This window comes from Lygodium microphyllum, chromosome 10 (assembly GCF_053477565.2).
Source record: "Lygodium microphyllum isolate KBCC chromosome 10, Lygodium_microphyllum_v1.1.10, whole genome shotgun sequence".
NCBI lineage: Eukaryota > Viridiplantae > Streptophyta > Polypodiopsida > Schizaeales > Lygodiaceae > Lygodium > Lygodium microphyllum.
This window is the reverse complement of record NC_141144.1, coordinates 161,089,852-161,378,209: the sequence shown is the minus strand read 5'-3', so window position 1 is coordinate 161,378,209 and position 288,358 is coordinate 161,089,852. Positions and strand designations below refer to the sequence as shown.

Below are 288,358 nucleotides of genomic sequence, written 5' to 3'. Positions count from 1 at the left end.
AATATATCTAAAATATAATAGTTTTTTTTGCCCAAAAATCTAATATTTTCGGACCATCCTAACTATACACATTAATACTAGTGATTAATATGGCTCATAAGTCCCGTTCACATTGTACTTTTTGTGAAGGGTGGCTACGGTCCTTATGAATCCAAGAAAAATGTCTGATTTATTACTCTCGATTTTTTAAATATATTTTTAATTGAATAAAAATTATTAGCTATTAATGCTAGTTAGTTTTTACCTTACTTAGTCTTTAGTTAGTAATCTTACTAACTCATTAATTGACTAACTAACTTTCAAACTAACCAACTAACTTTTGTTCCGTGGAAATATTACAGCGTCTCTACAGTCAAAGAACACACCCTCTGGGCCTTATGGCTAGGAGCGTCTAAGGGACACACTGCCCTAACTTCTATCGTAAATTTCACATTTGTTTTGGATTGTTATACAACGGTTAAGCCTTCCCCACACTCCTCAGAGGGAGTCCTTACACATATCGGTGTAAAACACGACATAAGCACAAACAAAGGAGACACCCCTCGGCTAAATGCCACGGTCGCATTGTGACTTTCCTACAGCTTGGGGATTGGCCCTTTGATACACCGCTAACACAAATAGCATGTACGTCACAAACTACACTCTTGTTTTCAAACATTCCAAAAGATATAGATATTTTTCTCACTAAATAGTCCCCAAGGAAACTAATCGTCTAAACCTATAGCCTAGGATATCTCACATACTCAACGTAGGTCATATGCATGAATACAATTGCAAGGCATCCAATATTGATACCATGAGGTGCGTACAATGCAATTGTGTATGAACCATTGTGCTCAGTCATTTTATTATTTAGAAAACAACATTGTGAGGTGCTAAGACATTTCTTTCAATGATTTTAATCTACACATAATGCTGTGTTGCTGAGGGTCAGCAACACTGAGCATTCTTGTGTTGCTAGACCCTCTTAAACTTGTCCTATATGCCATGCATAAGCAAAATATCAGAATTTAGAATCTTATAAGCAATTAGTCACCCTCAAAACCCCTCCTCCCTACCGCTTAGGGTTACACAGACATTGATAAGTGTAGAAAGTATTTTTTATGTGTTTTTCTTTCTAAAAGTGATAAAGACTCCACTTTAACACAAAGATAAGGCTGAATTGAAGCTCCTCCCTCATGCTCTAGCCATATCACATATCCACACACATAAATCTTATTTTTTCTTATTTTTTGAATGTTAAAAACTTATTTTTTCTCTATTTTTCCTATTTTTTCTTATTTATTTAAACATAAAATATGATATCTTTTTAGTTTTTTGCTTTGGACTGATCATGTGTACTGAGAATTGATTTTATATCATTTTTAATTTCACAGAACCCCATAAATACCACAAAATTTTCAAAATTAACAATTTTTCTTAAACTCGCATAGTTGCGGGTTTTGTGGATTTATGTATAAATTATTATGTGATTGAATTTTCTTATCTTCTTCAGCATCTTTGATAGATTGCAGCATTAACAACGAAAGACAACCATTTCCAAGCAATTTCAACCAAAATCTATCATAAAACAAGTAAAACGATTGCTTACGCATAAAAACATGCCTTTTGAGACTCATATTTCAAGGTTGGGAGGCCATTGATGCTCTTTCTTGGCCGTTGACACTCTTCCATAGCCAATCTATGATACTTTGTGCTTCAGCACCATCACTCCATCAACATCTTTCATCAAAACCCACCCCCTTCTCTCATAGAATCAAGCATATGAATGGGCAGTAAGAGGAGAGAGGAGAGAGGAGAGAGAAAGACCAAGAAATTAGAATTTCATTTCCTTGATCATATTTCACATGCTTACAGTTAAAATCTTGCTCTTGGCATGTAGATCAGGCTTCCATATCTCTCTCTCTTGATCGAGCTGTATTGAAGAGGTACAAATCCATCCAAAAATGGGGTGCAAAACAAAAAACCCCCCCCTCCTATCGAGCAAGAATTCACATGTTTTTTCATTTGCGTTTCATTTCATGTCATTTCTTAAATGTCCACTTCAAAAAAACCACTTTCACAATGCTCCGCGAGGGTTTTTAGCATGTTTGGAGGGGCAAACGGACTCGAAATTGCGATCGAATCGAACAACTGGCTCTATGCCATTGAAATCTATAGACCTTGACCATTTTCCACACTTTTCGGCTCATGAATCACATATTTGCTTTAGAGTGCTAAACATTGTAAGGATTAAATGGGGGTTCAAATGACCTCTAATCGATGAATGGAGACTTGCGTTGGATTCGTGGCGTTGAAACCACTTAGGAGAACTCTAGCTCGACCATCCACCACCATTCAATTTTGCATGAAAATTTGGTCCTTGATGCCTTCAAGAATGGGCTCAAACGCTTCAAAAATCGGTCCCAAAATTCAGACCTCCAATCGACGAATGGAGACTTGCATTGGATTCATGGCGTTGAAACCACTTAGGAGAACTCTAGCTCGACCATCCACCACCATTCAATTTTGCATGAAAATTTGGTCCTTGATGCCTCCAGACCGCTTTTTCGCTTCAAGAGTGGCTCAAACGCTTCAAAAATGGGTCCCGAAATTCAGACCTCCGATCGACGAATGGAGACTTGCGTTGGATTCATGGCGTTGAAACCACTTAGGAGAACTCTAGCTCTCCATCCACCACCATTAAATTTTGCATGAAAATTTGGTCCTTGATGCCTCTAGACCACTTTTTCGCTTCAAGAATGGGCTCAAACACTTCAAAAATGGGTCCCAAAATTCAGCTCTCATTGTGACCACGAGACAGGGTAACTCAATCTGTTAAATTTGATGAACTGATTTGCATAGACAGAACCACAAAAAACATCAAGATGTGACAAGAAAGAAACAACACATATCACAATTCTCGCCCTTTCCCCTGACAAAAATCACGACATGAAATCCATGAGGGAGAAGCTAAGCAGTATCTGATCAAGAGGTCAAGAGTAAGGTGTCAACCAATTGCTCCAACATAGCCTAACTGAAAAGAACTATCAAAGAGATCGTCCTAAGTGGTTGTCTGACCTAGCTACCTAATCGAGGACACTAGAACCATGAGCTCCCACTAGGCGAGGACTCCTATAGCATGATCTCATTTATTTGCTATTACTTTCTTTCTATTTAGCTTTCTTTTCCTTCAGAACCTAATACTCGGGGATGTAAAAGGAGAAAGCTGAGCACAGTGACCCAAGGAGAATGTGTGAGTAGGAATTTATTTTCATTTTTATTTCAGCTTTTATATGCTAGGGGTTAGAACCCCTTTTTACATAATTCTATATACAGGTTTTTCTCTTGATCATATAGTTTTGGGTAGGCTTCCCTAGCTGCCTCACCACTAATAGAACCTCCCCCCCAGACATACTTAACTAAACCCTAGGACTTCATGCCACGACTTGCCAGTCCCCAATAAAATAAAATAAAATTCCCATAAATACATATATATAAGTAGCTTAAAGGGAAAAGCTCAGAAAGGAAACGACGCCACTCGGATTAGCCACCAGAAGCTCCCACGCAATAAAGGCTCTCTCCAAGCACTTCGTTGGACCTGTTTGGTACAACACTAAAATAGAAATTGATTAAAAGCACATGCACCTAACAATCACAGGGCCCTCTTGGCCTAACAAGATATAACATTTCACAACAAACAAATTGGCCCTCTTAGCCTAAAGAGATATAACATTCCGCATCTAAAACTCTGCCCTCTTGGCCTAAAGAAATATAGGAATGTAACTCATAGAAAACCCTCCTTGGTCTAACACTAATAGACAATGAGATGCTCCATTCCAAGGAGAAATTTGGGCTCCAAGCCCTAAACTAAATGCATTAAATTGGGACCCATACCTCTTGCATAGATAGCAAGAGGTGTACGCATAAAGTGTCGTCTGACTAACCTATGTGTCCAAGATAATAACGACAAATGGATCTTAGCTACCCTGCATTACCCATACTAACCATTGCTTGCCATATATAGCAGGTTCTAATAAAAGTCCCCATAATCAAATGGGTCATATCTCGTCATCAATAAATATATCCAAACTAGAACCACAATTGAAAAAGAGGTCTTTTTCATATGTATAGTTGGCTAATGATTCAACAAATTGATTCCAATGTCGTGGAATCAACTAAAGAGACTCTCTCTCAAAGTCGTCAATCAAGTTTATCATAGCACGATAATACATACGAAGAATAGGGTTTCGTACTGTATACATCCCATTCAATTGATCCAAAACTAGCTAGGAATCCCCTTTTACTAACAATTGGCTAATACCGCTCTTCTTCACAATGTTCAATCCCATAGTCAAAGCTTTGTACTCCGCCATATTATTAGTAAAGCCTACCCCAAGGTAGAAAGCTAATTTCATTATGATTCTATATCGGTGACTCCTAATAACCATGCCTATACTCCCTTTCTTGTTGGGACCCTTGGACGCTCCATCAAAGTATAATGTATATGTCCATGATGGGTTCACAGAGTCAGCCATCGTCATCTCTACTCATAATTATGATAATCAAAATTTAGCATGTTCAGAGGATGTACTGAAGGCTCCATCCTACCTTCTTCATTGAATATAACATGGATACTCATCAAAATTTGTAAGTAGTGATTTCCCAAACAAATGATTCGTCCTCTTGGTCAATGATTTTATATCCCTTACTCCACCAAATAAGCTTTCCATGATGATATCTCTGCTCCAAGTATGGGTGTTCCAAGTAAGAAATTAGCTGCCCCATCAACCAGTGTCTTATCTTGTAAGTTTGAAATCAGCCAAGCATGGACCTGCAAGGCATAATTGTCATTGATGCATTTAGAGATAATAATGTTTAATCTTATTGAGATTACCCTTCTTTTTAAACTCCACTCCATGTAGATTGGCTAGTAATGCTGTGGACTTATTTTTTCCTATTCTGACTAGTTTGTAGGGACCATCCCACTTAGGCTTTAGTTTCCCTAAAAATACCTCCCTACATGCATCATATTATAAAACTAATTGCCCTTTCTTAAAGGTATATTTCTTCACTTTTAAATCGTGCAACTGCTTCATTCGATGCTCAGCCACTTCTTGGTGTAATAGGCTCTACAATTTGAGCACATCTAGGTGTGCTAAAGTCGTAAAGTGCTCGAAGAGTGCATCTTCATCCCCCAAAGAATGGAATCTTATGTCAGTAACTCAATCTCTAGGGCTAATATGCACTCCTCCCCATAAACTAACTTGAATGGGGTGTGGCATATGGCTTGTTTAAACATTGTGTTATACGCCCACATTGCCACATATAACTTCTTATCCTTGTCTCATTTCTTCTCTGATACTATCTTTGATAGAATAGCCACAAGCTGTTTATTGGTACTTTCAACCTGCCCATTCACCTGCTGACCGCGGCTCTCACCCAACATACCAAGAAGCACAAAACCAGAGTACCAAGCAACAAAGTATATGCTTGGAGCTTTGCTCCTCACCATGAAACCTACAAATACACCTCTCTTGCCATGAATACACACACACACAAAATACCCAAGACACACCCTCACTGATCAAGAAACAAGATCAGGAGGCTCCTCTTTCCAACTCACACACTAAGGATCCATAGTTTCAGCACAAAGGAAGAGCAAGAAGAAGGATGGACAAATATATTTTTGAAAAGAGGGAAGTTGTAGAGACACCACAATCTACCGTGCTCCAACCTCCTCAACCACTTTTTTCCCAAGAACCCCAATTGCACCCTTTTGAACCTTTATTAAATAAAATATTTTTGACCATACAAAAGCAAAGGTTGAAGCCTTATGTGTTGCATGCATTCTAGGCAAGATTTCTAAGGTTGTAAAATAAAAGAACATATGCAATGGCTTTTACAGCTCCAAGCCAAGCATTTACAATGGTAAAAATATATATCAATGAAATACAACTTAGATGCAATAGCACAAACATATTTGATAAAGTGAATAATTTGTCAATGTAGAGCCACATGCTTTTAGCCTTTTTGATGTAGAAATTGGAGGCTATCACCTACAGGTTATAAGGAGTCATCTTATTGTGCTTAATCTGCCATGCTTTAGTCAGGCTCTTAATCACCTTATTTAGAAAATGGGTTCCACGGTCCGACACTAATTCCTTTGATGGACCAAATCGATAGATAATCTACTCAAGCAGGAAGCTAGCAGTCTCCTTTGTATCGTCCTTCTTTGTCGCTCGTACTTCTGACCACTTCATAAAATAGTCAGTTTCCACTATGATATATCTCTTCTATGTACAAGATCGTCGGGGTAATAAGACCCACAAAATCGATGCCCCACTTCTCGAATGGTAGTATAGCCATAATAGGAGTTAGTGGGTGCTTTCTATTCTCCCTATTGTCATGCCTTTGACATATATCACATCTCTTGACATACTCAAATGAATCTTGGAAAATGGACGGCCACCAATATCCAACTCTTAAAGCTTTTTGTATTGTCAAGCACCCAACAAAGTGCCCTCCACAAGCAGAGTCATGGCACTCTTCCAAGATAAACGGAACCTTGTTAGCCATAACACATCGGCAATAAACATCATCAACCCCTTGTCGATATAGTGTTCCTACAATCAAGGCAAATTTCAAAGCTTACTGTCTAATTTTTCTCTTCTCTGGTTTTGATCAAGCGGCTCCAGTCTCTCCTGCAGATAAATAATGCATTATAGCAGCATACCAGGATGGAATGGAGGCCATATCAATTTTAAGCAGTCCCTTAATATCACTAACTTCAGCCAAGATTTCCTTTGGTTCCCCAAAATCCACAAGACATTAAAGGATGCCTTGCAACTTCGATGGCTTACTCCTAATTTTATAATCAAACTCTTGTAAAGTAATCAGCCATTTTGCTAGGCAATTAGGTGGCTGTAACTTATTTAGCAACAATCTAAGTCCTTCTGCCTTCGTATAAAATACTACCTTTTCATAGAGAATATAGTGCCTGAACTTTTTGGTTGCATACACCATCCCAATGCACAATTTCTCCATGTAGATGTAATTAAGTTCATATATCCCCAATTTACAACTAGCAAATGCTATTGGATGATACCATTTATCCTCCCAGATTTGGGCTAAACAATAGCTAATGCTATGCATTGTGGCTACTAAAAATATTAAATCCTCCTTCACATCCTCGAAGGATACTTGACAAGGATCACTCCAAACAAATAGAGTTAAAAAATAATAGATTCGTCAATAGCAACGCTCTTTTTGCCAGTGCATTATCGATAATATCCCACTAACGACAGAAAGCTATGCACTTCTTTAGGAGTACGTGGTGGACTCATAGTGACAATAGCCTTTATCTTTTCAGGATCATTCGCAATACGAGTTGAACTAACCAATGACCCAATAGCACTCCATAGGGCACTTCACAGGGCACTCCAAAGACACACTTCTTGGGTTAAGAGTAATGCAAAACTGCCTGCAATGCTCAAAACACTTTCTTAAAATAATAAGTATTCTTTCCCTTATGGTGGCTGCCCCCCAGATTGTCGATAAATATTTTCAGCTTCTCGGGGAAAATATAACCAAAAGTCTTATCACTTTTACGTTGCCAAGAACCCAGCGCATTGCATAATCCAAATGCCATTACATGATATGCAAAGGTACCAATTACAGTAATAAATGCCATTTTTAGCTTATGTTCCTCTGCAGTAGCCATTTGGTTATATCTAGCAAAGTAGTCCATAAATAAATAGACATCCCTACTCACTAAAATTGATCTAGAATTTGATGAATGAATGGTAGCGAATAGTAATCCTTAATTGTTTGTTTATTGAGCTCCCTAAAATCTATGCAAAGTCGGATTTGATAATTCTTCTTTTTCTTGATAACCATTGGCGAACACCACTCCGTGTGTTGTACATGAAATATCAGGCCAATCTTATGCAATTTTTATAACTCCTCAAATAGTTCGTCCCTTAGCTCAAAAGGCATACACCTCACTTTTTGTCACACAGGATGGTATCTTCCTTCAAAGGAATAGCACGCACAACCAAACTAGGAGGAATATCCCCCTCAGCTCATCAGAACTCCGAGTAAAGATGCCACGGAATTCTTGGATTAGAGACACATAGTCCCTCCTCTCTTCTAGATAGAATAGTCCTAGATAAAATGGGTCCAACACTAACTCTCTAGGTACTAGCCAGGCCTCTCTACACTCAAAGAACGCACTCTCTCAGCCTCACGGCCCTGGAACGTCTAAGGGACACATTGCCCTAACTTCTATCGTAAATTTTGTGGATTGTAATCCAATGGTTAAGCCTTCCCCACACTCCTCAGAGGGAGTCCCTACACATATCATTGTAAAACACCACGTAAGCAGAGACAAAGGAGGCACCCCTCGGTTAAATGCCGCGGCCCCATTGCGGCTCTCCTACACCTTGGGGATTGGCCCCTTGATATGTTGCTAACACAAATAGCATGTACGTCACAAACTCCACTCTTTGTTTCAAACATTCCAGGAGATATAGATATTTTCCTCACTAAATAGTCCCTAAGGAAACCGATCATCTAAACCTACACTTGGGATATCTCACGTACTTAACGTAGATCATATGCATGAATACAATTGCAATGCATCTAGTAATAATACCATGAGTTGCGTGCAATACAATTGTGTATGAACCATAGTGCTCAATTATTTTATCATTTAGAAATCAACATTGTGAGGTGCAAATACATTTATTTCAATGATTTTAATCTACATGTAATGCTGCGTTGCTGAGGGTCAGCACTGACCATTCTCTTGATGCTAAATCCTCTCTAGCTTAAACCATAAATACCCTATATGCCATGCATTAGAAAAGATCAAAATTTAGAATCTTATCAGTAATTAGTCACCCTCAAAACCCCTCCTTATCCCTACCGCTTAGGTTTTACATGCGTTTGATAGGTGTAGGAAGCATTTTTAATGTGTTTTCTTTATAAAAGCAATAAAGACTCCACTTTAACACAAAGACAAGGCGAATTGAGGCTCCTCCCAAGAAACCAACATGATAAATTGAAAGAGAAGAAACTAATCTGCATTAATCATGGTTGGCAGCCATAGCTAAACTAGGAAAGAAGTACAAGAAAGTTACCAAAACATGAATTCTCCAAATGATCCAAAAATGATGCTACATTTTGCTAGTCTCACCTTTTATAGCTAACCCTAGCCAAACCTATTTAACCCTAATCCTCTAATTATAGGGTATATTTACATATGTCAGCCCTTTTTATGGCTATAATGGTATCCTAAATACATGGAAAATTTTCTACATTACAAAGCATTCCCTCTTGGAAAGCTTTGTCCTCAATGCTGAAATTACAATGAATACAAGGATGGAAACATGTAAGAAGGTAGAGTAGAGACTGCATAATCCATGATAAACTCCAAAAGAGGATCTCCAATAAATGGTCTTCATAGGATAGGAGTAACTGTCATGAAACATAGAGTAGGGCTGAATAGGGTAGCTGAAGTAAAATGCCTATAACTTCAGGTTGAAGTGTCCAAATTTAGTGTTTGAGGTGTAGATATGAAATACGTAACCCAAGGCATCAAGCTATACCCTCAGACTCATATTTTTAATTGCATCAGGGCAATTTAATTCATCATAGAATTTCTATATAGCAAGATGTCTCTTGTTCCAAGACACATGAAATCATCCCAAAATCAACCCGGATCATAAGGAATCCCCCAAAAGTGGTTGTCATCCATCAAAGCACTGCTAACCTCACACGAATAAAATGAAAAACCATAATCAAAGCTATCATAAGTGAGGTATTCTGCATAAAAGTCATTATTACCTCCAGGATCAAAAGGACGTGATAAATCCCGTCAATAATCCATAGATGCATTCATGTAAATCCCTAGATCATATGGGAATGAAAGATGGTCCATCATTATCATCAACACCTCCATAATGCAAGGTATCATCTCCATAATCATGAAGAAAGCCTGCTGAATCATTATCATAATCAATAGGATGCTGAAAGTTATCATCTACATGAGCTATGAGCTGTCGAAAATCATCATGTAATGATTCCATATCCTCAATGCTTGTTTGGTCAATTGAATCTTCTTCAACCCTTTCATCTTCAGCATTAGATTCATTGTCATATGCTTCATCTTGGTTGACTACATAGTCCTCTTGATCCTCACTGACATATACATGCTCTTGTTCTTCATTTACAACTGCATCTCCTAGTTCTTCATCTTGGTCACTAAAAACATTTTCTCCTTCTTGTTCTTCTATACATGATTGCTCATCAACTACATGTGTTACATGTATGGAATTTAGAACAATTTGCCCTTGCTCCCAGTCACATCTTCAGCGTGATTTTCAGCATAGGCATCATCTTCTTGTTGCCCATGACTATCATGTCCTTGCCCCATATATACAACTTCCATTGGGTCTTCCAAGACAAGGGTTGTAGCAAAATGTTTATTCCTGCAATAACCCTCATGATGAGGTGACCACTACTCATTACACTTGTAGCATATCAGCTACCTTTGCATTTCCATCAATTGTTGATGAGGAATAATCTTTCTTCCAATGCCATGAGGAGTATGGAACTCAAGAACAATTGATACATTAATATGCTTTGCCTTGCATAGATTGTCATGCCCAAGAGTGTTCTTCTCATTGCATTTATAACATAGGCCCTTGGAAGTTATGCTATCCAAGTTACGACTTGACAAGTAGATGCCATGTACACCACTGAAAGAAAATTGATGGATATTTTCCCCTTCTATCAAATGATAACCATAACCATGAGCTTGTTGTCCATGGTTTATTGCATATAAGGCTGCACATAAGCATTTCCAATCCTTTGTGGTTGATGATAAAACACTTGTGGCTGAAAAGAAGAAGTATCCATAACATAGGGATGCTCATATACTTCTTGTCTATGTATAGGGACTTGAAATTCTGTAGGAGCATTTGATTGCAGCTGTTGCCCACTCATTGGATGAAGGCAAGATTGATTTGAATGGAGGCTTTCCCCAAATGGTTGATCATAAACATGACTATGATTAACATGCTGTTGCTACCCAAAAGAATCAGGGTCTGAATTGGAATAATCATCATGATCATAACTATAAAAAGAATGCTGCTTATAAGAACTATGTCCATACATTCCATCTTGTGCTGCATATTCATGTCTAATCATGCCAACATAATCGAATCCATAACCATTCATTGGAGTAGCAAGTGATCCCAACATATGTTGTCCATAGACATTACTTCTACTTGCATTTAAGTCTCCACATGCATGATTTTGAATGTGCCCAACATTGCTACATAAGGTACAAGCACCATGTTGTCCATAAGACCCAAGACATGCATGATTTTCCATGCAACCATCAAAATTTTCATGTCTGTCACCCCTGTGGTATATGCTATCCATAGTAACCTGCTGGTACAAAATCAACTCTATCTTGAAAAATATGAGTTCAAATAAGGTGTATGATAGCTTCGACCTAGAGCTTAGGATATCTAACATCAAGTAGAAATCTTGGTTTGAATTTAGGAGTAGCAATACCTCTCTCTACTTAAGAATTTCTAGAACTGTCCACAGTAAACTGCTAGTGAATTGTTGGAACAAAATAGGTTCTAACTTGAGAAATATGTATCCAAATGAAGCATTTGTTAGTTCCAATCCAAGCTTGTGATGTCTAGTATCAAGCCCAGTTATCCGTTTGACATTAAAATGATGCTACTAATTTTTGTAGTAATTTTTCCAAATCTGTCCCTATTTGGACTACACCCTGTTTATGCCTTCTTGCAAATGTTTTTGGTACTTCTTATCCAATTTGAGCTAATACCTAATACCAAGTCACTTCAAAGAGTAGGAGGGAGCTGTAGAATGTTGAAGTAGGTGGAAACATCCCCCATTGTCCATAATAATGCCAATGAACATTTATACCCTGTCAACCCCATTGCATAACACCTTTTCCCATTCATTCATGTGCCAAGATGCATACATTTGCACTAGTATCCAAAATCATATACATGGCTCAACATTCCATAAGCATACATGTGACCAATATGCTCTAGCCAAGATGATACATTGCCTTCCAATTGCATTGTCAAGTACCCATGTAACATTTGCTTCAAGAAACATGTGCATTATTGATCCAAGACATTCGAGTCATAAAACAAGTCAATAGATCATATTTTCGTGATCCCTAGTCATATTCCAAGTCATATATGATTCCCATAACTTGCACCTTGAATGGTTGATGAAGAGGATAAGAGCATTGGTGGATGCTTCAAACCCTTCACATAGACTTGTGGAATGTGTCTTTAGCTTGCAAAGGTCCAGGAATCTTCAAATTTAGCTCTCCAATGATAATGACTAGCTTCTTGATCAAGATTCTTCATGAAGAGTGCTCCCATGAACCATTGGATTCAAGAATTGATGAAGAAGGCTTCAATAGGGATGCCACTTGAGTTGAGGATGTTGATTAGTCTTAAAAGTGTGAAATAGTCTCCAAGAAGTGTTCACAATTTGTAAAAGATTCCAATAATTGCTCTTTTATAAATGGCAATGGCTGCCCCTTCCATAATGCCTTCAAGAATCCACTCTAAAAATGCAAATAGGAGGACGTCATTGATTTCGTCTAAGGAGGAGCACCATCCGTTCAAACAAAGTGTTGGCAAGAACCAATAAAAATGCCAAAGTATTTTCAGAGATTATTCGTCTCCAGGAAGAAGGCGATTGGGCATTAATACATGCAATTTAAGGCATGACTGTATACTTTCTCACCACAAATCAGTCTTGCAGCTAGCGATCGGAACTGCCTCCTGACTTCGATGGCAAGGGCTTCGCTTCTGAAACTGCCTAATCTAGCTTGAAACTAGCAAGTAACATCCATAGAAGCTACATTGTAGAATCTATTCCTTCAATAGCAAGCGTAAGCTAAGCATGAGGGAGCACGTGCCAGTGGTCATGGCTATTTAGCGTATTGTGTATGCAGCTGATGGTAGTCTAGCTATCATGGATGAAGCTCAGGCCCTCATGTCTCAGGCCGTTGCTACTGCTCCTTCAATGTTGACTGAGATGAGATCCATTCAGCATTCTAGATTTCCTCTCCTTCCTTTCAGAAGAAACTCCAAAAGATATTGAGCATCTAATCGCCAAAGTCCAAGGACACCAGCGCGGCCACAACAAGCAGGGATCTAGAAGCTTCTGATCGAGAATCAAAAGTTGGCTATGCAAAGATGGAAGCTAAACTTCGTGCTCTTTGCCCAGCTAGAATCACTTTTCGAGACAATTGGTCGGTGTGTAAGAACTGGGGCTATTGCTGTGTTAACTACACTCTACTACTGACTGTCGTGGTTGCATTCAACCTCGTATCGAATCCTGTATTGCTTTTCTACTCTGTGGTCTCCTTGGAGCCTAGATCTATATGTACCTCATCCGAACAGGACCATTGGTCTTATTCAATAGAATCTTGAATGAGAGAAAGATTGTTGCTCTAATGAAAATACTAACTGTTGTGATAGTATTCTTGACAAATGTTGAATATGTGCTCATATCTGTGCTCATTTCATGCCTAGCCAAAGCTTATATTGACTGCAGATTTTTGTGGAGGAGGAGAAGATCAAATCAATGTAAACAACACAAGCTCAGCCTCATGTACCTCAAAACGAAAGTTGCCTTAATCAAGGCATATGTCTACTCTTTAGGAAGCTTAATACATGAAGAATCAAGATTTGGTGTCTCATTAGGGAGTAGAAATCATTGAAAGAAGATAGAATCAGTTAAGCCATGGATTCTTGGAGAAAAGCTTGAGAAGAGGAGAGAGAAAGATTGAGTCTAGAAGTAAACCCTTCCCTCTCAAAAGTAACCATGGTTTAAGTGTCCTCCAACCATGTGCTTATGCTTTCAAAATGGAGTAAAATTTGATGACGACTTGTCAAAGTAGTTATGAACCTCCATCTTGCCCCCATATCTTTGTCAAGAAGCACTAACATAACCATAGTTTGAAGTAGTACAACCTGTCTAGTCAGTGTCAAGAAGAAGCCAAACCATGTAACAGTGTCTTCAACTCCAGTTATACAGAAATGATGCATGTAACAAAATCTTCCATGAAAATGACCTCCCTAGCTAGATCATAATCATGAAAATGATGGAATTAAAGCCTGCCTTGGAACAAAGCAAGGCTCTGATACCAATGTAGTGAAGCTAACCTAGCTTAGCCTAAATTGGCCTAAATCCATGACAAACCATGGATGATCAATAAGAAACCAACAAGATAAATTGAAAGAGAAGAAACTAATATGCATTAATCATGGTTGGCAACCATAGATAAACTAGGAAAGAAGTACAAGAAAGTTACCAAAACATGAATTCTCCAAATGATCCAAAGATGATGCTACGTTTGGCTGGCCTCACCTTTTATAGCTAACCTTAACCAAACCTAGCTAACCCTAATCCTCTAATTATAGGATATATTTACATATGTCATCCCATTTTATGGCTGTAATGGTATCCTAAATACATTGAAAATTTTCCTACATTACAATTCCTAGGATGGAGATAAACCCTATGGGCATACCTAGGCCACCTGGACCCTACGTGACCCATCCACCAAGTGACACTCCAATCCACTATGTGGAAGAGCTGAACGACGAAGAGCCTTATGTACACCCTTACATCTCATATGACAAAGAGGGCAATGCAGTCTTTATGGACTACCGATCAGTACCAGTGATGGCATTAAGCAGAGGGAGAGATAGAGGCTTAGGAGGGCAAACCCAAGAACCAATCACATGTTGGATTTGTAGTCATCCATGACATATCTCTTCACGTTGCACTGAATGAGAGCAAGAAAATCGAGAAAGTCCAATCAGAGATGCGTTGAATGCAGAATCATGCACCTCTTTGTTGATTGCCCCAGATGAAATCCCTCCTCTAACTCAACAAACGAGCCCTCAGCCCCATTAGGGTTGTTTGGTATCGAGAGACTCGATGGGGAGGCCATGCCTATCCCGTTGCATGTCATGACCCATGCATAGACAAAGGATTTTGGCATATCATTGCCAGGGCCTAGCAACTTAGATGCAGCCTCAATCAAAAAGAGGAGCCGTAGTAGGAGGAGGAAAAAATTGGACGCAAAGGTCATGCTGAAAATAGAGAGTGCCACAATGCTGCCTGCGGGAAAGAAAGTGATGGAAGTAGAAGTAGAAACGTCAGCTCCAAGGATGGCTAAGAAAGGAAGTGCGAGGGTCGGCGGGGAATACCCCAACCCAAAGTGCCAACTTGAAGCCATCGAAAAGGTGGAGTGGGTGAAAGAAGCCTGGGAACACCTAAAAGACGCCGAGCACTATTGGAGGACAAGATCGATGATCTTTCAAGCATAAGCATGTCGGTGTCACCTCCACGACCAAACTTAGAGATGCGGCAGCACCACAAATAGTGCTGCCTAAAAAAAGCCTAAAAGCTATGGGGGCTAGCAAATTTGCCAAGGCCATTGGCTAGAAAGTGTAGAGACAAAGCAGCTAGCAATCTCCTCACCTCACTAGTAGCCACCCATGTGACGCTAACCCTAGGAGATCTACTTAGGCAACATTAATCGCTGTGGTAGGAACTGAAACAATGGGTTGAAGGACCAATAGGGCAAGGTGCCATTGACTTGAACAAACATGACGTAGGAACACAGATACCGAGTATGACATTGTACTCAATGCCAAAGTCCTTACATGTCAACACTTTCTAGGAGGGCACTCAAACACATGTTGTCTTACAGATCTTAGCTCTAAGCAACACAACAAGGAAAGGAATTGTAGACATGGGAGCGGGAGTCAATGTGCTGAGCCATGCAATGCTCTAGACCTGGGGTAACCCACCAGTTGAGACGCTAGGTTTAACATCACTTTGTTGGCTAATGGAACGAAAGTGAAACCATTTGGTGTGTTAAAGAATTGGCTAGTAAAAATTGCAAGAGTCCAATTCTCGGTTGATTTTATAGTCACATGAAGGGAGTGGACTATGATATCCTACTAGGCTGACCTTGGATGCACAATGCAAGAGTCATAGAAGACTGAGGCAACAGTTTGATCTTCCTAGGAAATGGAACGGAAGCCGTAAGAGTAGAGATGGACACTTGGAAGATTGCGACGGTCAACCTAGAAGCCATCTCCTCTATGCTGAAGGGTGACAACCAGAATAGGAAATTTTACGGGCCACTAACTAAGTATATCCCTTGTCTTGAGGATGAGTGAGATTGGATGCATGTCCTTGCTATAATCAACCTGCCATTCTCGGACAATGAGGAATATGAGCAAGCTGTTAAAGTAGTTGGCAAGACCCGAGAAGAGCCTTCAGTAATCTACATCATGGCCAGGAGCGCACAGAGAGGCACCAATCTGATCTCATTCCAAGTACTGAACAACCGACGAGAGCTCCATGAGATCCTGGAACACCTGACCAACAAGTTGATTGGCAACCTGTCAGCATACCTTAAATCACTCGAAGATCTCTTAAACGGACGTAAGTGGTGATGGACCAAAGTACACAACTTAAACTTGATGTATAATTGGGCCTTAGTCACTGACAAGAAGGATGAAACATATCAGGACTTGGGAAATGATGAGAAATCAGATGAAGTTAGCTCTAACGATGAATATGAGGATTGTCGTTCCTTCAGTGATGAGAGTGAATGAGAGATTTACATGATAGAGTATGACACTGAGGGACGGGTGATAGAGCAAATACGAGTAGACTCCAAATCACACAAGGGAAATGCCTTTAGAATCAAAAGAGGAGTCATGCGCATGGGTTGCGATCGCACCTGGTTGGCACATATAGGTACAATAGACTTTGAGCAAGTAGGCCTAGCCCCCAACCAAGTTCCATGCCATTGCTTAAGACAAATTCACCATTAGAGCTATGACCACTAGGAGAGAATCCCTCTTCTAGCAAAGACGGGGAGTTCGATTCTAAGTCAGAGAAGTAAGCTCAGATAGTGATCCTGAGATATGACCACCGGGAGAGACTCCCTCTTCTAGTGAAGACAGAGAGTTTGATTCTGAGTCGGAAGTAAGCTCAAATAGTGATTATGAGATACCTCAACCTTCCAAGACTAGACGCACCAAGGGGGACTTGCGACTAGATGCACCAAGGGGGACTTGCCCGTCCACCCCAAGCACTGTAGATTAAAGGAGGAAAGAAGGAAGCAGCCTAAGGATATACAGGTAGAGGAGCAAAGAACACCGCAAGACCTTCTATAAGGAGATTCACCACGTTCAAGAAAGGTGATAGGGTAGTGATCTTGCTAGGGGCCAAATGCCAGGGGCAAGCAAGTGAACCCATAGAAGGACTCGCCAAGGTCAAGGAGGTCAATTTAGCTAGGGGGGGGGGGGGACACCTTGACCTGTCTTTATAGCCGATGACTTGACCAAGGAAGAGGAAGCAAGTCTCATTGCTCTTTTGCAAGAGTATATAGATGTCTTTGCTTGGTCCCTGGAGGAACTCAAAGGGGTATATCTGAGTGTAGTGACTCACAATATACCCATGAAATTTGATGCAATGCCAGTCAAGCAGTGACTGTATCCCATGAATCCAAAACACGCTTATGCTGTCAAGGAAGAAATTGATAAGCTAATGAGAGCAAGATTCATCTACGAGATTGTGCACACAGATTGGGTCTCACCCATAATCATCGTACTAAAGAAGAACATGAAGATTAGAGTGTGCATCAACTACAAGAAGCTAAATGCTGCTATGAAGAGAGATAACTATCCATTGCCATATATTGAGCACATGCTTGAAAGAGTAGTTGAGAGGCCTACATCTTCGTGGATGGATTTTCAGGGTACAACCAGGTGCAGGTGCACCCTGACAATAGGCACAAGACCACCTTTGCCATTAAGTGGGGAGTCTTTGCCTACGTAGTCATGCCCTTTGGGTTGACTAACACACCGGTTACCTTCTAGTGGCTCATGTGTGCTATATTCAAGGACATGCTAAGGAAGGAGTTAGAGGTTTTCATCAACGATCTGTGTGTTCACTCCACTTGGAAGGAGCACGTAGACAAACTTTGAACTGTCTTTGAACGGTGTCGATTATATCATCTCTCGTTGAACCTCGTGAAGTGCCAGTTCTGGGTGAAGCATGGATCCATCCTAGGGCATGTGGTGTCAAAGAACAACATTGCCACTGACTTTTTGAAAGTCAGGATCATCATTGATCTCCCACCACCAACTAATTACAGGGGAGTTCAATACTTCCTAGGCCATAAAGGATATTATCGACGATTATGCCAACGCACATATGAGTAACTGAAAAAGGCTCTAACCACTACACCAATTCTACGAGCCCCAGATTGGACAATCACCTTTTATGTTCACATTCACACTTCTAAATTCATTGTAGGAGCAGTGTTGTGCCAGCCTAGTAAACACAACTTAAACTATCATGTGAGCTTTGCTAGCAGAAAACTCACGAATACAGAAATGAATTATTTGACAATGGAGAGAGAGGGGTTAGCCATGGTATTTGCTGTAAAGAATTTTTGGCACTATCTTTTGGCTACACCCTTTACCTTCTTTGTTGACCATCAAGCCTTGCTCTACCTTGTTAACAACCGTGCACCACAGGGCGCATAGCTCGATGGTTACTTCTACTTTTAGAATTTGACTTCTTTGTGGTCATGCGTAAAGGAAAGCAACATTATATGCCTGACCACATGTCTCGCATCCCCACTAGAGAAGCCGCTGGGAAAGGCATTGCAGACAAACCACCTGATGTACATCTATTTAGTCTAACTAGTGAAAGATATTTATTTAGAGCTGATTTGACACCTTACTGGGCAGATGACATAGTCCAAGTACTTGAGTACAGGCTCCTTGAACGACCAATAGAGAAAGCCCATAACTTAGGTGACTCATTCTCAAAGTCCAACCTTATCAATTGATAGCAGGCCAACTCTATCAGCTAGGTCAAGATAGATTGCTGCACAGATGTGTGTGTGAGCATGAAATGCACGACACACTTGCAGAAGCACACAATGGAATAGTAGGAGGGAATTTTAGCGGAGACACAAAAACCCGCAAGGTGCTATAGTCTTAGCTATGGTGTCCTACTCTTTTCCGAGATGCAGTATGATTTGTAAAGCACTGTGATGAGTGCCAAAGGACCAAGGTACAAGTTTGCAAGGAAAAAATGGAGTTAAGTTCGATCATTGCAAGGCAACCATTCGAGAAATGGGGAATCAAATTCATTGGGCCAATCAGTCCCACAACACAATACTCACAAGCGAAATACATCATTGTTGCCAGAGACTATCTCACAAAGAGGGTGGAAGCACGAGCTACAAGAAGGAATGACGCTAGGACCACTACCAAGTTTCTTTGGGAGTAGGTGATCTCACGATTCGGCTATCCCATCGAACTTGTTAGTGACCAAGGCACACACTTCATCAATGAAGTGATTGCTCATCTCCTATCCACCTTTCTAATCATCCATCACAAATCCTCACCGTACTATCCTCATGCTAATGGCCAGACTGAGTCTAATAAACGTCCTGAACAAGGTAGTCTCTGCTTTGTGCAATGACTGGGATAACAAGCTCATGGCAGCTTTATTGGCTTACCGCACAGCTTATAAAATGACTGTGGGACATACTCCCTTTAGGTTGACCTACGGAACTAAAGCAATTCTACTTGCAAAGTTCTATGTTCCTAGGCTGAAAATTGCTTATCAAGAGAGATGGGATAGAAAGGAGACATGGACAGAGCACCTAGTTGAGCTAGAATGCCTATCAGAAACTTGACTTCTAGCCACCCACACGCTAATATGGGAGAAGGCAAGGCGCAAAAGCTGGTTTGACAAGCATGTCAAACAATGAGATTTCGAACAAGGAGACTTAGTACTCTTGTATTCTGTCAAGGGTCATAAACAGAAGATGAAGTTTAGAGGGCTAGGGCCTTTCACGATCCGTGCCATCAGTAGAACCGGTAATGTGAAACTCAAAACCCTAGAAGGAGAGGGCATGGGCTTCTTCAATGGCAGTCACATCAAGAAGTACTACCCTCCCACGCACCCATTACATGAGCCTCCAATGCTGGAGGCCCTTGTCAATGTACGAGTGGCCACAATTATGGAGATTGACGATGAGGATGAGGAAATGGTAGAACCAGCTTAACTAAGCATGGCGATCACTGCCAAGCACACGACCACCCTCAATGCACTGATCAATGAGGGAGCTGACTTCAATGTCCTATCTCACACGCATTGGATGCAAATTGGCGAACTGCAATTATAGCCCACTAATGCCAAACTCACCCCATTTGGGGGATGATCATATGACCTCTTGGGAAAGTGAAAATTTGCAACCTCTATAGAGTCTGAGAGCATACCAATGATCTTTTATGTATTGTCAAACACTAAAGATGCAGGTATGGACTCGTTGTTAGGATGCCCATTTAAAAAGTAAGCTCATTGCAATGTTGACTATGAGTCCCAGTGCATTCACCTCACCATAGGCAATGTGCATATAGGCAATGCTTTCAGCAAGGGCTACGCGACTCCTTCAAATTCTACAAAGCCACTGGTAGAGAACCCCACCATCAAGTCTAGGGAGGGGGGGTGACTTGTCACCGCCTGCCAAACCGCAAGACGAGCGAACCACTAGAGCCAAAGCTAAGGCCCACAAACAAAGGAAATGGATACCTAAACATATTACCAGCCACCTAGGAGCAGACATCCACTACCTCACAAGGCTAAGGACCCACACTCAAAACCTAGGAAGCCAATATGAGACCATAAACATCGACATGCGGTCAAGTTGTGATGGGTCCCCAAGACCTTATTGCAAGCGCAAGGCTACTATGAGGGCAATACCTAGATCTGGGTACCTATGGCCAACGTTCCTACTGAAACACTACCCTCAAGCTTGACCACACAAAACATCAAGACAGATCAAGCACTCAGACCACAAGAGACTCACATTGCTAAATCCCTAGAACCTCCAAAGGATAGGCCCGCAGAAGCTAAACCAATCTCCAGGCCAAAACCATAACCCACTACTAACAAACTCTCTCAACCAAATCCTACTAGTGCCCCTCAAGCCTCATAAGCACCATTAGCAATTGTAGACTAGCCTATTGAATAAGAGACCAAGCCACAATCTCAGCAGCAACTCAAGCTACAACAATTAGTGGTTGAACTCTCTAGTTCTTAGTCAAACCCCAACCATCTGCATGCATTACACCCTTTTATGAGCGGAGATCAATTCTAATCTTGGTCGAGAGAACATGGGGGATGACTTGGTTGCTTGCCTTAGATGCTTGGATGCTACCTTTATGACACTTGCTAAAAGTTAGGATAGACTAGATTTAGATCTTTTGGATGAGCCTCTAGCAACAGAAGTGCGTACACTCCCCTGTTCTTGGGAAGAATCAAAATTTGTATTCATTAAGGCTTCTGAAGCAGCTAAGGAGCTAGTAGCCACTAAAATCTCCAAAGAACATGCACGAGACCAATGCCTCACTACGTCCTATCACAAGAGCACTGTCCTTGCCCCCATAGATAGAGACGTTGAGGAGTTAAAACAGCTTGCTTGCACCGACTCTTCTTTCTTGAGAAAATGGTATGCTCTCAGACTTCAATGGGAGCTAGAGGGATACTAGATCATGACTATGTGTGGACTTCTTGAGGACACTGGTGGCAGGCTTGACTGAAACCACACTAGAGGAGGAAGTCTGCAAGGGGTAGCAAGAGTAGGTTCCATGACGATCATTGTCCAAACCCACTATTTTAGTAATTTCTCTTCAATTCAAAGGCGGAGTAATTGATAATGTTTGTCTCGACGATGGCTTAGAATTCAACATCATCAAAGTGGCCACTTACTAGCATTTTGGGCTGATGAATTGGAAACTAATCCCCTTTCTAGTCCACATAGAAAATCAACAAAAAGTATGCCCTCTTGGGATTATCCATTCAATCTTCATGGAAGTAACAAGTATTTTGTTCCTAATTTCTTTAGCAGTGCTAAATATAGAGCATGTAGTTGAGGATTACCAGAGCCTTATCATCATTTTTATCCCATATGATTGAAAGTGCAGCTTCCCTTGGTGTCTTCTCTTGACCACTTGTGATTGACCACAAGCCTTTCTTCATCATGATTAGTTCGATTCTAGTTTGCCATATATGGAATCCCGACACCATTGAATTGAGCTGTCGCTGAGTCCTTGCCCATGTTGAGGTTGTAAGATCAGCAGCAAATCAACAAATTTCAATTGAGCACAAGTGCCAAGAAGCACTAGGTGATTATTATCAAGAGATACTAGGTGATTAGGTGACTAGTATGCCCTTTGAACTTGGGATCTTCAAGGACTTCCAAGTCCGAGTCTTCCCCTCCTTGATTTGATGTTGGAGTAGCACAAAAAAACTCAGATTTGATCAGAGGCAAAACTAATTGTGTTAGATAACATAAGTACTAAAAGCACTAGACAAGTTTCAATGGACACTGTGCTTGTATATTCTTGAAATGCTTGCAAATCTGTCAAGATCTCCCCTCCTTGTTGGTAAATCACTTGAATGCTTGCTAAAATGAGGTTGTGTTTGCTAAAGACTAAGTAATTCTCAGTAGCAAAGACTTGAGTTTACCAAGATTGAGCCACAGGAAATGAAGCTTGAATGTTAATGGCTATGGTGTTGATGCTTGAGATCCTCAAGACTTCAAAAAAAAAAACTTCAAGAACTTCCTCTCTTTGCTGGAGAATAAGTAGACCAGCGAATCAGAGTGACAAGAACTCCAGTGAGTGAGAGAACAAAGTGAAAGATGAAGCTTTAGGAAGTTAGCTATGGTTTCCTGTGATTAGGGTTAACAAGCCAGACTAGTTTTTTAGCTATTACAACATGTATAAGTGATTGTATGATCAAAGATTTGATGGGGAGATAGCTTACATAGTAAGCTTCTAAAGCCCTATGATTAAATCCAACATTGTAGAGTGCATGGGCTGTGTGTAACGTACGATTAAGACACATGTGCAACAGCAATGGGCTGAAGAAAGCACAATGTTGGAGTGACGAGAGGTTAATGTCATCATGTGACGTGATAGGTAGCTGCGCCTAGAGTTGAGGAAGATAATCCTAGAAGAAATCACGAGCTGAAATGGCTTGATTTGAGAGATTCAAGTCCTCCACTAAAGGTGGGTAGCTATGGAGGTAGGTGAGAGATTCATGGAAAAGTGGAGGGAGCCAAAATTTCAAACTGAAGTGACCCAATTAGTGGCCTTATGACTCATTATCTTGAAACCCGCTCTGATACCATGTTAAAATATTGAGGATGCATGCTAAGGAGGATCATTGATGAGCAAATAGACAATCATAATGAGAAATAAGCATTGACAAAGAAGAACAACTAATATTATCCAAGGGCATAAATGCAAGTATAATTGACGAGAATGATTGATAGAATGATTGTGAGGATGAGTGCCTTTTATAGGCTTACAATAGGTGGTATTGGTAGGTGAGGAAAGGTGGAAAGTGACTGTGGTATTCACCAACTATGGTTTTAACAAATGATGCATACATGACCTAGTCTAAGGCTTTATTTTGAAATGTGTTTCTTTGCCTTATTTGTTCCTTACAAAGAGGCTATGGTGGATGTGATTGCACATTTCTCAACAGGAATCAATTTTTCTCTAAATAAATCCTTTTCACTAGACACATTAAAAATATGCACATCTAGTAAGTCGTCTATGATACCCTATCTAGTGGCTTCTCCCATATCAGCCATGTAGTGCTGCTTCCCCTTGTGTACAACCACAGAGAAGTCAAATTCTAGTAGAAGTAGTAACCACCTGGCTATGCATCCACCAATAGCGCAAGGTTTGTTTATGAGATACAACAGAGTAGCCTGATGATCTACAAAGAAAATGAAAGACATAGCTAAAAGATAATGCTAGAATTTCTTCACAACAAACACCATGACCAAACCTTCTCTCTCAGTTGTGAAATAGTTCATCTTGGTATCCATGAGCTGTCATACTAGCAAAGCTCACTAGATAGTCTAGGTTGTGTTCACCAGGTTGGCACAAGACAACTCCCATGGCAAACTAGCTTTTACGCCGTGCCTTTTCACAAATTAGTGCATTGTAGCTGTAATATTTCCGCGTAATGCCTATTGTAAATATTAACTTCCCGCTCTCATCGTAAACTCGTGCAAAGATTATCACCAGTGCCAGCAGCCATACGCGGGAAATGGAGACACTCCACCTTACGAAAATAGGGTCGGGGATTGAAAACCGGCATAGCCGCGGGAAAACTCCCTCTTGGGAGGAGGATAAGGGGATAAAGGTGGAATTAGTGCAAATTTTTTTTATTATTTTCCCCAGCCGATGTGTGGCTTGGGGAAAGGGGATGGGCTAGCATGCAAAGGGAGAGGGAAAGAGACATGCAATTGACCACGTGGGTAGTCCCCTCTCCCCTCCTTGGGCTATAAGAACCCCCTCTTGGGGGGAAGAGGGGGGACATGGCGGCAGAAGGCTGTGAGAGGGAGAGGCCGGACGTAAAGGCTGCCGTGAGGGGAGCTAGAGGAGGAGGGGACAGGAGGGACTGTGGGAAGGCTGTGTATGGACGGGCCTTGAGAAGGGGGACAGACGGCCGTGGGCGGACCGTGTGTTGCAGGAGGCCGCCGTGTGAAGGGGCCGGCCGTGGATGGAGGTTGCTGCTGCCGACGGGAAGGGAGGAAGGCCGCCATCGTCAGGAGCGCCGCGCTGCGCCAGCTCCCACAGCCGCCGCCAGTCCAGTCCGCCGTGAAGCCGCCCGGCTGCCTCAGTCCACTGTTGGATTCATGCCCCCAGCTCCGACGTGCCCACGTGCTGAGAGAAGCTTCTTAGAAGCTTCTCTAAAGAAGCTTCTAAGGGGGCTTCTTAAGCCCCCCTTCCCACTACCTTTTCCCCCATGAGTCTATCCACACCCCCTCGGAGGCTTTGAAGAGAAGGAGGCGACACGGGAAGCCCTTCATAAGCCCATTTTATCCCGGGATTCAATTTCCCCTTTCCTTTTTGATCTCACACAAGCCATGCTCTAGGCGGGTTTTAAAGGCCCTCCCACTACATTGCCCATCGGCCTATCCACACACACCCCCGGAACTTGAAGAAAAAAGAAAGAGGCGTCGAACCTTCTTCACGATTTTCCATAAGCCTCTAGGCTCAGATCTTGTAGAGAAGAAGAGGGGTCCTCAACACCTTTCCACAATATCATTAACCCTCGGGATTTTGGAAGAGTAAAAGAGGAAGACTATAAAGGTCCTTCCCCACCAATCCCCCCAAGGCCGGTCCTTGGATTTTTGGAAGAAGAAGAAGAACTCTAAAGGCCCATTCGCAAGAGCCCTTTTTTCCGCGGACATCATCGTAAGGCCCACACAATCCTTCCTAAAACCAGAATTTCAAGGTGGATTAAAGCTCTCAAATATCCATTGTCAAGGGGATCTCATAAGAACCCTAAGGCCTTCCCAAGGCAAATTCCGCAAGTCGGAACTTCGGACAAGGAAGCCATATATCAAAGAGAGTTGCGCATACAAGGGAGGCGGGCCAAGGTCATAAGATTGCAAGCCAAGGCCAAAAGTTGAAATCCACAAAGGCTAACTGGAGATCGAATTCGCGATGGTCTCTAAAAAGATCACAAGGTGCGATGCGGGAGGTTCACCCCGAGCATACGTGGATATTTCCCGGAGTCTGCAAGTCCAGGTTTTATCTATTTGGATTCCACACAAAAGTATTGAATTATTCACGATAACTTCACGGATTAGAGGCACTCATGCATGTCAAATGCAACTAGTCAAGTTAAATGCAATTAGGACATGAATTGGCTATTTGAACATAGCTTAAGATATGGAAATTGATCATTGGTACGTTCAATAGAGTTAATGAAAGGAGCACAAGGTGTCTATGCATTTGCAGGACCTTATTAGTAAGTTTCCTTTTGTGCATTCTAAAGTGACGAGCCGAGGACAACTGTTGCCTCATTACAAGGTTGAACTTATTAAGGTACACCTTTTTACTAGGTATGGAAAGATTAATGGCATGTTCCATTTTTAGATAGATCTTCCTTGTAATAAGTTAACACCCATAAGATGTTATTTGAAAAGGGATAGAAGGGCACAAACATGAACTATGGACTTGCAAGTGGCATGTTTATTTGATGTAAATCCTAGTAGGACCTAGGAAAGTTAGTGTCCAGATTATCAGGCATTTTTACGTTGCCAAGAAAGGATGGGGTTATTGTGAACCATGTGATGCGTTGAAACAGTGAATCACATGTTTACATGTATTTGTGTAGTTGTAACTATTGCTCTCCGTTAGATTTAGTTTATTACCTTTGGAAAAGGTTCATCCTCGTCGCAAGATAGGTATAATTGAAGTGACTAAGTAATCTAAACCACAAGGATTCGTATGGACATGATTGAGTCAATATGATAGGAATCCTAAGTGTTAACTAGGGTTTAGTACAATAATAATTCGACCTAGCTTTAGACAAGAACCGTGAATCTAAAGATCTTACACACATTCACAAATGTCGAAGCAATTGGATGTACATGTATGAAATGATCTAAGGTTTTATCCTAAGGATCATGATGAAACTCCGACGGAGTTGCATATTCTAGAACCAGGGCCAACCTAATTAGGGATGAATTGGAGAATACCCAATAAAACCCTGTTACTCGATGGAGGTAAACTCCGTGATCGGGAAATGCTAAGTAATGGATAGAAGGATTCCGTGGAATAGATGCAATACTTGTGCACAAAGCCGCAACATTGTATAGTCTTGAGAATTGTCCACAAGAGAGTTTTTTGTCATCTCTCGAAAATGAGGTTGGCAAGTGATTGGAAGAATTTAACTTACAAGAGGATGACTAATCATCCTGTTACTCACTTTTCTTGGGGATAATTTGCCAAGGAAAAGGAAAGTTAGGTATTTGAAAATGACCAGACAATAAACTGAAGCGACATGGTCGCTGGAACCTACCACAACAAAACCTAAAGTATTGGTAGGGTATGACCCTAACCCAAGAATGATAGGAATCTTGCCAAGTTGCAATTGATTCCGGATCGAATGCGGGTTGCATTCGGAGAAAAGAAGTCACTCCTTAACAGTTGCCAGCTAAACGACCATTGAAATTGATTGTGCTTGTAACAGTTTAGAAAGGACTGTTTGCATTGTTTGCTCAATGAACTAAAGGATGAAAATATATCTAAAGCTTCAGGTTGGTGCCTGAGAGGCAGCTTCAGTTACCCCCGACTGCCTGCCTGACCCTAACCAAGGGGGTTGTGAACCGCGCCGGGAACGTGGACCGAACCCGCCGTGAGAGGTCTCTCCGTTGAGTTCTACTTGGAGCAGGAGGACGCTTGGGTGCCAGAGGGGGCTCTGGCTGTAAATCCCTCGCCTTCCGGGCCCTGCACAAGAGACTAACGTGACTCGGGATTGGATCTCGAGGCCCGCATACTAGTCTACGGGCGGAAACTTGGGATAGTAATCACTGAAGGATTACTGGATAGCCTTCGGGCGGATTATGAATACGCCTACGGGCGGGAACTCCTTGTATTCCAAAGATAAAAGGATAAAATGATAATAAAGGAGTTGTTTGACATTGTCTTCTTTATGTCCTGTGATAAGATTACGTGAAGGAACCAGTGCTTAACAGGGCTAATCAAGGAAGCTGTTTGTATATGTCAAACTAATGTGGTAGGTAATTACATAACTAAAACAAACCGAGGAAAGTGTGGAGGATGGACCATGGGTCTGTCCTATGGAAGGGTGGTCCCGGTTAGCCGGGAACTTTTCTCAAAGTCTTCGACGAGCAGCAGGTTAATCTTCAGCATCAAAGCGAATAACGAGGATGATGACCTAGGCTTACATCCTACCCGATTTACGCTGTTTTAGGGGAACGGAATGGGACCATGCCTTATGGCAGAGAGGTCGAGCCTTGCGTCCCTCTCGTTTCCCATTCTCCTTGAACCAAGTGCAGCATGAATCCGCTTCGGACCTGGCGTTTCTGCGTAAAGTAGTTCGCTCGGGTCTGACGCTAGTTGTTGCTAGCTAATGACCAAACAGGAAAAACCAAACTCAGGTCGATCCTAAGTGGGAACGGCCAGGATACTTCCGCTACGTGGCAGACTCGGGAAGACCTAGATTGCAAAACCCGTAACATTCCATGGGAGTGCCGGGCGGAGCTTTCTAGACATCCTTCCCGATGGACTGCTAAGACGTGTCCGGAATGATTCTAGCGGACACATTACAGTAGCTAGAAGTCGAGCCTCTAATAGGCGTTGTAGCTCAATTAGGTGTTTCGTCCATGCTTCCTTTCCATCCCATCTCTCTTGGATGGCAACTCTCAAGCTAGAGGGACAAAGAATTCCACTGGAACAATGGTTTCAGTGCCATAGGTCAACTTAAAGGGAGTCTTATCCATAGTCATTTTATAGGCTGTTTGATAGGTCCATAAGGCTACCATCAGCTTGTTGTCCCAAGTCACTGCACAAAGTAGAGACTACCTCGGTCAGGACGTTCACCGAGATCTTATTTTTGGATTCAGCTTGGTCGTTTGCTTGAGAATAGTAGGATGAAGATTTCCTATGGATGATTAGGAAGGTAGACAAGAGGTGGGCAATCACTGCATTGATGAAGTGTGTGCCTTGGTGTTGAATGCTGAAATGACTAGGCTTTTTGGTTGATTTTTGTTATTTTTGAGGCCTGAATGGTTGATTTTTGATGGATTTTGAGTGATAATTGGTTGTTTTGGAAGTGTTTAAAAGTGTTTTGGATGATATTGATTATGTTTTGGAAGCTCATGATGATTCTTAGTAGAAATATGAGGCTCTGTGATATTCTGATAGGTTCTGTTGAGGTTCTGATTGGTTATGATACCTTCTGTTTAGCTTCTGTTTTGTTTTGATTTTCTTTTGTATGAAGCATGGATTGATGATTGATGAAGGTTGAAATCTTTTGAAAGCTTATTGAATAGTTTTTGATAGTTTGGAATGGTTTTAGTATGAGTTATGAGGATCTGATGACCTTCTGTAACCCTTTGTTGATCTTTTGTAGACCTTCTGTAGAGCCTCTGTCTCTGCTTTGTTCCTGTTCTGTTTTGTTCTATAGATCTTCTGTAAGTGTTCTGTGAAATGTATATGTGACTTTGGAAAAGTTTTCTAACTTTTGGAAATGATGAATCTAAGTTCAAAAGAGCTAAAACAAATGGAAGAAGTAGCTACTGAAGACTAAAGAGAAGATTGAAGTGAAGTGATAGTAGTGAGCTATGAAGAGACACTGTAGTGGCTTTGGTGCCCTTTCATACCTCCCATACCTCTTGGGAGGTGCATCCACAACCTAAGAAGGATTATTGAGAGTGATTATTGAGTATTGTAGTGAGGAGATGATGTACTATTGATTGAGAGAGAAAGAGAGAGTCAAAGATAGTCAGGGGTAGGAGTGCTCATACTGAGCTAGATGCTTTGAAGACTCAGCTCAAGGAGAGCTTTCAAATGAAGGACATGGGGCATACCTCTCATATACTTGGCATGCGCATTATGCATAATTCCTCTAAGGGAGTTCTCTACCCGTTTCAAAAGGAGTACATCCATAGAGTACTTGAGCGATTCCATATGCAGGGTGGTAAGTCTATTGGCTTTTTGTTACCTTCTCATATGATGGCCAAGCAGATACATTGTTCCCAACCAGATGATGAGAAGACTGAGATGACCAAGTTTCCTTATACATCTACGATGGGAAGCTCACCATATGCCCCCTATATGCCATGATAGTCACTAGACTTGACATGTAGTTATAAGGGAAGTTGTGGCTCCTTATATGGCAACACCTAAATGGCAATATTGGGATGCCATGAAGGATATCATGAGATACCTTATAGATATAAATAGTTTTTATGGTTTCCATGAAATTGGAGTCATGGGCTATACAAACTCTAATTATGCAACATATGTAGACAATAGGAAGTCTATCTCTAGCTATATCTTCACCTTTATTGGAGATGATGTTTCTTAGATATCTAGGGTGCAAAAATACACCGCCTTGTCTATTAGCAAAGTTGAGCATATGCAAGGAGGCCCTATGGTTAGGACTTCTAGTTATAGAACTTGGTATGATTGACTCCTACATTGTATTACATTTTAACTCTACACATGCTATCTAGTTGGTACATAATCTAGTCTTTCATGCAAAGACAATGTATATTAAGATCCTTTACAACCTTATCAAAGAGGTGGTTGAGCACAAGAAAATAGATCTTATCAAGATCCCTATAGATAAGAATCATATAGATCTACTCACTAAAAGTTTCCCTATGAAACATTATGACTTTGGAAGATGATGATTGTAGGATGGGGTGATGTCTATTCCTCATCATATTGTATACATATTGTACTTTATCAACTTATTCTCCTCACTCAAGTACATTCACCTTTAAGAGGGAGGTTATTGGGGGTTAGAGGTCGCATGTGTCTAGTCACCTACATTTACTTTGTACATAATGCATGCACACTTATATACTATAGGTGGCCACCTATCATTCTCACTTTATTATTTATTCTTTCTATGACAATAGAATAAGGGAAGGAAAGCCACACATTGTGATTGTTGGAGTTTCTCATATTGTGAGCACCTTGAGGTAACATCCTCCATAGCTAGGATTTGATCTCATGAGTAGTGGACACTCTGTTTTCTAATATGGTATCGGAGTGAGAAGTATCCTTAATTTAAGTTCACGTGTAGCTTGGCAATTTGTATATCATCTTCATCTCATTTATTTTTCCTTGAAATCAACCCACTAAGATAGAATTCATGCATCTAGAAATGGTTACTTGCACACCCCCACTAAGTCCACTTGCTTTCTAAATCAAGTCAAAATTAAGTGGTGAGATAACAGTTAGCACACTATCCTCCTTTATAGTCTCTTCATTTATAGATCTTAGAAGGCCCATATCTTGAGATACAAATCAAATTAGTTGGAGATCTAAACTCAAAAAGTGTTGAATAGCTTTAGGCATAACTTGTTGGCACCTCAATTGACCACATCACACATTCTATGACCTGGCATTATAGGATTTCCCTAATCAAGTGTAAATTTTGCTACTACACAAGTGGCCCATTAATATTCCCTATAGTGAGCTTTATTGAATGAGCTTTCATAGGGCTTTCAAAGATCTCATTGTAGGCTAGCTCCATCTAGGAGGGCTCTACAAAATTCTATCTACAACTCACAATGAGTAAAATACACAGAGAAGGTGATATGGAAGCCATAGCGAAAACTCTTCAAAGCTCACTATTGTTCTTATTTCTCAACCTCTTTAGACTATGGTCAAATTCTACTTCTCAGCTATTCAGAATGCTAAGCTATGTGGAATCTACCAACATGGAATACGTGCAAAACAAGATGATAAGAAGTATAATCAAAAGATGGATAAGGAAGCTCACAAAAAATGGAGAAGACAAAAAGAAATAGAAGCTCGAAGAAAGTGGAGAAGTGAAAACTCAAACAAAGAGTATTACTTTGACTTTTTTCTCAATAATTGGAACCTGTATGGTACACGAGTTTTTGAGGACTTTTCATGTAGATCCTACTCAAATCTAGGTATTATTGATTGATCAATATTTACATCAGTGGCGAGGTTTCATTTATTTAGTATTTTCTCCATATTTTGTATCCTTGGACTTTGTAAGTCCTAGAAGTAATTTATTTTCTTGATAATCCTAGGTTTCAAGTATTAGAAGTTTCCATTTGTGTAATCCTAGTAGCACTACCATATGTCTCTATGATGTAACCTTGGACTTTATTGATCAAAAGTAAGTTCTAGAGGTCTCTCTTATAGTAATCCTAGTTGAGATATTTTATCATATTTTGTGATCGTGGTCATTGTTCTAGATGTTTTATCCTATTTTCTAATATTGATCATTGTTCTAGATGTTTTCCTATTTTGTAATCCAAGACATTGTTCTAGATATTTTTTAATCTTTATCTACGAAGTGAGTACCACCTAGCCCATCTTTTGTATATTTTCTATCCATTATGCGAACCTAGATTCGAGCCAGGGAGGGCATTAGAAATAGGCTCCTCAACTAGGCTCATAGGAATGCTTCCTTGTTTGTTGGAAAATGGAGATGTATTGGACTCAATTTACATGTATGAGAGAATTTTAGGTCAACCCACTTTGAGATCATTAATGATGTCAGAACATCAACTTGTATTAGCCTATATAAGAGGCTTCTTCTCTTTGTATCTTGAGACACTCTATTTATCTAATGAAGCTTATTGTATGTTTTATTTAGCTTATGTCCAGCTATCTCTCTCTTTTCTCTCTACACACTTCCACACATTATGAGCATCTTGAGATATCATCCTCTATAGTTAGGCTTTGAGCTCACGAGTAGTGGAGACTGTGTTTTCTAACACTTTTAACATGCAAGAAGATTGCCTCACAACCACTCTTCAACTCTTCAATGTTTTAGATGTAAATTTATGGCATATACCCTTTGGATTCTACAAGTTTGGCTACATTGACACTTCCTCATACAACCCATCACTATTAGGTGGCAATGGCATAGCAACTGTCTTTCTCGTCAACTGTCTTACTATTTCAACAACTGCATCAACTCATTCTTTCAACATGAACCCTTCTTGTTGAGAAAACTTTGCTATGACTCCAAGCATCTCTAAGGAGCATACTTGAAGCACCTTGTTTTTAGCCTTATTTTTTGCATTTATTATTGTTGAAATTACAATCATGATATCAACAAAACTAAGCCCATCATAGATCCGTAAAATGCCCTCATTTACAACTGGCAACCCATATTTTCTTAGCTCTTTTCCAACTTTTCCTATGTACAACCAACCCGAATTGCTTGCTATAACCAAGTAAAGCCAACAAAAAATACATTCTTTTTCTACTTTAGGTGGTGAGAGCATCCTCTAGGTGCAACACTATTGTAGCCCCATATTACAGCAATGTTTATTGAAAAATTGGTTCTTTAAATATCTTTGCATTTGGAGGCAAAGCATAATCTCTTAAAGTGTCTCGATTCCTTAGATGATCCACACACAGTGAGAAATTGGATAGCCTTTTACCATCTTTGCTCCTGACTCTAGCATAAGCTAAGCCATCATCCAATACTTTTGTCTCCACATGAATATATGTAATATATGGTTGTCCCAAAATCACTAGATATGAAGAACTATCTTCCACAAAGAAATGTTGCTCTTCTTGTATATCCCTAGCTTTTTTAACATTTGAACATGTAGCATAGAGATTGCCTAAAGAGTTATTTGCATGCCCCATTCTCCAACCATGATATATGTCAACTAGCCATCCAAGATTTTCAAATTAACTGCAAACCATCACATTGAATTTTTACCATGGTCAAGTAAAGCAACGCATGGAGTCTCACCCTCCCCAACCTTAACCATAATTTCTATTGTAGCTCATGCCCAATGATTCTATGTATAATGACTTTTAGGGATAAATCTTGAAGCCTCATCGTTAGTATGATGCATTTGCCTAACTCTAATATGAGTGTTGCTACAAAATAATTGAATTTTCACTACATCATTATTTTTACTCTCAATCTACTAATTTACAACATCAACCCTCTCCAAAACAACATATTTATTTTTCTAATAAGCAACCCATATGCCTTACAAATTAGTCTTCTCTTCTACATACATCAAAGCAATAACTAGATCACCAAGAAATTGTCTCTTTCTCTTTATTATGTCAATGATTTCATCATGAAATTTGCACTTAGCAATACCAAGAATCTCCCCAAGTGTGAATTCTACCTCGTTGTTAAGAATATACTCTTTAAGTACTTTCTTGAGATATGTTGTAGCCTCTATATCAAATTGCAGCTTGTAGCCTGGCTATTTACCCTTTTGCTTCCTAGTATGTTTCCCATCCTACTTTCTTTCTTGTGCTACATTGTCCATTACATGCTCCAAAGTATACTGAAGCCTTTAGTTGCCCAAGACTTTTTCATGTCACACTCTTTGATGTCCTTGTAGTGTCATCATCTCTCTTCCTCTTATCTTCCAGAATCACATCTGTATTATGCACCTTAGCCAAGTATGCACACATTGAGTAAGAGTCAACTAGCGAGTTCAACCAATCATGCCACGGGTTCTTCTCCTTGCATGAGTCAATTCATTCTTTGAAACTTTGCTCTTCTTAACTATATGCATTGCATGGGACCATATTTCACTATTCAAGACATCATAACCCTTTTTGGTATTTTATCTATTTGCAAACTAGAGGTAGCATCATGCACTATTGCATATGCATTCTAGGCAGCTAGTTTTTCCAACAATTTTCAAATGCCTCCCTTCCCAAAGTTCAAAGAAAGAGGTAAGCATGTCTTGTATGCATGGATTTTACCATCCTTCCCAAAGATAATATGCCTTTATAATGCATCACAGTATGAAGCACAGTCACATCTCCCATGTTGAGGGCTAACACACCACATACATCTATGTACAAAGCTCTCACACAGAGGCCTAAGTGCTGTTGCTCACTGTTTCTCATCCAACTATGCAGCCTCTGAGTTAATCGATCAGAAGATAAGATCAGCAAAAGCTATAGATCACACATTTCCTTCACCAACTCATCCATAACATCCTCTTTTAATATTAGAATAGCAGGTCCAACCTTCAGAATAGCTATAGATACAAGTGGCTTAATTACAATTTCAATAATCTTGCCAAAAGTAGTAGTTAAGTCCCTAACAATCTTTTCCTTCTTCTATGCTTCTTGACGAGAGTATTTAGAACATCACTAACATTCCATCATTCTATTTTAAGCTCCATTTTAATAGATTGATATTCCAACAGATCATCTAGCTTCTCTTGTAAAGGAAGATCTACAACCTATAAAAAGATCTCAATTTTTTGGGACTCAAGAGAGTGTTGCTCTACAATATCCAACTACTTATATCTACTTTCAAACTCTCATAGTAGTTTAGTAGCTACAAGTCTTTTATTCTGTTTCATGACCCACCCTTTAAATGTTCCAGATTGGTATTTTCTATGCAAAAATTATCTCTTAATGCCTTCTTAAGAACATGCTAATAATCATCTTGAGGCATGAAGGAAGAGAACTAAAACTTCTCTAAGATGTAAGGGTGACTCTTGGCCATCAAAGGAGGTTTTTGAATCTTTTGGGGGGTTTTTCTATGGCCATCAAATGAGGGTTTTTGAATATTTTTGGGGGCATCCTAAATAGGGTAAACAAGGTACACAACAAGACAGCTTGTTGTCCATAAGGATTTTGTCTTCTTGTATTGGCTTCAAGAGCATCTATTCAAGGCATCTCACTCTCTACCACAGGGGTTGCTTTGTACTTATCAAAGACTTAACCTTGAGAGGTTTGGGAACAATTTAAGATATTTTAATATAGTTGTAATACATAGTAAAAAAGAGGGTCATATGCCAGGGTTTTCTTCATCATCAACCAATTCTACCAATTGGAATTGCTTTTGGATGGTTAGAGGAATGCTTAGTATTTGTCAAAGACATAGTTTTGGGAGACTTTGGAGCAACTTAAGTGAAATTTAGTGCTATTGTAATACATAGTGAAAAAAGGGTTAAAATACAAAAATAAGACCCATATAGGGTTTTCTTCATCTTTATCCATCTCTAACAATTGATATTGGTCTCGGGTGCTGGGATTGGTCTTCCCTCATCAAAATTAATATACTTTTATAGATTTTTTATGCTTTTCCTATTGCAAACCTATGAACAATAGGCCTTTAATTTTTCTTATTCAAGGTCAGGGTTTTTGTTGGGCTATTGATTTTGAGTTGATATATTTTCTCAACAAAGATTGAATTGATCTTGTAGTGTTGTACATGGTAGCAATACAAAGGCTTGTTGCAAATTCCTTTGGTGCATAAATTGTATCTTCCTTCTCTCTTCTTCTTCACTTTAACCTCTATTCTCCATGCCCTTACTTCTAAAACCTCCATGGTTCTAGCTTTCAACCTTTGATTGCCGTCAACAAGGTGCAAGATGGGAGATACATCAAGATTGGGTTCAAGTGATATGATTCACCAATTGATGCAGAAATGAATATGGTTTTGTAGGCACAATAGCAACAACAACAATAACAACAAAGAATGCATGCTTCTACAAAATTAGAGTCAAATGTGGTAAAGACTTTATAGACTATAGAGTAGGAGATAAAATTGTTTAATGGATGGAATGTATAAACATATTTGCCTTTGTATGCAATGAATATGCAATTCTATGGGGTGGCTCAAATTGCATGGAGCCAATATTTTGTATGAATCACTATGCAAAAATTAAAGGCAATGATCACAGAATTTTATTGCTTTAGTATTGCATGAGCTTTTGCCTCATTTCCCTTCCCAACTGAGAGCAGCCCTCCAAGACAAGTTGTGCCTATTTTTCCACGTTGTTTGGTACTCCAATCTCCCCTATTTCTCCTGTTTCAAAGTTTAATAAGTTTCCCCTCTTATCTCCTACACAAGGTCACATGCCATTAAGCTCCTAGTTAGTGATTTATATGATTTCCCTCCTAGTCATTTTTTTTTTCAAAGATTCCCATTTGTCAATAGACATGCAAACAATTCATTGCGATAGCTCCATCTCGTAACACCTATCTTTGACATGCATACTACTGAAAGCATAAGGGCATGACTTCCCTTGTAGTTTCATAACATAGGTATACAATCATTTAACAACAGATTTGTCTCATCAATGAAGCGTTTATCTTTCATCATTATCGATAACTTGGAACCAAAAGGCAACTAAGCCAATGATAAGTAAATGAATGGAAATATATCTCATAATATTCCAATAATCATGAATGAAGAGAGTATCCATAACATCCTCAAACATAGTACATAGATTTGATATTACATGACTATCTTCTCTCTCACACATACTCTCATTCTCTCTCAAAGATAAAATCTAAGAATTGACTAAAAATCTCAACTTGGTCATCGAGACACCCCCAAGAGATATGCTTGATATAAAAGGGCATTAGAGTTATTAGAGTGTCTCTTCATAGTCCTCGATCACTTGAGTCTAGTCTATAGGTGTAGGGATTTCATTGCATTAATGAACTAGAGGAGGATAGGGCTTGGAATGCCAACATGAGCGTTGTAAGGGATGTTATGCCACCTTAATTTTGAACAAGCTTACATGGACTCACTTTGGCCACATAAGGCAGGTTGAACTACAAATACGGTGAACTATGCTTGGTGGGATTTCAAGGATGGATCACCTAAACTAATTGCAAGGGGTACTATAGATATTGACAATCCGAAGGACATTATTTTCCAATTAGAAAGGCCCTATGGTCAAAGAGGAGTATTGAAGTCTACACAGTATAAAAAAGAGGAAAACCTAGCTTGACAAGGTGGGAAAACCTAATGTGTATTCATTGTCGATGATCTCATAGAGGAAGTGAAAACTAAACTATTAAATCTTGCAAGGGGATAATTAGATATGTTTGCTTGATTATATGAGAATTTGAAAAGGTTAATCTTTAAAATTCTTAAATGCACTATTTCAATGGTAGAGCAGACATTGGAATTGCAAATGAAAATGCCGTATAATGAATCCAAGGTATATGCATATAGTTATAGAGGATCTGAACAAGCTTCTCAAAGTTGGATCCACATATAAAATTGAACACGTAGACTAGGTGTCATCAATGCTAAACAAGAATGGTAAAACCTAAGTGTGTGATATTCTAAAGGGAAAAACTCTTACTTGGAGATTTGGACTAGGTAGTTATTAGTGATCGGAATATCATGTAGTGCTTTAGATTAATGAGAGGCTATTCTAGCCATTGTCCAAGTCAGTCATAGCCACAGGGTTGTGGGGGTTAGCATGTGAGGTACGATAGTGTGCTAAATATGAGAGAGTTGTTGAGTCCACTTTAGGTCCTAACAAGTGGTGCATTTTCTGCAAGTCCTTTAGGATTTCCAACACGGCCTAAAGCTCAATTCTAGAGTGTAGCCCCTCCATTTAAAAGTAGAGAGAGAGTTTCTTGATAAGAATGAGAGTAAAGGCTAGAGATCTTTTGCAAGTACTCCCTTGATTGTAATAGTCCCCTATAACTTAGAGTTAGCAGCCTACATCTCCTTGTTGTAAGAATAATCCAAATACATGTAAGACTGGTAGTCTACCCCCTAACACAAGCAGTTAGCTGGCAATTCATTCCTCCTAGGAGTAGTTATAGTGGTGGATCAACTCCACCTAGTGGTGCCACAAGTACTGCTAGAATCACTTTAAAGTCTATTTTTACATCTACAATGATGGCATAGTAGCCACCTTTGATATCAGCTCCTTAGGTGGTTCAAATTCCAATAGGCACAATGGCCCTATCTACTCTAGGATATCTATTGCCTATATTGAATGGAGATCCAAATGAGGATGTAAAATTGCATATTTAGGACTTCCAAAAGTTGATATTTAATTGCTATGAAAGGTTCTACATCATTTTTCATAGAGAGTTCTTCCCCAAAAAGGGTGGGAAATATTGGTTGCATATCCTTAATGAGACTCACTAGGATTTTAATGAGCATAAAAGCATATGCTCAAAAGCTATGGAGGTGTCTTTGTGCCTGGATGCAATGATTCCACAACCTCTTGCTACCAAATTATAGTTTTTCTTGAGAAGATTAGCCTTTACAATCCAACTTTACTTTACTAATATTGCACCCAATGATATTGATGGAGCTATAACTATAGTAGGGGGGTAAAGTCTAGAATTTAGCGGCTTATGCATCAAGAGAGTAAGCCCTCTCGATTCTTGGAGTGGTGGCAAATGAAATGCTAACTAGGTATAATTAATTACATGCATTACCTTAGTAGCTCTATCAATTAGAGTTAGGGACCCTTAAATCAAGGGTTTCTGTAATTACCTACCCCTAGTATGCCAAATGTTGTCCAATTGTGATGCCTATGATGTCTATAAGTAGTGGACAAGTTCATGTGGTAAACCAAGGGGCCATACAATTAGCAAGCCCCCTATAAATAACAAAACCTTATATGGGGGTAGCAAAAACTAAGGTTGCTATTTATGAATCTTCTGCATTTAATATCATAGGACATGATGATATGATCATGGAGCAATATCGCCAAATCATAATATACATTAATTTTCCAAAATGTCAAAATAGAATTTGATGGGTATTAGGAGGCCTAATGATGCAGGTCCATCAAGATTCAACCACAAGTAGTGTGGCAATCAACACCTTTTGTGCAATTGTCCACATGTAAAGTGTGATACATGCGAAAAGTCAAGGGATATGGCAAATACAAGCTAAAGTAGTTATTAGTGGTGTGCATTTTGACTTGCCCTTGAGAATGACCATATGGGAATGGGTTACTAGAGTGCTTTTGCTAAGCCCTCAATAGAAGTTTCGTGAAACTCGAGACACTGTTGCTAGCTTAGAATCATTTGAGTAGTTGGCAATAAAGTTCAAGAATGTACATAAGTTCTCCTTACATTCCTTGGTGTCCCCATTGTTAATAACAAGGGTATGTTCCAATGAGTGCCATTGGCATAAAGTTTGTAGCTTTTACTACAAGATAGACCATGAAGCTTACAAATGTTACCACCTTAAAGGATGAAGCTTTTACTACAAGATAGACCATGAAGCTTACAAATGTTACCACCTTAAAAGATAGACCATGGCACTACAGGAGAAGAGGAAGATGCGGGAGAGGAGAGCACACAATGTAGGTGTTGTCCAGCTGAACTGACAGCCTTATTGCACTATCATTTTATATATGAATAAAGAATGGGCGGTCATAGTATACACGGGTAGGCCCAGAGGCCTTTTACCCCAACAACCTCCCATTAAAAGGCCGATGTGGCTAGGGAGTGAAAACAAAGAAAAGAAAAAAAAGACAAGGTGAGGAATCATAACATCTCACCCAACACCCAATCGGAAAGCGAGCTGTGCAAGAAGTGTCGGGAACCTCTGTAGAAGAAGAGTCAAGCATCCCCGAGTCCATGACATCCAGGAGATAAGCGATCCCACAACTCCATACAACGGAGCAATCCAAGAATGCTTCTCATGAAGCAAGCACAACTCATCAGTGCACGGCTGTAAAGCATCAGAGTCGTGCATAGCATCAGGGTGGCGCATATAAGACAACGGAGAGCAGTCAAACTCTCCGCAGTCAATCACTGAAAGAGGGCCAACATCCCAGACACTCGTCCAATGGGGTCTCAAGACTACATGTGGCCTCAGCGAAGTGAAAGACTGACATATGGCTGGTTGTCTACCCTGCAAAACGACAAGAAAACTGCTCTCATGAGCTTGCAAGGGGTCTAGCAACTAACCACCAACATCCTAACCCTGACTGCTATGCATAGCTACGTCATCTAGGCAATAAGTGCCTCATTTTCAGCATAAACAGCTTGCTGTAATGGCACTGCATCTGTTGTAAAATCAGCCATAAAGCGTACTAAAGACTCATCAAGAGGGCTAAGAGGTGTCTGCGTCTCATAGAAGACAGCATGAGGCTGCGTATGACCTGCTGGGCATCCAAATCCCATAATCTGTAGGCCTTAAAGTCACTCACCATCTCCATAACCAAGGAGGATACATCTACGTGACATAGGCTCATGTGGCATATGTACAAATGCTTGGCAGCAAAACATCCTCAAATAGGAGGGTTGCATGCCGCTCCATGCCTCATGGGGTGTAATACCATCCAAGGTCAAGCACGGCGTCCTATTAACCAAATAGACAGCTGTCATAAGGGCCTCAACCCAAAAGCCATAAGACAACCCAGCTGTGGTAAGCATAGAAGCAACCTTTGCCTGTAAGGTCAGACACATACCATGAGAAATCCCATAATACAGTGGGCACAAGAAATCAATGCCATATTGCTCATAAGAGGTCCAAAAGCTGGGAGAGAGAGCATGACTCTCATAATCCATCTGCAAGCACCTAGGCCTGCTATCAGCAGAATCCATAAACTTGTCAAGCATAATTGCAACGTCCTCAATCTGCACCAAGGGAAAAGCCCAAATATGATGGGTAGCATGATGAACAAAGGTCACAAAGTACGACGCTCCACCAAGTGACTGGGAAGGCATAGGTCCATATACTGCACAATCGACAAGATCTAGAGGAGCATGCCTCATACGATCGCCATAAGCCAAGGGGGCTCTGCAAGGACCAAGAGTACAATCAGGGCAAGCATCAAGATTTGAAAGTGACATAGGAGGCAGCAATGAGTCTGAACGAGACAAGATCTCCATCTCTCTGTGGTGCATATGGCCTAGGCGATAATGCCATAACAATGCATGTGGTATCCAGATAACTGCAACCATAGAATCTTCCACATGAGAGATATGCACTAGGTAATGAGAACCAACTCGAGAACCTCTAGCCAGAACCAAGCAACTATGATAGATTTTCCATGACCTATCCTGAAGAGAAACAGAGTAACCTGCATCATGCAACTGACTGACAAAAATCATGCTCTTACTGAGCATGGAAACATGTAGAACATCCCTGAGCATAAGAGAAGTCCCATTAGGCAAAGCTAGGTGTATGTTCCCTATACCAACAATAGCATAAGTCTGCTCAAGGCCCAGATCAATACATCCATCAACCTCCCTATAAGAAGAGAACCATGCTCTATGAGGGGTTGCATGACAAGATGCCATAGAGTTGAAAAGCCAATCAAAGGCATGGGCCTGATCATTGAGCAAGTAAGCTGTAGGGAAACTAGATGACAGGAGGACATGCTCAACTGCATCATCATGGGTAACTGCATGTACCTCACCACTAGAAAGAGTGGTAATACCTGCTGCATCGCTGACTCTCTGCTCATGTCGAGTCCCGTCTCTGTCTCTGTTGCTCTCTAATCCGTCTAAAGCATTTTCTTTGAACATGCCCAAGCTTCCCACAATGGAAGCAAACAACATCTGAAGTAGAAGAATCTGTAGAAGATGACAAGGAATCCAAGTCATCATGAATAGGGCTATCCATAGCATCCACGGAGCTCAAGCAGTCAAGGGCTGTCCCAACATAGGGAAACCTGCTCATAAAGACAATCATCTGGTAGTACATCAATGGTAGAAGCATGCTGCAAATGCTCATGAAACCTCAATGGATGGGATGACATAAAGGCATCAATCAAAGATGCAAAAGCTCCCACATGAAGAAGAGTCATAGCCAATTGCATGACATAACCAACCACAGTACAATAAAGCATAAGACATCTGTCATAAGAGCATATGATATTCAGCCATGAAATCAGCCCATAACCATATGCATATGCATAGCTCTGCAGTACATCATGCCACCAAGGAACATCCAAGTTAAGTAAAGACCCGACAAGTGGCAAAGCATCCTGCAAGAGTCAAGCTCCAAGTGAAGCCCAAATATCTATACAAAAACATCCAAATAAGTGGCTCTGTAAGGTATACAACAGTAGACCATGTGCATAGACGGGTAAGCATACATAGCATCTGCTCTCTAACATGGACGGGCAATAGGAGCCCAACTAGCATAGAAGCTAGACAACAGAGGAGCAAGAAAGCCATAACTGTAAATCCCAAGCACTATCCAAGTCCACTGATCAATAAGTATCCCGCATATCAAATGCAAACGAGCAATCACAGCTCAATAGGCAACTGCCAAAACAAGGGAGCAGCTCACTGCTCAATACCTATAAGTGCATCTAAGTAATAGCCAAGATCCATAATCGGAGCATCAAATCCCATATAGCATCCAAGGTCGCAACAGAAAAAGCCAAGTCAATGTCCAACTGCTCAAGGGAATACTCAAATGAATGTCGAGACGAGCTCAAACAACTGCCATCCACAGCCAAAGCATAAAGCATTCACCAAGACGTCATAACCCGTACTGGGTAGCCTAGGCATAAACCATGTCATAGATGAAATGCCAGCTGCAAAGAAGTGATAGTCAAACCCAAATCGAGCTCTAATCTCAGCTCAAAAGCATTCGGAAGCATAAACAAGACATGTGACATAGTCCAAATACATCATGACATCATACCGAGTAGCCGGGATAGGCATAACCCAACTGTAGCATAAATAGCTTCAGCCCTGAAGTTTCCAGCAGCATATAACCTCTGTAAACTGAGCAAATCAGTGCTCAGTCCAAGCTCAAATCCATAGGCAAACCATAGGCATACATTCCCGTATGTATAGGCACCAACCGGGCATAATCGGGCATCAAATGCCAAGACCTGTAAGCATAAAATTGAAGTAACAGGTGGCTGCCCTGTTTTGGACAGATCTAGGATTGTTCCAAACAATCAATGGCTGAGCTAAATCAGCTCCAAATGCGTCTCACATAAGAGGCATAATATCCACAAGTGATCCGGTATCAATAGACATCAGTAGAAGCATCACATAAGCCATAGGCATACAAATATATGCTGTCTCAGACCTGAAATCTGTTGCAAAATATTCTGTCATCAGAATTTGGCAAATTTGACATCACAATCGCATCCGGAGCGTGCCAAAACCCCAACTTAGACTCTTACCTTGCCCGAATCGGGTCCCGAATGCCCGAGATATGACAAAAAGAGTGATTTTTTGGGCCAGATTTTGAAACAGGCGCAAAAACAAACGTGAGCTAGCTGAGGGAGTCTGCTGTCCCACGTGTCAACAATGGGGCCCAAAGGGGGCACAAATGGGGACCAAAGAAGGCCTACACCAAGCCTCAGCAAGCCTTGATAGGCTGGAAGCAAGATCTAGGTGAAGGAAGCTCCAAGAGGTGTGAGCTATGGTTAACCGCCCACAACCTGTGAAAACCCTGTTGAGCTGAAAACTGAGTGAGAATGAAGATCTCATACCTCGTGTGGAAGGCTCGGATGAGCTCTTGAAGACCCGCTCTGATACTAGTTGAAGGGGATGCAATGGCAGTGGAGAAGGAAAAGAGGAAGATGCGGGAGAGAAGAGCACACATAATGTAGGTACTGTCCAACTGAACTGACAGCCTTATTGCACTATCATATTATATATGAATAAAGAATGGGCGGTCACAGTATACACGGGTAGGCCCAGAGGCCTTTTACCCCAACACTAAGCCCTCAATAGAAGTTTCATGAAACTTGAGACACTGTTGCTAGCTTAGATTCATTTGAGTAGTTGGCAATAAAGTTCAAGAATGTACATAAGTTCTCCTTACATTCCTTGGTGTACCCATTGTCAATAACAAGGGTATGTTTCAATGAGTGCCATTGGTATAAAGTTTGTAGCTTTTACTACAAGATAGACCATGAAGCTTACAAATGTTACCATCTTAAAGGATTCAAACCACTCCCCCAAGTAAGTCCACTTGCACGCCCCTATATTTCTCATCAAGCTACCCCTCAAATTTCTCATTTACCAAAAGAAAACTATTCTTATTACTTAGAATCCCACCCCATCTTGTCATCCTCTACAAATACTCTATTGTTAACTACTCCTCTTCAACCCTACATATGCCACCTCTTCTATACCACCCTCCACAAGATTGAGGGTCCCTCGTAGTCCCCCTCACTGACCCATATTGTACTATAGGAATATAGAACACATATATTATCAAAGTAGATGCATCTTCCTTGAAGGAAGCCCCCCATGCTAGTTTTTCCCAAGTTTTCATTGCCATCATACTTGAGAGTGCCCCAAAACCAAATATGCACAAGCACCTAAACCACGAACTTGATCGATATCCCTTCCCTTACTATTAGTGCACTCACCCCCTTGGTGGCTATTCTCTTACAAGCACAAGCACAAGTAGAGCCCCTAAAAACTCCTTCCTATCTTATAGAAAGATTTCTAGGTAATAGGTAAATGAATTCACAAGAGAAAAATGCTCTATCTTTTAGAGGGAAGGCTATTGATAAAATTACTAAGGCCTCAAGATAGCAAGAAGGCTTGAATGTTATAGAATAGTCTTTTCGGCAAACTTAGAAGTAGTTATGCCATCTATTCCTGATAGCAAGGATGGCCAAGACCGTCAGTGATCCATGTCTAGGTGAAGCTTTGCTTCATGACATTGGCAATGGTAAGTGGCTTCATCTCTCTCTTCCCCAAGCTTGCATTCTAAGTCCTCTAGTTTCAAAAACATGCGTAGAATATACTTGATCAAGTCAAGGGTTTGCAATCTAATATAATTAGAACCACAATACCTACTAGTGTCAATTGTCACATAGTGTTGGATATTCCTATCATTGCTAACTCTGGTAGCCCATGACCCTCGGTTGAGATTAAAGGGCATACTACTGAAGGGGCCATAGTGGTAAGCTTAGGAATTAACATAATGCCTAAGACCACACTTTTAACATGAGGGATTACAATTACTCAACCCACTCCTTTTGCCATCTATCTGTATAGAAAATATTTAGGAAGAGCAACCAATGGGATTGGTTGAAGGGATCCTAGTACACATACAAGATCTCCAATTCCATATGTCCTTCCTCATAGTAGACATCCCAGCCATGGATGTACCCATTGCTTATTGGCTATCCATGGTTGCACTTTGCTAGGGTATACCAAGATTGGGACATGGATGAGTTATGGATTAAGCATGCCAATGGGCTAGCACTATTGCAATTAGAGAAGGGGCATGATGACTCCTGTATCATGATACCTTTCATGGAAGTTACCACACCCACTTGACCAACTAGCCCCCAATCCCTAGATTACTCCATCGTCTTAAACTAGCTAGGGACATTCTCATGCAATATGGTGCCAATAAGTGAGCTTCCCCTTGCCACTCCACCAAATGAGAAAAAGCAATCATTACAAAATTTTGACAAAGTCTTAGGTGTAAAACCCCAAAAGTCCTCAAATTCGACTTCTAAAGAGGTCTTTAGAAAACTAGAGCTTGATACCACAAATGTAGAAAACTCATCTAATAAGGTAAAAAATCACTAGAATGATATAAATATAGAAAATATACTTTGCTTTGATGATTTCGAAAACTTTTACCTCAGGAAAAATGTAGGACCCCAACTCAAAAATTCCATGGATATCAGACAAATTGATTCGTGGGAGTTAGATGCTCTTCATTTTGATTGCCATCAAGGTAAAGGATCTTGTCCCTTGCCCAAATCACATCAAGGGTTACAAAGATCACCTTCTCAAAATCACATCACTAGAATCATGACTAAAGTGGCCATGCCTTCTTCCCAGGAACCTAGAACAACAAACATGCATTGTGAATATAGTAAGTTATCGACGTCTTGGCCTAGTGACACCATTGCAACACAAAAGATTGATGGTACCTTTGTCCATGATCCCTTAGTTGTTATGTAGGTGACAGAAGAGGTCAATTATTGGAGTTGCAATGTTTCCAAGACAAGTTATTGGAATACAACATTGGTAGCCTAGAAGTCCTAAAACCCATCTTACTAGCAACATAGTTATAGGAATTTCCTTCTCATCTTGACAAGGTAACCTCCTTCCACTCAAGATTTTTTTAATGGAGCTATAAGGATCTTCTAGGCATTCACCCTCAATTCAACTAGCACTGTATCCACTCCACATATAAGGTTAATCCTACGTATGCATTAGAAGTCAATTGGATAAAATGCTTGATGCAAAGATTATCATATCAACAGAAAACTCAAAATAGCTTGTACCTATTGTAATTGTTCTTGAAAAGAATGAAAAAATATGAATTTGTGTTGATTTTTGAGAATAAAACAGGAAGGAAGCACAAAAAAAGATGGAGTCACCTCCATGTTGCCATGTCATCCACAAAACACACCACACTATCTGTGGAGCCCTCTAAGGCACTCAACCTCAATGATGTACCCATGTCATGTATGACACGCCTAGTAGTGTCTTCATGCCAGCAATAATCTCCATGTGGTCTTCCTCGCTTCTCTACACATTTGTGCCGCCACGAAGCATGTTCTTTTTGTGAGAATACTTAGTATCAACCCTTCTCTACTTGACACTTACCCTACTCACACTTCTACGTCATTCCTCCTACCCCATCTAGTTGGCCCAACACAAAATCTATTGGGTACCCTCTCACAACTCACAAAACCCTCCTCGCACTTTGGCTTCCTTTGCCTCTTCATCTCATCAAGATGACGATGAGATTAGCTTCTCCATGAACACTTCTACAATCACATGCAATGATATTGATGATGAGATATATCGACCATCTTGCCAATCAGCTTTGATAGACTCTCAAGAAAATCCCATCCACAAGAGGTATGTTAAACATCCTCTTCTTAGCCAAGTTCCACCTACACATTCGTAGATCACCCTCATCCTCTTTCCTCCTCCATCCATCCCCACTATGCTTCCCCTTTTCCACCTACACATCTCAATATGAAATATAAAATTTATTGTATGTTTGTAATACAACTACATACAGACCTTTGATCTCTTCCCATGAGGGATATATTGGATCATGACAAGATCTCCAATGGCGGATGTATCTTCTATACATGTGATGAGGCTCTCAATTCTTGTTTTATTTTTGCCAAGTTGCTACCCAAGTTCGATGTTTCATTTCCAAAGTATGGAATTCAGTTACTCATCATCATAGATTTAATCATCCTTGAGTTCTGGGAAAGATGGTCTACAAGGCCACTTTATAGCTAGAATATACTTTCTTTTATTTTTTGCATTAGATTGGTCTTTGGCACATCTAATGGACATGCAATGCATTTACTTTTATTCAGCCTCAAATATCTATGGTCATGTAGGCAATGCTCAACGATTGTTGCCGTGACAAGTGGGTTCCATAGTCTGTGTTGGTATTATCCTTGGGGAGGCGACTACTCCAAGGGCATAACATTAGTACGTACACATATGTATTAGTATAAAATCACATATATTGATTGGTACATACACGCATGTGTGCACATGCACGCATACATATATATGAATAGAGAGAGCTACAAAGCACATATCTACAAGGAAGCAAACGCACATACAAGTAATGAAAATGAAAATTAAAATGGATAAGCACAAGGATCTCAAACAAAAGCGAAGGCATCGTGACACTGCCAGACAAAACAGGTCTCCCCAACTACATGCCAGAGATGATGATACTGGCATTCTCCACATGATGATGGGGTTATTTCAGACCACATGCAAACTTGTGGAACTAGAATAAGAATGCATGTTGGGAAGTTCTCCAATTATTCCAAACACCCATGGATCAATACACAATGGACCACTATTTGTTGAGCTCTGATAAACATGAAAAGACAAGGCTGAAATCAAACGGGTTCATCATGCAAAACCCCCCAAGAACAGAGAATTCCACTGATCCAACAAACCTCACTCCAACTAGACCAAGGTACACTATGATACAAGTCCTATAGAGATATTTAATGATACAACATAATAATCAGATAACCTCCTAGGTAACTGGCAAGGAGGAAGTCTAATACAGGGGCTATGTGAATAATCTATTTGGTGGACTGTAATGCCGAACCCAACAACTGTATACTCCCTTGTCAACAGATACATAAGAATCAATGCATGCTACCCATTGTCTTACTTGAAGCTTGCGAATCATATTTTAATGCAGTTATTCTCTTTGGCCATAGCAGTAATTTGGTCCATGACATCAAATGATGGATATATGTCCACTGGCACCTGCATCGACAAGCATTAAACACCAAGAACTAATGTCAAAATACAAAACCAAATGGACGAAATATAAAAAGCCATAGACAACAGCAGGGCAAGCCACAGACAATTTCATCTTGAGAGTGAAAGATTAAATACAATGGCGAGCCCTTTTCAAGGCAATAGACAGCAATTTTCAAGGGGGTACCATGTTTTGTAACAACATTGTGTGGAAGATCTATAATATTAACCATGCCGCTAGATTAGATTACCAAGCCATCATTACAAACAAGCACACTGTAATTCCCTTCTAGTGTAGGAATGATTGAACATAACTCCATTCCTTACCAACCAAGGCTAATGTACACGCTGCTCTGCAACTATTTCCATTGAGACACTCTTGTTTTAAGATTGTATGATATGCATGTATGTTGTTTCCTCTCATGCTGCTGTGTAATCATTTCCATTGAGACACCCTTCTTTACATGCTTTCTTGCTATGTTTATTTTTCCTGGTCCTCACAGGCCAACGGGCCAACTTCATAATGACTGGTCTCTATCCTCAACCGATGTGAAGATGTACACATATGGCCTATTGCACATCTAACTCTACAGGAGAGATAGGAGTCCATGTATCTCCAGGAACAACAAAACCATCCGAAGATGATTGGAGAATATGCTCTTGATAGAAAGCCGTCTTCATTTATAGTGATGCAATTGGTACAACCCATGTGTGAGCCATGTGCAGCTCGATGACATCTATCCTGATTATCTCACAGAGCTCTCTCCAGCTCAACTCCAGGAAAGGGGAGTCCAGGCTGTACTGTAAAAGTGGGAGATGGTCCATATGCATGCCACCTAGCTATAGCCATGTGCTAGTCTGGGCATAGAGAGCATAGGGTAGGGAGTGGAACTCTGAAGTTGGGACTGCTATGAGGGGCAGTAGGGCACAGAGAGCACTCAAAGCCCTTGAACGAATAAGGGTGCTCACAGTTCAGAATGTGGTGGTTCAAAATCTTATGGCAAAGTGATAGAAGGCGCTGAATCCCAAAGTATGAATGAATGCATCTCTCCTCCTCATATGGTTAGCATAACCCTGCAGTCTATCCATCTCCCATAGAGCATATCGATCATTCATATCCAGTCTCCTAGGTCCCACTATCATCAATGTAGTAAGCCCAATTTCTCCATCCCTCCAATGTGCAGGTAGCTGGATCCAGATCAACGTACCATCTCCTGTCATTGTGAGCTGTCATTCTTATTCCTGCTAGGATCAATGAACTCTTCTTGGTCAGGGTCAATGCTTTGTCTAGTACAAAAGATCCTGCACCTGTGGATCCAACTGTTTGATGTGACTAATCGCTCCAAGAGATTGACTATGAGTTTTACTCCCCACGTCATTTTCTCCTCCTCTCATATAACATTTCCCAAAATAAGCCAGAGTCTCCATGTAGCAGATAAAACTATGCCATGCATACTCCAAATCCTCTTGAGCATGCAATATGATTGCACAAATGGCCATGTACATCATATGGTGAAAAAAAAAGAAAAGTTCATTATCTCATAAATACTGGGAAAAAGAAAACAAAACACACACGCGTGTGCATATATTGGCAATACTTTATATTATTCTATGAAGACCCAAAGGGGTGAAAGTCCACAACAAAGTACAAAAGCTTAATACGTTTTGGAAATATACAACACTAAAACCTGATTAAGCTGTACTAATAGCTGATTCAAGTTATTGTACCATGATGGAGCCACTAATTACCAGTATCAGTTACTAGTTACTAGTGCTGCTAGATGGTAGATCCTTTTGACCATCCATCACATATATACTTAAACATCTATGGTTATAGGGCCCCAAGAAATTTCTTGAATGCCAATAAGATAGAAAAGGCACTTTATAGATATCAGTTTCGAGTTCTAACCGCAATGCTTTGTAGAGCATCCAATCCTTGTTGCAATGCTGGAGTGATCTTGGCATATGCATCCAACATGTTTTTTGCTGCAGCCTTATCACCCTGAGCTTGGGTTGTGAGAATCTCTCTACTAAGGCTTTCAACTGCCTCCCTAACCTGTAACAGTTGAGTAAAAAGAAGATCAGCTCATCCATGAGACTCCCCATGATACATATATACATTATCTTTAGCATGATGCAGAGTCTCTTTGCTGAATCCTCCAGTACCTTAAGAAAGTTAACTCCAACTTTACCATCTGGTTCAACAAAAAATCCTCCTTTCTCTAATATCCAGTTGAACTGCAATGCTTGTCCTTTCCTACAGTTGGCATAATTCAAGGAAAAATAATCATATAGAACCATACCATTTTGAGAATGATCAAGATCTAGCTGTAACTTACATACCCATGTGCTTCATGCAGCCCAAATCGAATAGAGCGGAAGCACCCTGCAAGGAATGAAACATACATTGTCTTCTCCAGCCTCTTGGATAGTAGATTCTTCAAGCAGACACAAGAACACAAGTAAACACATACATGTTAGTGCACTGTGATGCATGCTTTCTAGTAACTATTATAAAGAGCATGAAATTAACTACATGACAAGGTCAGAATAGTGCCCAAATAAACAAACTTTTATGCATGTTTCTATCTATCAACAATAGCAGCTCACATTCCATCCACCTGATCAAGCAAGTAGTGAAGAGCCCAAAGGCCCACAATATCAGCTTTGGCTTCTTCTAAAGCTGAGTGAAGTTCTTGAAGCTCCTGCAGTTGAAAGGAGAGAATTGGTATGATGTTGACATCATGCACTTTGAGAAATAACTGCTACCACATTGTTTAATAATTTTCACTTAGTGACTTAAATCCAAAGCACAATACCAAAAATCCTCCAATCCTCAAGCCAGAACAAGTAGAGAATATATTATCTAGATCGAGATAAGTTTACAGAGCATGGTTCCCAAGATTATACCAGACGGACTGTAGTCTCTTTGCCACTTGGCAGAACAATTGAGTGTGGCCCAATCCCGTGACAGCATTCATGACACATAATATGGATAAAGTAAGACTCAAAGTCCAAGTCTTTCTGTTGCAACTTGGAAAGACAGATTTCTGCAATGGGCTGCAAGATGCAGTGAAATCTGGAATAGAGAGTCAAGAAGAAAGTTATTGGATGCATTGTAATTATTCATCATACAAACAAAAGCATAAGAGATTACTTTGCTTCAGATACATTCTTCATCATGACCATTGCACTTCCATGTTCCTTCACAATCCTTTCATCATTGGGAAGATTGAATGCCACTGTTTGGGGCCCCTTCACATCCTGCCAGCAGCCAAACTCAGATCAAACAGAAGCATACTCTTTTGAAAATATTGTTATGATCTGTTGTTGTCTGGGTTATCAATACAAACGTGTCCATAGTGGTTTCCTTACTCCAGAATTGTAAATCAGCTGCATGACACGAATGGGAGATGCCTTGACACACTTTGACTTATATTTATCATCAAGGGGAAGATTATCTTCAAGTTCCTGGTGCCCATGCTCATTTGTGAGTGGAAAAATCCTCAAACAAGGGTACAGCAAGAAAAGAAAATCTCAACAGTTTACCGAAGTGTAAAACCTGTAAGTGATGACTGAAGAGCTCCATTTGTCTAGTGGCCTGCTCATCACGGATTCCAATAAATGCCTCATATGTGGCCTGACATTAAGACATTAAACATTCCCTTGTGAATGTTTCCATGCAAGAGATACAAAACACAGTGTCCCATATTGAAGCATTGTTCACAGACTATTTTTATCATTAAAAAAAAAAGGCAACCACACATTGAAAATATATTATGCACACATTTTACTTCATTTAATGCATTTGTAAATCTGTAGCAAATAACTTCACAGCATGCACACTTGAAACATCAGTTGGAGGTAGCTTACATATTCCCCCTGCCTGCCCAAAAAAAAAAAACGAAAGAAAGAAAAGAAGAGAAAGAACACGCACGCACACACAAAGAAAAAAAGTTCAAGAGATTGGAGGTCACTTGCAGCTCTTCCTCCCAGACACAGGAGTTAGAGCAGGCATGATAACAGCAGATATTGAGCAGGCTACCCCCCTTGAATGACGTCTGCCAGCAAGAACCCTCCAGTATTGTCTTCAGTTGGAGACTTGAGTAGGCATTAGATGCTGCTTACACCATTCCTGCAGAGACATTTGCAGCAGGTCACCTTCTCAGTCAGATACAGCTGGTACCTTCCAACAGTGTTAGATTTTGGAGGAGTTTAAAGGATGTCTGATGAGACATAGGGTACCAAGGTAGAAAATGATACACTGAACCAAAATTGGTGCCTCACTCTTTGCATATTCAAGCAGGATCCAATACACTAGTTTTAGAGAGATCCATTTTTAAAACTAAATTCTCAAGGAATGTTGTTGTTCAAATACTTGGCCCATCTTACCAGAATGATTCAGATAGCCATGATTTGTTATACAGTAGATTCTCATGCATTGGAAAATGATATTGTTATGGCCAACTGTATGTACAGGAGTGACAGCATGCACTTGGCCATCTTCCACTTGATTGTCCCAGACAGTGGTACCGCTAAAAGAACTCAGAGATACAATGTTTGGGACTGTCCCTTAGCTTAAGAGATTTCACAAAAAGTGCTGAGATGCTTTTTCAAAATCCCAGGAAGAGATAATGATGTCTTCAGCATACCACCATAGCAGCATGGCCATTTCTTCTTACCCAGAGTGGACTGCTAGACACTGACATAGAATGCAGCAGGAAAAAGAAAGTTTATCAACATCTGCTCTTTTCACATAACAAGCAAAATAAAGAACTGAATGGAGCCATTACGATGGATTACACAATCCTAACAGTTACCTGTAGAGGGCAAGCAGATAATCTTGAATAATCCAAGTTTTGATGGAGTGTAAGGTAATAGATTCCTACCCAATGTATAGCCTAGATGCCTAATGATCCAAGTAATAGAAAAAGGGTGTGTGGCCAAAGCATAAGGAAGGCACTCAATGGACAAACTCACTCACTTACATTCTTACTCCTGTCAATGCACAATGATAGAAGCAACAAGCTAACAACTTGCTAAAGGAGGCAATGCCACTCTTCTATGCTCAGGGAAGAAGTAGACTAGAGTACAACAATAAGATAGATGAAGGATTGAACAGCACTCTAGGTGGGTCTCTGTCCCAAAAAGTGAGGTTCCCAGGATATGAAGGCAGTGTGACCAAATGGGAAGTGGACACTTTCTCCACAACACTCTGTCAATGAGATTTTGTGAAAAATGTGAAGGTAAAGTCCAATCTTTGTTGAGACATAGGTGAAAGCCCTTGAAGTAGAGATGTGCTGCTGATTCATAGAATATTGCTCAGATATACCATGCAAGTACGCTACCAAAAAGAAAAGGAGAAGATCCCCACAATACAGCATATAAAGTACAAGGAACTATGTAAAGAGTATCTAAGTACATCACAAATACAATGGGTGTGTGACAACCAATCTGGTGGGCTATAATACTAGACCATCTGAGGGGCGAGTACAGAAAAAGGTGCCTAATGCACAGGTCTGCAGAAGTCCTCTCTCCTCCTCAACCTCAAAGAGACACCTTGCATTCTCACTGAAAGCCAAGATGAACAAGAAGGGAATCACATAATATATTGGTGGCTGTTGTGAAAGTGTATCCCCCAAAGATGCATGATGGTTTGAATATTCATATTCATAATACACATTGTCTTATATTAACTAGAAAAGCTACATTGTTGAGAGAATCTGTGCAACAAAAGCAAACATAGTCTATTACTCTTGCATCACTATGTGTGTCAATGCCAGCCTTCAGCAATTGAACTGTCTCACACTATTTGGCCATTTTGTGGAACTGACATCGGGTGGTTGGTTCTCCCCTAACTTCATTATGAGTTTGAGAAAGATTATTGTGCATCTCCAAGCTGAGTCCTCTCCTAACTTAGAGTAAATTCAGCAAGAAAAATTCCACACACAATTGGAGTTAGAGTGCTCCTACACCACACATGACACCTGTTGGCTCCAAAGCTTAGCGCCCCTTTCAGTGTTTCTTTAGATATATAATAATTGCTTGAAATTGGTTACAAATGGCTGTATTTCAGTGATTTCTTGTGACACAATTGATCCATGGGTGTACAATGACCTTGTCACCTTCAATGTTGACCTCCAACCAACTATAGAGTGTCCAAAAATGCAAATGAACACTTCAGTTAGCCAAACCCTAAATTATAACTAGCATTTGAGCCCAATTTTGGGGAGCATTCACCTAAACAATCATCCTGCATAGTTCCCATGCAATGTCATGCTATTCCTCTCACAAACAGAGGGATTTCTTACAATGCAATTGTGAAAGCGTCACTTCATGATGAAGTTGCTCAAAAAGTGCATTAGGCTTGAGATCTCAAAGCAAAGGAAAGGATCTCAACTTGTAGTGCTGTAATAACATGTTTTTATGATATTTAGTTTAAAAACAAAATCACAGATTATTATAAATAGGGCTGCAAATCTGCCTAATCAGTTCCCTATGCCAAGAGAAGAAGATTGACTCCTGTTTACACTCAATCAATGCTGTCAACTCATATTCCATAGTTGAAATCTGCAATTTCTGCAGCAAAGAAGAGAAGAATGACTATCTCTAAACTTGGGCCACTCCAAAAATTAGAGAGAAGCTAAGATAAGCTTTCCAAATGAGTAACCAACTGCTCCTTAATCAGATCTTATTTTTTATTAAGGGCTAATTAATGACTTAGTCATTAATCATAAGTGAGCTCTTGATTGGACCAAACTTAAGCTCAAGGCATGCTTTATAACTCAAGTGTCCTAAATGAGCTGCTTACTAGGAGAAACTTTCAATATCACTTAATTCTGAGATGCAAACTTTAAATTTAATGAAAGTTTTACATTGCACCTAGTTAGTTTTGCCTTGCTCTGTACCACGTAGCTTGTACACTTGTCCATTGTATGCCCAATATCAAATCCTTCACTGCCTGTGTAATGGTCACCATGCTAAGAGCTAGGGGGTGGCACTCCGCCTTTTTGAAAAACTGACTTAAAATAGATTTTTAGCTTGTTCACTCTTTTTTGAGAATTTAAACTTGCTACCAAAAAATTCCGTCTTGCTGCCTTTATTTTTAGCATTGTTCTTTGAAGCATCATTGCTGTCCCTAAATCCTTTGATATGGCCTTTCATCAATATTTGCATTTTCAGTATATTATGCCATGTTGTTCACTCTTCTCTTAGTGCAATAGCCATATATTTCTTTGGGTAGACCACAACAATAGGTCTCTATTTTCTCAGTCATTGTGACCTCACAAAAAGGGCTAACTAAGAGCAAGGTTGCCCAAAATTTATTTGTATACTCTTCCAAATCAACACAATGAATTGCATCCAATTTGTGCCAAATTGTTGTCACATCCACTTCAAACATGTTTGTGAGCCATTGGGAAGAGAAAACCTGCTTAAACTGCACCTAAGTTGTTGGTGCCTTGTCTTATATCAAAAGGGTTGTCCACCATTGAAGTGCATTTCCTTTGAGAAGTGGCTGCCTTGTGCACTTTTGAATGCTTAGAAAAAATGCCGCTAGAGTAGGCTGCACCAAATTGTTGAATGAGGTCAAAGCCTTCAATCTATCCTGCATACCATTAAAGGTTTCAAATTTGAATGCTGCTCCACCTCCTTTGCAGTCTTTAACTTTACCCATAGGTGTCAAGTTATCATACACTAGTGGTTGCAAGAATGGTGGCCCCAGTGATGCCATTGCTGCATTTGCATTTAACATATGCCTAGGAAAGTCCTCCCAATTGACCAAACATTCTAGTTTGCATTTGGGGTTGCATACGAATGTTACCATAAATGCACCAATATTGACGAGTAGAGTGGCATTCACAGCCTAAAACACTGATGCACCTTCAAAATAACCTGAATGTGTGGCTGGTCGAGGAATTGTTTGCTATCCATGAGGAACATGCTGCACATTATTCCCTAATAGACGATCATGCTGCTAAAATGGAGTTCTTGCAGATTTGGCATTACAGATGCTAGTGTATGCAATACTTTTGGCTGAAAAGACTGCCCATGTGCTTCATTTGGCTGTTAGAATGCAAAGAAACCTTTTTCCCCTTAAGATCATGAGCTGATTGCATAAATTCAGCAAATTGAGGTTGCTGAATAAATTGCTGCAAGTTCATAATAGAACTTGCCAACTATGCCTCAAACACTGCTTTTGATTCTTGAGCACCTTGGACTAGTGGGGTTGCATGTGATTGAGTTGCACGTTCACCAACCACATTTGTTGCCCACTAGGGGTGCTTCAGGGTCAGCTTACACACTCCAAAGCAATCTACAATGGCACTTTCCGCTAGCCCATTAACCTATTAGGTGTTCAGACTACACTTGCCTTCTGATAGATGGATTGTTTAGAGATGGCACTTCTATCACATTTCATTTTCCTAACCTCAAATGAAGACTTCTTATCTCATATAGCAAAGATTGGTAGAGCTTCGAGCGTGTGATTCCCTGGGATAACATATTTCCAAATGCCATGCTAGAGGGTCAAGGTCATGGTCCCTCCTTGGATATTGGGTTCCCCTCCTTTGGCCATCATGATCTCATTAGTTCATAGGTTCACGCTCCATATGGTATACCACACTAGCCTCCCAATCCCACAACAATGCTTTGCCTACATGATGGTGGCCAAGCTTGTAGCAAACTGCCCCAAGATGTAGTAGAGAAGATGCACTACTAGGCCTTGTTGAGAAATCCTCCACCTGCACTTTGCGTTTACGATTTCATAGTGGACAACCCCAAAAAGGGGCTAGGTGCCCACAGTGGGGTACCACCCTAGACAGTCAGTGCCCCCCTTATGGACGCCACCCTAGACAGTCTCTTGCCTATTTATAGGCTGCCTCTGTTACTCATTTTTCACGGCTGATTCATTCAGTCCATCACCTCTTCTCTCCAACCTCTCCACTGCCCTCACACCCCTTCAGGAGGACATTGCGGTTCGTGGCTATCTTCATCATCTTCCTTGTGCTATGGCACCCTTGTTCCCTTGAATCACATTCACTCCATGATTCAGATATTTATCATTCCATTCATTAGAGTTTCTTCTCTCTTCTCTTCTCATCTCAATGTTTGCCGATGTCGCACGGAATTTGCACGGGGTTCGTGAAAGTCGCTCGTTGCACAGATGCTTTGAGATGGGAGAATGCAACGAAATAAACTTATTCAGAAGAATTTTGGATGGGAAAAACAAATTCTTGATTAAAAAAAATAGACAAGTTATAGGTTCATAAGACTTTCGGATTTGAACAAAAGATTTTTGTCGGATTTGATCAAAAGATTTTTGGGAAAGACAAGGATAAATTCTCAATCTAAGAGAGAAGAGAAGATGGTGGGATATTAGATTTTATGGGAAGAATTACAAGGAAGGCGAGGAGCGTCATGCTCGAACTCAAGCCACTCTTGTAGAATTGATGATGAGAATTTCAAAGAGGGCAAGGAGCTCATAGCTCGACTTGAAAGCCACTCCATGGAACTTGATGACGATCTTCAAAGTAGGCGAGAAGCTTTAAGCTCAACTCAAGCCAATCATCGTAGCGACTCGTGATGACGAAACTTCGATGTAGGCGAGGGGCTTTAAGCATGTCCTCAAACCTTCTCTCCAAAATTCGATGATGGTCTTCGAAGAAGGCGAGGGATTCAAGCTCAACCTCTAGCCTTACATACTTGATTTGATGGCAAGATCGAAGAGGACGAGGGATACAATCTCAACCTCAAGCCACTCCCATATAAGGTCTTCTTGGAGAGTTCAAGGAGTATATCCAAAACCCCTCATACTCCTCTTATATAGATTTTTCTACCTCACGTTGAGAGGCTTTTTCTTACTTTAGCTTGTTTTAAAGCAAGTGTATTAACAAAAATGATGGGCTTAAAGCTTTTAAGCTTTTAATATCTAGATTGCTTTTTGCCACCTTCAACGGTCGCCGTCAAACAACAAACCTTCATCAGAAATCTCTGCTTCTAATTCATCCACAGTACGCTCCTTCGACATATTTTCCTCATGAGTCTACAGCTTTGCTGCATCTGAGGGAGCTTCGACCAAAGGAGATTTATCATCTGCATCCAGAGGACGCCTAATATCCATGTTAATCTTTGGAGTAGAAGCACCATAGCCTTCTTCCTGAATCTCCTCAGAGTTGACGTTCTCCACAACGATAGTATTTATTCTTCTCCAGCTTTACAATCTCGTGCCCAGTGTCCATCATTCCCACAGTCGTAACAAGCCTTGAATCCTTCCAGCTTCAGCAAAGCTTGATTTAAAGTTCGATGTGCTGCCAAGACGGCAAAAAGTTTAAGCATGGGTTCACCCATGCCCATGAAAACAACATTGGACGCTCCACTTGCGGGGGGGAAGGACAAATCTGTTGGTCGAAACTGTTGGGGGCGGGGCCGAAAGCGGGATAGGGCGAGTTGTCGGGGCGGGGAGGAAGACGGCCGATAGGACACAATTGCGATCTGTCGGGGGGGGGGGCAACTTGCGGCGTGACGGGTTGAGCTCCATTGCATATCTATCTATTCCTACATTTATGTCAAAGAAGAGAGCATGCATGCCCTCTACTTTTGCTGCTCTTCTCTGGTTCAATAATCTGAGGAGTAGCCTCAAATAGTTGTATGTTGGAACAAAAGCTAGGTCAAGGCAATTTGTGAAGTCCAACACGAACCGTTTGAAGGAGGGCACCGTGTCTCTTTCTTGGAACTTAAGGCTCTTTTCTTCCCTCTAGGTATTGACGTTGAAGATAAGGGAAAAGTTGTACGGCCCATATTTTTCAGGATCATGATCAACCCTGTGCCTATATGGGTATTCCTGTGTGGGTAGGGCGTGTAGGTGGGACCTTCTCTCACAAGGGGTAATGCACGACGAATAGTGACCCAAGCCTCCATGCGAATATCCACAAGGTTTCTTTTCCACTTTGGTTGAGATTTATAGCCTCGTACCATTTTGCGCTCTTGGTGCTATAATTTGGGTCTTGGGCCTTATGTTCTGGCCAACTTTTCTCTATCCGTATCCCTATTTTAATGATTTCTTACACAATCCCAATAGGAAATACTTGATTTCCTTTGGAAAAAAGAAAATAATCCACATAGAAGAATCTCAAGACTGCCATTATTCGAACAGAGAGATTTCACTATCTCAATTGATAGGGTGGGTTTCCCGCCTATGCGGAAAAGGTATGTCTATTGGGTGATGCAGTGAACTTTCTACTCATTCTTATCCACTCTTTCCTTTCCTCTCTCCTTGGTTTTTTTCATTACTTCCAAGGTGGTGGGTTCTTCCATGCACTTAGGCCATTGTGGAGTTGACTCCATAGCATCGATTGGGTCCCATTCTTTTACCTCAAGTAGTGGAGGGGAGGGCCATTGTTCTTTTGTGGTTGGAAGCAGTTTATCAATTGCTAGGATGCTGATCATTCTTAGGTGTTCTGTGGAGAGATCTGCTTCTCTCAACTGTAGCACACAATTCTTCTTTGTCATCTTGTACCATGGTTGTTGCCATACTTTGCTTGAGTGCTCTTCTAGTGATGTGCAACTTCCTTCTAAGATTCTCAATTGTGTCCCCTTCACTTTTTTCTAGCATTTTGAGCAAGGTATCAACAAAGCTTTGCTACTAAACTTGCATCATTTTTTTTTGTTACTCCCACCCTTTCTTTTGCCTAGTTTTGCTCACACTCTAATTGTACTAACTTCATGGCTAGATCAAGTATGGGGGTTGCATTCTTCTCTTCCCATTGGTTCATTTTTTCATTAACTTGTTATAGTCCTCTATTCTGCTATATTGTTAGGATTTCCAATGTGGAACATTGCTCCTGCGAAGCGTGATTCAGCTCTATCCTTCATTACTTTTCATAAGACAACTAGTCTTGGAGTTGCTCATGATTGTGTGATATCCTTGTCTTTCCCAAAAATCTTTTGATCGAATCCAACAAAAATCATCCTTGTCTTTCCCAAAAATCTTTTGATCAAATCCGACAAAAATCTTTTATTCAAATCCGAAAGTCTTATGAATCTGTAACTTGCCTATTTTTTTAAATCAAGAATTTGTTTTTCTCATTCAAAATTCTTCTGAATAAGTTTATTTCGTTGCATTCTCCCATCTCAAAGCGTCCGTGCGACGAGCGACTTTCACGAACCCCATGCAAATTCCATTTGACATCTGGTGAACTTGACGTGAAAGCATCATTTCTGATCATCGAGATGGAAGACTCTTTGAATAATCCACCTTCATCATTGACTACTTCTTCCTTTTCGATTAATGAGATGAAGACTTTATTGCAAACTCTTTCTTCAGCCATTATGATGCAGAATCAGCAGATGCAGTTATCTATGCAGCAACAACAGCAGTTACATCAGCAACAGTTGGATGAACAACAAATGTTGCATCAAGAACAAGAGCATACGCATGGTGCGACCAAGGCGATTGAGGCTGTGATTAGTGAGCGCAAATTATTTTATGGCCAGAATGTTTTAACCTACATTAAAGCCTTTGAAAGCCAGATACGCTTCTTCGGAGTTCCGACCAACTGGAGCAACTATTTCTTACGGCTTGTCACGCCTGCTTTGCGGGTTGGAGTGACAGATTTGTTTGTGCAAGACTCTAACTGGAATGTTTACAAGAAAGCGCTCAAAGATGAATATTTTCTAGAGAATTATGGTATTGCTATGCGAAAAATATTCAGAGAGTGAGTCTATTAGCCCAACAAAGGACTTGTTTCTTCTGAGTTGTTACGGGAGTTTAAAGAGCAATATAAAACCAGTTGGATGCACTAGAGCAAAGAGCTCTAAACTCAGAGAAAGTGGAGTTATTATTGCAAGCGGCTGATTCTGCACGTCAAGATTAGGTGGGAGAGCTTCTTGAAGACCATACACAACCTATGGGATTGAAGACGGATTGGCAAGATGCTATCAATGCGGTTTTTACTCTAACAAAGAGACAGAGATGGAAGGCTCGCTTGTAGAACGGAATGCATCAAGAAAGCTTATGATAGGGTGGACTGGGATTTCCTAGAGGGCACCATGATGAGGTTGGGATTCCCCCACGTTTGGATTTGCGAGGTCTCTGCCCTTTACAGATCGTGTGAGGGGGTGAGAGGATCGAGGTACAGCTCAGAGTGCAGTAGACAGTGTGAGAGTGAGAGAGACAGAGTGAAGCACAACACCCAATCCAATAGACTGAAAGAGTGTAGAATGAAAGTACAAAGTACAACCTTAAACCTTAGGGTTGTAGGGGGTGTTCACACCCGACACACGGTAAGTACCCATAAGTGTATAACATAAGCACATAAGCAAATACGAAAATAAGACTATAAGTCTGGGGAAAAAAACCTCTCCTATCGAGAGTAAAAAGTGCCCCAGTGTCCTACTGATCATCGACACTCCCATATGAGCGTAGGCGTAAGTGAGGCGTGTGTCAAATATCCAACAAACCCCCCTGGAGTGAAGAGTGATCAAGAGTACAAGGATCATCTGCCACCAAAGGATATCAAATTTAAAGCATCGCGAAATGCTTCAAATTTGTCACGAGGAAGAGCTTTGGTGAAGATGTTTGCCACATTACTGGTGGTAGGACAATAGACAAGGCTGATATCACCTGCATGTAGCCTCTCTCTGACAAAGTGATAATGGATCTCAATGTGTTTCGTGCGGGCATGAAACACTAGATTCCGTGCCACTGCAATGGCACTCTGACTGTCAGTGAACAAAGGAGTAGGCTTCGTAACAGATACATCCAGATCAGCTAGCAAGTGTCTAAGCCATACGCATTCAACTGTGGTAGTGAAAGATTCCTTGTATTCAGCTTCACATGACGATGTGGCAACAGTGGATTGTTTCTTGCTAAGCCAAGAAATGCAAGAAGAGCCAAGAAAGAAACAATTGCCACTAGTGGAGTAACGTGTATCATAATCACCAGCCCAATCAGAATCACTGTAAGCATGTAACTGCAGTGGTCCCCCCTTGGCATAAAGCAACCCAAGAGATCGAGTACCCTGCAAGTAACGAAAAACACGCTTGATAACTTGCCAATGTGACATACGTGGCTGATGCATATACCTGCTCAAAGCTGAAACTGCAAACTATATGTCCGGCCTAGTGTTGCATAGGTAGATAAGACATCCAACTGCAGGAGCATATGTATGTATATCAAACAAATCACTGTCATCATGTAATGACAGTTTCAATCCAGGTTCCATGGGGGTACAAACTGGCTTGCAATCCTGTAAGCCAAACTTCTCAAGAAGCTCCCCAATATACCTTGACTGTGATAGCCCAATACCTCGAGCATCATGTATGAACTGGATGCCCAAGTAGTAATGCAAAACTCCCAAGTCAGACATGTCAAAAGTTTGTTGCAAATTTTGTTTGAATGCTGAAATCTGATCAGCATGTGTTCCAGTGAGCAAAAGGTCATCAACATAAAGACATATAATCAACATAGATCCCCCTTCTTTACATACGTAAAGGGTAGACTCAGATGAGCTGTTTAGAGACCCCTGACCAAGCAAGAAAGCATCTATTTTTGCATACCAAGCTCTAGGAGCTTGTTTCAAACCATATAGTGCCTTTTTGAGCTTGCATACCAAATGTTCTGAGCCTTCAACTGCAAAACCAATGGGCTGCTGTACATAAACTTCCTCCTGAAGTTCCCCATGTAAAAATGCAGTCTTGATATCCAACTGATACATTGTCCATCCATAATGTGCAGCCAAAGCAATCATAGACCTGATGGTCGTCATACGGGAAGTAGGAGCAAATGTCTCCTCATAGTCAATGCCCTTTTTTTGTGCGTAGCCTTTAGCTACAAGCTGTGCCTTGTATTTATCAATGGATCCATCTGCTTTCCTTTTCAGTTTGTAGACCCATTTCATTTCAATGGCTTTCTTCCCAAATGGCAAAGACACCAAATCCCAAGTTTGATTCTTAGTGATAGAATCCAATTCATCTTGCATTGCTGCCATCCAATGCACACTGTGTTGTGCATCCTCAAAACATTCAGGCTCTTCATTATCAAAAGTACTTGCTGCCATAACAAACTCCATGGTATGTGCTGAATCATGAAAATGAGTTTGCCTTCTAGTACGACCAGCCATGGGTGCATCCAAAGGACTATCTTGCATAGCCTGCAAATACCATCTAGGTAACTGTCTAGCTTCCTGACTGTGTGCAAGCTCTTGCTGAATTTCAGTTTCAGCATTATGCTGAATATTCCGATCAGCCAATGGCTGAATTTCCGTACTTTCCATAGGAGAAGCTGGCTGAACATTAGGTTCATTTTCTGAAGCTCCAGCTGAATCACCAAAAGTAATGGGCAGCAGCCCTTCAAAAACATCACGGGCAGCCTGATATGTGTCCAAACCAGCCAAGGATAATTCTAATTTTTCATAAAAAACAACATCCTTGCTGACAAAAACCTTCTTTGTAACGGGATCATAGAGTCTGTAGCCTTTGCTCTCACTGCTATATCCCATAAAAATGCACTTAACAGCCTTGTTGTCCAACTTTTTTCTAAGTACCTGTGGAATATGGGCATAGGCAAGACACCCAAAGGTACGGAAGTGGCCAACAGAAGGTTTACGGCTGTTCCAAGCCTCAAAAGGTGTGACGGTCTTCAAGGCTTTGGTAGGGCATCTGTTCAAAATATGGCAAGCACACATGACTGCTTCCATCCAAAAACTATGAGGCAAGCTCTTTGCCTTCAGCATACATCTGGCCATCTCCATGAGTGACCGATTCTTCCTCTCTGCTATCCCATTCTGCTGTGGAGTATAGGTAGTAGTGTACTGATGGACTATGCCTTTCTGCTTCAAAAAGGAATTCAGCATAGAGGACATGTATTCCCCCCCTTGGTCCGAACGCAGAGTCTTAATTTTGCATCCAGATTGATTTTCAACAAGTGCATTGAAAGCCAAAAATGCATCATACACTTCTGACTTCTTTTTCAAACAGTAGACCCAGCAAAAACGTGTAAAGTCATCAATGAATGTCACAAAATAGTAACAACCGCCCAATGACATTGTTTGCATAGGCCCACAAACATCTGAATGCACCAACTGCAATCTGGTTGTTGCTCTGAAAGCAACATCACGGGGAAATGAGAAACGATGCATTTTCCCCAAAATGGATCCCTCGCATAAGTGCTCAGGAGGTCTCTCCAAGAGAGGTAAGCCATCCAGCATCTGAGTACACTGCAAAAGCATCAAGCTGCCAAAGTTTACATGCCCCAAACGAGCATGCCATAACTCTGCCTGTATCATAGCAGGAGTAAGAGTGGATGTCAAGTATGCCGACTGATCTACTGAAAGAGTATCCAACTCATATAAACCATGACACAAAGATCCTGTCACGACCAAACTCATGCGTTCTTTATCTCTAACCATGCAACGGTCATCATCAAATGTGACCTGCAAACCACAACGTGCCAAAGAAGAAATAGAAAGCAAATTCTTCTTGATCCCAGGCACAAACAAAGCATCCTGCAGGCGGAGAATAGAGCCATCAATGGCTGTGAGCTGAATCTCCCCAATACCACGAACAGGGTATGATGCATTATTGGCACACTGTACAGATTTCCCAACGGGAGGTGCACTAATTGAAGCAAATAAATCTCTGCCGGATGTAATATGTCTAGAAGCACCACTGTCAAAGAACCAAGTGTCAACATCCTTTGTAGAGCTAAGTGCTCTATCAGCCCAAGAGATGTCATAACTGCAAGTGTAAAAACAATAGTCCCTGTCTATAACAAAGGACGCGGACTCACTAGCAGTGGAAGGAGTAGTAGAAACGGACATTCTTGACTCCTTTTTCTCTTTGGCAATGCGCTTCCTGCACTCAGTGATATAGTGGCCTGGCTTCTTACAATAATGACATTTTTCCTTTTTAGCTTGCGGCCCCCCTTGTGTCTGATTCTGTGATGTGCCAGAAGTACCAGAACTTTGTGGAGCATTTTTCACCTTGCTGTTTTTGCCTTTCTATCTTGCCACAAAAGCCTGCTCAGAGACTATAGCATCCACACCACTATTTTTCCTTGTTTGCTCCTCCTCTAGAAGCAAACTAACCAGCTGAATAAAAGTGAGTGGGTGCTCGGCAATCCTCATGGTGAGGTTCAATGCAGTATGAAAAGACAAGTACGAAGGAGGTAAGGAATTCAAGGTGGTGGATATCAACTGTGCATCCGAAAAGTACTCATCTACATTCATGAGCTGCTCCCGCAAGTCTTGAATTTTATTCAAGTGATCCTGCATAGAATCACCCTCATTCATCTTCAAAGTCTCTGACTCTTTCTTCAAGAAAGAGATTCGAGTCTCATTCTTTCCTGCAAACATATGCTCCAAAGTCAGCCATGCATCTCGTGAAGAAGATGCTGAACGAATGTGAGGGATGATGGACCGCTGAACTGCCAAAGCAATCAGCGACAAGGCCTGTGCATCACGTGTATCCCAAGCTTTTTGAGCTGCAGTTCTTGGAGGAAGTGGCTGAGGTGGAGCGGGCTGAGGTCCCCGTTGTCCACGTGCCCCTTGAGGAGGAGGAGGAACGGGAGCTACAACTCCTGGTCGAGTTTCCTCTCCACTGACATAATCCCATAAATTCTTAGCCACTAATACATTCTTCATCATGAATGACCATAGCGAATAATTGTTTCCGTCCAATCTGTCTTCCTTGGATACATATGTAAATACATCACCTCCCTGATTTGCCATGATGACAAATTTCCAAAGACAAATGAGCAATGTCAAAGCAGTAAGGATTGGAAATCTGCAAATTTCCAGAAATTGCAGCAAGCACACTTCTGCAATTAATGTGCAAGGGTGTACTCTGTCAAAAAACTGTCTCTAATGCTCGCTTCCCAAGGTGCAAACAGTGCTCAGCAACACTGTAATATCAAAATCCCCAAAATTTCTGCCAAAAATGTGTTCAAAACAGTCTTTCTGTGACTATAGCTGCAGTTCATATGCAAATGTCCTCAAAATACATAAAATCCCCAAAATTTCTGATGAATGTGCCCAGAAATTTGCATCAGCCATGTCCCAGACACGTATCCTGAATTCTATGCCTGCTTGCGTAGGAACCCCCTCTTCCAGAAATTTATTCTGGAATAAAAGGATAATTTTTTTTAAAAAAATACCTGACGTGGAGAGGGCAGACGCTGGTCAGGTTGAAGGCAGGCAGGGCAGTCGGCCTGTACTTTGTAGGCCACAGGCGGATGGTGTCAGGTCAGAGGGGTGGTCAGTGTGGTGCTGACAGGCGGCGCAAACTGACAGTTGGGTGGGCACTGACGAGCAGTTCTCAGGCGTGGAGCTGCAAAGTCAACGCTGCACACAGACGGGTGGCGTTGCCCACAGGCAAGCGGGTGGAGCTATGCAGGCGGCTGGGGCTGACGACGTGGAGCTGCGCGCTGGCTACTCAGTGCAGGGAGGCTGCGCAGGTACAGGTGGCGCCTCCAGCTGACAGTCGACTGCAGACTGGTGACTCTGGGGCAGAACTAGCGGGGGCTGCAGAACTGACGGGGGCTGCAGACTGCAGACTGCTCTGATACCAAATGTGAGGGGGTGAGAGGATCGAGGTACAGCTGAGAGTGCAGTAGACAGTGCGAGAGTGAGAGAGACAGAGTGAAGCACGGCACCCAATCCAATAGACTGAAAGAGTGTAGAATGAAAGTACAAAGTACAACCCTTAAACCTTAGGGTTGTAGCGGGTGTTCACACCCGACACATGGTAAGTGCCCATAAGTGTGTAACATAAGCACATAAGCACATACGAAAATAAGACTATAAGTCTGGGGGAAAAAACCTCTCCTATCGAGAGTAAAAAGCGCCCCAGTGTCCTACTGATCACCGACACTCCCATATGAGCCTAGGCGTAAGTGAGGCGTGAGTCAAATACCCAACAGATCGGCCACCAACAAGGTTCTCATAGGCGAAAGGCGAGGGGAGGAGTTTTGGTTGGAGAGATTGGTTCGACAAGGCTGCCCCCTGGACCCTTACGTGTTTCTACTCTTTGCAAAGGCGATATCTCACTTCCTCAGGTCACGCGTGAGTGGATTACGCGGCCTTTGACTTCTAGTGAGAGAGAAGATTGAGTTGTTAGACTCAAAGTATGCAGATGACACAACACTCTACATAGAGGACGATGAGTTGATACTGGAGAGAGTGAGGCTGGCCCTTGACGTGTTCTGTTCTGCAGCGGGAGCGAAAATCAACTGACGAAAGTCGGTTGGTTTTCTCACAGACCTAGACTCTAGCACGGAGTGGGGAGTCCACCTGGGATTTAGATGGCTGAGTAGAGGGCAGACCGTCCCATATGTAGGGTTCCAAGTGGGACTCGATATCACTCCTGCCCAGCAATTTCCTCCTGTCCTTGATTCTATTTGGAGGGAACTGACCTACTAGAGCACGGCTCGACTCTCAATAGCCAGCCAAGTCTTGGTGGTTAACCAAGTCCTCCTAGCGACGGCCTGGTACATCGCCTCGTGTTGGGGCTTCTCCTCTTCATGCGTAGTGCAACTTCGCCGCCTAGTTTGGAATTCCCTTTGGTCGGGGTTAGATGGTTCCAAGGATTCCAAGGCCAAGGTGGTATGGGTGACCATCATACGACATCGGTCGAGGGAGGGCTTGGGATCATAGACCCAGAGTATCAGAGTATGGCCCTCTTGGGCAAGCTAGTTGTCCACAACCTCACAACAGGCGGGCAGACCTGGAAGGTCTTATTGTAAGAGGGCCTTAAGCATTGTAGACCGAGGCTAGGCGGTGAGTGGAGGCCGTCCCTGAGATGGATCTTTACATCCGCCCAGATCACCCCCCCAGATCGCCTTTTCTATGCAGCTTACTTCGCATGTGGCAGGGCCTCCGTAAGGCCCTAATCCAGAGCCCCCAAGGCTACCAGGAGGAGATAGAACGTTAGCCGGTGATCTGGAATCCCCAGGTCCAAGATCGGAAAGGGGCACAAATCGGCGAGTGCTCCCACATCCAATGGGGTAGTTGGGAGGTTGGCCCGGCTCGTACCATCAGGGCATGGTGGAAGGTGTACAGGATGGTAGATGAGGAGGTGCTGCAGCGAGTATCAGGTTGCCAGAGAGAAGTGGCGTTGAGGAGAAGGGAGATAGATGCAGCAATACCTCACGAGTGGCTTGCTCCCCTGATACGAGAGCCGATAGAGCCCGGGGAGGTATGGGCAGCTAGGTTTTCACAAGCGCGCATCCCCCTACAGGTGGCAAGTAGAGTGGGCGGCGTCCCACATGGGACTTTCTTCGCCGTTCAGGAGGAGGGGTATCTGGCCCTTGACAAAGGGCAGCAAGACGAGGGGACAGTTGCCCTTTCATGGAGGAGGATTTGGGTGGTGGGCCTTTAGGGGAAGACATGGCGACTGGACCCCTATGTTTTTTGGAAGGAGCTCAAGGAGTGCCGCCTTTGGATCTGGGAGGAAAAACCACTTAATGAGCAGGAATGGGATCCAGGAGAGTGGATATGGCCGGCCGCTGCGATCGCCAAGAAACCACCGAGGTTCCTAGAGTACATTGCCAGGATTGGCAGACACGTACTGATGTAGGAGGATATGGATTGGGCACCGTCAGGTAGCAGGCACTGGGCGGAGCACAGCATGACGGAGCCTTTCCGATGGAATTTCTGGCGCTACCTTTGGGATAGCTAGAGGCCGAGGAGGGTGTCGTATTTCCTATGGCTGGTGGCAAATGGAGGCTCGGAAGAGTGGGAAGTTGGCTTGCCCTGATGCAGAAGGGAGGTTGTAAGCGTTGCACACAGCAACCTCTAGAAACCCCAAAGCATTGCCTTTGGTCATGTGAGGAGACATAGCTCGTGTGGAGAGGAGTGCCGCATCCTTCGCCATATAGCACCCAGCCTTGGATGTATCTCATGGGGAGCTTTCTGTTGGCAGGCAGTTAGCTAGGGCTGTCACCTTCTGTGTGAGGCCGGGATGCAGGACACGATATTCATTATTGAGGCAGGGTCGTGTGCAGTGGTTGGTTTCGAGGCTCTACCCATCCGCCAGGTAATGGAGCCCACAGCAGACCGCTCGAAGGTATGGGAGTTCATAGGGAGTCTTGTTGGATGGCATATCTGGAAGGCACAGTGTCAGGAGGCTTTTGGCAGAGAGAATTTCAATACAGGCAACCTTGGCAGCTCTGGACCTCCATCATCCACTCCCTCCGTAGCCGATCGGATTAGGTGTAGGGCGATTCCAGGGCTCGTCAGGAGCTCTGTTGTCATTTCATGCGCACTTGGGGCGGCCAGGACATGTTTTTTGTGATGCAAGCAAGCAGCCCCATTTGGCGATACACCCCCCCCCCCCCCCCCCCCCCCCCCCCCCCCCCCCGCTAAAAAGCTTCTTGTCCCCCATCCCCCCCAGGCCGCCTTGAGAGGCTTGTATACATGATGCATTTGTGACTTTGCATCAGCTCCAGCTAGTCTGTTGAGCATGAGCACTCCGTTGTAATAAGTTTTTTGAGTAATATAATCAGCCACATTTTACTTGCAAAAAAAGAAAGATAGATATGCAATGGCAAGATTACTCCTTTAAGCAACAATGCTGCCAGCTTACTGTCTGAAGCTGTTGGACGACACGAATGTAAGCAGATCCACGAGTTATAGTCATTCCTTCCTGCTAACAACACCAGTGGTGGCAAGGCAGGCCTTGAAAAGTTAGATGATGAGTAGGGCCTACATGGAAGAGTCTTTGAAGCCGCTCCTCTAACAAGAGAACAAAATCGCAACCACCTAAAATAGGGACATGCTAAATGTTGAGCCGCCCAAAAAAAAAAAAGGATCAAGAATTGTAGGATGTTTATTTTTAGGTATTCATAAATTTCCAAAGGACACTATGTTGTTAAAAAGAGCCGGGCTTGCTCCCATGTAAATTGTAAAATATGCTTTAATTAGGAAAACCGTCCGTGACATGCATGAGGTGTTGTGGGCATGGAGCTTTTTTTTTTTGCAAGTAAAATGTGGCTGATTATAGTACTAAAAAAAAAACTGATTACAACGGAGTACTCATGCTCAACAGACAAGATGGGGCTGATGAAAGTCACAAATACATCATATATACAAGCCTCTCAAGGCGGTTTGGGGGGGTGGGGGCAAGAAGCCATGGAGGGGGGGTGTATCACCATTTGGGGCTGCCTGCCTGCATCGCGAAGAACAGGTCCTGGCTGCCCCAAGTGCGCATGAAATGGCATTGGAGCTCCTGACGAGCCATGGACTTGCCTTGCACCTGATCCCATCGGCCTCGAAGGGAGTGGATGATGGAGGTCCAGAGCTCTGCTAAGGTCGCCTGTACTGAAAGTCTCTCTCCGCTGAAAGCCACCTGACACCGCGCCTTCCACATATGCCAACCAGTAAGACTCCCTATGGGCCATGGAGCTTTGGTGTATGCAAATCAGAAAAGTCAAGAATGAATGCATAACTCAAAGGAGGTCCTGTTTTGGGCCACAAAGAAGGGTATGGTGCCCAACTCAAGCCCATGTATAATCAGACTAAAAGGTCTTAGCTATTCCTAACTTATGAATGTTACATCTACTCAAGTGTAGAGAACTGGCAGAGGATTTACAGAACTTTGTTCATTACTGTGGTCCAATCATACAGACTAAGAATTGAATCTGCTTATGAACATGAGAGCTATTCAAGTGTAGAGGACTGGATGAGGATTTAAAGAAGTCTCTTCAATATTGTGGTCCAATCATAATATTCATGAGAATTGATAAGTTTCTCTCAGATTATACTACAACAACCAATTCTTTCATTTGCCCATAAAATAGACCTATCAGTGTTTCATGTGAGAGAGTTAATGATCTTAGTGTCAGTTACAATGACTTATGAATTTCCCCTTGGCATCTATGCAAAGGAACAACGTGTCTCTTCAGGGATACGTTTCCTACGACTGTTGGTATATCCACTTTTTGGTTGGTTGGCACATGATGATTAGGTGTGGATGATTTTGTTGGCAAAAGATCTTGGTGATAGTGCTGTGGCACGTGACTTTGCTTGATCGTCAGTTTGTCGGCTGTCGGTGCAGAGTATTGGTTTGTCCCCTTGAGTTACCATTAGCCTCCTGCTAGTTTTTGTGTTGGAAAGGCGTCTTCATTGTGGGGTTTGTCTAGGTATGAAAGACTTGTGTGGCAAAGATTCTGGCCTCTGCTTTTGGGTAAATCGTCAAATAAACATTCTTAAGCATCTATTCTGAAGCTTTTGTTCTTTGGATTTTGCTTGTGTTTGAGTTTTGTACATGCAGTTTATGGCTTATTGGTTACATGACCTAAGGTCCCAAGACAAAAAGAGACAATCAGAGTGTTTTGTTTTCAAAGAAAATATATCTATATTATAACACCTCAGGAGAAACCTTCCCTGAGGTGAAAATAGGAAGTGCAAAATAAGCCTTGCATAAGACTACATATATCTATATTGTAACACCTCAGGAAATACCTTCCTTGAGGTGAAAAATATGCCTTGCATAGGACTACAAGGTACACCAGAAATAAAGTCCAATAAAAGGGCCGAGTAAAACAGCCAGTCCAACAGGCTATAATGCCCAACCACATGTGACTTAGAATGGAAAAAGGTGCCAAAGTCCCAAGTTACAAAATAAGAGCATCTCTTTTCCTCATGCTCAAAGTCACCCTGCAATCTCTCATCTTCTATCAAGTGTGTTCATAATGTTTGTTCAAATCATAGAGAGAATCTCTGCCATAAAATGCCCTGTAGATCAATGTGATGACTGTAGTGTGTGGTCCGAATAAACCAATCAATAGTACTTCCCAATAATAATAATTGTCACAAGGTTACATTTGTATAACATCTATACAATCTGTCAAGATAAGTGAACCAAAATACAGACAAAAGGGCCTACAATCCTATTCTTGGGAAGAGAAAAAGGAGAAAAAAGGCCTAGATAGCCTACAACAAAAACAGACGAGTCCTAACTGACCATCATAGCATTGCCATACTAGCAAGAGATTATGGGAAAGGTATCGCCTTGGTGCATGGTATTGTTTTCTAAAGCACATATGATTTACACAACTTTGTTCATTTGTTGGGTATGTGCTGCATGGAACTAGGGGAGCGTCTTCTCCACAAACAAGAACTCCTATGGATCACACTATTCCAAATTGGTTGCAATGGTTTCTCTGATGAGCTTCAGTAGCTTATAAATGTTTATGAAAGAGGAAACTTGTTACCTTTCTGGTTCAATCTCTAACTTGCCCTAAGTAGGATATTTATACCATTGGAACTATGTATCTTCTCAATGTTTGCAACTTAAACGAGGGTGCCTACTTATCGTAGCTCTATGAACATGCTCTATACCTTTAGGTTGGAGATATTATGCTGAATCTCCTTGACAGATTTTCTTTTATGATTGCAGGAAAAGTAAATCTGTTAAAACACCTCTGGCAGAACTAAAGTAAAAAATACATAAGCCCCTTGAAGAACATAGCCCAAGAAAAAAACTAATCGAAAAAGCAAAGAAAGTAGACCTCCTTATACCATTGGAACTATGTATCTTCTAAATGTTTGCAACTAAATGTTTGTGACTAAAAAGAAGATGCCTACTTATCGTAGCTCTACTCTAACATGCTCTATACCTTTAGCTTGAAGATTATGCAGAATCTCCTTGACAGAGTTCATTTTATAATTACAGGAAAACTAAATCTGTTAAAACACTTCTGGCAGAACTAAAGTAAAACATACATAAGCCCCTTAAAGAACATACCCCAATAAAAAAGCTAATCAAAAAAGCAATGAAAGTAGACCTCCCAGGCTGATCCTTGGACTGGGAAACTTTCTTCAGTTCCTTTTCAATTCTAAATCCTTCCTCTTTATGATGAGCAGTACCTGTCAGTTTAACATGTTTGTGTAGAATGCTAATACTGGGTCATAGCAATCTCTGTAGCTGAAAAGGATCAATATCTAACTGGAATACCCAACTGGGTATGGGTCCTATCTATGTATGTGGAAAATTCAATGCACTTTTTGTAGTTACAAAGGAGTTTGCTGCTCTTTAGAAATTTTCTACTGGTGGATAAAAAGCTGAGTGTCCACTTGTTGAACACAGCACACACTCAGCATGACAGTGTTAAATGGAGTGTTATACTCCTGACACATAATTTAAGATGCTTTTTCGTGGTTATGATTTTCAGATTGTGACTTACACTGCTACATGAACGTGATTTGGAAGCAACCATTACAAAATATTTTTGGTTTTAGAAATTTGAATGAATGCATGTCATGTTCTTTCCAATAGTACAATATGGAAAACTAAATGAAGTCTATGCACCAAGCACATTGTTTGAATCAACGATGCTCCCTATATATGATTCAAGTTCTCCATCTATAAACTACATAGGACAACATTTTAATAAATGACAGAACACCACTTAGATGTTATGAAGATTAACAAGATTTCTAGTATATACATGAAATAAAGAAGTACATCAAACAAAAATGATACCATACTTTGTAACCAAATAAGCAATCTTCATAGGTCTCATATGGTCCGATGGTAATATCTAACGGAGAATCCTGCAGTGAAACATGAATGTTGGTTGATAATCTAGATGACAGAAATAGTAAAAAGAAAACATAGAGGTGTAAGGGTGGTCCATTAACAAATAATCTGTTTACACTTTTCCAATGGAATGTCAGGCCTCTTCAGGTTAAAAGGCAAAGAAAACCTCAAAACAGGACAGTTATGAGGTATCTTTTGTAGAATCTTTCATCTCGGATCAGAAATGTGGTTTGTCAAGCTTGAGTTGACAAGAAGCAAGCTATGTATCTAGATCAGTAAGGCAATGTAAGAGTTTAACTTGTAATTAATGTAATATGATGCTTAAAGGTTACAAATTACTGTACAACCCCATTGAATAAATACATTTCACATACCAATCCACCTTGATTGCTTAGTTATGTCTGCTCTCAAGAAACTGCAAAAGCACAGACACAGCATACCTCTGCAAAGTACTTGAACTAGAAAATTTTCAGCAATGAGAATCTTTTTTTTTTCTGGCAAATAAAATGTGGCTAATTATATTACTTCAGAAAAAATCTGAATACAAGGAAGTGCTCATGCTCAACAGACTAGCTGGAGTTGATGCAAAGTCACAGATATATCAGATGTACAAGCCTTTCAGGGAGGTCTAGGGGGGATGGGGACAAGAAGCCATGGAGGGGGGGTGTATCGCCATTTGGGGCTGCTTGCTTGCATCACGAAAAACAAGTCCTGGCCGCCCCAAGTGCGCATGAAATGACAACGGAGCTCTTAAGGAGCCCTAGACTCGCCCTGCACCTGATCCCATCAGTCGCGAAGGGAGCGGACGATGGAGGTCCAAAGCTCTGCTAAGGTCGCCTGTACTGAAAGTCTCTCTCCACCAAAAGCCTCCTGACACTGTGCCTTCCAGATATGCCATCTACTAAGACTCCCTATGATCTCCCATACCTCAGAGCGGTCTGCTGTGGGTTCCAGTACTTGGCGGATAGGCAGAGCCTCCAAACTAACCACTTGCACGACCCTGCCTCGATAATGAATATCTTGTCCTATGTCCCACCTCCTGCCATGTCCTAATGATACGAGCTGGGGGGCCGGCCTCCCAACCAGCCCATTGGATGTGGGGGTGCTCGCCAATTTGTGCCCCTTCCCGATCTCTGACCTGGGGGTTCCAGATCATCGACTGACGGTCTATCTCCTCCTGGTAGCTTGCAGAACTCTAGATTAGGGCCTTACGGAGGCCCTGCCACACGCAGAGCAAGTTGCATAGGAAAGGTGATCTAGGAGGGGTGATTTGGGCTGTCGTAAAGATCCATCTTAGGGACGGCCTCCACTCACTGCCAAGCCTTGGTCTACAATCCTGAAGACCCTCCTGCAATAGGGCCTTCCAGGTCTGCCCTCTCGGTGTGAGGCTTTCTGGGGGAAGTGGCAAAGCAATTGGTTTCACCTTTTTGTCAACTATCTTATACTTTGTCTCCACATGTGCTTCAGCCCATTGTAATCATTCCTGCTAAGCAAACAATGCTATAACATCATACATATCCAAAGAACATACTGACAACACTTTGTTTTTAGCCTCATTTTCTGCATGTATAGTTGCTGAAATTTCAGCCATAGTGTCATTAATATTCAACCCATAAAAGATGCCTGAAATGCCTTCATTTTCAGCTAACAACCTCAATGCTTTCAGTTCCTTAGTAGCTTGTTTCATAGATATGCGTTCAGCCTTGCACATAGCTTCCATAGGCTTAAACCGACATGAACTGTTTGCTGTAAATTGAGAATAGCCACTAGTAAATACATGCTTCACTCCATCAAGAGGCGAGTACATCCTCTGAACAGTACTATTGTAGCCTTGCATTACAACAGTGCTTAATGAAAATCCAGGTCTTTGAATTCCCTTGCATTTGGAGCCAAAGGAGACTCTCAAAGCGTATCACGATTTCTCGAATGATTAACACAAACAATAAGAAATTGGATTGTTTTTCTCCCATCCTTGCTTTTGACTCTTACATAAGCAGAACCATCATCAAACACCTTTGTTTCCATATGCACTCCTGTAATATAGGGCTGTCCCAAAATCATTGCATATGAGGAATTATCTTACACAAAGAAGTGTTGCTCTTCTTGTATATCACCAATCATCACTTTTACATTAGGACATGCAGCATAAAGCTCTCCTGAAGAGTTATTGGCAGCCCTCATACGCCAACCATGATCAATGTCTACAGGGCATGCACCATTTTCATACAATCCACGCTCAATGACATTTATCTCAGACCCATGGTCAAGTAAAGCAACATAAGGAGTGTCTCGTTCCACTATTTTCACTACCGTTTCAGTGGTAGCCCTAGCCCAATGATTTCTTGTGTAGTGACTTCGAGGAATAAATCCTAGAGTCTCTTCCCCATATTGTTGCATTTGTCTTACTCCACCATGCATATTGCTACAAGACAATGCAATTTCAGCTACTTTCTGTTGGGTATCTCACACGCCTTACTTACGCCTACGCTCATATGGGAGTGTGCGGGTGATCACTAGGACACTGGGGCACTTTTTACTCTCGGTAGGAGAGGTTTTTTCCCCCAGATTATGTGTACTATTTTGTATGTGCTTGTGGTGCACACTTACGGGCACTTACTGTGTTCGGGTGTGAACAGCCCCTTATAACCCTAAGGTATAAGGGTTATCATTTGTACTTTCAGCTTACACTCTATTCAGTACTATTGCATTGGGAGTCGTGCTCAACTCTGTCTCTCACTCTCACACTGTCTACTGCACTTCAGCTGCACCTCGATCCTCTCCCATCTGACATTTGGTATCAGAGCTCAGCTCAGAGCAGTCTTCAGTCTGCAGTCTGCAGCCCACTCCAGTTCAGCCAGCCCCCGCCAGTTCTGCCCCAGCCGCCTGTACCTGTGCGTGTCCTGCACAGCGTGCTATCTGTCCTGCACAGCGCGCCCTGCCCAGCGCGCCACCTGTACCTGCGTGCTGCCACCTCTGCCCAGCGTGTCCTCTGCCCTGTGTCTGCCCAGCGTGCCCCTTCGCCTGTCAGTCTGCCTGCGCAGCCTCCCTGCGCTGAGCTAGACTGTGCCGTCAGCTCCAGCTGCCAGCGCGTCACCTGTTTCCACCACCCAGTCCTGGGTACCGCCTCCTCTGCCCAGCGCGCGCCCAGTCCTGCCTGCGCGTGTCACTGGACCTGCACGCCTGTACCTGTGCGTCAGTCCGACTGTACCCAGCAGTCATTATCTCGGGAATCGTGCCCGTCGTCAACACGCAGAGGTAACATTCTGCACTTTTCTTTTACACAAGAGTTCGTGCAACAGGTTCAGGTTCAGCATTGGGAAACGTGCTGAACAGCAGGTTCAGTTTTCAGCATTGGGAAACGTGCTGTGTCTGTCTGTGACACATTGAATGCACATTTTGGGGCTTTTGTAACAGACATTTGTGACAGAAATTTTGGGCAGAAAATTTTGGGGCTTTTGATGTTTTAGTGCTGCTGAGCACTAATTGCACCTTGGAAAGCGTGCATCAGTGACAGTTTTTGTGACAGAGTACCCTTTGCACATTAATTGCAGACTTGTGTTTGCTGCAATTTCTGGAAATTTGCAGATTTCCAGCCCGTACTGCATTGACATTGCTCAATTGCCTTTTGGGAAATAATGGCAAATCAGGGAGGAGATGTATTCACCTATGTGTCCAAGGAAGACCGATTGGATGGGAACAATTATTCCCTTTGGTCTTTCATGATGAAGAATGTATTAGTGGCAAAAAATTTGTGGGATTATGTCAGTGGAGAGGAAGCACGACCGGGAGTTGTGGCTCCCGCTACTCCTCCTCCAGGAGGACGTGCAAGAGGGCAACCTCAGCCCCCTCCACCTCAGCCCGCTCAGCCACTTCCCCCAAGAACTGCAGCTCAGAAAACTTGGGATACACGGGATGCACAGGCTATGTCGCTGATTGCATTGGCAGTTCAGCGTTCTATCATTCCTCATATTCGTTCAGCAGCTTCTTCACAAGAAGCTTGGTTGATATTGGAGCAGATGTTTGCAGGAAAGAATGAGACTCGCATCTCTTTCTTGAAGAAAGAGCTAGAGACTCTAAAGATGAATGAGGGTGATTCTATGCAGGATCATCTCAACAAAATTCAGGACTTGCGGGAGCAACTCATGAATGTGGATGAATACTACTCAGATGCGCAGCTGATTTCTACGACATTGAATTCACTGCCTCCCTCTTACTTGGCTTTTCATACTGCCTTGAACCTCACTATGAGGATTTCGAAAGAGCCCATCACTTTCATTCAGCTTGTCAGTTTGCTTCTAGAGGAGGAACAAACTAGACGGAACAGTGGTGTGGATGGTATAGCCTCTGAGCAGGCTTTTATGTCAAGGCAGAAGGGTAAAAACAGCCAAGGGAAAAATGCTTCGCAGAGTTCTGGTAGTAGTAACACTTCACAGACAAGTCAGAAACAGGGGGGCACGCAAGCCAAGAAAGGAAAATGCCATTACTGCAAGAAGCCTGGCCACTACATCACTGAGTGCAGGAAGCGCATCGCCAAAGAGAAGAAGAAGGAGTCAGGGATGTCTGTTTCTGCAGCTCCTTCCACTGCTAGTGAGTCCGCGTCCTTTGTTGCAGACAGGGACTATTGTTTTTACACTTGCAGTTATGATGTCTCTTGGGCTGATAGAGCATTTAGCTCTACAGAAGATGCTGACACTTGGTTCTTTGACAGTGGTGCTTCACGGCATATCACATCTCGTAGAGATTTGTTTGCTTCTCTTGGTGCACCTCCCGTTGGGAAGTCTGTTCAGTGTGCTAATAATGCATCATACCCTGTTCGTGGTATTGGGGAGATTCAGCTTACAGCCATTGATGGCTCTATTCTCCGCCTACAGGATGCTTTGTATGTGCCTGGCATTAAGAAGAATCTGCTTTCCATTTCTTCTATGGCACGTTGTGGTTTGCAGGTCACCTTTGATGATGACCGTTGCATGGTCCGTGACAAGGAACACATGACATTGGTCTTGACAGGTTCTTTGTGTCATGGGTTATATGAGTTGGATGCTCTTTCGGTAGATCAGTCTGCATATTTGACATCCACTCTTACTCCTGCTATGTTAGAGGCAGAGTTATGGCATGCTCGTTTGGGGCATGTAAACTATGGCAGCTTGATGCTATTACAGCGTACTCAGATGTTGGATGGATTACCTCTCTTTGAGAGACCTCCTGAGCATTTATGCGAGGGTTGCATTTTGGGCAAAATGCATCGTTTCTCTTTTCCCCGTGATGTTGCTTTTAGAGCAACAGCCAAATTGCAGCTTGTGCATTCGGATGTTTGTGGGCCCATGCAGACACAGTCATTGGGTGGTTGTTACTATTTTGTAACATTTATTGATGACTTTACACGTTTGTGCTGGGTCTACTGCTTGAAAAAGAAGTCAGAAGTGTATGATGCATTTTTGGCTTTCAGTGCACTTGTGGAAACTCAGTCTGGTTGCAAGATTAAGACTCTCCGTTCGGACCGAGGGGGGGAATACATGTCCTCTATGCTGAATTCTTATTTGCAGCAGAAGGGCATTATCCATCAGTACACTACTGCATATACTCCACAGCAGAATGGGGTAGCAGAGAGGAAAAATCGGTCACTCATGGAGATGGCCAGATGTATGCTGAAGGCAAAGAGTTTGCCTCATAGTTTTTGGATGGAAGCCGTCATGTGCGCTTGCCACATTTTGAACAGATGCCCTACCAAGGCCTTGAAAACCGTCACACCTTTTGAGGCTTGGCACAGCCGCAAACCTTCTGTTGGCCACTTCCGTACTTTTGGGTGTCTTGCATATGCCCATATTCCACAGGTACTTCGAAAGAAGTTGGACAACAAGGCTGTAAAATGCATCTTTATGGGATATAGCAGCGAAAGCAAAGGCTACAGACTCTATGATCCCGTGACCAAGAAGGTTTTTGTCAGCAGGGATGTTGTATTTGATGAAAAATTAGAATTATCCTTGGCTGGTTTTGATACATATCAGGCTGCCCGTGATGTCTTTGAAGGGCTGCTGCCCATCACATTTGGTGATTCAGCTGGTACTTCAGCAAATGAACCTAATGTTCAGCCAGCTGCTCCTATGGAACATGCAGTAAATCAGCACATTGCTGAAACTGAAATTCAGCAGGAACTTGTACACAGTCAGGAAGCAAGACAGGTGCCTAGATGGTACACGCAGACTATGAGAGATAGTCATTTGGAAACACCCTTGGCTGGTCGTACTCGAAGGCAAACTCGACTGCATGATTCAGCACATTCCATGGAGTTTGTTATGGCAGCATGTACTCATGATAATGAGGAGCCTGAATGTTTTGAGGATGCACGACATAGTGTGCATTGGATGGCAGCCATGCAAGCTGAATTGGATTCTATTCATAAGAATCATACTTGGGATTTGGTGTCTTTGCCAGTTGGCAAGCGTGCCATTGGTACGAAATGGGTCTACAAATTGAAAAGGAATGCAGATGGATCCATAGATAAGTACAAGGCACGGCTGGTAGCTAAAGGCTACGCACAGAAAAAGGGCATTGACTATGAGGAGACCTTTGCTCCTACCTCCCGTATGACGACCATTCGGTCTATGATTGCCTTGGCTGCACATTTTGGTTGGAAAGTGCATCAGCTGGATATAAAGACTGCATTCTTACATGGGGAACTTCAGGAAGAAGTGTATGTACAGCAGCCCATTGGTTTTGCAGTTGAAGGCTCAGAAAATTTAGTATGCAAGCTGAAAAAAGCTCTATATGGTTTGAAACAAGCTCCACGAGCTTGGTACGCAAAGATAGATGCTTTCTTGCTTAGTCAGGGGTTTGTAAACAGCCCATCTGAGTCTACCCTTTATGTACATAAAGAGGGGGGATCCATGCTGATTTTGTGTCTATATGTAGACGACCTTTTGCTCACTGGAACACGTGCTGATCAGATTTCAGCATTCAAAAATAATTTACAGCAAACTTTTGACATGTCTGACTTGGGTATTTTGCACTATTACTTGGGCATCCAGTTTGTACATGATGCTAGAGGCATTGGATTATGTCAGTCAAGGTACATTGGGCAACTTCTTGAGAAGTTTGGCTTACAGGATTGCAAGCCAGTTTGTACACCCATGGAACCTGGGCTCAAACTGTCATTACATGATGACAGTGATTTGTTTGATATCCATACTTATGCTCCAGCAGTGGGATGTCTCATCTATCTATGCCACACTCGGCCAGACATACAGTTTGCCGTTTCAGTTTTGAGCAGGTACATGCATCAGCCTCGTATGTCGCATTGGCAAGCTGTGAAGCGTGTGTTTCGTTACTTGCAGGGTACTAGAGCTCTTGGATTGCTTTATGCCAAGGGGGGACCACTGCAGTTACATGCTTACAGTGACTCTGATTGGGCTGGTGATTTTGATACTCGTCACTCCACTAGTGGCAATTGTTTCTTTCTTGGCTCGTCATGCATTTCTTGGCTTAGCAAGAAACAATCCACTGTTGCCACGTCGTCATGTGAAGCTGAGTACAAGGCAGCCTTCACTACTGCAGTTGAGTGCGTATGGCTTAGACGCTTACTTGCTGATTTGGATGTATCTGTTACGGAGCCTACTCCTTTATATACTGACAGTCAGAGTGCCATTGCAGTGGCACGGAACCCTGTGTTTCATGCTCGCACGAAACACATAGAGATTCACTACCACTTTGTCAGAGAGAGGCTACATGCAGGTGATATCAGCCTTGTCTACTGTCCTACCACCAGCAATGTGGCAGACATCTTCACCAAAGCTCTTCCACGAGACAAATTTGAAGCATTTCGCGATGCTTTGAATTTGACGCCCTCTGGTGGCGGATGATCCTTGTACACTTGATCACTCTTCACTCCAGGGGGGTTTGTTGGGTATCTCACACGCCTTACTTACGCCTACGCTCATATGGGAGTGTGCGGGTGATCACTAGGACACTGGGGCACTTTTTACTCTCGGTAGGAGAGGTTTTTTCCCCCAGATTATGTGTACTATTTTGTATGTGCTTGTGGTGCACACTTACGGGCACTTACTGTGTTCGGGTGTGAACAGCCCCTTATAACCCTAAGGTATAAGGGTTATCATTTGTACTTTCAGCTTACACTCTATTCAGTACTATTGCATTGGGAGTCGTGCTCAACTCTGTCTCTCACTCTCACACTGTCTACTGCACTTCAGCTGCACCTCGATCCTCTCCCATCTGACACTTTCTTCTCTTTTCCACATGTTGTCCACTGATTAGTAGCATCTTGCATAGATAATCCAGTACTTACTTCATGCTTATATTCAGCCCGAATAGCCAACAAACCAGTTTCCTCTTCAAATTGCAGCAATGCACCAGTGGTATCACCAAGAAATTGACGCCTTCTCTTAATTATATTAATGATCTCATCATGAAATTCTCGCTTGGTGACACCAAGCACCTCTCCCAAGGTGAATTTCACCCAACTGTTTAAGATCCGTTATTCAAGAACCTTCTTCAAATCTGTGGCTGTCTCAATGTAAGACTGCAACTTATACCCTTGCTGCTTGCCCTTCTTTTTGCCCTCTTGTTTGTTATCCTATTTTGCCTCTTGACTGACCTCTTCCATAACATGCTGGGGAAGTGACTGATTTGTAGCTTTAGGCTGATCCACACTTCTTCTTGTTACTCTTTTAGATGTCCCTGTATTATCTTTCTCTCTCTTTCGTTTCTCTTCCACAAGTACATCTGTGTTTTGAACCTTTGCTAAATATGCATATACTGAATATGCATCTATCGGTGATTCCCAACCAGTTTTGTCACGAATGTCTTTCCCTGCATGAGACATTTCACAATTAGTAACCTTTCACTTTTCAGCTGCATGTAAAGCATGTGTCCATATTTCAGCCTTTGGACCAACCATCACTTGGCCATGCATTCTATCCAATTGTAGACCAAAAGTAGAATCATGTATTGCTACTTAAGCATTTCAAACAACCAAGTCTTCCAACAACTTCTGCATACCTCCCTTTTCAAAATTGAAAGCAAGAGGCAATTCCGTTTTTTGTGTATGGATCTTGCCATCTTTCCAAAAGATGAGCTGTCGTGCCAAGGCCTCCTGATAGACAACACAATTCTTTCTCTCATGCTGCACACTATCACACCACATACATCTTTTTCCTGGCTTAGAGACTATTGCCTGTCCCCTTTCCTCTTGTCCTTTTTCATCCAATTTTGCAACCTTTAATCAAAGATCCCACATCTCTTTGACCAGTTCATCGAAGACATCTTTCCTAATAGAGGGAACAATAGCAAGTACAGCCATAGGGTTACGCACAGAAGTAGGTGGCTTACCGGATACATCAACTGTCTTGCCCGTAACAGTGGGCAAGCTAGAGATATGCGATCTTGACATGTCTCCACTCTTTTCTAAGACCTGTCTTTGTAATCTGATCCTCCAGCAAATCATTAAGCTTCTCTTGAAGCTCAAGATCAACTGCTTGCAGAAACAATTCAATTTTTTGGCTTGCAAGAGCTTGCTGTTCTGCAAGATTCAATTGCTCAAATCGACTTTCAAATTCTCTTAACAATTCTGTAGCCAAAAGACCCTTATTGGGTTGTAAAACCCACTCCTGAAAAGTCTTGCGCGTAATTAAACTAGTATCTGCAATGTAAAATTCTTTCCTGAGTGTCTTTTTGAAAGCTATCCAATCAGCATCCTACATGTATAATTCAGTAATTCGCGCTTTCAGTTCATGTATAGTAACACGTACAAAATACCGACTCCATGCAAGTTGAACTACCCCAAAGAATTCCATCTTTTGAGCATAGGTATGTACATATGCAAATATATTCCTGCCATTGAATAACTTTTTCTCACGCTCAACTGCCTGCAAAGCATTCATCACAACACTTTTTGTTTGAGCAGAAGCTTCCATCACCTGTTGTTGCTATTGTACTTGCATAAGCATATTCATATTTTGCACCAACTGTTGCAAAACATCACTAGAGATTGTGTTCGAAGGTTCTCCCATCTTATCTTTCCTTCTTCTGACGACCTTTCACGTCGGGTTCACCAATGTCAGAGGGGTTTTTGTCGAAAGGTCATATCCATCGAGGATCATAGATGGAAGAAAGTAGAGATCTATTAATAAAACCTTAAATCCTTTGTCTAGCACTACTCAGAAGCAATCTCTAGGCATTAGTTCTCTTGGAGCTCCTTCGTAGACCAAAAACATGCATCAAAATTACAGCTCCTTTGTTGCTCGGAACCCAAATTTGATGGCTCTGCTGGCTTTGGAAGGGGAGTAAAGCCTCAGTACATCTACTCAGGGACCTCTCAGATCACTTCTTCTTCTTTTTCCAGTTCAAAGTGTAGTTTTCAACCTGTCAACAACGATCGCGACGCGTGCGATTTTGCTAATCTTTTTTTTTTGTTGAAAAATCTTATAACTGGCTGAAAAAGTAACTTGTTTTTTGCATGTCATCCTAATCTAGAAGCTTTTCTAACTTCTTTGGATTTTTTTAACGATAAATAATATAAAAAATATGCTAAAATTTTCAAAAAATCTAGTATTTTTGGATAATCCATGCCACTCACACTAGTATCAATGACTCAATCACATTGACTCTCTTGATTAATAAGAAAGTCCAATGATGATGCATTCCATGCTTTTTCACACTGTGTCCACATAGTATCACGGCACTGTGGGCACTGATGGCATTTTCCCAGAAAGTGTGCGAGCTGCCCGGGAGTACCTTCCCTACCGGCTGGGCTTGGGTGGGAGTGAGCTTGTGCTCCTGTAGAAGTAAGATGTCGATCCGTCCAGCAAGGGTAGGTGCTGCAGCTCCTGCTAAACAATCAGCTTCCTGGAACCACGTGCCCCACTATAGTGGAGGCTATTCACATTCGAGGATGCAAGGTGTAAACTAAAGTGTGCGAGCTGCCCGGGAGTACCTTCCCTACCGGCTGGGCTTGGGTGGGAGTGAGCTTGTGCTCCTGTAGAAGTAAGATGTCGATCCGTCCAGCAAGGGTAGGTGCTGCAGCTCCTGCTAAACAATCAGCTTCCTGGAACCACGTGCCCCACTATAGTGGAGGCTATTCACATTCGAGGATGCAAGGTGTAAACTCATAGGGAAACCTGTGACTGACCAAACAAGCATCTATTCGATGTGAAAGCTGCTGAGGAAGAAGAGAAACTATGAGGCATGTGGATACGCTTCACTGCCGGCCTAGATAGTGAACTCCATTTCCCCATGGTAGCCCTCGGGCAGACCATGGGGGTGATGGATGCACCTGGTGGTACCACCAGGGCATCTATCAACCAGGCTGAGAGGCGAGACTCCGTATACTAGTAGAAACGGGCCACCTATGCCAGGGGCCACTTGATCACATCCATCGGCGCTCTCCACTGCTTGTAGAGGGGCTCGAAAGATAATGCTCAGATGAGGGATCTCTACCCCAGCCCACCAGTTGATGTCCATCATGCAACCTGGCCACTGTTGGGAGAAAAGTGCTAGTCCATCTTCTCCCATCCGTAGGGAGATGTGGTTTGCCATGTGGCTCTTCAGTGGCTCTTCACCTCCTCCTCTATCTGAGTCGTCGTCTAGTCTCCTGTGTGAGAGGTTTGAAGGGAGAAGGCGTAGTTTGGTCCATCCGGTGGTGCTAGTAGATGGACCTTGCCGCTCCTAGACTTGCGCACCATGAAGATTCCCACCTCCAAGGGTAGTGGAAACAGTCCGCGCTCCGCAACTCTCAAGTAAGACCACATCCCCCTACGAAAAAACTACTATGGTAGCAGTTACGCCTGTCTCAAGAAAGTGTGACAGGCGGCATGGACGGATGAACTGGTGGCTGTGTGAGGGGGGGAGGGGAGGCTAGACACACAGGGGGGGAGGGGAGACTAGACTGCCGGTGGGTGGAGGATGTCGGCGTCTGGGGCTTCTCACCTCCTGTGGGAGGGGAGGAGGGATGGGTGGGGGAGGGATCACCTGTACTAGGTAGGGATCCGGAGAGGGGGAGGGGGGGCGGGGAGGATCGAGGGACGGTAGGGTGGTCAAAGGCACCCGACGGGTGTGGGGAGGGGGGGCCAGTAGCTCTGGGGAAAGGGGGGTGTGGACTAGAGTCGGGGGGGGGGGGGGGGGGGGGGGGGGGGCTGGCTGTGGGCCCTCGGGTGAGGCGGCTTGTGACGCCTCTGTGGAGGGTGGATGTGTAGACATGTGGACCTGTCGGGTAGGGGGACCGCGTGGTGCTCTACTTGGGGGCAACACTCACCCTCTTGCTCCTTGCTGTGGCTCTGTCTGAGAAGGTGCATGCGGCCCCCCTGCCGTCTCCCTCTTTGTTGTCCCTGTACTTGTGTGAAATCATCCGCATCCACCTGTGGGCCTGTCGATGAAGCTAACCTAGCTCTGAAGTGCGTGCACTCTGTTGCCTAGTGCCCAAAGTCATGGCAGCGCAGGCACTGCTCTAGCTGCCTAGTCACAATGACCTGCTGCCTGAAGAAGTGTCCGCTTGCCTCAATCTCTAGGAACTGTGGAATATTCTTGGCCTCTTTCACTGCCACCCGTACCTTTGGGACTCTTGCGGCTGTCATTGCGTCTGCAAAAAGGCAGGAAGGACAGTGCCAAAGAGCCGTCCAAAGTCTTCCACCAACTGGCGATACTCTATCGCCAATTCGGAAAAGAGAAGGGTAACTAGGTGCCGAAGAAACTTGTTGTGGAGCACAAATGCCTCCACTATGAAGCCACTATACCAAGGGACCATGTAGATGACTCCCTTCGTGGACATATAGGGTGAACTGGCTAGTAACTCACGGGTGGAGTCCGTCGAGGTGAGCCGTACCATGAAGATCCCTTGGCCCATTAGAACCACCTCCATGATCTGTGTAGTGCCGATGCGCAGTGTGGAGTGAAGCCAGTCCTGAAGCTAGGCCCTGGATGGGGAGTGTCCTACTACCTGACCAAAGATTGTTGTTTCCTTTAGCTTCAGCTTTGTGGCACGGATGGCTAAGAGCTGTTCCTTAGAGAGGATGACGCGCAAGGTGTTTGATTGGGAGGCACTCGCTGAATGCACAGACGTCTCACTAGGGGTTTCCATTGCGCGTCCCTGCTGAGAACCTACCAAACACGCTGCAGTGTTGCTAGCGGGGGGTGGGGTGTCGCTGCAAAAGAGGGAGCAACAAGGAAGGGGGGGGGGGGGTTTCAGCGGAGATTAAGGTGCTGTTCTCCACTAGTGTCGTGGTCCCGCGGGTGGCCGCAGGGGGATTTCTGGCTGTCAGCAGGCTTGGGGGGGGGGGGGGGGGGGGGGGGGTGCGGTGGGCCCAGTTGGCAGACGGCGGAAGGGGGGGAGGTGGAGTGGCGGCCAGAGAAGGAGGGGGGCGCAGTGTCTGCCAAGAGGGCGGAAGTGTGAGGTGACTAGGCAGTGGGAGGGTGGCACAGTGGCAGTCAGGGAGGGGGGCGCACTGACAGACAGAGGGTGGGGAGGCACTGTAGCGGCGGGATAAACGGGGGAGGCACGATGGTGGGATGGTGAACACACAGCGTGTCGGTCAGGAACTCTACGGCAATGCTAATACATACCTAGCAATGAGAATCTAACTCTCTGAAACACTAGCTGATCACCAACTAGTTGACCACGAGGAATGATGCTTGAGAAAACAGTATCACACAATTGCAGCAGAACTTTGGACCTTTGCTGTTAACACTACAAAACATACTCTGAAATCACATATTTCCCATTGAGCACAAAGAAAAAACACCGGCCTTGAAACCCTTTTGCCACTATATAGGGCAAGGAAATGAGTGTGAAATAACATAAAGCTTGTGCAAATGGGCAAACCATGCAAGTAAAGGTAGTGATTTATATTGCCTTAAACGTGCCAAGTTGTGCTTTTTGCATATTAACTATTCTCCTCATGCAAAGCCATAAAACTAAGCTGTGTTTTCTGCCAGATCAATTGCTCTAATAGTGTGAGATATACAGCCTATACATGCCTGTAAGTTGAAATGATATATTAGCTGAACAGCAGCAAACGTAATCAATAGTGAAACTAGATGCAGTCTGTATGCAAATGAGAGCCCTAGAATTGAGAAGCCCGTGAGTTAGTTGAAGCATGGGAAAATTGCTCCACCAATAGGAAGCATAACACATTTTCACTTTTCATTGTTTCTTCTATTTTGATCATCCATCATTATTTAGTTGTGCTCTCTTCCTTATCGCCCTATTGTTGGTGGTTGACACTCCACCAGGATATGTGGTTTCATCTTAACCCTTTGATGCAGAAGAATTTGAATTCATCAAGACAGTTTCTTCCTATTTTCATCCTATTTTTTGCTATTTGATGAACCACCATGATACACTAATGCACATTCCTGCACTATAGGAATATCATATAAAGTCTCACTGTAGCTTCCCCATAAGGCATATAGCCAATATCTTAGCTCACAGAGGACACAAAACAGCAAGAAGCCCAGATCAGAGACAAGTATACCATACAACTTTAAACCATCATTCAAACATAACAACCATGAATAAGTGAATGTTTAACATAATCATGAAACTTCGTGCAATCATAACCTTTAAGGAGCTGCTCTTTACTGACTTAACAAATGTTGATTACCCCTCCCCTAAATCTTGATATGATGTTCAAATATCTTTTGACATTCAGACACAAAGAGAACACAAAACTTCAAAGTATGTAACTTACCAGTTCCATCCAAGCTACATCTGAATCATAATAATCATCAGACACGAATGCATTTGCTTTTGCTTCGAGTAGCCTTTTCAAACTGTTTGTACATTGGAATAACATTCAATAAGATAAAGGAATACCTCTATTTATAGACAGTAGTGAACTTTAAATATGTGGATGAGCTTTCAGGGCAACATGTATGAGTCAATTTAAATGTATTGTAACTCTTAAAAGGCGAAAATTTTCCAAAACACCACCTAATGGTACAGTGTTATATTAGAAAATGTGTAACCAGGGTCTGCTGGCCAACAAGCTGCAGTCTCACTCTAGCAAGGCTGCAGGAGAGTCACAGGAACAATGAACTACACCTTACGAAGTGACTTTTTGAGGGAAGTAGACTTATGCTTTTGGCCAGGGTGCACCATCACAACTCTCCTCCAGCAAGCAGTTACTCGCCAGTAGCTCCAATAGGCTGTTAATCTCCAATAGCTCCAGCAGGAGGTTAATTCTGAAAAAATTTGGGTAGTGGAACCCACTGAACTGTCCACTGAAGCTTTTAGATACAGGTTAATGATGGAGTGTGTACGTGAGTTGTAGAATCTTGAGTATTGATGAGGTTCAGCCATGGTCATGCTCTGCCTTGGCTGCAGCCATGCTGAGCAAGCTCTGGTCACAAGTTTGTGATATATTTTCTATAGAGTCATCTAGTTTCTCTTCATCCCTGGTGTACTTTAAAGTCATACTGGTCATCTGTTATTTGTTCCATCTATCAATCTTGCTCCAGTGAGTCTCAAGCTCTCATTACACTCAGATTCGTCCACATTGTTCATTGCAGTCACATTGTGCACTCGCCCTTTCCTTGCTTGCACTTGCACATGGACCATCTTGCCTTCCCTGCACTCATACTTCCTCTCTTGCACTCACCCTTCCTAACTTGCACTTGTATGCAGTCTCTCCTCTATCTTGGAGCAGTCATCCCAACCCAGCCTTAGCCTTACTATAGCCTCGCTCTAGCCTCACTCCAATGGCACAAAAGAGAGCAGACTGCTCAGCATAAACCATGCATATTACTAGTTTTTGGCAATCCTTTCAGGAAACCATCCTCTTGCAGCCACTGGTAAGTTAGTTGCTACACAAAACCACCTACTCCGGTAAGACCCCAGTGAAGCCACCTCTCAGATTTTGTGTAACAGTCATGCAAATTTTTTCCCAAAGAGAGAAATTTCTACTAATGACACCTCGGGGAAGTTCCCCTTAAGGTAAAAGACAAAGTAGAAAGAACCTCCCATAAGGAGCAAATGAGTACATCATAAATACAATGGTTGTGTGAACAACCAATCAAGTGAGCTACAGTACCAGACCATGTAAAGGACTAGGTGAAAGAAGGTGCCAGAATTCAATGTCCACAAGAAAGTGTCTCTCCCTTCCTCATCCTCTCAGAACCACCCTACATTCTCTGCCTCCTCCCAGAAAGAGTATGCATGATATCTATCCAAATCCTAGAAAGAGTCTCTACAATAAAACATCCAGGTCTATAGAATGGCTGCACCTCCCAGTACAAATGTACCAAGCAATGATACTAGCAATAAATTCCCATTTCTAACGGTGGCCCCCAGTGCATTGTGCCTGCAAGTAATCTGGAGAGGGGATCCTGCTCAAATGCTGGCCAACAATGAGGAAAGACTCAAGAGTCACTCCCATGAACATCCTTATATCTGCATGTTCAGCCTCTTTCCATGACCCAACCTACTATCCCCAAGTCACGATCAGTTCTCTGTTGTGCCATGATAGACCATCTTGAGGGCTCTCCTCCACACCAGCTGAGCTTTAAAAAATCTTGTAGACTACGCCTCTGAGTCTCCTTTAATTCACGACATCTCCCACATGCCACTAGTGCCCTACTATAGCTGAGACATGTACCAACTGCCAAACTCATGTGAGCTACTAGCCATAGCAAGAGTGAAATCTTCCTACACCTAAAGCTGTCGTCGAGCCTCCTCCAAAGGTCTGGCAAGAGGTCTGTTGCTCTCCCTCTGATACTATCTCTGCCATAACTCTGCCACCTCTGAGATCCTATAGTCTCTACCTCTAGATCTCCTGCCGTGGCTCCTAAAAAGCAACCCAGTCTCCCACTGAGAAAGCAACTGGCCACCTAAGAGAGCCAACAGAGACACAAAGACACTACTTGGGGGATTGCCACATGGCCAACGAGGTGTAGACAATAGTCTTCCGTGATATATCTGAGACTATGTTAGTGCCTTGGCTTGGGGGGTGTATCTTGGGTCATGGATAGAGGCCCTATGTACAGATATGAGGATTTTTAGTGGAGCATATCCTTCTCATCCCTAGCCTGTTTTATAAGGTTCCCACTCCAAAATTTTCACAATCACAGTGGAACAAGGGGCACTGCCATAGATTTTCACTCTGTGAGAGATGGGGAGGTTTCAGGGGCCCTCTGAGCACATGAGAAGAAGGAAAGACATTTTTCTTAGCATTTGGGATACAAGCAGTTTCTTCAATCTACAATCCCATATGGTTTGGCATTATATACCACTCAAGCAGAGTCCTTTATATGGCCAGTTTCTACCAATATTTTGCCTCTGTGAGTTCATTTCTAAGGTATTTATTAATAGATGTCCTTGTTCTCTGACCAAAAAAAGGAAAAACAAGACCAATGACATTATCATCATACCTAGGTGTATCTGCAAGTCCAAAGAAGAAACAAGAACAATGACATCATCACCATACCTCGGTGTATCTGCAAAACTTGCTGCTCTTTTTAAATGTTGAGCTGCCACTGTAAGAAGATCATTATACTCTTTGGAGTAAGGAACTATATGCAAATCAGGTCCAGATGAGAGATTGTTTGTATGTGGGTGCTCTAAACAAGCACTGCTGCTACTATTGTCATCTCTGTGGATGACTGTATAAAAGCCTCTTGCTGCTTCTTGTTCTTCCTTACTTACCCCATTTATCCACAACTCAAATTCCTGCAGGCATTCAGTCCAACAGTTTCATGCACCAAGCAGTACATTTAGACCATAATAGGTCATGTGCAAAGCACATTCTTTTTGTTTAAGCTGAGCCAACAAGCCAACTTGATGTGTGTGTTGCTGATCTACAGAAAACAGTACAAAAGCCAGGACATACTTCTCGATCCATATCTGCAGGATAGAAGTTTGCGCCAGGTGGCTTTTGTACAGGAAATGCAGCTTTAAATTGTAGATCTTCCCATCCAGGCACATATTTGACAGCACCAGTTGCTTTACGAATGACTGAATCAGCAGTTGTCAAGAATGCTTCATTATCATCAAGGCATGACCTGAGAAGTAAAGCAAAAATGACATGCTCAGTGAATAGCAATTTCAAATGCAAGAAAAAGGAAACAATCAAGTCCATTTTGACATTCCACAAAGCAATAAAGGAGTACTAATGTAAATGTTTGCACAAGACATTACATGGGAGTTTACAGCAATAAAAAAAGGGGAACAGATCAGCCTTTTCAGCAGAGAATATTTCAAAACTGAATTAACATTTTCTGACAACCCAGCCTCTCTCATGGACAGTTTCTCTCTTTCACCAAACTTAGTTCCAAACACAATGAGAGAAAATCCAGATTATGCAGGGCACCTACACTAAGGTTATCCATTTCACGCAGCCTGCTGTTGATTGAGATGTAACATACCATGTAAGGATAATTACTACAAGTGAGATTCCAATTCTCAGCTCCAAAATATATTCCAGCAGATCTTATGAATTCCTAGAATGATATCATACAAACCCAACAAGGCCTGAGAATAGGGTGTTAGATTTTCCCTGTCAATGATCCCTCTGAACGACCCTCTACTAGTGCCCAGGGTCATGCACCCCTTGGGATTGTCTGCTGACTACCTCCTGTATGTCATCTACAGGCCTTTGCAGTCTAATCAATAGCCCTTGGTATGTACAAGGCTCTGAAGGTAAGAGTCCCAAACATCTTTGAGCAGGGAAAACTAGACAAAAGCAGCCAAATGGCTCTCTAGATAAAGAACAATCACATGCTTCATTCTTGTGACAGGTAGGACATTTGCATTTTGTACTTCTCCTTTGTCTATTGAAAATAGATATGCCATGTCTTCTCATGCTTCTCAAATGTATCCTCTGGCTCTATTTGGATCTCTTTTGTGAACATCCATAATTTTCCCATAAAACAAGACATTCCAAATGATGTGTACTTCCATGTGCCCAAGAAAGATAACAGATAGCTCTAAAAGATGCTAATTGTAGGATACAATCTTTATGCCCAATGATGCTTTCTATCCTAGTAATATTTATCAAAATGACTCAGTTTAGCCTTGTGTGACCTAGCAAAAATGTGGGTGCATTCGAAAAATTCCTATTGTACATTCCCTTTGATGAGAGCTTTGTCTGCTCACAAAGCTATATTATAACCACCTTGACTTCCACTTCTTTGTCCCGTGATTCCATAGCACTCCCCATCCCCCTCCCAGCCACCTATATCACAACCATCAGTTGCACCTCTTCCTTACCCTTCCAAGACTTCATCAGTATCAAGGCCTCCTTGTAACCTTACCACAAGCACCTCTCAATGCCTATCCTCCACTTGCACATGTGGTCTCCCCTTTTGTGCCCTCCGATTCCATCCATCAAACACACATGGGCCCTACTATATTTTCATTCCTCCTCCCGACCATGGCTGGTGGGTCCAACATAGAATTTGTTGAGCCCTCTATCACAGCCCACACGGCGTATAACCGAGCACACACACACACCCCATTTGAGATCATCTACAGACACCTCTACTAGGGTAGCCTGCCCAAGAGACCCGCAAAAGCACCCACGAGCTACCTAATCAGGTCAAGCTGTAAAGGAAAATGATCTAATAAGACGTATTGCTGCAACACTTGCATTTCCAAAGTTCCTGGTAAAAATGAATCCTCATGCATGGCATAGGTACGGTCCAATCAAGATCACGTGGCCAAGTATTGGATTGAGTGAAATGCAAAACCTGAAGCCAATGGAGAAGGCCAGGATCAAAGATTCTGTTTGAGAACGTCCATCACAACAACATTCCAACCATGGCTTTACAGGGTATCCATCAAAACGTGCTCTGAAGTAGACTGGGAAGAGTCAATGCACATGTTAAAATCGTCATAAGTAAACCAAGTCTTCCCTGAGATAAAGATATGTGAAGATGGTTTCGCAAGGCCTAACACTGCTATGAGTTGTTAGGCATGTAACAGCCAACCAGCAACACCTGCCCTTGGAAACAATTTCAATTACTAGAAAGCATCCATGGACATCATTCTTAATGAGCACTAGCTGGAAATTCTCATGCACAACTATAAGGACGCTTGAGTAGTCAATTGCCTTGCTACCAACATTAAAAAAACAGAAACCATGGCAATCCAAAATACAACTGACATCATCATGACTTTTGTGCTCAATAGCACACAATACATCCCAACTATGTTCACGCAAAATACGCCACATGCCATGCTATTTACTACGGGAACAAATCCCTTGAACATTCCAAGTGACAATCCACATACCTGAAACCAAAAAAATCAAGGACAAGGCTGCTCACGCCTCGCTTGACTTTCTTTGTCAATGTCTCAAGAATCCCATCATCCAGGAAATCTGCCAAAACTGCAAAAGCATTCTGGCCCAAATGAGCAGACTTCAAAGAGGAAGGGTCAATTCCCTTCAGCAGGGCCGAATGATGGTATCTACGATTCCAGTAGTGATCACCTTGCCTTTACGATCAAAAGCAAGGTGTGTCGGTGAGTCCCTAGGGCAATCACTACGATACAATAGCAGTTCCCGCTCCACTCAAAGCAAAGGAAGGAGCATCCGAAGGAAAGCCATCAAGAGGAGATACACACTTCCTTCCACATATGCGCACAAGGAATTATGAGGGCTGGAGTTCTGGATTGGGGATAGCCGAGCCTCAAGTATTTTGCTATTTTTTGAGCAAACCTCTGTCCAAGCAGATGTTGACAGCTCACATGAGTGCATATGTTGTTTACCCATATCCATAGCCCTCTGCAAAGGGGTTTCACTATCCTTTTGCTCTTCATCTAACATTTCTACATCTACCATAGGGGCAGCCTCTCTATCCATTTTATCAGGACACTCAAACATAAAATGACCCTACCCACAAGAAAAGCAATGACCTGCAAAGGTGCCACATTTAAGCCGAAAGGCAATGGATGCATGCCAGAGTATTCTATATGCAGCCAACTAGGCCTCTGGTGGGTAGTAGTCTTTTTTTTTTCCTGCAAATAAAGTGTGGCTAATTATATTACTTCAGAAAAAACCTGAATACAAGGAAGTGCTCATGCTCAACAGACTAGTTGGAGCTGATGCAAAGTCACATATATATATCAAGTATACAAGCCTCTCAGGGCGGTCTAGGGGGGATGGGGGCAAGAAGCCATGGAGGGGGGGGTGTATCGCCATCTAGGGCTGCCTGGCTGCATCACGAAAAACACGTCTTGGTCGCCCCAAGTGCGTGTGAAATGGAAACAGAACTCCTGATGAGCTCGAGACTCGCCCTGCACCTAGTCCCATCGGCCGCGGAGGGAGTAGATGATGGAGGTCCAGAGCTCTGCTAAAGTCGCATGTATTGAAAGTCTCTCCCCGCCAAAAACCTCTTGACATCGCGCCTTCCAGATATGCCATCCAGCAAGACTCCCTATGATCTCCCATACCTCAAAGCGGTCGAATGTGGGCTACAGTACTTGGCGGATGGGTAGAGCCTCCAAACTGACCATTGCGCACGACCCTATCTCAATAATGAATATCGTGTCTAGCATCCCAGCCTCATACAAAAGGTGACGCCCCTAGCTGATTGCTTGCCAGCAGAAAGCTCCCCATGAGATACAACCAAGGTTGGGTACTATACAGCAGAGGATGCGGCCTGCTCTTCTCCACACGAGTTGCGCCGCCTCACATGACCAAAGGCAGTCCCTGTTAACGTTGCTATTAGTGTCACAAAATTACCTCCACGCTTCGTTATTTGCGTCGGTATCAGCTGATACCGACGCAAAAAGCGACGCTGATAACGACTCTAATAATGATTGTTCTATGGCGTCGCCAATAACGACGCTTTTGTGAGATGGGAGAGGATCGAGGTGCAGCTGAAGTGCAGTAGACAGTGTGAGAGTGAGAGACAGAGTTGAGCACGACACCCAATGCAATAGTACTGAAGCATCATGTACAAACTAGATGCCCAAGTAATAGTGCAAAATACCCAAGTCAGACATGTCAAAAGTTTGCTGTAAATTATTTTTGAATGCTGAAATCTGATCAGCACGTGTTCCAGTGAGCAAAAGGTCGTCTACATATAGACACAAAATCAGCATGGATCCCCCTTCTTTATGTACATAAAGGGTAGACTCAGATGGGCTGTTTACAAACCCCTGACTAAGCAAGAAAGCATCTATCTTTGCGTACCAAGCTCGTGGAGCTTGTTTCAAACCATATAGAGCTTTTTTCAGCTTGCATACTAAATTTTCTGAGCCTTCAACTGCAAAACCAATGGGCTGCTGTACATACACTTCTTCCTGAAGTTCCCCATGTAAGAATGCAGTCTTTATATCCAGCTGATGCACTTTCCAACCAAAATGTGCAGCCAAGGCAATCATAGACCGAATGGTCATCATACGGGAGGTAGGAGCAAAGGTCTCCTCATAGTCAATGCCCTTTTTCTGTGCGTAGCCTTTAGCTACCAGCCGTGCCTTGTACTTATCTATGGATCCATCTGCATTCCTTTTCAATTTGTAGACCCATTTTGTACCAATGGCACGCTTGCCAACTGGCAAAGACACCAAATCCCAAGTATGATTCTTATGAATAGAATCCAATTCAGCTTGCATGGCTGCCATCCAATGCACACTATGTCGTGCATCCTCAAAACATTCAGGCTCCTCATTATCATGAGTACATGCTGCCATAACCAACTCCATGGAATGTGCTGAATCATGCAGTTGAGTTTGCCTTCGAGTACGACCAGCCAAGGGTGTTTCCAAATGACTATCTCTCATAGTCTGCGTGTACCATCTAGGCACCTGTCTTGCTTCCTGACTGTGTACAAGTTCCTGCTGAATTTCAGTTTCAGCAATGTGCTGATTTACTGCATGTTCCATAGGAGCAGCTGGCTGAACATTAGGTTCATTTTCTGAAGTACCAGCTGAATCACCAAATGTGATGGGCAGCAGCCCTTCAAAGACATCACGGGCAGCCTGATATGTATCAAAACCAGCCAAGGATAATTCTGATTTTTCATCAAATACAACATCCCTGCTGACAAAAACCTTCTTGGTCACGGGATCATAGAGTCTGTAGCCTTTGCTTTCGCTGCTATATCCCATAAAGATGCATTTTACAGCCTTGTTGTCCAACTTCTTTCGAAGTACCTGTGGAATATGGGCATATGCAAGACACCCAAAAGTACGGAAGTGGCCAACAGAAGGTTTGCGGCTGTGCCAAGCCTCAAAAGGTGTGACGGTTTTCAAGGCCTTGGTAGGGCATCTGTTCAAAATGTGGCAAGCGCACATGACGGCTTCCATCCAAAAACTATGAGGCAAACTCTTTGCCTTCAGCATACATCTGGCCATCTCCATGAGTGACCGATTCTTCCTCTCTGCTACCCCATTCTGCTGTGGAGTATATGCAGTAGTGTACTGATGGATAATGCCCTTCTGCTGCAAATAAGAATTCAGCATAGAGGACATGTATTCCCCCCCTCGGTCCGAACGGAGAGTCTTAATCTTGCAACCAGACTGAGTTTCCACAAGTGCACTGAAAGCCAAAAATGCATCATACACTTCTGACTTATTTTTCAAACAGTAGACCCAGCACAAACGTGTAAAGTCATCAATAAATGCTACAAAATAGTAACAACCACCCAATGACTGTGTCTGCATGGGCCCACAAACATCCGAATGCACAAGCTGCAATCTGGCTGTTGCTCTAAAAGCAACATCACGGGGAAAAGAGAAACGATGCATTTTCCCCAAAATGCAACCCTCGCATAAATGCTCAGGAGGTCTCTCCAAGAGAGGTAATCCATCCAACATCTGAGTACGCTGTAATAGCATCAAGCTGCCATAGTTTACATGCCCCAAACGAGCATGCCATAACTCTGCCTCTAACATAGCAGGAGTAAGAGTGGATGTCAAATATGCAGACTGATCTACCGAAAGAGCATCCAACTCATATAACCCATGACACAAAGAACCTGTCAAGACCAATGTCATGTGTTCCTTGTCACGGACCATGCAACGGTCATCATCAAAGGTGACCTGCAAACCACAACGTGCCATAGAAGAAATGGAAAGCAGATTCTTCTTAATGCCAGGCACATACAAAGCATCCTGTAGGCGGAGAATAGAGCCATCAATGGCTGTAAGCTGAATCTCCCCAATACCACGAACAGGGTATGATGCATTATTAGCACACTGAACAGACTTCCCAACGGGAGGTGCACCAAGAGAAGCAAACAAATCTCTACGAGATGTGATATGCCGTGAAGCACCACTGTCAAAGAACCAAGTGTCAGCATCTTCTGTAGAGCTAAATGCTCTATCAGCCCAAGAGACATCATAACTGCAAGTGTAAAAACAATAGTCCCTGTCTGCAACAAAGGACGCGGACTCACTGGCAGTGGAAGGAGCTGCAGAAACAGACATCCCTGACTCCTTCTTCTTCTCTTTGGCGATGCGCTTCCTGCACTCAGTGATGTAGTGGCCAGGCTTCTTGCAGTAATGGCATTTTCCTTTCTTGGCTTGCGTGCCCCCCTGTTTCTGACTTGTCTGTGAAGTGTTACTACTACTAGAACTCTGCGAAGCATTTTTCCCTTGGCTGTTTTTACCCTTCTGCCTTGACATAAAAGCCTGCTCAGAGGCTATACCATCCACACCACTGTTCCGTCTAGTTTGCTCTTCCTCTAGAAGCAAACTGACAAGCTGAATGAAAGTGATGGGCTCTTTCGAAATCCTCATAGTGAGGTTCAAGGCAGTATGAAAAGCCAAGTAAGAGGGAGCAAGTGAATTCAATGTCATAGAAATCAGCTGCGCATCTGAGTAGTACTCATCCACATTCATGAGTTGCTCCCGCAAGTCTTGAATTTTGTTGAGATGATCCTGCATAGAATCACCCTCATTCATCTTTAGAGTCTCTAGCTCTTTCTTCAAGAAAGAGATGCGAGTCTCATTCTTTCCTGCAAACATCTGCTCCAATATCAACCAAGCTTCTTGTGAAGAAGCTGCTGAACGAATATGAGGAATGATAGAACGCTGAACTGCCAATGCAATCAGCGACATAGCCTGTGCATCCCGTGTATCCCAAGTTTTCTGAGCTGCAGTTCTTGGGGGAAGTGGCTGAGCGAGCTGAGGTGGAGGGGGCTGAGGTTGCCCTCTTGCACGTCCTCCTGGAGGAGGAGTAGCGGGAGCCACAACTCCCGGTCGTGCTTCCTCTCCACTGACATAATCCCACAAATTTTTTGCCACTAATACATTCTTCATCATAAAAGACCAAAGGGAATAATTGTTCCCATCCAATCGGTCTTCCTTGGACACATAGGTGAATACATCTCCTCCCTGATTTGCCATTATTTCCCAAAAGGCAATTGAGCAATGTCAATGCAGTACGGGCTGGAAATCTGCAAATTTCCAGAAATTGCAGCAAACACAAGTCTGCAATTAATGTGCAAAGGGTACTCTGTCACAAAAACTGTCACTGATGCACGCTTTCCAAGGTGCAATTAGTGCTCAGCAGCACTAAAACATCAAAAACCCCAAAATTTTCTGCCCAAAATTTCTGTCACAAACAGTCGGTCTGTGACTGTATCAGCAGTTTAAATGCATCTGTCCTCCAAATACACAAAAGCCCCAAAATTTTCTGACCATTCAGTCAGAAATTTGCATGAAATTTACTTTTCCAGTAAATCTGTGCCAACTGCGTGTGAACCGCCGCTTCCAGAATTTTATTCTGGGCTGAAATAATAAAATTTTTGAAAATTTTACCTGGTCGTGTAGCACGTCGCGAGCTGCTGACGTGACAAAGGCAGGTGGGCAGGCGGGAGCAGGTCGTCAGACTGGCTGACCAGTCGCGATGGGCAGGCGGGCTGCACGTGGTCAAAAACGGCGGGCAGACGGGAGCAGCTCGTCTGGCGGGACAGGGCGTCAGATGGCGGGCAGACGGGAGCAGCTCGTCTGGCGGGACAGGGCGTCAGACTTGCGGGCTGACGAGGACTGCACTGTTGGACAGCGCGCTGGCATACGTCAGCGCCTGCAGCTGAATGTCAGACGTGGACCTGGTGCTGCTCGCGAGCTGCTGACGGACGACTACGACTGTTGACGGGCAGGACTGAGCTGCAAGTGACGTGGCTGCTGACGAAGGTACAGGCTGAACGTGCTGTACCAGACAGGTACTGACGAGCTGTCAGTGCTGACGCAAGTCCTCGGGAACCGAACAGAGCTGCTGACCAGCTCTGATACCAAATGTCAGATGGGAGAGGATCGAGGTGCAGCTGAAGTGCAGTAGACAGTGTGAGAGTGAGAGACAGAGTTGAGCACGACACCCAATGCAATAGTACTGAATAGAGTGTTAGCTGAAAGTACAAATGATAACCCTTATACCTTAGGGTTATAAGGGGCTGTTCACACCCGAACACAGTAAGTGCCCGTAAGTGTGCACCACAAGCACATACAAAATAGTACACATAATCTGGGGGAAAAAACCTCTCCTACCGAGAGTAAAAAGTGCCCCAGTGTCCTAGTGATCACCCGCACACTCCCATATGAGCGTAGGCGTAAGTAAGGCGTGTGAGATACCCAACAGCTTTTTGCGACGACGGGGGCAAATTTTGTTATTTACATTTTCGTTGCTTTTAACGTCGGTATAAGGCCTATTTGGATCTCTCCTTCCTCTCAACTAGTGCTCTCCAACACCAAAATCTCCTCTTTTAGTTGTTGAATTTCTATTAGCATGTGTGCCTTCTCATTCCTCCATTGTTTGGCTTCACTTTCAAGTTTCATGATCTTGTCTAGAAGGCCTCGCTGCACTTGATTATTGCTATTGTCCAAGGTTTTTTTGGTGTTGGTGATGAGCATTTTTAATGCTTTCTCAAGAGATAGGGCACCTACAAACTGCAAACCAATCCATCATGATCTTGGGCTCCATTTTCCAAGTTGCATGCCTCGTGAATTGATGGCCCCCTATGCTCCATCATTATGTTGGGCTCTACCATTTTCCAAGCGATCAATAGCTCTACTCACCACTATAACATGAAAAAGAATATAAGTAGTGGGACAAAGCTTTGGGGCATGAGCAAGAGGGTGTGACAAAGTACACAGTAAAGGAAATGGGCAAAGGTATGCTAAAAATATGGTGATGTAATAGAGGTCATATGCTAATTCTCCTAGAATAGTCTCCAAGCTTCCTTGCAATATTGATCTAGAAACAGCTAGTTGAGCTCCACTAGAGCCCTTGATAAGTGAGTTCACTTCTTTCACTGGATGATAATCTGAGATATACATGAGTTGCTTTATTTTCACCTCCTTGTGGAGCTCTGCATGTGTTTTGTGGCACTACTTATTGCGCCAACGGTTCTACAGCATAATCCTATATGGTGGCCTTGATCTCCCCTCTTTAAATGAAATGAAATGAAATGATGTATTAATGTCTCTAAGAGGCCAAAATGACCTATGAGACCATAAGTTACAATTGCTTGTACAATGATACAAGTGTCTGGAGATGGATAATATAACAATCTAAATCTAAATATTGATAACAGAAGAAACTAACTGGTAGTATAAGGATACATATAATGTCAGAAAATCCCTCATCAGTCATGCTGAAGCATAGTCGCAATCTCCACCCACATAGAGAAGAACCTGGGTGTTCTAGCTCTGGCTTGAGCAGAGAGAGCAGACAATAGAAAGCACAAACCGTAAGGTTTATAGCATACATCCAAGGTGTGGTTCATGGGGTTTGGGGGGGGGGGGGCCTCCCATGCAAGTTAGTAGAAAGTGCCTACTGATAGGGTGCATTCACAATGAAACAACTCAGAGGAATGCAACATATTTCACAGTGGAAACCAGCAGATATCAAGAAAACACTCACCACCTTGCTTACTGGAGCTGTCCAGCAATCTTTCCTCAACAACCAAGTCCGTTTTCCAAGAATGCTAGTCATGAAGACCAAGAGCACTCACTCAAATACAAAGAACATATTGAGCATCTGTGTTGACCACACGTATACAAATGGGGCTTGTAAGCCTAGATGTGGAGGGGTATTAATAGATGGATTACATAGACTAGTCTTAGGATTGCTGCCTTAAAATAGAGAAAATAACCCATACATGTGAGGAATCTCACCAAAGATTTCCATTTTTCCTCTGTTAAAGTGGCTATGAAAGTACATGTACCACTAAAACGCTCAAAGACTTGATTACATCTCAATTCTGGAATTTGTTAAGCATTAAATCTACTGATGGTTGAAAGCAAGGTAGAGCACTTGACAGACAACCGTCTCCAATCACTTATTGCTACATATCATATAAGTTGCACTCGGCTTCCTTTGTATGAAACAGCAAGGCCCTGATTGCATCAACTAAGCCACTACTTCTGAACTATTAACATAAGAACCCTGTTCAAATGAAGAGCAAGGCTCAAGTTGTGCTCCTGCACTACATAAATATAATTTTTCTTCCTCCACTTTGTCTCATGTTTTAAAAACGTTATAAAAGGCCAAAACACATGATTTTACCAAAACAATGCTTATCACAGTAATAAAAGTATTGATTACTGTTATGAATACCAGGGACTCTTGTTTACTAGAAAATAGGAGTATTTTAGCTTGTCAATTTCAGAGCCATCTTGATGTTCCTCTAACCAATGCTTCAAGGAAGAATTGGTTGGCCACACCTGCATGCGCATGACAACTGCAATTACTCACTCTCTTTTAACAAAGTTGTGATTGAGCTGAATATCACATCTGGAAAACATAGAAAGACAAACCTGCTGCAAAAAAATCTTGTCGAGAACATCACAGGCACCTAATATGTGCACCAAGGCGTTCATATCCCCATCACTTAGCATTGCAAGCTGTCTTACATTTTTGGATTCTTTATTAGAGACTTTCTCCATCTCGATAATAAGAGTATAAATGATGACTTTAATGGACCCTTCAAGTGCTTTCAAAGGTCTAGATTGACTAACATCAAGATGAGTTACTCTTCTGAAACATCAAACTAAATCAGGACAATTTTAATTTAAACTATTAAAAGATCACAACAAGAATCCACTGGCAATGCATTCCATGGAAGATGTATCACTCACATAAAAATTTAGTTCTTTATATCTGCTAGCCACATTTACTAGTCTTTTATGAAAGGAAGAATTAGTTTCGATTCCAACATGTTTTTATGAGAGACTAACTAAGAAGAAATCACCTAGAGGACAAGAACAATAACAAAGTACTGGTATATCAAGGAGTTCATTGTGAAACACAAATTAAGCAGCAGCAGCAGATGTTTCTCTTTTGATATCAAGCGGCATTGAGGAGGTATCATTTTTATCAAGTGAATTTGCTCCAAGTTAACTGTGTTTTTACTTTCGAGCAGCATTTCTGAGGTATTATCACATATCGCTTAAACACTCCACCATTTGATAGTTTTTTTTTTTTTTTGCAAATAAAGTGCGGCTAATTATATTACTTCAGAAAAAACCCTTAATACAAAGAAGTGCTCATGCTCAACAGACTAGCTAGAGCTGATGTAGAGTCACAGACATATCAAGTGTACAAGCCTCTCAAGGTGGTCTATGGGGGATGGGAGCAAGAAGCCATGGAGGGGGGATGTATTGCCATCTGGGGCTGCCTGCCTGCATCATGAAGAACAGGTCCTAGCTGCCCGAGGTGCGCAAGAAATGAAAACAGAGCTCCTGACGAGCTCGAGACATGCCCTGCACTTGTTCCCACCGGCCGCAGGGGGAGTGGATGATGGATGTCCAGAGCTCAGCCCAAAGCTGCCTCTACCGAAAACCTCTTGACAGCGTGCCTTCCAAATGTGCCATCCAGTAAGACTCCCTATGATCTCCCATACCTCAGAGCGGTCTATTGTGGGCTCCGGTACCTGGTGGCCAGGTAAAGCTTCCAAGCTGACCACTGCGCAAGACCTAGCATCAATGATGAAGATCGTAGCTTGCATCTCGGCCTCATACAAAAGGTGACGGCCCTAGATGCCTACTTGCCAACCAAAAACTCCCCACAAGATGCCTCCAAGGCTGGGTGCCAGACGGCAGAGAATGCGGCATGCTCCTCTCAACACGAGCTGTGCCGCCTCGCATGACCAAAGGCAGTGCTTTGGAGTTTCCAAAAGTTGTTGTGGGCATTGTTTACACCATCCATCCTGTTGCGTTTGGGCAAGCAAACTCCCCACCGCTAATCCTCCGTGTGCCAAAAGCCATAAGGAAATACAATACCCTCCTCGGTCTCCAGCTATCCCATAGAGGGCGCCAGAAAATCTGACGGAAGGCATCCGTGATGCTATGCTCTGCCCAGTATCAGCTACGCGAAGGAGCCAGTCCATGTCCTCCTACATCAGCACATGTGTGTCAATCCTGGCTATGTACTCCAAGAACCTCAGTGGCTTCTTGGCAACTGTAGTGGCCGGCCATAGCCACTCTCCAAGGTCCCACTCCAGCTCATCAAGTGGCCTACTCTCCCATATCCAGAGGCGCCACTCCCGAAACTCCTCTCAAAACACAAGGGTCCAAACGCCAGGTCTTCCCTTGAAGACCGACTACACAAATCCTCCTCCATGGAAGGATAGTGCTCTCCTCATCCTGCTCCCCTCTATCCAGGAACAAATGCCTCCCCTTGTGCACAGTGAAGAGAATCCCGTAGGGGGCTCCACCTACTCTGCCTGTCATGTGTAGGGGGTATCTCCTGGTGAAAATCTAGTGGCGCATACCTCACCAGGCTCTACCGGCTCTCAGATCAGGGGTCCAAGCCACTCCTGAGGTCTCGTAGGGGGCTCCACCTACTCTGCCTGTCACGTGTAGGAGTGCACCTCCTGGTGAAAATCTAGCCGTCCATACCTCGCGAAACTGTACTAGCTCTCAAATCACGGGTCCAAGCCACTCCTGAGGTATCGCTATGTCAATCTCTCTTCTCCTCAGCTCCGCTCCTCTCTGACACCCTAATGCTTGCTGTAGCACCTCCTGGTCCACCATCCTGTACACCTCCCGCCATGTCCTGGTAGTGCGAGTGGAGCAGGTGCCTGCCCACTGGATGTCGAGGCGCTCACCAATCTGTATCCTGTCCCTTTCTATGACCTGGGGTTTTCAGACCACCAGGTAGCGGTTTATCTCATCCTCGCATCCTGGAGGGCTCTAAATTAGGGCCTTACGAAGGACCTTCCACACACGAAGTAGGCTACGAAGGAAAGAGGATCTAGGGGCCGTGATCTGGGTCTCCGTGAAGATCCATCTCAAGGATGGCCTCCAATCACCACCAAGCCTGGGCCTGCACTCCTTGAGACCCTCCTGTAGTAGGACCTTCCAGGTCTGCCCTCCTAGCGTGAACCCGCGGACTACTAGCTTGCCCAACAAGGCCAGGCTCTGAAACTCAAGGTCTATGATCCCAAGCCCTCCCTCAAACTGATGTCGGATGACGGTCGCCCATGCCACCTTGGCCCTAGAATCCCTGGAACTGTCTGAACCAGCCCAGAGAAAATTCCGCACTAGGCGGCGGAGCTGCGCTACACGAGACGAGGAAAAACACCAGCATGAGGCAATGTACCATGCCGTCACTAAGAGGACTTGGTTGACCACCAAGGCTCGGCCTGCTAAGGAAAGGCGGGTGGTACTCCAGTATGTCAGCTTTTGCCTATTAGAGTCGAGTACAGGAAGGAACTACTGGTGCCCTCTAAGAAGTCCTAGGCCACCATGGTCGTAGGCTTTCTCGAAGTCCACCAGGAGAAGTACGGCCAACCCCTGACCATTGTGTTGGGCCCACTCAGTCGCCTCAAAGAAGGTAAAGACATTGTCAAGGATACTCCTATCCTACACAAAACCTGTCTGTGTGTCATGAATGATGTCTGGAAGCACGAGGCATAGTCGCCTAGCGATCGTCTTAGCCAGTGCCTTATAGGCTACTAACAACAGGGTGATCAGTCTCCACTGGGATAGCTCCAACTGGTCTCCCCCTTTGGGGAGGAGACTGATAAGACCTGCCGATAGACTCCATGGCTTCCGTCCTGAGCTAAAAATCACCTGCAAGGCCAGTATTAGGGGGTCCTTCACCACCTCCCAGTAGGTAGCGAAGAAGGCCTTAGAAAGACCATCCTCTCCTGGGTATTTCTGCCCATCCTGTGCATGGAAAGCCTCCTCTAATAACTTCTCTATGAAGGGGTCTAGGAGGAAAAGACCCATCTCCTTTGTGACGAGGGACATGTGGTCCCAAACCTACTGTCTACAACCCTGCCCTCTAGTTGAGATTGCCTCCTGCTGGAAAAGGTATCTACAGTAGTCTGTGTGGCAATCTCTATCACCTCATCTAGGCTAGAGCGAATCCTCCCATACTGTTCCCGGAGGCTACGAATCTAATCTCCTGCAATGCGAGGCTAATGCACCTGGAAAAACTCCCTACACATCGTGTCCCCCTTCCGTGCCCAAAAAGCTGCAAAGGTCCGGACAGAGAACTCCGAGCATCTGTCCTCGATGCCGGCAAGGGCAGCCCGTACACGCACCTCCTGTGCCTGGAAAGTGGAGTCCCCTGGTGCCTCCTGAAGAAGTCTCTATATGGTTGCTAGGTCTCGTCGGAGTGCTCTCTCCTCCTCCCAGCTCTACTGACTGACCTGTAGAGCTGCCTCCTGGTAGATCCTGCTCGACTCTGCTAGGACCTCTACAACCTCCTCTACGATCCTATCCCTACTGCCCCACTCCCTAGACCAGAGCTGCGCAATCTGCCTCTTCACCTCCTCCCTCCTGTAAATCAAGTCAGGGATCCAACAGGATCGTGTGTCCAGGGCTGGCATTGGGGGGTCAAGTGTGAGGAGAACCGGGCAGTGATTAGACAGGGTGGTACCAGCCCACTGCCCTACCTAGCCTCCACGAGAAAACCCACTCTCTCCCACATAGAACCTGTCCGACCGCTCCACCAAAACTCCGCCCAGCCGTCTGTATCCCCAAGAGAAGTCCAACGACCTCTCCCTCCTGTGGAAAGCTGGGTGTCCCTCCAAGCATCGCGTACTCCTACTGCGAGGATGAAGACCTTCCATGCCTCCTACTCCTCCTTTGCCATACCCTGGTAGTTTCTGTCTCTGCCTTGCTAGTCCTTCAAGGTCTCCAAATTGTTGAAGTCACCTCCAATAATCCAAGAAGCCACCTCTGGGAGTCCTGCTGCGATCTCCACCCAGAACCTACTGTGTGCCGTAACCTCCGTAGGGGCGTAGACATTAAGGACTCCGAGGCACGAGTCCCTAATATCCAACTTGATTCACAGAACCCTCCCTACCACAATCGCCCCATAATCCCGTACACAAGCGATAAGGCTCAGGCCAATAGAGGTGCATACACCTCCACTCTTGCCGTGGGCACCGATGGTGTACTCCCACTAAGTGTGTGACCTGCCTGGGAGAACCTTCCCTATGTGGTGGGCCTCGGCGGGGGTGAGCTTGTGCTCCTGCAGAAATAGGATGTCTATCTATCCAGCAAGGGCCGGCTGCAGCTTCTGCTGAACAATCAACTTCCTGGAACCACGTGCCCCACTGTAGTAGAGACTATTTACATTCCAGGATGCAGGGTGTAAGCTCATGGGGAAACCTGTGGCTGACCGAACACGCATCTGTTCGGTGTGGAAACAGCTGATGAGGAGGAAGAACTATGGGGCATGCGAGTACGCTTTGTCGCAGGCCTAGAAGGCGAATATGCTGGGACCTTGGGTGGACCATGGGAATGATAGATGCTCCAGGTGGTACCACAAATGCATCTATCAGTCAGGTTGAGAGTCGTGACTTTGTACACTAGTAGAAAAGAGTCGCATGTGCTAGGGGCCACTCAATCACATCGATCGGAGCTCTCCACTGTGGAGGGGCTCGAAAGATAATGCTCAAGTGTGGGACCTAGACACCAGCCCACCAATTAATGTCCATCATGCAACCTGGCCACAGTTGTACAAACAGTGCTAGTCCTTTTCCCATCCACTGGGAGATGTAGTCCGCCACCTGCCTCTTCACCTCCTCCTTTATTTGTGTCATCGTCCAATCCCCTAAGTGAGAGGACTAAAGGAAAAAGGCGTAGTTTGGTCTATCCGATGGTACTAGTAGATGGACCTTGCCACTCCTTAACTTACGTACCACAAACATCCCCACCTCCATAAGTAGTGGGAACTCTCCGCGCTCCGCAAATCTCAGGTAGGACCACGGGCCACAGCGAAAGAACTCCTATGGTAACAGCTGTGCCTATCTCGAGAAAGTGTGACGAGCAGTAGGGACAGATGAGCTGGTGGCTGTGTGGCGAGGGGGAGGGGAAGACTGCTAGTGAGAGAAGGATGTAGGGGTGTGTGGCTCATCACCTCCTGTGGGAAGAGGGGGTTGGCGAGGAGGGATTACATGTACCGGGTGCAGATCAAGGGGGGTGCTCAGCAGGGGAGATGGTTGGGGAGAAGAAGATCAAGGGATGGTGGGGTGGTCGGAGATACGTGGCGGGTGTGTGTTGTTGGGGGGGGAGGGGGGGGGGGGGGGGAGGCGGGGAGGGGGTTAGTGGCCCTAGAAGAGGGGGGCTGTGGGCTAGGATCAATAGGGGATCCATGGGAGGGAGAGGCGGGAGTGGGGTATGGGAGCTGTGGGATCTCACGTGAGGTAGCGTGTGGCGCAGGTCGTGGATGTGGGGGATTGCCATCCTGCCGGGTGGGGTGGGCAGAGGGGGGCTACGGGATGCTTTGTCAGGGGGCCGTCGCCCGCCCTCCTGCTATCGTGGCTATGTCTGAGAAGCTGATAGCGGATCCGCCTGTCGTCTCTAGACCCAAGTAAAATCGTCAATGTCCACTTGCAAGTCTGTCGGTGGAGCCGTCCCTTGGCTCCAAAATGCATGCAATCTGCTACCTAATGCCCAAAGTCGTGGCAGCGCAAGCACTGCCCTAGTTGCCCAGTCACAATGACCTGCTGCCTAAAGGAGTGACCTCCTACCTCAATCTCCACGAACTTTGGTATACTCTTTGTCTCTTTCACGGCCACTCGTACCTTTGGTACTCCTACAACTGTCACTGCATTCGCGAAGGAGGCAGGAAGAACTATGCCGAACCTATTATGGAGTGCAAATGTCTCCAATGTGAAGCCGCTATACCAGGGAACCATGTAAATGACCCCCTTTGTGGAGGCATAGGGTGAGCTCTTCACTAACTCACGAGTTTCGTTCACAAAGGTGAGTCGAACCATGAAGATCCCTTAGCCCATGAGGACTACCTCCGTGATCTGCGTTGTGCCAATGCGCAACGTGGAGTGGAGCCAATCTCGAAGCTAGGCCCTCAATGAGGAGTGTCCAACGACCTGACCAAAGATCATTGTTTCTTTCAACTCCAGCTCTGTGGCACAGATGGCTAAGAGTTGTTCCTCAGAGAGGATGATGCGCAAGGTGTTTGACTGGGGGGCACCGCAGAATGCGCTGGCGTCTGACCAGAGGTTTCCATTGCGCATCCCTGCTGAGAACCTACCTATCGCATTGCTTTGCTACTAGTGTGGGGGATATTAAGAAATACCCTAACACAGAAATATAAACAGAAACCATACGACAAAGCACAGACTAATAAAGGAACACAGTTAGGATTAGGATAACTCAGAGACAATGAACACAGTGAATAAATGAAGTGATATAACTATTGAATAATACGATGCTCATGCAGCAAACACACTATGCAATGAATGAATACTGAACCTCGAACTCCTGAATCTCAAGGATTAGAGCAGGGATAATGAGCTAGAGAGTATGTTATACTCCGAACCGATCCCGAATCGCAGAAGGCAGCCTCCGGATGTCAAACACCACCAAATGCGGCAGTGAGAAGCTGGATTTGATGTAGATAGTAGTGAGGAGAGAGAAATACTAAAAACGCAGGGAGCAAGTGAGAGAAAGACTAAAAACGTAGGCCCGACAGCCTGCAAGAAAGAGAGAGAATAAAAACGTAAGTAAAACGTGAGAGAAATACTAAAAACGCAAGCAGGACAGTCTGCAAGAGAGAAAAAGACTAGAAACGTAGGCAGCAGGTGAGAGAGAGACTAACAACGCAAGTAGAACAGCCTGCAAGAGAGAGAAAGCGTGAAAACGTAGGCAGTAGGACTGTGATGATGTGGCAGGCTGTACGGTAGCAGGTCTGCACACAGGAACGACAGTCGCTTGACTGAAATCAACTCCAAACTGCATGAAGAGGGCTGGAAATCAGGCGCCAACTGATCGAGACAGCAATGGACAGCTTCCGCTGAGATGTCCTCTGCGGACAGTAAGCTGAAATACCTAAAATCTGCAAAAACGAGATTGAGGGAATAGTGGAGGGCTGGCTGCCAATTTATAGAAAATTAGGGTTTTAGATCCTCTCCCACTTAACTCTCTCAATCCGCTCCCCATTTTAGGGTTTTGGCTATAATAAGCCTAAAGCAAGCATATTTTGAGGCTGTTTGAGTGACTAAGTGCATTCCTTAGCACAACACCACCTCTAAGGCCCAAAATAGGGCTAGAAAAGTAGGACAGCCTAAATTTTGATTTACCCCAAGGCGTCCCACTGCAAAGTAGCCAAGGCATCGGACAAAAGGGTGCGCGTCAACTGCCCAGTGGTCTACCAAGACTACAGAGGCGATGGTTATCTTACCAAGGGAGCCCAAGTGATCACCCCGGAGAGGCTAGGGCATCAGACCAAGGGTGCACGTCGGTTGCCCAAGGGCCTACCAAGTGCTACAAAGGCGGATGGATACAACAATGGACTGTGTTTTTTTTTCTTTTTCTTTTTTTTTGAAAAGTGTTTTGAAAATACATAAGGAATATAGGGAAAGGGGTCGTTTAAGTGACAAATAGGAAAGGCTAAAGAGAGTTTTAAACCCAAGTCATTCACAAAACTAGCAAGCCAATCCCTCACACTCACTAGGATAAGTGCCTAAGGATGATAAATGTGTGTATATGTAGCAATCATGTGGTGAATATATGTAGAGGTAAAAAAGATGATGGTGGGCTTAGCAAGACACTGACTAGGATAAGTCTCTAAGGATGATAAAAGTGTGTATGTGTGCCAATCACGTGGTGAATGTATGTAGAGGCAAAAAAGATGATGGTGGGCTTAGTAAGACAAGCAAAGCAAGCAAGGGTAGGAAAACTGCCTTTTAGGAGAACTGCATGTGTTATGCCATGAATATGGTGGATCCTAGAGTCGACCACTCCAAAAAGCCCAAGAGGGATAAATGCGCACAGATGCATGTTTACATAAACTGAATGCCAATGCATGGAGTAATGCAAAAGAAGATGCAAGATGACATGCTCATGCAATATGCTATGCAACGGTGCCACTTGGATAGTGCCCGCACAGAGGAATTGTTCACTTGTCCAAGTGCCCTTTTACAATTATATCATCTTGATAGTGCGGATGAAGTTACAAATGTCCATAATACAATACAAAAGAATAAATGAATGTAATGTCTAAAAAATATACGCATCATCACTGCCACTATCAAGAGTAGAAGCCACCCCCTCTCAAACTAGAAGGGAAAGCAAGAGGGAAGTACCCTCTCCCTGTCAAGCTAAAGAAGTAGAGAAGGGTGTACCCAAGCTGATCCTAGGTAGCAAGTACTGAAGAACCGGCCGGTTGACTGCTTTGGTCAAAATGTCTGTAAAATTATCTGATGAAGGTACAAACTCTAGGCAAATAGTGCCTAGCTCAACTTGCTCTCTAGAAAAGTGAAAGTGGACTTCCACATGCCGTGTCTGTGGTGCGATGATCGGATTGCCCGTAAGAGCAATGGCACTCTGGTTGTCGTAGTAGACAACTGTGGGAGAGTCACATGATAAATGAAGTGCCGCCAGTAGACTCCTCAGATAGATGGTCTCGGTGGTGCCATCAAAGAGAGTCCGGTACTCAAACTCGGCCGTGGAAGCTGCCGCCATCTCCTGCTTACGGCTGGACCAAGAAATGGGAGCCGTGCCCAAGGTAAAGAGGTAGCCACCATGGAAACGCCGCGTGTAAGGATCTCTTGCCCAATCAAAATTAGTGTACCCTTGCAAACATAAACCAAAACCATATGTCAGGCCATAAGAAAAAGTATACCGCAAATAACGCAACACACGAAGACATGCAATCTAATGTGACATCCTAGATGCTGTAAAATACTGACTGAGTATACTAACTGAGTAAGCTAAATCTGGCCTAATGTGAATTAACCAAAGAAGTTTTCCTACAATAGAGCGATAGGTATGGTCAACAAAGGGCTGTCCTAGGATATCCTTCGACAAGTGGACAGTAGGACCAAGAGGCGTGACCACTGGCCGTGTCTGATCCGTAGTGTACTGGTCCATTAGCTGAAGTACGTACTTCTGCTGTGACACAAAAATACAGCCCCCAGAACGAGCTACCTCCATCTCCAAAAATTAGAACAACAAACCAAGGTCTGTCATTTCAAATATAGCTTGAAGCTTAACCTTAATTTTTGCTATGACAACAGAATCTAAACCTATGATGAGTAAGTCATCAACGTATAGCAGGATATAACCCCCTCTGCAATAGATCCAACATATAAGTTCGGGTCATAAGGGGTAGAATGGTATCCATGAGTCTGTAATAACTCATCCATCCTATGGAACCAAGACCGCGGCGCTTGCTTCAGCCCATAAAGAGCTTTATGCAAGCGGAGTACCTTATTCCTCGGGTTGCCAGAAGGAAAGCCTGGTGGCTGCTCCACATAGACCTCCTCGAGAAAATCATTTAGAAAGGCACTCTTGACATCCATCTGATGTATCGGCCAACCATGGTGAGCGGCTAGCGTAAGTAGCAACCGAAAGGAAGTCAACCGTGCAGTAGGGGCAAAGGTCTCTTCATAATCAATGCCATGCTTTTATCAAAACCCTTGCACTACAAGGCGAGCCTTGTACTTGTGTAAAGTCCCATTAGCTTTCAGCTTAGTCTTGAAAATCCACTAGTCCCGATGACTTTCTTGTGGCTCGGACGATCTTCCAATGTCCAAGTCGCATTTAGGTCAATACTCTCAAGCTCCTTCTCCATGGCCGCTCGCCATTGAGGGTACTGAAGAGCCTCCTGCCATGTATCCGGCTCAAAATGCGCTATGTAATCAATTGCAAACGACGCAAATGATGCCTGAGGAGCAAACCGGGCAGATCTTCTAGGTCCCTCCGTAGTGGAATTTGGTGGTAGGATCCCCGAATCCTGCAAGGTCTATTGGTACCAGCGAGGTAACGGGTCTCGCAAAGGGAGCCTAGGAACTGAAAAATCTGAGGGAAAGGTCAGGAGCGGGAAGTAGACCAGGCTCAGTAGGCACGATCTCTGATGATGTGGAAGAAGGAATCGGATTGGAATCCGGTGCAAAAGATTGCACAATATCCCTCTCGTCAAAGACGACATCCCAGCTAAGGATCACCTTGTTTGTCCGAGGATCGAAGAAATGATAGGCTTTCGCCTCAAAGGAATATCCCACAAAAATAATAAGATCAGCTTGGACAGTGAGCTTTCCTATCTTGTCGTCAGGCGTGTGTGTGTGTACATACGACACCCGAAGACTCTGAAGTGGGACATAACAAACCGAGAGCCAAAGAATGCCTTATACGGGGTCTTCTAAGGAAGAGCCGTAGTCGGGCACCGGTTAAGGATGTATACCGAAGTGTTAACAGCCTCGACCCGAAGGCGCCCAAGAAGCTCTGCTGAGAACAGCATAGAGCGTGCCATTTCCATGATTATCCGGTTCCTATGCTCTACAACTCCATTCTGAGAAGAGGAGTTGATAGAGGTGAGCTGGCGAGAAATGTCATGCTGCTGTAGAAACTCGAAGAACTCATGGGAGATAAACTCACCACCGCTATCACTCCTCATTCAACCGACACGATGACCCGTCTGGTTATGAACCAGCAGCACCCAAGCAGAAAAGTATGTGAAAGCATTGGATTTATGCTTGAGGAAGTACACCCACAAGTATCTAGAATGATCATCCACTATAAAAAAGAAGTACAGTGCGCCATTTAAGGCAGCAGTGGATGTCAGCCCACAAAGATCAACATGAATCAATCTAAGAGGTGCCTCAGCTCTATGAGAGGACTGCTCAGGAAATGGGGTACGGTGCTGCTTCCCGAGAGCTGACAAGCCTTACAGACATCTCGAGCAAGCTTCAGGCGTGGAAGGCCCTCAACCAGCTCATGGCATGACAACTCATAAAGTGAGTCATAACCAAGATGCCCTAAGCAAAAATGCCAAAGACGCTCATTGTTCGTAGACTCCCGAGAGATGGCTAAGGCCTCGAAGCTATGGAATATGGAGCCCTCGGTTGTCGGCTCGGTCAGAAAGTGTGTCATGTGGTATAGGCCAAAAGACTGTGCCTCACCGCGAGCAATCACTAAACCAGTCAGAGAGTCGAGCATCTCAACTGTGGTCGCTATAAAGAAAACCGCTCGCCCCAACCAGCAAAGCTACTAAACAGATAACAAGTTCACCCCAAGCTAAGGGGCATGATATACATTGTCCAGTGTAGCCAGATCTGGACTCTTATCAGTGGCAAAACCGACGCAACCTTGTACCTGAATCTTGACCGAGGAGTTGTTTCCTACGCGGACCTGCCCGGCTGCAAGGGCTCGGGTACGAAAGATGTCCTCTATAGGAGTCATGTGATGTGTAGCTCCATTGTCCACAATCCAAACACAAGCTGAACTGCTTAGCTATGTCAAGTGGACCTCTGCGGTAACCTCATCGGGAGGCAACTCACAGATATGGACGAGACTCGCATCTGATGTCTCTATGGAGACGATGTGGGTCTCTGCAAACCAGTCAAGCAAGCCCTCTGGAGTTAAGAACGTTGTCGACTAAGATAGCTTTGCGGTGGCAGTGTAAGTCTGACCTTTAAACTGCCCCTTGCTATCACCCTACCTCCCCTATAGGGGGTTGCACGACTGAGGGGCGAGGGTCCGAGACTTAGGTTTTGGTGCTATGTCTCTTGCCTTTGATCGACACGCGTCGTCAAAATGGCCAGCCTTTTGAAAATGTTGACAATACTTATTCTTTTTAGGTACATTCTCCCACCCAGGTTTGAGACATTGGGATGTTCCTTGTGATTCCCCAGATTGATTTTGTTTTTTAATTTTGATTTTGATTTTGAGTTTGAGTGGAGATTTGGTTTTTTTTTTCCCCTTCCCTTGTTGCCCTTTCTGAGAATGAGCAACAAGAGCCCCCTCTGAAGAGGAATTCATATAAAACTGATCGAACAACCGTGCGTAACGCAACAGCTGATACTCAAATTCATAGAATGTAGACATGGTAGGTTCTGAAATTATGCCTTCCATAAAATTGAAGTCTTTGCTAGGGAGTTTGTTTAGGAATAATGTGACCTGATCGTCAGATGACTTACGAGTCCCCATAGTGGAGAATTCAGTGAGGAGACGCCAAAACTCAACCAACTTGACTTTCAAGTCATCCTGGTCAGTGATTTTGAAAAGCTGAAGCTCATAGTCAAGATTAATACGACGGGTCCTATCCCAAGCCACATAGCAGTCAATCAAATGTGCCCATCGTTGTGACGCTAAGTCAAAATGCTGAAGCTGAGAATGAAACTTAGACATTAAGCCCTGCATCGGCTCGGCAATAGCGGAGGCATTCCTAGCCTTCCATGAGCGGACAACCTAGTATGGAACAAGTGCAGGATCGGGTTGGGGTTCCGACCCCTGCACAAGATCTCATAGATTCTGGGAGTCAAGAAGATGTCTCATCAAGTTCGACCAAGTAGTAAAGTTTAACCCGTTAAAACGAGTCTTGTCATTAAATGCATGCTTGGCTAAAGACGAGAGCTAGAACCATAAGGTATCGAGTAGGTAGGGTAAGATGGATGTGGGGGATAAGATTGTGAAGGGTAACATGGTGGAGGTGGATGTGTCTGATAAGAAGAAGGAAGAGGGGGAAAAGATGGGTAGGGAAAAGCAGGTTGTGAGTGTCCAATGAGAGTGCCAATTGAGGCGGAGGCACTGAAACATAAATATTTCCATAAGGTGCCGGTGTATGTGAAGGCACTGGGACACGGAAGCCCTGTCCAAAGTGAGGCTGGGGCACAACAGTATGACGAGAAGGTCCACTAGGGAAAGCCATGGAGGCAAACTGTGCAGGCAATTGATCCACACTCGAAAGAGACTGAGGGGGATACTGAGGCTGCAATGATCCCAAAAGTGTGTGTAAAGTAGGTGAAACACCACCCCACAGAGGTAAGGATAAGGTCCTAAAGGATGTGCCTATGTTTCCATAAACCCACGATGTGATGTGCGGTGTGACATAAGGTGTTTGAAATGGAAAAGTGAATGGTATGAATGAAAGTGGAGAAGTAACAGATGAATGTGGTGGGATGGGTGGGTTTTGAAAATGAGGTATATGAGATGCAAATGCATTTTGTTCATTTTTATCATTTAATGATTGGAAATGAAAATGTGAAGATGATGATGCATCATGCAATGAAGAAAAAGGAACACCAAATTCATTCTGATTTTGTGAAGTAGACTGAAAAGAAGAAGGTTAGAAGAAGAGGTACCTGGCTTTTTCTTATAATCCCCACGACGTGTGTTAACATATAAGAATTGGTCCTTAAGAGGACCTTTTCTGTAGTCAACAGACTGTACTCTTTATTCCACGTGATCTTTACCAGAATATTGCAAAGCAAAAGAAGTAAAAGAAGAAGACACAAAAGATGAATCTAACGTACCTTGCATTGGAGTGGATGGAAGTGGATGAAATCTAACGATCCCTGATGGACGTCTCGACGGCCCTGCAACATCATCAGACTTATGCGCAAAATCTGAACAGAGAAATTCATGCATACTTTCATTTAGGAGATTTTCTTGAAGGGCAATCCTTCGATCAAGCTCCTTAACCTTCTTTCGTCTATAAGCTATGATCAGTTTATATACTTCAGAGGTCAACTTGCCTAGTTGTTCTTTCACGTAATCGAAAGTATCATCCATCATGTTGAAACTTTGTGGAGCAAGCTGATCAGCCCACTTTTGCTCGGTTCTTGGCATAGTTGGTCTTGGAGACTGAATCAGTGTTGTTCTGTTCGAAGTCATTTGAACCTATTGTTATTCTTTCTTCTTGTGTAGAGCTTTCAGATCAAAGGCCTAGGTTTCTCAGAGAATACCAGGCTTTGATACCATCTTAAGAAATACCCTAACATAGAAACATAAACAGAAACCGTACGACAAAGCACAGACTGATAAAGGAACATAGTCAAGGTTAGGGTAACTCAAAGACAATGAATACAATGAATAAATGAAGTGATATAACTACTGAATAATATGATGCTCATGTAGCAAACACACTATGCAGTGAATGCATACTGAACCTCGAACACCTATATCTCAAGGATCACGACAAGGGTAATGAGTTGGAGAGTGTATCGTACTCCGAACGGATCCCAAATAACAACAAGGCAGCCTCCGGATGTCGAACACCAGCAAACGCAGCAATGAGAAGCTGGATTTGATGCAAACAGCTTGCAGGAGAGAGAAAGACTAAAAACGTAGGTAGGACAGCTTACAAGAGAGAAAGACTGAAAACGTAGGCAGCAGGACTGTGATAATGTGGCAGGTTGTACGGCAGCAGGTCTGCACAGAAACAACAGTCGCCTGATTGAAATCAGCTCCAAACTACGTAAAGAGGGCTGGAAATCAGGCGCAAACTGATGGAGACAACAATGGGCTGAGATATCCTCTGTGAACAGAGTGTGGGCAGTAAGCCGAAACACCTAAAATCTGCAAAAACGAGATTGAGGGAAGAGTGGAGGGTTGGCTGCCAATTTATAGAAAATTAGGGTTCTAGATCCTCTCCCACTTAACTCTCTCGATCCACTCCCCATTTTAGGGTTTTGGCTAAAATAAGCCTAAAATAAGCATGTTTTCGGGCTGTTTAAGTGACTAAGTGCATTTCTTAGCACAACAGGGGAAAGTTGCTGTAGAGGAAGGGAGCATGGGTGGTGGATCTACCAAGCGGGATCGTGTGTTTCAGGGTGTAGGCGACAGGGGCAGCATAGGGGGTTCTTTAAAGCCTCCTTTAATATCTCAACTTTGCAATCAGCATCGCCATGGCATCTTGGTTCTTTAAGCCTCTTCCTTCCTTCATCAAAGGTCCACCCTTGGCAGGGCAAGCACACCATTGAGCCGCAAGTGGGGGGAAAGCAGGTCGGGTACAGCTAGCTGCAAACAGGGGGCATAGGTAGGGGGGACGGGCAGGGCAGTTGCCAGCCAAGTGAGGGTGCATGCAGGGGGGGCGACAGGACAGGCGACAAATGGAGAAGTCAAGGGCGATGGCCAAGGCAAGGGAATGGGCCACATGCAAGGGGGAACGGGGGGGCTCTGGCATTGGCGACGGAGAGGGAACAAGCGAGCAAGCGCGATTGACCAGGCAATGGTGGCATGGCGAAACAGTCAGGGCAGGGGTAGCTCACGCAACGCAACGGGCAGAATTTTTCCCACCATTTGATAGTGACTGTAATTTGAGAGAAGACAACTAAGTTCTTTAGAAGAAAAACATCAATGCCCCCTCTCAGATTAGTAGGCTCTTGAACAAAGCACCATGGAATATGATTTCATAAGATGTGTCCACCTACAGTTATCTTGTATGGGCATTAAAACATCCAACTAACTTTGACTTTGAGGGTCAAGAGTTTGAGACTGCCATGTATTGCAGCCGGTTATAATTCCCAACAGTTACTATATAAGCACAAACCTTTATTCTCGATGCAGAAACTCATTACTGTAACACCTTGCTAGTGGACCTCAAAATTCTGAAAGGATATAAATGACATGGAACAGCAACTACCATTTACATGTCTATGAATCAACTTAGTTTTTAGACTTGGCTAAGGATGTTTTAACAGTTGAAACTCACAACATGTAAAGAGATCCACACCGCAGTGAGAGTCATGGAACACCCCACAAAGATGAGGATATATCTAATCAAAAAGGTATATGTACTGATTACCTTCAAGTAAAATGATGCATACAAAAGAAGAGAATACCTTGCAAGTTAATTTGACAGGGATGTACCGCTCAAGCTTCTTTCTAATAGACGATTGTCTGTCTTCTGTATTTTCCTCATACCTAATCCATAAACACCAAGTTTAGCCTTTTCCGAATGACATTAACAGATATGAGATCAGAAGTTACATGACATATCTGCAAAACTATAACAGTCCATAGAGTGCTAGAAAAACCACTTTTGATTTCTGCCAATGCTCTCTCAAATCCTCCTGTGCGAGGTAGTTAGGTGGAAACTCGTTGTCACCTGACGTTCAAATTTCTTGTACAATAGGAGGCAAATATTGGCTAATTAGAAGAGAGAGTTATAAAGACTTGATTTAGAATCTAGGCCAGTGGATCTGGGGGAATTCCTTCTTGAAAAGGCCTCCAACGTCTCCTTTTCTAATTCTTGCAACCAAACTAGGCGGGCAGATTCAGAGAAGGAGCATTTTCCAAGCAAAAGCTTTGGAGCATCCAAGCAAGATTAAATGCTTTCACAATAATTTAACCATTAAAATTCACAGAGTTTCTTGAAGAAACACCCCTTATGTATTGATTCTCATTAGAAGAGCACTTATATTTCACTTATATTGAGTTTCCCAAGTCATTGCATTTTCTTGTAAATTTTCTGAGCAAGGTTATATTCTTTATTTTGGAGTTCTTCATTGTAGTCAGCTTAGAAGTTTGACCAAAAGGATGAGTTATCTTAAACATTATCTTGAAGACAACTCCCAAGGTAAGTAACTACCTTGGGAGCTTGCTTGAAAGGATCTAAAGGAACAACTTGAAGAGTTCCTTACCTTGGCAGCTTGCTTGAAAGGACGAATCGTCTAAAGGAATATCTTGAAGAGCAGGGTAAGGAACTACCTTGGGGAAGTTGCCAAGGGCTCCAAAGAAACTACAAAACTACCTCAGCAGCATATTTAGAAAGCCGTAACTTTCAATCTGGAATCCAAAATTGATCGTATAACCATTAAAATCAAAGAGAAAGAGGCATTTGAGCACTTTGAAGTCTGAAAGTGTAAATGTTGCAAAAAAAGGTGTATTAAAGACATTTTTGTGTTAGGATGAGAGCAACCATGGATTTTCTTCTCTTTCCATTATGATGATTGGTTGAAGATTTTTTTTATTAGCATTCTTTTATTAGAGGTCAATATCGTCAAGGATCCACTCACCCTATCAGACAATTTTCCAACAAAACCACCTCAAGGTTTTTTATGTGCCTACCTTGGTTTGTTTCTCTGTTTATTAAACAGTTTCTTTAGCAAGTGGGCCTTACAAAATGTATCTTATTTCTAGATATAGAGTTTAAGTTTTAATCTGGTTAGTTAATTGTTGAAGCTGCTTGGAAAGCATGCTCAAAAGTTGTTGCTCAGACCTTGTAAATACTAATGTGTAGGATTAGGGAGACTCTTATGTTTTCACAGCATTGGCAAAAGCAGGATATACTCATCCCTTTCTTTTGGTCAAAGGGAGATTGGGTTATTTCTTTGGCTTTGTGGTACATACTGGAGGAGAGCTTTAAGCCAAGGAAGAGTTTTCTGTTTCTTTGGCTTGTGGCACAAGGAATCCAGTAACACACATCTGTTCCAGAGTTCTTCTGGCCTATTGCAGAGGTGACATAACTGAAGAGACACAAGGACATTGTATTTTCTTAGAAGCTTTTGAGGAGAGCTCTCAAATTGGTGTTTCAAGGTACTCAGGAGAGAAGATTGCAACTCCAGGTGTGATGACTTGAGATACTGGCAGAGAAGCAACTTGCAGTCGTGAAGGATTCTTTGTGGAGCCTTTCTCATCACATCACACATCCAAATTTGAGGGTGACCACACCCTGCACTTTCCACAAATAGAGTAAACACCAAGACATTCTCACAGCTGGGAGCTGATCTCCAGGATCAGTGTGTGGTATCTTTGGACAACAATTAGATTAACAAACCTTCTGTAACAATATTCTCATATGCATAGAAAAACATGATCAAAGAAATCTGAAACCAGCACTCTACTACAACCAGAATATAGAAAAGCGTCTTCAAAGCAAGCTACAGCACCTTGTTTGCAGTAACGAGAAAAGTTTTCCATATGCACCATCAGCTTCATACGGGACATAATCTGGATGGCCTTTGCTTAGAAGGTCTTTGTACTCCTTCCACCCGATGTACTTCACCATTGAAACCTCTGACTCCTTCATATAATATTAACACAGCTCCCAGTCAGACACAGCAAACGCCAAAATTCAAAATAATATTAAAACCTATAAACCCATGAACACCAGAGATACCAAATGGGCAGTGCATAAGGGTGCAATGGCCTAGACAGTAACTAGGCACTCAATTGTCCACTATACTGAAGCCACATGCTTTACCAAGAGTTTATAAGACCCAGTAGCGTACTACACAATGATGTAGCACTTAGAGAGAAAAATACTTACAGTCTATGCAGCATTGGCAGTAGCACATTTTGTTTAAATATAATGACATTAGTGCCACATATTCATTTAAAAATAACGATACTAGCACCACATGAAATGCTCAAATGATTTTACAGGTAGCACAGAAGGATATTGACAGATCAAATGCTTTTCAATGAGTTGTTCATCTGAATGTAAGGAGTACACACAGTCCAGTAGCTTTAAAAAGATAGCAAATACATTTCCTCATATGAATTTCATACCATATGCACCCAAGTCAAGAGAACAGACATCCAGTAGCATCAAATAACCATGGGAGCTTGCATAGTTTCTACACACACAACAACAAGAGGGCCACAAGGCTTAGGGACACTAGCCATCCTATACAAGAGTGTCGAGATAGTATGTCAAGCTCCATTTTGGCCATGCCCACATTACTCTTTGGGTGCCCTATTCAGTCTCTATTCTTGTGCACATTTAACACTGTCATGTGAGTGATGACAGGGAAATCCCAGACACAACCCCATGAGAAGAGAGAAAGGAGCGCCAATTAGTGTATTTGTGGCTTGGTACTAAGCTCAGGTAGCTGTTGAGTTTCTGAGACTCCTGATCCTTCAAGCAATCTTGATAGTGCAACAGAACTAAACAATGTGGAAAACCCATCCCAAGGGCACCATCCAACCACCCAGGAGAGCATCAAAATCGACTACCAACAGAGATCCCCTTCAAGATCTCTTCCACCTTGTAGCATAAATAACATCCGACTCATATCACAATATATGACAATGTACCCATCAAGGATCTCAATTGTCATGTAGCATCAAAACAAAAGTACTAAAGTACAGCAACCGCATGCCTTTAGCATCATGTGTGCAAAAGAGAAGGTATGCTTATATTGTCATGAAAAAGAACAAGATCACTCAAAATTCTGAGCATTAGCTCTCTCACCATATCAAAGCAAGTAAGCATCAACAAAAGTTACTGACTTCTTGTCCATCAGGAACATCATGGGCAAGCTACATGTAAGCGGCATCAGCATAAGGCAGGGCTTAATCATGTGGCCAAGGTACTCTCTCTCTTTATATACTCATCATCATGGGCAAGTTATACGAAATAGCATAGCATCAAATCCTGGTTGCTAAGGGGCTGTGCATCTTACATGAACAAAGTGAGGAGAAATTCAAGAGTCAAAATGCCTGACTTCATGCGTCTCTCTTTTGAGCAGCAAGGTGCTCCTCTTGATTGCAACATGGAATGAAGAGAATCTCAACGATTCCCCCAGGCTGAAATATAAGGTTGAAGATATAGCCCTTACTTTGCAGGTTGATGCTTCTTCATGATCATGATTTCATGAAATCGACAACTGCTCTTGGCCTGATTGTTGACGGCCTCTCTACAGTCTTTTCAACGCTTGCTGCCTACCCAATTTGTGCTGCTCCAATTACTACAGTTCTGATGATTGCATGCTCCCATTCTAGGGACACCTCAGCTCTATGTGTGGTACGCCAAGGCAATGGAATGTGGTGTTGTTTCCGCTAACAAGCTAGATAGACATCCTTGGATAGTTTAAGGCATGGAAGGCCCTCAACCATCTAATGCTAAAGCTTTGAAGCGGTGGAACTCTGAGTTCTCAGCTCTCAGATGGTAAAGAAACAAAGTCATCATGTAGAGGCCATTATATTGTGCCTCACCACAGGCATCTCAATAAACCAATCTAGGAGTCTACGACCTCAACTATGGTCATAGTAAAGAAAAGGGCTCGCTCCAATTGGCAAAACCGATGAACAAATAAGAGGTTCACCCTAAGCTGGGAGACATAATATACATCACCCGGCAAAGCGAGATTGCAGCCTTCGTCAGTATCAAACTTCACGCAACCTAGACCATGGATCTTGACTGGCCGAGGAGTTGTTCCCACACTGGACATTCCTAGTTGCAGGGGCTCCGGAGACAAAAATGTCTTGGATGTGGATCATATGATGTGCTCAATCAGGTAGAGTGGGCCTCTATAGTCACCTCGTCAAGAGGTAACTCACGAATGTGGACTAAGCTCATAGCCTCTGATGTCTCTATAGATACAAGATGGCCCTTATGTCCAGCAAGCCAACCAAGCATGCCCTCTAGAGTTGAGGACAAGGCTGTGATGGTTGAAAATTTTAGTAGTTTTGTGATTTCATGAGTGAGTATAGGCATGTGTAGTTGTGGGCTGGGCATTGTGGTTTATTTTCATTATTTTTTATTGACATTATTATGATGTTTTGGGCCATTTATTACTAGCCGACTACATGCTAAAGCTGGCCGACATGTTTATTATTTGGTATTATTTTATGCCTATATATTCGGCTCCCTCCTCCTCAATCTATCTTATCAGCATCACTTGCAAATTCCCAATGCAGGTCCTTTTGGAGAGAGGAAGCCGGTGCCAATGCCCATGCAACCAATGACTCACTGTTGTTCACAATTGTCTCATGTTTGGTATATGGATTCCCTCTCCCGAGCATCTCTCTACGTTCTCCCTTTGCAATGTTCTCTTTTTTTTCCTTCTGTTCTCTCTTTTCTCTTGTGTTGTGCACTCTATTACAGCAGTCTTCTATGCTTCCATCAGTACACCCATTTCTGGCATGGTATCAAACACCCATGTTCGAGCTCGAGGTGCTGTTTTTTTATGTAACTCATCTCTCCTCACAGTGTTTTGCTACTAATCAGCTTCCTACCATCTTCTACAGCCCAGAGAACTTGTCCCTACTACAAATCAACTTTATCTACAGCCCGTAGTGCCTGCATTTTATCACAGCTGCCTGCATTTTTTAGTTCATTAATTTAATGCTGACAAGTGCATTTAATGTGTGTCTGTCTGCATTTTGGTATGCAGCTGCTGCATTTTTTGCATTTAATGCTTCTACAGGCTGGGCAACAGTTATTTCAGCCTTCTAATAGTGTTTTTTGATTGCTCTCACCCTAACTATCTCAGATTTTGCAGCTCTTTACTAATCAGCTGTTTACAATGTGTGTGAACTTCACATCCGTGCAGTCTGTATTGTGGTTGACTTTACTCTCTCTTTCTCTCTCTATTCTTTATCTTCTCTTCCTATCATGTCCAAATGGCACCTCCCTACTGTTCTATTAATGATAAACTTCACAGCCATGATTACTTAACATGGCGTGTTGTTATGAAAGCATGGTTTACGCATATGTGGTTTCTAGAGCTATTGAGTAGCATCAAACTCCCACTCCTCTTGTAGATGATCTAGATTAGGACAAACATGAGAAAGTGGTGCTTACATGGGATTCTAATGGTGCACATGTGTATTCTTCTCTTCTATGGTGTATCTCTAAAGAGGTTCTCCCAGCAGTCACCTCTTGCAAGACATCTTCAGCAGTATGGGAGAAGCTTCAAATGTTGTACAAGGCTCCCTCGACCATGTGAGCCATTACCCTCTATTGATAGCTCCAACAGATAAAGTTTAAGCCAAAGGATACTCTCCAATCCTTTTTACTTCACATTACATAGGTACAAGGTCGACTTTGTCACATGTAGTCTGCCCTTTCAGAGACTCGTCTTGTAGGAACTATGCTCTACAAGCTCCCTCTCAAGTTTGATGGAGTAGCCAATGCCTTGCCGGCCCAAACATTATCAATGCTAGTGAGCTTAATACATATTACCTTAATCTTGCTTGAGCATGAAGCGTTTTGTAGTAACGATGATAGCTTCCATGCCGGTATGGTGGCCGATGAGGCATTTGCAACTTTAGAGAGGGGTGACAGGAAGAAGAAGTCAAAGGCCCAATGCTATCGTTGTGGTAAGGAAGGACATTTGCACAAGGATTGTAAAGAGTTGATAGCTTGGAGAAAGGAGGAGGAGAAGAAGCAGCAGGATATGGACTTCTCCACCAAGTCATCCTCCTCCTTCGACTCTGATTTGGATTCTCTGGCGAAGGCAAAGGCGAAGGCGTAGAAGATGTCATCTTCTTCAAACCAAGGAAAGGGCTTGGCAACCCTTCCCTCACGACTCTGGAGTAACAAAGAGGAAGTTTGAGAGGATGGTGTGGTGGGGCAAGTGAGCCTCATCTATATAGGTATACCAATGCACAAGGTCCAAAGAGGGACTTCTTTAATGCGGGAGTTTTGAAATCCTAGAGCTAGGATTGACATACAGATTCATGATGGGTTTTTACTTGATAGAGAGTGGGACTGGCTTCTAGTCGGAGCTCATGTGAGGGGACACTTTGGCAGTTTGGTGAAAGATGAAGAATCCATAGTCATGTATGCTCAAAGGCATTGTTAACAAGATTGTCATGCAGACTACTGCGAGACATTGTTTGACAAACACAAAGAGTTTCTCTTGCACGATCGACATCAACATCAGGTTCTCTTCGAGGCACTTGGTGGTCGCTTGATCACCCACTACTTGGGTATCCATGATCCTATTCTTGTGGCCTTTGTTGTATGGCCTATGATGAATCATTATCATTATATCATTGTATTGTATTAGATCACCCATGATCTCATAGAGAGTCTTAGCAGTTTAGTCATCTCATGAGTGAGTCCGGGCATATGCTAGATGACTACAAGCAAATGTTGATCAACCTCTTGATTAGTTGGTATTACTTTATGCCTATATAGTTGGCTCTCGTCTTCTCGGACTATATTATCATCATCCCTTGTTGCAAATTCCTAGTGCAAGCCGAGAGGGAGCCATTGCTAGTGCCCACACACCCAGTGACTCACTATTGTTCATGATTATCTTGTGTTTGATATATGAATCCCATTTTTTTATAACATAAAGCAAAATACAAATGGAGCCTCAAGAGAGACACCAAGAAAAATGGGATTCTACCGTAAGAAAATCTATCTTGTATCATCAACAAGGTTGTTTTATCTTCTCTATGTAATTAAAAAAAAGAAAACAACAAATCTTCACGCAGCAACATAGTAGACATCTCCCACGGATTTGATAGAATCAACCATAACCTTCAATTTCTTCATAAAATCCATCATGACAAACAAGAACACAAAGGAATACACCACTTTTGAATGAAAATCAATCACATAGTATTCATCTTCAATGTCTTCATAGTTTTTTCTCTATCTCTCATAGAGTTGTTTTGGTTTAGCTTGCTCTCATCATCAAGAAGGGTGATAATACTAGGAACCATTTTGTGTAGTAGTATATCGTGTTTCTCGGCATAGAACTGAGTTTCTCTCAGTTTTTTCTCTCACATACTCTTGCTCTCTCAATAATACATCATAGCCTCATTACAATACTCAAGAATGGCACTCAATTCTTCTCTCTTGGTCGTGGATACACCTCCCAAAAGGTATGTCAAATGCAAAGAGGCACCAGAGACATCATAGTGTCCTGTGAGATCTGGCTTCTGTCACTATTCTTTTATAACCTTCTGTAAATCTTTAGCAACTACTTCACTTCAATTAGCTTGAATAAGCTTCCATTCATCCTTTCCTAAAACAAAAACACTTCCTAAAACATCCATACATCCAACATAACACTCAACAGAAACGAACAGAACAGACCACAGAGCAACAGAAATACAGAACAACAGAACCATAGAACCTTACAGAAGATCAACAAAGACCATTAAAACCATCAAAACCAAACCAAAACCAATTCAATCTTTCAAAAACATTTTAACACAACCTCAACCATCTTTTAAAACATTCATTCAACCATCTCAACTATCAAAACAAAAACAAAATAGAAAAAAACAGAAGAAAATCAGACCTTACAGAACCAAACAAAAAAAATTACAGAACCTTACAGAACAACATATCCTCATCAAGAACCGTCATAAGCCCTTCAAACATACTCAAACCATTCCAAACACTTCAAAATATCTTCAAATTCAAACAATCCATCACAAATAATAACCATTCAGCAATAAAAACAACAAAAAATCAACCCAAAAAACATATCATTTCAGCACTCAATATATCTCCACACTTAGAAAGGAAGCGTCTTCGCGACCTCAGAAAAAAAATGAATAAAAGCTCTAATATTTGCTAAAAAGAATCTTCAATCCAGCTGAAATCACCAGCTACTATCACGACCTCAACATTAAAACATATATGAAAGGAAAACCAATAACACCAAAAACCATTCCAATATCATAAAACCAAAATAACTCAAACTATTAAAGGATATAAGAGTTCAGCATCCAAATTCTCACTGCAACCATGTTATAACCATCATCAGTAATATTCGCAGCTTCATCTTCATCAGCTTCTCACAATATAAAAAAACAAACAAAACCTAACATAAAAAATACCTATATACAAATATAGTCTGAATGGCACAAATCCCCAAAAAATTGGAGAGAAAGAAGAAGTTTCCATTAAGAAAGAGAGGATACAATCATGAAAACCCTCCTACTAAGTAGGATGAAGGTATTTCTTCTTAAATTGCATACCACATTTAAGACGGTCTAAGGCTTTGCTCTCATCTACAAAGTACTGAGGTACATTTTGAAGGAATTATAGACAACACATTCTTTCCAGTAAAATTATGAACCTGGTAGAGAAGGCCTGTGCAAAGTAATACAAAACATCCATTTGAGCAACAGCTACATCTTCATTTGGATTAATCAGCAGCTGTGGGATACTCTTTCAAGTATTCAAGGTATAGCGCTGATGCATAAAAGCAAGATACCAGCAAAAATGAGTTGCAATGCGAACAATGGTATCCCGAGAAGTAACATGTACTCTAGCAAAATGGAGGTAAGAATTCGAACATGCTGCAGAGGTATCCCAGGACACCCTTGAATAAAATGCCAATTAAATACCGGTCCTATCACAGAATCATGTAGTATCCATTGTCGTCGACGAAGTATGTCACTATCATACCTTGGTGTATCCAACACTGTCTGACAAGGAAGGTTAATGTAATCGGATGGAGAGGGCAATGGAATAAAAAGGGAATGTTGAACGTTAGGTGGGATTTGGGATTATTAATCTAACCTTGGTCCATATGGTGTTTATTCTATTTTTAGTCAGAATATTTGATTCACTCGTGATTTTTTGAGTCCGTGTATGGGTTACGGTATGCATGCCATATTTGTTTTATTTTGCGTGCTTGATACGGGGATACAGGGTGCTTGATTGTTTGCATCGCATGAAGCTTTCAGTCGCATATGTGCGTAGGTCATGTCGAATTTTTCGTAGGATGTGGTTTCTTTGGGGTGATTTGGTTCAATCAGTCTTCTCCTCAATCTATTTCCTATCGATGGTCTCAGTGGAGGTTTTATTTGTGGGTTTTGCAAGTTTTCTCTTTGTTTTCCTAGTTTTATGTGTATGGGTTTTTTTTCTATAGTCTGAATGGCACCTACTTCTATCCCTCCGGTTGTGGTACAGCATGTTCCCCTCGCAATCCATGATTATTTACTCCTTTTAGAGACAAATTGTATTCGACGTGGAGGCCTCCGTCCATTTGTTGCCCTCACATTGCCGTCCGTGGATGAGAAACTTTGTTACTCCTTCTTGGCTTCTTACAAAAACCAGTTTGGTCTAGTTTATAACGGTAACTTCTGTTTATCTGTAGCTAATATCAGTGAAGCACTGTGCTTGCCCATTTCTGCTTCACTTGTGCCCGGTGGTAACCAGTTACTCACTATTGAAGTGATTGTTACGCTAATGAAGAAGGAAACTTCTGCCCCCTTGCTCCTTAACCAGCTCATTAATAGTTCAGGGGTATTTGTTGCCTATATCTCTTCTCCCATATGGAAGCAACTATGTCAGTTCCTCCAGGACCGGTTTATATCGAGAGCAAGTCTGTATCCAAGTATCTGTCCAAAGAATTGTTCACAGCTTCTGTGAAGATTTTAGAGGGTGCTAAATTCAATTAGGCATGCTTTCTATTATCCAAGATGGATCAACATTTCTAGCTAGTAGGAAAGGGTCAAAATAATAATGTCTCCTATGGTACCTTATTACAAAGAATCCTCACTTTTGCACCTCCTCTTGGCATTGTACCAGTGCTCGATCCTACTCCTTTACTAGTGCAGTCTACATCTTCAATTCCTTCTCCTCAGCCTATGCAACCTAATTTAGAAGATGAAGAGTCCCCTGTTGTGTTTTCTCGCAAGAAACGCCTTCGCACGAAGGGTCCTTTCAATCCTTCTGTACTAGATTCCTTGGTACAAATATCCACTCCTACTGTTTCTGGCAGTGCCCTTCCTTCATTCCCCTCCTGTTCCAATCTATTTGCAACCCAAAAGGAAGGATAGTTAGATTTGCAAATTCCTTCATCTTTACAAACCATATTATCTGGATCTATGCTTCCATAGATGGTTTCAAATGTCCAATCTACTCTGGAAACCTCCCTCACTTCTTGTCTTCAGACACTATACACAAGTGTTTACACTTCCATGCAAGACAAGGTGGATTCCTTAACCAATCAGTTGAGTAAGGCACTGGAGGATCTGTCTTCTGAAAGGGCTACACTCAGTGATATCCATAACCAAATGACTACTGCCACAGTCTTAATGGATTCACACAAGGTAACTATTCAAGAGCTGGAATCTAAGATTGCTAAATTGGAGGAGGAAAATGCATCTCTGATGATTGAGAAAAAATTTGCTCTTGAGGAAATGGTCACTTTGGCTAGTAAACTCGCTACTAGTGAGGAACAGTTGCAGCACTCTCAGGAAACTGTAGAGTCTCAAAAGAAACTTATTGAAGAACTTAACCAAAGAGTGGTTGTCCTTTCTATTTCTCCTCCCGCTCCTGTATCTTCCACTTTGTCTTCCACAGAGGAGCTTGATCGGCTGCAACAAAAAGCTAAACTATGTGATGGGTTCTCGGCTAAGGTTGAACGCCTTCAGCAGCGTATGGATTGCATGCAGAATGATTTTGTCCGTTATACCGAATTGGTGTCACCTCCTCTTTCCTTTTGGGTGAAGTATAACCAGCAGAGATTTTCTTTATATATATCATTAAGCAATGTGGATTTGGAGCCTCCAGAGGATGAATGGTCAAATCTCCGGCCTACGGATCTCTTGAGAGCTGTTTTTGATCACTTTGTGGATGAGCTGATTTCCCATGAGGTTCAGTTACTATCTTTCATGTATCTTACAGGCCATTTGCAGATCTCTGATGAAGAAGATTTGAATGTTTATGTGGGAGATATCATCTTACAGGCAGTGATATATGTGCACTCAGTTGAGCTTCTGCTAGTAGAGAGTTTGCGAACCTATCATGAGGAGACATTTTGATGTAACGGACATGCTTGGCATCTACCTTTGGAGAATGTTGCTTTGGAGCCTCGTCAACTTAGAAATGTTTTTCATAAATCTGATATCGAGCCTCTACAATCTCAATTATTGAGTTTTATTGCTGATCACCCGTTATTTACGGAGTCTTTTTTTCAAGACCTTAATTTTCGTTGTTCTATTTATCCCTTAGATCCTGCAAATCTTCTTCCTTATTCCCTCATGTCTTATCGTTTCCCTCTTTATGTTTCTCTTATTTCATCTAGTCCTAACACATTTTCTCTCTTATCCTTTATCCCTTCAAGATTTCCTCATATTCCTGTTTTTACTAAATGTCCTTTCATTGCTGATCCTACAATATCTCCTACTCCTTCTCAACCTCCACCTACCATTCCTCTTATTCCTTCTGTTTTTCCAGCAAAATCCCTTCATATCTTTTTGATGTATTCTCTGTCTTTTCCACCTTCTTTATCCCTTCATTTACCTTCCTTTTATGATCTATCCTATCCTCCATTATAATATTCCCTTTTTATTCCATTGCCCTCTCCATCCAATTACATTAACCTTCCTCGTCAGACTGTGCTAGATACACCAAGGTATGATAGTGACATACTTCGTTGACGACAATGGACACTACATGATTCTGTGATACGACCGGTGTTTAACTGGCATTTTATTCAAGGGTCTTGGGATACCTCTGCAACATGTTAGAACTCTTACCTCTATTTTGCTAGAGTACATGTTACTTCTCGAGATACCATTGTTGGCATTGCAACTCATTTTTGCTGGTATCTTGCTTCTATGCATCAGCACTACACCCTAAATACTCAAAAGAGTATCCCATAGCTGCTCATTAATCCAAATGAGGATGTAGCTATTGCTCAAATGAATGTTTTGTATTACTTTGCACAGGCCTTCCCTACCAGGTTCATAATTTTACTGGAAAGAATGTGTTGTCTACAGTTCCTCCAAAATGTACCTTAGTACTTTGTAGATGAGAGCAAAGCCTTAGACCATATTAAATGTAGTATGCAATTTAAGAAGAAATACCTTCATCCTACTTAGTAGGAGGGTTTTCATGATTGTATCCTCTCTTTCTTAATGGAAATTTTTTCTTTCTCTCCAATTTTTTGGAGATTTGTGCCATTCAGACTATATTTGTATATAGGTATTTTTTGTATTAGGTTTTGTTTGTTTTTTTATATTGTGAGGAGCTGATGAAGATGAAGCTGTGAATATTGTTGATGATGGTTATAACATGGTTGCAGTGAGAATTTGGATGCTGAACTCTTATATCCTTTAATAGTTTGAGTTATTTTGGTTTTATGGTATTGAAATGGTTTTTGGTGTTATTGGTTTTCCTTTCATATGTGTTTTAGATACAGGTTCTATGAAGCTGATATGTTGGGGTCGTGATAGTAGCTAGTGATTTGAGCTGGATTGAAGATTCTTTTTAGCAGATATGAGAGCTTTTATTCATTTTTTTTCTAAGGTCACGAAGACGCTTCCTTTCTCAAGTGTGGGAATATGTTGAGTGCTAAAATGATATGTTTTTTGGATTGATTTTTTGTTGTTTTTGTTGCTGAATGGTTGTTTTTTGTGATGGATTGTTTAAATTTGAAGATGTTTTGAAGTGTTTGAAATAGTTTGAGTATGTTTAAAGAGCTTATGATGGTTTTTTATGAGGATATGTTATTCTGTAGGGTTCTGTAATTTTTTCTGTTTGGTTCTGTAAGGTCTGATTTTCTTTTGTTTTCTTCTGTTTTGTTTCTATTTTGATAGTTGAGATGGTTGAATGAATGTTTTAAGAGATAATTGAGGTTGTGTTAAAAGGTTTTTGAAAGATTGAATTGGTTTTGGTTTGGTTTTTATGGTTTTTATGGTCTCTGTTGATCTTCTGTAAGGTTATGTGGTTCTGTTGTTTTGTATTTCTGTTGCTCTGTGGTCTGTTCTTTTCGTTTCTGTTGAGTGTTATGTTGGATGTATGGATGTTTTAGGAAGTGTTTTTTTTTTAGGAAAGGATGAATGGAAGCTCTAGTCAAGCTAATTGAAGTGAAGAAGTAGCTGCTAAAGATTCACAGAATGTTACACAAAAACAGTGACAAAAGCCAGATCTCACAAGACACTATGATGTCTCTGGTGCCTCTTCGCATCTAACATACCTTTTGGGAGGTGTATCCACGACCAAGAGAGGAGAATTGAGTGTCATTCTTGAGTATTGTAATGAGGCTATGATGTATTATTGAGAGAACAAGAGTATGTGAGAGAGAAAAGTAAGAGAAACTCAGTTCTATGCTTAAAAACAATGTATCTACTATGAGAGATAGAGAAAGAACTATAAAAACATTGAAGATGAATACTATATGATTGATTTCCATTCAAAAGTGGTATATTCCTTTGTGTTTTTGTTTGTTATGATGGATTTTATGAAGAAATTGAAGATTATAGTTGATTCTATCAAATCCGTGGGAGATGTCTACTATGTTGATGCGTGAAGATTTGTTGTTTTTTTTATTTTAATCACTGGACTCTAACGTCCCCACACTTAGACATTACTTACACTTGCAATCATAAAGATAGGATTAGAAAAACTTGGTCCGTTTCGCCAAGCACTGCAGTTGATGGTTGATGACACCTCCTGTGTCGTAGTTGGCTCTGCAGGAGGTACCAAAGTATCTTCACAGCATACATCAAACGCGGCAGGGACCACGCAACAGCACCTCGGAGGTAGCTAATTGATAAAGCCCGTCTGGTAGGTGTCGTGGACGAAGGATAGTCTCTCAGCTCGCAGCACTCAGATGGGAATGAACCAACAGTCACTCGCCCCATTACTGACATCACTCGAGATAGTATTAATGGTAACCCAGATCTCACATCCGATTTAGAAATCGACAAAGGGAATGGTGTAGAGGGAGTATGCCAGGGTGCACAGTTGATGGTGCATTAGTGCGTCCAACCCTGTCCGGCATAGATGCAAGCAAGAAGGCCAAGGAGCCTTGTAGTGCAGTGTACAGAATAGGGTGACATGTCCCGTGATGGCGGCAAAGACCCATCCTGTGTATTCATAGGGAAACGAGAACATACCTGAATCTAAGTGTCGTAACGTCCCTCAATCTCACCTCTTAAAATTGATTGAGGAGAAACAGCAGTCACCCTCAATCCACCCTCTGTCTCACACTCTATTGAAAGATACAAAGGGCAGCCCATTCCTAAAACCCATTGATGTAATCCTCACATTCACTTGTGCAGAGGTTGTATGCCTTGTGCGCATTTAATGATGCAACAGTACATCCCGCCCTGTGCCAGCATACATTGCAAGAAGGGAGGCCAAGGAGCCTTATGGTGCAGTGCACACGAACAGATCATGCATTGTGCATTGAGAGGCCCAACCCATTCGTGCAACACTCCATTCACACATCTCACCTCTCATTTGATTTGAAGGAAAATACTGGTCACTCACCCCACCCTCTCTCTCACACTCTTTTGATAGATACAGAGGGCAGTCCATACTCACATCTCCATCCTGTTAGGATGAACGCTCGCATCACTCAAGGGGTTGGTGATGAAGATCGCATCGGCTGTTGTCACCAGAGTGTTGAAGATGATGGGTACCCAAGGAGGTAGCTGACCCGTCTGGTACTTCAATGATTTATATGAAAGATCGTCTGTTAAGGAGGGCAGACGGACTGATATTACAAAAACAGCGCACCAAGGGAGGTGGCTTCAAATTGCTTCTGGAAAGGTTCTGCTGATGAATCAGCTATCCTGAACCTGTAGGGTGTTACCACCTTTTCCACCATCAGCTTCCCGCCCAAGGGTGTTTTCACATTTTCTTAGAACGAGACCTGCTATGACAAGGAATTTTTTCATTTTCTCCCATAACAGTTTTCTTTGCTTTTTTTTTCTTCTTTTTTTTTGTTTTAATCTATTCCTGAGGATGTCTCCACCTTTTCTCAAAAAAAAATAAGCCGGCATGGCAAGAACCACAGTCCTTTTCTCCCATAAACCTCATATATTTTTTTTCTCTTTTTTTTAAATTTCAAAAGGAAAATGGTAGAAACACCATTTGTCAGAACAATCCTCTCCACCGCGGCTGATTGAAAATAGAGGATAAGAGATCAAGAGCAAGAGATGGGCCGGAGGGAACACAGGGTTGCATGCACCTCTTCAGGAGTGGCAGATGAACGACTATCAGAAGTAGCATCGGAAGAATTACAGTGCCATACCAATGGGAGAAAGGAGAGAAGTACTTCTTTAGGCGATAGCCATTAATCAGAAAGGGATCATCGGAGGCATCAACGGTCTATACCTGAACAGAGCTATTAAATTTGACAACAAGTACCTTGTAGGGGCCCGTCCACAGTTGTTGAAGCTTGCCAGGAAACTTGTCAAATCTCGAATCATAGGCCGGAACCAAATCACCTTCATTGAACTCCTTATGTTTGATGAAGCTGTCATAGTAAGCCTTACGTCGGACTTGCATGGCTTCCATGCACTGTAGAGCCATCCTGCGAGTCTCGTCTAAACATTCCAAGTGCAGGTGGCGGCGTTGCAATGATTCATCATCTCCCAAGCGTTCTTTAACTGCCACTCGCACAGAAGGCAACTCCAGCTTAATAGAAAAGACGGCTTCTGTACCATGCACCAGCTGGAAAGGGGTCTGTCCTGTAGTAGCCTTATGGGAGGTTCTGTACGCCTAGAGGACCTCTGTAAGTCGATCGTCCCAATCACGACGATGTGCGGCAATCGTTCTTATCAAGATCGAACAGAGGATGCGGTTGGTAACTTCAACTTGGCCATTGGCTCTGGGGTAGTAAGGAGTGGACTTGCGATGGCGGATCTAATACAGCTCTGTCAGCTCTTCCATAATCTTGTTAAGGAAATAAGTACATCTGTCACTTACCAACTCGAGGGGACTACCAAAACGGGTGATAATATTCTCATACATGAACAAGGCTTTGCTGTTACCATCGTCCCGCTTCAGAGCTTTAGCTTCACACCACTTTGTGACACAATCCGTACATACCAGAATGTATCTGTTCTGCTTCCGTTTGGTAGGCGGATCAATGGGACCCACGAAATCAATCTCCCACTTTTCGAACAGCTTTAGAAGAAGAATAGGTTGCAGTGGCATGACACTTGTTTTTGTGGGTTTTCCCATTCGCTGACAAGCATCGCATCTCTTACAGTAGTCATATGTATCCTTGTGGAGGGTCGGCTACCAATATCCCGCTAACAGAGCCTTCCTGGCTGTTGCTTCTCCTGCGAAGTATCCACCACATAGTTCGTCATGGCATGCTTTCAATACTATGCCGATTTCGTCTCCTGCAAGGCATGCTTTCAATAGTCTCCTGCAAGGCATCTTCACAATACTTCATCTTTGCCTCTCTTGTACAATACACCGCCCAGCAAGGTGTAGGGGGTTGATTCTAACATAAGCTTCTTCTTCTCACAGCTTGAGATGCTAGGAGAATACTGTTGAGTTGCCATGAGGTTAGCTATGTCTGCATACCAAGGAGTAACTGTTTCAACTAGAAATAAGGAAGCATCAGAAAGGTTTGGATCATCCTGTTCCTCTTCTGCAGTTTGAGGGATCCGTGACAGATGATCAACTAGGACATGGGAACGGCCAGGCTTAGTAACCACTTTAAAATTGAACTCCTAAAACAGGAGCAACCATCTCATCAGTCGTCCTTTGACATCTGCTTTGTTCATCAGGAAGGACAGGGCTCCATGATCCATGTAGAACTTGAAATATATTGACAGTAGATAGTGTCGAAACTTCTCCAGTGCAAACACCATTGCTAAGCATTTAAGCTCTATCACTGTGTAGTTCTGCTATCAGTTAGTTACTTTTCAACTTGCATAATAGATTGGTTGATCTAATTTAGAGGGGCCCTTTTGACATAGAACAGCACCTAGCCCTTCAACTGATACATCTGTGTACACATGGAACTCCTTCATCCAGTCAAGAGGCTACAAGATAGGTGCTTAGATGAGGCACTATTTTAGGGTATTAAAGGCTTCTTCGCAATCATCAGTCCAAAGGAAATCCGCATCTTTCCTTAGAAGCTTGTGCAGAGAGGCTGGCTTGGTTGCAAAATGTGCAATAAATCTTCTGTAGTAGCCCACATGGCCAAGAAACCCTCTCAATTGCTTGAGATTTGTTGGTGCTGTCAAGACTACAATCTTCTCAATCTTCGCCGGGTCTGTTGCAATCCCTAGACAAAATGGCCCAGAAGGACTCCTGATGAGATGCCAAAGACACATTTGTCGGGGTTGAGAGAGATCCCATACTCTCGGCATCTGTCAAAGCATTGCTCTACGTATCCCCAATGCTCACGGATTAAGCTATAGACAGAGAAGTCATTGAGATACACCTCAATGAAATCATACAGATGATTGTGGAAGGCAGTCATCATTACTCGTTGAAAGTTGACAGGAGCATTACAAAGCCTAAACGGCATCACTCTATAGGCATAGGTTTCTCATTCTGTTGTGAAGATTATTTTGAATTGGTCTTCTTCTGCGATTTGGACTTGGTTATATCCACTGAATCCATCCAAGAGAGAATAGAGCTCATGGCCACTGGGAAATGATCCTTCTTCGTCTTCGTGTTGAGCTTTCGAAAGTCCACACGTATTCGAAGTTTCCCGTTCTTGGGTATAATCACAATGGGCGAAACCCGTTCACTGTTAGCCATGGGATAAATGAACTCGGCTTCAAAAAGCTTCAATAATTCAGCCTTTACCAAAGCTGAATAATTAGGATTCATACACCTTTGTCTCTGCCTCACAGGTTTGGCATCACGCTCTATATCGATGTGGTGTTGACAAACTGTAGGGTAAATCCCCTTAGGTCTTTGTACAAACAAGCAAACACATCTAAGTTCTCCTTTAGTAAGTCTCGCAGGACCACTAGTTCTTCTTCTAGAAGATTGAGACCCACTTTCAAGTGACATTCAGTACCGTCAGTATCCAAGAACGTCACTTGCCTTTCATCTTCCACTTCGTGGATAAATATCCCACGGATTGCTTCTGGATAGAGGTCTGACTCCTTCAAGGGAATAGTGTCATCGTTTGATATTCCACTAGAACCACTGTTCTCCTTCTGAATAGATGACTCATTTATCTTTTGAGATTACTGGAAGGGTATCAGAGCTTTGTTTACTTTTGTGTGAGTGGTGATTTCTTCTGGACTTAGGGATTCATCTTCAAAGGATGCATCCAAGAATGTCACATAGCACGGACCTTCTATAGGCCGTGGCTTTGATGGCTCTAGCTTCTGTTGACAAGGAGCATCATCATTCTTTTTTCTCCAGAATGAATGGTCAGGGCGACAGGAGCCACTGGTGAACTTAATTTTTATACCTTTGATCCATTGCTTATGCAGATTCTGCATACTTTGTGGTCCATTGGTCAATCCAAATGGAAACATGGTCATTCCATCCAACACCCCGAGATCTTCGGCCTCTGAGTTCTCTGTAGGGGTATCAACAAGATCATCCGCTATCAGAGGAACTCCTTCATCTGCACTTTCATAACCTGCTTCATTTTCTTCCTCATCATTTTCATCCTCTTCCTCTAGAGGCTCTATTTCTACTTCTGTAGAGGCTCTGTAGGAGAAGAATAAGTCCTCCGCCTTTGTATCTGCTTCTGCTTCTGCTTCTGGCTCTGCTTCTATCTCTACGATTGCCATGTAACAGGGAGAACAGTACATCCATGCTTCTATCTCGCTGTCAAAGGTGATTTCAGAAGTCAATTCGGATTGAGGCAGAAGGTATTCTCCCATGGACAAAGACTTTGCTTCCTTCGATAGTTGGCTTACAGTGCCCACTATTAAAGACTATGCCTCTGTTTTCTTGGGAAAGATCTGTTTAAAAGCCTCTTCATCTCCTGATGTATCATCTGTTACTTCGTTGGAGCAGTCTGTTATGACTTCGATGGATGTGGATCCATTACCTTTTTGCGATCCATACAATTTTAACACCACTTTATTGGGTCCTCTGCCTAGGGTTAGGGTACCTTTGAACCACTCCGCCCTGGCTCTTACTTCAAAAAGCCAAGGTCTTCCCAATAGCAGAGAGTATGAGGTCCCATAAGAATTTGATTTGACCACCAAATATATCAGCCAATAGTCTCTTCCTGCAAGGGTTGTTTTTACATATAGGAGAATGCCCAACGGTTTAATTCTGCTTTGGTCTGTCAATCTGATAAGACACTGGGTAGGTTGCATTCCTTGCAAACCTAGATCCTTCATTGTCTCATCCGTCATTATGTTTACTAATGAGAATTCATCAATCAATGCATCTGAAATAAAGCATCATTCTATCCATACACTAGTCTCTGGGGTTCTAGGATCTAGAAAGGCGTTAGCCACCTCCACTTCCTTCGCAGGTTCTGAGGCTCTGTTGCACTTTGTTGTTGTTAGGGGAGCAATCCTTAGTCCTTTTCTTCTTGTCAAGATGCTTTTGAATCTTTTTCCGCAACTGGGAGATAGCATCAACTGTCGGAAGATTAGATTTGGTTTAAAGGTGTCTAGGTCTTTGACTAAATCATAATCTTTGATAGGATCCACAGGCTTTTCCAATCAACTGGAAAATCGGGCCACGCCCACTTTTATTTTCCCTTTTCTTCTAGGAGCGGCAACATCTGGGCTTCGTCTTCATGAGGAGGTACTTTCACATTCTCTATTTCCTGGACCTCTACACCTGTCTCTACTTCTCTCTGTAGCTTTCTGTGGCTCTATAGTGCTCTGTACTTCTTTATTCTGGATTGCATTGTTCTGCTTTTCCCAAAGAAGGTTAAACTTCACACTCTTGGTAGAAGGAACGTTCTCTTTTAAAACTACAAGTTTTCCCTTCTTTGCTCACATTATTGCGGCCACTTCTAATTCCACCAAATTGAAAGCAGGTTCTTCGGTCTTCTGTTGGGTATCAGAAGCAGATTTCATAGGGGCTGGACTTGGACAATCTTTTGCAGTAGGGCCTTCTCCTTTGCATCGGCAGCATAAGGGCTTGTAATCTACAGATCTTCTAGGGTTTGGACAATTCGGGAAGATATGACCATTTTCTCCACATCTATAACATTCCACCTCTAATCTCTGACCACCGTCAAATTGTTGTCCTCTGTAACTTTGAGAGGGAAACCTCCTTGAACCGAAATTAGAACCAAACTCCCTAGACTTTGGTTCAATGTCTTGCGTTGTCATTTTGGATTTTAGCAAGTTGAATCTTGCGTTTTTATCTTTCTATCTTCGTTCGTGCATCTCTTTCAAAGAGCAAATATCCTCTGTATCGTTCTTCCTCAAACAGTATGAACAGAAGGCTCTAAGAATGGTTGGTTTTCGGGTACATTCAGTAGCTAAATGTCCCGCTTGAGGACACTTTTTGCACCATGTATTAGAACGCATCACATCTCTCCCACCTCCCGTAGGAGTGGATATATTGGCGGTATTCACCTTCAGCATCTGTAGCTGCTCTGTAATCACATCCATAAGCTCTTTCTTGATACTTGCGACTGAGTTGGATAAGTAGTCCTTCAGATTTTCACCTCTTGAGTACTTGTAGTAGAATTTTAAGAAGCTTTTATTATTACTGCATACACTAGTTGGATTAATCCAGAGGGTCCTCTGTTTTGGTTCTGATTCAGAGCTCTTGTTGAGACTTAGGGTTGTTGATTCTAGTTGGTAGGGTTCCACTGTTGTTGACTTACCATTAAAGGAACTGTTTGAGGCCACTGTTGTTGTGATTGAACCATTATTTTAGGCATTGTTATTTACGGCCACTGTGGATTAGGCGTATTGTACAGCGACATTGTTTGCATCTGGGAATAGGGGTAGGGAACTGTCGTTGGGACTGCATTTGATGGGTATACCATTCCTGGCATGGAAGGAGGTAAAACTCCTCTTCCTGGAGTCATTGACAACCTTGCTTCAACTTCGTCATACAATCTTGCACCTTCCACTACAACTTGCAGATTGACTAGTCTTCTTAATTCCACGAACTTGCGAACTTTTGGTTGTAGACCTCTGAGGAACACTCCTTTTTGGATGCCTTTATCCAAAAGATGATTAGTCCATCTCTTCAGGATAGATTCCATTCGCGAGACATAAGCTTTTACTTTTTCTTCATAGGACTGACTTAGGTTCATGAACTCCTCTCGCATCCGCTCTTCAAAACCTTCACGCCTGAATTTAGTGAGGAATGCCAACTTCAGATCATCTCGTGTATCAAAAGTTCATGTTGTCTGTCTCTCATACCATTGAAACGCCACGCATTTGAAAGTGGCCGGAAGATTGCTAACCAATGCTCGGGGGTTTTGACATTGTTAACCATACATGCTACCATAAACTCTACTACATGAAGATCGGGGTCTTCATTATACTCTCCCTTAAAAATTGGCAATGGGACTATATTTGCTAGCCTGTCATCAATATTTCCAGGACAAATCTGAGTAGGAAAGGAACCTTGAGTCACCATGGGGACTTCTGTAAAGAGTGCTTTTAGGGCATCAAAGGAGACTTCTGCTGCAAGCTCATTCTCAGCCTTGATTCTTGTCTTCTCTTTTTTCACATACCTCTTGCCTCGTTCTAGTGCTTGCCTCTTGATTGCGTCATTCATCAGGGGTTGGCTCCAACCAGTTGGTCTGTACTCAACAGAATAGAATAAGAGGGGGACTTCAATCTCTGGAGGATTCTCTGGCCAACATCTCTTCTACTACCTTCTTTTCAACATCTCTGAATTCAGCTTTCAAACCATTACAGAGAGGGAGATATTCCATTCTGAAGGTATCAAAACTCATTCTTCTTAGAATCGTTGTTGTACCATCATTATAATAATGCCAGCTTCTCATAGTTTCAATAGTGTATGTTGTAAAGAACACTCTGTCTACCAACTTCCAGTGGGTTGCTAATTCGACAACCAAAAGATTGTCAAAATACAAAGCATCCCATGTATCTTGCTGTTGAGCATCCACGAACAAATTCCAACTCTTTTCTTGTTTTCCGTATCCTCCACTGACCACGGCTACTAAAGCTTCTTCACAATCTCCCGCTTGATGATGTCTGAAAACTTCTCAATGAATGCCAAATCTTCCATGGATGGTCATTCTCTCTATTTCTACCCTTCAGTTTGTTTCCAAACAATTTGCCACCAAGATGCAAATTTCTGTTGCTTCAATAGGACCAAGAAATAGTCCACCACATACAGCTTGCATCATGATGGTAATATGTTTCCGCCATTGTGGGATGAACTTCTTGTAGAAAGTGGCTTTGATAATGAGAATCTCCAACTCTTCAGTGGAAGAAGAAACTTTGCAAACATCCATTGAACTCTTCTTTTGTTGGCAATACCATTTCCTTCATTTTCAACCTCTTCTGATACTTGTTGATGACAAGTTTCCCCGGCTGCGCACCAAAAATATGGAGCCTCAAGAGAGACACCAAGGAAAAGGGGATTCTACTGCAAGAAAATCTATCTTGTATCATTAACAAGCTTGTTTTATCTTCTTTATGTAATTAAAACAAAGAAAACAATAAATCTTCATGCCGCAACATAATAGACATCTCCCACGGATTTGATAGAATCAACCATAATCTTCAATTTCTTCATAAAATCCATCATAACAAACAAGAACACAAAGAAATACACCACTTTTGAATGAAAATCAATCACATAGTATTCATCTTCAATGTCTTCATAGTTCTTTTTCTATCTCTCATAGTAAATACATTGTTTTTAGACATAGAACTGAGTTTCTCTTACTTTTCTCTCTCACATACTCTTGCTCTCTCAATAATACATCATAACCTCATTACAATACTCAAGAATGGCACTCAATTCTCCTCTCTTGGTCGTGGATACACCTCCCAAAAGATATGTCAGATGCGAAGAGGCACCAGAGACATCATAGTGTCATGTGAGATCTGGCTTCTGTCACTATTCTTCTGTAACCTTCTCTGAATCTTCAGCAGCTACTTCTTCACTTCAATTAGCTTGAATAGAGCTTCCATTTATCCTTTCCTAAAACAAAAACACTTTCCAAAACATCCATACATCCAACATAACACTCAACAGAAATGAACAGAACAGACCACAAAGCAATAGAAATATAGAACAACAGAACCACAGAACCTTACAGAAGATCAACAAAGACCATAAAAACCATAAAAACCAAATCAAAACCAATTCAATATTTCATAAACCTTTTAACACAACCTCAACCATCTCTTAAAACTTTCATTCAACTATCCCAACTATCAAAACAAAAACAAAATAAAAGAAAACAGAAAAAAATCAGACCTTACAGAACCAAACAGAAAAAAATTACAGAACCCTATAGAATACCATATCCTCATCAAAAACCATCATGAACCCTTCAAACATACTCAAACCATTTCAAATACTTCAAAACATCTTCAAATTCAAACAATCCATCACCAAAAACAACCATTCAACAACAAAAACAACAAAAAATCAGCCCAAAAAACATATCATTTCAGCACTCAACAACAAAGTACAAGGAACTCTATGAAGAGTAAGTACCTCACAAATACAATGGTTGTGTGAACAACCAATCCGGTGGACTGTAACGCCAAACCATATGAGCGATAGTATGAGAGAAAGTGCATGAATCCCATATCCACAAAAATGCCTCTCCTCTTCCTCATCCTCTCACAGCTGCCCTGTATCCTCTCCCATCTCCTGTGGACAATGTGAATAATCTCTATCCCAATCCTTGACAAAGTCTCTGTTCACCTCAAAACCTCATGGACTCTAGGGAAGTCTCATAGGCAATGTCTTTGTGTATCTGCTAGATCGCTGTATCTCGTGCATGCTACTAGGTCCTTGCCCTGTATCCAAGTCACGTGCCAATTGCTAGGCTCCTATGAACTACAAGCCCTACAAAGAGAGATCTTCCTAGGCCTAAATTTATCATGTAGCCTCCTCCAAAAGTCGCATAGGATTTGAGTTCCCCCTTTGTAGTGCTTTTTGTTTTCTTTTGTTTTCACTTTTCTCTTTGCAATGTGGGTTTGGCCTCTCCACTAGCCCTGATTTTTGTTGCCATCACCCTGCCTCCCCTATCAGGAATTTTCCACACTGAGGGGCAAGGGTCTAATTTTTAGGTTTGGGTGGGTGCCTTTTGCCTTTGATCGACACTTCGTCAAAATGGCCAACCTTTTAACAATGTTGGCAATACCTATTCTTCTTTGGTACATTCTACAACCTAGATTTTTGGGATGACCAAGATTTCCCTTGCGATTCGCTAGCTTGGTTTTGATTTTGATAATCTTCTTCATAATCTTTACCAAAATGCTACGAAGGAGTAGAAGCAAAAGAGAAAGAAGGAACAAAACTTGAGTACCTTGGACTAGAGTAAAAGGATGAGTCTAAAAGAAGGGGATGTACTCCTGATCTCTTTCTCCAATAAGGGGCCCAAACGTGATGGAGGCATAAATGGCTCTGCTTCCTATCTCACTCAATCTTCAAATGCTACTCCTCGCCACCATTGCCCTGGTTGCTGCCTTACTACAACCTCCTACCTTCACCACCCCACTACTAATGACTACTTTCTCCTCCACCTCTACTCCTTGCCATGCCAACTGCTCATTTAGGTTCATTTCACTTTAACAAAAGCCTTTTCTTATAATAGCTCCCTTCCATCCAACAATATTATTCTCTAATAGATGGCATCATCATCACCATCTTATTCCCTACCCTTGAGAGTACTTGACTTCCTTCTGACTTGAGATCAACAATGAATTTCAACATATTATTCACAAAAACAAGACCTTTGATGATGCACTCTCAAAGGGCCCCCTTGATACCTATCAGCTAGGATCATCATCCCTACTGCCTCTATCCACACCTTTCCTCTAACGAGTAAGATTCCTCCTTTTGTTCACGGAGGATTCTTGCTATGCATAGTATCTTGGAGTAGAACTTCAAACCCCCCCTGAAACAAACACTTTACCTACACATGTTTTAGTTTTTTGGTCAATAAGAAATGTGCTTTCTTCCCAGCTTTCAACTCTAGCCTTCAAATTATACTTTTATTGCATATGTTTGCATGTCTATTTCTCTTCATTAAAGCCATGTGTATAGCAAGAGGATGGAAGCAATAACACAAAGATTCGCATAACTAAGAAGGTACTATACTAACTCTCAACTCCTACTAGCAATCTATAGCTACTAAATAGTGACACGAAGGCTTGAAACCATCAACTTGTCACCCTTGCTTTTATTTTTTTTCTACAAGTAAAATGTGGCTGATTATATTACTCAAAAAACTGATTACAACGGAGTGCTCATACTCAAGACACTAGTTGGAGCAAAATCACAAATACATCGTGTATACAAGTCTCTCAAGGCGGTCTGGGGGGGATGAGGGCAAGAAGCCGGGCGGGGGGGGGGGGGGGGGGGGGGGGGGGGTGGTTAGTATATCGCCAACTAGGGCTGTCTGATTGCATCACGAAAAAAAGGTCTTGGCTGCCCCAAGTGCGCATGAGAGAACAGCGGAGCTCTTGACTCGCCCTGCACCTACTGATCCCATCGGTCACGGAGGGAGTGGATGATGAAAGTCCAGAGCTCCGCTAATGTCGCCTGTGTTGAAAGTCTCTCTCCGCCTAAAGCCTCCTGACACCGCGCCTTCCAGATATGCCATCCATTAAGACTCCCTATGATCTCCCATACCTCTGAGCGGTCTACTGTGGGCTCCAGTACCTGGAGGATGGGTAGAGCCTCTAGGCCCCCCACTGGGCACGACCCTGCCTCGATAATGAATATCGTGTCCTACATCCTGGCCTCATACAGAAGGTGATGGCCCTAACTGACTGCCTTCCAACAAAAAGCTCCCCATGAGATACATCCAAGGCTGGGTGCTATATGGCAAAGGATGCGGCATGCTCCTCTCCACACGAGTTGCACCTCCTCACAAGACCAAAGCCAGTGCTTTGGGGTTTCCAGAGGCTGCTGTGTGCAGTGCTTACAACCTCCCTCCTGCATCTGGGCAAGCCAACTTCCCACCACCAAGCCTCCATGTGCCACTAGCCATAAGAAATACGACACCCTCCTCGGCCTCCAGCTATCCCATAGGCGGCACCAGAAGGTTCGTTGGAAAAGCTCCGTGATGCTGTACCCCGCCCAGTGCGTGCTCCGTGACGGTGCCCAATCCATATCCTCCTGCATCAGTACATATCTGCCAATACTGGTAGTGTACTCTAGGAACCTGGGTGGCTTCTTGGCAACTGCAATGGCCGGCAATAGCCACTCTCCTAGATCCCACTCCAGCTCATCAAGTGGTCTGCCCTCCTAGATCCAAAGGCACCACTCAGTGAGCTCCTTCTTCAAGAAAACATAAGGGTCCAGCCGCTATGTCTTTCCCTAAAGGCCCACCACTCGAATCCTCCTCCACAAAAGGGCAGCTATCCCCTCATCTTGTTACCCTCTGTCAAGGGCCAAACGCCCCCCCTCCTGCACGGCAAGCTACCTGCCACCTATAGGGGAATGCCTGCTAGTGAAAACATAGCTGCCCATACCTCCCTGGGACCAATCGGTTCTTGTATCGAGGGAGCAAGCCACTCCAAAGGTATTGCTACGGCTATCTCCCTTCTCCACAACTCCACTCCTCTCTCGCAACCTAATACACGCTACAGCGCCTCCTCATCCGCCATCCTCTACACCTCCCGCCATGTCCTAATGTTACGAGCCATGCCCACCTCCCAACCAGCCAACTGGATGTGGGGGAGCTCGCCAATCTGTGCCCCTTCCCGATCTTTGACCTGCGGGTTCCAGACCACCGACTAATGGTCTATCTCCTCCTGGCAACCTGAGGGGCTCTGGATTAGGGCCCTATGGAGGCCCTGCCACACGCAGAGTAAGCTGTGTAGAAAAGGTGATCTGGGGGGGTGATTTGGGGTGACGTGAAGATCCATCTCAGGGACAATCTCCACTCACCGCCAAGCCTCGGTCTACAATGCTGAAGACCCTCTTGCAATAGGACCTTCCAGGTTTGCCCTCCTGGTGTGAGGCCGCAGACTACGAGCTTGCCCAAGAGGGCCATACTCTAATACTCTGGGTCTATGATCCCAAGCCCTCCCTCTGACCGATGCCATATGATGGTCACCCACACCACCTTGGCCCTAGAGTCCCTGGAACCATCTAACCCTGACCAAAGAAAATTCTGCACTAAGCGGCGGAGCGGCACTACGCATGATGAGGAGAAGCACCAACACGAGGCGATGTACCAGGCCGTCACTAGGAGTACCTGGTTGACCACCAGCGCTTGGCCGGCTAGTGAAAGGCAACCCGTGCTCCAATAGGTCAGTTTCCTCCGAATAGAATCAAGGACACTAAGAAACTGCTGGGAAGGAGTGATGTCGAGTCCCACTTGGAACCCTATGTACCGGACAGTCTACCCCCTGCTCACCCATCTAAATCCCAGGTGGACGCCCCACTCCGTGCTAGAGTCTGGGTCTGTGAGGAAACCAACCAACTTTTGCCAGTTGATTTTCGCTCCCACTGCACAACAAAATATGTCAAGAGCCAACCTCACTCTCTCCAGCATCAACTCATCGTCCTCTATGTAGAGTGTTGTGTCATCCGCATTCTCCGAGTCCAACAACTTAGCCTCCTCTCTCACTGGAAGTCGGAGGCCGCGTAATCCGCTCACACGTAACCTGAGGAAATGAGACATCGCCTCTGCAAAGAGTAGAAATAGGTATGGGGCCAAAAGGCAGCCCTGTCAAACCGCTCTCCAGCCGAAACTCCTCCCCTCGCCTTTCGCCTATGAGAACCTTGCTAGTGGCCAATCTGTGAAGGGCAGAGACCCCGCGAATCCAAACTTGAGGGAATCCCTACCTCACCATGCTACCCTCTAGGAAATCCCAGTCCACCCTGTCAAAAGCTTTCTAGAAGTCCAAGAGTAGTACGGCCAGTCTCTGCCCACTGTGCTGAGCCCACTTTGTCACCTAAAAGAAGGTAAATACATTGTCAAGGATGCTTCTATCCTGGATCATGGATCATGTCTGGAAGCATGGGGCGTAGTCGCCTACCAATCATCTTTGCTAGTGCCTTATAGGCCACTGACAATAAGGTGATCGGTCTCCACTGGGAAAGCTCCAACCGGTCTCCCCCTTTGGGGAGAAGACTGATAAGGCTTGCCAAAGGACTCCCTGGCATCTGTCCTCAAGTGAAAATCTCCTGGAAGGCTATCAATAGGGGGTCCTTCACCACTTTCCAGTAGGTGGTGAAGAAGGCCTTAGATAGGCCATCCTCCCCCCGGAAATTTTTTCCATCCTGTGTATGGAAGGCCTCCTCTAGTTCCTTCTCTGTGAAGGGGGCAAGGAGAAAGCATCCCATCTCCTCTGTGACGAGAGAGATGTGATCCCAAACCTGCTATCTACATTTATGTCCTCTAGCTAAAGCTGTCTGCTGGAAGAGGTGCGTGTAATAGTCCGTGGCAATCTCCATCACCTCATCTGGGATAGAACGAGTCCTCCCATACTGATCCCCAAGGCTGTGAATCTACTCTCCTATGGTGCGAGGCTTGTGTACCTGGAAGAACTCCTTGCACATCGTGTCCCCCTTCCACGCCCAGAAGGCTGCTAAGGTTTGGGAAGAGAACTCCGAGCGCCTGTCCTCTAGGCCAGCAATGGCTGCTCGCGTACGCACCTCTTGTGCATGGGGGGTGGTATCCCCTGGTGCCTCCTGTAATAATCTCTGCGTGGCTACAAGGTCCCGCTGGAGTGCTCTCTCCTCCTCCCAGCTCTGCTGCCTAGCCTGTATGGCTGCCTCTTGGCAGATTGTGCTCTACTCGGCTAGGACCTCTGCAACCTCCTCTTCTATCCAATCCCTCCTGTCCCACTCTCTGGTCAAAATGTGCTCTATCTGTCTCGTCACCTCCTCCCTCTTATAGATCGAGTCAGGGATCTGACAGGATTGTGTGTCTAGGGTGGATGCTAGGGGATCAAGTGTCAGGAGAACCAGGCAATGATCGGACAACGTGGTGCCTGCCAACTACTCAATCTGGCCTCCACGAGAGCCTCCCCACTCTCCCACATAAAACTTGTCCAACCGCTCTAGCAAGGCTCCACCTAGTTGTTTGTATCCCCAAGAGAAGTCCAACGAACTCTCCCTCCTATGGAAGGTAGGTTCTCTCCAGGCATTGTGTGCTCCTGCTGCTAGCAAAAAGACCTCCCATGCCTCCTGCTCCTCGCCAGCCATGCCCTGGTAGTTTCTGCCTCTTCCCTGCTGGTCCTCCAAGGCCTCCAAGTTGTTGAGGTCTCCTCCAACAATCCAAGAGTCCACCTTTGGAAGTCCATCCGCGATCTCCACCCAAAACCTGCTGCGTGCCCTAATCTCCGTCGGGACATAGAGATTGAGGACTCCAAGGCACGAGTCCCCAATATACAATCTGATCCATAGAACCCTCCCTGCCACTATCGTTCTGTCTCGTACACAAGCAGTGAGACTTGGGCCAATAGAGGTACATACCCCTCCACTCCTGCCGTGGGCACCTATGGCGTACTCCCAGTAAGTGTGCGAGCTGCCCGGAAGTACCTTCCCAACCTGCTGGGCTTGGGTGGGGGTGAGCTTGTGCTCCTGCAGAAGTAAGATGTTGATCCGTCCGGCAAGGGCAGGCTACAGCTCTTGCTGAACAATCAACTTCATGGAACCACGTGCCCCACTGTAGTGAAGACCATTCACATTCCAGGATGCAAGGTGCAAGCTCATGGGGAAACCTGTGACTGACCGAACAGGCATTTGTTCGGTGTGGAGGATGCTGATGAGGAGGAGAAGCTATGAGGCATGCAAGTACACTTTGCCGCCCGTCTGGACGGCGAGCTTCAATCCCCCATGGTGGCCCTCGGCCAGACCATAGGGGTGATAGATGCTCCAAGCGGTACTATCAATACATCTATCAGCCATGCTAAGAGTCGTAACTCTATAAACTGGTAGAAATGGGCCGCCTGTGCCAGGGGCGACTCCATCACATCCCTCAGAGCTCTTCACTGTGGAGAAGCTCGATAGATAAAGTTCAAGTGTGGGACCTCGACACCAGCCCACCAGTTAATGTCCGTTATGCAACTAGGCCACTACTGTGCAAACAGTGCTAGTCCTTCTCCCATCCACTGGGAGATGCGGTCCGCTACCTGACTCTTCAACTCTTCCTCTACTTGTGTAGCTATCCACTCCCTTGAGTGAGAGGACTAAAGAAAAAATTAGTTTGGTCCATCCAGTGGTCCTAGTAGATGGACCTTGCCCCTCCTTGACTTATGGACCACAAAGATCCCCACCTCTAGAGGTAGTGGAAACTCCCCGCACTCTGCAACTCTCAACTAGGACCATGGGCCACTGCGGAAGAACTCATGTGGCAACAGCTATGCGTGTCTCGTGAAAGTTTGACGGGCGGCAGGGGGGGCAGAGCTAGTGGCTGTATGGGAGGGGAAAGACTGCTGGTTCGAGGAGGATGTAGGCGTGTGTGGCACATCACCTCCTGTGGGAGGAGGATCTAGAGGAAAACACCTGTACCGGGTGCGGATCAGGGGGGGTGCTCGGTAGGGGAGGTGGTAGGAGGGAGGAGAATCGAGGGATGGCGGGATGGACGGAGGTGTATGGCGAGTGTACCCCCAAGGGGGGGGCGGTTTTGTGGAATCTCAAGTGAGATAGTCCATGGCGCGGGTGGTGGATGTGGGGGGCTGCGGTCCTGCCGGGTGGGGCGGGTAGGGGGGGCTGTGGACTGCTCTGCCGAGGGGGCATCGCTCGCCCACCTGCTCCCTACTGTCGAGGCTAGGTCTGAGGAGCTGGCTGCACCCCCCTTGCCGCCTCCCTTATTGTCGTCTCTCGACCTGTTTGAAGCCGTCAGCATCAGCCTACGGGCCTGTCAGCGAATTCGCCTTGGCTCCGAAACGCATACACATTGCTGCCTGCTGATGCCCAAAGTCGTGGCAGCACAGGCACTGCCTTGGCTGCCCCGTCACAATGACCTGCTGCCTAAAGGCGTGCCCGCCCGCCTCAATCTCTAGGAACTATGGGATATCCTTAACCTCTTTCACTGCCACATGTACCGTTGGGACTCCTGCTACTGTCACTGCATCCGCGAAAGACGCGGGAAGGACAGTGTCAAAGAGTCATCCAAAGTCTTCCACCAACTGGTGATACTCTATCGCCAAGCCGGGGAAAAGAAGGGTGACCGGGTGCCGAAGAAACCTGTTGTGGAGTGCAAATGCCTCCACAGTAAAGCCACTGTACCAAGGTACCATGTATATGACCCCCTTTGTAGACGCATATGGTGAACTAGCAAGTAACTTGCGAGCTGTGTCTGCCGAATTGAGCTGAAGATCCCTTGGCCCATGAGGACCGCCTCCATGATCTATCCTGTGCCAATCCGCAACGTGGAGTGAAGCCAGTCCTGAAGCTGGGCCCTAGCTGGGGAATGTCCTACTACCTAACCATAAATCGTTGTTTCCTTTAGCTTCAGCTCCTTAGCTCGGACGGCTAAGAGCTACTCCTCAGAGAGGACGACATGCAAGGTGTTTGACTGAGGGGCACTCGCTAAGTGCACTGACATCTGACCAAAGGTTTCCATTGCGCGACCCTTCTGAGGAAACTACCAATCACATCGCAGTGCTACCTGAGGGGGAAAGTTGCTACAGGAGAGGGAGCAATTGGAGGGTGGGGAGGAACAATGGTGAGGGGGGGAAGGCTGCTGTTTTTGGCAGTTCAGAGGGGGGGGGGGGGGGGGGGGGGGGGGAGGAAACGGGGGGGGGCTGCAGGGTGGGTATGGCCGGGACAGCAGGGCGGGCGGGGGGCCAGCAAGGGGAAGACGGAATGGCGGGGAGGGTGGATTAGGCGGCCAAATCCGTTGGTTGGGGGGGTGTGGGGAGGCGAACTGTCGGGGCAGAGGGGAAAGGCGGGGCGCCGAGCTATCGCGAGCCGTCAGGACGTGGGGGGCCAGCTGACGTAGCAGTGCGAACGATCTGGCGGGCACGATCAGACGTGACCGACGGGGTTGGTTTTGTGGGGGGTTGGGTTTGTGGGGGGTGGCGGGCTAGCGACGTGACGGGCGTGACCACCCTTGCTTTTATATAAGAGATAGAAACAAGATGAAGACAAGCTCATGTGACATGCAAGCTTGGAGTTTTCTGTAAATTTTGAGTAAATGGTGTTGTGTGCATTTATGTATTTAAGTACCTATGTATGGATTCAATGCTAAAATAAAAAACTCCTCCTCCCATTTCCGAAAAATACCAAAACTCCAGAACTTCGTTTTTTGCGGTGTCCATTTACCCCATTTCCCAAAACCCCCCCATACCATATTGCTATGGCAAGTGTCCTACTTTAGCCTTCCTGCGTAGTGCTTCATATATAGCATGATTGGGTATCTTGTAGTAGATTGCCCAAGGACCGACTATGTCAAACTTCTTATGAGGATGAGGGAAGCAACAAAGTAAGAAAGCTGACCAAGATATGGCAAAAGATTGTTCCTGTAGAGTCATAATTGAGTCTAGTTCATATACATGTGTGCTATTCAAGATTCATGACAAAAGACAATTCTCAGAGTCATAACCGAGTCTAGTTAACATACTGTTTAATTTCAGTGTGCTAATTGATTTTGTTTGACTTACTTTTCATGACACAAGCCTTAAAGCTGGTCAATCTAAGTAACAACTTGTGTCATGATGTACATTCATATTAGAAATTTACTCCATGTGCAAGTGATAACCATTTTACAGATTTCAATTCGCATAAAATAAACTTTACATTTTTTCTTAGCCCAAAGAACCTGATTAATGTAGCATCGCTCTTTTATTTTTTCAGATTCCAGATTGACAGTGCCTAGCCAAAGAGAACATGCTGTAAAGAGTGAGTTGCACCAAAATAAAAATATAGACACTCCTATCTTTAGAACCTCATGGTGACACAAGTGCATGTGCCACATGGCGAAAAAAAGAGGGGCAATGGAGGTTCTGGCAGATACACACATGATTCATACACGCATACATGGGATGACAGTGAGCTGAAGGACATGTCTAGGGGTATATGTAGTGCATTATCCTTTTTCATAAATGTAGTGTAGTGTATTATCTATGTGGTGTACCAATTATGTGACTAAGTGTCTGTGCCTTTGAGAGTGAGCTAGCTTTTTATTTAATTATAGGGTTGGATTAAAATCTTTAGAAAATTTACTTTAAATTATAAGAGTGCACAATTAAAAATTTTAAAAAATCTAGCTCATTTTGGTTTTCATCTTCCTGTTGAACACATACTCAAAAACTGGTTCTATGGTTGTGTAAGGGCTATCAAAGGAAGAAGTGTTGTCCATCAATGTGGGCTGGCCATTTTCCTTTTACTTTCATTTTTCTCTCATCTCCTAGAACTTTCCTGACCTGATTTTCTCCTCTGCAATTGGGTGACAAGTGTGTGCAACCTTCACCTTGCTGCATGAACTCTATCTACAGGCATCTGGACTATTTGGTGAAGCTTTTCAGGAGGATGTGATCTAGCCGGATTGCAGCCCATACTGTCTGCTTGTAAGTTGTATGTCTGGCACTTCTGACACACTGTACACATGTTCTAGCTTGGTTTGCCATCATCAACAGCAATTGTCTATTGAGGAATCTTGGTGTTTGCAGATTTACAGGCTACAGCCATGCAATAATACGTCCCTGGCAGTATAATCTAGATTAAATACAAATGCAAACAAATCCACACATGATACATATTTGAGAAACCCTGTATACAAAGAGACTACAAGAAACATAATTTACACCAAATTTATAAACAAAATTATGAGGAGTCCAAACACCTGAAGGGAAAATGCTTCAAGGGGAATTGGTTCCAGAGTCGTAACCAGGTACACATCATTATACTCATTATTGATAAAAGTTCCATCATTGATAACACTGCATTGAAAACCTATCATTCAATCACAATATGCATGAATCCATAGTCATGACCAACTTCATTTTCAGTACACTCAACAGTAATAAATGTTTAGTATTGATACATTGCATTAATGATAACTCATTGAATCATAATTTACAGGAATTGATTTAAAAGTGGTCACCAAGTATAAATCATTATACTCATTACTGATCATTGAAAATACAGCATACAATCATGGATGAGTGACAACACATTCAATCATGATGCATTGAACCACTTGAAGGAGTGTTGAGAAACCACTTATTCAGTACAGTCACTTCATTTAGGGTTTCCCACTAATAGCCCCAAAATGGTCTAGGCACCCATATTATGGGCACTTTTTCAGTGGGCCACCCACATAGTGGAGAGCCACCCTAGACTGGCTAAGCCCTATTTATATGCCACCTCTCCACACATTCACACACTTCTTTAGTCACTCTTTCTCATTCTTCTTCTATCATCCCACACTTTCACTCAATCATTCTAACACTCCTTTCACCATCCTCTCCACTGCCGTTCACACCCCCCGAGGAGGACATTATGGTTTGTGGCTTCTGCATCCATCTCCACTTGGCATTTTACTGCGGTGTTCTATTGATGTGTTCTAGTGCGGTGTTCTACTGCAGCATTTTACTACAGTGTTAACAGCCAACCACTCTGCCACTGAGCTATTGAGGAAAACGATCTACTGTTGTGTTCTACTGCAGCATTTAACAACGATGTTTTACTATGGCATTCTACTACGGCGTTCTATTGTTGCATTTGGCAGCTGGCACCTTCCCGACTTTGGATCAGCTCCATCTGGCACTCCTCAATATACTGAAGGCTGTGTTTTGCATCAGCACAGTTTCCTCAAGTTATTTTTCAGCCTTTAACTAGCTGCCCTCTTGCCAGGCACCTCGCAAAGATTGACTTGCTGCTGGCAATCATCTTCCTCTTCTCCAACGGCATCAAAGGATTGTGTTCCACTCCCTCTATAGTTGTCCTTCGCCTTCCAATGGTTACTTCAATAGCCCACTGCCCAAAGGACTACATTTCGCTCTCTTCACTGTGCAAATTCCCTTCAAGTGCTACCGATGTATCATCTTTTCTTCACAAAGCATGATTTAGTGCTTCATCATCTTCTTGTTCTATGTTTTGGAGTTTCTCTTCTCTCACAGTGTTTGGTGTACACACACTATGTTTCTCCCCACAAGTACTACTGTCACTCCGGTTCGTCGCATATTTGACATGTTATCAATGCATACTTGTTATTTTGACATGGTATCAGAGCCAAAGGCGCTCAAACAGCCGCAAAGATCCTCTACATTAGAGAAGGCAAAGACAAGTTGTGGATTCAGCATCATCTACTAATTTTCCCCCTATTTTTGCTACATCATGTTAGCTTTATTTATTCTCGTGTGTGACACATTATTGTGTGTAAAAGTGTGTGTCTAGGTGTCAACACCTTTTACACCACTTAGCATTAAATAAAGATCAAAGGTGTAGGTGGATACCTTGGCCTATATATTTAGGCCCTATCACTTCTACTAATATATCACTTATCTTATCTATCATTATCAATCTATCTTTCAGTTTGTGTGTACTTGCAAGAGCTCTCTCTCTCTCTCTCTTTTTCCGTGCAGATAATTGAATTAAGTAAATATTTTACATCAGACCATCAGATCGGCTTAGAACTCTCTCTCCGAAAAATATATACATCAGACCGTTGGTTAGCATTCTCACTAAATCTCTTACATTCTGTTACATCAGACCATCAAGTCCTCCAAGAAAGTGACAAAAGACTATCAGGACTTTAACACAAAGAGAAAATCACACTGCTGGTGTAAAGCGAACAATAGCTAGCTAAGGGGCAACAATGTCAGGAAGAACGAGGTCAGCTGATATCATAGAAGAAATCTGCCATAGCACTAAACCTCGAATACGGGCCACATGACCATGGATGCCCGAGACCGAATCAAAAATAAAGGCATTCCGAGTAACCAGATATGCCACAAGGCAATCCATCTCAGGAACTGGAACAGGCAGGAATAATCAGAATGCAAAGAAGGCATGGCGGGCAGCTTTCCCATAATCCATGAACGGGCTGTTATGCATAGCTAAGTCACCGAGAGCCACACGCGAGAAATAAAACACCAAATCTGTTGCGCAACTGGACAAGAGGCAAAAAGATGAAGCAATGTTTCATAACATGTAGTGCAAAATACACAACCACCAGCAAAGATCTTTCGAGCATGCACCACCTCTCCAATTGGAAGACCAGCAATCAGCAGTCTCCACAAGAAGACTTTCCCCTGATCGGGAACCTTAGACTTCCAAAGCTGAAGGAATCTTTCCTGCCACTTCTTTTTGCCATCCCTAATATGCCATAATTTATTCACCTTTGTAGTGACCCATCTCTTGGCCTCCACCATCTGATGGTATATCTGGTTAGCAAACCTCTTCTCAAAATCATCTAGTATCACAAAATTTCAGTCATGCCATGGATACAATGGTTGTAGCACTGGTAAAGGAGAGAACTTCTGAAGTTTGACCTATATGGATGACCATATCCTCGAGGTACCCGAAAGTGTTGACGAATACACCGAAAAGTGTAAAGCCGAGACTGCCCAAGAATAACACCGTCAAAAACTGTCTGCAACCCCAAACGAGCCATCCGATTCAACTTGAGTCTGTGCAAATACCAATCTAACAATCTGAAGGAGGCCAAGACTTCTCCTTGCAGCGAATTCGCGTCATTACAAATCTCAGAAGGGCACTAAACTGAAAAATGTGAGATCTCCTGCCAGGATGCAATCAAATGAGAAGGGAGAAAAGACTGGGTGATCTTAACAGGCTCGAGAAATTAAGCACATGCCACTAGGAGGCATGAATGACCGTGTTACCATGGGAGATGCTAGTCTTTTCTATGAAAATTTTTGCAATGTCTAGCAAGGATGACTCTGTACACAGTGTGCTTGCAAAAGAGCCAACCTCAAGGCTCTCATATGCAAATTAACATCCAGCAAAGCTAATCCCCCCATTCGTTTAGGCATAGTCACATGCTGCCACCAAATCCAAACCTGGCCCAAACGGTTCCCCTTCTTTTTCCACATGAACTTGATAGGTTGAACTAGTTCCAAAAAGGACTTCTTAGTCCAGGGAAGCAATGGCAAAAAGAATGATATCATACTGATCATAATACTTTGAGCAACTTTCAGTCTCACATGTAAAGGCCGGCCTTGAGATTTCGAGTACAAGAACCTGTCATGAATCCAGGAGGCCATCCAATCCAATAAGGCCCGCGGTGCTACCTCCACACCAATAGGATATCCCAAGTGTCTAGTGATATTTCCCTTTGAGATCACAATTTCATGCCAACCAAAGGCCTGTAGATCAGCCTCCGTACATGATAGAAGTGTAGATTTCTGAGTATTAATATGAAAACCAGATGCCAACGCAAAAAGATTCCACGCCAACATTGCCCGATTAACATTAGTGCGATCAGCCTTAAGGAACATGAAAGAATCATCTCCCAAAGATTGAACCACAAGTTGAGTACCACTGTGAAGAGACAAGCCAACTATCTCGCCTTAATCAGCCAACTTATCTAGCAAGGAGAGCATCGGGTGAGTGACCAAAGCAAATAGCAAAGGGCTGAGAGGGCAGCCTTGCCTAAGAGACCGAGATAAGGCAATTTCTTCCATGATCCCTCCATTAAGAGCAATACGAGCCACAGCTTCCTGACCAATTGTGTCAATAAGAGAAACCATGCGAGGGCCAAATCCCATTATAGACAATAATTGCCACAAAAAAGACCAACTAACATGATCAAATGCCTTCTCAATGTCGAGCTGAAGCATAATTACTTGCTGTCCTGAAGCTTTAGCATAGTCAATTCCCAGTTGAATATTCAAGATATTATGCATTATATTGCAGCCTTTAATGAGACCATACTGGCGTGGATGAACCAAGTGTGGAAAAACTTTTTGCAATCTATTGGCAATGATTTTGGAAAAAAATTTATATAACGAACCCATAACGAAAATGGGTCTCCATTGTTTCAAAGAGGTTGGGGAGGGAACCTTGGGCAACAACCAAATGACAGCAATCTTCCAATCTAATGGCATAATACCAGAAATCCACACTTGCTGACACAGGCGAGTCAATGGGTCTTTAAGCTGCTGCACATTAGCTGAAAAGAGCTCATTAGGAAGCCCATCCCAGCCAGGGCTTTTCCTTCAGGGTAGGTGGGATAGGAATTCTTCCGCTTCATCTTCTAAAATATCCGCCTCCATTAAGTCCACCCATTCTGGTTTAACCTGGTTGCTTACCAACTCACAAATATATTGGTGAGCAATGAGTACAGCATAAGAAAAATTCTCTTGCATACCCAGCAAGGACGTATAAAAGTCGACACACATACGAATGATGGAGGCCGGATCAATCACCATAATACCCTGTTCATCCATTAAGCGCACAATATTCTCCCACGCATATTTCTGAGGCAGGCGAGCAAAGAATTGATGGGATTGACAGTTATTATCGTATAAGCTTCAGCTCTGGCCAGTAGTTTGTATTTTGCATATTTCTCTTCGTAAAGAGAATGAACCCTGCCTTTCAACCATTCAATGCATGTGAGCAAGTCATCATTAGAATCCCCTGATTGACTTAGAGACAAGGAGTAGGCCAATAAAGATTGGGCATTCTACAATTCAGCTCGTAAAGAGAAAGCATGTTGAATACCATACTGACGAGATAACTGTCTAGTATTATCCCTAAAAACGGCCCATGCATCTCTCCCTCCAGATAAGACCTTCAAGCTAAAAGAAGCGATCAGTTTCTGAACATATTCCAAAAATTGATTCTGCTGCAAAAAAGATTGGTTAAAACGAAGTAGCAACTGAGTAAGAAGGGCCTTAAATACATGAACAGGTCTATGGGTCATTTCCGAGACCAAACGGTAGTGATCTGATAAGACATGCTATCGTTCCACCCACATGTCAATAACTGCCAGAAGAAAGGAATCACTCTAACAAATATATATCCGATCCAGTCTGGCCCAAGTGTTAGGATGCTGCAAAGACTGATAGGTATAACCAGATTGTGATGGATACATCCAGGACCACATGTCCTGCTTCAAAGATCCAACTGCAAGGACATCCCAAGCTTGTCGCTCAGGACCATCCATAACTGAATGCAAAGAAGCAGCTTGATCCCCAAATAGACATGCATTAAAGTCACCCATGACAAAACCTTGACGAGCCATGGAAAGGCAGTGTAAGTCATCCCACAGTTGACAACGTTCCCTTGCCGTAAAAGGAGCATACACGCCCACCAACCACAAAACCTCTCCCTCATAAAGAATCTCCAGAATCACAAATCAGCCTTGAGGGTCTTGAGAAACCAGCAATGGTTGCAGGTAGGATTTGACAGCCAACATAATAGTACAAAACCAACGTGAGTCACTGGCTATGAAGGCATTGGCACTTGCGCCTCTCTCTCCACCAGAACCAATTAGGTGATAAATGATCATAATGATGAATGTGGAGGAGAAGCCTAAATAAATATGCGAAAATAATGCCACAAATCATGTCAGGTTGGCCACTAATAAATGCTAAAATGACCGTCATAAAATGCCAAGAAAAATACCTAAATAATTAGGATAATATCTTGGTGCTCTAGCCCACTGACGTGCACAGACTCAACCATGAGCTGACATATTTGCTAACACCCTTTCTTAGATCATGGGTGATTTGATACAATACAATATACAATGATAATGTTCCATCATAGTATATACAACAAGGAATATCGGAGTAGAACCATGGATACCCAAGTAGTGGGTGCGCAAGCCACCACCAATGTGCCTCTGAGAGAACTTGATGTCGATGTCGATCGTACTAGCTCTTGAAAATAGATAAGAATCATAGCAACTCTCAATATTTGTCAAGAATGTCTTGCGGTAGTATACAAGACTAGCTTGTCAAAAAAGCCTTTGAACATATGTGACCATGGATTCCCTGCCTTTGTCCACGACCACAAAGTGTCCCCTCATGTGAACTCGAGTCTAGGAGCCAAGACCGCTTCTGTCAAAGAAGCAACTCATCATGAACTTGGATGTCAATCCCACTTCCAAGATTTGAATCTTTTAGATTTTGGTCGATGCGTCAGGGACGTCTCGCTCTGGAACCTATGCTCTTGTATAGCTGAGGTTCACCTACCCCATCTCACCACGTTTTTCACAATCCCTCTTAGGCATTGGAGAGTTGTGAGGGATGATCCCATCACTTGTACTAGTAGCATGGAAGGGAGGCCTTTGTAGCCATCACCGGGGCCACATAGGTGGAGCCTAAACCTGGACGTGGAGAAGAGGAAGACTTGCCAAGAGAGTCATCACCCGTCATCATCATATGTACTTGCTTCTATTGTAAAGTTGCCAATGTCTTGTAGTCCTTCCAGAGGTTACCCTGTCAGAAGTGGTGCAGCAATGGAAGCGTAAAGAATATGTTGAAATAAATGCTGAAACACAAGACAGAAGAAAGAAAGAATGAACACAGTAGACAGATGAGAACTCAGATGTATGCTCGGGAAATAGAATCCATATCGAACACGAGACAGCAGCATACAACGGTGAGTCACTGGCTGCGTGGGCTCCTCAGCACCGGCTCCTCTCTCCCAGAAGGATCTCCACTGATGGCTGAAGCACTAAAGACTGTGGAGGAGGAGCCCTATAAATAGCCACAAAAGTGGGGAGCATAAAATGTAGGTCGGCCAGCATTTAATGCTGGTCGGCCCGCAACAAATGCTAAAAATACATCATAAATGGCCACAAAAATGTGCCATAAAATACTGCATAAAATGCTACATAAAATGCCCAGCCTTTGCACACAGACTCACACCATGAGCTGACTAATATCTGCTAACACCCTCTCTCAGATCATGTGTGATCGGATACAATGAAATAGTACAATGATGGAGAATCATAAACTACACAACAAAGAAACACCAGAAGGACCATGGATGTCCAAGCGGTGAGTGGCCAGCCCACCACCAAGATGCCTCGGAGAGTATCTGATGTCGATGTCGATCATACCAACAACACCTGAAAATAGAGAAGAATCATAGCAGCTCTCTGTGTAATGTCACCTATGTCACTCAGGACATACAAAGCCAATCTTGCCAAACATGTCTCTGAACATGTGACCATGGATTCCCCGCCTTTGGCCAAACCACCAAAGTGTCCCCTCATGTGAGCTCCAGACGAAAGCCTCTCGCTCTCTGTCAAGAAGAACAGCTCATCATGAACCCAGAAATCAACACCAGTCTCTAGGATTTCACTGCCAGATACCGTCGATGCGTCAGGGACGTCCCTCTCTGGAACCTGTGCACTTGTATCAAAATATAGATGAGGCACTGCAGCCCCACCAACACCCGCTCACACTCCCTCTCTGGCACCGAGGAGTCGTGAGGGATGACCGCATCACCACCACTAGAAAGCAGCCGAGGAAGGGGCCACCAAGCCCTTCCCGTGATCCGAAGAAGAGGATCCCTTCCGCGCCTTGGACTTCTCCTTGGTCGGAGGATCGGAGTCGGAGTCTGATGAAGGAGAGGACTCATCGGTAGAGTCACCATCCCGCTTCGTCTTCTGATCCTTCTTCCTGGAAGCCGCTAACTTCTTGCAGTCCTTCTGCAAATGTCCCTTCTTGCCACAATGGTAACACTGGGCCTTCGACTTCTTCTTCCCATCACCCCTCTCTAAAGCTACATAAGCCTCACCTCCATAATGTGCCGGAAGCCGCCCCTGTAATCTCAAGGATGCCTCATGCTCAAGAAGCATCGAGGTCATATGTGTAAAACTGACAGGAGACGATGATGTCTGCGCCCGCAAAGCATTGGCCACTCCATCAAACTCCGGGGGGAGCTTGTAGAGGACCGTCCCGACAAGATGCACCTCGGGAAGAGCAGATTGCATGTGCCGAAGCTGGTCCTGTACCTGCGTAACACGAAGAAGAAAAGACTGAATAGTATCTTTCGGCTCAAACTTCATCTGCTGGAGCTGGCCATAAAGTGTGACGGCCCGCATGGTGGAAGGTGCCTCGTACATCTGCTGCAACTTTTGCCATTCTTCAGGAGATGTCCTACAGGAGGTAACCGCCGGTAAGACCGCTTTAGAAATACACCGAAGCAACGCCGAGTAAGCACGGGCATCGTCCGAGTCCCATGTGAGCACCGCTTCCTCATGGTTGTCCTCATCAAAGTCTTCAGGAAGAGGAAAAGGACGGAGAGGTCGAGCAAGAGCTCCACAGACGATGTACCATAGCCGCTTCTGCACAAACCAAGCTTTCATGACAGCACTCCATGTGAGGTAATCAGGTCCATGTAACTTATATTCACTTGAGGTGCACGGAGGGGCCATCTGGAGGAGGTAGAAAAGAGAAGTAGAAGAAAAGAAGGTCGTTTGGAGAGTGAGCACAGCCAAAACGCAACCAAAAACACCAAAAATAGTGAGTTCACATGCAATATAACCCAAAGGCTGACCAAAATAAGCCAAAAACTGCTGCACAAAGTGAAAAAATCAGTCAAAAACTGCCAAAAACAGCAAAAACGGCCTGAATAATCAAAAAAACAGGCAAAAATAATGCTGTAAACAGCAAAACACAGGCTGCAAACTGAAGAAACAGGGTCTAAAGACTGTTGCCAGCAGGTTGATGAAGGAAACACGGGCAGCAAAGAGTGGAACAGCAGTAAACGCAAACCTGTCCAGAAAAACGCAAAACGCAAATGCTGAAACACTGTCGCCAGCAGCAAATCAGCAGTCGCCAGTAGGAAGGACAGCTGCCTGATCAGCAAGGAAGGGTGTAAATCCTGAAATCAGCAAGAAAACACAGCACAAATAGGTTGCAGCCTCAAATCTGATACCATGTCAGAAGTGGTGCAGCAATGGAAGCGTAAAGAATATGCTGAAATAAATGCTGAAACACAAGACAGAAGAAAGAAAGAATGAACACAGTAGACAGATGAGAACTCAGATGTATGCTCGGGAAATAGAATCCATATCGAACACGAGACAGCAGCATACAACGGTGAGTCACTGGCTGCGTGGGCTCCTCAGCACCGGCTCCTCTCTCCCAGAAGGATCTCCACTGATGGCTGAATCACTAAAGACTGTGGAGGAGGAGCCCTATAAATAGCCACAAAAGTGGGGAGCATAAAATTCAGGTCGGCCAGCAACAAATGCTAAAAATACATCATAAATGGCCACAAAAATGTGCCATAAAATACTGCATAAAATGCTACATAAAATGCCCAGCCTCTGCACACAGACTCACACCATGAGCTGACTAATATCTGCTAACATACCCTTCTTGCAACAATAATAGCAGACTTCTTCTGTGGCCATATGGCACCCCTCTTTGAAATTGGAGCCTCTAAAGTACCAAGACATAGATCCTCACAGAAACTGGAAGCTAAACATAGCAAGTCTCCAACATAACACTTGTAGATGAGTAAAGAATAGATAGATCCTCACAGAAACTGGAAGCTAAACATAGCAAGTCTCCAACATAACACTTGTAGATGAGTAAAGAATAGTTGCATGCTGACCATTAGGGGGAGATGCCGAAGGAGCCATCACGAGGGAGATATAGAGAAGATGAAGAAAGACAAGGAATCTTTAGGGAGAAAAGGATGCCAACAATACAAACTCACAAGGATTGCACGAGTTCCAAGTAGGAAAGAAAGCACATAGAGAAAAGATCAATAGTAACCAGAGTGTAGTGATGAGAACACGACAACTAGATACACATGAACCTTGCTAAAGCTGAGCAGTGTACCACAAATTGAGAAGGCAGACAAAAAATAACCAAAACCAGCCTGAAAATACTGTTGCACAGCTCTCCATAGGAGCAAGCAACCAAAACACAGGTGCTGTTCAGTAAAACGCAGGCAGCAGACACCAAAACGCAGATTTGGAAGGGTCAGTAACAAGTCCGTAGCCCTGTAACAGGCCCAAAAACCTGAAAACGAAAATGTCGGTCTACAAAATGTTGAGGGTACAGGCCGAAAATGATCAGAAGATGCTCGCTTAGGCTGTAAATCAGGCACAACAGCCAGAACAGGTCCAATCAGTAGCAGAAAAGCCAAAACTCAGACTTGAAACAGTGTAAAACAGTAGTAGGAACAATGATCCTGCAATTTGATACCATGTCAGAAGTGTATGATGGAAGTGCGTGGAAAACTGCTGAACACAAGAGACAGAGAAAAGAGAAAGAGAAACATTGCAAAAGAAAAGAACACTGCACAAGGAGCTCAGGAAGCAAAGAGATACTCAGGAATTGGAATCCATATACCAAGATATGAGATAGTACAGAAGCAATGTGAGTCACTGGCTATGAAGGAATTGGCAGCTGCTCCTCTGCCTCCACTAGAACCAGTCACGTGATGAATGATCATAATGATGAATGTGGAGGAGAAGCCTAAATAAATAGGCAAAAATAATGCCACAAATCATGTTAGGTCGGCCAACAACAAATGCTAAAATGACCATCGTAAAATGCCACAAAAAATACCTAAATAATCAGGATAATATCCTGGTGCCCTAGCCCACTGACATGCACAGACTCAACCATGAACTGATATATCTACTAACACTTTGGCCATGCCATACAAAGAGATAGGACTTTTGTTGACGTAGTCTCGAAAGGCACACATAGATACCCATTTTTCGAAGTGATCATTCCTTTAGGATCCTATTCCCTTTAGACTATTAGGACTCCCTCCATTCATAGGGGCTTTTCTCACCCATCTGGTCACATACACAGGACTCCTTGTCTAGTGCTTCATTTCCAAGATGATTGGACATCTTGTAGCAGAATGCCCTAGGACATGATAGCATTGTACCTCTTTTAGGGGTAAGGGAGGTGGTAGACACAAGCCTTGGAGTGATGCTAGATCATAGAATAGGTTTCATGCGAGAGCTTCCTTTTGGACTCAGTTTGGTGATAGGGTTAACATAGACTTTTTTTGCACCGCAACATCAAAACATTCTAGGCAGGGTGTTCACAGACTCAAAAGAGCCGATGGATCCATTATATAGGGCCCTTTGGAGGTGAGATATGTGGCTACATAGTACTCTATAGCATTGGTAGTGTCCATCATTACATTCCTCGGCTATGAGAGGGACAAAGCCATCGTAAGGTAGAGTACCAACAGAGTGGTTACAAAGAGGATTAGGAGATATCTGATGGCCCATGTTACAGAGAAAAAGTTGGAGAAGGTACGTCTAGTATTGCCCTCAGGCAAGTGTCTAGGAGAAGATGGATTGGATAAGTTCTTTTTGAGCTATAGGGATCTTATTAGCATAGGTCTCATCTTAGCCTTCTAGGAGATTATGGCATTAGGGGTTAGTGCCAAAGAAACTTTCTAAGGGGCTAATTCACCTCATTCCCAAAGGAAGTGGAGACAGATTGGAGATCTCACAGTGGTAGAGACCTATTACTTTGCTAATAAGAGCGATTAGACTAGCCCCAGTGATGCTAGATATAATACACCCTACCCAGATAGGTTTTTTCCGAGAGTGTAGCATCTTGGATAATTTGGTATGTGAGTTGTGGCTTTTATGTTTTGATAATCTAATGCATTATGCAACCTAGGTTCTATAATCTATTGCCTAATTAAATATTGATTTGGCGGTTTATCTATTACCTAATCTCAATCTATTAAATTTGAATAAAAACACATTGCTATTCATGTCCTCTGGCAAGATTGTAGTTTAGGGCTTGTGGAGAGGAACTTGAGCACATGGGCCCTCTTCTATGCCAAAAGAGAAATAAGCTCACAACAACTTAGTTGAAGTGTTTAATATTTTGTCATGGCAATCTTTTGTGAGAATACGCAACGGAAAGAGAAAAGTGAACACGAAGAGGAGACAAAGAGAGAATGTAGGAGAGAGAATGAACAATGTGACTACAATGGTTGAAGGTAATGCTGCAACGGTCAGCCCCAACATGCAACTCTATACGTCAGTGTGTGTGCTAGATAGTAGTAGGGGGATGAGTGAATGAGAAGGGTTGGTTGATTACGAAGGATCAATGATGGATAAAATGGATAATGAGAGTGGGAGAGTAGGCCACCTATATATAGGCAAAAAGTGGCAAAATCCTAAAAATGGCCAAAAGTGCCCAAAAAGAAATGGTTTACTATACCTTTTGAGGATATTTACAAGAATCATTAATGTACCCTCCATCTGAAGTATCTAAAACACATAAAATGACAGACAAATACAATATCAGAGCTCAATGAGCCAAGTTTGTTTAGAAGATGAGATAGTTGAAGGAGAAGACTCCACCTGATAAATGTGTAGAAACATGGATTCGGTGGTAATAGTGGGTGATGAAGAAGAGGTAGACGATGTGTAACTAGCCTTCCTTCAATGGATGGGTGGTAATTCCCTAATTACAATTTAATTACAGCACTGAGCATTTATTGCAAAAGTGAAAATACTAATCTTTGGACAATGGACACCCAATTGGCCCCAAAATTGGCGCCCCTTTTGGTATTTCTTTAGCTTTATTAAAGTAGAAGTTGATTTCCAATGGGATTCTCCCAATCCCCTTTGCAATCCAAACTCCCCTTGTTGTCAAAAGTGACAAGCAAGTCTTCAATTTGATTTGTCCCCCTTGATTCGACCAATCAATTGGCCTTCACTCACTTCGAGAACAGTGGAAACATCTCAAATTTGATTGGCTGGCTGGTCCTTCGCATGCTTTCAGCTAAAATCACCTTCAGCCCTGGACAATTCAGGTCTAGGAGTCTTCAATGTTGGACATGCTTTCTGAGGCAGTTGCTAAACCGTAAATTTTGCTATCAATTAGGGTTTACAGCAGAGAAAACTGACATTCTTCAGCCTCCAAGGGTCCAAATGCTGAGATCTTTGAAGCAAGGCTATGAAATGGCTAGGGAATGAGAGAGAATGCTGAGGAGAGAGAAAATTCAGAGTTTTGTCATGAGAAATGACTAAAAATCAGTCAAATGCAGTTGCTACCTTGTCCCAACGGCAAGAAATGCTGTTGCCTACACGTGGAGATCCAAAATTTGTTGACGCCGTCAGCTTGGGACTGTTGCCCAGTTGCCTAGGATCCCTTCAGACTTCAATAAAGAAATAGAGTCGTAGCTTTTTGATTCACCCCTAGCCACTTAAGTACTCCCAGATACTTAGCGCTAACGCTACAACATTGCACAGGTCATGGCTCACTAAGCAACCTGATGATTGTTCATTTACTGAAGCTCGAAAAAGAGACGGTTTTCTCAGTTCACTTTTTACCTTTGTTGAATTGATGGTAGCCTCATAAAGATGCATAACGTTGCCCATACTTAGAATTGAGTCTTCTTGTGCAGTTGTTGGCTACTCCAAATCTACAAACACCTATTGGTAATGGCTAAAAGTCAGCTCACAATGGTTGCTCCAGCTCCTCATGATGTGTTTCCAACAAGAATGAACGATTCTCTCACTCTCTCACTCTCTCACTCTCTCACTCTCCCACTCTCTAAGACTTCATTATTGCTTTCCCAACCTTTCTCATGTTTTTCCTACCCTCCCTTAAGAAAATTTAGCAAGTGACAGCCTTTCCAAATGAATTTCTAGCATTATCCAAACAATTATATTAAATTTCAGTCTAAAACTACTGAAAATTAATATAATAATTATTCGATGCTCAGAAAAATAGTTGGATCATCTAGTAATTAAATTGGCTAGGCCAGTTCACACACTTATGGCAAAAAAAAAGACTTAGGCCAATAACTGGCACTAGATACTACCTAGTATTTGTGTGACATAACTAATTGCATATTTTGCCTTTGAGATTTGTTGATTCCCTTGGGTCACAGGCTCATTATTTTGCACTAATCTCAACTGCACCTTACAGATGCAACATTTACTTAAACATGTGATTAAAAATTAATCCACATGTTAATTGAGGCTTGCAAAAATACACGTCCTCATGATAACCCTCCCCCTTAAAATCCTTGCAATCATCCCCGATTCATTGCCAAATGCATCCAAAGCAAAGTACTGCATTGGAATTTCCATAAGGCATCATAGGCAACACAACATTATGCAATGTTGTTCAACCATTCTATATGCCCAACACATGCTGAAAATTACCAGCCGACATAACATAACATAAGACTCACAAAGAATTCCAAAAACATTGCTAGATTATCATGTGATGGATCCATTAATCATGAGCTCAATAAATCTGACAAAACTAAACCATAGCATAGCATAAACCATGGTTGAAACATCAATGGCATCATAACATATGCTGCTGTCCATAGAATTAATAACCATATTTGCAAGTGGCAATGCAAGTATTTCCCAAAGCTTCAAATCTCATTTGTCACTCGCCTTCTCATCCACCTTTGCAAATTAGTGGTATTCTCGACGATGTCTTTGAAGATTGTCATCAGAAATACTTGCCATTGAAGCGACACAAAGGTCTTTCAAGGGTAAGTGAGGAGGTGATCTCTCCCGATCATGAGGTCTCGGATGCGAAAGACGATCCCTCTCCAACAGTCTCGGTTTCCTCCATTGGAGGAGTCTCTTCTATTCCATCTAGAAAAAGCCATTCGATTGTGCACCTATGCCCAAGAGACAAGCCACTCTTGCCCAAGTAACGGGGCAAGTTTCCGGTCCTCTCTCCTTCTCAAGAAGAGGCAAATGTGAGTTGAAATAGAGATTGCATGCACCATAATTGAGTATAATCTCTTTTTCCATATTCTCAAAGTGGATTGATGGAAGCGGATTGTGAAAGCCATTGTAGTCGTTGGTCCATGCAAGGGATGGTATGGTGTCATGTACAATGACATGCATACAAAGAAACTTGATGAGGAGAGAGAGTGGATTGATAAGTCCCTTGAGGCCATGCGTACCTGTTGGGCAAAGTATGGATGCTCTATCCTATCCGATGGATGGAGTGAGACCACGAAAAAAGGGGGATCATCAACATCCTCGTCTCTTGCCCACTTGGCGCATACTTTACGAGTGGTGGATGTGGGTACAAGGGGAAGGAGAACCATGGACTCGTTCATGTATTGACATAGAAGACGGCAAGGCATCATCGAGGTAATGCTTCTAAATACATTATTTTGCAATCTCTCTTTTCTTTTAACGTCTCAAATTTATTTTAACTTCATTGTGTATAATCTTGTAAGTTGTGTTGCAAAATGTGGTGCAAGTTGTCACGGACAATGCCTCGAATTGTGCATCCATGGGGCGGAAACTTGAGGCCAAGTTTCTGTCCATAGTATGGACACCATGTGCTACACATTGTCTAGTTTTTCTTATGCAAGACATAGGCAAGTTGGAGTAGGTGGCGAGGATTGTTAATGATACTTGCACAATCATTGGCTTTGTTAACTCCAAGATTTGAGTTCTTGCGTTTTATCGCTCATACTCGGACTTGGAGTTCAAGAAGTCCTCTAAGACTCAGTTTGCGGTTATGTGGCTTCTCCTTGAGCGTCTCTATGACATTTACAATAAGCTACAAAAAGTGGTGGTGTCAGATGAGTTTAAGGAGTTGCTTGAAGGGGAGCTCACATCAAGTGAAGTGAAAGTAAAGGCCTTTCAAAGGCTTTGGTTAAAGTAGGAAATTTGGATGGATGTGAGAGGCATTGTCATTGCCGTTACTCCCATCTACAAGGTGCTTTGCATGATGAACATGGAGGCGGCTACTATTGGTATCCTCTATCATCTTATGGGCTCATGCGATGAAGCAGATACAATCATTAACAATCTTGGATAGGGAGGCCTCTTCTTCATGGTATTCTTTTTATTTCTTAAAAAAATAATAATTCATGCTTATTTTTAGTTTTAGAATCTATAATTCATATTGTCTCATACTGTTTTTTTTCAAATTTCACCTCTAAATCTTTCTCTAAATCTCTATTATCTTACACCTATTGTAGTGATATCTTGGATACCACCCCTGAAAGAGATGATATTTTTTTTTAAACGAAGAAAAGATGGTAGTGAATGAAGTGATCCATATATGGATTTGCGGCACTCTTACATTCCGCCTTTAAAAAACCCTCTCTCTTTATGGATGCCAATTTTCTTGCCGATTGCGATGTCTTTCTTCCAAAGGCTTTGGGGGAAGAGCACCATGGTGCCTTTCTCTAAGAGCTCATCAATTATAGTGATCAAAGGGGCACTGCTTTTGCATCTATTATTTGTTGGAAGCAAGAATCGTTGGTGAAGCCCCTTGTTTGGTGGGAGTCATTTGGCTACCAATTGCCCCATCTTCAAAGAGTGGCCTTACGCATTCTTGCACAGGTTTGAAAATCTCTTTTTAAAAAAAATTTAATTCTAGTTACAACTTTCAAGTTTAAAGTTTAAACTTACTTTCTCTTCACATGGTTTAGGATTGTTCGTCGGGTGCATGTGAGAGGAATCGGTCCGCCTATTCCCTCATGTACACCAAAATTTGTAATAAGCTGAGCACACGACAATTGGAGCGACTAATTTATTGTCGCTCCAATTCATGTATGCTCTGTAACATGCATGAGATGTCTATGGCAAGACATGTATCGTATATCTTATTTTTATACTTTTTAGTTCATAGCTTTCAGTTGTTTAATCTAAGTTTTTAATTATTTAAATGTATAGATAAACGTGGACTCACTTAAGCTCTCCGCTAGTACACTTAAAAGTGTGACTCACGAGAGAGACTTGGAAGAGGAGCAAATATTTAGGAAGCTTTACTTGGAGCTCAAGAAGATAGACCGGCAGGTCTCTCGCACTCCTGCACACTGTGTCCGTGTTGTTATTCGCTCTCACGCTAGTAGTGATAGAGCTTCCATTTCGGCATCCACATTGGTTGCCCGTGATGCTCGTGGGGCCTTTAAATTCTGCATGAGACTGGGAGTGGCTTGAGAAGTACTCCTAGTTCCGCACGGGAGGACATATCCATCATTGCCTCTCACATAGAGCTTAGAGAGCTTGGGTATGATGATGAGGGCAATGTCATTAGTGGGGGTGATGGATCCTCAAGCGGGGACGAGAATGCTTCCACCTTCGATGCCGAGAGTGATACGAGCACCTACAGTAATCATGTATCTTGATTCGGATTGAGCCATGTATGATGGCTTTTATCTCAATTCATTTTTGTATGCTTTTTGTGTGAGATTGCACATTTACTTTATAATAAAGTTGTTGGTTTCATTATTCATGCCATACTCTTGAGTCTTGTTTCAACTCTCTTTTGCACTTGCTTTTGACTTGAATCTCTAAGTTTATGTTTTAAGTTCAAACATTAAGCATAGACTTAAAATTATATGTATTTTTTTTTACATTGGATGTAGGTTTAAGATTTATTAGTCCAATTAGTACCGTATTAGCATCGGGCTGTACTAATCGGACGCCATCGGAAGTGACAACCTTGGGATCTATGCTACTAGTCAAGGGTATCGTATACTAAAATCAACACCTGTAATTCAAGGAATTGTTGGGGATTTTAGGTGCCAACTTATTCATTGTAAATTGGAGCAGCATTTGGCTAGTTGGTGGTTTCATTAGTGCAAGTCTTGGGTGAAAATCAAGGGGCAATTGGCCCAAATTGCTTGCTCATTGTTTGTTCAGGAAGGGGCTTTTTGATTAGCAAAGGAGATTGTGAAATCTTGGCTTGTATGCAATCCATTAGCAGTGTAAGTTAAAGAAATACCGCAAGGGGCACTAGTTTTGGGGCCAACAGGGTGTCTATTGTCCAAGATTGTTAAGGTAAAGTGTGCTTTATACTCATTTATTGATTGCTGTAATTAAGTGCTCAATTAGGTATTACCACCCTATCCAAGAAGAAACGTTGGTCTTAGCTAGAGAGATTGTAGAGAGATATATCCAAGGTGTCCAAAGTGGAAATGCTAGAGATGCTCATCATTTGTAGGCTTTTGTGTGAAATAGTGGAACCATATCTTGACTATGCCTTGCCGCAAGCGATCACGAAACCACTCTGACACATTGTCCAGTAAAGTGAAATCTTGGCCCTTGTTAATATTAAATTTGATGCGACTTGGAGCATGAATCTAGATTGACTTAAGTTTAGGTTGTGTGTCTCTTGCCTTTGATTGATACTTGCCATCAAAATGGCGAGCCTTTTGATAGTATTGACAATAGCTATTTTTCTTAAAGTACATTATGCCACTTCAGTTTGAGAGCAAACGGGGAGTTTCCTTGTGATTCACTTGATTGATTTTGTTTTTGGGTTTGATTTTGATTTTGATTTTGTTTCTTGCCTTTTTCTTAATGTCCCTTTTGAGAAATAGTAACAAGAGCCTCCTCTCTAAAGAGTGAGTGGTTATACTATGGAATTGGTTGAATAGTTGAGCGTAAACAAAGTAGCTATCACTCAAGTTCATAGAATGTAAGCATGGTGGGCTATAAAATCACCTGCTAAACAAAGGAAAAATATTTATTCGAAAGCTTGTTTAGAAACAATGTGATTTGGCTATCGGGATACTTAGGAGCCCCTTTGGTGGAGAAGTCGTAATTGCTAATATTTAGCCAACTTGACCTTAAGATCATCCCGGTTTGTGATCCTAAATTCTTAGAGCTCATGGGTGAGATTTATATGACAGGTTCTATCCTGAGCCACATAGCAGTTAGTTAAGAGTTCCCACCGCTCCAATGCAAGGTCAAAATGTTGAAACTATGAATGAAACTCTGGGATAATTTCTGCATCAACTCAATGATGGTGGAGGTCTTTTTTGGATTTCCAAGAATGGACATCCTTGTGTGGAACAACGCGAGGGTTTGGTTGTGGTTCCATCCCTCGTAAAATAACGTCCCACAAGTTTCATGAGTTTAGGATACGCCTCATCAAATTTGACCAAGTAGTGTAGCTAGAACCGTTGAAATGAGTCTTATCGATGAATGCATGCTTAATTGATGAGAAAGAATAGCTATCAGGTGTTGGATAAGACGGATAAGAGAAATAGAAAGGATAATAGGATGGGTAGGCCAAAATAGGCTAAAGAGGTTCTAAAAGGTGCCGTTGGAGGAGGCATTGGAACTCTATAGGCTTGCCCACTGCAGGTTGAGGCTCTAGAAAATAACCAATAGGTCCACTAGATATAGCCATTTGGGTAAATTTTGGTACTAGCTAATCCACACGGTAAAGCTTGGGAGGGTGTTGCATGTATAAAGCTTGAAGTGTGTGAGATGAAGGTTGAGCCTCCCCCATTGATGCACTTGCACTACATGGAGAAATCCTAAAGGTTGTGCCTAAGTTTGAAGAAACCCTTAGTGTGATGTGAGATGTCATTGGTGGTGTATTAAATGGAAAGATGAACGGAGATGTAATGGAAGAAGTGGATTGGGTGGGAATTGTATTGAGGTGATGATGATGTGGATGTGAATTCATTAAATTGATTTTTTGAATTTAATCCTTGAAATTGAAATGTGGATGAAGATTGAAAAGACGAATGAGATATTTCACCAACTTCAAATTGACCTCAAGGAACAACACTAGAAGGAAAAGGAGGAGGTAAATGTATAGAAAAGTTTGCAGATTTTTTCTTATAAGCACCAATTCTTGTGTTTATATATATATATCAATCTTCTTTGAAACTTGAGCTGTTATGAATTGACTAAACAATACCTTCTTTCTCTTGATTATCACCAAAATCTTATAGAGAAGTAGAAACAATAAAAGATGTAGCAAAAATAGGCATACTTGACACAAGAGTAGGTGGAGGGGTAGAGAAAAGAGGCTTGTACTTTATGTTGGTTTCTTTAGTGGAATGGCTAGTCCCACGTGTGGAGTCTCCATCCTTCCTACGAAATTAGTATATATGCGCATTGAATCTAAAGGGGATAAAATTGGTTTACCTTCTAGTAGTTGTTGATTCTGATGCATAAAGATTAGACCATTGTCGTGTCCCTATGCCGACACAGTGTGAAAAAGCCTGAAGTGCATCATCATTTGGGTTTTTTATAACTCCAGATTTATACGGAGCTCGACCACCGAAAAAAACAATGTAATCCTTATAAAAATAAGAGAATCTGGCCAAAGCATGTTGTTTATGCTCCACCACACAAAATACATCCCACTTTCCAGCAAACACAACTTTCCACAATCGATACTGCTTACTACCCGAAGAGATATATTTCACATTCCACAAAGCAATTCTCATAACAAATTGAAAAAGAGAAAACAACTAAACTACCGCTTTTCCTTTTCCTTTTACATCTATAGCATTCGCCGCCTGGAACCTTTCCATCTCGCTTCGGATTCCATCGACAAGGTCCGCCCTTTACAAACCAGCAATCGAAGCACGAGAAGGAAACTGCTAATGCTAAGAACGAAAAACATCCCTAGGAGGCACAAGCCTCCCCTGCGCATCAAAGCGCAAAGCAAAATTGGAATTCCTTTTATCATCCCCCGTCGGCGCACGTGAAGACTGAGAGTTCATGTAAAATCCCTTACCTCTGCGTTGAAAGGTATGAGTAGTGGGGTGTGGCGATGGGTGGGCAAGAGCCGAATGAGAAGCTTGTCTTGCATTACGACTAACCACTGAAACCCAAGAATCTTCCCGAGAAGACACATTCCGGTCAACCGGAATGGAAGTACGCTCAAGACCCACTTGAGAAATCTCCTTATTACCTTCATCCCGACCATGTTGGGGAAGCATCTCAGAATCAGCTTGAGGCTGTTGAAGTGAGTGGGGAGGATGATGTTCTTGCATATCCATTTTTGAATCTATAATTTGTTGCAAAACCTCCGGATTTTTGCCACATTCTAAAATGAAATGGCCCAATTAGCCACATCTGAAACAGTCCTGCAAAAGTACCTCATTTCAACTCATAAACCAAGGTTTGCAGTTCTAGGACCTGAAAACAGATTTTGGTCGGGCGAGGTTTTCCTATATCCCAAAGCATGCATGCCTTGTTCCGATTGCGGGAAGCCAGTCAAGGCTCTATCAACACCTCGCCTAAGGTTCTCAAGACCAAAGGCAGGAGTCTCCAAAGATGCGCAGGGAAATCAACCACCTCCACCCAAATAGGGCATGCTTAGGTATGCGATGCATGACGAAAAACCGCACTTCCCAGGAGCGAAAAAGCACCTCGAAAAACCCCTTGGGTCCATCATAAATTTCTTCAACAAGAGGGGCCTGCACATGCCCTAAATCATCTTCTTGGCACTATTGTACATTTACAAGCATAGATTGCAGCAAGGTACGAATCCTTGAGATTAAGGGAGTCCTTCCTGTAAAATAAAGGATGGTTGACTTCTCATGAAAGGCAGCAATCTGATGTAGAACCAGTTCCGTTCCCATGACTGCAACTACATGATCCCCTTCCGGAAAAGAGTTAGCTTTACTCTCATTAACATGTACATAATCAGACATAAGATGGTTGGTAGTGGCCAACATGAACTGGAGAGACCCATCACGTCCTTGACCAGAAGCCTAGACCTCTGGCCGAGGAAAATTTGGGGGGCATAGTAGCGGATCTTCAATTGACATCTTCTGATGTTTACCTATCTCATACCCTTCTATCAACTACCCGGAATCCTCCGCCAATGAATCGCTATCCAAATCCGACAAAACTTGGTCTTTCCCATTCCCTAAGTGCTGGTCGAGAAAGGCCACATCGATACCATTTGTCTCCTGCAAATTCTCCATCACTGAACTAGATGCTGAGCATGAACTGCTTGCTATCCTTCGGGCAGTGGGCTATTGAAGTAATCACTCAAAGGTGAAAGATAGTTGTCGAGGGAGTGGACCATAGTCCTCTAATGCCATCGATGTGAAAGATGATCACCAACTGTCAAGGGAGTAAACCGCAGTCCTCTAGTGCTCGAGAGTGACTTGGGCAACAAAACACAAATCCCAAAGTGTCGGAGCTGTCAAACGCAAGGAGAGCAACCCAGATGCTAACGCTAGGTGGATAATGATGACACCAGATGATAGAGGATGAGTTCGGCTACAAAAACGCAAGCCCCAATAGCCTCTATGACAGACGAGTGACACCAAGGAGGAGACAAGCTGCAAAAACACAAGTCCCAACAACCCCTATGATAGATAAGTGAGACCAAGTGATGGAGGAGAAGCAAGGCTGCAAAATCACAGGTCCCAGCAGTACCTGTGATAGAGGAGTGATGAAATCATTAACGCTCGATGATGGAGACTATCCCAGAGGCTAGGATGCTAATGCCAAGCTAGAGATAATGAGGTCAGGCAAGAAGAAGAGCTCCAAACTGAAAAATGCAAGTGAAGGTGGACCCTAATGGAAAAGGGTGTTGACGCCAAGCAGATGATGGTGACGCCAAGTGGAAGATGCTCCAAACACAAGGCCTGATACTGAAACAAGGCGCCTGAAGTAGAAGAGAAAGGGTGAATGCAATGACAAGCCACGAACCACAATGTCCTCCTGAAGGGGTGTAAGGGTAGTGGAAGGGACTAGTGAAACCTAGTTTTCAAAATTGCAATAAATCATCCCTTTTGTGTGAATCCTAGTTTTCAGAATTACAACAAATCAGCCCTAGTTCCACACCATACTTGGAACACATGAATTGTACTTAGCCTATATACCATTCTATACCTACTCAATTAGTTTTTCATAGCATTAGATGGTAGCTTTACTGGGACCTGGAAAGTTTCCCACACATTTTGTATATAAGGTTTTAGTCTCATAGGCCAACTTGGCCTTTCGTAGATGTTAATATAACTTTCTCTCTCCACATTGAATCACATCCTCACACTCAAAGCGATCATTCACGAGGGAAGGGCCCATGGCCGATGGACCTACTGCTCCTTTGTCGACTTCCGCAAAGCCTTTTACATAATACCGAGAGACAGGCTGATACATAGATTGCATGCCATGGGAGTACCAAAGGAGCTCAGTTAGGTTATTTTGGCACCGTATGAGAGAGTTTTGGGCAGAGTCCAGACACCTAAGGGCCTTTCGGAACCTATTTACTCCACCATTGGGGTGAAGCAGGGACGCCCCCTCTCTCTAACATTATTTGTCCTATACATTGATGGGATTGCTGATTACATTTCACATGAAGGAGATAGAGCAGATCCACTAGCTGGCACCTGGATACCTCTCCTATTGAATGCAGATGACATTGTATTGATAGCTGACTCTCAAGAGGGTCTAGAGAGACACTTGGATGCATTACACTCTTATACTTTGGACAGTGGGCTTTCAGTGAACCTTGGTAAAACCAAGGTGATGGTATTTAATACTACATCACAATGGGTCAGGAGATCAGCACCTAAATTCACATATGGATCTTAGGAGCTGGAGTATGTGGTCTTATTCACAGGGCCCGCCTTTTCTATGAGAGAGGCAGTAGACACTAGACTGACTCGCGGATACACAACACTATGTGGTTTGAAGAGGATGTGCTCACAAGTGCAATTCCAAGAACCCCGCACCAAGCTATGGCTCTTCGATACACTGGTCACATCCACACTACTTTATGGAGTACAGATATGGGGGCCCAGTCTTGACCACCATAGCAAATCAGGGCGCACTTATGACGGACGGAGGTCGATGGAGAAACCCCTAGTGTCCATGATATCCAAGATGATCAGATATAAGGCCTCACTGCCACATGAGATCATCAGAGCCGAGCTAGCAGCTACACCGATTGTGGTAGAGGCCCTCACCCGATTGGTCACATACATACATAGCCTATGGGACTTACCCACACACAGGTATGCACGGTTGGCCCTTGAGTCCTCCAGGCAACTTGCCAAAGAGGGTAATACTTCATGTTGGTATGCACAGATGTCGGCCTGGTTTGAGAGGTTAGAGATTCGCAAGATCATCAAGATGGATCTTACCCAGTTGGATATCAGGCGGACATGGTTGATGCCAGGGCAGGAGCTAGGGACAAAGATGGCTTTCTACCACAAGCATTTCCTTCATACTACAGATGATGAATTTATTGCTTGCCCGAGATACATGGACACCCACCTTTCCCATGGGATCAAATGTACTATTGGCCAATTGCACACCTCCTCACATCAGCTAGAGATTGAGACTGGCAGATATAGATCCATCCCACCAGAGGAGCACATATGCCAAATATGCCAACTAGAGCTAGAGACAAAGGAGCATTATATATGCCGCTGCCCAGCGTATTACGAGGTCCGTGGTCGTTTCCACTGTCTTTTTAGAGATGGATTTGGACCACTATCAAGAATCATGGATTTTACCGATCAGCGATGCCTTGGCCTCTTTCTTCTTGAGATACGACCGCTTCGTGACATTGCCTAAGGAGTACAGCTGCTTCAAGACACCGAGACACTCCACAAAGGCAGCTCACAGACTTCTTTGCAAAGGAGACTTAGAAGACTTCAATACAATTACACAGACAGTCCACACGAGAGCCTCTCTCACCGCCATAGTCCACACACAGACAAGGAGTACTGATTGATCAAGCCGTTCAACTTAGCTGATCTAGACGTCCTAGGCCTTGACACAGACACCGACGACACCTTCATAGGCGGATACAGGGGATTATTGCTCAAGCTAGAGCTAGGCCCTCCATACCCACATGAGATTGTACCATTTGGAGCTCATTGTTACTAAATAGCGCTCTATGTTTTACACATAGCCATAGTTAGTTTCCTTTCTTATTTTGCTTTGTGCTACATATTTTGCCCAAACAGTTGTACCATCATACACATGATTGTAACTCATGGTCTCATAGGTCATTTTGGCCTTTTGTAGACGTTAATATATCATTTCATTTCATCTCTCTCTCTCTCTCTCTCTCTCTCTCTCTCTCTCTCTCTCTCTCTCTCTCTCTCTCTCTCTCTCTCCTACCTATGGATCCTAACACATATAGGACCATCATGATTGGGCCAGTTTTGGCCAAACTTTATGGCACGGTGATGGAGGAGGAGCTCCGTACGCTGGCAGAGAGAGAGTGCATGCGCACACCCGGACAGGCAGGGTTCAGACGGGCATTTTCTACCATAGACCACATCTTCACTCTCCGTTGTCTGATCGACCAGACACGAGTGAAGAAACAGAGATTGTATTGTTGCTTTGTGGATTTCCGCAAAGCCTTTGACACGGTTCCGAGAGAGAGGCTTTTCAGACGCCTACTTGATCTGGGGGTAGATGATGACATGATGTGGGGTATTTATGCACTATATGAGTGGGTTACTGGAAGAGTCAGATGTCCGGGAGGTATATCAGATCCCCTTGTGAGCACCATTGGTGTGAAGCAAGGATGCCCACTCTCACCGACTCTATTTGGGCTATACATTGATGAGATAGCAAAGTTTATTCAACAGCGAGCCGGTGGAGGTATAGATCTCAGTGGAGCCACAGTTCATATCTTACTATATGCAGATGACATTGTGTTGGTCTCAGATTCAGCTCAGGGATTACAGCAGCATTTATTAGCATTGGATGATTTTTGCATACAGAAAGGCATGACAGTGAACCTTAATAAAACCAAGGTTCTTATATTCCATACATCAGCTCAGATAAGCAGACAGAGTATTTTCATGGCAGCAGGAGGGAGTATTGAGGTCACTGGATCATATGTATATTTGGGAGTCACCTTTACAGCAGCTTCACGGATTTTCTCGATGACACAGGCAGCTCGTGACCGCCTCACTAGAGAATACTCAGCATTGGCTCTTATGGAGCGACACTGTCATCAGGCACATTTCCAGGAGCCCCGCACCAAGGGGTGGCTCTTTGATACTCTAGTTACTCCAGCACTGATGTATGGAGCAGCTATATGGGGGCCAGGCCTTGCCGATTATGTATGGACATTGATGGAGAGACCTCAGGTGATCATAATATCTAGATTGATTCGCAGCAAGGCCTCAGTCCCACATGACATTGTGCGAGCAGAGCTTGCCACACCGCCCATGCTAGTCGAGGCATTATTTCAGGCAGTCTGCTTCCTACACAGATTTCAAGATATGGACAGAGATCGCATTGCATACAGAGCATATATGGCATCTCAGGAGATGGCTTGAGCGGGGGATACCACATCATGGTATGCACAGACTAGAGCTTGGTTTGACAAACATGGGCTGGACATTGATAGACTCCCACCTCTTCTATATGATACTCAGGCTCCCACTTACACCCTCTCTCTCTCTGAGAGGAACAGAGTCATCAGACAGGAGATATGGCATATTTATATACAGAGGACATGGGTCAGCCCTGCACAGCCACTGCCATCGAAGATGGCACATTATTATACACGGTTCTTGAGCATATCAGAGCAGGGATTCATAGAGATTCCGAGATATATGCAGATCTATATGCCACATCGATTGAGAGTTCTTATTGGACAGCTCAGGGTATCATCACATCAGCTTATGATTGAGAGTGGCAGAGCCAGTGGCATCCCGCGGGAGGAGAGGATATGCCCCCTTTGCACATTAGAGGTGGAGAGTGAGGAGCATTTTGTTCTCAGATGCCCGGCATACTCAGAGTTGAGATCTAGATACACATTGAGCAGCTCACATTGATATGGATCAGAGATCATTTGGCCATTTTTTGGGAGAGGCATGGCACATCAGAGAGCAGAGCACACAGCGGGTCCCAGTCAAAGAGGGGCCCACCCAGACGACTATTACACAGTTCTTTCAGACAGACAGAGTGAGAGCTACTGTACCAGCCTCCAGCCAGACCTTCGGGCTCACACTACAGTAGGCTGAGGACCAGCGTACCCGACACGGCACGAGGATCCGTGGGTTTCGGACCCCACAGCCACACGGACAGGAGATCCGGAGGATTCTTGATCTACATCGACAGCAGACTGAGATCCGACGACACTCGACACATTGGATCTCAGATCTCCAGTTTGCTCTTTCTCCACCGCCGATGTACCACATCTTGCATCCAGGAGGGATCACCTACTATTAGCGACTTCGACGACTACTACTACATCCCAGGATAGTATATCTCCCTGCATCTGTTACATATACACATCGCACCACTTTATCACAGCCGACAGTTGTTCCCCTATCACAGCCGACATCTGTTCCCCTTTTGTAGCCATTATCTGGAGTACCAGAGCTACATACGCACATACACATACACGACACTTATCACACTCACAGCACCGTATTTTCAGTTTCCAGTTTTTAGCTTTTCATTCAGCACTTTTATTTTGGATAGCCGGACCTCATCAGTTGTATCACAGTTTGTCTCATAGGCCAGTTTTGGTCTTTAGAAGACGTTAAAATAACATTCTCTCTCTCTCTCTCTCTCTCTCTCTCTCTCTCTCTCTCTCTCTCTCCCCAGTTTGCTCTTTCTCCACCGCCGATGTACCACGTCCTGCATCCAGGAGGGATCACTTGCTATTAGCGACTTCGACGACTGCTACTACATCCCAGGATAGTATATCTCCCTACATCTGTTACATATACACATTGCACCACTTTATCACAGCGGACATTTGTTCCCCTTTTGTAGCCATTATCTGGAGTACCAGAGCTACATACGCACATACACATGCACGACACTTATCACAGTCACAGCGCCGTATTTTCAGTTTCCAGTTTTTAGCTTTTCATTCAGCACTTTTATTTTGGATAGCTGGACCTCATCAGTTGTATCACAGTTTGTCTCATAGGCCAGTTTTGGTCTTTAGAAGACGTTAATATAACTCTTCCTCTCTCACTCTCTCTCTCTCTCTCTCTCTCTCTCTCTCTCTCTCTCTCTCTCTCTCTCTCTCTCTCTCTTTTTTCGTAATCTCTCTCTCTCTCTCTCTCTCTCTCTCTCTTTTTTTCGTAAAAGGTAATTGTATTAATTACGAAAAAAATACAAGATTACTTGATTACAAGATACATGACGACAATCCAAGCCATCATGTGAAGAGGTTCTAAGTACTACAAGTTACAATGTCATGGCAAGGATGCGGAGGAAATTGCCATATGCCAGGGACGGAAGTCCTCCGTAGAGAGCAAATCAGAACGATGGAGAAGAGCTAACTGCCAATACAAGAGGCCCTTAAGCCTCACAATATGCCGCTGAACATTATAGGCGGAGTCAAACAGAAAAGCATTCCGAATGGTCCAGTTATGCCAACAGCCCCAGTATCGAAGAAAGTGATACATGAGCTTCATATGTGGCTGTGCGGGAGTAGAGTATTTGGGCTGGCCAAAAACCCAATCAAAGGGGCGCAGGGTGATACCAACCACCCCTCGCCAAACAGCCGACAAAAATAACCAGACTTTCTTAGCGACGGGGCAAGAAATAAATCAGTGGCGGGCGGATTCCATAGTAGTGGTGCAAAAGAAACAGGTGCCATTGGAGATTCGTCGCTTGGAAAGAGCCGAAGCAAGCGGAAGACCCCCAATCATCACTCTCCAAAGAAAGACTTTATATTTAAAGGGTGTCTTGTTCAACCAGCCCTCCATCACAGTTGCCCTCCACCATGACCGGGATTTACGCAATCCCCATAAAGCATTCGCTTTAGTAACTAGCCATTGATGATCTTTAATCAGAAGATGATACACTTGGTTAGCAGAAGCTTTGCTCAAATTCAGCCGGCCTTGTAGGTCCCAATCCTGCCAGGGATGATCCAAAGCAAGAGCACGAAAGGGTTGTCTGCTCTGGAGCACCGTCAAAAGCTGTTCCCATAAAGGCCTATATCCACGAGGGATCCTGAAAAGCCTCCTAGCTGTACGAAACGATATAAGCACATTGCGACTGGCAAGGGTGGCATCCGCAACCGAAGACAAGCCCAAACGTACCATCCGGTTGAATTATGGTCTAAGCTCATGTTTACCTTCCCACGAAAGTAAACGCGAGACTGCCAGTAATTCCAATTGAAAAGAGTTAGTAGCCAAGCGATCCTCCGTTGGATGCCACTGAGCCTTTTGAAGGACGTGTTTCCAGGAACATACCAAATGAGTAAGCAGCGATGAAGAAGAACTGGAGAACCGCGAATCAGCATTAAGAACATTCCACCAAGAACTCCGGATTTGGGTATTGCCATGCAGAAGCCCATGGCCCTCAAGGAAATAGCGGGCTATAGCGACCCACGGATGATGATCCGAGCACATGGCGCGGAAAAGAGACCAACGAAGTGCCTGCATGTGAGTTTGGGCATCTAAAATAGCTCCGCCACCCATGCGTTTGGGGGTACACACATGCGACCACGAGATCCAGGAAATACCTGCATGCAATGAGTCCTTCTTCCATAGCATGAAGCAAATAGACTGAGTAAGAGCATTCAAAGTCGTAGTAGTCCAGGGCAACAATGGCAAGAAATATGTGAGCATGGGCAACATAATTATCTGGGCTACTTTGAGGCGAACATGGAAGGGCCAGGCCTGAGACTTCCAATACATAAACTTAGCCACCATTTTCTGAGAAATCCACTGCAGAAGCTGCTTTGGGGGAACATCAACACCCAAAGGGTATCCAAGATGCCGGACAATGGAGCCACGAGGAACAACCAGACCCTGCCAGTCCAAGGACTGCAAATCCGACTCCGTGCAGCTGAGAATGGCCGATTTGAGCGCATTGATACGAAGGCCTAACGCCTGACCAAAGAGACCCCAATCATCCAATGCTTTTCGAAGGTTATCCTTGTCCGCACGCAAAATCATAAAGGTATCATCCGCCAGGGATTGGCTAATGAAGTGTTGTCCTGTAGGAAGCGACAGTCCGGCCAACTGAGAAAAGGCGGCCATATGTGATAACATGGAAAGAACTGGATGTGTCGCAAGGGCAAAGAATAAAGGACTCACAGGGCACCCCTGTCTGATAGAACGGGCAAGGACAAATGGCTCAGTAACACCTCCGTTCAGCATGACTCGCGAAGACGCCACAGCACTAATGGTGTAGATTAGGCAAGACATCCGAGCACCAAAGCCCATAGCAGACATAAGTTCAGCAACGAAAGACCAGTCCAGATAGTCAAAAGCCTTTTCCAGGTCCAATTGAATCAGTACGACCTCCTGATTAGAATGCCTGGCATAATCAATGGCCAATTGGGCATTCAAAACATTGTGTAGAATATTTCGGCCCTTAATGAAACCATACTGGAGAGGGTGCACAAGGGCAGGGAGATGCTTATGGAGCCGATTCGCCATTACTTTGGAAAAGATTTTGTACATTGAACCCATCAAAGAAATTGGGCGCCACTGCATCAACTTAGATGGCGAAGGAACTTTTGGAAGCAGTTTAATAAGTCCTTGTTTCCATGAGGGAGGCATGATCCCCGTTTCCCACACCTGCTGAAACAAAGCCTGCAATGGTTTCGCCAGTTGGGTAGCGAAAGCTTCAAAGAACTCATTGGTGAGACGATCCCAACCCGGACTTTTATCTTTGGGCAAGTGTAACAAGACGTCCATAACCTCTGCCTCACCAATATCTGACTCCATAGTAGCTTGCATGTCCTGCGGAAGCTGATTGCGGACCAGGTCATAAAAAACCGAACGGGCCTGAGTAGTTTGGGCTGAAGGTGGAGAAGCGGAACCGAGAAGGTCACGGAAATAATTCCTGCACATATGCACAATAGTCTGTGGATCCAGGATAAGGTGGCCTTCTGCATCCTCGAGTCTTGTCATATTCTCTCGAGCAGCAGAGGCATGGAGAGCTCGAAAGAACTTATGGGTCTGACAGGCACTATCTTGCAAAGTCTCTGTCAGATGTTGCAATTTGGCTTGCTGATACGATTTTAACTGGAATTCTTTAATAAGATCGGCCACCCGCATGGCCAGTGCAAGCAGAAATGCATCATCCGGAGTGTCCACCAGCAGGGAGCGAACCAAAACCAGCAGGTCCTCCGCTGCCTGTCGACGGCGCCGACAAAGAGAGGCATGATAGATCCCATACTGCCGAGCAACCCGCTGCACATTAGAGAGCAATCTTTCAAATGACGCAGTGCCCTGAGAGGAAAAGTCCAAGAAGAATCTGTCAAGCAATAGCTGCATATAGCCCTGAAAAATTGCATGCTTCAAGTAGGACGAGTTGAAACGCAAAGGGAGTCTCTCCAGAAATTGCTTGAAAGGTGCAATGGGTTGTGCAAGCAACTCGAACTGCAGAGGGAAATGGTCCGACAAGGCATATTGCTGCAACACTTTTATTTCGAGCATCTCAGGCAGAAAATCATCATTCTGTATGATATATATACGGTCCAACCGCGACCATGTTGTTGCATACTGGGCCGAATGGAAAGTAAACCCTGGAGAAGACGGGTGTAGCCAGGACCAGAGATCTTGCTTAAGAACAGCAAGAGCCAACTCATGCCACATACGACTTTCCGGCGTATCCATTACCGAGTGCTCCGATGTGGACTGGGAAGAATCAACACACATATTGAAATCCCCCATGAAGAAGCCCCGTCTGCCAAGTGACAAGGAGGTCTGCAAAGTCTGCCAAAGCTCCCGGCGAGATAACGAATCATTCGGAGCATAGAGGCCAAGTAACCATAAGATTTCCCCTTCGAATAAAATTTCAATCACCAAAAAGCGGCCATGAATATCATTTTTAATGAGAACAGGCTGATATTTGGCATGTACAATCATGAGCACACCCGAATAATGCATGGCCTGTGTTCCTGCATAGAACAAACGAAAGCCATGGCAATCCACAACTTTTGCGGCGTCACCGTGACTCTTGTGCTCAACAGCGCACAGGACATCCCACTGATTCTCATACAATGCAGTCCACATGGCATGTTGCTTGTGTCGAGAACAAATTCCTCGCACATTCCACGTGGCTATTTTCATGTGTATGCAAAACACAATCAGGTATGAGGCACAGCTTGCCTCAATTTGACTTTGTCGGCGAGAATGTCCAGGACTCCCTCATCCAAGAAATCTGCCAACACCGCAAAAGAGTTCTGAGGACCAGATTTGGAAGTAGACGGCATATCTGCTTGCTTGGGGTTGGAACGTGGATAATGACGGTCCCACGGGGTAATGACGTTGCCTCTGGTATCAAAAGCCAGCTTTGCAGGTGGACCCTTTAGACGATCTGAATACATTTTCCTGGCGGGGTGAGAACGGGGGGCTGAGGAAACCATAGCAGGAGCAGAGCGCTCGGAAGACAACATTTCCTTCCTGCGCATATATGTACGCATGGAATCTTGTGAGGTAGTAGGCACAGTACTCTCCATGCCAGCAACAATCCTGTTGCCTTTTTTTGCACGTACTTCAACCCAATCAGTGGCACGGGAATCCGGACCCGAAACCTGTTGTTTACCTTTGGCCAGAACTTGGGGCGGGTGGATAGTATCCAGCGACGGAGCATCACACACCATATCTTCCATGGGGAGCAACATGGCCCGCATCTGAAATGTGTTGCTGCTCTGGGCATTCAGCCATAAAGTGCCCCAACTGTCCACAGGAAAAGCAATGGCCTGCAAAATTGCCCCATTTCAAACGAAAGTGTAACGGATGCATGCCAGAGCAATTGAGGCGTAACCAAGCAGGCCGTTTCCGTGTAGTATCCCATAACATGCACAAGCAGTACACAACCCTGAGACTGGGAGGGACCAGAACCGTGCCCACAGCGGCCATAGCATCCTTCAATAGCAGCCAATAAACAGCCGGACAATTTTCCACTTCTACCCACACAGGGCATTCACGTTGCAGGAGGCGCTGAAAATTTGCCATCGGGCGCCATGGAACCACATGAACCAACCGACGATCAAAAAACAAAGGCAGATTAGACAGGAGAGCAGTACGGTGCGTCTCAGTTTTCAAGAGGACCTCAAAAAAACCTCGGGACCCAACAAAAATCTCTTCAACACATTCCCCTTGTAGCAGACTCTGCAGCCATTGGCGAATACGGGAAAGCAGTGGGATTCGACCAATGAAGAAGAGTATCACAACGCGATCATAAAACACCAAAAAGGAGCGTAGGACAGTTTTTGGGTCGACGGTAGCTTCCAGAACATCGTCAGGTGCAGAGTCAGAAAAGGCTTCCTGATTATGTTGAACATATTCACCAAGCAGAGTGTTGGCAAATTCCAGCAGATGCTCCCAGTCCATCTCCTGAGAGTCCACAGAATCCGAAGCAACCTGCGCATAGGAACGATCCTGAATAACACCTATCTCTTCTGAGGTATGCTTGGTACGTTTACCCGCAGGCTGGATGTCAGGACCCAGGGGCATCTCTTTAGTGCACGGAACCATATCCTCCGGTTCCTCAGCATCAGAATCCGGACCAAGTGCTGCCACCGTTTGGTCTATGAAATCCAGATCCAAAACAGCCATCTTGTATGACGAGCTGATCTCGAAGGAGGACTGACGCACACGGCAGATTACTGTCGGCTGAGTTAGAAATCTGCACCCCTGTAAGCCGGTTTCGCACACGGCGAAGGACGACCCTCAGGACGTCACACGAACAGGTTATAGGCGTTAAAAGTCTGGGGCGACCACCACGGTGGCTGACTGGCGAGGGCAGCGTCCGACAGGCGAGGGGGGCGACCCACAGGCGAGGGCGGACAGCAGGCGTGGGCAGAAGCCCTGACGCACAAGGCGAACGGGCGTGAACCAGGCGCAGAGCCCGCAGTGCACGCGGGCGACAGCAGGGCTGGAGGCGCAGCTGACGGGCCGCCAGTTGTAGGCGGCGAGCCTGTGGGAGACGACACGCTGGCGGGTACAGGCGACGACAGGGAGACGTGGCGGCTGCAGACGTGGTGGCACGATAGGCAGCCGACAGGGCGGGACGGAAGGCTAGATGAAGCAGAGCGACGCGCAGGGGCGAGACGGCAAATGCGCATGGCCACGTGGCGGAAAGGCGACGGACGAGCTCAGCCGACGAAGGACAGACGCCCACGACCACGATCCGCCATAGCGCTCTCGAGTCCCGCCATCGCAGTCTCTCTCCAATGCTCTCTCTCTCTCTCTCTCTCTCTCTCTCTCTCTCTCTCTCTGGACATTGATGGAGAGACCTCAGGTGATCATGATATCTAGATTGATTCGCAGCAAGGCCTCAGTCCCACATGACATTGTGCGAGCAGAGCTTGCCACACCGCCCATGCTAGTCGAGGCATTATTTCAGAGAGTCTGCTTCCTACACAGATTTCAGGATATGGACAGAGATCGCATTGCATATAGAGCATATATGGCATCTCAGGAGATGGCTCGAGCGGGGGATACCACATCACTAGAGCTTGGTTTGACAGACATGGGCTAGACATTGATAGACTCCCACCTCTTCTATATGATACTCAGGCTCCCACTTACACCCTCTCTCTCTCTGAGAGGAACAGAGTCATCAGACAGGAGATATCGCATATTTATATACAGAGGACATGGGTCAGCCCTGCACAGCCACTGCCATCGAAGATGGCATATTATTATACACAGTTCTTGAGGATATCAGAGCAGGGATTCATAGAGATTCCGAGATATATGCAGATCTATATGCCACATCGATTGAGAGTTCTTATTGGACAGCTCAGGGTATCATCACATCAGCTTATGATTGAGAGTGGCAGAGCCAGTGGCATCCCGCGGGAGGAGAGGATATGCCCCCTTTGCAGATCAGAGGTGGAGAGTGAGGAGCATTTTGTTCTCAGATGCCCGGCATACTCAGAGTTGAGATCTAGATACACATTGAGCAGCTCACTTCAGGGATGTATGACTGATATGGATCAGAGATCATTTGACCGTTTTCTGGGAGAGGCATGGCACATCAGAGAGCAGAGCACACAGCGGGTCCCAGTCAGAGAGGGGCCCACCCGGACGACTATTACACAGTTCTTTCAGACAGACAGAGTGAGAGCTACTACCAGCCTCCAGCCAGACCTCCGGGCTCACACTACAGCAGGCTGAGGATCAGCGTACCCGACGCCGCACGAGGATCCGTGGGTTTCGGATCCCACAGCCACACGGACAGGAGATCCGGAGGATTCTTGATCTACATCGACAGCAGACTGAGATCCGACGACACTCGACACATTGGATCTCAGATCTCCAATTTGCTCTTTCTCCACCGCCGATGTACCACATCCTGCATCCAGGAGGGATCACCTACTATTAGCGACTTCGACGACTGCTACTACATCCCAGGATAGTATATCTCCCTGCATCTGTTATATATACACATCGCACCACTTTATCACAGCCGACAGTTGTTCCCCTATCACAGCCGATATTTGTTCCCCTTTTGTAGCCATTATCTAGAGTACCAGAGCTACATACGCACATACACATACATGACACTTATCACACTCACAGCACCGTATTTTCAGTTTTCCGTTTTTAGCTTTTCATTCAGCACTTTTATTTTGGATAGCTGGACCTCATCAGTTCTATCACAGTTTGTCTCATAGGCCAGTTTTGGTATTTAGAAGACGTTAATATAACTCTCTCTCTCTCTCTCTCTCTCTCTCTCTCTCTCTCTCTCTCTCTCTCTCTCTCTCTCTCTCTCTCTCTCTCTCTCTCTCTCTCTCTCTCTCTCGGATACGCTCTGACAGGGAGCTAACACGACAGGGAGCTGGCGCCTGGCGTGACGTGGCCGGCATGACGCTGGCAGGCGTGACGGGCGTGACGCTGACGAGACAGGTGTGACGGGACCGTCAGCTGCGTGATGCTGGTGTGACGGGCACGACGGACGGATGCTGACGCAACAGGTGTGACGAGCCGGATGCAGCCAAGACAGACGTGACACCAACACATGTATCTGGCAGAGCAGTGTACTTTGACGAATGAAATCTGATGAATGTAGTTTGACGAATGCACTGTGACGAACGGACTGTTGCAGCAGCGGCGAATGAATGTTGTGGCAGCAGTGACGGATGTACTATGGCAGCAGTGACGGATGTACTATGGCAGCAGTGACGAATGCAGACACTCTCTCAGATTGCAGACAGTCTCTCAGACTGACATAAATGCAGACACTGTGAATGTACTATGGCAGCAATGACGAATGCAGACACTCTCTCAGACAGACACGAATGCAAACTGACATGAATGCAGACACTGTGAATGTACTGTGGCAGCAGTGACGAATGCAGACACTCTCTCAGACTGACATGAATGCAGACACTAAATGCACTGAGATTGCAGATGTACTCAGACTGATGTGAACCTTGCATGCTGTGTGGACTGGAAACCTGCATGATTTCAGACTGACGCACATTAACATTTCATGCTATAGTCATATCTTATGATGCAGTCACATTGACAGTCTATGATATACTGACAGTTCATGCTAGAGTGATAGTTTATGTCACTGGTTTACTACTCTACTCAGACTGTAAACAGTTTTATGCTATAGCGCATACTATAATTACGATGGAAGAAACTGACAATGAAGGAATCACAAAACCAACCATGGAGACAATGTTTCATACACCGCCAAAGAACACGAGATACAAAACCTATGGGCATAAAACCCGAGAGTGGAATGTCTCTCTAGGGTCGAGTAGATATGGGAAGACATCCCGCAAAATTAATGAAACACTATATGAGGAGATGTTGACCATACTCCGTTCTGAAATACGTACCATGAGGAAGGAAATGAAAAAGGACATACAAGAGCGGGTTCGAGCTGAAATGATGGAAGAACTAAAAAAGGAGATGCAACAAACATTGGATGCGCGCATGGCAGAGAAAGACTCATTGATCTCTAATCTACAAGAAGAACTAGAGGAATGCAAAAAGAAACTGGACGCACAAAAGGAACCACAAACCACACCGGAACTACAAAAAGAAATGGATGTTTTAAAAAAGGATATGCACACCTATGCAAGTGTGGTGGAAGGCACCCAAAAGAAAATGGAGAACGTTGAGAATACCATCAAAGAAAATGCAGAATGGATAGATGTGGCAAAAAAGAACAAAGGAATACATGGCAACAAAGTGGAAGTTATGAATGCCACCTTGGAAGAAGAGGCAAAAAGACGGGCACGCGCACTCCACGTAAGAGTGGTTGGACTAGATGAGAAAAGCTCCCCAATTGAAGATGCTACAGCTCTTGCCACCAAAATTGAAGCTACACATGTACCCATCATTGGGGCTTGACGAGTCGGGAAAGCTGACACAAAAACAAAAGCCCTCATCTTGAAGTTTGGAGTCCTAGAAAAGAAGAGAGCCTTCCTCTCCAAGAGGATCGCTCTCAAAGGAGAAAAGATCTACCTAGATGAAGACCTCATCCCAGCCCAGTTAGCCCACAGGAGGGAAAATATGCCACGTGTTCTAGAGGCACGAAAAGCAGGTAAATGGGCTGTATACAGAGATGGAAGAGTCATCATCACAGAGAAAAGGACGGCATGACGGTGCACGGCCTATGAGACCCTGAAGTTCACACTGTGGAATTGCAATGGCTCCCTTAAGACAGATGTAGGTTATTTTGAGGATACTTTCAAAGGGATAGACATTGCTATGTATACTGAGACACATCAATGTAAAGACAGCCATTTACCTGATGTATACGGATATAGATGGGAAAGTGTATATCGCCCTTAGCCTAGACGGCCTGGAGGGACGAGGGGATCAGGAGGTGTGGCAATTCTATTTAGAGAAGAGCTCCGAGATACAGTCCAAGTGGTACATAGAGATGTGGAGGCAAGATACATGTGGATCAGGTTACGTACAAGCAGAACTCGAGACATGTATATTGCCATATGCTATTTTCCCCCTGCATACTCTAAGTTTTCCCCTAAAGAGGCATCCCCGTATACACCACTATATGAGGACATAATGGGATATATGAGAATTGGGGATGTTCTACTAGCAGGAGACTTTAATGCACGCACAGGAAACAACCAATCTTCTTTCTTTGACACTAGTGATGAGATGTTCAGAGATATTGCATTAGATGAAGTGGGATTAGTTAGATCAGCCCAAGATAGAGAGAGAACAGAATATGGAACACACCTACTGGCATTGGGAAGTGCACATGGTTTGGCCATCCTTAACGAGCTACCACAGTGGCCAAGATCTAATGGCTTCACATGTTGGAATAACAAGAAAGGGTCAAGCACAGTGGACTATGTGATTGGATCACCCAACTTGCTACCTGACATAAAAAGCTTTGAAATCTCAGACAAACCAATTGGATTAGTAGCAGACCATGCTATTCTAGCTTTCACAATGCAATATGGGCATATACACGAAGCACAGTCACACATACCAAAATTACCACGCTATGATTTTGTGGAAGCGACCTCACACACATACAGCACTATTGTGCGAGATGCATTGAGGGAGCTAGACACACAGGCCTCTCTGGATGAGTTTACAGGACAGTTGGCCGAGATAATACACACTTCAGCAGCATACGCTTTCCCACACACTACACCGTCAAATAAACCTCCACGAGGTAATGCCCCACAGAATGGCTGGTATGATGATGAGTGCAGAGAGACACGAGCATGTTGTCAGCGAGAGATGGCACTTGGCATATGTTCACATAAGCATGCTCGAACACTCTTCAGACGGTTGGTACGCAAAAAGAAGCGGGAATACCTGAGCAGACTAGAAACAGAAATGTATTCCATGTTCTTGGGGCAGGACAGCAAGAGAACATGGAAAAAGATGCACGAGAACCAGCCACCCCTACAAATTACTAGACCGGATGATTGGCATGGATATGCTTGCATACTCTATGATATTCCTGGCCAAGAGCCTATGCCACTCCCCTCAACCTCAAGACCAGCAAATTGCAGATTTTTCACAGAAAAAAAAGTGAGGAATGCCATAAGGAAACTGAAAAATGGAAGAGCCCAAGATCATGAGGGTTTAGTGGCTGAACACTTCACGCATACCTGTGATATTCTGGCACCAAGACTGGCTCACATCTTTAATAGGGCAGTTTGTGAGGGATTTCCAATCTGTTGGTCAGACCATATTATTGTGCCGCTCTTTAAGGGGCACTCTGGCCGATACGCTGTCTCTCTGACAACTGATGGGCGTAGGGTTTCACAGCAGCTGGATGCCTCGGCAGAAGAGGACACGCACAGCCGCCAGTAGCAGCACAGACGAAGGCAGCGGGGCGACTAGTGACGTGGCAACGCGATCGGGCAGGGGACAGGATGGGACAGGCAGCGAGACACGGGACAAAAGGCGGAACAGGAGACGACGGCTCTCTCTTTCTTTGACGCTGCAAAAGAGGCAGGGACAATTCAGACCTGGCAAGCGCGGGTGGCGTTGGCGAAACCTGCGCCTCCACAGGTAGGCAGCCGCGTGCAGACGGACATTCGGGGGCAGAAGACAAGGACGAGGACTCGCAGACAAGAACAACGCCTGAAGCGCTCTAGGGTTTTCCGCTGGCGGCGCAGGATAGGACGCGAACGGCGGGCGAAGACCAGCGGAACTGCAGGCGTCGACAGTGCAGACAGGACGCGAACGACAGACGGGCTGAGGCGGAACGTCAGGCAACGACGGTGCTGACGCGAGGGAGAGGTAAAGACAGGCAGGTCGTCAATCTTCGATGGTGCAGGTCGACGCGACGGCAGGGCGTGCAGTACCAGACGACCGTAGGGCGGCACGAACCGGCGGCACCATATCGCTTGCACTCACTCACTCTCTCTCTCTCTCTCTCTCTCTCTCTCTCTCTCTCTCTCTCAACAGAGTCAGCACAGCTGTTGTCACGCAAAGATGAAAACGAAACCCTAGAACAGTTCTGCAGCTGATTTCGAAACCCTAAAACAGCAGCACAAATGAAAACGAAACCCTAAAAAAGTTCTGCTCTCTCTCTCTCTCTCTCTCTCTCTCTCTCTCTCTAGCAGACGCCAAACAGATATGTGAAAAGCTGGGAGTAGCGGACCCTCAAATAGTGGAGAACGCATGGCACGTAGGGAAAGACCTCACCAAGGGAAGGCCTTTTATCCTCAAATTTGCCACCCTAGAATCCAAACGAGCCTTCCTCTCCAAAAGGACAGCTCTAAAAGGGGAAAAAGTCTACCTGGAGGATGACCTCACACCCACACAGGTGGCACACCGTAAAGAATGCATGCCACAGATCCTGGAGGCTCGCAAAGCGGGAAAATGGGCAGTATACAGAGATGCTTGTGTCATCGTCACAGATAAACGCCAATGACGGGGCGCGGCCTATGAGACCCACCTGAGGTTTGCAGTGTGGAACTGCAACGGAGCTATGAAAACAGATGCAGGATTATTCCAGGAGACCTTCACCGGCAAGGACATCGTCCTCTACACAGAAACCCACCAAAGCCCAGGCACCTACTTACAAGCAGTGAGGGGATATAGATGGGAGACAGCATGCCGCCCTAGAGCCCGAACAAAAGGAGGGACCTGAGGGTCGAGAGGGGTGGCTGTATTGTACAAGGAGGAGTTACAGCCCAAGGTGCAAGTCATGCGGAAAGATGAGGAAGCCCGGTTCATGTGGATCCGGATACACACAGATCGCCCCCGAGACATATACATGGCGGTGTGCTATTTCCCACCAGCACACTCCCCATACGCATCACCGAAGGGTGAGTCACCATACCTACCACTGTACGAAGATATCATGCACTACTCCAGCTTGGGGGATGTCATGTTGGCCGGAGACTTCAACGCACGCACAGCACAGAGGCAGACCCCCTTCTTCGAGAGCGAAGACCACATGTATAAAGAGATAGCACTGGAGGAGATAGGACTCAACCGGGCATCACGGGACACAACTGAATGCACCGAATATGGTGAACACCTACTGGCGTTAGGGGGGGCACACGGACTAGCCATCCTCAACGGTCTCGACAGATGGCCCGGGTCGGAGGCCCTCACATGCTTCCCACACAAGCACGCGGCCAATTGCACCGGACGGGGGGCACATGGAGCACCCAACAGAAACTAGGAGCAAGTACAGTGGACTATATCCTCGGCCCTCTATCACTTATCCCCGACATCCAGTCCTTTAAAATATCACCTCGCCCACTCGCAGTGGCTGCCGATCATGCCTACCTGCAGTTTGACATAACCTGCAGGTATGACCTAATCCCCCCAGCAACCCCCCCCCCCCCCAAGATTCCCCAGGTACCACTTTACCAGGCTAACGGCGAGCGCATACTCCGACCATCTCTACTGGAGCCTACAGGAAATGGACCCCCACACACCCTTGGAGGAGTCCACAGCACAGTTGGCGAGCACACTACACACCTCGGCTGCCGAATACTTCCCCCACACATCCCCCCACTCCACCCCTCCGAGCAAGAAAGTCCCACAAAATAGCTAGTACGACGCAGAGTGCAGGGAACCCAGCTCCGTCTTCAACAGGACGAAGCACGGGGAGTACACACACATAAACAGACACGCTTGATCTTCCATCGTCTAGTGCGACGGAAGAAACGAGCCTACCTCTCCAAAGTGGAACACAAGTTCTACCAACTATTCTTAGGACAGGACAGCAGAGAGGCATGGAAGGCGTTTCAGGAACCCCGAGCCCAGACACCCATCACCTCCCCAGACACTTGGCACGCATATGCAACCTCACTATACCAAGTACCCAAGCAGCCCTAGCTACCCCGGCCCCCAGGGAGCAGACCCAGATCATCCACATTCTTCAGCACGGGGCAGGTTCGGGACGCCATTGATAGACTCCAAAATGGCCGTGCCCAAGACCACGAAGGCTTGGTAGCAGAGCATTTGACCCATGCCAGAGACATACTGGCACCTCTCCTAGCACACATGTTCAACAGAGCCCTATGCGAAGGCTTCCTTACCAGCTGGTCAGCCAACACCATAATACCTATCCTGAAGACCGGAGACCCCATGGTTCCCACGAACTACCGAACAGTCATGGTTAGCCATGTACTAGCCAAGCTCTATGGATCCATACTGGACCACGAGCTGAGCAAGTGGGCAGAGCAACACCAACATCGGGCGGCAGGACAAGCAAGGTTTAGGAGGGGTTTCTGCACCCTTGACCATATCCTCACACTGAGAGCCATCATAGAGGAGGGCAGAGCACACGGAAGACGGGTGTACTGCTGCTTCGTGGACTTCCGCAAGGCCTTTGACACAGTCCCACGAGCGAGGCTCATGCAGAGACTACAGGAACTGGAGGTCCCAACCGAAATGCAATGGGGGATAGTGGCACTATACGAATCGGTAACGGGCCGAGTCCGGGCACGAGGAGGGCTGTCAAAGGAGATAACCAGCACCATCGGAGTCAAGCAAGGGTGCCCACTCTCACCCACCCTATTTGGCCTCTACATTGATGAGATCTCAGAGTACATAGATAGATTGGGCGGAGGAGGGATCGAGCCTCGGAGGGACACTGATACCCATCTTACTATATGCGGACGACATAGTCCTCATCTCCAGCACACCTGAAGGGCTACAACACTAACTAGACGCACTACAGGCCTTCTGCCAAGACAAAGACCTAACTGTGAACCTGGGGAAAACCATGGTGTTCAACACATCAACCCAATGGCTCCGATGGTCAGTACCCCCCTTCACATACGGCGGAGAGACCGTGGATGTGGTCCAAAGATACATCTATCTGGGGACTACATTCTCTGGATCAAGATTTACCCTGAGAAAAGCAGCAGAAGATAGACTAACCCGAGGCTATGCAGCCCTCGGGTCAATGGAGAACCAATGTGCCCGCATATAGTTCCAAGAACCCCGGACAAAGCTCTGGCTTTTTGACACCTTGGTCACACCAGCCCTCCTATACGGGGCTCCCATATGGGGGTCCAATCTCTACCACACGCAGAGGGCCCCACAGGACCAGCCACTGCCTAAGGAGGAGACCACCTATGAGGGATGGGAGCAGATGGAGAGACCCTTGATACTTATGATCTCACGGATGATCCGAAGCAAGCCCTCCATACCGCACGAGATCATCCGCGCAGAGCTAGGGGCACCGCCCCTCGTGGCTGAGGCCCTCTTCCAAACCGTGACCTTCTTGCACCGAATATGGGACCTACCCCGGCACCGGTGCCCCAGACTCGCCCTGGAGTCATCCAAACAGCTAGCAACACAAGGGGACACTGAGTGCTGGTATGCCCGAACAGAGACTTGGCTACGGCTCCATGGCCTACACATGGACCACCTCCCCCCACTACAATACAGTCTAGACTGCCCACACATGGACCACCTCCCCCCACTACAATACACCTGGAGCTCAGCTGAGAGGAGGTGAATCGCATCATCAGAATGGATATCATCCAGACAGACACAGCCAGGACATGGGTGGCCCCCACATCAGAACTACGAACCACGGAGCAAAGACAAGGAGCCACCAACCAACACACACTCAACAAATTCTACCAGATACAAGCTACCCTCCCCACCACCGAGCCCCCACCAGCCCCACCGGCCTCCCGACCCCGGGGGACCACCTTAGAAATAGCCACAGCAAGAGGCAAAGCCCGGCGCCCATGCCCCACCAGCCCTCGTCCCCGCAGAAGACACATGTCAAAGATACAAGGGATACTACGCCACCACCGGAGGGCCCTGCCCCGCCGCTTTAGTCTCTCCATGTTAGACCGACCGATGCGTGACATCCTAGGATGAACACTCCAGGAGCAGTTCCACACCGCATTGGGAGTACCTCTAGACTGTATCCAGTCTAGATATCATTTTGTACCCACTCAATTTAGTTCAACATAGCATAAACGTTAGCTTCACTGGGACTTTTGAAATCTCCCAGACATTTTGTATGCAACGTTTTGGTCTCATAGGCCAACTTGGCCTATTGTAGACGTTAATATAACTCTCTCTCTCTCTCTCTCTCTCTCTCTCTTTTTCGTAGAAGGTAATTGTATTAATTACGAAAAAAAGTACAAGTTTATTGGATTATGACACCAAGCCATCATGTGTAAAGGCTCCAGTACTAAACTACAGAAGAGTTACAAAAGTCATGACAAAGCCACGGAGGAAATTGCCATATGCCAGGGAAGTAAGTCCTCTCGAGGGAGTAAGCCCGAGTGCCGAATGAGATCTATCTGCCAATGCAAGAGACCTTTAAGCCTCACAATATGTGCCGAACATTAGAGGCTGAATCAAAAAGAAAGGCATTCCGAGTGGTCCAATTGTGCCAGCATCCCCAGTATCTAAGAAAATGAAACAAGATCTTCATATGCGGCTGTGCCAGTGCGGGGTATTTTGGTCGTACAAAAACCCAATCCAAAAGGCTCTCTCTCTCTCTCTCTCTCTCTCTCTCTCTCTCTCTCTCTCTCTCTCTCTCTCTCTCTCTCTTTTCGTAAAAGGTAATTGTATTAATTACGAAAAAAATACAAGATTACTTGATTACAAGATACATGATGACACAAAGCCATCATGTGAAGAGGTTCTCTCTCTCTTTCTCTCTCTCGTTTTCCTGGTTACAAGAAACACGAGGGCCCTAGGCCAACGTGTGGGAAATCCCCGTAGTAATGCACTAAAAAGGTTACACCAATCATGGCAACCACCCAGAGGCAATTGCCATATGCCACGGATGCAAATCCTCCCGAGGGAGCAAGTCGGAGTGCCGGATGAGATCTAGCTGCCAATGCAAGAGGCCTTTAAGCCTGGCAATATGTCGTGGTACATTAGAGGCGGAATCAAAGAGAAAAGCATTGCGCGTGGTCCAAATGTGCCAGCATCCCCAATATCTGAAAAAGTGAAATAAGATCTTCACAGGCAACTGTGGCGGTGTGGGATACTTCGGGCGCACAAAAACCCAGTCGAAAGGAGTTAGCGAGGACCCCACCACCGCGCGCCAAATGTGCGACAGGAGTGACCAGATATTCTTGGCGAGCGGGCAAGAAAGAAAACGATGTCGGGCCGATTCCGCCGATGTGGTACAGAAGAAACAATTGCCATTCGAGATGCGACGCTTGGCAAGGGCCGAGGCCAGAGGAAGACCACCAATCATCACCCGCCAAAGAAAGACCTTGCATTTGAAAGGTGTCTTATTTAGCCAGCCCTCCATCAGCGTTTTCTGCCACCATGACAGCGATTTCCGCAGTCCCCATATAGTATTAGCTTTTTCACCCAGCCATTGGTGATCCTGAATGAGAAGATGATACACCTGATTAGTAGAGGCTTTTTCCAGACCCAGCCGGCCTGCAAGGTCCCAGTCCTGCCAAGGGCAATCCACAGCCAGGGCAGGAAAGGGTTGCCTACCCTGAAGCTCCGACGAAAGCTTTTCCCATAAATCACGGTATCCACGCGGGATCTTGAAGAGTCGCCTAGCAGTTCGAAAGGATACGAGGACATTGCGAGTGGCAAGGGTAGCATCCGCAACCGACGTCAGACCTAAACGGGCCATGTGGTTAAATCTTGGTCTGAGCTGATGTTTATCTTCCCATGAAAGGAGTCGTGAAACTGCCAACAATTCCAGCTGAAAGGAGTTCATCTGCAAGCGGTCCCCTACTGGGTGCCAACTGGCCTTTTGGAGCACCACTTTCCAAGAGCCGACCAAGTGCAGTAACAAAGAGGAAAAGGGACTGGAAAAACAAAAGTCAGCATTAAGGACATGCCACTAGGAGGCCCGAAGCCGTGTGTTACCATGGCGGAGGCTGCTGTCCTCAAGAAAAAAACGGGCTATGATGGTCCACGGGTGATGATCCAGACACATGGCACGAAAAAGGGACCAACGGAGGGCTAGCATATGAGTTTGTGCATCCAAAATAGCTCCACCACCCAGGCGCTTAGGGGTACATGCATGTGACCATGAAATCCAGGAAATGCCTGCTTGCAGAGAATCCTTCTTCCATAGCATGAAACGGATGGGATGAGTGAGAGCCTTCAAAGTAGTAGGCGTCCATGGCAACAAAGGCAGGAAATACGTTAGCATTGGTAGCATGATTGTCTGGGCCACTTTGAGGCGGACATGGAATGGCCACGCTTGCGACTTCCAATACATAAACTTCGCCGCCAGTTTTTGTGAAATCCACTCCAGCAGGTCTTTTGGCCGTACATCCACCCCCAATGAGTATCCAAGATGCCTAACAATGGAGCCACGGGAAACCACCTGGCCTTGCCAACCTAATGACTGTAAATCAGGCTCCGTACAACTGAGAATGGCTGACTTCAAGGCATTGATGCGAAGCCCAGAGGCCTGACCAAATAGTGTCCAAACATCTAATGCCCTTCGAATGTTGTCCCTGTCCGCCCGCAAAATCATAAAGGTGTCATCAGCCAAAGATTGGCTAACGAAGTGCTGACCCAACGGAAGAGACAGCCCGGCCAGCTGAGCAGAGGCTGCCATGGAGGATAACATTGAAAGGACCGGGTAAGTCGCCAGGGCAAAGAAGAGAGGACTCAAAGGACAACCCTGTCTGACCGAGCGTGCAAGGACGAATGGCTCTGTAACCCCACCATTAAGCATAACTCTGGAGGAAGCCGCAGCACTAATGGTGTAGATCAATCGGGACATCCGGGTCCCAAAGCCCATAGCAGACATGAGATCTGCAATGAAAGACCAGTCCACATAATCAAACGCCTTTTCCAAGTCCAATTGAATCAATACCACTTCTTGACCGGAGTGCCGCGCATAGTCAATAGCCATTTGCACATTTAAGATATTATGCAGAATGTTACGGCCCTTAATGAAACCATATTGGAGAGGATGCACAATAGCTGGAAGGTGCTTGTGAAGCCGATTCGCCAGCACTTTGGAGTAGATTTTATACATGGAGCCCATCAAAGAGATTGGTCGCCAATGTTGCAGCTTTGACGGCGAAGGAACCTTTGGAATTAGTTTGATAAGGCCTTCTTTCCATGACGAGGGCATGACCCCTGTTTCCCAAACCTGCTGAAACATGACCACCAATGGCTTCAACAACTGCGTGGCCGAGGTCTGAAAGAATTCATTAGTGAGACCATCCCAGCCAGGACTTTTATCCTGCGGCAGGTGCAACAAAACATCCATAACCTCTTCCTCGCAAATATCCGCCTCCAAAGTGGCTTGCATATCAACTGGAACCTGCTGACGGACCAGATTATAGAAGACCGAGCGGGCATGCATAACCTGGCTAGAAGGCGAGGAAGAAGAACCAAGAAGTTCCATAAAATAATTTCTGCACATAGTGACAATGGTCTGCGGATCAGTGACCATGCGACCTTCTGAATCCTGGAGTCTGGTCATATTTTCGCGAGCCGGAGACGCATGCAAGGCGCGAAAGAACTTATGAGACTGGCAGGCACTATCTTGCAATGTGTCAGTCAAGTTGTGCAGCTTGGCCTGTTGATAAGATTTCAACTGAAACACTTGAATAAGATGGGCCAACCGCCTCTCCAGTGACAGCAAAAAATCATCATCTGGGGAATCCAGAAGCAAGGAACGGACCAAAGCCAGTAAGTCTTCTACTGCATGTTGACGTCGGCGACAAAGCGAGGCATGATGGATCCCATACTGTCGAGCAACCCGCTGCACATTAGAGAGCAGCCGTGCAAATGAAGGCAAGCCCTCAGAGGCGAAGTCCAATAAGAACCGCTCAATCAACTGCTGCATATAGCCCTGGAAAATTGAATGCTTCAAATAAGAGGAGTTGAAACGTAAAGGGAGCCTATCCAGCAATTGCACAAAAGGTGCAATAGATTGTGCCCGCATCTCAAGCTGGAGGGGGAAATGGTCCGATAACGCATATTGCTGCAAGACCTTCATTTCCAGCATCTCGGGAAGAAAATCATCCCCCTGCATGATATACATTCTGTCCAGACGCGACCAGGTAGTTGCATATTGTGCGGAATGAAAAGTAAACCCTGAAACGGAAGGGTGAAGCCACGACCAAAGATCTTGCTTGAGTACGTGCAAAGCAAAGGAACTCCACACCCGGCTTTCCGGCGTATCTATTACTGAATGGCCTGAAGTGGACTGAGAAGAGTCTACACACATATTGAAATCTCCCATCAAAAACCCCCTTCGGCCGAGTGACATGGAGCCCTGCAAAGCAGACCAAAGATCCCATCGGGATGCGGGATCATTCGGAGCATAGAGGACCAATAGCCATAAAATCTCTCCTTCAAATAAGACTTCGATCACCAGAAAGCGGCCCTGCACGTCATTTTTAACAAGGACAGGCTGATATTTCTCATGGACAATCATCAGCACGCCCGAATAGTGCGTAGCATGGGTCCCTGCATAAAAGAGACGGAATCCATGACAATCTATCACTTTTCCTGCTTCACCGTGACTTTTGTGCTCAACTGTACACAATACATCCCACTGGTTCTCATGCAAGACGGTCCACATGGCATGTTGCTTATGGCGAGAGCAAATGCCTCGCACATTCCACGTGGCTATCTTCATGTATCCTTAAAGAAGGAAGTCAGGAACGAGGCGCCTGTTGCCTCGATTTCACCTTTTCCGCGAGAGCATCCAGGACACCCTCATCCAGAAAATCAGCCAATACTGCAAAAGAATTCTGGCGACCTGCTTTAGAGGTAGAAGGGAAATCCACTGCCTTGGGAGAGGGGCGGGGATAACGCCGATCCCAGGGTGTAATAACATTACCTTTGGCATCAAACGCCAGCTTAGCAGGTGGTCCTTTGGGGCCATCGGTATAGACTCTCCTTGGAGACTGATTACGGGGGGCAGACGGGGCCGTAGGACGCGCAGCCTGCTGTGAAGTGGCCATTTCTTTCCGGCGTGTATACGTGCGCACGGAATCCTGGGAAGCAGTAGGCCCAGGATCCGCGAGGCCTGCATCCACCTTTTTACCTTTTTTGGAACGTGCCTCAAGCCAGTCAGTGCGACGGGAATCCACACTCAGGACCTGTTGTTTGCCTTTATCCATGACATGAGGAGACTGAAGGGCTTCCTGGGGCGTGGCATCAAGCACCATATCATCCTTGGGCAGCACAACCTGCGCATCCTCCGAAGTCGGTTGCCTTTCAGGGCATTCGGCCATGAAATGCCCCAATTTACCACATGAAAAGCAGTGTCCCGCAAAGTTGCCCCATTTCAGGCGAAAATACAAAGGATGCATGCCCGAACAATTGAGGCGAAGCCACGCCGGCCTTTTCCTGGTCGTGTCCCATAGCATGCATAAACGGTTTCGGTTCATCGCCCTGAGGCTTGGGGAAACCAGCACTGTTCCCACAACTGCCATCGCATCCTTCAACATGGGCCAATAGACCACCGGGCAATTTTCCACCTCCACCCACACCGGGCATTCGCGTTGAAGCAGACGCTGGAAGTCGGCCATGGGGCGCCATGGCACAACATGGACCAAGCGGCGATCAAAGAATAGTGGCAACTTGGACAGGAGCTCAACTCGATGCGTTTCCGATTTCAACAGCACCTCATAAAAGCCGCGAGGTCCAAGGAAGATCTCCTCAACAGACTCCCCTTGCAATAAATGGTGCAACCACTGGCAAATATGCGAAAGCACTGGGATCCTGCCAGTGAAGAAAAGTATAACTGCACGGTCATAAAACACCGAGAAGGATCGCAAGACTGATTTGGGGTCCACCGTGGCTTCGAACACATCATCCGTTCCCGCAACAGAAAAAGATTCATTATTATGCTGGACATAATCGCCAAGCAAAGTATTGGCAAAGTCCAGCAAATGCTCCCAGTCAATTTCCTGCGAATCCACAGGATCAGAGGCCACTTGCGCATAGGAGCGTTCCGGAGGGCTCATTGGCTCATCAGAAGTATGCTTGGAGCGTTTGCCGGCAGGCGGCAGTTCAGAACTCGGCGGCAACTCCTCCGTGCATGGCACCATATCTTCCGGCTCCTCTGCATCGGAATCAGGGCCCAGGGCTGCCACCGTCCGGTCAAGAAAATCCATATCCAGGCCAGCCATATTGCTGTCTTCGCACTCGCGCCCTCTCTCTCTCTCTCTCTCTCTCTCTTTCTCTCTCTGGGCGAGTCCCGCAGACTTGTCGGCCTCAGCCGTGGCCAATCCCAAGGGGGTGTCGATAGCACGTGGGTCAGGGCGCAATCCTAACGGAGCCAATGCAAGAGTGCGAAACACAGGGCCAACGGGCAGCAACAAAGGCCAGAACGCTGACGAGGAAGGCTGGCAGGCGACGGCAGGGCTGAACCGTCAGCAGCCGACTCGCTGCGAAGCAGGGGCGACAGGAGCTCTGACACGCAGCGCAGCCGCGCGTTGACCAGGAGCCGAGCCCGCAGGTCAGACAGGCGGTGGCAGGGCGGGGCACGCAGGCAACGGGCGCCAGATGCTGGCGACGGCAGCCGGGCCTGCAGGCGATGGCGGCGGGGGCTGCAGGCGAGGGCGACGGGGCACAGGCGACGGGGGCTGCAGGCGAGGGGGCACAGGCGACGGGGGCACAGGCGACGGGGGCTGCAGGCGAGGGCGACGGGGCGCAGGCGACACGACAGGCGTGGCGGACAGGGCGACGACGAGCAGATCCCGCAGGCGATGGCGATGGCGACAGCAAACAGGGTCACGACAGTCAACTCGTCGACAGCAGGGCAAGGCACGCAGGCGGCGCCATCGCGTTTTTTTTCTCTCTCTCTCTCTCTCTCTCTCTCTCTCTCTCTCTCTCTCTCTCTCTCTCTCTCTCTCTCTCTCTCTCTCTCACAGAACACGAGGGCGCCGCAAGAAGGGAGGATGCACGTCAGGTCGCAGTGCAGGTCGACCGCTGTTCACAGTGCAGGTCGACGGCTGTTCGCAGGTAGGCACGGACAGGGGTCAAGCAGGGCAGAAAGGACCCTGCGCAGCTCAAGCAGTGCGCGAGGCAATTTCCCACATCTGCTGGCCAAGGGAAGCACGACCCCAGGTAGAGAAACAAGTCCACAGGTCCGCCATCTCTCTCTCGCCGAGAGGGAGAAACTTGTCCTTGCCCTGCGAACAAACAAAAGCTAAGGTATCTACCTTAAACAGAATTTTGAAATTTTGAATCTCTCTCTCTCTCTCTCTCTCTCTCTCTCTCTCTCTCTCTCTCTCTCTCTCTCTCTCTCTCTCTCTCTCTCTCGCCTACCCCGCTGCCTGTGACCCTTGCCCCCCCTGCGCCTGCTCTGCTCGCAACCCCCCACAGACCCGCTGCCACAGTCCCCCCAATCCCTAAAAATCCCCACGATCCTCGAACCAAGAGGGGGCTTTTTCCCCATCAGGCGACATGCCGCTCGAGCTCCATAACGTGGATCTTCTAATCAGCCAGGCTATCAAGGAGGCCAAGAAAGATTTCAAGAAGCATGCGGATAATGCCTTGAACCAAGAAACCCGCCGGCTCCATGAGAGGATCCGACGACTGGAGGAGATGGTGAAGACACTCACGGAAGAGAAGAGGGATCTCAAAACCGACTTGGACGAGCTACAAACGGAAGTGTCACATCTACGGGAGGCAAGAGAGGATGCAGATTTCAAAGCAGACCTCCGAGAGGCTATCACGAAGGAATGCCGAGAGGACCTCCAGGTATGCATTAAAACCGAAGTTGAGGCTTCGAGAGAGGGATGGGAGGAAAAAATCAAAGCAAACATGAAGGAAGAATTAGAAGGGAATAAGGAGGGGTGGATTGAGGTAGTGAAGAAGAACATTAAGAAGGAGGTCCAGGAAGAAAATAAAAGGGAGGAGGTAGTCCGGGTTCAGGAGACCTTAGAGGAGAAGAGGCTCACGAACGCGCGTAGATTGAACGTGCGTATTACCGGGCTCCCCGAAGGGGCCTCTCCGGAGGAGGACGCACACGGGCTATGCACCCAACTAGGGTACACGAGCATGCCCTTTACTCAAGCATGGCGTGCAGGACGAGATACTACCAGGGTCAAAGCTCTGATATTACATATGAGGACACCCGAGGACAGAGCCGCTTTCTTTCGGAAGCGGATTTCGCTACGAGGGATGACTGGGGAACCCATCTTCATGGATGAGGACCTGACTCAGATGCAGATTGCACACAGACGAGCATGCATGCCACAGATACTCCAAGCACGTAGAGAAGGCCGTAAGGCCTTCTATCGAGATGGCCGGATTTTTATAGATGGACGCCCCACCAAATAGGGGGGTGTGGCCTATGAGACGGGGCAGAGGACTGTACAAGAGACCCCGATACGTGTGGCAGTTTGGAACTGCAACGGCTCCCTATGGTCACGACCGGACAGACTTGATGAGATTTTACCCGAACATGATGTTATATGCCTCACAGAGACACATGAGAGCCCAGAGAGAGGGCTTCCACGCATTACAGGATTTGAGTGGGTATCTGCATACCGGGCTACTACTAGGCAGAGTACATCTAGGGGCTCAGGAGGGGTGGCAGTTCTATTCCGTCAGGGGATACAGAGACATATCCAGTTAGTGAGACGAGATGAGGAGGCCAGTTACATATGGATCAGAGTGCAGATATCAGATGAGAGATGGATCTATATGGCAGTATGCTACTTTTCACCACGGGGGTCCAGATATGCTACTACGCAGGGTGATATTCAGGCCAGAGATTCCCCCTCCCCGTATTCACAGCTCTCAGAGGACATTATTCTGTATTCTAGTTTGGGTGAGGTCTTCCTTATGGGGGACTTCAACGGGCGCACACAGAGCCGACAGTGTGAGAGTTTTGATATGGAGCAGCCAGAGATCATAAGAGCATTAGACCCTGAGGAGTTGGGAATCAGTCGGGAGTCAGCAGATACTGGGCCAGACGCCACACGGTATGGAGGGCATTTACTTGAGCTTGGTAGTAGACATCATCTCGTTATTTATAACGGGATGGCACGATGGCCATATTCAGGAGGTCTTACATGCTTCCCACATGGGGGGGGCCAGAGTACTGTAGATTATCTGCTCGGACCGATCGATGGGATGCATACTATCGAGTCCTTCGGCCTTGGGAGACTTCCACTCGGTGCCGATCACACCTTTCTCAGTTTCTCACTCCTCACCTCATTACCATCACCACCTGCAGATATCATACCCCACATGCATACTGCCATACACTTCACTCATGAGCTCTCACATGTTTACTCACAGCATCTGGAGGAGCACATCACGTCACTTGATCCATACGCACCCCTTGATACACTGACCACTGATATCACACGCATTCTGCATGATTCTGCTACACTCAGTTTTCCACATCACACATACACGCACCCCCCTCGGACCGGTACCATGCCACAGAACAGGTGGTATGATGATGAGTACAGAGATCTACGTCGACAGCTACGTGATTTGGAGGCCAGAGGAGAGATCACACACAGACAGGCGCAGAGACGCATGCACTGCTTGACCCGCCGTAAAAAGAGGGAATGGGAGGGAGAGAGATATTGGAATATATACCACCTTCTTATGAGCAGAGATTGTGCAGAGGCATGGAGGCAGATCAGAGAACCACGCTCACCCACACCGATACATGACCCTGCAATATGGCATGGATACGCACAGAGTTTATATCATGTACCCGCACAGCCGCTGATACCCACACCATGTACACCGAGACCGGGTATTTCATCCTTTTTCACCACTAGTATGGTGAAACATGCTATCTCACGGTTACAGCATGGCCGCGCTCGAGACCAGTTTGATCTTCAGGCAGAGCATATTATATATGGAAGAGACACATTGGCTCCACTCATTGCTCACCTCTTCAACCGTGCATTGTCTGAGGGGTTCCCTGACTCGTGGACAGAGCACACCATTGTACCTATCCACAAGTCAGAGGATCCTATGGATCCTAACACATATAGGACCATCATGATTGGACCAGTTTTGGCCAAACTTTATGGCACGGTGATGGACGAGGAGCTCAGCACGCTGGCAAAGAGAGAGTGCATGCGCACACCCGGACAGGCAGGGTTCAGGCGGGCATTTTCTACCATAGACCACATCTTCACTCTCCGTTGTCTGATCGACCAGACACGAGTGAAGAAACAGAGATTGTATTGTTGCTTTGTGGATTTCCGCAAAGCCTTTGACATGGTTCCGAGAGAGAGGCTTTTGAGACGCCTACTTGATCTGGGGGTGGACGATGACATGATGTGGGGTATTTATGCACTATATGAGCGGGTTACTGGCAGAGTCAGATATCCGAGAGGTATATTCGATCCCCTTGTGAGCATCATTGGTGTGAAACAAGGATGCGCACTCTCACCGACTCTATTTGGGCTATACATTGATGAGATAGCAGAGTTTATTGAACAGCGAGCCGGTAGAGGTATAGATCTCAGTGGAGCCACAGTTCATATATTACTATATGCAGATGACATTGTGTTGGTCTGAGATTCAGCTCAGGGATTACAGCAGCATTTATTAGCATTGGATGATTTTTGCATACAGAGAGGCATGATAGTGAACCTTGGTAAAACCAAGGTTCTTATATTCCATACATCAGCTCAGATACGCAGACAGAGTATTTTCATGGCAGCAGGAGGAAGTATTGAGGTCACTGGATCATATGTATATTTGGGAGTCACCTTTACAGCAGCTTCAGGGATTTTCTCGATGACACAGGGAGCTCGTGACCGCCTCACTAGAGGATACTCAGCATTGGCTCTTCTGGAGCGACAGTGTCATCAGGCACATTTCCAGGAGCCCCGCACCAAGGGGTGGCTCTTTGATACTCTAGTCACTCCAGCACTGATGTATGGAGCAGCTATATGGGGGCCAGGCCTTGCCGATTACCTATGGACATTGATGGAGAGACCTCAGGTGATCATGATATCTAGATTGATTCGCAGCAAGGCCTTAATCCCACATGACATTGTGCGAGCAGAGCTTGCCACACCGCCCATGCTAGTCGAAGCATTATTTCAGACAGTCTGCTTCCTACACAGATTTCAGGATATGGACAGAGATCGCATTGCATACAGAGCATATATGGTATCTCAAGAGATGGCTCGAGCGGGGGATACCACATCATGGTATGCACAGACTAGAGCTTGGTTTGACAGACATGGGCTGGACATTGATAGACTCCCACCTCTTCTATATGATACTCAGGCTTCCACTTACACCCTCTCTCTCTCTGAGAGGAACAGAGCCATCAGATAGGAGATATGGCATATTTATATACAGAGGACATGGGTCAGCCCTGCACAGCCACTGCCATCGAAGATGGCACATTATTATACACAGTTCTTGAGCATATCAGAGCAGGGATTCATAGAGATTCCGAGATATATGCAGATCTATATGCCACAGCGATTGAGAGTTCTTATTGGACAGCTCAGGGTATCATCACATCAGCTTATGATTGAGAGTGGCAGAGCCAGTGGCATCCCACGGGAGGAGAGGATATGCCCCCTTTGCAGATCATAGGTGGAGAGTGAGGAGCATTTTGTTCTCAGATGCCCGGCATACTCAGAGTTGAGATCTAGATACACATTAAGCAGCTCACTTCAGGGATGTATGACTGATGTGGATCAGAGATCATTTGGCCGTTTTCTGGGAGAGGCATGGCACATCAGAGAGCAGAGCACACAGCGGGTCCCAGTCAGACAAGGGCCCACCCAGACGACTATTACACAGTTCTTTCAGACAGACAGAGTGAGAGCTACTGTACCAGCCTCCAGCCAGACCTCCGGGCTCACACTACAGCAGGCTGAGGACTAGCGTACCCGACGCCGCACGAGGATCCGTGGGTTTCGGACCCCACAGCCACACCGACAGGAGATCCGGAGGATTCTTGATCTACATCGACAGCAGACTGAGATCCGACGACACTCGACACATTGGATCTCAGATCTCCAGTTTGCTCTTTCTCCACCGCCGATGTACCACATCCTGCATCCAGGAGGGATCACCTGCTATTAGCGACTTCGACGACTGCTACTACATCCCAGGATAGTATATCTCCCTGCATCTATTACATATACACATCGCACCACTTTATCACAGCCGACATTTGTTCCCCTTTTGTAGCCATTATCTGGAGTACCAGAGCTACATACGCACATACACATACACGACACTTATCACACTCACAGTACCGTATTTTCAGTTTCCAGTTTTTAGCTTTTCATTCAGCACTTTTATTTTGGATAGCTGGACCTCATCAATTGTATCACAGTTTGTCTCATAGGCCAGTTTTGGTCTTTAGAAGACGTTAATATAACTCTCTCTCTCTCTCTCTCTCTCTCTCTCTCTCTCTCTCTCTCTCTCTTTGTGTGTGTGTGTGTGATAATTGATCAAGTTAGTTAAGTTCAATGTACTATCATTCTCGCGTTGTTTCCCGCACTTGCCATTGGTATCAGAGCAAGGATTTCTTCTTTGCTAAAACTTTTCTGGGTGACAAGATCTTTGGATCTAATTTTGTCAACATGTCAATAAGCAAAGAGGAGAATTTTGGTGAACCACCGAAAGGCTCTCGACACTCTATATATGTATGCTTCTCTGATTATGAGACGATACAAAGATACAAGGAGTTGGACACTGATCCAAAAATTCAAGCTTTGATGGAGAGAAGGGCTAAAGCACAGGCTGAAGCAAAGGTCTTTAAAGATTTCCTTACCGAGAAGACTCTTGAGACAAATGGTATTACGGGTGCGAAGGTCTACCTTAGCATGAAAAGTATCAATGTTACTGATACAACTAAGTCTACGAAAGGTAATATATTACCTATTGTTGGAGGATCCGCCCAAGCAATGACTTCAAAGTCTCATCATACACAAGCTGCCTCCTTTTGTCCCAAGAATCTCTCCATGGAGAAGAGCGTGTAGAAAGTCAAAAGAAACGGCTATTTCCATGGTAGTTGAATTTCCAAATATGCTTTTAGCAAAGGAAAACAATACTAAAAGAGACTTGAAGAGTCGAGAGAATAGCGTCGAGTTTTGTGTTTTCTATGGTAAGAGAGATTCTCACAAAGTTGTGTCTTTTACCAGACAATTTGATGCTACTTTTGGTGGTGAAGATTATACAAAAAAATCAAAAATTAGAATGGTTAAAATGCATCTAAAGGATGCCGCTTTGAATTGGTGGCTCAAAGTTGTTCAAGAGAAAAAGGAACCCAAGTCTTGGAAAGAGTTTAAGGAGATGTTCAACAAGAAGTTTTTGCCTTCATCCTTTAAAGCTGATGTGCAACAAGAATGGGATGAGCTAAAGCAAAGCCATGGAGACAATGTTAAAACATGTATCAATAGGTTTGCAGCCGTTTCTCTTAAGTTTACATCTCTTCATGAAGTCCCTTCCAATATGGAGATGAGAAAGTTTATCCATGGATTACATCCAACGGTACGACGAGCTGTCAAGATGGCAAAGCCTTATTCCTTGGAAGCAACCCAAGATGCAATCTTTTTTTTTTTTGCAAGTAAAATGTGGCTGATTATATTACTCAAAAAACTGATTACAACAAAATGCTCATGCTCAACAGACTAGCTGGAGTTGATGCAAAGTCAACAATACATCATGTATACAAGCTTCTCAAGGCGGTCTGGGGGGGAAGGCTGCAAGAAGCCATTGGCGGGGGGGGGGGGGGGGGGGGGGGGGGGGGGGGGGGTATATATTGCCAACTAGGGCTGCCTACCTGCATCACGAAAAACAGACCCTCGCCGCCCCAAGTACGCATAAAGTGACCACGGAGCTCCTAACTCGCCCTGCACCTAATCCTGTCAGTTGTGGAGGGAGTGGATGATGGAGGTCCAAAGCTCTGCTAAGGTCACATGTGCTGAAAGTCTCTCTCCACTAAAAGCCTCCTGACACCGCGCCTTCCATATATCCATCCAGTAAGACTCCCTATGATCTCCCATACCTCCGAGCGGTCTGCTGTGGGCTCCAGTACCTGGCGGATGGGTAGAGCCTCTAGACCAACCACTACGCATGACCCTGCCTCGATCATGAATATCGTGTCCTACATCCCGGCCTCATACAAGACGTGACGGCCCTGGTTGTCTGCCTGCCTGCAGAAAGCTTCCCATGAGATACACCCAAGGCTAGATGCTATACGGTGAAGGATGCGGCATGCTCTTCTCCACACAAGCTGCGCCTCCTCACATGGCCAAAGGCAATGCTTTGGGGTTTCCAAAGGCTGTTGTGTGCAGCGCTTACAACTTCCCTCCTTCTGCATTTGGGCTGCAACACCTCCTCGTCCGCCATCCTGTAAACCTCCCGCCATGTCCTAATGGTACGAGTCGGGCCGGCCTCCCACCCAGCCCACTGGATGTGGGGGCGCTCACCTATCTGTGCCCCTTCCGGATCTTTGACCTGGGGGTTCCACATCATCGGCTAACGGTCTATTTCCTCCTGGCAGCCTGGGGGGCTCTAGATTAGGGCCTTACGGAGGCCCTGCCTCACACGGAGAAAGCTGTGAAGGAAAGGCAATCTGGGGGGTGGGTGGGGGGGGGGGGGGGGGGGGGGGGGGATCTGGACTGACGTGAAGATCCATCTTAGGGACAGCCTCCACTCACCGCCGAAGTCTCAGTCTACAATCCTGAAGACCCTACTGCAATAAGACCTTCCAGGTCTGCCCACTTGGTGTGAGACCGCGGACAACTAGCTTGCCCAAGAGGGCCATACCCTGATAATCTGGGTCTATGATCTCAAGCCCTCCCTCTGACCTATGTCATATGATCGTCGCCTGCGTCACCTTGGCCCTGGAATCCCTGGAACCATCAGACCCTGACCAAAGAAAATTCCGCACAAGGCGGCGAAGCTGCACTATCCACGATGAGAAGCACCAACACGAGGCGATATACCAGGCCGTCGCTAGGAGGACCTACTTAACCACCACGGCTCGTCCAGCTAGTGAGAGGCGAACCATGCTCCAGTAGGTCAATTTCCTCCGAATAGAATCAAAGACAAGAAGAAATTGCTAGGCAAGAGTGATGTCGAGTCCCACCTGGAACCCTAGGTATCGGACGGTCTGCCCTCTGCCCACCTATCTAAATCCCAGGTGGACGCCCCACTCCATGCTGGAGTCCGCGTCTATGAGGAAACCAACCGACTTTCGCCAGTTGATTTTCGCTCCCGCTGCAAAGCAGTACACGTCAAGAGTCAGCCTCACTCTCCAAAATCAACTCATCGTTCTCTATGTAGAGTGCTGTGTCATCTGCATTCTCTGAGTCCAACAACTTAGTCTCCTCTCTCACTGGAAGTCAGAGGCCACGTAATCCGCTCACACGTAACCTAAGGAAGTGAGACATCGCCTCTGCAAAGAGTAGAAATAGATATGGGGCCAAGAGGCAACCCTGTCAAACCGATCTCTCCAACCAAAACTCCTCCCCTCGCCTTCCGCCTATGAGAACCCTGCTGGTGGCCAATCTATAAAGGGCAACGACCTCGTAAATCCAAACCTGGGGGAATTCCAACCTCACCATGCTACCCTCTAGGAAATCCCAGTCCACCCTGTCATAAGCTTTCTTTAAGTCCAAGAGTAGAACGGCCAATCTCTGCCCACTGTGTTGAGCCCAGTGTCGCCTCAAAGAAGGTAAATACATTGTCTAGGATGCTCCTGTCCTGGACAAAGTCTGTTTGTGTGTCATGGATGATATCTGGAAGCACGGGGCGTAGTCACCTACCAATCATCTTTGCCAGTGACTTATAGGCCACTCACAATAAGGTAATCGGTCTCCATTGGGAGAGCTCCAACCGGTCTCACCCTTTGAGGAGAAGACTGATAATGCCTGCCGAGAGACTCCCTGGCATTTGTCTTGAAGTGAAAATCTTCTACAAAGCCATCAGTAGGGGATCCTTCACCACTTCCCAGTAGATAGTGAGAAGACCTTAGAGAGGCCAACCTCCCCCGGGCATTTGTGCCCATCCTGTGTATGCAAAGCCTCCTCCAGTTTCTTCTCTATGAAGAGGGCTAGGAGAGAGCGTCCCATCTCCTCTGTGACAAGGGACGAGATGTGATCCCATATCTACTGTCTACATCTCTGTCCTCTAGCTGAAGTTGTCTCCTACTGGAAGAGGCGTGTGTAAAAGTGGCAATCTCCATCACCTCATCTGGGCTAGAACGGGTCCTCCCATACTAATCCCGAAGGCTGCGTATCTGCTCTCCTGCGGTGCGAGACTGGTGCACCAAGAAGAACTCCCTGCACATCGTGTCCCCCTTCCGCGCCCAAAAGGCTGTGTAGGTGCGGAAAAAGAACTTCGAGCGCCTATCCTCTAGGTTAGAAATGGCTGCACACGTGCGCACCTCTTGTGCGTGGAGGGTGGGATCCCTTGGTGTCTCCTACAACAATCTCTGTGTGGCTGCAAGGTCCCGCCGGAGTGCTATCTCCTCCTCCCAACACTGTTGCCTCGCCTGTATGGCTGCCTCTTGGCAGATTCTGCTCGACTCGGCTAGGACCTCTACAACCTCCTCTGCTATTTGGTTCCTCCTGTCCCGCTCTCTGGTCCAAATCTGCTCTATCTGTCTCGTCACCTCCTCCCTCCTATAGATCGAGTCAAGGATCCGACAGGATCCTGTGTCTAGGACGGATGTTGGGGGGTCAAGTGTCAGGAGAACAGGGCAATGATCGAACAACGTGGTGCTTGCCAGTTGCTCAATCTGGCCTCCACGAGAGCCTCCCTACTCTCCTACATAAAACCTGTCCAACCACTCCAGCAAGACTCCACCTAGCCACCTGTATCCCCAAGAGAAGCCCAACGACCTCTCCCTCCTGTGGAAGGCTGGATCTTTCCAAGCATCACGTGCTCGGACTGCAAGCAAAAAGACCTCCCATGGAAGGCTGGATCTTTCCAAGCATCACGTGCTCGGACTGCAAGCAAAAAGACCTCCCATGCTTCCTGCTCCTCCCCAGCCATGCCCTGGTAGTTTCTACCTCTACCCTACTAGTCCTCCAAGGCTTCCAGGTTGTTGAAATCTCCTCCAACAATCGAGGAGTCCACCGCTGGGAATCTATCTGCGATCTCCACCCAGAACCTGTTGCGTGCCCTAAACTCCTTAGGGGCATAGACATTGAGGACTCCAATACAAGTCCCCAATAACCAATCTGATCCATAGAACCCTTCCTGCCACTATCGTCCCGTGGTCTCGTACACAGGCGGTGAGACTCGGGCCAAGAGAGGTGCATACGCCTCCACTCCTGCCGTGGGCACCTATGGCGTGCTCCCAATAAGTGTACGAGAAGTACCTTTCCAACCCGTTGGGCCTGGGTGGGGGTGAGCTTGTGCTCTTGCAGAAGCAAGATGTCGATCTGTCTAGCAAGGGCAGGCTGCAACTCCTGCTAAACAATCAACTTCCTAGAACCATGTGCCGTAAGGACTATAGGTGTAGCTGATCTCAAGATTTACACATGATGTCAACAATGATGCAATCCTCACCTGCTCAACTTATATACCTAGTGGTGAGTCTCCCATGTCACATGATGATGCCTCTGATCCGGCTATGGTGCATCCTCCTTAGACATGGTCCTAGTAGACATAGTCATCGTGCTCAATGAAGTGAGATGGCTCTGTCTAGTGTGACTCCATGGAGTGAAGTGGAAGGTGTCTAGCAAGGTGGCTTTGTCTCTGTGAAGCTAATAGTGTTAGTAAGCTCTGATCTATGAAAAAAGTCTATCACTGCTCTCTAAGTGGGTCGCTCTAGGTGGGCTGGCCTCTTGTCTCATAGTAGTGTTGTGCGGCGCCTCTAGACCTTTAGGACGAAGAGGCCTAGGAACTTTGGTCCTCATACTCTATAACATGATGAAGAGGCCTAGGAAGGTTCTCGTACTCTATAACATGACAAAGAGGTCTAAAACCATCATGGAAGAGGAATTGGTACCATCCTTCTATGTCATAGTATACTGCATATCTGCATATGTAGTGTACCTCCATCTCAAGCTCTTGGTCACAAAATTGCCAAGTTCTACCCTCCACTGGAGTATCTATCCATCTACCTATCTCCACCTGAAGCCTGTAAGAGGAGTGCAAATCTGTCCAATAGCAACCCTTACATTGTGGGAGAGATGGGTGTCCATGCGTGGTGGCCTAATAATGAATCCATTTGATCCTAATACATGTAGAAATTAGTTTTAGATAAAGACAGCTTATCCTTGGACCTACAGGTGGGAAAGCCCCCATAAAGCATATCTGGGGGCATCACCCCCCAAAAACCCCTTTTTCCCCAGCAGGGCAGTTACAGATTGTTGACTCAAATCACCTTCAAACTTTATTGCTTCACCCTTTCCTTTTTTCTGTGAAACTGATTTATGTGCTACTGCAAATAATCCATCTTGTTAACACCACAAAAGGTACTCTCTCAACAGCAACTCAATTTGGCCATATCATTTTTGACATAATTCACCCATAATATAGTGGCAACAAATAAAGTGTCAAAGACAACACATTTTTGGAAGAAAACTCACCATTCTTGGAGATAAACAAACAATAATTCAAAAGCTTCAAAAGGAAGATTAACTCCAAGTTCTTCTTGCAATTCCCTCCTACAAAACACGAGATACATTAGAAAAAAAAACCATATCACTATCAAAACTCCTATAAAACTAAAAATAGGATATGCCCATAGCATGCGCCCCGTCATTGGTTACTGTAAGAGCTAGTAAATGCTGGAATGCAAATCAATGTCACAAATCCCTAGGAGACTGCTTTTCCTATCATATTTCCTGAATGTGTAAGAATAAAGTTTTTGAACAGTTCTTCAAGGTGTTTAAATTGCTTACTTTAAACATTTTCTCAGTGCTAATGCTGGTGCCTTAACAGGCATGAAAGCCCACAACTCTGAGTGGATGAGGAAGAGAGAGGAGCTGGGACTCTTGCACCTTCTTTCATTTAGCACTACACATGGTCAACCATTTATGACATACTTAGCAACCCCTCACATGGCTTTTTGTACATTGTAATTAACCTGAGGGATTTCTTCCAAGGTGTTTAATTACAGAATTTTACTTTCCTAAGGGGGAAAAAGAGTACTGAAGTGTGTGTGTAAGTTGGGGATCCAAAGCACTTATATGCACACTGCTACTTCTAAACTATGTTTGTCCATGTAGTCTGTGTTAGAGGACTAGCTCTTGTTCATGGCAGCCAGGCAGCTCTTCCTGACAGTCACAGAATTTTTGCACAATTGGACAGCATTTATGAAAGTTCTGACGTGTGTGCAGTAGGTCGGCCAAGCAGTGTGCAGCACTATGAGTATTAATGATGATTTCTTCTGCAGGTTGGACCAGTTTGCAGGTCTGACCTAATCATGTTCATGCTGTATACATACAATGCTTTCGTCTAGTCAATAGTTTTCATCCCACTGAGACTCTAGATGTCCAAATCCTCAACAGAGTCTCTGCTGTGGATGTATCTCTAGAGGCTGTTTGCTGTGATTCGGGATCCATCAGAGTATGACACACTCTCCAACTCATACATTCTACCTCAGTCCTTGAGACATGAGAGTTCAAGAGTCAATATTCACTTTGCATACTCTGCTTCCTGCATTGAGGATTGTGTTTATTCCTCATTCCTTCATTCAAATTCTATATTCATTGCCTCTAAGTTACCCTAACCCTAATTGTGCTCTTTATCAGTCTGTACTTTGTTATACAATTGTGTTTGTTATCTATAGACAAGTATTTCTTTAGATGGCATTAGTGCTAGGTACTCACAAAAGAAACCTAGGCTTTTGATTGGAGAGCTTGTCATTGGAAACAAATTCATAGAGGGAAGATGGCTTCAAACACTTCCACACTGCTTCAATCTCTTAGACTACCATCGAGTCCACAAACCATATAAGATTACATGAGCCGAGTGCGATGTCAACGGGGTTTTAGTCGAAAGGTCGTATCCACTGGTGGGGATTGGAGATAAAAGGAAGTAGAGAATAGGAGATAGAAGAGAAGAAAAAGAATAGACAAGAGGTACACAAAATAAAGACAAAGCACAATGAATCAAAGCACTATGTATTGATAGAACCTGAAATTCCTTGTCTGGCACTACTCAGAAGCAATATCCAAGCATTAGATCTCCTGGAGCTCCCTTGTAGACCAAAAACGTGCATCAAACATTAACTTCTTCTATGTTGCCCAGACCGCAATCTGATGGTTCCGTTGGCTCCGAAAGGGGGATAAAACCTCAGGACACCTGATCAGGAATCTCCCAGATCACTCCTTCTCCTAGTTCAGAGTATTGTTTGCTGCCTGTAAACTGCAATCACAACGCATGCAATTTCGCCAATCCTTCTTTTTTGAATGAAATCTCCAAAACTGTTTGAAAAATCAACTTTCTTTTTGCATATCACCCTATTTTAGAAGTTTTCTATATCTTTAGTGGATATTTACAAGAAATAACATCTAAAATATCAAAAATAGGCTAAACTTATCCAAAAATCTAGTATTTTTGAACCATCCATACTATGGACACTGACATTAATGACTAGTATGACATTAACTCTCTATATCAATAAGAAACTTAGATGATGATGCACTTTAGGCTTTTTCACACTATGTCCGCGTAGCAACACGATATCCCCCCCCTCTGAATCAGCACATCATCCGTTATGTGCCAAAGTCCTAGTTGTCACCAGATTTTGAGTCCTCCTCATCCTCTACAACCATAGCCTTTGTTTTTTCATCTTCCAAATCTTCCTGGCTAGCCCCTATATCATGGCCACTATTTTCCTCCAATTCTGGCAACTCATAGATAGTAGATTCCCACCTCTTAAATAATTTGATTATTTTTCCTACTACCGGAAGTTTTATGGTTGTCCCATCCAGCTCATTTAATGCATGAGTAGCATTATCAAATACCAGTGTTACCACATAGGGTCCAAACTATCTTTTCGAGACTTTACGCATGGCACTATGCTGGTTATCTAAACTGCTATCATAAACCAATACCCAATTCCCATCTTGTATGGTTATTGGCCTCAATCTATGTCTTTTGTCAAACTGTTTCTTGCTTTGTATCCTTGTTGCCCTTAACCTTCCAACTACTATCTCTATGTCTTCTGACTTTCTTTCCAACTATCTAATGAGTAAGGCCAACAACTCCTCTCGATTCAACTCCTCTTCCCAAGGTAGCACACTCCATGTGACTGCCATCTCTTCTATCAGCATGATAGGTTTTTTACCATACATCAATTCAGCAGGCGTATATCCTGTAACAGCACTATGAGTTGTTCTGTCAGCCCAAAAAGCATAAGGAAGCAATCGTGGCCATTCTTTTACCTTCTCTCCACATGCTGTTACCAATGCCTTTAAAATAGGTGGATGACCTCTTTCACTTTTGCCATTTCCTTCAAGGTTATAAGCTGAAGTTAAAGCAAGCTTTATCCCCAACCATGCAAAGAAATCATGAGCTTCATCTACATCTAGTTCACCCCTATCTGCTATAATTTTTTCCACACAACCATACCGACAAAAGATCTCTTCTAAGAGAAAAGTACGCACTGCATTTGTTATATGAGTATGTAGAGCTCTCCCTTCCACTCGATTAGTCAAGTCTTCACGGGCAAGTATAAGATCTCTCATTTGGCAAAGATCTATAGGCATTGTAACTAAATCCACCACCCACTTAAAATGAAGAGACAAGGGATATGTGAGCTGCAATTCATCTTGATGTCTCACAGATGAATACATTTGACATGCCGTACATGTTTCCACAAAGTGAGCAACATCCTTATACATGCCCTGCCACCGATATCTTTCTTTGATCTTTGCAAAAGTACCCCAAACACCTCTATGGCCAGCCCACAAGCTACAAGTATCCATCTTTTAAGAAAAACCCATAGGCTTTCCTCTTGGTCTTCTTAAACTCCTCATCTGATCACTCATCTCTCTTTGTTAATGTACTGAGATATTGACCAATTCTTAACCACTCTCTTGCATATTTGTCTTCCAGAAACACTTCTACACAAGATACATAACATCTAAAGTATCATCTCTTTGCTGTCCAAGCTTCTGTTAGTGTTTTAGCAACTCTAGATCTTCTTCTTGAAGTTTGCATTTGCTGGGACTGATCAGATCTAAATGACAGAAGCTCCAATTGACTAACTTTCAGCTGCAAGAAAGTCATCTTCTTCCTCCTCATCCATCATCCCATCTTCATTCTCATAGCGTGCCCAAGATAACACGTCTGCCACTAGGTTATCTCTTCCTGTAATATGCTAAAATTCAGGATTCAAAGATTTGATGTATGCAATCCACCAGAGCATAGCAATGTCTAGGGCAGCACAACTAGTAATCATATCTAATACCGATAAACAATCAATCCCAATGACTACATGAGCACCCATAAAATACTCCTTATCACATTTCAGGGCTGTCACAATTCCCCATAATTCTCTTTTTACCTGTGGATACCTTTTGTGTCATTCAATTAATACTTTAGTACCAAAGCAAATTACATATCTTTGCCCTTCCTCATCATCTTGCCCGATTGCCCATCCAATCCTGATTGGGCTCTAATCAACAGTAATAATGATAGACTTTTCATTTGAATAATCAGTCTTTCTCAATGTAGGAGTAGATTTCAAGATCTGCTTCAATTTCTTCATTGCTTTCTGATGCTTCCTTTCCTAGTGAAACCTTTGACCTTTCCTCAAGAGCTAATATAGAGCATTAGCTACATATGCAAAGTGAGGGATCCAAATCAAATAGAATGCACATGCACCTAAGAATCTACGCACCTCTGATACATTCGTACATACATCTTGCATTCTATCATTCCCATCTATTTTTGTTGGTGATGGTCTTCGCCTAAAGGGCCACATATATGCCCAACAATCAAAACATTTTCAACTCCAAAGACAAACTTTTGTCCAGAAAGAGTTAAATGTGCCTCTTCTAGACGCGTCAAAATCCTTTCACAATCCACAATATGGTCTGCAACAAACTGCCCGCATCTATGAGCATCCATCTATTCATTCTTTTCATCCACTGCACTCCCTTTGATTGGAACATCATCCAAGAAGGGCATTGTCAATTGTAATATAAAATCCTTCAATACCCTATTCATAGCATTTGTCATGTATACCACTCAGTTTGTTGCACCTTGCAGGAGACTACACATCCGTACTAACCCTAAGGAAGTCTTCTTGGTTGTGATATCCCTACTCTCAACTACAAGTTGAAATTAATCATGCCGCGAGTAAAGATCACCCAAAGAATAGATCACTCTGACTTGAAAAGCCTCTGCAAATTCATCAACCACAAGACCTGCACCCAAACTTCTTATGGTCACTTTATTGACCGGTTGTATGTATTGAATAAATCTCAAAGCCCCATTCTTTTTTGGCACAGTAAACCAATGATTTGAGTACGGGGCTAAAGAGGGCTCCAAGATCTTCATGCAAATCTTTTCATTTAACAAATCCATTAGCTTTGGCAAGTAAGCTTTAAGCACTAGAATAGGCCTCAAGTTCCATGGTACATGTAACACAGTAAATATTACCATAGGAGAGATAACATTCGGATCCACACAACCTATTTCATTTGGCTGAAATACAAATGCTTTTCCATGCCTATCCAACATCTGCATAAAATAGTCTCTTTCAGCAGGTAAAAGAAATCCCTCTGCACCAACTTTCAATTCCTATAATTTTTCAGCTGTAAACTAATGACCTATATCTTTAGGATCCGTAAGCTTAGCTGCCTTGACACTTTTTCATACAGACCCTCACTTTCTGGTGGAAGCGGTAAAGCAACTGGTTTCGCCTTTTTGTCAACTGTCTAATACTTTGTCTCTACAAGTGCTTCAGCCCATTGTAATTCTTCTTGCTAATCAAACAATGCTATAATATCATACATATCTAAAGAACATACTGACAACACTCTATTTTCAGCCTCATTTTTTGCATGATAATTGTTGAAATTTCAACCATAGTGTCATTAACATTCAACCCATAAAATATGCTTGAAATGCCTTCATTTTCAGCTAACAACCCAAGTGCTCTCAGTTCTTTAGTAGCCCGTTTCATAGATATGCGTTCAGCCTTGCACATAGCTTCCATAGGCTTAAACCAACATGAACTGTTTGCTGTAAACTAAGAATAACCAATAGTAAATACATGCTTCATTTCATCAAGAGGCAAGTACATCCTCTAAACAGCACTACTATAGCCTCGCATTACAGCAGTGCTTAATGAAAATCCAGGTCTTTGAATTCCCTTGCATTTGGAGGCAAAGAAGACTCTGGAAGCGTATCCCGATTCCTAGGATGATTAACACAAACGGAAAGAAATTGGACTGCTTTCCTCCCATCCTTGCTTTTGACTCTTACATAAGCAGAACCATCATGAAGTACCTTTGTTTCCATACGCTCCTGTAATACAGGGCTGTCCCAAAATCACTGCATATGAGAAACTATCTTGCATAAAGAAGTGTTGCGCTTCTTGTACATCACCAATCATCACTTTTACACTAGGACATGTAGCATAGAGCTCCCTCGAAGAATTATTTGCAACCCTTATATGCAAACCATGATCAGTGTCCATAGTCCATGCACCATTCTCATACAATTCATACTCAATGACATTAATCTCAGACCCATGGTTAAGCAAAGCAACACAACGAGTTTCACACTTCCCTATTTTCACTACCGTTTCAGTGGTAGCCTTGGCCCAGTGATTTCTCGTGTAATGTCTTTGAGGAATAAATCCTAGAGTCTCTTCCCCATATTGTTGCATCAATCTTACTCCATCATGCATATTGCTACAAGACAATGCATTTTTAGCCACTTTCTTCTCTTTTCCACATGTTGTTCACTAATTAGTAGCATCTTGCATAGATAAACCAATACTTACATCATGCTCATATTCAGCCCGAATACCCAATAAACCAGATTCCTCTTCAAATTGCAGCAATGCACTAGTGGTATCACCAAGAAACTAACGCTTTCTCTTAATTATGTCAACGATTTCATCATGAAATTCCCGCTTGGCAATGCCAAGCAGCTCTCCCAATGTGAATTCCACCCGACTATTTAAGATCTATTCTTCAAAAACCTTCTTAAGATCTGTGACTGTCTCAATATCAGATTACAACTTATATCCTGGCTGCTTGCCCTTCTTTTTACCCTCTAGTTTGCTATCTTGTTTCTACTCCTGATTGACCTCTTCCATAACATGCTTCAAAGATGGGTGATTTGTAGCTTTAGGCTGATCCACACTTCTTCTTGTCACTCTTTTAGATGTCCCTGTATTATCTTCATCTCTCTTTCCTTTCTCTTCCACAAGTGCATCCATGTTTTGCACCTTTGCTAAATATGCATATACTAAATATGCATCTACCGATGATTCCCAACCAGTTATGTCACAAATGTCTTGACTTGCATGAGACATTTCACTATCAGTAACTTTTCTCTTTTCAGCTATATGCAAAGTATATGTCCATATTGCAGCCTTTGAACCAACCATCACTTGGCCAGGCATTCAATCCAATTGTAGACCAAAAGTAGAAGCATGTACAACCGCATAAGCATTTCAAACAGCCAAGTCTTCCAACAACTTCTGCACACCTCCTTTTTCAAAATTCAAAGCAAAAGGCAATCCCGTTTCTTGTGCATGGATCTTGCCATCTTTCCAAAAGATGAGCTATCATGCCAAGGCCTCCTGATAAGCACCACAATCATTTCTCTCATGCTACAAACTATCACCCCACATACATCTTTTCCCTGGTTTCAAAGCTGTTGCGCGCTCCCTTTCCTCTTGTCCTTTTTCATCCAATTTTACGACCTTCAACTGAAGATGTTGCGTGCCTTTGACCAATTCATCTAATATATCTTTCCTAATAGTGGAAACAACAAATACAACCATAAGTTTAGCGACAGAAGTGGGTGGCTTACTGGATACATCAACTGTTTTGCTCGTAACTATGGACAAGCTAGAGACATGCAATCTTTCTCTTCTTCTATGCTTTTTCACCAGTGCAATAACAACTTCCTTGACATGCCTCCACTCTGTTTTAAGACATGTCTGTGTAATCTGATCCTCTAGTAAATCATCAAGCTTCTCTTGAAGCTCAGGATCTATTGCTTGTAGAAACAATTCAATTTTCTAACTTACAAGAGGTTGTTGTTCTGCAAGATCTAACTACTTAAATGGACTTTTAAATTTTCTTAATAATTTTGTAGCCACAAGACCCTTATTGGGTTGTGGAACCCTCTCCTAGAAAGTTTTCCACGTAATCAAAAATGGACTTTTAAATTTTCTTAATAATTTTGTAGCCACAAGACCCTTATTGGGTTGTGGAACCCACTCCTAGAAAGTTTTCCGCGTAATCAAACTGATGTCTTCAATGTAAAATTATTTCCTGAGTGTCTTCTTGAAAGCTACCCAATGAGCATCCTACATGTATAATTTAGTAATTCGCGCTTTTAATGAGAATAGATTAGAGATTCGACGGAAATGCACAACGGAAGGTGATTGAGACACAGATATGGAGGCTCAAGCTTTCTTCATTATCTTCTTTTTCATCCTCATACTATCTTCTCTACTATCCACTTTTCTAAGTCTCTCTCAAAGAGATAGACACTTTGACCTTTAGAACACTTTACAGAGCCTCTCACACACTTACTTAATATAACCATAGGATAAGACTTAGGCTATGCCTTATTTCTGAACACTCTCCCTCAAGCTCAGAATGAGCTTGTAAAGGTAATACTCCAAGTGCACTCTTGAAATACTCAACCTTATCTTTACCTAATGCTTTGGTAAAGATATCAGCAACTTGGTCATTTGTTTTAACATGGACCAAGTCAACCTCTCCATCAATGACATTTTCTCTAATGAAATGATAGTGCACTTCTATGTGTTTTATCCTGGCATGATAGACTAGGTTCTTTGCCAGCATGACGTTGCTAATGTTGTCACAATATATGATGACTCACTATCAAAATCCCCATGTCACATAAAATCAATCTCAGCCATGTCTGCTCACATGCTGCCAATGCAACACCTTGATATTCAACTTCTGTACTTGATAAAGCAACTATAGGTTGCTTTTTGCTGCTCCAACTTACCATAGCTGATCCAAATGAAAATGCATAACCGCTGGTGGATCTCCTATCCATAAGATTACCTGCCCAATCTGCATCAGTATACCCAAACAAGGTAGGCTTTATTCCCTTCTCATAGAATAAGCCAAATCCAACTATCTTCTTCACATACCTTAGAACTCTCTTCACTGCATCCAAATGTGATTTGCATGGTCTTTGTACAAATTGACTAATCAATCCAACCCCATAACGCAAATCTAGCCTTGTAATGGTTAACTAGATGAAACTACTAACCATCTTCCTAAACATAGTCACATCTTCCACATATTGCCCATCATCAATCATTTTGATGTTCTGATCCAAGTGGGTATCCACTAGCTTACATCCTGCCATGCCATACTTCTGCAACATCTCCAAGGAATACTGCCTTTGTACCAACCAAATACCATGAGGTGTATCAATGACCTGAATGCCCAAAAAATATCTCAATAGACCAAGTTCCTTTATGTCAAATTCCTTATGAAGACCATGCTTAACTTCAGCAATCTCCTTCTCAACTGTACCTGTAATAATGAGGTCATCAACATAGATGACAACCACAACCATGCCATCCTCTATATGTCTCACATAGAGTGAGTAATCAGCCTGCCTCTGCTGAAATCCCATATTGCACAAAAATCTGCTAATCCTCTAACACCAAGCTCTTGGTGCTTGCTTCAGTCCATACAATGCCTTCCTCAACTTACATACATAATGCAGATATTTAGGATTCACATACCTTCAAGCTGATCCATGTACACTTCCTCTTCTAAATTCCCATTCAAGAATGCATTTTTCACATCCATTTGATACAATTTCCAGTCATATATAGAAGCCAAAGCAATCATTGATCTCACTGTAGTCATCTTTGCCACTCGACTAAATGTCTCCTCATAATCCAATCCATATGTTTGTGCATAGCCCTTTGCAACCAGCCTTGCTTTATACCTTTCTAGAGAACCATCCGATTTGCACTTGACTTTGTACACCCATTTGCAACCAATTGATTTCTTTCCATGAGGTAACTGCACTGAATCCCAAGTCTTGTTTTTCTTCAATACATCCATCTCCTCATCCATAGCTTGTCTCCATTCTTTACTTTCCACTGCTTTCTCAAAGCAAGTTGGTTCTACATACTATACATAAGAAACCATATAAGCATAATGCATCTTCATGAATCCATTATATGTCAATCTATCAGCGGGATATCTAACCCTTTCTGATCTCCTCAACTAAGGTGCACTACTTGGAGTCTCAACTGCTCTTGCATGTGGTGGCACATATTTTCCTGCACTTCTAGTACCCGGAATTTTTAGATGAGGAATGCCATACTCATCATCGATAGATTCATCCTCTAAACTTTCAACCATAGGCCTCTTGCCTTTTGCAATTTTTGCACTCTTTTGTGAACTCCTCAACCTGCCACTCCATGGACTATAGCTACCACTACTTTTTGCACTCTTGAGGTCCAGACATATCTTCTAAGTGCTGATTTTCATGCTTACTATTTGCTGAAATTTTCTTCTCATGAGCATGATCATCACTGCTCTCATAGGAATCCAAGTCCACTGCAATCTTGGGCTTGTACCATGATTCATACTCACTGAATCTGACATCCTTGCTAATGTAAACTTCCTTAGTCACTGGATCATAGCATTTGTAACCCTTCTTCTCATAAGGGTATCCAAGAAAGATGCATTTTATAGCCTTTGGCTCCATCTTCTTCCTTAAATCATCAGGAACATGAACATAACAAACACATCCAAAAATCGTGAAGTAAGCAACCGTGGGTGTCCTGCCATACATCTTTTCATATGGTGATACATGATGAGTCAATGTTGTAGGTGTCCTGTTCATGATATGTATTGCAGTATGTACTACCTCTGCCCAATATGTCAATGGCATATTCATTCGGTTCATCATTGCCCTAGCAATCTCTACAATGATATGGTTCTTTCTTTCTGCCACACCATTCTGCTGAGGTGTGTACCTGCATGTCACATGCCTTTTGATTCCATAATGAGTCAATGTTGTAGGTGTCCTGTTCATGATATGTACTGCAGTATGCACTGCCTCTGCTCAATATGTCAATGGCATATTCATTTGGTTCATCATTGCCCTAGCAATCTCTGCAATGATACGGTTCTTCCTTTCTATCACACCATTCTGCTGAGGTGTGTACCTGCATGTCACCTACCACACCATTCTGCTGAGGTGTGTACCTGCATGTCACCTACCTTTTGATTCTATGATCTCTCAAAAAATCTGAAAATTCATATGATATGTATTCTCCTTCATTATCAGACCTCAAGCATTTTATGTAACAACCAAACTGCTTTTCAACCATAGCTTTAAACTCCAAAAATCTTTCAAAGGCTTCACTTTTATGCTGCATGAAATACACCCAAGTCATTATGTTAAAGTCATCAATAAAAGTAACATAAAACCTGCATCTCCCACTCAATGAGACATTCTGACATGGACCCCAAATATCAGAATGTACAATTTACAAAGGATGACTGCTAACTCTCCCCCTCTTTGGAAATGATAGCATGCTTACCAAACTCACAGGCCTGACATACATGATCATAATTAACATAACCAAAATGGGGTAAACCATGAACCACCTGTTTAGTTTACATTTGTTTCAATCTTTGCAAGTTTACATGTCCAATTCACCTATGCCATGATTCAACATCCTTATCTTGACCATGCCCACTTTCAACATACATAGAATTCTAAATGATAGGAGTACTTGCATCCAAGGCAAATAACTTTCCTTTCTTCTTCCCTTTTGCAATAAATCTGCCACACCTTCCATTTCGAAATTCCAAATGATAACATCCATATCTATTGAATCTCACCTACATTCCTTGGTTTGCCATTTGACCAACTGATACTAAGTTCTTAGTGATTGTAGGTACATAAAGTACATCCCCAAGCTTATTTTCAACTCCATCTCTAGTGACAAGTGGGACACCACCAATATGACTGATTTTATGCAAACTATCATCCCCAGTAGCCACATTTTCTTCATTCTGCATTTTGTTGTTTTGTGTCAAACCACTCAACAGGATGAGTCATGTGATTTGTTGCCCCTAAGTCCAAAAACCAATCATACTATCTAGGAGGGTGTGTCATGCTCCCTAATACATGTTTCATGGCAAATAAATGGCCTCTAGCAAAGCCACCTGTCACAAGACTGTGAGAACTATTACCTTTTTGTTGATTTCTTTATTACATATTTTATTTGGTTTTTCTTTTTGGAATGATCCCTCTTGAAATCTAAACGCCTGAGTTGCATGGCCAGTTTGTGAAACGGACAAGAATGTCTAGTGAGTCAAGACTGGACAGTTAAGGTCCAGTATAAGTCTGAAAGAGACTGATGGCACTGTAGATTGACAAGCCTGGAAGAGACTTGTGAAAGTGTATATGGACAAGTGTGTTGAAGAACTAGCCTAGAAGAGACTAGTTCAAAGTGAAGATGGACAAATCTTCAAGAGATTAGTCCATGTGGGGTCATCAATGGAAATTCACTTTCAGTTAAGCTACATTACAGATTTGGATGTAGCCATAGTCTGCAAAGATGGTCAGAAGACTAGTGGGGATGCAATGGAAGCAACTCCTAAAATTTAGGGAGTTACTAATTTTGGACCTCAGAATCTATTCGCGTCATTATCTTCATTTTTGTACGAGGATTAATCAAAGACAAATGATCAGCATGGATCCCCCCTCTTTACATACGTAAACGGTAGACTCAGATGAGCTATTTATGAACCCTTGACTAAGCAAGAAAGCATCTATTTTTGCATACCAAGCTCTAGGAGCTTGTTTCAACCCATATAATGCTTTTTTCAACTTGCAAACCAAGTGTTCTGAGCCTTCAACTGCAAAACCAATGGGCTGTTGTACATATACTTCCTCATGAAGTTCCCCATGTAAAAATGTAGTTTTAATATCCAACTGATGCACTGTCCATCCATAATGAGCAGCCAAAGCAACCATAAACCTGATGGTCATCATGCGGAAAGTAGGAGCAAATGTCTCCTCATAGTCAATGCCTTTCTTCTGTGCATAGCCTTTAGCTACAAGTCTTGCCTTGTATTTGTCAATGGATCCATCTGCATTTCTTTTTAGCTTGTAGACCCATTTTGTTCCAATGGCTTTCTTCCCAAATGGCAAAGACACCAAATCCCAAGTTTGATTCTTAGTGATAGAATCCAATTCAGCTTGCATTGCTGCCATCCAATGCACACTGTGTTGTGCATCCTCAAAACATTCAGGCTCCTCATCATCAAGGGCGCTTGCTGCCATAACAAACTCTATGGTATGTGCAGTATCATGCATACGAGCTTGCCTTCTAGTACGACCAACCACGAGTGCATCCAAATGACTATCATTCATAGTCTGTAAATACCATCTAGGCATTTGTCTTGTTTCCTGACTGTGTATAAGCTCTTGCTGAATTTTAGTTTCAGCACTTTGCTGAATATTCAGATCAGCCAATGGCTGATTTACTGCATTTTCAAAAGGAGCAGCTGGCTGAACATTGAGTTCACTTGCTGAAACTCCAGCTGAATCACCAAATGTAATGGGCAACAGCCCTTCAAATACATCACGGGCAGCCTGATATGTGTCTAATCCAGCCAGGGATAATTCTGATTTTTCATCAAAAAGTACATCCCTATTGACAAAAACCTTTTTAAAAACAGGATCATAGAGTCTATAGCCTTTGCTCTCATTGCTATATCCCGTAAAAATGCACTTAACAGCCTTGTTATCCAACTTTTTTTTGAGTACCTGTGGAATATGTGCATATGCAAGGCACCCAAAGGTATGAAAGTGTCCAACAGAAGGTTTCCGGCTATGCCAAGCCTCAAAAGGTGTAATGTTTTTTAAGGCTTTGGTAGGGCTCACATGACGGCTTGCATCCAAAAACTGTGAGGCAAGCTCTTTGCCTTCACCATACATCTGGCCATCTCCATAAGTGACCGATTCTTCCTCTCTGCCACCCCATTCTGCTGTGGAGTATAAGCAGTAGTGTACTGATGGACAATGCCCTTCTGCTTCAAAAAAGAATTCAGCATAGAGTACATGTATTCCCCCCCTCGGTCCGAACGGAGAGTCTTAAGTTTACAACCAGACTGGTTTTCAACAACTGCAACAAACGCCAAGAATGCATCATACACTTCTGACTTTTTTACCAAACTGTAGACCCAGCAAAAACGAGTAAAGTCATCAATAAAAGTCACAAAATAGTAACATCCTCTTAATGACTTTGTCTGCATAGGCCCACATACATCTGAATGCACTAACTATAATCTAACTATTGCTCTAAAAGCAACATCTCGGGGAAACGAAAAACGATGCATTTTCCCCAAAATACATCCTTCGCACAAGTGCTCAAGAGATCTCTCCAGTGGAGGTAATCCATCCAACATCTGTGTACGTTGTAAAAGCATCAAGCTACCAAAGTTCACATGCCCCATACGAGCATGCCATAACTCTGCCTGTGTCATAGCAGGAGTAAGAGTGGATGTCAAATACGCAGACTGATCAACTGAAAGAGCATCCAACTCGTATAACCCATGACATAAAGTGCCTATCAAGACCAAAGTCATGTGTTCTTTGTCTCTAACCATGCATCTGTCATCATCAGATGTGACCTGCAATCCATAACGTGCCAAAGAAGAAATAGAGAGCAAATTCTTCTTTATACCAGGCACAAACAAAGCATCCTGAAGACGGAGAATAGAGCCATCAATGGCTGTGAGCATAATCTCCCCAATACCTCGAATAAGGTATGATGCATTGTTGGCACACTGTACAGACTTGCCAACTGGAGGTGCACCAACAGAAGCAAATAAATCTCTACGAGATGTAATAGGCCGAGAAGCACCACTGTCAAAAAACCAAGTATCTACAACTTCAATAGAGCTAAATGCTCTATCAGCCCAAGAGGTGTCATAACTGCATGTGTAAAAACAATAGTCCCTGTCTGCAACAAAAGACGCGGACTCACTAGCAGTGGAAGGAGCATCAAAAACAGACATTCCTGACTCCTTCTTCTCTTTGGCAATGTGCTTTCTGCACTCAGTGATGTAATGGCCTGGCTTCTTGCAATAATGGCATTTACCCTTTTTGGCTTGCGTGCTTCCTTGTTTCTGACTTGTCTGTGAAGTGCCAGAACTACTAGAACTCTGCGGAGCATTTTTCACTTGGCTGTTTTTGCCCTTCTGCCTAGCCATAAAGGCCTGCTCAGAGACTGTAGCATCCACACCACTATTGTGTCTTGTTTGCTCCTCCTCTAGAAGCAAGCTGACTAACTGAATAAAAGTGATTGGCTGCATGGAAATCCTCATGGTGAGGTTCAAGGCCGTATGAAAAGCCAAGTACGAAGGAGGTAATGAAATCAAAGTGGTGGATATCATCTATGCATCCGAATAGAACTCATCAACATTCATGAGCTGCTCTCGCAAGTCCTGAATTTTATTCAAGTGATCCTGAATAGGATCACCTTCATTCATTTTCAATGGAAGTGTCACATCTACGGGAGGCAAGAGAGGACGCGGATTTCAAAGCGGACCTCCGAGAGGCTATCACGAAGGAATGCCGAGAGGACCTCCAGGTATGCATTAAAACCGAAGTTGAGGCTTCGAGAGAGGGATGGGAGGAAAAAATCAAAGCAAACATGAAGGAAGAATTAGAAGGGAATAAGGAGGGGTGGATTGAGGTAGTGAAGAAGAACATTAAGAAGGAGGTCCAGGAAGAAAATAAAAAGGAGGAGGTAGTCCGGGTTCAGGAGACCTTAGAGGAGGAGAGGCTCACGAACGCACGTAGATTGAACGTGCGTATTACCGGGCTCCCCGAAGGGGCCTCTCCGGAGGAGGACGCACGCGGGCTATGCACCCGACTAGGGTACACGAGCATGCCCTTTACTCAAGCATGGCGTACAGGACGAGATACTACCAGGGTCAGAGCTCTGATATTACATATGAGCACACCGGAGGACAGAGCCGCTTTCTTTCGGAAGCGGATTTCGCTCCGAGGGATGACTGGGAATCCCATCTTCATGGATGAGGACCTGACTCAGATGCAGATTGCACACAGACGAGCATGCATGCCACAGATACTCCAAGCACGTAGAGAAGGCCGTAAGGCCTTCTATCGAGATGGCCGGATTTTTATAGATGGACGCCCCACCAAATAGGGGGGCGTGGCCTATGAGACGGGGCAGAGGACTGTACAGGAGACCCCGATACGTGTGGCAGTTTGGAACTGCAACGGCTCCCTATGGTCACGACCGGACAGACTTGAGGAGATTTTACCCGACCATGATGTTATATGCCTCACAGAGACACATGAGAGCCCAGAGAGAGGGCTCCCACGCATTACAGGATTTGAGTGGGTATCTGCATACCGGGCTACTACTAGGCAGAGCACATCTAGGGGCTCAGGAGGGGTGGCAGTTCTATTCCGTGAGGGGATATAGAGACATATCCAGTTAGTGAGACGAGATGAGGAGGCCAGTCACATATGGATCAGAGTGCATATATCAGATGAGAGATGGATCTATATGGCAGTATGCTACTTTTCACCACGTGGGTCCAAATATGCTACTACGCAGGGTGATATTCAGGCCAGAGATTCCCCCTCCCCTTATTCACAGCTCTCAAAGGACATTATTCTGTATTCTAGTTTGGGTGAGGTCTTCCTTATGGGGGACTTCAACGGGCGCACACAAAACCGACAGTGTGAGAGTTTTGATATGGAGCAGCCAGAGATCATGAGAGCATTAGACCCTGAGGAGTTGGGGATCAGTAGGGAGTCAGCAGATACTGGGCCAGACGCCACACGGTATGGAGGGCATTTACTTGAGCTTGGTAGTAGACATCATCTCGTTATTTATAACGGGATGGCACAATGGCCATATTCAGGAGGTCTTACATGCTTTCCACATGGGGGGAGCGAGAGTACTGTAGATTATCTGCTCGGACCAATCGATGGGATGCATACTATCGAGTCCTTCGGCCTTGGGAGACTTCTACTCGGTGCCGATCACACCTTTCTCAATTTCTCACTCCTCACCTCATTACCATCACCACCTGCAGATATTATACCCCACATGCATACTGCCATACACTTCACTCATGAGCTCTCACATGTTTACTCACAGCATCTGGAGGAGCACACCACGTCACTTGATCCATACGCACCCCTTGATACACTGACCACTGATATCACACGCATTCTGCATGATTCTGCTACACTCAGTTTTCCACATCACACATACACGCACCCCCTCGGACCGGTACCATGCCACAGAACAGGTGGTATGATGATGAGTGCAGAGATCTACGTCGACAGCTACGCGATTTGGAGGCCAGAGGAGAGATCACACACAGACAGACGCAGAGACGCATGCACCGCTTGACCCGCCATAAAAAGTGGGAATGGAAGGGAGAGAGATATTGGGATATATACCACCTTCTTATGAGCAGAGATTGTGCAGAGGCATGGAGGCAGATCAGAGAACCACGCTCACCCACACCGATACATGACCTTGCAGTATGGCATGGATACGCACAGAGTTTATATCATGTACCCGCACAGCCGCTGATACCCACACCATGTACACCGAGACCGGGTATTTCATCCTTTTTCACCACTAGTATGGTGAAACATGCTATCTCACGGTTACAGCATGGCCGCGCTCGAGACCAGTTTGATCTTCAGGCAGAGCATATTATATATGGAAGAGACACATTGGCTCCACTCATTGCTCACCTCTTCAACCGTGCATTGTCTGAGGGGTTCCCTGACTCGTGGACAGAGCACACCATTGTACCTATCCACAAGACAGGGGATCCTATGGATCCTAACACATATAGGACCATCATGATTGGGCCAGTTTTGGCCAAACTTTATGGCTCGGTGATGGAGGAGGAGCTCAGCACGCTGGCAGAGAGAGAGTGCATGCGCACACCCGGACAGGCAGGGTTCAGGCGGGCATTTTCTACCATAGACCACATCTTCACTCTCCGTTGCCTGATCGACCAGACACGAGTGAAGAAACAGAGATTGTATTGTTGCTTTGTGGATTTCCGCAAAGCCTTTGACACGGGTCCGAGAGAGAGGCTTTTGAGACGCCTACTTGATCTGGGGGTGGACGATGACATGATGTGGGGTATTTATGCACTATATGAGTGGGTTACTGGCAGAGTCAGATGTCCGGGAGGTATATCAGATCCCCTTGTGAGCACCATTGGTGTGAAGCAAGGATGCCCACTCTCACCGACTCTATTTGGGCTATACATTGATGAGATAGCAGAGTTTATTCAACAGCGAGCCGGTGGAGGTATAGATCTCAGTGGAGCCACAGTTCATATCTTACTATATGCAGATGACATTGTGTTGGTCTCAGACTCAGCTTAGGGATTACAGCAGCATTTATTAGCATTGGATGATTTTTGCATACAGAGAGGCATGACAGTGAACTTTGGTAAAACCAAGGTTCTTATATTCCATACATCAGCTCAAATACGCAGACAGAGTATTTTCATGGCAGCAAGAGGGAGTATTGAGGTCACTGGATCATATGTATATTTGGGAGTGACCTTTACAGCAGCTTCAGGGACTTTCTCGATGACACAGGCAGCTCGTGACCGCCTCACTAGAGGATACTCAGCATTGGCTCTTATGGAGCGATAGTGTCATCAGGCACATTTCCAAGAGCCCCGCACCAAGGGGTGGCTCTTTGATACTCTAGTCACTCCAGCACTGATGTATGGAGCAGCTATATGTGGGTCGGGCCTTGCCGATTATGTATGGACATTGATGGAGAGACCTCAGCTGATCATGATATCTAGATTGATTCGCAGCAAGGTCTCAGTCCCACATGACATTGTGCGAGCAGAGCTTGCCACACCGCCCATACTAGTCGAGGCATTATTTCAAACAGTCTGCTTCCTACACAGATTTCAGTATATGGACAGAGATCGCATTGCATACAGAGCATATATGGCATCTCAGGAGATGGCTTGAGCGGGGGATACCACATCATGGTATGCACAGACTAGAGCTTGGTTTGATAGACATGGGCTGGACATTGATAGACTCCCACCTCTTCTATATGATACTCAGGCTCCCACTTACACCCTCTCTCTCTCTGAGAGGAACAGAGTCATCAGACAGGAGATATGGCATATTTATATACAGAGGACATGGGTCAGCCCTGCACAGCCACTGCCATCGAAGATGGCACATTATTATACACAGTCCTTGAGGATATCAGAGCAGGGATTCATAGAGATTCCGAGATATATGCAGATCTATATGCCACATCAATTGAGAGTTCTTATTGGACAGCTCAGGGTATCATCACATCAGCTTATGATTGAGAGTGGCAGAGCCAGTGGCATCCCGCGAGAGGAGAGGATATGCCCCCTTTGCAGATCATAGGTGGAGAGTGAGGAGCATTTTGTTCTCAGATGCCCGGCATACTCAGAGTTGAGATCTAGATACACATTGAGCAGCTCACTTCAGGGATGTATGACTGATATGGATCAAAGATCATTTGGTCATTTTCTGGAAGAGGCATGGCACATCAGAGAACAGAGCACACAGCGGGTCCCAGTCAGAGAGGGGCCCACCCAGACGACTATTACACAGTTCTTTCAGACAGACATAGTGAGAGCTACTGTACCAGCCTCCAGCCAGACCTCCGGGCTCACACTACAGCAGGCTGAGGACCAGCGTACCCGACGCCGCACGAGGATCCGTGGGTTTCGGACCCCACAGCCACACCGACAGGAGATCCGGAGCAGACTGAGATCCGACGACACTCGACACATTGGATCTCAGATCTCCAGTTTGCTCTTTCTCCACCGCTGATGTTCCACATCCTGCATCCAGGAGGGATCACCTGCTATTAGCGACTTCGACGACTACTACTACATCCCAGGATAGTATATCTCCCTGCATCTGTTACATATACACATCACACCACTTTATCACAGCCGACAGTTGTTCCCCTATCACAGCCAACATTTGTTCCCGTTTTGTAGCCATTATCTGGAGTACCAGAGCTACATACGCACATACACATACACCTCACTTATCACACTCACAGCACCGTATTTTCAGTTTTCAGTTTTTAGCTTTTCATTCAGCACTTTTATTTTGGATAGTTGGACCTCATCAGTTGTATCACAGTTTGTCTCATAGGCCAGTTTTGGTCTTTAGAAGACGTTAATATAACTTTCTTTCTTTCTTTCTTTCTTTCTAGTTCTTTCTTTAAGAAAGAGATGCGAGCCTCATTTTTACCTGCAAACATCTGCTCCAAAGTTTACCAAGCTTCTCATGAAGAAGCTGCTGAACGAATGTGAGGAATGATGGACCGCTGAACTGCCAAAGCAATCAGCGACAAAGCTTGTGCATCCCGTGTATCCCATGCTTTTTAAGCTGCAGTTATTGGAGGAAGTGGTTGAGGTGGAGCGGGCTGAGGTGCCCGTTGTACACGTCCTCCTAAAGGAGAAGTAACTGGAGCCACAACTCCAGGTCTAGTTTCTTCTCCACTGACATACTCCCAAAGATTCTTTGCCACTAGTACATTCTTCATCATGAAAGACCACAGTGAATAGTTATTACCATCCAATCTGTCCTCCTTGGATAAATAGGTAAAGGCATCTCCTCCCTGATTTTCCATGATTATCAATCACCAACAAGGCAAAAGAGCAATGTTGAAGCAGGACAAGCTGGAAATCTGAAAATTTCCAAAAATTGCAGCAAATAAATTTCTGCAAGATAGGGCTGCTGAGAAGTCTACTAAGGATATTGTTTGGTATATTGATTCAGAGGCATCGAATCATATGATGCCTCATGGTATCTGAGTTATTGACATGATGCCCGAGAGGAATGTTTATGTATGCACAGGGGATGACATGCAACATAGCATTGAACATAAAGGAAAAGTGCCTTTGATAGTCCATGACAACAAGAAGAAGAACTTACATGATGTATTGCATGTCCCGTCAATTACTAAAAATCTATTGTCAATGGGCCAAATGATAGAGCTGAAATCCCGAGGCGGTGGTGGCACGTGCATGAACAACCAATGGCACACCTGGGACAGGCGCTGGTGATGCGCACAGGACAGGCGTAGATGGCACGCACAAGACTAGCGGCATCTGTAGGAGCAACGTCAGCACGCACAGGTACAGGGCGCGAGCAGGTACAAGTAGCGCATGCAGACAGGTGGCACGCACAGGGACTGGCGGTGCCTGAGGAGGCGGCAGCTGCAGGAGCACGAACAGGCAGGTACAGGGGTGCAGGTGCGGTCGGGACTGCACACTGCAGACAGGAGCTGAGCTCTGATACCAAATGTGAGAGGGGGAGAGGATCGATGTGCAGTTGAAAGTGCAGTAGACAGTATGAGAGTGAAGAACAGAGTGAAGCACTACTCCCAATGCAATAGACTAAAAGAGTGTAAGCTGAAAGTACAAAGTACAATCCTTAAACCTTAGGGTTGTAGGGGGTGTTCACACCCGAACACAGTAAGTGCCCGTAAGTGTGTAACATAAGCACATACGAAAATAAGACTATAAGTCTGGGGGAAATAACCTCTCCTACCGAGAGTAAAAAGTGCCCGAGTGTCCTACTGATCACCGACACTCCTATGTGAGCGTAGACGTAAGTGAGGCGTAAGTGAAATACCCCAACACTATCTGCATAAGCATGTTCATATTCTACACTAACTGTTGCAAAACATCACTAGAAATTGTGCTCGAAGGTTCTCCCGTCCTATCTTTCCTTTTGACAACCTTTCACGTCGGGTTCACTAATGTCGAAGGGGCTTTAGTCAAAAGGTCATATCCACCGGGGATCAGAGATAGAAGAAAGTAGAGAATAGGAGATAGAAGAGAAGAAAAAGAATAGACAAGAAGTATACAAGATAAAGACAAAGCACAATGAATCAAAGCACTATATATTGATAGAACCTGAAATTCCTTGTCTAGCATTACTCAGAAGTAATATCCAAGCATTAGATCTCCTGGAGCTCCCTTGTAGACCCAAAACGTGCATTAAACATTAACTTCTTCTCGGTTGCTCAGACCGCAAATCTAATGGTTTTGGCTCTGAAAGGGGGGTAAAACCCCAACCACCTACTCACAAATCACTCCTCCCCGTTCAGAGTGTTGTTTGCTGTCTGTAAACTGCGATCGCGACGTATGCGATTTCGCCAATCCTTCTTTTTGCATGAAATCCCCAAAACGTTGAAAAAACAACTTACTTTTTGCATGCTACCCTATTCTAGAAGTTTTCTACAATTTTTTTGGATATTTACAAGAAATAATATCTAAAATATCAAAAATAGACTAAACTTGTCCAAAAATCTAGTATTTTTTAACCATCCATACTATGGACACTGACACTAATGACTAATATAGCATTGACTCTCTAGATCAATATCTTATATCTTGGTATATGGATCCCAAATCCCGAGTATCTCTTTGCTTTTGAGTTCTTTGTGCAATGTTCTTTTCTTTTGCAATGTTTCTCTTTCTCTTTCCTTTGTCTCTTGTGTTTAACTATTTATTACAACAATTTTCCACACTCTTCCATCACTACATCCACTTCTAACACAAAGGCACTGTCAATCTTGAAAAGGTATGGTGTGAAGTACTCATTGAGGAGGAGGAAAGAGATGGTGATGGCAGTGTCATCTCCAAGTCATCCGCATCTGCATCTCCAAAGAAACCCTCTTCATCAGGGTCATCCGGTTGTACATTTGATCGAGCTCCAGCCATATCTCACGAGCCACCGTCAAGTGCTCGATGTAAGCTATCACGGCTGTGGTGCAAGATAGAAACAGAAAAGATCGAATCCTAGCATTCAATTTGTCCCAATGAGATTGGGCCTTAGTCAACTCCGCACGAGCATTGGAAGAGAGTTTGGACTCATCCCTCACCAAGGGCCTGTTAATCTTCTCCATCACCAATTCCATCAAATCATAAGACTCTAAAATGGCCAACATTATCACCCGCCAGATGCAATAATTGTCACCATCAAGGTTTTGATCCGTTGGAAGAGCCGGTAGGATAGGCACCTTCCTGTCCATGGTCTCTTGGAACTCCAAATCAATCTATGTAGACATATTAACCTGCAATACCTGCACAAACGCAAAAGCAACCCCCTCTGACTATGAAAACGCAGCCTTCTAGGACTGATTCCTTCGCTGCCCAAACCTTCTTCACCCGCCGGAGGCGATGAAAAAGTAAAATCTGCAATGGAAGACCTCAAACGCAGCCTTCCTCCCCTTCAAACAACAATAACCTATAGCAAATTCACCGATTAGACTCCTTTCCCGCACGCCAATGCTCGCTTCAGCCTTGATCCGATGTGCAGCCCTCCTACTCGCCCTCAAATCCTGGAAACGCAGCCTTGTGTCGCACTGAAATCTCCTCTTCAGATAGGTTCAGCCCTCAGTCAATCCATCTTCACCGCTCTGATACCATGTCAAAGTGCAACGATGCGGAAGCATAGGGCAAAGACTGAGAGAGAGTGAACACAGAGAGAGAAGGGAGAGAGAGAGAAAAGGAGACAGTGTAAACGCAGAAAATCTGCGGTGTAGTATGCTGTATAAGAGTGCAGAAATACACAAGGGGACAGAGGAAATATCTGTGTATGTCTCCGACTTGATGACCTCGATCTCTGTCAGCCCGAGCATAGTCTGTCTCAGCCAACACATCTCAAGATCAGAATCTGAAATCACTGAATAATGTGCCAACAATGTGCTATATAAAGCAGAAATAAAATGCATAAAATAAACAGGTCCCTATCAGCTGCATTAAATGCAGCCGACTACAATAAAATAATGCCTAAAAAACTGTCCAACTGCACTGCAGGCTGCCATGTGGCACCTGCGCAGTCTGCTGACATCGCTGGCTGCTGACGTGGCACTGTACTCTGTCTGCTGTCCGACTGCTGACGTGTCCTCTGTAATCTGTCTGCTGTACCAAACCTTAACTGTGCAGAACCCCTAACACAGCCTGTCCAAGGGATGACTCAAATGCTAACAGAGGGAGCCACAAATGGATAGGTGGCAAGCTGGAGTGGTGGGAAAATGGCAGAGCAAAGAGGTGGGCTAAAGGGCAAGCGGAATCTGTCTGAATATCAAGTGGTTGCTTGATGAAGGCAGGTGAAGAAATGGGAAAGCAGGATGACAGGGGGCTGACAAGATGTCAGCTTGCATGCAAGCAAGGCAACAAGTTTGCATGGAACGTGGCAGGTTTACAGGCAGACATCCCATTAGGGGCACAAAATTGGCTCCCCCCAAAGTCAACTTTGTCACGTCACTGTCATCAGCAAGCAAAGGGGCTTGAACAAGCTAGGGGGTTTCTTGATAAGCTAGGGGGCTGCTTGCCAAGCTGGGAAGCCACTTGTTCTAGCTAGTACAGTTTGAGCTCTTAGCCTCCAATCTTGTTAGGGACTATCCAGAAAAAGCCGAGGAAGTGTTGTTGATTACACAAGGATGATGTAATAGTGTCCCATAAGTCATTGTATCCTTTAGGCACATGAAACATTCGTCAAACCAACCGGAAAGACATCGAAATTTATCGTGTTGGCAAAGCCACATCAGCAATAGAAATCAATCCAAACCGTGCCATTCAATTAGACCTAGGTCTAGCATATTGCTTTCCTTCCCAAGAAATAGTCATAGAAACAGCGAGCAACTCAAACTACACCAGGTTGGGTTGCAAATGATTATCACTTGGATGCCAACCAAATTTCTGAAGCACCGTTTTCCATGAGTGGACCAAGTGAGTCAACAAGAGTGAAGATTTAACACTGACAAGCTGAACAGCATGTAGAACATGCCACCAAGATCCCTGTATTCTTATATTCCCATGCACAGTAGCTGTATCTGCAAGAAAGAGGCACATGATGGAGACCCAAGGTCATTAGCCAAACCACATAGCCTGAAACAACCATTCAAGTGCCACCATGTGAGTCTCCACATCCAAGTTTGTGCCACCCCATTCTTTTGGTGTGCAAATGTGATCCTATGAAATCCAAGATATGCCAAAATGCATAGAATCCTTTTTCCAAAGCATAACACAGATTGACCAAGTAGTATCCCGCAAGCTAGTCTTGGACCAAGGTAACCAAAGTAAATAATAGTAAAGCATGGCAGCATAATTGTAAAGCAACATTAACATAATGCCCCAGGGCCCAAGCCATCCTCTTTAAGGTAGGGTTTGGATAATGATGCACAATGATGCTGACCAGCAGGCATTGAATACGAGCAGCAAGCCACTAAGAAGATTTGGACAGACTGCAGGACCTTTAGAAAGACTTTGTCCATATGCTTGCTCAGCATGGAACAGCATAGCCCCAACCAATCATGTTTATCAATTATTTTGGGAACCATAATATTGACTTGTCCACAAGGCATTGTGTTTGTAATGTCATGTAAAGGAAGTCCCGTGCTGCTGATGAAAGTATCCAATCATTGTCATTATTTTATTACTTATTCAGATCACAGACAAAAAATACCACTTTAAACAAACAAAATAAATAGGCGTCCCCACTGGTTTTCAGATTCTTACTTGAACATGTTTCTACATGAGGAACCTCCTCTTGAAACCTCACAAGGAACAAGAAGGGACCAATTTAATTTTTAAAACCTGTCTCTCTCCAAGTTCACATGCATGCATCTGAAGCTGAAAATACCAAAGCTTGCTTGAAGACATACTTGGCAGATATAAGTGATGTGTCCCCAGCAGAGATGTGCCCTGCGCTCGATATATCCCATTGTCCTGGCCATGAATCTTTAATATCAGCACGTTTCTGTAACAGCAACTGCCCAGTGGACTCTGCGTAAATCCATACATGCACTGCTCTATGATAATCACCATCTTTATGAACTTGACTCCTGTCACACACACAACAGATCACTTATATGGATGACGATTGAAACAACTGCACATAATTTCATCACATTGACATTATGACTGGAATGATGCTCATAGATAAATTCCTGTAAATGTTGTTTGGCACAAAAATTGCTTGTTTTACTCTGTCAAATATATCCAAGTAGTACTATATAATTTAACAAAACTATGATGCAGATTTTGGAAGAGATTGTTTCTTTTTGTGCCGATGACACTCCAGTAACTGTTTCCACAAGGGCCCCACTCTCATGTTGATTGGTTGCCGCCAAGGGCCCAGTCTACTACTCATCTTCCTAAGGTAGAGAGCTTACAAACCTCTGTTCTATACAAGGGTTTGACTTTCCCAGACACTAGTGCTTATGCTTGTGAATCCGACCAGACTGCAATTTCATATTGGAATATTGGGCATTTCCATGCATCTCTATTTATGAGCCCCCCAGAGTCTAGGCTTGATCTTTCTCTTTGGGCACTTTGGCCATTGGGCTGCTTGTTTGGGCCACTCACATTTTGAGGTCCTAGACCTCTCTTGTTCGTTTTCCACAGTTCTTCGTTTGTTCTATGTCATAGACTTGTATCTCTCATTCGTATGTACTACATTATCACTGGTGAAAGTGTGAGAATGCACCAATGATCAAAATTGTGAAAGAGAAAGCATGAACACCGATAGAAAGAAAGAACACATGAACATAAGAAACTCAAAATGAACAGGCAATGAAATCCATAAAATGGAGCACAAGATGTGCGATACAATACCAGGAGGGTACTGGCACATGGATAACTAGCAACAATGCCTCCAGCCCCCTCTCCCCAAGGATGAAGACAATGTAATACAACTGAGGGTGTGGTGGAGTATATATAGAATCCTTGAAACGAGACACTAGACGATCAAAAAAACCCTAAAATGGGTCACCCACTAGAAGCTATAACATCGTCATTCATGCAAATAATGACAAACAGCTAGGGCCATGGATACCCAAGCAGTGGGTGATCAAGCCACAACCAATGTGCCTTGGAAAGACATTGATGTCAATGCATCATGCTTGATTACAAAAAGTGGAAGTCAAATCTTGATGCATGTCACTAATGCCCTACAGAAGCAAATCATGACTATAGATTTCCCTCATTCACCCTCATCACCACGTCCTCATTGATTCCAATGTGGTAGCAGTGAGAGACCATAGAAACATTTTTCAATGTCGCGTTGGTCAACATTGGAGTGATTGCAGCTCTATATGCTTGAAGACACACTAGTTTGAGTGCGTAATTGAGACAGATTGAAAGCTCATTGGTCAAGGTTAGTGAGAGCAACTAAGGACATAGCAATTGGAGCAAAGCTCGTCCATTGAAGAGCCATGCACGTGAGGAATCATTAGCAAAGAGGGTGCTGATCTATGGCAGCTGTGTTGATTGCACAGGCAGGCCTCAAGTGGTTCATGTAAAGGCTATTCTTCAATATTGAAGAAATACCATAAGGGGCACTCGCATTGATGGCCAATCTAGTGTCATCTACTGTGCAAGAGTATTCTAGCTCTCGAGTTCTCAATGTCATTTATTTTCTTTGCTGAATTGAATAGTGTATGTGCTATAAGTTTATGTTTACTGCCCTATAGACAAGATCTACATGCCGATTTCATGGTACCATTGCCACAACATCACCATCTTTCCTAAGGGGTTGGGCTTTGGTTGTCTCAAGGTGCACATACAAGTTTTGGCTTGCTGTAATTCAGTGTACAGCAGTGAATTTCTGGAAATTCAGCAAAGATGTCACACAGGGAATGAGATGCAAGTTATGACAACTCATTCTCCTCTGTTGAGGAGCAATCATTGCATAGTGCAGGTTCACTTGAAGGATATGTCAATGTTGAACAGCAATACACTAATGCAATTGATACTACACAAGCAAATGTGTCTCCTTCTAGTGGAACTTCTGAGTCACCAAAAGAAGATGAAACAAATGGGCAGCAGCCCAAAGCACGTGGGGTTCCAGTTCAACGCATGGTGCTAGTATGCTTGCACAAGGGAATAATTTTCAGTATGCATTGGGCAGCAAACTATGCAGCAACCATATACACATCCCAATTACTTTGGAGGTGATTCTATGTTCTAGGCCATGGATGGCAATGCATCGAGTGGTCTTGGTATGCAAGGAACTTATTGTGAGAGTGCCAATTTACTTATGGATGGGCACATTTAATTTTGGGCAGGTTCAGAAGGGCTGAAAATAATTTTCATGATTATTTAATTTCAAAAATTAATTAAATGGCTAGATAATGCTGAAAAATGGGTTTAGAAGACTGGCACTTGGCAAACATGCTCATGCAAAGTGAGAAAACGTTTTTGGGGGTTGGGTCTCAAACATTCAATCAGTTTACAACTTGGGAGAGGGAGAGAAAGATCTACGAAAGGCCATGTTGGCCTATGAGACCAAAACGTTACATACAAAATGTCTGGGAAACTTTCCAGGTCCCAGTAAAGCTACCATCTAATGCTATGATAAACTAATTGAGTAGGTACAAAATGGTGATTTATTTTCTCATCAAAGAATAGCAATTTGCTGCAAAAGACAGCCATCTAGGGGCCTCCGCAAGTAGGGGATAGCATGTAGTCACCTTGCATGGGCTGGCAACAGCATCATTGATCAGGTGATAGCGTTTTGGAGATGCCTGGCAGTAGGTAGTCCTACATTAAATGCAAGCTAGAGCAGACAGCATGCAAAATTTAGGATTTTCTTGCAAAGAAAATTCGATTTCTCTCTCATCTTGGCTTTCTCTCACCTTCTTCAATCCATTCTCAAGAGATCTCAGCCATTATGAGCACATCTCAATCAAATTTAGTGGACAGTGGAGAGATCTCTGTTGTGAACCCTAAATTTTTGCAAAAATTAACGTTTAACAGCCACCTAGGACCCGTCCAATTGATGAAAGCATCGTACACTGAATTCAGCACCTGAAATTTGTGTAATTTTCAAGGAATGAAAATGCCAACCCATTCATTGGAATTGGGGTAGCATTTGGCCAATTGGTGGTTTCATTTGTGCGAGTCCTGAGTGAAAAACCAAGGACCAATTGGCCCGAATATGTTGATTGTTGCTACAACAAAGAGGCTTTCTAGAACAGCAAAGGAGATTGTGAATCTCAACTTGTATTCATTCCATTAGCATTCAAGTTGAAGAAATATCGAAAGGGCCGCCAGTTTTGGGGCCCATGGGATGTCCAATATCCGAGATTATTAAGGTAATTTGTGCATTTCAAGTGATATTCATTTTCCGATTGTTGTAGTTAAGTGCTTAATCAGGGAATTACTACACTTTGGTGGAGGTGGATCCACTGGCAACCTCTTTGGCACACTCGTCATGCCCCAAAACAAGTAGAGCAAGCTCCTCCCATAGAAGCTTCTCAAATAGGTCCTCCATGTAAGAAGGCTGGTGTAGAAGACATCAAACTAGGGAGATGGCGGCTAAGTCAAAAGAATCATAGCTATATCCTCTACAGAGATCATCCTACCAAGGGATGCAAGCTCATCCCTCATGTCCTTCAAAGTATTGATATGATCCTTCGTGGAAGGAGAATCATCAACAATGAGCATTCATAGTTTTTTCTCGAGAGTAATCCGGTGCATAAATGTCTTCTAATGGTACAAAGAAGCAAGCTTTGTCCACACTTCTACTGCTTTTCGCAACCTGCACACATGCATTAGGACAGAATCCTGTGAACTCATAAAGAGGATGTTCAAAAACCATTTCTTTAGTTTACACACTTTATTCAGGATTTCGCACTAATAATCCCAAAAAGGGCTAGTGTCCACATTTTGGTCACTTTTTCAGTACGCGCCCACATAGTGGTGCACCACCCTATACAGCTTATGCCTATAAATAGGCAATCACTTCATTCATTCTTCACTACTCACCACTCTTCAATCATTCTTCACCCCTCTTCCTCTACCATCAAATACCCTTCACTTCTTTCATCACCCCCTTCCACTGCCCTCACATCCCTTCAAAACATTGCGGTTTGTGGATCATGGCTGTCTTCACCCTTTCTCTTCTGCTTCAGGTGCCCTGTTCAAACATCAAGCCTTGCGTTTGGAGATGCGCCACCCTATACAGCTTATGCCTATAAATAGGCAATCACTTCATTCATTCTTCACTACTCACCGCTCTTAAATCATTCTTCACCCCTCTTCCTCTATTATCAGATACCTTCACTTCTTTCATCACCCCCTTCCACTGCCCTCACATCCCTTCAAAACATTGCGGTTTGTGGCTCATGGTTGTCTTCACCCTTTCTCTTCTGCTTCAGGTGCCCTGTTTAAACATCAAGCCTTGCGTTTGGAGCATCTTCCACCTAGCGTCACAATCATCTACTTGGTGTCAACACCTCTCTCCTTCAGGCTCCACCTTCACCTTTCTTTTTCAATTTGAAGGCCTTATCCTGGCGTCATCATCTCTAGCTTACGGTCAGCATCCTAGCCTCTAGCAATAGTCTCCATCATTGATCATAAGTGATTTCATCACTCGTCTATCACAGGGGAGCCCAGACCTGCGTTTTTGCAGCTTGGCTCTTCCTCTTATCACCTGGCATCACTCGGCTATCACAAAGGCTGCTATAGGACCTGCGTTTTTCAGCCCAGCTAATCCTCCATCATCCTGACAGTGTGCAGCACCCTAGATAGCTTATGCCTATAAATAGGCAATCACTTCATTCGTTCTTCACCATCCCACCACTCTTCACCATTGCGGTTCGTGTGGCTTGTAGTTGCCTTCACCCTTCCTCTTCTCATTCAAGCACCCTATTCAAGCATCAAGCCTTGCATTTGGAGCATCTTCCACCTAGTGTCACCATCATCTGCTTGGCATCAGCACCCTTCTCCTTTAGGCTCCACCTTCACCTACGTTTTTCAGTCTCGAGGCCTTCTCCTTGCTTGGCGTCATCATCTCTAGCTTGGCCTCAGCATCCTAGCCTTTGGCAACAGTCTCCATCACCGAGTGTTAGTGATTTCATCACTCGTCTATCACAGGGGCTACAAGGACTTGCATTTTGCAGCCTAGCTCCTCCTCCATCACCTAGGGTCACTCGTCCGGAAAGGCTATTGGGACCTACATTTTTGTAGCCCCGCTCATCCTCCATCATCTAGCATCATCATTATCCAACTAGCGTCAACATCTGGGCTACTTTCCTTACATTTGACAACTCCAACACTATGAGATTTGTGTTTTGCTGCCCAGGTCACTCCTTGGCATCCAAGAACTACAATTCGCTCCCTCGACTTCCACATCTCCGATTGCATCAGAGGATTGAGGTTTGCTCCCTCAACAGCTGTCTTTCATGTTCTAGTGATTACTTCAATAGCCCAATGCCCGAAGGACTACATTTCACTCCCTTCACTGTGCAAATTTCCCACAAGTGCTTCCACTTGATTCAGACAAGACAGTGCAATTATCTTCTAAGCTTCGGCTCCATTGTATCAACTTTTCTTCTCATAGCATAATTCAGGGCATCATCACCATGTTCTTATGTTTCTGAGTTTCTCTTCTCTCTCAGTGTTTGCCATACACACTCTGTGTTACTCCCCGCAAACCCTACTGTCTCTGTGCACTATCACTTATTTTGACATGGTATCAAAGCATACCTATTATTTTTGACAAAGAAAAGATCGGGCTCTAGAGTTGAGCCGATCCCATAAGGTTGCACGATCTATCGATGATCCAACAATGGGATCCTCCCCTAGATGGGAAATAGGGTGGGTAACAAACTCCCAAAGATCGAAGGTATCAAGGATGCACTCCACTTTACACAACCAAAGCGAGTAGTTGGAACCATCAAGCTGGTCTTTTTTTAGCAAAGGGAATACGGACACCTATATCGAGGGTGCTATGAATACCATATGAAGGCCAGCAAAACGAGCCTTTTGTGAAACGTGGAGAAAACAGGGAGGAAAGGAATCCCATACAAACGGGCAAGGAGACCTCCGTTCATGTAAACTAGCATGAAAATCCCTCCGTTTCTCAGAGAAGGGAATAGAGACCCCATCCTCTAAGTCAGAAAAAATTGGTGATAAGACATCTTCGAATCTACAATCTCCCAAAAAGTTGTGTTGGATAGAGAAACAACTATCACATCGTCTACAGAAATATGATGATGCCTGTACCAAGAAACGAACAAAAGTTGATGCCGCTTGATATAGAAAAACTGTCGCCTAGTCCCTGGAGACTGTCACTTGGCCGCTTGGAGGTGAAAATAGGTAGCAGACACTATTTAGGCTGAAAATCTGTGTTTTGGAAATCTCGGTTGCTCCTCCACAATGAAAACCTACTCTTCTGTAAGAAATCTCTAGACTGTGTCCTCACTTAGGAAAATCCTACTAGCAAGGACAATGTCCAACAAGTGTGGACAGCCTAGGAAATGCAAAAACTGCTCATGGAAAACACACTGGAAACCCGAAAAACAAAAGAAATGCACCCAAATAGCCACTCTAGAATGAGTAGCCTCTCCCATCAAAACACATGACAGACCTGTCAAAGCTCCAAAAGTCCTCATCTAACTCAGACTAAGGCTCACAGATAGGAGATGACAAGGCATGACAAACATGACTGCTTATAGAGCTGGCTTACAGCCTAGTTTGTATAATTACATGGTAATGTTTTTGGTGGTGCACAACTAAGAATGCAACATGGCAAGTATAGAAATATTGGCATGGAGACAAAGTTACAATTAGGCTTGTATGGACACGTGGGAGGCCCTGCAGCCTGCAGGGCAGTATGGAATGCAAAGTTTAGGGCTTGAAACATCCCCCTAGGATCCAACCTGCATACAAGACACAACACAAGCCATATTCACAAATAAAAGAGACTAGACACTCACCTCTCAGCCATAGAGCCAAACGGGCTCGCCCCTCTGAGCCAGGGAGCTAGTGGCACTATGGGTCACGACCACATCCCGAGGGTTGGCATCCCGTACCACCAACCCATACCATCCTAATGTATGGATGCATCGGCCAATAGGCCAAGAGTCCAAGAGTGGTGATCACACAATGATGTACACAATAGGGCCTTGAGTCATATAAATAGGATTCTGCTACCCTAGCCCCGAAGCGTCCTTAATGCATTTGCACCAAGTCGCCTTATGGCCACTGTGACCAATGCTACTAGCATCCATCTAGATGTCCAAGCACACAATACTTCTCCCCTTATGAATGATTGTTGTCCTCAACAATATCCTCAATGATGAACTGAGAAAAACGACTCTTCAACATCCCCAAGTAGCCTCCACCTCCAAGTGGTTTTTCACTTGACCAAATGCTTCGGATAAACCGTCTGATGGGATCATCTAGTCCCAAGATCAAGAACCAACTTGGGTTCAAGTGGAGTATATCGAGCTATCTCCTCGAGTCACAGGACTTCTTCAATCAAACAATCAATTCACCTTATCCCAATCATTCTTTAAAACAACTAAAATGGAACATAAGGACTCAGATTTCTTTCGGTAAATCCAACTCATATGATATGATACTTATCTTCTTTGTAACATGAAAATGACAATAATACCTCAAAGATAACTTATAGCATTTGTTGGTAGTCATCGAATCAAAGTCCTTTGGGACTTTAAGATAAACTCACATGCCCTCTCAAGGAGTACAGTGTTGGTTAGCACAAAACATGGTACAGTCTTCAGCCATTTTAATGCTTTTCCTAGTAATTGTCAACATCTCCTACATACCATGCATAAAGTGGACCATGGACTACGTTTTCATCCCCTTAAGCTCTATCGCAATCGCTATTTTTGGCTCATAACCGTACATAAGCATAAACAGGCGTAGTCAGTAGTCAAATGCTAGAGCTATTATATGCAAACTCAATCTGAGGAAGATGCCGCTCCCAATCAAACTGCCTACATGAGACATATCCAGGCAACATATCCTCCATGGTTTGATTTGTCCTTTCAGTTTTTCCATCAGTTTTAGATGCTCCAACAACATGGACAATCGAGTTTCCAAGTTTTGGAAAACTATTTGCCAAAAATGGTTAGTGAATTTAGGATCTCTGTCAACTGACGGTGTCACGTAGCCATCTCCAAAAGTTGTGTAGAAACTCATATGAGATTCCTTCTTTGTGCCAATGGGGGTGGCTATTGGTTGTGCTCCAGTACTGCTCATCTATATCTTGCACCCCAATCTAGTAGTGTCGCCAAAAAAAGGTACCTCACATGGTCTACTAAGGAAGGGATGGCCCTCCATACTCACTCTTCTAGATCCCATTGAAGCCATTCTAGAGCCCTTCTCTAGTATGCCTAGTATCTCCATCATCTATCTACAAGACAAGTGGCTGGCTCTAGGTCTATGTGCCACTTCCTCTTGAAGTGTCACTACTCTAATCCTTTGCCTGGAGCCACCACTGAGTGCTATAAGGTTAAGATCCTCTCATGGAGGCGGCCATCCTCCTCAACTATAAAAGTGAATGTCATGTCTCTGCTAGACACAATAATTTCTAGAAGGATATCCCCTCTAGAGAAAGAACAATCCAGGTCTAGGAGGTGGTTGTATCTGTCTACTAATCTTGTGGAACTCTCTCCATCATGGCCTCAATCATAGCCTTGACTCCCCTAAGACCATGCAATCTCTACCTCCGAGTCCTCTATGGCAACTCTTGAAATGCGAATCAACCCCCCACTAACATAGCAACCTATAAAGAGAATCTCCCTCATTACAAGTGTGTCCACTATCCAATAGTGTGGCCTCACTCTGATCTCAAATGATGATTAAAGAGAACAAGCTGTCTCCTCTTCTCTTTGACAGTAGTCAAGGAGAGCTCATAAAGCCTCAAAGATACATACTCCATGCTCTAATAATGGTAGCCACAAATCTGACCTCAAGGCTCCTCCCTAAGTCTATGGTGTTGATCTAAAATATCCACTGGATGCCAGGCTGCCATGGTCCTCCATTTGCAGATGTCATATCCGGTATGGCATGGACCCAATGGCATGTGCGCGATGTGGTGAGCTAGAGGAGACACAAGCACATTGCCTATGGGACTGCCCTAGAGCATAGGATGTTTGGAGGAGAACTCTCACAATAGTATTTCATGCCACTACAGAGTCCATGGTGGCGAGATGGGGGGCTGTAGCTTGGATGACAGCATACAGCTATGAGGACGTTCAAAGGAGCACTTCTTTTCTCATCATTGGACAGCATCTAAGTAGGATCCATACCCCACACTACTCACTAGCACAGTGGAATTAGGGGTATTGTCATAGATGGGAGCTGATGTCCAGCATTATAGCTTGGTTCATATGGACTACAAGATGTAGTCAAGTCATTGATCTTCAAGATAGTCAAGTCATTGATCTTCAAGATATATCCACTAGGGAGTCTCTTCTTGCTTTCTCTTCTCCTCTCCTTTTCTCTCCATGTTCGTGATTCTCTTCGTTGTGTACTCACACATGGTATCATCACCTACGTGAGGACAATGAGTTTCCAATCAAAAAGAGGAGACAAAACTATTGATGAAAACTCAAATTTCAGCTTGCTGTTAGCTGCAGAAAATGCAGATTTTGTGTGTTCTACAAGTGCCATATGACAAACATGGACATCGACAACTCTCTTTTTTCAGGTGTTGTTGATTTTCCCTCCATTCAGGCTCTCCTACATCAAAATGCAGCAACCTTTGTGTTTGCTAGTTATAGGAAGATGTCTGATCCCCAATTCTAAAGCTTTGATGACTCAAGCGAGGAGGTTTCCTATCACTCCTTTGAATGGTGGCATGATTATTGTGAAGAATGGAGGTCACCGAGCCCTTTTGTATAGTCTCATCATTCAAAGCCTTTTTTCTAAATGAAGTGGAAATAATTTGTAGGAAGCTTGTTCAAAAAGAATGTAACCTGATTATCATCCAACTTCAGTGAGCCAATAGTGGCAAACTCGGTCGACAAGTTGCCACTTATATTCAGCTGACTTGACTTTTAGATCATCCCTTTCCTTAATGGAAAACTCCTAAAGCACAAATTTTGCCCAAATTGCAAAAGCACCAAATTGCACGGGGTCCAATGTGCATCAATGTCGAGAAATTGGGTAAGTTTCAACCCAATTTTTGCATATACACGAAAAGCCCCAAATGTCGGAGGCAAAATGTCACAAATTCCTGCAATTTCTGAGACGGATATCACTATTGTGTCTTGTTCGCACCAAATCTAGACAAATCCCCAAATTTCTCAGGTCCAATGTGCATTGATTCAGTGAAATTGAAAAAATTTCACTCAAATGTGATAATTCCCAGGCAAATGTGCACCAATTTTGCAATTTCTAAGTCAAATTGTCCAATTCTGCATTAAGGTCCCCAAATCCGGAAAAAGCCCCAATTTTTTGGGCCTAAACCTACACAAATTTGCGCACTGTGCTTGCGCGCGCGAACATCGGGAGGAGAGGAGGCAAAAAATAATCTCAAATATTTCTGAAAAGAAAAGAAAAATGGCGGGTCAACGGCCGTTCAGGTCTGTGACCTGTCAAGCAACGTGGCGCCTGCCAAACTGCCGCCCATCACTGGTCTTGTGTCTGACACCTGGCTGCCGTCCCGTCCGCTGAAGTCGCCTACTGGTCACCGTCCGTGAGCTTCTGAGCCTCGCTGGTCTGTCGCCCCTGCTTCTGCCCGTCACGCCTGCTAGACCGTGCCACGTCTGTTATCAACGCCACACTTTTGCACCAATCAACTGCCTCTTCTACACTTGTCAACTGTCTCCTCTGCTCACGAGCCTGCCTGCAACTCCCCTATACTTGTCGGCTGTCGAGTGCTGCTCGTTAAGTCCACCTGGGACTCCTGCAACACCTGAGCTGAGCTCTGATATCAATTTGTAGTAACCAGGAGACACGAAGATCGAGACAGTCAGTGTTTGTTAGCAACAGCGAGAGATAGAGAGTGAGAGAGCAGAGTAGAGAGTGTGCACGATTTGTGGGTACAAGGACGAGTGTACCACTTTAGGTTTTTAGATAGATATATATGAAAGTACAAGTGCTAAGGGTGTGTTCACACTCCAGCATATTTAAAAGGCACGAGGGCCTTTATTCCCAACAACCCAGGCGTACAGGACACGGATAACGATAGACCATCGGGATCAGAAAGGGCACAGTCGACGCAGCTGAACGACTTGGCGGGGAACAAACCAAATGGGTCCGACCAGGCATGGCGGACAGGACTGATGGGTCGAACGAGTTGACCCGTCTTTTAAACGTGGACAACCTTGCTCCTTCCATGAAGGATCATATCAACATGTTGGAGGACACGAGGGATAAGCTTGCGTCCCTTGGTAAGATAATCTCTTCAGAGGATATAGCTATGATTCTTTTGACTTAGCTGTTGAGATGCCAAGCTCAACACATGCGGACATTAATGATGGACCGCCTGGTTAGATGGGTCCACACGTCTACACTTAGCACGTCGGTAGTCATTATGACTCTCACATGGCCACTAACTCATTACTTATTATATTCAAGTTGTTACACCTATTTATAGCTGGCATAGTTATAGCGCCAGTCGACTAGTGTAGTCGGTTATGCATTGTTTGACTTAGTAGGCCACTTTCCTTTATGTTGTATCTTATCTATACTTTGTGTACATTGTAAAGTGTGTGGAAGAAGAAGAAGAAACCAGCAAAAAAACGTTTTGGCCTCCATCTCTCTTCTTGTCTCTTGAGTGAGCTTCTCCTTGTGCATTCTGTGTGTGTTCGGCGCAGCATCTTGAGCAAGTTCCCCCACCACAGGATTCGTGACATGGTATCAAAGTTGCACCATCGATTGAGGCTAGTTTTAAAGGCTAAAGCGAAGGAGAGGAGCCAACGATTCGAGCAAGCAAGCAAGGGTAAGAAGCTCTTCCATTCTCTACTTCTTCTCTTGGACAATGCCTGTGGAGGCACCAGAAGCAGGCAGAGCAAAAATCTCAGATTGCAGTGAGATTTGGTGTGCGCGAAGAGCGCTGTGTATTCTCCAGATCAGCCCTTTGGTCCTTTAGGGATATCCGACTGCTATTTTGGCCATCCGGGTTCATTTCAGGCCCCGTTTTAGACTCGCAAGGTTGCGGACAGCAGTTCAAGGTATCCTGCAATTTCAGCTGTGTCTGTCGTATACAGGTGCACAGGTTACAGATTTCAGATCTGTAAGTTCAAAGTTGTTTACCAGCGAATAAACACGAGGTTTATCTGCAAACTGGTTGCAAATTGCATGTGTTGTTGAGCAGACAGTGAAAAAGGCTGTCTAGTGCATTGCTTTGCACTACAGGTCGAGGGTTGCAGAAGATTTGCTTGCTATTTGGTATTAGTTTTGTGATAATGGCAAAGAACAGTGGAAACCCCATCATTGAGAAGCTCGACAAGAATAACTACCCTTCATGAAATTTCCGTGTCACGAACTTCCTTATTGAAAAAGGCCTCTACGAGTTTGTTTCATGTGAAGAAAAGGAGCTGGAGGTGAGTGATCCTCCAGCTCTGCAAAAGAGATAAAGGCACGGAAGGAATGGAATGGAAAAGACAAAAAGGTTATGTATTGGCTGTCTGCATTAATTGACAATAATATGCTGGGACATATTAGAAATGCAGAGAATTCATATGCAGCTTGGACCATACTTGAAAGTATGTTTTCCGTAAATACAAAGGCACGAAAGATTCAACTCAAGCAAGAGTTGAATACATTGAAGAAAGGGAAGATGTCTATCAATGAGTATGCACTGAAGGTAAGGAGCATTGCAGATGCCTTGGCAGCGATTGATGCAATGCCCCATGATGATCATTTGGTGTCGTCTACCTTGGGTGGACTTAACAATGAAAAGGCTTGGAAGTCTTTTGTAACTTCCGTATATGTCACAAAGCCATTTCCAGATTTCGATGAGTTGGTCTCCCTTATGATCACTGAAGAGATCAACATGCAGAGTGAGACATCTGAAAAAAGTGGTGAACAGGTCCAAGCTTTCTACTCCAGTTCACGAAGGAGACGTGGCAGGTCCTCTTCAAGAGACCGTGGTACAGGACGTAGTAGTGACAACCAGCAAAACAGATTGAATCAGCAATTTGGCGATATGCAGGTTTCAAGAGGTCGTGGTAACTTTAGAGGTAGGGGGAGCTTCAGAGGAAGAGGTGGATGGCAAAACAGAGATTCTAACAACTCTGGTATTGTGTGTCACTACTGTGGCAAAACAGGTCATATTACAGCCCAATGTTATGCTAAGAAAGATGATATTCGCAGTGGTAAGTTGCAACAAGGAAACTATGCATCGTCTTCACGACAAAATGAAGACAAAAATGAACGTCTGTTTGTTATGCAGCATATGCTGAATGCTGTTACAGGAAAGGGAACACATGATGATGTTTGGTATGTTGATTCAGGTGCATCCAATCATATGACCAGCCATGCAGAATAGTTTGGAGAGATACAGGATTTGCAAAATACAGATTATGTGCAGACGGGTGATGATTCATCCCACCCAATTTCACATATTGAAAAAGTTTCCTTATCCTTGCATGATGATAAGACAAAGAGTCTTTCAGATGTATTACATGTGCCATCTATTAAAGAACTTGGTGTCAGTCGGTCAGATGGTAGAGCAAGGGCTGCAAGTCAGATTTAATGCAAAGAGCTGCAAGTCAGATTTAATGCAAAGGGCTGCTTTGTAAAAGACTTCAATGACAAGTGCAGGTTGGTTGCAAACGGAAGTAGAGTTGGACGTATGTTTACTCTGGATGCTGGAATTCCTACTATGAATGCTGCTATGTATGCTAACGAAAAAGGTGTTATTGCAGATATTGAAATTTGGCACAAACACATTGGACATGCAAATGTACAAAGGTTGAAATTAATGCAGTCCAAAGGGTTGGTTACAGGTTTGCCTATATTTGGAGTTGCAGAATTTCATAAAGGTATGCGAAGTATGTCAGTTTGGTAAGCAGGCAAGACAACCCTTTTCACATGACAGAGATGTAAGCAGAAATATCCTTGATATTGTGCGTACAAATATTTGAGGGCCTACACAAAATATATCTCTTGGAGGCAGTTCATACTTTGTCACATTCATTGATGATTGTTCTAGAAAGCTGTGGGTATATTTTATGAAGAAAAAGAGTGAAGTGTTTGAGCACTTTAGAACTTTCAAGGCTGCAGTTGAAAGAGAACCAGGCTTGAAAGTAAAGTGCTTAAGGTCAGATGGAGGGGGAAAGTACCTCTCAAATGAGTTCAGTGATTTTCTGAGGTCTCATGGGATAAAGAGACAATTCACATGCAGGTATACCCAAAAACAAGCATATTGGAGAAGTTGCACGCGCCTTGATGGCTGAAAAGAATATGCCTAAGCATTTTTTATCTGAGGCTATTCATACTGCTGTTTATATTATGAACAGAACTCTCACAGCTGCAGTTCATAAGATGACTCCTGAAGAATGCTTTACTGGCAAGAAGCTTGATGTATCACACTTGAAGGTATTTGGCTATGTTGCATATGTTCATGTGCCAGATGAGCTACGGAAGAAGCTTGATCCAAAGGCAGAAAAATGTGTCTTTATTTAATACTCTTTAGAGCAGAAAGGATATCGCTGTTATAACCCTGTCATATGTAAGTTCAGAGTAAGTGTGTGTGCAGGTTGAAGAAGGCGCTCTATGGGCTCAAGCAAGCACCTAGAGCATGGTCTGACAAGATCAGAGAGTATCTTGTCAATATTGGCTTTTACGTTTCTGATGCTGATCACTCACTTTATATGAGAAAGGGAGATGTAGGTTTAGTCATCATAGTCATCTATGTGAATGACTTGATTATTACAGGTGATAGTGATAGTGGAATTGCTGAAGTCAAGGATTTTTGGAAGAAGAAGTTTAAGATGAAGAATTTAGGTGAGCTAAGGTACTTCCTTGGCATTGAGGTGATCAGATGTGATGATGAGAATCACCCAATCCGAAATCATGTTGCTGCAAATAGCTGCTGATGCGAGCATTCCATGCTCTAGGTGCCTGTTTCAGCCCATATAATGCCTTTTTCAGCCGGCATACATGTGCTGGAAATTTTGGATGCACATAGCCTTCAAGCTGTTCCATGTAAACTTCTTCCTCTAACTCTCCATTCAGAAAGGCATTCTTTACATCCATCTGCCATAGTTTCTAGCCTCTAGCTGCTGCCAAAGCAATCACAGTTCTAACTGTAGCCATCTTTGCTACAGGGCTGAAAGTCTCCTCATAATCAAGACCATACTGTTACGCATACCCTTTTGCAACTAGCCTGGCCTTGTATCTTTCCAATGATCCATCTGATTTACATTTTACCTTATACACCCACTTGCAGCCAATAGGTGTTTTGCCCTCAGGCAACTGTACCAAATCCCATGTGCCATTTTCAGCCAAAGCTGAATATTCCTCATCCATAGCAGCACGCCAATCCTCATCTGCAACTCCCTCATCAAACTTACTTGGTTCTCTGAAACCTGTTACTTTCGTCATATAAGCAATAATGACGGGCTGAATATCTAGTGTAAGTATACCTATCAACAGGTCATCTGACCCTCTCTGATCTCCTGAGCTGTGGCTCATTGTGAGCTTGCCTCTCATGAGGTGGCACATAACGACTCTGCCTAGCACCTGGCGTCATAACAAACGGAATCCCCAATTCACTGTCTAAGCTGTCACTGCTAGATGAATCATAACCTGCAGTGAGTGGACCTGTTACATCTTCAAAAACCTTTTCTTTTCCCTTATCTGTTCTCCCCCTCACTGACATATCCATGTCAGTGGATGCAGTAGTGTGACTGCGCAATCGTCCTGTCCAAGGACTCACTGTAGATGATACATCACCTGTTTGACCACTCATGGAAGTACTCTCTGCAGGAGTTTTTTCAGCATGACTCATACTGGGTGAGCCATTAGTAGGCACTGCAACAGGATTCCCATACCAGGATGCTAACTCATCAAATACCACATCTCTGCTTATGAGTGTTTCATGCATAGAAGGTACATAACACTTATAAGCTTTCCGTTCCTGTGCATATCCCACAAACACACTCTTCACTGCCTTAGGATCCAATTTCTTCCTCTTCTCATCCGGTATATGCACATATGCAATGCTGCCAAATACCTTCAAGTGCGAAATATCAGGCTTATGACCATACAGCCTCTCATATGGAGTGACATCATGAATCCCTGCTATAGGGGTTCGATTCACCACATAGACAGCAGTCATCACTGCTTCAGCCCAATAACCATTTGGCAGACATTTCTCATTCAGCATAGCTCTAGCTGATTCCATCAAGACCCTGTTTTTCCTCTCTGCAACACCGTTTTGCTACGGTGTATAGCTACATGTGAGCTGTCTTCTGATCCCATATTTAGCAAGATACCTGTCAAAGTAATTAGAGGCATATTCACCTCCTCCATCTAATCTCAAACAGGATATGTAGTAGCCCAACTCATTTTCAACATGCTTCTTGAAGTCTTTGAATGCATCAAACACATCATCTTTATGCTTCAAAACATAAAGCCAAGTGTACCTGCTGAAATCATCAATAAATGAGACATAATACCGTGCACCTCCAAAAGAAGCATTATGTGAAGGACCCCAGACATCAGAGTGCACCAACTGTAAAGGCCTAGTGCTGTTTTTTACATGTTTCATGAAAGAAAACCGTGCCTGCTTCCCAAACTGACATGCAGGGTATACATGACCAAAGTCATTATACTTGAATTTAGGTAATCCAAGTACTACTTCCTTCTGCTGTATAGATTTCAGCTTTTGTACATTGACATGTCCAATCTGCTTGTGCCAAATCTCTACATCCCGAATGACACTCTCATCATGAGCAAACATGGCTGCCTTAAGTCCCAGAATGGTCGCATCCAATGTAAACATCCTGCCATCCCTTCTGCCCTTGGCAATTAACTTGCAGCCATTTCCATACTCCTCAATGAAGCATCCATCTTTGTTAAATCTCACTTGCAGATTCTGTTCTGCCATTTAACCCACAGACAAAAGATTCTTTGTTATAGTCGGTACATGTAATACATCATGCAGACCTTTCTTCTTGCCATCAAGCATCATAAGATGAACAATCCCTTTATGCTTTATGTCATGTTGGGTGTCATCCCTAGTACATACATGACCATGTGTACCTTCAACCATCTCATCAAACCACTCTCCATGCGGTGTCATGTGGTTTAACGCTCCAGAGTCAATGTACCATCTATCATCTCTATCATGTCTCGATGCATTTTTGGATACATGCTGCATGGCAAAGAGTCTATCAACTTGCTCATCATGAGCATCACTGGAAGATGCATACTGCCCATGTTGTCTGCCCTTTGCCTTCATATCTCCCTACTTCTTGTAGCAATCCTTTGCTATGTGTCCATACTGTCAGAGATCATAGCCTGTTTTCAGGCAGGCAGCAGCAGGCAGCAGCTGCACAGTCCAGCTGCACAGTCGGACTGTGCAGTCGGACTGCCACGTGGCAGTCCGACTGCCTGCAGCTGATTTTTATCAGGCTGCGCCCTATTCTGGCGCCCCATCCTAGGCAGATTTTCGCCTATTTATTGCTGACGTTTTCAGCAGTCTGGCATTCATTCTCTGTCGCAGATTACAGACCGGTGCCGTGCAGATCTCTGTCTCTGTTCGCAGATTTCTGACAGCAGACAGTGCAGACTGCAGCAGACTTCGAGGTGGACAGCAGGTCGCATCGTCGAGGTGGAGACACGCAGTCCAGCGCACTGCGCCCGTGTATATCTTTGTATTCAGCATTCTTTATACAGCAGATCTTCAGTGTACACTGTCTCTTTCTCTCCCTTCTCTCTCTGCGTTCTCTCTCTCTCAGTCCTACGCTTCCGCACCGCTGCACTCTGACATGGTATCAGAGCAGTGTATGAGGGCTGACTGAGCGCAGAATCAACCTGAAGAGGAGTTTCCATCGCGACACAAATTTGCGTTTTTTGCGTTTAAGGGCAGACAAGAGGGCTGCGCCTTGGAACAAGGCTGAAACGAGTGTGGGCGCACAGGAAAGGAGTACAGGTGGTGGATTTGCTGCTGTTTACTGCTGTTTGTCGCAGAGAAAGTTTGAGTTTTCAACCTAAAAGTGCAGGTTTTGCTTTTTCATCGCCTCCGGCGGGTGAAGGAGCTTCGGGACGCAGAAGAGCCTTAGCAGGCTGAGTTTACCCAGTCAGAGGGGGCTGCTTTTGCGTTTGAGAAGGCATTGCAGGTGAAGATGTCTACTGAGATGGACTTGGAGTTCCAAGTGATTATGGACCGGAAGGTGCCTGTCCTACCGGCTCTTCCTACAGATCAGAAGCTCGACGGCGACAACTACCGCATTTGGCGCGTTATGATGTTGGCCATTCTGGAGTCCTATGATTTGGCGGAGTTGGTACAGGAAGATATTGACCGGCCCTCGGTAAGAGATGAGTCCAAACTCTCTTCCGATGCTCGTGCGGAGTTGGCCAGGGCCCAGTCTCATTGGGACAAACTGAATGCCAGGATTCGATCCTTTCTCTTTCTATCATGCACTACAGCCGTGATCGCTCACATCGAGCACTTGACGGTGGCTCGTGAGATATGGCTGGAGCTTGATCAAATGTACAATCAGATGACCCTGATGAAGAGGGTTTCTTTGGAGGTACAGATGCGGACCTTGTCCGTCAATAAGTCTTCTTCGCTAAGGGAACACATTAACAAGCTAAGGCAGCTACAGATGCAGGTTCAGAATGCGGGGAAGCCGATCTCCTCCGAAGACATGGCGATTACACTCTTGTCCCAATTGCCGCCACGATTCGGTACATTTTACTCTGCCCTTATTGCTTCGGGGCGAGAGTCTACTCTTCGATGGGAGGAGTTGGTTCCTATGGTCTTGGACCAAGAGGAACAGTTAAAGGGACAGAATGCTTCCAAGACGGAGGCGTTGACAGGTCAAGCCTCTCAGAAGAAGGGGAAGGACCAAAAGAAGAAGAAGGGGGATAACAAGTCCAAGAAGGACAAGGAGAAGGACAAGGACAAAGACTCCACATGCCATATTTGTGGAAAGACTGGCCATTGGAAGAAGGATTGCCCTGATAAAGACTCGAAGGACACCAAGAAGAAGGACACCAAGGATTCTGGAGCGGTGGCTGCACCCTCATCAGCTGCATTTCTACATTTAGTTGTCATTGAGGACGCTTCACCGAATGCTTCTGATGCTGCGATGGCGGCTTCCCAATCTCGAGAGTGGATTATTGATAGTGGTGCCTCACGGCACATGACTCCTTCATCAGATGGTGTTGCCCAGCTGCGACCTTCGCGTGGGCAGGTTCTCATTGGAGACAGCTCTTCAGTTTCTATTGCAGGTCGGGGTAAGATGCAGCTTATTCCGGATGGACGAGGTGGCACCCATACTTCAGAGGTTTTGCATGTACCAGGATTGGGGTACCATCTCCTTTCAGTCCATAAGATTTGTTCCCTTGGTCTTCTGGTGGAGTTTGACAGTTCTACAGTGCGAGTCCTTGATCGTGAATCGAGGAAGGTTCTATCATCTGGATATGAGGAGAACGGCATTTACAAACTGAAGTCTTCCACTGCCCTCTCTACTCTTCTTCTTACCTCACAGTCACAGTCTGAATTATGGCATGCTAGGTTTGGTCACCTGAACTATGACTATCTTCGGAAGGCGTCACGGGGACAGCTTGTTCGAGGGTTGCCGGATATAGTGGTGAGCCAGCAGCCATGTGTCTCCTGCATACGGGGGAAGCAGCATAGAGATGCCATTCCCCACACCGCTTCGCGGCGGTCTACTTCACCGATGGAGTTAGTATCTACGGATCTATGTGGCCCTATGAGGAATGAGTCCCTGCGTGGGAGCTCGTACTTCATGCTGATCGTGGATGACTATAGCAGGATGACATGGGCCTACTTTTTGGCACTAAAATCAGAAGCTTTCTCACACTTCAAGGATTGGCTTCTCTTTGAGGAGAACCGATCAGGCCGGAAGTTGAAGACCTTGCGATCCGACAAGGGAGGTGAATTTGTCTCTAATGAATTTGCTCGGTTTTGTGCAGATAGAGGAATTCACCAGGAGTTTGCCAATACGAATACTCCACAAGAAAATGGTATTCTCGAACGGAAGAACCGCAGTGTGATCGAGATGGCGCGCACCATGATGGAGCACCGACAGACCCCCCAGGTTCTGTGGGCCGAGGCTGTGGCTACTGCAGTCCACATTCTTAACCGATCTCCTACTTCGGCCGTGGAAGGGATGACTCCATTTGAGGCGTATTTTGGGTCGAAGCCAGATGTTTCTTACTTTCGGGTCTTTGGGTGTCATGCCTATGTTCACATTCCCAAAGCTCACCGTGACAAATTCGAAGCGGCTTCCCGCAAACAGGTATTTGTTGGCTACAGCTCCCAGTCCCAAGGCTACCGACTCTATGATCCCGTCAAGCGGGATGTATATACTAGCCGTGATGTGCGGTTTGTGGAGGTTCCGGCTTCTTCAACGGGTGAGGAGCATCCCGTTCTTGGAGATCTAGGGGAGAGTTTGGCTCCTTCTACAGTTCCACTGGAGCCTGTGCCGTTTGATTATGATTCTGTTTCTGATACAGAGTCTACTATTCCACCGGATCCTTCTGAGGAGTTACCACCGGTGGACATTCCAGAGTCTTCTACTGATGGAGAACGACGAGGGGAGGTTCGGCCTCCTCCTCGCTGGGCCCGTGACACACTCCGTGATTCAGGGATCGAGGGGGTTCCTGAGGAGTGGGGACCGCAGGATGGTCCGCGGCGGTCACGGAGGCACCAGGCGCATTCTTCGGAGCTTGTGTGCTCCAATTATTGTTTGATGTCCCGAGTTATGCAGGATCGAGAGCCCACCTCCGTGAAGGAGGCTTTACAGTCCGCCCCATGGAAGAAAGCTATGGAAGCTGAGTTGGAGGCTATTGAGAGGAATGGCACTTGGTCACTTGTGCCACGCCCCCCGAAGAAGAAGGTGATTGGAGTCAAGTGGGTCTTCAAGACCAAATATCTCAGTGATGGTACTTTGGATAAGCACAAGGCTCGCCTTGTTGCTAAGGGTTTTGCCCAGCGCCCAGGGATTGACTGTCATGACACCTTTGCCCCTACAGCTCGTATGGCAACCATTAGAGTTGTTCTTGCTTTGGCTGGCCATAGGAGATGGCCTGTTTATCAGCTGGATGTGAAGTCGGCCTTCCTAAATGGTGATTTGAAGGAGGAGATCTACGTTGAGCAGCCTCCTGGCTTTGGTTCTTCGGATGGGAAAGTCTACAGGTTGAAGAAGGCCCTGTATGGTCTCAAGCAGGCCCCGCGAGCTTGGAACGAGAAGATTGATTCGTTCCTCCAGACTCAGTTGGGATATCGGCGGTCCAAGGCCGATCCGCAGCTGTATGTTCACACTTCCGAGGATGGTTGTGTGCTGTTTGTATTATATGTTGATGATTTGATTATCACAGGTGATGATGCACAACAGGTCCAGGAGACAAAGTCAGCTTTACATCGGACGTTCGAGATGACGGATTTGGGGCTACTCCATTTCTTTTTAGGACATGAGATTTTTCAGTCTCAGAGGGGGATCTTTCTCTCCCAACAGAGATATGTACAGGAGCTCTTGGTGTCTTTTGAGATGGAAGATTGTCGGGCCCTCTCTACTCCTATGGATCCGAACTGGAAGGCCACTTCCCACTCAGCTTCTTCTTTGGCAGATGCTTCCCGCTATCGACAGTTGATAGGGTCTTTGATTTGGCTTCTCAACACCAGGGTTGATCTATGTTTTGCTGTTGGGCTCTTGGCAGGGTTCATGAGTGAACCTAAGACGGTGCATTGGCAGGCTGCTCAGAGGATACTTCGGTATCTGAGGGGGACGTCTGATTTGGGGATTCATTACCCCGCAGGGACAGATAGGTCAGATCTTGTACTTGCAGGTTGGAGCGACTCGGATTGGGCCGGTGACGTGGACCACAGGCGGTCTACAACAGGTTACTGCTTTACTTTGGGTGCAGGTGTTATTTCTTGGAGTAGCAAGAAGCAGCCCACGGTAGCCCTTTCGTCTACTGAGGCGGAGTATCGGGCCGCATCTTCCACCACATGCGAGGTTGTGTGGCTTCGGAGATTGTTGGAGGAGCTTGGGTGCCCCCAGACTCGTCCTACATTGCTGCGATGTGACAATGAGAGTTGCATTGCCTTGGCGAGGAATCCTGTTTTTCATGCCCGGACGAAGCACATTGAGATCCAGTACCACTTCATCCGAGAAAAGCTTTTGGATGAGACCATCACTGTGGAGTATTGCAAGACGGAGGATAATCTTGCGGATTTGTTTACGAAGGCGCTTCCTCAGGCTCTACTTCGGCAACATTCCAGATCCCTCAGGCTTCTGCCCTGTCCAGGCTCTGAGAGGGGGTGTCAGAGATCATAGCCTGTTTTCAGGCAGGCAGCAGCAGGCAGCAGCTGCACAGTCCAGTTGCACAGTCGGACTGTGCAGTCGGACTGCCACGTGGCAGTCCGACTGCCTGCAGCTGATTTTTATCAGGCTGCGCCCTATTCTGGCGCCCCATCCTAGGCAGATTTTCGCCTATTTATTGCTGACGTTTTCAGCAGTCTGGCATTCATTCTCTGTCGCAGATTACAGACCGGTGCCGTGCAGATCTCTGTCTCTGTTCACAGATTTCTGACAGCAGACAGTGCAGACTGCAGCAGACTTCGAGATGGACAGCAGGTCGCATCGTCGAGGTGGAGACACGCAGTCCAGCGCACTGCGCCCGTGTATATCTTTGTATTCAGCATTCTTTATACAGCAGATCTTCAGTGTACACTGTCTCTTTCTCTCCCTTCTCTCTCTGCGTTCTCTCTCTCTCAGTCCTACGCTTCCGCACCGCTGCACTCTGACACATACCTGCCACAATAATGGCAATCTTTGTCCCTGTTGGACTGATCAGAAGACTGCCATGAACCAGATCCACCACCTCTACCTCGGGGTGATCTCCCCCTGCCTCTAAACCCGCCAAATCTATGCTGGCCTTGTGTATTTGCACCATGCCAATTACCCTGCTGCTGCTGTCCATAAGCATTACGAGTATCACCACGACCTCGAAATGAACCACGACCTCTAAATCCTCTGCCACGCTGGCTAGAGTATAACACAGTGTCTCTACTCTGAGATGCACTAGAACCTGTATTCAAACCAAGTTTGACCTCCTCATGCAGCAACAAAGCAACTAGCTCTTCCCAGGTAAGGGGCTCTTCTCTAACAGAGATGGAAGTGTCAAAAGCTTTGTACTCTTTCCCTAATCCATTCAAGGCAACAGCAATCATATTATCTTCTAATACACTTGAGCCAATGGTAGCAAGTTGATCAGCTATGGTCTTAATCTCCGTGGTATACACCTGGATGCTCCTGCCATTCCTAGACATGTTATTGAACTACTGTTTCAACTGGATCTTTCGTGCATGTGTCATGGTTCCATCATTTTTCATCAGTATGTCCCAAGCATACTGATGAAAAATGAACCACGACCTCGAAATGAACCACGACCTCTAAATCCTCTGCCACGCTGGCTAGAGTATAACACAGTGTCTCTACTCTGAGATGCACTAGAACCTGTATTCAAACCAAGTTTGACCTCCTCATGCAGCAACAAAGCAACTAGCTCTTCCCAGGTAAGGGGCTCTTCTCTAACAGAGATGGATGTGTCAAAAGCTTTGTACTATTTCCCTAATCCATTCAAGGCAACAACAATCATATTATCTTCTGATACACTTGAGCCAATGGTAGCAAGTTGATCAGCTATGGTCTTAATCTCCGTGGTATACACCTGGATGCTCCTTCCATTCCTAGACATGTTATTGAACTGCTGTTTCAACTGGATCTTTCGTGCATGTGTCATGGTTCCATCATTTTTCATCAGTATGTCCCAAGCATCCTTCGGAGTCTCATATCCAGTGATTTGAATTACCATAGCATCAGATATACATAGAGAAAACCAATGCAGCACCTTACATGCTCTCTCATTCCCTAGCCTATAAGCTCTTTTCTGTTCAATAGTTAGATTCGTTGCAGGCAACTCAGGAGCAGCCTCATCTCCTATACATAGATCCCAATAACCTCTGCCAACCAGAAAGTTTTTCATCCTGAATTTCCATAATGCAAAGTTCTTGTTGTCTAACTTTTCTCCAACTATCTGAGTGATATTGTCAGTCCCATGTGCATTAGCCATGATGCAATAGACTGTCTATCAAGTGCCTGACTCCCTGCAAGTCGATAAGTATCACTGACCAAGTTCAGTCCACAACAGTTTATGACAGTTTTCTGCAATTAATTGCAATAAAAAACCAGGGTAATTCAGCCCACTGATAACCCAAAACAGCCCACAAACAAGTGGTCTCAGCTGTAGGTATAACTGTCAATACATAAGCTATGTACTTGCTTCAGCTTAAGCTTCTGCAACCTCACTGCCAGGGTGAATACATGCAGTCTGAAAACTGTAAACTGTGAGTAACCAACAGCAATTCCAAGGTCAAAACTGAGTGGTATTCATGTCATACATGTCCCAAAACTTCCCAAATAGTTGCTAGTACATTTGGCAGTCAAGACATAAGCAGAGAGGCACAAAACAGTGCATAACCAGCAAGTATAAGTGACATAAATTTGCTTACAAATCACCAACAACCAATATTCTGGCAACCAAGATGTATTTCAGCTTCAAAAGTCCTCAAGACATGTCATACATTTACTTTATAGTGGCAAGTTCAATACATGAGCATTTGAGTAGGCATAGACAACCTGTCTTCATTAATCATTGTCAAAGAGTACATGACTGTTCATAACCATGACTATTCACAACCAGCCCAAGCACTGTCAAGGGACTTATTTCAAGTTCAGATTTGAATATTCAGCAACATCCAATGCTTTCCTCAATCCTCCATACATTCAACATGCATATGTCAGTTCATATAGGTGATAGAAGCTCCAAAGTGACATGTATTGCTTCAGCAAGATACAATGCTTGTCATTCACTGTGTATGACAGTTTTCAGCCATTAACATATTTCAGATCTGAATGATTTCAGTGAGCAACTTCAGCTCAAATGCATTTCATCAAGTACATATGTCCTCCTGGCATATACCTTTGCTCCATTGATGCTTCTGGGTATGTTTGAGGGCTCCAGATTCATGTCATAAATGCATACATGCTTTGTAATGCCTGTATACAGCAGGCCACTGTTTGTTGCAGACCTACAGTCTCTGTTCTCAGCTCATAGGTGAGCTCTCACATAAGCATTTACACCTTGTACTCTTCAAGTACCTTCCACTAGTCTCTGTCAGGCGTTTAGCCACTTCATATCACTTGCATATGATGTTTTTCAGCCACGAAGATGTCTGCAGAATACAGGCGCAGTTTGCGCAGATCTGTCCTCTGCTCCAGCAGCTCGATTTGATAATGGTGATGATGATGGAGCACACATTAGTGCTTAATACCCCCTTCGCAAGGCTCTAAACAAGCCACAGACAGTAGCTTGAACCATAGAGTAAGCAATCACACAATGCCTACCTTCCATCACAATGACAGCTTGTTTGATCTTTAAGAACCCTTGATCTTCCACTCCTGCAAGTCTTCTTGACTTCCTCCTACTCCAGAGAGCTCAACCTGGCAATGCTCTGATACCATGTTCTAAGATGAGAGAGAGAGAGACAAGGAAACTCAATCTCCATGAACCTTCAGGTTCCCATAGTTTTCTTCATTATTCCACTCTAACTGAAAAGCACACAATACAATGTAAAGTAACCTAGTCTTAGTGTTGACTAGACTGACTAACTCTAGTCAGGTCACCTACTAACACAAACCCGACTTATTCAATGTAGTCGCATGGAGACAGCACACACCTAGCTGTCACAGATGTCGGTCACACATAAAGACGTACCTACTGAGCTTGACTTCTAACACGTGTCTGATCTGTAGTACACTGTTCCACAAGCTGAAGTGCATACTTTTGCTGTGACACAAAAATACAACCCCCAAATCGAACTACCTCCATCCCCAAGAAATAGGACAACAAACCAAGGTTTGTCATTCAAAGGTAACACTGAGCTTTGCCTTAATTTCTATGATGGCAGCAAAATCTGAGCCTGTGATGAGTAAGTCATCAACATATAGCAAGATATAGCTGACCCCTCTGCAATAGATCGAACATATAAGTTCGGGTCATAAGAAAGGGGTAAAATGATATCCACGAGTCTGTAAGAACTCATCCATCCTATGGAACCAAGACTACGGTGCTTGCTTCAGCCCATAAAGAGCTTTCAACAAGCGGAATACCTTATCCCGCAAGTTTCCAGAAGGAAAGCTCGGTGGCTGCTCCACATAGACTTCCTCCTCGAGATAACCATTCAGGAAGGCACTCTTAACATCCATCTGATGTATCGGCCAACCGTAGTGAGCGGCTAGCACGAGAAGCAAGCGGAAAGATGTCAACCGCGCAATAGGGGCAAAAGGTCTCTTCATAATCAATGCCATGCTTCTGTCAAAACCCTTGCACTACAAGACGAGCCTTGAAGCTGTCTAAAGTTCTGTTAGCTTTTAGATTGGTCCTAAAAATCCACTTTGTTCCAATGACTTTCTTGTGGCTCAGACGATCCACCAATGTCCAAGTCTCATTTCGGTCAATACTCTCTAGCTCCTTCTCCATGGCCTCTTGCCATTAAGGATGCTAAAGAGCCTCCTGCCATGTATCCGACTCAAAATGCGCTATGTAATCAGCTGTAAACAGTGACACAAATGATGCCTGAGGAGAAAGCCAGGCAGATCTTCTAGGTCCCTTTGGGGTGGAATCCGGTGGTAAGATCCCCGAATCCCGCATGTTCTGCTGGTACCAGCGAGGTAACGGGTCTTGCAGAGGGGGCCTAGGAGCTGAAGAATCTGCATGAATGTCAAGAGTAGAAAGTAGACTAGGCTTAGTAGGCACAATCTCCGATGATATGGAAGGAGAAATCAGATCAAAATCCGGTACAAAGGATTGCACGATATCCCTCTCGTCAAAAACGACATCCCTCCGAATGATCACCTTATTTGTCCGAGGATCGAACAAACAATAGGCTTTCGCTTCATAGGAATATCCAACAAAAAATAAGGAAATCAACTCGAGGAGTGAGCTTCCTATCTTATCATCATGCGCGCACGCGCGCGTGTGTGTGTATAGGCACGACACCCGAAGACTCTAAAGTGAAAAATAGCAGACCGAGAGCCAAAGAATGCCTCATATGGGGTCTTCTGAGGAAGAGCCGCAGTCGAGCACCGGTTGAGGATATACACCATAGTGTTAACAGCCTCGACCCAAAGACACTCAGGGAGCTCTGCTATGAACAGCATAGAGCGTACCATTTTCATAACTGTAAGGTTCCTATGCTCTACGACTCCATTTTTAGAGGAGGAGTTGATGGAGGTAAGCTTGCAATAGATGCCATGCTACTGTAGAAACTCAAAAAACTCATGGAAGATAAACTCACCACCGCTATCACTCCTCATGCAACAAACACGACATCCAGTCTGGTTATGAACCAACAACACCCAAGCAGAAAAATATATGAAAGCATCTGACTTATGCTTGAGAAAGTACACCCACATGTATCTAGAATAATCATCCACTATCAAAAAGAAGTAACGTGCCGTTCAAGGCAACAGTGGATGTCGGCCCACAAAGATCAACATGAATCAATCTAAGAATCAATCTAAGAGATGTCTCAGCACGATGTGGACTGGTGAGGGAAAGGGGTATGGTTTTGCTTCCCGAGCTAACAAGCTTTATAGACATCACGAGCTAGTTTCAGGTGGAAAAGGCCCTCAACCAGCTCACGGTGTGACAACTTATAAAGAGAGTCATAACCACGATGCCTTAAGCAAAAATGCCAAAGACGCTCATTGTTCGTAGGCTCCCGAGATGTGACAAATGCCTGGAAGCTATGGAACATGGAGCCCCCACCTATCGGCTCGGTCAAAAAGTATGTCATATGGTATAGGCCATTAGGCTGTGTCTCATCGTGAGCAATCATCAAACCAGTTTGAGAGTCAAGGACCTCGACTATGGTTGCTCTAAAGAAAACTCCTCGTCCCAACTGGCAAAGCTGCTAAACAAATAATAAGTTCACCCCAAGTTAAGGAACATGATATACATTGTCCAGCGAAGCCAGATTCGGACCCTTGCCAGTGGCAAAACTGACGCAACCTTGAACCTAAATCTTGACCGAGGAGTTGTTTCCTATGCAGACCCACCCAGCTGCAGGGGCTCGGGTACGGAAGATGTCCTCTATAGAAGTCATGTGATGTGTAGCTCCACTGTCCGCAATCCAAACAGGAGCTAAAGTGCTCGGCTGTGACGCGTGGGCCTCTGCACAAATCTCGTCAGGAGACAACTCACAGATATGGACAAGACTCATATCTGATGTCTCTATGAAGACGATGTGGGCTGCTGCAAACCAATCAGACAAGCCCTCTAGAGTTGAGAACGTTGTTGACTTAGATGGCTAACTGGTGGCAGTGTTAGTCTGAGCTTCAAACTACCCCTTGCTATCACCCTACCTCCCCTGTTAGGGGTTGCCCGACTAAGGGGCTGGGGTCTGAGACTTAGGTTTTGGTGTTGTGTCTCTTGCCTTTGATCGACACTCGTTGTCAAAATGGCTAGCCTTTTGATCTATCTCTGACAATACCTACTCTTTTTAGGTACATTCTACTACCCTGGTTTAAGTTGTGACTGGGAGTTTACTTGCAAGAATGAGCAACAAGAGCCCCCTCTAAGGAATTATTCATATGAAATTGATCAAACAACCGTGCATGACGCAACAGCTCATACTCAAATTCATAGAAAGTAGAAATCCTAAGGAGTATGTTTAGAAACAATGTGACATGATCGTCAGAGTACTTGGGAGTCCCCATAGTGGAAAATTCGGCAAAAAAACGCTGATACTCAGTCAACTTGGCTTTCAAGTCATCCCGATCAAAGATTTTGAAATTTTAAAGCTCATGGTCAAGACAGATATGACGGGTCCTATCACGAGTCACATAGCGGTCAGTCAAGTGTACCCATTGCTTTGATGCTAAGTCAAAATGTTAAAGCTAAGAATGAAACTCAAGCAATAAGCCCTACATCAACTCCACAATAACGCAGGCATTCCTAGCCTCCCATGAGCAGACGACCTCGTATGCAACAAGTGCAAGATCGGGTTGGATTTCCAACCCCTACACAGGATCCCATAGGTTCTATGCATCAAGGACATGTCTCATCAAGTTCGACCAAGTGGTAAAGTTTGACCCATTGTTCAAACGAGTCTTGTCATTGAATGCATGCTTGGCTGAAGATGAGGTAGAACCATGAGATGTCAGGAAAGTGGAGTAAGATGGATGGGTGGAATAAGATGGTGGTGGTGGTAGTGGTGGTGGTGGTGGTGGTGGTGGTGGTGGTGGTGGTGGTGGAAGAGGTGGGTAGGCAAAAATGGGCTGCGAATGTCCAATGAGTGTCGATTGAGGCGAAGGCACTGGAACATGAATGTTTCCATAAGATGTCAGTGTAGGTGGAGGCACTGGGACATGGAAGCCCTGGAGGCTGGGGCACAACAAGATGACTAGAAGCTCCACTAGGTAAGGCCATGGAGACAAATTGTGGTACCAACTGATCTACATACGGGAGAGACTAGAAGGAATACCTAGGCTGCAATCATCCCAAAAGTGTGTGAGAAGAAGGTGAAACACCACCCGAATGAGGCAAGGATAAGGTCCTAAAAGGTATGCCTATGTTTCCATAACCCCCTGGTGTGATGTGCAGAGCAACATGAGGTGTCTGAAATGGAAACGTGAATGGTGTGAATGGAAGTGGAGAAGCAATGGCAGAAGATGGTGAGATGGGTGGGCTTTGAATTTGTGAAGTGAAAGGTGAAGATGCGTTTTGTTCATTTTTTCCATTGAATGATTGAAAAGATAATGATCAATATGCACCATGTAATGAAGAAATAGGAACACCAAATTCATTCTGATTGAAAATAAAAAGATAATGATTGAAAATGAAAAGATTGAATGATTGAAAATGAAAAGATAATGATCAACATGCACCATGTAATGAAGAAATAGGAACACCAAATTCATTCTGATTTTGAGAAGTAAACTAAAAAGAAGGAAGGGTAGAAGAAGTACCTAGCTTTTTCTTATAATCCCCACGACGTGTGTTAACATACAAGAATTGATCCTCAAAAGAACATTTTCCATAGTCAACAGACTGTACTCTTTTTTCCTCATGATTTCTATCAGTATATTGCAAAATAGAAGCGGTAAAAGATGAAGGAACAATAGATAAATCTAAAGTACCTTGCACCAGAGTAGACGGAAGAGGATGAAAGAATGGAATTCTGGATACCTTTTTCCAACAAGGGGAGCCCATCCCTGATGGAGGTCTCGATGGCCCTGCAACATCATCGGACTTACGCACAAAATCTGAAGAGAGAAAATCATGTATACCTTCATTGAGTAGCTTTTCATAAAGGGAAATCCTTCGGTCGAGCTCCTTAATCTTCTTTTATCTGTAAGCCATGATCATGTGATATTCTTCATCGGACAGCTTACATAACTAAATTTCTTCCTTGTGGTTAGAAGTGTCTTCCACCATGTCAGAACTTTGTGAAGTTATCTGATCTGCCCACTCTCGCTCGGTTTTGACATAGATGTTTCTAGAGACTGAACTGATATTGTTGTGCTCGATGTTATCTTAACCTACTGTTCTTCTTGCTTCTGCGGAGAGCTTTCAGATCAAGGCCTAGGTTTCTCTCGCAAACTTGTTTATTACAGTATGCATATCTATCCTTCATGTTGGGAATCCTACATATAAGAGACACACACGCAACCATGCATAGCCAACCCGCTCTCAATGGTATTTAGACATAGTATTACACGACTTCGAACTCAACCACACACTTTATTGATCGAGACAGGTGCATGAAGTGGACAGGCAAGAGAGATGAGATTATGCAAGCTGTGTGGACGACAGAGTGTAGAATCAGATGAGCACATGATTATGACATGCCCAGCATATGCACACATACGGGCTGACTTTGATATCCCTTTGCAGGGGCCACTTCACCAATTTCTGGCCATTACTCCTATATCGAAGGTAGGGGCTCTCATCACCCGCATGTTATGCTTTCGGGAGAACCACGCTACATAGATCATTCTTTCACCGTAGCTACCCTTTCCTACCATGAGGGAGGAGAATCATTGTATATCTAGAAAGGTCCCATGGGTCATAATTTAGCCTTCCATGGATGATAATAAACTACTCTCTCTTTTTTTCGTAAAAGGTAATTGTATTAATTACGGAAAAAAGGTACAAGATTACATGATTACATGATTACAAGAGACACGAGGGCCCTAGGCCAACGTGTGGGAAATCCCCGTACTAATGCACTAAAAAGGTTACACCAATCATGACAATGACCCAGAGGCAATTGCCATATGCCAGGGATGCAAATCCTCCCGAGGGAGCAAGTCGGAGTGCCGGATGAGATCTAGCTGCCAATGCAAGAGCCCTTTAAGCCTGGCAATATGTCTCGGTACATTAGAGGCCGAATCAAAGAGAAAAGTATTGCGCGTGGTCCAAATGTGCCAGCATCCCCAGTATCTGAAAAAGTGAAATAAGATCTTCATATGTAACTGTGGCAGTGTGGGGTACTTTGGGCGCACAAAAACCCAATCGAAAGGAGTTAGTGAGGACCCCACCACTGCGCGCCAGATTTGCGACAAGAGTGACCAGATATTCTTGGCGAGCGGGCAAGAAAGAAAACGATGTCGGGCCGATTCCGCGGTAGTGGTATAGAAGAACAATTGCCATTCGAGATTCAACGCTTGGAAAGGGCCGAGGCAAGAGGAAGACCACCAATCATTACCCGCCAAAGAAAGACCTTGCATTTGAAAGGTGCCTTATTCAGCCAGCCCTCCATCAGCGTTGCCTGCCACCATGACAACGATTTCCGCAGTCCCCAAACAGTATTAGCTTTCACACCCAGCCATCGGTGATCTTGAATGAGAAGATGATACACCTGATTAGTAGAGGCCTTTTCCAGACTCAACCGGCCTGCAAGGTCCCAGTCCTGCCAAGGACGATCCACAGCCAGGGCAGGAAAGGGTTGCCTACCCTGAAGCTCCGACAAAAGCTTTCCCCATAAACCACGGTATCCGCGCGGGATCCTGAAAAGTCTCCTAGCAGTCCGAAACGATGCGAGGACATTGCGAGTGGCAAGGGTAGCATCCGCAATCGAAGTCACACCTAAACGGGCCATGCGGTTAAATCTCGGTCTGAGCTGATGTTTGTCTTCCCATGAAAGTAATCTCGATGCTGCCAACAATTCCAGCTGAAAGGAGTTAGTCTGCAAGCGGTCCCCTACTGGATGCCAACGGGCCTTTTGGAGCACCACTTTCCAAGAGCCGACCAAGTGCAGTAACAAAGAGGAAGAGGGACTAGAAAATCGAGAGTCAGCATTAAGGACATGCCACCAGGAGGCCCGAAGCCGTGTGTTACCATGGCGTAGCCCGCTGTCCTCAAGAAAATAACGGGCTATGATGGTCCACGGGTGATGATCCACACACATGGCACGAAAAAGAGACCAACGAAGAGGCAGCATATGAGTTTCTGCATCCAAAATAGCTCCACCACCCATGCGTTTAGGGGTACATGTATGTGACCATGAAATCCACGAAATGTCTGCCTGTAGTGAATCCTTCTTCCATAGCATGAAACGAATGGGATGAGTGAGAGCCTTCAAAGTAGTAGGCGTCCACGGCAGCAATGGCAGGAAATACGTTAGCATTGGTAGCATAATTGTCTGAGCCACTTTGAGGCGGACATGGAATGGCCACGCTTGCGACTTCCAATACATAAACTTCGCCGCCAGTTTTTGTGAAATCCACTCCAGTAGGTCCTTTGGCCGTACATCCACCCCCAATGGGTATCCAAGATGCCTGACAATGGAGCCACAGGAAACCAGGCTCCGTGCAACTGAGAATGGCTGACTTAAAGGCATTGATGCGAAGACCAGAGGCCTGACCAAAGAGCGTCCAAACATCTAATGCCTTTCGAATGTTATCCCTGTCCGCCCGCAAAATCATAAAGATGTCATCAGCCAAAGATTGGCTAATGAAGTGCTGCCCCAAAGGAAGAGACAATCCTGCCAGCTGAGCAGAAGCCGCCATTGAGGATAACATTGAAAGGACCGGGTGAGTCGCCAGGGCAAAGAAGAGAGGACTCAAAGGGCAACCCTGTCTGACCGAGCGTGCAAGGACAAATGGCTCTGTAACCCCACCATTGAGCATAACTCTTGAAGAAGCCGCAGCACTAATGGTGTAGATCAATCGGGACATGCGAGTACCAAAGCCCATAGCAGACATGAGATCTGCAATGAAAGACCAGTCCACATAGTCAAACGCCTTTTCCAAGTCCAATTGAATCAATACCACTTCCTGACTGGAGTGCCGTGCATAGTCAATAGCCATTTGCACATTTAAGATATTATGCAGAATGTTGCGGCCCTTAATGAAACCATATTGGAGAGGATGCACAATAGCTGGAAGGTGCTTGTGAAGCCGATTCGCCAGCACTTTGGAGAAGATTTTATACATCGAGCCCATCAAAGAAATTGGTCTCCAGTGTTGCAACTTTGACGGCGAAGGGACCTTTGGAATCAGTTTGATAAGGCCTTCTTTCCATGAGGAAGGCATGACCCCTGTTTCCCAAACCTGCTGAAACATGACCGCCAATGGCTTCACCAACTGCGTGGCCGAGTTCTCAAAGAATTCATTAGTGAGACCATCCCAACCAGGACTTTTATCCTTAGGCAGGTGCAACAAAACATCCATAACCTCCTCCTCGCAAATATCCGCCTCCAAAGTGGCTTGCATATCAAGTGGAACCTGCTGGCGGACCAAATGATAGAAGACCGAGCGGGCATGCGTAACCTGGCTAGAAGGCGAGGGAGAAGAACCAAGAAGTTCCATAAAACAATTTCTGCACATATTGACAATGGTCTGCGGATCAGTGACCATGCGACCTTCCGAATCCTGGAGTCTAGTCATATTTTCACGAGCCGGAGAAGCATGCAAGACACGAAAGAACTTATGAGACTGGCAGGCACTATCTTGCAATGTGTCAGTCAAGTTATGCAGCTTGGCCTGCTGATAAGATTTTAACTGAAACACTTGAATAAGATAGGCCAAACGTCTCTCCAGTGACAGCAAAAAATCATCATCTGGGGAATCCACGAGCAAGGAACGGACCAAAGCCAGTAAGTCCTCTGCTGCATGTCGACGTCGGCGACAAAGAGAGGCATGATGAATCCCATGCTGCCGAGCAACCCGCTGCACATTAGAGAGCAGTCGTGAAAATGAAGCCAAGCCCTCCGAGGCGAAGTCCAATAAGAACCTCTCAATCAATTGCTGCATATAGCCCTGAAAATTTGGATGCTTCAAATAAGAGGAGTTGAAACGTAAAGGGAGCCTATCCAACAACTGCATAAAAGGTGCAATAGATTGTGCCCGCATCTCAAGCTGGAGGGGGAAATGGTCCGACAACGCATATTGCTGCAAGACCTTCATTTCCAGCATCTCGGGAAGAAAATCATCCCCCTGCATGATATACATTCGGTCCAACCGCGACCAAGTAGTTGCATATTGTGCGGAATGAAAAGTAAACCCTGAAAAAGAAGGGTGAAGCCACGACCAAAGATCTTGCTTAAGTACGCGCAAAGCAAAGGAATTCCACACCCGGCTTTCCGGCGTATCCATTACCGAATGCCCTGAAGTGGACTGAGAAGAGTCAACACACATATTGAAATCTCCCATCAAAAACCCCCTTCGGCCAAGTGACATGGAGCCCTGCAAAGTCGACCAAAGATCCCGTCGGGATGGGGGATCATTCGGAGCATAGAGGCCCAGCTACCATAAAATCTCTCCTTCAAATAAGACTTCGATTACCAGAAAGCGGCCCTGCACATCATTTTTAACAAGAACAGGCTGGTATTTCTCATGGACAATCATCAGCACGCCCGAATAGTGCGTAGCATATGTCCCTGCATAAAACAGACGGAATCCATGACAATCCACAACTTTTCCTGCTTCACCGTGACTTTTGTGCTCAACTGCACACAATACATCCCACTGGTTCTCATGCAAGACAGTCCACATGGCATGTTGCTTATGGCGAGAGCAAATGCCTCGCACATTCCACGTGGCTATCTTCATATATCTTCAAAAAAAGGAAGTCAGGAACGAGGCGCCTGTTGCCTTGATTTCACCTTTTCCGCGAGAGCATCTAGGACACCCTCATCCAGAAAATCAGCCAATACTGCAAACGAATTCTGGCGACCTGCTTTAGAGGTAGAAGGAAAATCCACTGCCTTGGGAGTGGGGCGGGGATAACGCCGATCCCAGGGTGTAATCACATTACCTTTTGTATCAAACGCCAGCTTAGCAGGTGGGCCCTTGGGGCCGTCTGTATAGACTTTCCTTGTAGACTAATTACGGGGGGCAAACGGGGCCATAGTACGCGCAGCCTGCTGTGAAGCGAACATTTCTTTCCTGCGCATATACGTGCGCACGGAATCCTGTGAAGCATTAGGCCCAGCATCCGCCAGGCCTGCATCCAACTTTTTATCTTTTTTTTTACGTGCCTCAATCCAATCAGTGCTACGGGAATCCAAACCCAGGACCTGTTGTTTGCCTTTATCCACGACATTAGGTGGCTGAAGGGCCTCCTGTGTCGGGGCATCAAGCACCATGTCATCCTTAGGCAGCACAACCTGCGCATCCTCGGAAGACGGTTGCCTTTCAGGACATTCGGCCATAAAATGCCCCAATTTACCACATGAAAAGCAGTGTCCTGCAAAGTTGCCCCATTTCAAGCGAATATGCAAAGGATGCATGCCAGAACAATTGAGGCGAAGCCACGCAGGCCTTTTCCTGGCCGTGTCCCATAACATGCATAAACAGTTTCGATTCATAGCCCTGAGGCTTGGGGGAACCAGCATTGTTCCCACAACTGCCATCGCATCCTTCAACAATGGCCAATAGACCGCCGGACAATTTTCCACTTCCACCCACACCGGGCATTCTCGTTGACGCATTTGCTGGAAGTCGGCCATAGGGCGCCATGGTACAACATGGACCAAGCGGCGATCAAAGAATAATGGCAACTTGGACAGGAGCTCAACTCGATGTGTTTCCGATTTCAACAGCACCTCATAAAAGCCGCGAGGCCCAAGGAAGATCTCCTCAACACACTCCCCTTGCAATAAATGGTGCATCCACTGGCGAATATATGAAAGCACTGGGATCGTGCCAGTGAAGAAAAGCATAACTGCACGGTCATAAAACACCGAGAAGGACCGCAAGACTGATTTCGGGTCCACCGTGGCTTCCAGCACATCATCAGTTCCCGTGTCAGAAAAAGTTTCATTATTATGCTGCAAGCAGAGTATTGGCAAAGTCCAGCAAATGCTCCCAGTCAATCTCCTGCGAATCCACAGAATCAGAGGCAACCTGCGCATAGGAACGTTCCTGAGGACCCATTGGCTCGTCAAAAGTATGCTTGGAGCGTTTGCCCGCAGGTGGCAGTACAGAACCCGGAGGCATCTCCTCCGTGCACGGCACCATATCCTCCGGCTCCTCTGTATCGGAATCAGGGCCAAGGGCTGCCACCGTCCGATCTAGAAAATCCATATCCAGGCCAGCCATACTGTTGTCTCTCTCTCTCTCTCTCTCTCTCTCTCTCTCTCTCTTTGTGTCTGTGGAAAGGCAAGGCTGCACTGTCTCCGTGTGCAGGTCGCAGAACCGAGAGGCGCAGGCTCAGGCACAAACAGAGGATGCTGCCTCTCGCTGAGGGGAAGAAAAGATCAGTGCGCCCTGCGAGACGCGGCCACAAACGATGTGTTACCTGGGGCGACCACCACAGCGGCTGACTGGCGAGGGCAGCGTCTGACAGGAGAGGGCGGCGTCCGACAGGCGAGGGTGGACAGGTCTGGCAGGCGAGGGCGTCTGTCAGGTGATGGCGTCTGACAGGCGACAGGGCAGGCAATCGTCAGAGGCGGGCAACAGGACAGGCGACGGGGCAGGCGACGGGCGTGTCTGACGGCGAACAGGACCGACGCGCAGGCCTGATGGCGAGCAGGTCAGATGGCGGATAGGACAGACGGGCACCGTCGACGAGCACGACCCGCTGGTTCTCTCTCTCTCTTGGTCAGCGCGATGACAGGCAGAACACGACGGCGCACTGGCGGGCACTGGCGTCGAAGGCGAGTTCTGCGCCTCCACAGGTAGACCCCCACGTGCAGGAGGACGCGCGCAGGCAGGACACGACGAAACAGGCGGGTTAGGGCTTCGGCGGACGGCGCAGGGACAGCATGCTAACAACCGCCATCACTCTCCCGCTCTCTCTCTCTCTCTCTCTCTCTCTCTCTCTCTCTCTCTCTCTCTCTCTCTCTCTCTCTCTGTGTTTCTCTTCACTGCGCACTCTCACAGATACACTTTACCGTAATCCCAAATACTCACTTGCGGTATTTAGAAGGCAAAATGTTAAAGGGTGGCAATTCCCCTAAGGACGTATTAGGATACAAAGTGGCATTCACCTGAGGACAGGCGATATGAGGTGCAAATTTAAAATGCAAAAACACAAACACAAATAGAGAAAGAAGAGAACTTTGAAGTGAATGAATCAATGTTATAATTGAATGGACGAGTGTACAGAACGCTCAAGAGCAGAGTAGCAAATGATGCCGAAAAGTGACGTCCACCGAAGACGGATTTCAAGTCTTGTAACCATCAGTCGAAGTTGAGAGAGTGCTAAATGTGAAAGGGCAGCAGGCTGCTCACCAAATCGCAGCAGTCTAGAGGCTGAATTCTTGTAAATGCAGCAATATACCACCCAAACAAGCTGAGAACTGATCACCCGAGGCAGACAACTATCACAGGAGACAACATGACAGGTGTATATGAAGTGTAGGATCATCTTGATCATTGGTGCTCATCTTTATCCTGTTCATTCTCTTTTCACTGCCCACTCCCCTCTGCACCTTTGTTTCCATTGCTTGCTGAATTGGGAAGAGAAGGATAGCTGGCACTCTTCCCGGCCAACGCTTTCTATGCAGGCTGTCACCCTTCGAGCCCAACTCGTTCTATCCAGTTAGACCAACATGATTCTTATACCTTGGATAGATATGATTAAACACGTCTGCCATAATGATCGATCGACACGCCTCTAAGAAGAGATCTGAACATTTTCCGGTGGAGAAGCTCGCTCTCTCTCTCTCTCTCTCTCTCTCTCTCTCTCGTATGGTTACTTGCTCGATCAGGTTCTCTTCAACCAGGAAATAACATCCCTACTACCTACTTGGAATGAAAGAGAAGGACCTGGGTTTAGAGATGCCGGTATGGAGCCCTGCACTAGTAAGGACGTCGAGATATTCTTCAGAGCTCTCGTGTGATGATGCCATGAGACCTCAGGTGACTTTGTCTTGCTTGTTGCTCCTTTGCCTCCCAAGACACAACTCGATGGTTAAGGGGAAAGAGAGCTAAAAAAAGAGTGCAAGAGTCTCCTAAGAACTAAGAATTGGGACTCTTGAGACATGTTCAAATTGGTTTAAGAAACAAAAGGGAATAAAAAGCTCCAAAGTACCCTGGGCATAATGCACTAGCACACTTACATTCTATCCTTAGCATATATATGTACTCTTAAGAGGCTAAGTCACATTATCTTGAGGTCTAAAGATGACATTATTGCTTGCATCTTTATGGAAGCTAAATTGTCATGGTAAAAGGAAGTTGAGAAGAGGGAAAGTATTTACATTCTATTATTGTATTCTCTTATCTTATCCATTATGACATAATGTATTCTTGTTGGAGAAATTGAAGATATGGGTACTTCTCTTTGCCTTATTTTTGCCTCTCTACTTTCTTTGTATTGTTTCCTGTTCTTCTTTTTATGATCTTCGTGTCCAAGTTTAGCCGTATTAATTGATAATTCTACCTCCTTCTACTATCTCGATAGATTGGGCACAATTCTCGTAAGAATTAATAGTACAAAAGAGAATTTTCAAGCCATCATTGCAATGGAAATAGCTCAAGTTTCATATTTTTGTTTTGAGACTTCTATGATGAGCTTGTTTTCATCCTGAAATTCCAAGAATTGGTATAATGAAACTTAGAAATGTAGTGCAACAATAAACCTACATCCTAAAATTCCAAGAATTGGTATAACGAAACCAAGAAATATAGTGCAACAATAAACCTTCAAGCATCTTAATAAATTTTACAAATGGAGATCATTTCCAATAGAACTTTCCATACATGCAAACAAAGATTATTCTATGTGGATCTTGAATGTTGCAAGCAAACCCTAAAATATGATATATAACCATAATTGTCAAAAATCATAACTGTCATATTTAGGGTTTCATGTCCCTACATTCAAATGCCATGTATTTAAGTATCCTATAGGGCAAACAGTATTCAATGCCTTGTATTCAGGCAATCAGATAGTTCAAGTAATCAAGCAGTTCAAGCATTCGAGTAGTTTAGGCAATGCAACAATTTAAGCAATCATACAATTTAGAAAATGTAGCAGTTCATGTGTAGTTTCTTATAAAACAATATTTCATGTAGTTTCCTACATTGTATATAGCTCAAAGAATTGCATGTATCAAATAATTTTCAAGCAAATCATGTATCAAACAAATCTCAAGTAGTTTTTCTAGTCAAGAGTTCTCAAGCAATTCATGCTTTCAAGTTTGAACGTTGGCTTTTCATGCTTTGAAAATGGCAAAGAATAAGAGGATGAGGTGTACAATATGCTTTGAGTATGGGCATAATGCAAAAGATTGTTCTTATCTTTGTGATCATTGTGAAATACACTAGATCTACACAAAGAGTTTCATGGCATTTGAAAGAAGATTTGCATAGCGTCAAAGAACGGGCTAGATTCAAAATTGGAAAGGGCATGGAGTAATTTGGAATCTTTTGAAGGTTATCTTGAAGAGACATATGAACCCCATGATGATGATGATGGTGAAAACTTGAAGTCTTGCTCAAGTTTAAAGCAAATCAAAAGGTTGGGAATAGTGGTTACAAAGCTAGAGGACAAGTATGAAGATGCAATTGATTTTAGCTCAAGTTCAAGTGATAATGCGGAGGAAGATGACAACCATTGATAGGCGAGTGATAGACAATGAAACACTAGCTATAACCCAACTTCATGAAGCAAAGGAGTGACTATATATGATATTGACCTTGACTAGACATTGAATTCAATGAAGAAAAGTAAATGATTCTCAACCCAACCCAAGAGAAAATACAATCCAATAGCCTTTAGTGCCTCAAATAGTCAGGGTAAAGCAACAACACAATGAAAAGGTATTGAGTTATTTCTCTCTTTTTTTCTCACAACTCAAACAAGAATACAAAGAACACTTAAGGGGGAACATTCAACAATAAAAGCATCCAAAAATAACATACTTATTGTAGTTATTGCGAAAAAAACTATAATACAACATGAAAGTTTTGAGCTTTTCCAATTTCACCCTCAATTCCAATAAGAACACTAGAAATATTGTCTTCAAAGGAAGTATTAGAGCACAAGATAATCACAATATTTAACACAAATACCATAGAAAATATTGTTGTTATGGACAAAGATCAAATGTTTATGTCCCAAAATAACAAAAAAATAATATGAAGTCTTCAAAAAAACCTAAAATTGAAAAAAAGTCAAAAGATATCAACTTCAATTTTGAAATACGATGGAAGAACAATAGATGCCTCTTGCAAACTTGAAAGCCAATCTTACAAGGCTAGTGTAGCTGAAGACTAAGCAAGTCATTCCACACACTACCAAAGCTTAAAGTAGATACGGCCATCATTGCAACAATTTGTAGGTCTTCCTCATATTCAAAGTAGCCTATTGTTACAACAAGGCTACTCCTTGAAACACCATTGATAACCACAAAGCCTAGTCTTTGTAGTTGAAGCAAACTTTGCAAGGACTTGGCTTTTCACTCCAAGATGCTGACTTTCTACCTGAGTTTGGCAACCAATGTTAACATGATGGTTGTCTTCACTCATAGGAAAGATATCACCTCAAATACTAGAAACACGACGCCATCTCTACAATCTATAAATAGCCTATAAATATGTCACTAAAATAATAACTATAGTCCCAATAATATTAGCCATGGCTTGTTGTAATGACTAACCTCCTACTTTGCAATCTAGTTTGTGCTCCTTCAAAGTCAATCATCATCCTTCTTAATGTCCTCTCCTGCAATCACAACTATAATTACTCCATGAAGATCATGGCCTTCTATTGTGATGGCCTACCTATACATCATAGTAGACAACCACTTCCAAAGGGTCGTCTCTATTACCAAAATATCTACCACTTGCACTCACGGAACAATGAACCACCTACTTGCTTATGATAATAGCCATCTCCAATTATGTGATTTGCTACCACCTTAAGAAAAGTTAGAACATTGTCTTCTTGTTGTAAGGCCAATATAGCCTTAGTCTAGAGCTATCTTTCTCAACTCAAAACTGGTCATTGATTGCTCACCACACCTAAAACCCAATGGCCACCCTACTAGTGCAGCTATCTCTTCTATCACGAAATGACTCGCCACCAATACTCCATGACTAGCCTCCTACCAAAAGCAAAATCACTACTACTAAATAAATAATGCTCATCGAAGAAATGCATATAGAGAACAATGCTCTGTGAATCAAAACATTTGATGTAGCACACACAAAAAGGATGCACTTCCTACCAAAAGCAAAATCACTACTACTCAATAAATAATGCTCATTGAAGAAATGCATATAGAGAATAATGCTATGTGAATCAAAACATTTGATGTAGCACACACAAAAAATGATGCACTAAATAGTTATACCTAGTTTAGCTAAGTGCCCATGCTCTATGTAGCGATACACAAAGAGTTTCCTTGATTAAGATTTAGGTCCTTTATTCTCATACACACCTCTCAATCAAGAAAAGAAAATAATGCTTCACTCCATCTACCCAAACTCATAATTGCTCAAGTTAAAAACGATCGTATGGTGTAGAGCATGAGAATAACCCAAGCTCATGATTGTTGGAGTCCTTCACAACCCTCCATTCACCTTTCAACCTTATGTTCTCTCCCTAAGGCTCCTAATTGAGTGATAGATTTCCCATTTTTGTGCATGCAAAGGATGTGTGAGCTCCATGAATGGTATGCTCTCAATGTGCTATATAGTTACACTAGACCTCATGGTGTGCTATGCTCAACAATGGTGCAAAGTGTGTGAGCACTTTGCACCATTGTCGAGTATATAGTTACACTAGACCTCATGGTATGCTATGCTCAACAATGGTGCAAAGTGTGTGAGCACATTCCTTGGCATAGAAGTAATTTTGAATGAACTAGAGATAACCCCCCAGTGTAATGATATGACAAAAAGTGCAATGTGATGTACTTGTGAATCCAAAATCTCATGACTATGTAAAGATAAAGGCATAGAAATATCACACGATCTCTAGTTCCTACTACTCTAATAAAAAAGTCATCACCATCATGTCAAGATACACACATCCCTAGCCAAGATTATCAAGTGCATAAAGCAAAAACAAACCAAAACCATCTCAAAAAAATCCTAGCCTAGCGCATAGCAAAAAATCCTATGCTATGAGAACACAAAACAAGTAACCCTGCTAAACAAATAATACCTAAATACTATCTACCACGAGCATTGCCTGTAGTTTTTTTCTGTCACAAAATACATAGCATATTTAGCCCTCCCCCTAGCCTACAAATATTCATGTGCTACAATATTACCCCTAAAAGATGGCAACAAAAATTAGCCGCTCATTAATGGGATCAAATGATCTCATCTCAATCATATCAATCAAGTCAATAACAAAAAAGATCGCCTCTAAAACAAAACTTTCAATCCTACTCTTCCTCAAGGACAAAGATGATCTCTTCTTCTTCACCCTCATCATCTCTCTCAACATCCTCCTCCTCAAATCCCTCATCAAAAGATGCTAGGTAAGGTTCAACCATCTCACTTTCTCTCTCAACCTCATCACAAATCCCACCATCTCAAAGGCACGCTATGACTCTTAATTCCACAATCATCCTCAACTATCCTAGCTCTGTAAACAATTTGAAGTGCATTACTCTGCTCTCAATAGTCTTTAACTTCTCTTCTCTCAATGTTTTAATTTTCTCCAATGCTTGGCTTACATTCTCTCTTATGTCCTCCTCCATCTCACACTCTAGATCATCTAAATTCCAATCCAACCAATCCTCATAATCATAAACTCTAAGAGAACATGAGAAAGTCTCTAGGTTATTCAACAATATTTTCCTTCTCTCATTGCTACTGAAATCAACCATAGAATCATCAACATAAACATCAAGAAGTGTAAGGTCATGCCCACTCAAAACATCATCACCACAATCAACATCGCAATTGACAACATCACAATTAATATCACAAAGAATATCACAATCACAAATATTAACAAACAATGGAGTCACTCTAGGACTTGCACCACAATCAAGCTCAATCTCAAAACCAATAAGAGCTTGTCCAAGACTCCCCTCCCAACATAAAATCACAAGCAAACAAATAAGAGCTTGTCCAAGACTCCCCTCCCAACATAAAATCACAAGCAAAAATAAGACTCGCTTGCGTTATAACCAATATCAATATATCAATCAAAAAGTTAGAAACCTCAACCTCCATACTCTTGTGACTACCTTCTACATGTAGAACCTCACTACCAAACTCAACAACGTCTGTCTCAATAGGCAACAAATTTATATCTCCAACCTCATTTTCTAACCTCTCAACCCTTAAGCCCTCCCACTTGTACTCCTCTAAAAGTCTCAAGAAACCCTCCTCAATCCTCTCTTCTTCTCTCAATAACTTAAGTTTTTCAATGCTTTCCCTATTATCAAGACAAGTCATGTCATCAAGGTTGTTATCACTTTCCTTATTGTCCAATCACATAAGGCTATCTAGACCTTTCTTATAAAAAAAACAATCACAACTATCTCGACTCTCACCATCCCTCAAGTTTGTCAAGCACTCTCACTATTGTCAAGACAATCCCATAATCTCTCATACTCTAAGGCAAACATGCTAATAGGTTTTCCTCCCTCTTGTTGGCAAAGCTCTATCTTCTTTCATAGGACTTGTGAGACTACTATACCCTTGAGTCTATTTAGGAGTGCATGTTTTGTGGCCTCATACTTTGCGGGTCTCTGGGGTCTTTGCTAGTTCAAGTACTTTTCATAGTCCTCTATCCAATTGTAGCCCTTGTGCATCATTTGATACTCTAGGATATGAAGCTATCCATTCTTTGTAGCTAGATAATCAATAACACTTTTTTCATTCTACCCTTTCTAAAATTTGGATTAAGTGGTAATCTTGTCTCACACAGATGAATCTTCCCATCCTTAAAGAAAATTAGATTCTTGACTAATGCATCTTTATACATCTCACCATCTCTTCACTCATGCTTAGTGCTATCAAACCAAATACATAAATGTACAAAGGCTTCTCGAATTGAAGCACTTGGTCCTATAGACTATTCCTTTTCTTCCAGCTTTGTAAGCTTCAAGTGCAAGTCCCACATATCCTTTATTAGTTCATCCATCACATCATCTTTTATTGGAGAAGTAGAAAATCAGGCTACTAACTTGCATGATCAGTTACCTTGCTTGAAGCTAAAAGCATAGGCCCAACATGCATCCTTGCTCTTCTTGTTTCTCTCTTGATAAGCATAGATATAGCATTGTTAACCCTCAAATGAACAAAGGTGGAAAATCCAAAAAAAGCTGAAGTAGAAGACAAGGCCAAGGCAAAAGTGAAATGGAAGACGAAGGCACGCCAAGAAAAATCTAGAAACACAAGAAGCATAGAAAAGTCCTAAATAAGGGAAAAAGGTGCACAAGGAAAAGCGCAAGTCAATACTTTTGTAAAAGAGTGCAAGCGCATCATGATTTAATTTAAGGAGCGTCGGGTTCTCACCCGTGCAATTTGTAAATGTAGACGGGCAGTGGAAAGGAAGCTAGGAAGATAGAAGGACAATGGGGAAAAGGGCCTAGGCCACGGCCGGCTATATAAAAAAGGGGATAAGGGGATGACCGCCCAAAAGGGATTTAGGGTTTTGTATATAAAGTTGAAAAGTGAATGAGAAGCTCACTCTTGTGTGTGGCCAAAAGTGGGTCTCCTCTTCTTCTTCTTGCTTGCTTGAGCTTGTGCTTGAGAGAAGGAGTGTGAGAGTGTGAGGGAGTGAATGTGTGAGGGTGAGGGACCGGGGAGGAGAAGCTCTCCATCTTCCCCTCTCTTCTTCTCTTCTATTCTCTTCTCTTGTCTTGCTTGCGGTGATGGAGCTTGAGGATGGAGCTTGCTTGAAGCTTGCACTTGGATCGTGGAGCTATTGGAGTGTGCGGGAGAGGAGGTAACTCGATCGTCATGGAGGCAAGCTCACTACACCTGTAGATATGGATGGTGCGTCGGCTATGTGAGAGGTAGCCATTAGTGCTTGGCTTGGAACGCTTGAAATAATAAGAGGTCCGTGGGTCTTGGCGGTTGAGCGAAGGCTTCCACATTTTGGTTCCGTTGCCGGGACCAATGGATTCAAGCCTTGAGCACTTGTGCACTTTGAATCGAGCATTGAAGTAGGGTTTTCCCCGAACTGGTGCTTGAGGTAGATAGGTAGGAAGTGAGGGAGTTTGAAGAGGTATTCGATCTCCTTAGCAAGTAGGTTTTTGTTGTTTTGGACTTGGAAAAGCATGATGGAGTAGTGTAGGTATTTTTCTTATAATTTTTTTTTTGCATTTAGGAAGGATAGGAGCAAAACATTGGAGCAAACAGTAGGGTTTTTTGTTGCTGTATAACAGGCTGAAACAGGGAAATAGGGGCACAAATTCAGATTTCTGGCTGGAAGAGTATGAGGGATTAACTTCTGAGGTTGCAGCAGGCTGGGATGGGGCAATAAGAGGCCCAGGGAACCAGGAAAGACCAGATTTGACATTTTGCCTTGTGAGAAAAGAGTGAGTTGGAGAGCCAGGGAGAGAGAGAGAGAGAGAGAGAGAGTTGCGGGGAGACCTCTGAAGTGCTGATCGATTCGAACGCCACATTGATTCCAGGTATGCCTGGCAGTTCCTTCTATTGTTTTGCACCTATTTGGAAGACACAGGACAATTCCGTGGAGTAGGCGTTGACCTTGAGGCATCGCGCACAACCCACGGGTCGTCATCTGCGCCGTCGAACCAGTCTGTATGATTCCCAGAATCGGATCATTCAATTTTGGGGTTGGACCGTCTGACTGCTAGAATCGGACCACCCTGTCCGATCCGATTCCCATAATCGGACCACTGCAAGAATCGGACCCAGTCTCAAAATCGGACACATTGAAAATCGGATGGCTCAAAATTGGATGCCTATTAAAATCGGACATCCGATTCCAGAAATCGGATGTAACCAAAATCGGACCACTGGGCCGATCGGACCAACCCAAAATTGGACATCCGATCTTGATAATCGGACTCCTGAAAATCAGACATCTGAGAATCGGATAGAAAACTATCAAAATCGGACATCTAAGAATTGGACAGAAAACTGTCAAAATCGGACAAGTATGTAGAACACAAAATTTGACACATCTAAACCCTGAAATTGACCCCAAAGGCTACGTAGAGCTAAAGGCACATCACAGATCCATCCGGGCTGAAACTTAGAGCAAGTAGTTCAAAATTTGTCTATAAACGGTCCTCCAAATTGCACATGGTGATTACCATAACAGCCCTGCGGGCTGGGGGGATTGCCTCCCCAGACCCCCGTGGAGGGGGCTCTGCCCTCTCTGCACCTCCCCCAAGTAGGTTGGAGAGAAAACACGTGTCGTGACAAGTCCTCCAAATTGGACCCTTGTGTAGTAATGGCTCTAGACGAGCATGGATTCTCACTTGCAAAAGAGCAACCAAAAGCCCCTACCCGAACAGAGAGAAACAAAGACCCTAGAACATCAATGGGCCAATCTAGCCAACAAGGGCAAAAAGGCCACACTGCAAAAACACATATGTATTGCATACGGACTGCATCTA

At 44.2% G+C, this 288,358-nt stretch overlaps 3 protein-coding genes across 4 annotated transcripts; 2 read left to right on the top strand and 1 right to left on the bottom strand.

The window, feature by feature from the left end:
• Nucleotides 1-47,990: 47,990 nt before the first annotated feature.
• Nucleotides 47,991-279,820, bottom strand: NUDT3 (nudix hydrolase homolog 3). 2 transcript variants are annotated; one of them, XM_087687068.1, is made up of 21 exons: nt 279,618-279,820; nt 241,026-241,205; nt 215,659-215,736; nt 153,528-153,624; nt 121,140-121,273; nt 119,091-119,172; nt 102,862-102,948; nt 102,662-102,768; nt 91,985-92,156; nt 91,583-91,824; nt 88,850-88,931; nt 74,105-74,170; nt 52,183-52,260; nt 51,996-52,091; nt 51,778-51,884; nt 51,531-51,699; nt 51,242-51,325; nt 50,964-51,058; nt 50,787-50,877; nt 50,530-50,676; nt 47,991-48,626 (listed from the first exon to the last, which is right to left on the bottom strand). In XM_087687068.1, exons 1-21 carry the CDS (start codon nt 279,698-279,700, stop codon nt 48,543-48,545), a joined length of 2,361 nt encoding a protein of 786 aa, XP_087543194.1. In that variant the 5' UTR covers nt 279,701-279,820; the 3' UTR covers nt 47,991-48,542. The 2 variants fall into 2 exon arrangements, with proteins under 2 accessions (XP_087543194.1, XP_087543195.1); XM_087687069.1 differs by having other exon boundaries at nt 153,528-153,637; nt 279,618-279,779.
• LOC148030726 (uncharacterized) lies at nt 204,920-205,438 on the top strand. Its single transcript, XM_087687103.1, has one exon. The coding sequence runs from the start codon at nt 204,920-204,922 to the stop codon at nt 205,436-205,438; it is 519 nt and encodes a 172-aa protein (XP_087543229.1).
• LOC148030725 (uncharacterized) lies at nt 230,727-231,479 on the top strand. The gene has a single exon (XM_087687070.1). The coding sequence runs from the start codon at nt 230,802-230,804 to the stop codon at nt 231,477-231,479; it is 678 nt and encodes a 225-aa protein (XP_087543196.1). The 5' UTR covers nt 230,727-230,801.
• Nucleotides 279,821-288,358: the final 8,538 nt, after the last annotated feature.

Coding starts and splice junctions, on each gene's coding strand:
- NUDT3 (XM_087687068.1), bottom strand. CDS start 279,700: ATGGCATCATCACACGAGAGCTCTGAAGAATATCTCGACGTCCTTACT. Junction 241,206..279,617: donor ACCGGCATCTCTAAACCCAG/GTCCTTCTCTTT, acceptor TGTGTGTGACAG/GAGTCAAGTTCATAAAGATG. Junction 48,627..50,529: donor ATGCTCTACAAAGCATTGCG/GTTAGAACTCGA, acceptor TTGTCGATGCAG/GTGCCAGTGGACATATATCC.
- LOC148030726 (XM_087687103.1), top strand. CDS start 204,920: ATGAAGGAAGAATTAGAAGGGAATAAGGAGGGGTGGATTGAGGTAGTG.
- LOC148030725 (XM_087687070.1), top strand. CDS start 230,802: ATGGAAGTGTCACATCTACGGGAGGCAAGAGAGGACGCGGATTTCAAA.